This window comes from Leguminivora glycinivorella, chromosome 11 (genome assembly GCF_023078275.1).
Source record: "Leguminivora glycinivorella isolate SPB_JAAS2020 chromosome 11, LegGlyc_1.1, whole genome shotgun sequence".
Taxonomy (NCBI): domain Eukaryota; kingdom Metazoa; phylum Arthropoda; class Insecta; order Lepidoptera; family Tortricidae; genus Leguminivora; species Leguminivora glycinivorella.
The window spans coordinates 19420896-19650062 of NC_062981.1; the positions used below are offsets into that span (position 1 = coordinate 19420896).

At 37.5% G+C, this 229167-nt stretch overlaps 4 protein-coding genes and 1 non-coding gene across 6 annotated transcripts; 4 read left to right on the forward strand and 1 right to left on the reverse strand.

Moving 5' to 3' along the window:
- The first annotated feature begins 5030 nt into the window (after positions 1-5030).
- On the forward strand, positions 5031-124031 carry LOC125231064 (SH2 domain-containing protein 4B-like). Of its 2 annotated transcripts, XM_048136406.1 has the most exons (11): positions 5031-5217; positions 25839-25883; positions 92857-92971; positions 98466-98582; positions 117261-117434; positions 118243-118461; positions 118790-118964; positions 119659-119772; positions 120322-120429; positions 120698-120898; positions 121459-124031. In XM_048136406.1, the coding sequence occupies exons 3-11, from the start codon at positions 92867-92869 to the stop codon at positions 121566-121568; spliced, it is 1323 nt and encodes a 440-aa protein (XP_047992363.1). In that variant the 5' UTR covers positions 5031-5217; positions 25839-25883; positions 92857-92866; the 3' UTR covers positions 121569-124031. The 2 variants fall into 2 exon arrangements, with proteins under 2 accessions (XP_047992363.1, XP_047992364.1); XM_048136407.1 differs by lacking the exons at positions 5031-5217; positions 25839-25883 and adding an exon at positions 71493-71561.
- LOC125231066 lies at positions 104824-107475 on the forward strand. The gene is made up of 5 exons (XM_048136408.1): positions 104824-105354; positions 105595-105666; positions 105759-105863; positions 105972-106082; positions 106266-107475. Coding segments are annotated over exons 1-5 (675 nt in total). The 5' UTR covers positions 104824-105352; the 3' UTR covers positions 106651-107475.
- Positions 124032-124946: 915 nt separating the features above from the next.
- On the reverse strand, positions 124947-138344 carry LOC125231382 (cyclin-dependent kinase-like 1). Its single transcript, XM_048136827.1, has 15 exons — positions 138267-138344; positions 137078-137218; positions 135344-135538; positions 134901-135070; positions 134378-134499; positions 133129-133303; positions 132424-132496; positions 131907-131975; positions 130492-130558; positions 129425-129492; positions 128004-128093; positions 127309-127358; positions 127126-127232; positions 126129-126199; positions 124947-125623 (listed from the first exon to the last, which is right to left on the reverse strand). Exons 1-15 carry the CDS (start codon positions 138342-138344, stop codon positions 125567-125569), a joined length of 1533 nt encoding a protein of 510 aa, XP_047992784.1. The 3' UTR covers positions 124947-125566.
- A 41550-nt stretch (positions 138345-179894) lies between these two features.
- Positions 179895-179967, forward strand: Trnan-auu. The gene has a single exon. It is a non-coding gene; the product is annotated as a tRNA-Asn (tRNA).
- A 6375-nt stretch (positions 179968-186342) lies between these two features.
- LOC125231291 (zinc finger CCHC domain-containing protein 24-like) lies at positions 186343-205281 on the forward strand. The gene is made up of 4 exons (XM_048136730.1): positions 186343-186633; positions 196998-197189; positions 204068-204232; positions 205023-205281. Exons 1-4 carry the CDS (start codon positions 186514-186516, stop codon positions 205134-205136), a joined length of 591 nt encoding a protein of 196 aa, XP_047992687.1. The 5' UTR covers positions 186343-186513; the 3' UTR covers positions 205137-205281.
- Positions 205282-229167: the final 23886 nt, after the last annotated feature.

Here is a 229167-nt window from a genome sequence, read left to right on the forward strand (position 1 = left end):
CATACATACATACAATCACGCCTGTGTCCCATGAAGGGGTAGTCAGAGCACATGAAACTACTCAGGTTTCAGTGCCACTCTTGGCAAATAAGGGGTTGAATGAAAACGAAACTGTGACATTGCAGTGACAGGTTACCAGCCTCTCGCCTACGCCACAATTTAACCCATATCCCACAGCCGCCTTCTACGACACCCACGGGAAGAAAGAGGGTGGTGAAATTCTTAACCCGTCACCACACGGGCACAAAAAATTAAGTGTACTAAAAATTTGGCGCAAAACATGTCATCAAAAAGCAAAGAGTGATATGTGTCTATCGTCCACCGTGAAGTAGGTACGGTCAACCAAGAAAGTGGTTAGCACTTTTCGACTGTATTTTAAACACGTCGCAAAGTGGTAAACCATTTTTTTGGCGGACTGTACCTACACTATCTACTTCACTCTTTTTAGTTCACTTGTTCAGTTTAGTTCAGTAGCTAAACAGATACACCTGTATCATCAACGGTATTCGTTTCAGTTCTGTAATTTAATGATATATTAAATGAAATGAAAAATCTGACAAATAATCTAATTCAATATTATGAATGACTCAAATAACATTTGGACCCATGACGTCCTTGTCCCTCTCTGAGCGAAAGAGCAAATAAACGAATAGATCGTTTAACTGAACTGCTGAAGTAAAGAAATATTTTAAATCGTGTGCTTTTAATAGGTAACCAAAATTTCTTTTTTCACTGCTTCACAAGTGGGCGTTTTCCAAATTAAATCCCGAATATCGAATTTGACCAGATCTGGACGTGTCTGGGCTCATTCTTCTCAGAATCACGAGCGGATTCGATCCCGACGATAAAAAAATGTGTCCTAATTTTTTTTCTCCTTTTACGTCACGATTTTAGTATGAACTTACTACGAGCGTGACGTATTGGAAACTCGAATTATTATGTATGGAAAATTTGGGACACATTTTTTTATCGTCGGGATCGAATCAGCTCGTGATTCTGAGAAGAATGAGCCCAAACACGTCCAGATCTGGTGAAATTCGATATTCGGGATTTAATTTGGAAAACGCCCACTTAGTGACTTCACAAAAAAGTTACCGTTACTGTTGCTCTCTGTAACGTTATATAATATTTTGATTTATAATAGTATTATAATAATCTTATTACAGAAAGTTACCACGAACATTGCCCCTGCGCATCGATCATATGTTTCGAAATTAAAAAGTAATAAGTAACACAATTTTTAATTTTCAATTTGTGTTTTAAAACGTTTACTTTAAAGTTGAGTATAGAATGAGTTTGTCTATGGAAGTAGTACATTTTTGTGTTAGCTATGAGATGTATGTTATGGTTTGAGGCCACACCGTCAGCGTCATCCATCAGCGATAATGATAACCTATTAAATATGACGTGTGGCCTTAAATTCATCAAACTGTCATTTAATGAACTATGTTATTAAATTGAATGCAGTAGCATTGAGGTTAAACTTAGAAAATTAGATACGAAATTAATTTGTTTTAATGGCACTAGACTTTTATTTGAGTGTTGTGGCTTTAGTAATCAAAACACAATTAAATACATACATTACGTATACGTTTAGGTATTGGCGTAAAATAATTATTATGTTGATCTACTTACAATTATTGCATACAAGATTTATTTATTATTTATGTTTGCTTTCCTAAACCATGTCTTGTACCTATATTTATAGTTTTTAAGTATTTTATTTTTGTCTTCATTTTTATCTTTATATAAAGCCAGAAATATATGACTATTGTCTAGGGGCCGCTGTTTTACTGCTGTATGGGGCGACAGTTCAGTAAAGTATGAAAAAAATAGTTCTAATGCGCAACATGGCGCGTAGTCATACATAAGGGTCAGGCTATACATACTTACATAAACTTCACGCCTGTATTCTCAATAGGGGCAGACAGATGAAGATGACTCCCCACAAGTTTTAGCGCCACTCTTGGCAATGAAGGGGTTGGAAGAAAACGAAATCGCGATACTGCAGTGATAGATTGCCAGCCCATCGCCCACACCAATATTGAACCCATATCCTACAGTCGACTTCTACAACAACCATGGAAGTAAATTGGGTGGTAAAATTCTTAACCCGTCACCACACGGAAAAATATACGATTTAAAAAAAATTGGCACCTGGAAAAGGATGAACTGGCCATACGCTTATTTTATGGCCCGATGCTATAATACTATGAGTATTTTATAATATTAGTTTTTTAATTTATTTAAAAAAAAAACAACTTAAACTAATTTTGTACATTAAAAAAACTTGCCAAACTGTTACGTTTAATGGCAAGATGCGCTCATTTTTTAAACAATCTTAAATTGTATTTCATAACACAACTTAACAAGTACAGACCACGAACTATAGAGAAAGTGCATAGTTAACATAGTCGACATTGTGTGCTTATCTAATACCGTAGACTCGGTCATGTAGGGGTTACCTCGATTTAATAAGGTTAAGTGTGGTTAAGTTAATTTAATGGGTAAAAAGAGGGGAGACGGTAACATACTTATGTACGGAAGTTGTATAAGATCTTTTTTGAGAAATAAAGTTCTTAAACCTTAACCTTATGTAAATACCTTTATTAGATACCTTTGCTTAGCAGAGGAATGAAAAAAAATACACTTTCAGTCCTATACTTAAAATATTTATAAACATTAATAATTTATAAATAAGAATGCTGTAAATTCAACTTTAGATGTATTACCTACCGATTTTCTGTAACAGCATTTATTTCAAATTATTTACATATACAATACATATATATCTAATTACCCAAAAAAAATCTCTTCTTACTAAAATTTTGATAACTGCCGAGTTCTAATAACAAAAGTTACCTTACATGATAACTGTCATGTTTAAGATTAAGTAATACATAATTATACTCCTACAAGCCATTAAGTAATATGTACTTCGTGTAGAACAAAACCCTTGCCGATGTTTCCGGCTGCGCTTGCGCCTGCGCATGTCGTGATAAAGTTCGTGATAGGCCGCCGAGCGACATTTGATGGTGAATTCTGAAACTTATTGGATTTAAATAAACCCTACAATGCATGATTTTTGTTTTATGGAATTAAAATACATATGATAAACAGAGTTTTTAGTGTCGAAAAAAAAACATAGTTTCGGTGAAAAATTGATTATTTTTCGTGTTCCACAGGAACTCCATGCATTTAGATTTCATATTTTTTTTTTGTCATACTGTAAGCAGTTTTGGTATTCTTAAATGTAGTTATTGTTTTTATATTGTAGGTAAATGTTTTTTTTTTATTGAATATACTTTTTATCCAATGTGGTGGTTTAGAATTTAACCACCCCCTCCCGTAGGTGCCGAAGAAGTCTAGTAGGTATATATCTAATGATGAGGCAAACTCAAAGGTTATGACAGATGGCGCCGCCCTATTTGAGAAGACGATATGTTTTTTCTCTCTCTCACATATGAATGGCAGTGACATGCCTAGACACTTGCACAGGCGCCGCCTGGCGGGATGAAGATAAAATGTCACTGTGCCTCCTCATTATAATCCTATAATAGCTATCTTAAATATCCAGTAAAGAATATAACACTGATTGTCAAAAATCAGGGCAGGAATTAGTTTCCCTAGAATCCCTAATTAAAAATGCGTCAATTTACTAATCTTAGGTTAGATTTTGTACAATATGCCTAAATAACCTAACCTAGAATGCCGCCAGCAGCGAGGCAGAGCCCAAGAATGACTATTTCTTTATTGTTTAGGATATAATCTTTTTATTAAAGTGAAAATATTTATGTAGAAAACGAAACCTTTATTGGCTTTTAATTTCACAAGCAGGCATTTAAAATTCCTATGTTAATTTAATAATTGCTTTTGTTTTTATTTGAATTTCAGTGCGTCTGGCAGATTCATAAAATTTAAAGACATAATAAATTCTTATCTATCGAGATAACTCACATTCAGCGTGTTGTAAAATACTATTAATATGATGTAAAAACAACAATTAAATTCCTATACCTATACATCAAGAGAAATGTAAAGAAAGTAAAGTGGTTCAGTGGAAGAATGACACATAAGCATTATAAATAACATGAATAAATAAATGTGCCATTTGCAATGTTTTGTTTTATTTGTGCAATAAAGTTAAAATAAATAAATTTTATCGAGTGCTGACACCGCATGCCGCATGTAATATAACTCAAATATAAGTTTTGTAAATTCATATTCAGCGAGTATACAGGGTGTAAACCTAATACGGGCGAACCTCTTAACGGTGGTGAGTATAGGACATCAAAAATGGAATTAGATAATTTTTACTTAAAATTGAAATATTTTTTTTATCCATACAAATTAATTCGACCCGCAACGTAATGCAAACACACTCGCGTTAAACGCTCGTTGACAGTTGTCATTGATTGTCATCGCAACCACGTTTACAGTACATTGCTGCTGGGAAATTTTTCAAAAATTCATTATGAGGTGAAAATTAAGAGTAACTCAAAAACACCTCTTAATTAATGATAATAATATTGAATTATATGCTTGGTTTCATTTATCGCCCTTATTAGGTTTACGCGCTGTATAGTCAAAACATTAGGAAAATGACAACATCATTTTAAATATAAGTATTTAAAATAATAATAAATTTCATGGTGCAAGCAGCATAATCATACTCTTTATAAATTCTCATTTAATGTGTACCTAGTAAAAATATATTATGTCTATAATTAAAAGCATAATAAACTCCTACCTACCAACATAAAGTGTTTGTAGAATGGCTATTGGCTATCCGCGTAAGACCGAGAACATTTTTTCCGATTTTGAATTTGGAACTTTCATTTAGTTTCGAGTTCAAAACTCGAATTTAATTTGTACTTGTACAAGTACACCGTGACTACTAAAGTCACGTTCAGATTTTTACCACACTTCAAGGATTTTAAAATTAAAAACTATAATAAATTCCTATCCACCAAGAGAAAATGTAGTGCACCAAGTGCAGAATAACACTGGCAGCATTCCGTGTGTCACATTCTCTTGTTTCCGAACGACAGTCGGCCCAGAGCGCGCTTCGAACACGGACGCGCGCGCGTTCCGAATTCAAAAATTTAAAAAGTTCCGCTGTAAATTAAAAAGTTTGTTACTTTGAGTTTCTGTGGATTTTGTGTTGTGATTTTCGTGTTTGTGAAACTAAGGAGTTTTTTTTCTGTTTGGTTCTGTAAGTAATTGGATATAATAGCTGTTAATTAAGGAAATATGTAGAGCAAGTTGGGTTAGTTGTAGTTGTATACATTTTATAATTATAAATATAAAAATATGTAGCGTAAGCGTAACTGTTGTTGAGTAACGATTTTGATTTAACTAGGTTATTTGAGTTTTTTAAACAAATTGAGTTGTTGAATATTATAAATGTTCAATTTCAATACTTGTACCTACACATATATTTGTCACAGTGAAAATAAAACTATTAAAGGTTAACTGGAAGAGATCCCTTAAAGGGATAAGTTCGCCTTTGTACTAGTGATAAGCTCTTTTTCTTGTGTGTTGTATTATTTTCTGGTACAATAAAGTGTTTTACTACTACTACTACTAAATTCATTCTTTTTTTGTATCTTAGCAGTATACAGTTAATATTTTTTTTAAATGAATACACAGTAAATTATATTTTTTATACTTTTATTTAATCCAACATATAGTCATTTTTTTTAAATTATCTGTTCCTAAAATGTTAAGCGTTATCTAGTTTTCCATAATACCTACGTAATTCCCTAGTACTTAACTAATTACTACATTAACTTAGTTAACGAGTCGTTATCATGTTAAAGTTTAACTCACTCGTAATCGTGCAACTATTTACGCAAGTCAGCTATTTTAATCGTACATGTTATACAACCGTGGATTCTATATTAAATCACTTGAATATGTATTTCATAATATTTAATTAACCTATAATAACAATCTAATGTATACATAAGTAATTAAATCATGTTATTAACATCATAACAGGCAATAACAACGTTTTTAAAATGAAGAAATAAAAGATTATAAAGTAGGTAAATTAAACTAAAACTAAATAACCTAACAAACTGTGTTTACTGCAGTGAATGCTCTATTTTCTAATGGATTAAATGAACGGTTAAATCAAACTCTGGTGAATAAAATCCGTTGCAAAATTAATTTAACTGAGACAACTTAGTAGTAAAATTAATTGATATAAAAACGTGCTATAAACCTACAAAAACCTAATGTACTTTATATGGGACAATGGGTTGTATGACTAACTTGACAGTTTTGACGCTTGTATTTTATGACTGACGTCAATATTATTGGGACACCATATTTAATTAATTAGCTACATCATAGGAACATATATTTAAGGCTTAGTAAGTAGAAATTTCGTCTTTATTTTTCTGTTCGTACGAAAAGTATCACATTTCGACATACTGCGCTAAAAATTCGTGTGATCAGTGTTATTTCCACAAGTTGCTGAAAGTTCATGTGATCTGTCTTTTACTTTAAATTATTGTTGAAATGTAACATATTATTATTGAAAAGTCAAGCAATTGTGTAGTAAACATACATAACATAATACATTCAAACAAATTCAAAAACTATTTAAACGGAACTTCAAAAGACATTCATTCCACACAAGTAATAAGGAATTTGAAATGCCAAGTGCATTTCACATAGCATAAGTAAACTTGACACTTTCAATTTACTCAGCAAGATTGAAAACCTCTTTCGCACTTCCATTTAACGCCAACGACATGTTTGGAATGTAACTATTGGCTAAAGGCCTCTTTGTATTTGTACTTCTGACTCACAGACCAACCCCTATAGACATCCATTACAAGACGACTCGCGGTCGCCAGCCTTCCTAGTATTTGCACTGATATAAGCGCGGGCGCTCGCCGTGCCCGATCAGTATCGACCAAGTAACAGACCCGAAAGCAGCGCGTGTTTTTCGCACAAAAAAGTTGGAAAAGGGTATTTTGATGCCTTAAAGATGTCCACCTGTAGTGTGGAAAGGTAACAAGAAGCTCAAATTTAAAAACAGACGGCATTACATTCCACAAATAAGTCATATTTATAATTTATTCAGAGCCGGCATAGGTCAACTTACATTGGCCACTTACGCGTCAGTAGAGGGACAGTCATACTTCTGTCCCTTTTCATCTGGCGCGACTGCCCGCCGTCCTTGAAACGGCCAATCACAGCGCGCTTAACACATTCCCCGCCCGCTCCTCGTACCCCAAACACTGGTGACTCGTATCGCGAACAAAATATACAAGATTTCTACTCTATAGGAGGTTCTCTGTGTTCTGACTATAAATATCCCTTATTTGTTTGAAATAAGATATAGAATCGGTCAGTGAACTTATCGACAATACCTTTGCTTGTACAGTCAAGGTGGTAACTATAGAAACGGACAAAGTGCCAGAAATATGTACACACGTCTTTATTGCTTATGAGTTAAAATTGTGGATACATATATTTGACGCTTTTTTTTTTTTTTTTTTTTTTTATACCACGTCGGTGGCAAACAGGTATACGGCCCGCCTGATGGAAAGCGGTCACCGTAACCTATGGACGCCCGCAACTCAAGGGGTGTCTTTGTCCGCATATATGATTATATATTTCATACCTTGACGGTACTCCTTTTGTGATCATTCGTAACCATTGCGTCTTTAGGAATAGGGTTTAGAATCACTCAATTATTGAGAATGTGTTTGTTGATGAATGACTCATGGATAACGGAGTTTCAAGGTCCAGGGTAGGGCTTTAGGCAACAGAAGATCTTTGTGTTTTGTACGGTCAACCAATTTGAAATATAGAACCCTGTCTTATTGATATCGTGCCGTATTTCTCATAGAACTCACATTACTCACTTGTGACTCACTGTGAAATGGTTCTTCAATGGCTTAGGCAAATTGGTTGTCTGTACCAAAGAGAATCAAGTACTATAGAGAGTTACTGTCAAAGTAAAATGTGTAATCACAGTGCATAGACTGCCATCTCTCGACACAGGCTTAAAACTTTTGAATCTCAGTTTTGTCAATTTGACCCATATTAGCTTGATATGTGTTAAAATGTCAAATATTAATATTAGCGCCATCTAGCCGAGCGTCCCCCAAAGGTGTAACACCATCTAGGCCTCCGTACCTTTTCCTATATTGTCCGGAGGTACGTTTTTTTCTTAGACTGTAGCTGTCTATACGGAGTTACATATGTCTTTGCCTATACGGTCAACCAATCTGAATCCTAGGCCACTATAAAACCCTGTCGCATTGACACCGTGTTTTTTGTGCTATAGAAATCACATTGATGTTTATTGTGAAAAGGTTCTTCAGTGGCCTAGGCAAATTGGTTGTACCTCTGTGAGGAAGTATCGGAATGTGTGAATAGATGTTATTAGGTCACCTTGGTCGAATCAAGGTTGGTGTTTGTTTTGTTAATGATTATTAGTGTTGATCAAACAATGAAATGTTTAATCAAGCGTTTTTGCCAGGAATTAATAAGTACGTTGTTTATTTTTCAAGCAATATCATAATTCATAAGCTATGTTGGTAGTAATTTTAATAGCACAGACGGCGAAAGTGTTAAGATGTTATAATTTTACAAAAAAAATGGTTATTAAACTAACGCTTCCGCGATCTCCACTCAAAAGTTACTACCGACTAGTAAGGTCCGACCGAGAACGATATTTTTGTCTCGGCCGAGAACGAGACCGAGACCGAGATTCAATTTGATTCTCGGCCGAGACCGAGACCGAGACCGAGAATTTGTAAAACAGTAAAAAAATATGCCATTTTTACAAAAAAATGTTTTCATAATCGAAATTCACCTATTAATCAGGAAACCAATAGTATGTTGGGTCCTGCTTAGTGTTTGATTCCGTAACTACCCAAACCTACCCGCGCTCCTTACCTATCTACCGTAGCAAAATAGACTACGTCAGTGACAAAAACAACTATACAGCTCGCCCGGTGGTAAGCAGTCGTCATAGCCTATAGAGGCATGCAATTTCAGAGGTTTTACACGAGCGATTAATACCCTGATTTTTTGTGACTTTTTGCAAGAAATCATAAAACAGGTTGTCGAATCGTGTTTTCTACGGGTAATTTTCCAGATTTTCCTTGAAAGTCTTTACTAAGCTTTACTTTGATTTTGACGTATTTTTAGGCACATGATTCAAAGTTAAGGAACACGATTTTTTTTGATAGCGATTATTTCCAAAATTTTATGTATGTATATCAAAAACATGACTATGAAAAACCCATACTTACTAAACAAACTCAAAACTGCATCCACAAAGCTCAAAATTTCGTCCGATATTCCGTAATTCGCCATTTCTATCATGTAAGGCAGGTATTATTCTAACCTGCTGCTTTTATTTTTCGCGTCGTCGTTGTCGTTGTCGTAAATTTTACACTCTTTTATGAATTATACCTAGGTATTTGTTTGATTTTGGCTTAAAATATCGATAAAGACCCTACCAAAATCACTAAAATCGGGATACCAAACGGGCGATATAACAAACTGAAAGCTAAAAACCGGACGCGAGTGCGCAATAAATTCAAAATCGCAGTCTCGGTTTTGCCGAGAATCTCGGCCCATTTTGGCCGAGAACCGAGACCGAGATCTCGGCTCGATTTTCGGCCGAGAATGCCGAGACCGAGACCGAGACCGAGATCTCGGTCGGACCTTACCGACTAGTAACTCCGACTTAGCTTGGACCGGCTTTAGTATGTAGGTATGTATATTCAAAGATAATAATAGTAATGATTCTATCTTCATTTGAGTACGTTTTCGTGAATACGTTAAAAAAACTGTTTACTACTCCGCGGCAGCTGCGATATAAGTAATACAAAGAGGGAATGTACTTCTCCAGCTATATTTGCACATAAAATAAATGCTTTAAAGTATGCCATGGTCGTAAACACTTGGCTTAACCTCGTAAGACCCAGAAGAATATTTCAGATTTTGAATTTGGAACATTATTTTATTTCTACACCGTGTTTTTTTGTTTTCCGTTAGATTCGACTTCGACACGCAGTTAGGTTCATCACCAGGCCGGCAATTATGCTTGTGCGATAAATGGCAAAACATCTGGCGGTCTCTATCGCACTTACAAGTGCGATAGGGACGGCCTGATGTTTTATCATTTATCGCGCGACCATGCTTGCCTGCCAGGAACCATTACATCGCTTTTTATTAAATTCGAAAAAAAAATTTTTTTTTTCGTGTCCATTCCATTACAATGTAATGATTACATAATAAATGGATTAATTAGTGTGACAGGACCTTAATCATAACATTAAAGTCATTGTCAAGTGTTTGACGACACATGTCAAAACAAATAACATTAGGATGTGGTAAGGAATGCCACACACGTGTTCAGTATTTTTTTTTTTTTAATAATTCGATAACCGTAACAATTAAGAGGCTAGTTTATTAGAGAAATTTCGATAACCGTAAGAATGATTTCTTAGAGAACTTGATTATATTTGAACTAAAGAAAACGCCCTTCCCTTAAAGTTAACGGAATTCAATAAAAACAGGGTGTGTAAGAGTTCAGAACTCCAATATAATTGTGTACTTGTACAAGTACACTGGGACTAAAAAGGTTATATTATAAGACGTATAATTCCTTGATACGTTCATACGAAATTCGAGGAACAAACAAAGTCAGCAATGTCAGCATTTGATAAAGGTTAAGATAGGCTATCAGGGTAAACAGATGAGATAAGAGGGAAAGGAAGAGGTGTATGTGTTTAACATATAGATAGGTAGTAAGTAGGTATTTGTAAAAAAATAAAATTTTGAAAAAACCCCCGACCGCGACATAGTGGACAGATTTTCATGAAACATGGCTAAGAACACTCCCGACTAACTCAGCTTTCAAAAAAAATAACTAAATCTAAATCAGTTCATCCGTTCGGGAGCTACGATGCCACAGACAGACACTCACACACAGACAGACAGACAAACAGACAGACAGACACGTCAAACTTATAACACCCCGTCGTTTTTGCGTCGGGGGTTAAAAATACAAATATGCATTTATAGATAAACTTCTTATTATAATTCCAAGTTATGTCCAAGCTTTAGAATAACTACTCCAAATGGATTTAAAAAAATCGTTAGAAATAAATCGTTACGTAGATTAGGTCATTATAAATGTTACTACATTGAGTGGAGAATAAGTGCCTAACATACATACTTTATGTAAATGTCAAGGAATTTTACATACCTACATGTTTCTGTGATCGTCTGATCGTACCCTAATATTCATCATTTCAACTTACCTGACTTAGCACGCAATCTTTATAAAATTTTTGATATGAGGATGTAAAAATAAGCGATTGTAATTTATATAAAAAATGTTTTATAAATGTGATATTTTAAACGTTTTTACCTACTTAACCCTTAAATGCATGAATTTTTTCTTTTAACGAGATATTAATATATGTATGTATGTGTATGACAACGGTTTTCTGACTCTGGGAAAAAAAAAAATGAATACCGATTTTAATACTAAATCAGCGTTAGAAGTTACGAGTAAATAGGCCAAAACTTATTTACATAAATATTGGTAAGTTTTATTTGTAAAGTTTTACTACTATTAGAAAGGTACACTATTTGTGAAACCCCCATGATAAAATGTTTAAACATAAACTAATTACTAACTTCAAAAAAATCTGCCTAAATCACATACTAAAAATCGCCATCATCCTGTTTTTTCACTTTTCCGCCATTTCATCTTTATCCTTAAATAATAAGTAGTAAATCATTATATTATTTAATTTATTTAATTATATATTAAATAATAATAAATACGAGATAACCGCCATGTGGGATGTTGATTCAACGATCATTGTTCCGATAGTCGTTTCAGCGAACGGTCTCATAGCGAAGAGTCTCGACCAACATCTTAAGAGACTCTCGCTAGGTGGTTGGATCAAGGGCCAGATGCAGAAGGCGGTGATCTTGGACACGGCGCGGATAGTCCGACGGTTCCTCTCTCTGCAGCCCTAACCACCGGCAGCTTGGGCCCTGCCCCGCTGCTGGCGGCACCCTAGGTTAGGTTTTTTATAATGTGTTTATATGTTTTTTATATTGTTTTGTATGTGTTTTTGTATTTTACTTTTATATTCATATTATAAAAAGCTTAACCTAAGAAGCAAAATAAATAAAGGAAATACTGAATAACAATTAAGCTATAAATGTGATTTTGGATAGCTACATATTGAGCCACAGGCCATCAAATATATGATGCATATATACATTTAAGGGTTAAATACTATACAAATCAGAAAAAATACAATCAACTTCTCTCATTTGCATGTTTTAATCAGTTAAATCAATAAATACATCACCGTTCACCTGTACAAATAAAGATGGTGCAGTCATGTGTGTACTTATTATACTCGTAATTTATACATGAATATTTTTAACCTTAACCGGTTGAAATTCCAGCGTCCTATAAGTAGGACAAAATAAATGAAAGTGTTATAGGTAGTTATAGGTAGACGTTCTTTTATCGAGTTAACGAAGTCTCCAAGAACATCTTACGTACTTCCAATATTTGATAATGTTATATGATTGCATCTTTACCTATTAATAATAATAAGATATGTATATATTATAGTTAAAAACAAACTTAGGATAAAATTTAACATAAAACTAAAACAATTTATTTTATTGATTACCAATTAGGTACGATTGTGCAATCACAAACAATATACATATTACAATGAAATATATACTAATTACCTAAATATCAGTCAAATTTTTTACTTAGATTTAGTCCGTTTTCTCATTATCCGATCCGATATCGGATGCCGGAAGGATTTCAATGGAAAAAATCCAAGATGGCGTCTGTAATGTATGGGATATCGGTCCTACATCCGATATCGGATCGGATAATGTGAAAACGCACTTAGTCTTTGCTTAGTGTTGGGTCGAGAAACGTACGATATTATTATTAGTGTTGCGCGTTTGCGTCCGTGGCCCACAAATGGTGTCGCCGGAAGACCAGCGCTGACTGTATGGTTAGCATTATGCTGAGGCGGGACCATTTCGTGGTAAACGATAATTTTTATATTATGTTTTAATAATTAAATGTTTGTATTTTTAATACCTATTGTAATTTACCACGAATAAACGATTTCTATTCTATTCTATTCTATTCTATTCTATTCTATTCTATTCTATTCTATTCTATTCTATTCTATTCTATTCTATTCTATTCTATTCTATTCTATTCTATTCTATTCTATTCTATTCTATTCTATTCTATTCTATTCTATTCTATTCTATTCTATTCTATTCTATTCTATTCTATTCTATTCTATTTAGTGAAAACTCATAACTTTTACTAAATACGAGACATTTTTTGTGCGTGAACTACAGTAAATATTTACCAATTGCGAGAACGATAACAATATCGTTGTTTGAACAACGGCAGATATTTATTTACTTTCGTTTTCGTTATTTTCCACTGTTTTGGGTTCAAGGATAATTATACAGAGCTAACTAAGTTTAGGCTCTAATTAAATTTCAAAACAACAGTGATTCACGCCTTTGCAACATAAAACTAATTGTAAATGAGTTTTTAATTAATGAAAACTATAGCTTTGTATTTGTAAAGTGGTTATTGCGTTAGGTACCGCAAAAATATTACATGCCTACCTACTTGTTTTGCACACTTTTAATGAAACACGAGCAAAATGAACTGACCTACCTACTGCATTACACCTGCATTTTAATGTAGGTATGTACATGACTTTACAATGAATAAATGAAATGAAATGAAATGATGGCGCTTATTCCTTATTGAAACAAAAGCAACTTAAATAATAATAAAACATTTTGTTGCACTCGAATTTAGACATCTTCAACATTTTTATTGTCATAGAGTATTATCTTAGTTAGTCAAAGTATCATTATAATACTGAATTGACATCTAATATAATTAACCCCCGTTTTTAAGGCAATTTTAAATATTTAACTAACAAAATAATCACACTCACAATCACTATTAATAAAATACAAAAATAAAGAAATAATTTTTTTTAGGTTTTTATGAATATTACCAAATTTTTTTTTACCTTTTCTTCGTCAAGTAATACTCGTACCTACTGGCTAAAATAGCTAAACTATTATATGAGTATATTTGCATTCAGTTCTCTTGGCACAAGATACGTTAAATTCAAAATAGCGAATTGAAATTCCATTTATGTAACAAAGAACCAACGGTCTCTGGCTGGAATCGAACGCACCCTGAATTCTTTAGATGTTCTAGAATGTTACATGGATACAAGTTATATCACCATTTTGTACTTAAAACAACTGTATAAAGTACAAGCGGTTACACAATTTTAGAAAATGGTTGTCAGTCAACATTATTACACATTGTATTGTTTGATGAAAGATTATCGTAATAAAATATAGATACAGTGAATTAATCATTAATCTCTTGACACAATTTGATTAATTATAAATAGATATACATAATGGTATACATATAAATAATAACAAAAACAAGTCTTTGTTTACCAGACAGGTTACCTATTAACATCGTTTCATTTTAGGTTAAATAATCCATACTAAGTAATATTATAAATGCGAAACGGAGCGATGAATTGACGTGATTTTTTAAGTGAAGATAGTTGGTGGGATAATAGTGACATAGAGGGGGGCTTCCCTAAAATGGAGGGTAGAAGTTTTGTATGGAGCATTCCGTAATATTTGAATTTACGCGAGCGAAACCGAGGGCAAAAGCTAGTAAATAATAAATAATTATTACGTTGCATAAATTAACACAATTGTTATTGAATGTGTAGAATATTATTACCTACATATATTGATAGTTATATTAATTAAAGCATTGTACAATTCATTATTTGTGCCATTCTATATTTACTATAATTACATTTAATTCATATTTTAATTATTCTGCGTATATAATTTCTATAAGTTATAACTTAACAATAGCAATGAAAAGGTAGCCAAAATCACGATTCTTATTTTTTATCATTTCGCGCACATCACCAGGGTCAATATAGCTATCTTTTTTTTTTCAAAACAAGAAGACATTTTTCTATTTTTGCTATTTGCAGCTACATTAGAAAGTAATACGTATCTACAGAGTGGGGCCTGTAACAAAGGCGAAGAATTGAACTCTAGGCTATTCTCCTTATACTGATCAACATTTTTTCGGCGACTTTTAAAAATAACTTGTATTTTGATTTTTATCACTCTTGAAAGTTTTTTCTAAGAGGTAATGTATTGCGAATTCTGTTAAGTCTAAAGTGTGACAGACAACGTCAATGACAACAATAATGGCGTACATTGAAGCTAATATTTATTTTGTACGAAAAATTAAAAATTTTAAGACTTCATACTTAAGTCACTGAACAAATGTTGATCAGTATAAGGAGAATAGCCTACAGTTCAATTCTTCGCCTTTGTTACAGGCCCCACTCTGTATATCCACGCGATGTAAGTGTTTACCTAAACAATTGAAATCGATGTTTTATCAAGGGGCGCGATTTATTACGATAAAACATCTAACCAAATCGCGTATATAATGTGTAATAATATATTATAATGTGTTAAAATTTACATATTCAATAATTAACCTTCCTACTCTCTCATGGACCAGATACCGAGAGTCTCGCCAGTGTCATCATTATTGGCACGTATTTAACCGGGCGACTAAATAACCATAGAAATGGGTATCAAAAATAATAGTTTGGCGACTAAAATGTGGCCTCAAATTATTTAAATATGAGGTATCATTTTAATGTCATTACGGCTACGGTTTATTCAGACGCGAGTACCAACTATTTATTTGGCAACTGAATTGTTATATTGGAAACAATTTAAGAGATACAGTTTAATAGGAAAACGGCTCTCTATTAATATAAAATATACAGTTATTTTAAAATATTTATATAGCAAATTAACATAAAAAGTACATTTAAAATTTATACATCGGCACTCTTCACCTGAGCTTTCATTTTAATAAAAAAAAGGATTCTTATAAAATATAATGGTCGACAAAATATCATACTTATGGGTAAGAAATTAGGTGTTTGGGAGTGCTGGCAACTTCGTCTCTATACAATGAATTTAACTTTTCATTACGTTTACTCTATCGAATCTAAGGCCGGCCTTACGCAGTCTTAACATCACTCTGAAAGATTCATTTTTTTGGCAGGAAAACCTTCCTCAGAATATTGTAACTAAACCTCCGCTCACCATACTTATTTACTTACTTACTTGACTAACCAACAGTATAGTTAACCCCCCTTTAAATATACCCCATAAATTTGGCCTTGTGATCGTCTAGCGTGAATAAGTAGAACCCTTCGAAGTGAACCGCGATAACCTAGATCCTTTAATGAGTATCAGCTGTATTTTTGACTAATTTTTAAATTTTTATTTATTTATATTTTGAAGAAGAATAAAGATTATTGTAGCATAATAATATAGTGTTATAGAAGAGTATTTTATCAGATTTAGGCCTAGAAAGTTATGAGAGAGAAAATTAATGACGTGATGAAGGAATTTTAGAATAAAAGTTAGTGAGTGAAACATACATGAAATAAATATTAAAAAAATATTTTAGAAAACATCGGCTACGCTCTATTTTCGATTCCGGTTTGGGGTGAGAACTTGAGATACCGTCTGGAATCCTTAGGCCCAATCAAACCACATTATCGGGCATCCTAAGCAAGTAAGCCTGAAGGGCTATCTATCTACAAACTAACCCCTTTTTTATTTTGTTTCTTTTCACTAGCTAAACCCCCCTTTTCCCCAATACTGCTAATAGACCATAACTTCTCGATCCTTCTAATGTATCATCAAGGCTCCGAGTAGTTGCTACCACTGAGAACGAAGTAAGTAAGTCTAGTAACTCCTTGAAGCTTTTGACTTGTCATCAGTGGACGGCGCTCGCATGCCACTGGGCCCTATAACAAACCTATGCTTTTTATTCCAAAGTATAGTTTGTTTCCCTAACCAACTTGATAGAATTTACCTTGAAAAACTAGTTAGCAACACTCACTGGCTCGATGCTACACGAAGAATCAGAAATTGCTACCACAATTATTAATTTCACTCAAATAAATTAAGTAATAAGAGGTTTTATAAATTACCAGTTTTACCACATATATTAAGATAATAAACACCACATTTAAAGTCCATTTAAACCATATAAATAGTAGTAGTTAAATTATTTCTCCACAATACACGTTGACCAATTATATTCCAAGACCAATCATAAAAAAACTCTACTTTCATAGAAATAGTGTGTGACTTTACCCTATTCCTATCGTTTTCCCTACTCTAACATATCTGAAACACAGACCGTCACTTACCATAGATCTTGTGTTCAAAATATGCACAAGTGTATCCCTACCATAAGCTGTACAGTTCAGCCAGCGAAGTTGAGATAGGCAACCTGTAGGCTTGTGTTCTTATCCCCCCCTCTGCTCTTGCCCGCGGGCTAGGGTAGCAGAGAGTAGATCGCCCTATCCGTGTATATATCCAGTATTCTAGGACACACCAGTACCAGCCACATGAGAGACCCAGCTGCGATCAACTTTACTTAGATGTGGATCGATCACAACCGAAATCCCCAGCGACCAACGCCAGCATGGACTAGAGCACCGAGTAAATAAATATAAATATATATAGGACCCCAGCCTCAAATACTGCCGACTTCAGTGAGCAAGGATTACTCCTAATGTCTTTCGTCAATCGTGAAAGTCCTCACTTCCATCTAACAGTTGGACTCTTTGAGACCGGTGAGAAAATACGCTTTTGTAAGTATAAAAAAGCGTCCAAGCCCCCACTTGGAACAAAAAGACCCCTAAACGCCTCTTATTTGACACCGTAAGGGAAGAAGCGCCTAGCCGGACAACAGTCTGTCACAAACAATGATCTGGCTTATAACTTTCACAAAATAACCCCATAGAAAATTACTAAGTTCAATTTTACTGACCAACTAAACAAACGAATGAAGTTTCCTTTACGTGCTATAATCTAAGCTTAGTTTTGCAAGAATTACTCCCTACAAAACCAAACACAGACTTATCTCCAAGCACCAGCCATACATCGACCCAGTCTTTGTATTGCTTGACGGCACTCACGAAACAAAGCACAGAAAACTTCACTATACACATCAATTTAAATGTAACACTACACTATAAAATAGAACACTAAAATAACCCCACAACTGACGGTAAAGCAATTCCACCACAGGTCTAAGTCCAACTGTACGACGATATTGTCCCCGCACAATCAAACAAAGACACAATTTCAAAGTTTACAATCACTTAGAATAATTTCCAAGTAAAAACAAACAGAGAAATAATAGCAGAACAACTTCACTTAGCAGTATAATACACGAAAGCCAGAGACACTGTTAGTCTTGTAGATATTTTAAGAATGACCCGCGTCGGCTCGCTCCGACCCTTTTATAGCCTTTAATCCAGACATAATACGGACTGCAGACATTTTGCAGACAATCCGCAGACTGCAGACGTTTTGCAGACATAATGCAGACGTTTTACAGACATAGCGCGGACTGCAGACGTTTTGCAGACACAATACAGATGTTTTACAGACATAATGCGGACTGCAGACATTTTGCAGACACAATGCAGATGTTTTACAGACATAATGCGGACTGCAGACGTTTTGCAGACACAATGCAGATGTTTTACAGACATAATGCGGACTGCAGACGTACCGCAGACACAATATCGACAGAAAGCCATTAACTTGCGCACATAAGAAAAAGATCATAACTGGTTTGTTTACTAAGCCGTATGCCTTAGGCATTATTGTCCAAGACAGCTCAGCACGTACGTTTTTGCTTCTCAATAGTAACATCTGCATGACTGCACGTGTTCCAAAGTGATATAGGAATAATTTTATTGATACCTAGTTAAGCGACGAAGAGTTATGTATTGCGGTTAGTATAGGTATGCAGATATTTTTTTGTTAAAGGGTTTTAATTAGACTTGTAGATCAAATACGCAGTAAAATATCATTTTTGTTTCTAAATGCTACATTAAACACATCCAGAAAGTATACTACTAATCATTATGAACTTTTATGACCTGTGATTGAAATCAAGACATAATATCGGAACGTTACGCAGCTGAAAACTGTCAGTGTCAGTATTCCGTTCATGTGAACGTAGTTTGTTGATAAATATGTTTTTCCAACCTGTTTTGCATCGAATAACAGTGAATTTTATGAGTGAAGACGTGACTAAACATGTGATAAAGCTTCAAAGATATTATTTGTCAAAATATCCAATGAAATCCCAAAGGAAATATGTAGCAAAAAGTTGGTCAAGGAAAAATTGATTCGCCGTAAGTTTTATATGTAATAACGAGTCAATTTCCTCGTCATAGACGCTTGTTCTGTTACAATATGCTTTGGCATAAATCGTTCCGCAGATTTTAAAATATCGAATTTTATGCTGGCATGATGTTCATGAGCAAAATAATCTTCTAAATTAAGAGTACTTCCGTATATTTTTGTTTGCATAATATTTAGGCGGTAAAAAGTTGTCCATCTTTTTCCTATTTCTGTTTTGATAGCGAGTCATGTGTGTTGGGGATGCAAGATACCTAACACTCCTCCTCGCTTCGCTCGTCGTCGTACCTAACGGTGCCTCTGGGACTGTATTTCATTTCCTTTTTGCTATCGTTGTTTTGTTTATACAAAGTATCTAAGAATCATGCCATAGCAAAATTTGGTAGGACTTATATTCTACTAAAAAAATAACCTAACCTTAACCCACTTTTCTGCTAGCAGTAAATAATTCTGTTCTTGTAATATTCTATACGATTATCATGGTAATGTTTTTAAATACCAAACTGGCAAACAAGCATACGATCGGCCTGATGGAAAGTGGTCACCGTAATCTATGGACGCCTGCAATTCAAGGGGTATCATATGCGCGTTACCGACCCATTAGAAGCTTATACACTCCTTTTTGCTGTGTACTTATTATAAAATGATTTGGTACGCGTTCCCTTATAGAGATATTTAAATACTACTCGTGGTTTACGGGTCGCAAATACGATGTTTGAATAGAATAGAATAAACATTTTTCACGAATAAATACAGGCAAGACAAAATACACATAAATAACAACAAGACAGAAAGGAATGAAGTGCCACGAAATGGCCTCACCTCAGCGTGTTGCTGGTGACTTCCAGCGCTGATCTTCCGATGAGACGATCGGTACGTAGCTACCTTTCAATGCGTTTTCAGGAAAATCGTTTCTTTGATTTTATATGTGTTTTAAAAAACCTACTTCCCAATTAATTTTTTTAGTTGCCCCCGCAATTTAAATACTACTTTAAACGATGAGCTAAGTATAATTATTTAGGTGCTAACATCTATATGACTACAAATATTAAAAATCTTACGCTTTACAATACTAGGTGCCAATTATTATTTTAGTCGCCAAAGTATTTTTTAATGTTCCTCGGAAATATTTTTGTCGCTTGAAATTTGCTGCCGTTTTTTCATGCTTAATATTGAGGCTCATATATTTTTTTTGTCGCCACAATATTAAAACACAGCCAAATTATATTATTGTATGCCCGACTTAACTTCCCGTTTAATATTTTAGTTGCCCGGTTAATTATATGCCATCATTATTTAGCCCTATTTGTACGTGAACCTTGTCTGTAGATACAAAACCAAAAACACACGGCGATCTATTTTAGATACAAACTTCATTAGATGGCGTTGCCTTTTATTTCTGTCTGGGACCTAAATAACCTGCCTTTGAAAGATTAAGAAATTGACATTGTGTATTACAGGTGCAGTCCATCGTCTTTTCACGGAAACGCATGAACGTGTCATGCTATTTCAGCAGTCTCAGTACAATACCTCTGCCACACTATGCTCCTCGCGCCACCCCTCGCGCTGCCGCGATGTTGCCCTCTCCGGCCACACACTGCCCTGCTCGCGCGATAATCGCACTAGATTGTTGGCGGCCCTTTGCCTCGCGCCAAAAAACCGACAAAATAGGGAGCGGTGGGCATGACAGGTGGCATGAGGAGTAGCGCGGCCACACTACGCCTCTGCCTACTTCCCTCGCTACTTCCCACGCCGCTCGTCGAGTGTGTGGCAGAGGTATAAGAAGTACCGTCGTTGACTGAAGTAGCATGACAAATACGAACTTTTCCGGGAACACTATTTTGCACTATTGTATGTATATTACTTACTTGTTTCTTCTGTGGCAATAACATGGTTACTAAAACGAGTAACTACAACTAGTTACTGTCTCTGAGCGCAGGCAGTTATTTTAATGCCTGTTACCGTTGCTGAATAAACGTTAGTGGGTAAACGGGGATATTTTACCAATGAATGCGGTTTCTAGTTTAACTGCTGGTTCCTCTTAACCGGTACACGGTAGCGAAAATGCTAAAATGGAAAGGAGCCCCCCTTTCAACTTGGGAATTTTAGTTAAATATACAAGTGTTATTAACTAGATTTATCGAAAAAAAATTGTCTATTAAGAATCATCAAGGTTCCGCTCTCGACTCTTTCCTCCTTCAAAACTTAATCAATCGGAACGAAATTTGAGAATCTGAATAACAATGAAATAATCTATGTCGGACCGTTTAGCTTTTTTGGTTAATTGTTACCGATCTTGAGTATCACACCTTTTTTTGCGCCACAATGAAAAAGGCCGTTTTTGGAAATTTTTGATTGGCTCTAGAATCTTTAAAAAGCAGAATATCAGTAATATTTTAAAGTACCTCTATAGGTGAGTAATGAGTAATGCTTTTTAACTATTGACCTACGAACAACGCTTTTTAACTATTTTAATTGTTGTCTAGAAACATGAAGTAGTTAAATATGTAATAGCCACACTGCCAATCAAAAATAAGTAAGTCTTTAATCAACCTTAGCGATCAGATGTAATCGAATTGTACACAGATTTAGCTTTTAAAATCCTTTTTTAGAGTTTCGTACCAATAGTTATTTGTTATACAAGGGGGCAAAGTTGTATTTTAACGCCGAGTGTGGAATTGAAAAAGGAGCAAGTGAAAGGATTCTATAGTTGAACCACGAGCGAAGCGAGTGGTTCGAGAATAGAATCCTGAACTTGCGAGTTTTTTAACACACGAGAAGTAAAATACATTTGCACCCGAGTGTAACACAAAACTTTTCCCCTCACTACCTATAGCGAGGAAACTACAACGCAAAAAATGCGTTTATCACTGCTTCCAGTAATTCCACAGGTGGTAAATCATCTTTATTACTAGATTCACCCACTTTTATCAATTTTAAAGCAGTTAATTTGACTTTATTCAAGGTCAAATTACTTTACCCATTAGTGGATAAAACGCGTTTTTACCCGCTGGTATTAAAGGACAAAACACGTGTTTCCGAGCTAGTGAGGGGAAAAAGAACTTACTTCGAAAACGTTGTGTACGAAAATGAAAATGTGTTTTTATGTTGTATAGAATTTTGAACACGTTACGCCATCTCTTGCGCAACGGAGTTGTTAACATTCAGAACACCCGCACAAAACCATTGATGTGTACGCTATGAGGGTAATTTCTTATCTTGTCATGCTCCTTTATTATGTAACGCTGTATCCGCTTTTAGCGTATCAACTGTAGCAAAATGAGGGATATCTTTGAGGGGGTTACACTGCATAACGTCTTACTTGTAACTTGACTTACAATCCCATTTTGTTACAAATAAGAATGTGTCAGATATATTTTTGCGCCCTTTTTAGGGTTCCGTAGTCAACTAGGAACCCTTAAAGTTTCGCCATGTCTGTCCGTCCGGTAATAGGTGTTTACTTTTTGAAAAAAATAGTTATTTGTTATACAAGGGGGCAAAGTTGTATTTTAACGCCGAGTGTGGAATTGAAAAACGAGCAAGTGAAAGGATTCTATAGTTGAACCACGAGCGAAGCGAGTGGTTCGAGAATAGAATCCTGAACTGGCGAGTTTTTTAACACACGAGAAGTAAAATACATTTGCACCCGAGTGTAACACAAAACTTTTCCCCTCACTGTAGCGAGGAAACTACAACGCGAAAAATGCGTTTATCACTGCCTCCAACAGTTCCACAGGTGGTAAATCATCTTTATTACTAGATTCACCTACTTTTAGTAATTTTAAAGCAGTTAATTTGACTTTATTCAAGGTCAAATTACTTTACCCCCTAGTGGATAAAATGCGTTTTTACCCGCTGATATTGAAGGACAAAACACGTGTTTCCGAGCTAGTGAGGGGAAAAATATATTTTCGCTCAAATAATCGCTCCTGAAGTAAAAAAAAGTGTGTCCCTCCCCCTCTAACTTTTGAACCATATGTTTAAAAAATATGAAAAAAATCACAAAAGTAGAACTTCATAAAGACTTTCTAGGAAAATTATTTTGATCTTGATAGGTTGAACAGTTTTTGAAAAAAAAATACGGGAAACTACGTAACCCTACACTGAGCGTGGCCCGACACGCTCTTAGCCTTTTTTACGATGTTATTGCCGGTGACTGTACAATTTTGTGTTAGCTCTAGTGTTGCTGAAAGTGCTACAGAAAGTACAAATAAAGTTAGCCATTTACGCAACGACTGAGTTTTCTAAATAATGGGGTTGCCTAACGCACTAACGACTAATTAGTAACGGTTTTAATATATGCCCATTTGCAAAATCCTTTCATGTATTAGGCACAAGGAAAACGTTTTCACATTTTGCGTTTCGTAACTTTCAGTAACTGGAAGTAAACAATGCGGATTTACTGCGTGCTTACTATAAACTGATTATAAAAACTCTCTTTATTATGTTTGCTAATGTAACGGAAGATTAGAGAGATATGCGTTTATCTAGTATTTATCTACGCAGGTAATCGTACGTACGGTCACCCAGTTGGAATTCCACGTCCCGTAGCCGAATGACATTTCTACGACACGAAACGAAAACGAAATGCCGCGAAAGGTAGTCTGGCTCTGTCACGCCAATACGCAAGAGCGATAGAGATAGATACCTACGAGCGTTTTGTTTCGTGAGCGTTTATGCATTCGGCTACGCACGGTGGCCACTCTAGAACCCTGTCTCTGGGCTGTCTCATTGACACCGTCCTATTACTTATTTGCCATAGAAGTTCCTTTGACAATTATTGTGAAATGGTTTTAAACTGGCCTAGGATCCTAATTGGTTGACTGTACCCAGTCTTCATTTACCTGCAATTCATTGCATCAAATCGTTTGTAATTGTTAATTTCAATTACAGAGAGTCAGTACGAGTAGTAGTTTGCCAATTTTGATTGACGATTGATGCAAGATAACTATCTTCATAGCAAAGTGCACATAGCTATGAAAAATGAAAAATTGGGTGAAAAATGCTTATATGGGTTGGTAAGAAAGTAATGAGCGATCGATTGAATTCCACATAAAATTTTTGAGAGAGTTCTAGAATCTTCTATGGTCGAAAGTATATAAAGGGCGAGTCGCACAGTTTCTCGTCAGTCATTCACTAGCTGTCGCCGAGCTAATATAAGGAAGAAAATGGACGAATTAAAAGTGCATGTAAGGCATTGCTTACTATATGAATTTCAGTCTGGCCATTCAGCCGCCGAAGCAGTGCGTAATATATGTCAGCGTGTTGCTCCTGAAGTTGTGTCTGAGGCCACGGTGAAACGATGGTTCCAGCGGTTTCGTAGTGGCGACTTTTCATTATCAGATCAACCTAAGTCTGGTCGACCGGTGAATATTGATGTAGCCAAATTAAAAACCTTAATTGAAGGAGATCCGAGGCTAACGAGTCGTACTCTTGCTACCGAGTTAGGCTGCTCTCATGTCACCATAGAAACACATTTACACGAGTTGGGAAAAAACTACAAATACAGTGTTTGGATACCGCACGAACTTGATAGACATCAACTAAACCGCCGTGCCGATATCTGCATACAACTTCTGTCTTTTCGCCGCACATTCAACTGGTTGGACCATCTTATCACTGGAGATGAAAAATGGGTCTTATATACAAATCACACACGCAAACGTCAGTGGCTAGCTCCAAACGAAAAAGGAATAGAGGCACCAAAAACAGAGCCTCACCCGAAAAAAGTTATGCTGTCCGTTTGGTGGGATATTCATGGTATTATTCACTGGGAACTCCTACCAAGTGGAATGACTATTACCGCATCATTATACTGTAATCAGCTTGAAAATTTAAACCAAAAAATCTGTCAGAATCGTCCACAGCATGCTAAAGTTTTTTTCTTACACGACAATGCTCGCCCACACATTGCAAAAGTGACTCGGCTAAAGCTATTGGAGCTAGGTTGGAAAGTGATACCTCATCCACCGTACTCTCCAGACTTGGCACCTACGAATTACGCATTGTTCAGATCGCTAAGCAATGCCTTGAATGAAAAAAAGTTCGATGATCAAGCCCATCTACGACAGTACATAGCTGAGTTTTTTGAATCTAAACCTAAGAACTTCTTCGCCGATGCTATTCATTCTTTACCAGAACGATGGAGACAAGTAGTAGATAACGAAGACCGTTATATTTTTGATAAATGATTAAAATAATAAATTAAATAAAAATTACAATATTGGTTATGATTCGCTCATTACTTTCTTACCAACCAATAATATGTAGGTATTAATATTTGATGGTATCCTGTCCGTGTCCACTAATTTTTTTGGACGTTTAATAATTTTGTAGAGAAATGTGTACGAGTAGGACTTATACACTGTTGGTGTATATGTATTTATTATTTGTAGGTATTTATTATTTTTGAACTAATTAATCTTTATTGTTCCAGGTTTAATGACTTTCCACGTTCACTTATAGCCCGGTGACTGACAAAGGTAATAAGTTCTGTTTCATAATTAAGATTATACAAGTAAAGCGAAACTAATTTACGTATTATGCGACGTGCATCGTAACTTTGAATCGAAAATAGAGACAAATATTGTCGCACATAAAAAAAAAATTGTATTTGTATCCTAGTAAGTCCAAGCGTACTTGTACAAGTACAAAATAATATTCGAGATTTGAACTCTCATAGAAATCATAGAAATAAAAGAAAGTTCCAAATTCAAAATCGGAAAAATTGTCCCGAGCTTCAACCGTATTTTATCCGCTCTTTTTGTAGTAGCATAGATTAAATATAAGCAGATCATACCATCCCATACATTAAAATGCGACCGCCTGAGAACGCGCATACACTACACCACACATAGATGGCGCCACAAAAAAATGCCTAGATTGGCGTTACGTGTCACTTTCGAGCCATAAATCTATACCAAAAGTGACACTTAACGCTATCTACAAGTATAATCGAAAGCTACAAGCCATTTTTTTTGGCGCCATCTATGTGTGGTGTAGTGTATTCGCGTTCTTAGGCAGTCGCATTTTAATGTATGGGATGGTATCTTCTTATATTTAATTTATGGTAGTAGGTAATTTCACAATATTGGGAAATTCATGTTTCTTACATAATAGGAAAAACTGCTCCAATTGGCACAGTGTCATCATGTCCCAATGTCTCATACAATGACTTGACATCGCATTCATATTTCGCACAATAAAATAAGAAGCCTCAATTAATACTCCATGACCTGGTTGTGCATGTTTTAGTATAATAACGGCCATGTTTTAAGGTCATATTCGGATAGTGACCACAGAATATATAATAGTACAAGTAGTGACTGCAGCAGCGTTTGTTTAGGTACATACAGCGCATAGGTACAGCTGAAGCTATTTTTTAACCCCCGACGCAAAAACGACGGGGTGTTATAAGTTCGACGTGTCTGTCTGTGGCCTCGTAGCTCTCAAACGGATGAACCGATTTAGATTTCGTTTTTTTTTCTATTTGAAAGCTGAATTAGCCAGGAGTGTTTTTAGCCATGTTTTATGGAAATCGGTCCAAAATATCGAGGCTTTTTCAAAGTGGAAATTATGTATCGTGTTTATTATATTAACAGCCTTTTCAGTCCCAGATTTTTTCATTTATGACGTCAAAACCTATTATTTCTACTTTTTCAAAAATGAAAAGTCATAGTGGTATGTTGGGGGTTTTTTAATTTTTTTTTATTTTTTATTTTCATAGCATGATTCAGATAATTTTATATGTTCTTGTTGACGTTTGGATATTACATATTTCCTCCAGGCTCCCACTAACTTCCCCCCTCTCGATAGGGGAGGGGAAAGAAACGGCGAGTCCCACACATCGTGCGTAACAGCATTCCCACTCAATCAAAAAAAAAACCGGCCAAGAGCGTGTCGGGGCCACGCTCAGTGTAGGGTTCCGTAGTTTTTCGTATTTTTCTCAAAAACTGCTGAACCTATCAAGTTCAAAACAATTTTCCTAGAAAGTCTTTATAAAGTTCTACTTTTGTGATTTTTTTCATATTTTTTAAACATATGGTTCAAAAGTTAGAGGGGGGGACGCACTTTTTTTTCCTTTAGGAGCGATTATTTCCGAAAATATTAATATTATAAAAAAACGGTATTAGTAAACCCTTATTCATTTTTAAATACCTATCCAACAATATATCACACGTTGGGGTTGGAATGAAAAAAAATATCAGCCCCCACTTTACATGTAGGGGGGGGGGGGTACCGTAATAAAACATTTTTTTCCATTTTTTATTTTTGCACTTTGTTGGCGTGATTGATATACATATTGGTACCAAATTTCAGCTTTCTAGTGCTAACGGTTATTGAGATTATCCGCGGACGGACGGACGGACGGACGGACGGACGGACGGACGGACGGACGGACGGACGGACGGACGGACGGACGGACGGACGGACGGACGGACGGACGGACGGACGGACGGACGGACAGACAGACATGGCGAAACTATAAGGGTTCCTAGTTGACTACGGAACCCTAAAAAGGCCCCCACTAACGCTGTGCGCTTTTTGCAGTCGCTATCTGAACTTTACCTTTAGTAATATGGCGGATAACACTCGTAACGGGTGATAAGCCTTTGTGTGGGATAACTAGAGCAGAGGAAACGGCCCAGTGTCACATAGGAACGTCATGGTTTCAGCTTACAGTTATTTTCAGTTCTATTTTCATTATCAATCATTTTTAATCCCCGGCCCCGATGCAAAAACGTGTTTTGATGTGTCTGTCTGTCTTCTATGGCATCGTAGCTTTCGAACGGATGAACCGATTTAGATTTTGTTTGAAAGCTGAATTAGTCGGGAGGGTTCTTAGCCATGTTCGATGAAAATCGGTTCACAATATCGGGAATTTTTTTAACAGCCTTTGGCTTTTTTGGTTATTATATTAACAGCCTATCCAGTTCCAGATTTTTTCATTTATGACGTCAAAACCTATTATTTCTACTTTTTCTTCTTTTTTGTCCTAAAAGGATTACCTACGAGTGTTCGGGCGATACCTATTCTTATAAAGTCCTTATTAAAACCAATTTATCTTCTTAAGGAACAGAAGAAAAGTATTGATAATAAAAATTATATGTTATTTCAATACTCGTACTGATAATTATGATATGACAAAAGCATGCGAGACAAGAATAATAGTCTAATTTCCTCGAACAGACTTTTGTGACTATTATCAACTGGTAGACGCTTAACAATAAACATGACATAACATACAATCACGCCTGTATCCCATAAAGGGGTAGGCAGAGCACATGAACTACTCAAGTTTAAGTGCCACTCTTGGCAAAATGGGGTTGAAATAAAAAACGAAAATTGTGACATTGCAGTGACAGGTTGCCAGCCTCTCGCCTACGCCACAATTTAACCCGTATCCCACAGTCGACTTCTATGACAACACCCACGGGAAGAAAGGGGGTGGTGAAATTCTTAACCCGTCACCACACGGGCTTAATAATAACATGAATGGGAAATAACGATTTATTTAACTAGTAGCTCCATAAAATAAAGTCTAATATTCGGTTAACACGATTTTATTACACAATGCTGTTTTGAGTAATAGTTTTATAATATGCAAAAGAAGCCTTCTAAACCAGTTTCGGCTGACCTAGGTTACGCTTTGGGACCAGTAGTGTTCCTATTTGACTTTAAAAATAGCCGTCACCTAATGTTTAGCTCGGTTACATCTATAAGCTAGATGAGATTATAATGGAGTCCATAAATTACGAAAATTGCGGTGTTATACGGTAAGTTGGCGAAATATTTGGCGACCTAGGGGCCTATTTTTGAATCTCACGGCGTTCGAATTAAGAAAATTGTCACCAAAATTGCCTACTATTTTCAGTGACAATTTTCTGAATTCGAACGCCGTGAGATTCAAAAATCGGCCCCTTAGTAATGGTTTTGAATACTGAAGTTATCTTAAGACGATACGGTAGGGGTCAATTCTCCATACAAACGCTCTCGACTATTTCCTCCCTGGTTTTTGAAGATTGAGCAATTATTTTTTCAACAAAGATTGTTATTATTTTTATCTGTGTCGGACCGTTTTGATTTTTTTGATATTCTGCTTTTTAAAGACTCTAGAGCCAATCAAACATTTCCAAAAACGGCCTATTTCATTGTGGCGCAAAAAAAGGTGTGATACTCAATATTGGTAACAATTAACCAAAAAAGCTAAACGGTCCGACATAGATTATTTCATTGTTATTCAGATTCTCAAATTTCGTTCCGATTGATTAAGTTTTGAAGGAGGAAAGAGTCGAGAGCGGAACCTCGATTTTAAAGATTTGTTTGAAATATCTTTTGACTGAGTTGTTTTTAATGAACAATTTTTTTTCGATAAATCTAGTTAATACACTTGTATATTTAACTAAAATTATCAGGTTGAAAGGGGGGTTCCTTTCCATTTTACCATTTTCGCTACCGTATCCTCTTAAATGAGTTGATCAAACATAATATTTTTATTATTGATGAATATAGAGCAAGTTTTAATGTTAACTTGTTGTTGTATAACTTGTTTTTTGTCCTCCTTGATATATACATAGACTAGCAAAAATTATCGGGCAAAATAGTTCCATTACTATTTTGTTATGACTCCGCTAGCCACCTAGAAGCGCTGGCAGCCTAGCGGTAAGTACGTGCGACTTTCGTTCCGGAGGTCGCGGGTTCGAACCCCGGCTCGCACCAATGAGTTTTTCAGAATTGATGTGCGAAATGTCATTTGATATTTGCCAGTCGCTTTTCGGTGAAGGAAAACATCGTGAGGAAACCGGACTAATTCCAGTAAGGTCTAGTTTACCCTTCGGGTTGGAAGGTCAAATGGCAGTCGCTTTCGTAAAAACTAGTGCCTGCAAATCTTGGGATTGGTTGTCAAAGCGGACCCCAGGCTCCCGTGAGCCGTGGCAAATGCCGGGATAACGCAAGGAGGATGATAATGACCGCTAGCCACCGAAATCGTTAATGTGCCAGTACTTGAACTAATTTTATATTTCCTAGCCCGTAATTTTTTAATTTCTCTCAACTTTGTATTCTGTTGTTCACTTGACATACCAGAAGACACACGTCATAGTTACGAAGATCCATTACAGCATAAAAAAACAAAGAAATGTTGCAACACACGTGCGAGTGCAACAAAGCCTTCCAAGTGCACTAAGTAGATTATGCAGGCCCGTTGATATCTACATTATTGGATTTTACGTCAAGGGCTGCAGGGTTAGCACATGATTGCCGCGAGAGTATGTCGCCGCGAGATAGACTACCCGTCCTTATGTCATCAATACAGTTAGAAGAAGACGTGTGATCTATCTCGCGGCGACATACTCCCGCGGCAATCATGTGCTAGGCCTACTGGCGTTTAGAAGTATTATGATACTAGTGCACAAAAGGGGAAATTCGGAATGAGTGGCGATAAATTCAAACACGACCAAAGGGAGCCATAAATTTTCTCTTCGCACGTTTATCGTAGGACGTATTTCAGTAGGTACATATACCTAACCTAACCACAAAATTACAATTTTGAAAAAACCCCTGTCCGCGACATAGTGGACCGATGTTCACAAAACATGTCTAAGAACACCGGGAGTGTTCTAACTCAGCGTGTACTCAGGTTTCAAACAAAAAAAACTAAATCTAAATCGGTTCAGCCGTTCGGGAGCTACGATGCCACAGACAGACACACACACAGACAGATAGGCGATAGGCGTCGGGGGTTAAAAATATGGCCCTTTAAAGTTTCGACCTGACAAGAAATGCACTGTTGTGCGCACTAGTGCGGGAAAAAAGCATAATGTACTGAAAGAAATATTTCCGGTTAAGTATATTCAGCAATTCACATCTCTTTACTACATATATTTTGTCATTAATAAATATGTTAGCCTGTTAGGTCCTATGCGTCCAAATTGAGAGTAAGCCTGGAAGCTGAACTAGAACTAGTACCTAGACTAATAAGTAATTTCTTGATTTTAATTGTTTAGTTCTTAAACGTTTAAAACGACCACCGTTATGAGGATATGAATTTGATTTGATAAAGGGATTGAATTTGAAGGTAGTCAGAGATCGTCAAAGGTAGCATAGTCAAGTTTTTATCGCATGTATGTCATCATGCCTGTCACGTTATAACGAGTGTGTATAATCCTTACGCGCTGTCATAGTCTGATAAATTGTGACGCATGACGCGACGCGATAGGTGATAAAACGCGTGCTGCCGTTGCAGGTGAGGAACTAAACGGTGTGATGGTGATAAAATCATCATCCTCCTTGCGTTATCCCGACATTTGCCACGGCTCATGGGAGCCTGGGGTCCGCTCTGACAACTAATTCCAAGATTTGGCGTAGGCACTTTTTTTACGAAAGCGACTGCCACCCGAAGGGTAACTAGTCCTTATTGGAATTAGTCCGGTTTTCTCAGGATGTTTTCGTTCACCGAAAAGCGTTTGGCAAATATCAAATGACATTTTGCACATAAGTTCCGAAAAACTCATTGGTACGAGCCGGGGATCGAACTCGCGACCTCCGGATCGAAAGTCGCACGCTCTTACCGCTAGGCCACCAGCGTGGCGCTTGATGGTGATAAAATATTATATAGAAATAATAGAGACTCTGTAGTGTGTGTAGAACAGTCTCAAAGACAAAACTATATTTATTACTCGTGTGTTCGTAATGTTCATATCTATTTATTTTGTAAATTAGTCGGATAAGTAACTTAATGACATGCAACACCAACACGTTAATTTTGTAAGTAAACCTACTCATTAATCTAATTATTACAAGCACAATGATAATAGCGGCATTAAACCCAAGAAAGCATTAAAAGAATCCACCAAATTCACTAATTACCAATTTCGATGCAACATATTACATCACATTTTAATTAAAATTAATTTTAGGCTATAATTAATGTGCATTCTTAGCTGAACGTAAAAGGTATAATTTTTGTAATGAGCGAAAAACGAAAGTTTAGCTGTAATTAGTTATAAATCAGTTTATTTTTGTATTTATTACGTAAAACACGTAATTCTGGATCCAAACCAACATCTGAACACATTTTGCTTTGCAGCAGATGTACAAGGAGTTTGCTGCGTACTTGTTTAAGTAGAAATTGAAATGCAGTTCAATTTTATAGATATAGAAGAGGTACATTTATAATAAGCCTAATTAGTAAATATTAATTTTAAATACCTAGTATTAAGAATTGCCATAACCAACCAGTGTGCCATGTGATCCTATATACTTACTTATTTATATGCAAACAACTTTGTAACCATAGTTCGCAATAAACGATTATCTTATCTTATCTAATATAAAGTTCTAAATACTTAAGAAATTAGATGAAGAGAAACTCAGAATATTTACATGGATAACTATGTACAGGAACGGGATAGAGAAGGTGAATTCGTAGAAATACTCAGAGTCTATAGGTCTAAAGTATCGGAAGCTCGGTTGAGATTTGAGAGGCATAAAACGGCACTGTTTCTGCAGTTAATTCGCACCACATTGCTTTTAAAAACTTGTTAGTTTAAGTACGAATCAGGCATTTTAAATACGTGCACATTTAATTGAAATTGCTCTGGTTTATTCAGCTTTTACTTTAATTTGTACGCGTTTCACATCACTGTATATGGTGCGACGCGATCCCGTTTCAATGATCGTATCAAGTGAAATGCAACTGCATAGTGATATATTAAAGTGTGAGAGTAGGCAGTCTAAATAAGTGCTAAATAGATACTGAGGTAGCTTTCGTACTGGATTATGTTACTCTTTGCTAAGGTAAGGTAAGTTTTCTTGCGAGATAAGATAGAAAGGGAGGGCCTTCGGAACATATTCTCAAGAAAAACCCTTCCTTGTCTTCAAATTCCCAATCTTCTTCTACCTTACCTTATGTTACATTTTCTAGAAGATTTGATTTTTGCCGGCTTGTTTTGAGGTAAAAGAGAGAGTAAAACAACGGTTTTTCTACATTATGATGTACTTTATGGCAATGGTAAACTGTGAAAAATAATAATGTTATGTTCAATGGCTTTTCAAGGTTCAGCTACCTGATTGAATGCATAAATAATGATCTCATAGACCAGTATGTACCTACATATTTTACAGTAATCCCAGATTTAGTCGTGTATGTGAAGTTCGAGTGAGGTAAAGTTTAAACACAGTAGCCGTGTCGCTAATCACTATATGCGTCATGGTAGCGGTTAATGGTCAACACAGTCAACAATAATTGAATTCAAGTTCAATTCAAGTTCATATCAATCAGCATTCAAAACAAGCAGATCTGATCTAATATTTCAGCAATTCCCGAAAAGTTTGTACATTTGGATCACGTCTCTGATTTTGATAAAAATTGGTAGGATGATAGAGTCCATGATGCTGAACATGATTCACTAGGTTTCCCAAAATGTCCCAAGCAGTTTGTATGAAACTTTCCTTTTTTGTTACCGAAAATGTATAGAAATCTGGTAACAAAAAACCGGCCAAGAGCGTGTCGGGCCACGCTCAGTGTAGGGTTCCGTAGTTTTCCGTATTTTTCTCAAAAACTACTGAACCTATCAAGTTCAAAACAATTTTCCTAGAAAGTCTTTATAAAGTTCTACTTTTGTGATTTTTTTCATATTTTTTAAACATATGGTTCAAAAGTTAGAGGGGGGGGGACGCACTTTTTTTCCTTTAGGAGCGATTATTTCCGAAAATATTAACACTTTCGAAACCGGGCTCTACGCGGCGCTACGACATTTTCGCTACATACGGGGAAACCCATGTAATCGGCTACGCTTCTACGAGCGGTGTGCCCGACAGTCGGGTTCTTGGTAGCGAAAGTGTTAATATTATCAAAAAATGGTCTCAGCAAACCCATATTCATTTTTAAATACCTATCCAACAATATATCACACGTTGGGGTTGGAACGAAAAAAAAACATCAGCCCCCACTTTACAAGTAGGGGGGGTGCCCTAATGAAACATTTTTTTCCACTTTTTATTTTTGCACTTTGTTGGCGTAATTGATATACATATTGGTACCAAATTTCAGCTTTCTAGTGCTAACGGTTACTGAGATTATCCGCGGACGGACGGACGGACGGACGGACGGACGGACAGACAGACATGGCGAAACTATAGTTGACTACGGAACCCTAAAAAGGAAGGTTTCATACAAACTACCTGGGACATTTTGGGAAACCTAGTGGATCTTGCTCAGAATCATGGACTCTATCAGCATACCAATTTTTATCAAAATCGGAGACGTGATCCAAATGTACAAACTTTTCGGGAATTACTCACTTAATGGTTACTTACTTTCATTTAAAATGACATAAGCAATGTTTTTATTCTTATAAACGTCGTTTTTTGCGCCGAATGCAGAAAAAGACGCTTTCGGCGTGATCGAAAGGTTTGGTTGATTTTTGGCCGAAATCAAAGCACCGGCCGAAATATGATTTTGATACCTAAACTGTCGAATTAAATAATTTCGATAAAAAATACCGATGTTCTTATAAAAATACATCTTGCAGAAATTTTGCAAACTGTACCTATATCTTTAATAAAACAATTTAATGTTTCAACCTGTGGTTTCAACGTTGCAAACTGCAAAAAGTGCAAAGACTTAAAATGTGACTACATACTTCCAGAATCAAGTTAAAAATGAATATTAGGCAATTATTCATATTTTTAAATGAAAATGGGATTTAATAGCGTAAGACTTACTTTTATATTTGGCTCGACGCTTCGGACGTGACATTACGTCCGTGGTCACAGTCAAAACAAAACAACACAAGCATAAACGTATGTCTTACGCGATTAGGTCCCGTTTTCATACATACATACAATCACGCCTGTGTCCCATGAAGGGGTAGGCAGAGCACATGAAACTACTCAGGTTTCAGTGCCACTCTTGGCAAATAAGGGATTGAAAGAAAACGAAACTGTGACATTGCTGTGACAGGTTGCCAGCCTCTCGCCTACGCCACTATTTAACCCATATCCCACAGTCGCCTTCTACGACACCCACGGGAAGAATGGGGGTGGTGAAATTCTTAACCCGTCACCACACAGGCACGGGCACGGGTCCCGTTTTCATTTAAAAATATTAGTGAAAATCGTGCTTGTTTAAATCAATATATTAGGCAATTATTGTCAAAACAAACTACGACTCGTAAAATGTAAAGAGAAATGTTCCGTTTGCATATTACTTGACAAACAGTGACTATAAAGACTAGTAGCGCCGAAGCGAGAGTGATATGACTTGCAGAACAGCCAAGAAAGCTGTCAGCAACATCGTTAAGCAGACGTGACATTTACTGTTGACAGAACCATGACATTAGTGATAGTCTGTCAAAATTAGTGGAAATTAAAACTAATTAGTGACTGATAAGTGATGGACAATTTAATCATACTTGGCATTGATCAAGCTGTTTGTATATTAACATGCGTTCAAATTAAATTCTTTATAAATAGACATCGAGATTGTTTTCATATTAAACCACCAGCATATTTATTTATTTATCTATTTATTTAATCTTTATTGCACAAAGAATTATAACGTACAATAGGCGAACTTAATGTTATATTCTTCTCCGTTTCGTATAAAGGTTGACTGGTAGAAAATGTCATGTAGCGTTAAGTCCACCTTTTGTGACTGTATATATTTTTTCTGTGAAATAAAGTTTAGATACATACCTACTCGTGAATCACTTTTTGCATTTTATAGTATCTACCTATAATGCCTCAGTAGAAATAAGCTACCTAGTTACTAAATAGTATGCTGTCTGAGTTATGTGAATTAAATTATCACACGTCAATGTATACTGATTACTGACCCCCTTATCCATAAACGTACACTAAAGTTATCAAGCCGATAAAGTCCGTTTGTCCCTTTCTATCACACCAATACGTCGGAAAGGGACAAACGGCTTGATAACTTTAGTGAACGTTTATGAATAAGGGGGTTACTCTATATGTACAGCATTGATTAATGTGTTCGTGTTTTTATAAATATAATTTCACCAAATACAAAACTACAAATTTTACTACGAATACAAATACTTCATAGTTTCTTTTAAACTGCTGACCTAGTACACGTAGGGACCGAATCGAATTTAATACGGCTTAGCTGTCCTTTGCACAACACCTGTTTTTGCCATAATTTGAACCTTGTTTATTATTTTCTCCGGCACAGGTGCCAATTATTGCGAAATCTTGTTTGGGTTTTGTTACCAGTTTGACAGGAAGTTAGTAATTATCAAAGACATATATAACTCTGTATAGACAGATAAAGTCTAGGAAAAAGACGTACCTCAGTACCATACAGAAAAGATACGGTGGCCTAGATGATGACATTACACCTTTGGGGTACGCTCAGCTAGATGGCGCTAATAATTTGACATTTTAAAACATATCAAGCTAAGAATAAGGGCCAAATTGTCGGAACTGTGGTTCAAAAGTTTTAAGCCTCTGTCAAGAGATCGCAGTCTATGCACTGTGATTACACATTTTACTTCGACAGTAACTCTCTATAATACTCGATCCTCTTTGGTAATTACAAAAGGCGTAGTTGATAATGTAATTGATTGATTTATATCTAAACGACGAGCTTATGTCATGATAAATATTGGTAAAAACTTCGTTTAATTTCCTTTTGTAATAGCAACAACGTGGTATAGAGTTCCTAAAACAAGCTTCAGTAGAGGTATAGTCAACCAATTGGAACCCTAGGCACAGAATATACCTATATGTATAAGTACAAGTACCCTAGGCCACTGTAGAACTATGTCATAGTGACGTTATAAAACAGATTGTAAGAAATCTCTTACTGTTTGTCATTTTGACATGGTTGTAGAGTAGCCTAGGGTTCCAATTGGTTGACTGTACGTGTACAATACAATACATACATACACACATACATACAATCACGCCTGTATCCCATAAAGAGGTAGGCAGAGCACATGAAACTACTAAAGCTTCAGTGCCACTCTTGGCAAATAAGGGGTTGAAAGAAAACGAAACTGTGACATTGCAGTGACAGGTTGCCAGCCTCTCGCCTACGCCACAATTTAACCCATATCCCACAGGCGCCTTCTACGACACCCACGGGAAGAAAGGGGGTGGTGAAATTCTTAACCCGTCACCACACACACACACACGTCATACAATACAAAATAACTTTATTGCATAACCTCAGAAATGTTCATAGGAACACACTTCAATTTTGATTACAGAGGTAAACGACAGGCGGCCGTGTCGCTATCAAAGAGCGATCTCTGCCAGGCAACCTATTACCTACCGTGTACCGATTGTACCTAACCTACATACTCGTACAATATGCGTATTATTATAGGGTAAAATAACAAGTTAAAGCCATTGTTTTCCGGGATTTCGCATAATAATATGTGTCATGTGCATTGGCAGTATTATTTATTTATTTATTTTATTCTTTATTGCACATAAAAAAAAATAAGTACAAATGGTGGACATAATGCCTTAAGGCATTCTCTACCAGTTAACCACTGGGTTAAAAAGAAACATTAATAATATTAGTTAACATTAACATTAATATTAGTATTAATAGTTTTCCGGCTTCGTTTCCTATCGGAACTATTCGAACTTAACGTCAATCAGCTTTAAATACGATATGGATATTGTAAAAATGTCTCCAAATAAAAACGCCATCCCATCCATGTCGTATAAGAGACAATTTTGGATGTATCTAAAATGCGAATGGGGCTGTAGGTATATCACGAATTCGACCCGGCTCCGTTTTGGTTTCAGTTTCAGTGTCAATATCGGTATCTGGGTATCTAGCACGGAAACGCACACAATAGTGTTTGTTTAATTTTAGCTTCCGCAGTTTTGCTAAATTTAGAGAAAAAACGGCACGTTGTAATGTTTCTTTACTCTATTAACAATTAGTTTTGTCATTGTTCTGTTAATGGTGCAAAAGGTTTAACAATAGGAATACATGGAGAAATAGTACTAAGAGTTGATTTGATTAGATACAGAGACAATTAGGAACACCGTGACTACTTTCTCTCTCAGCCACAGAATATATAACAGTAGAAGTACAGAAGGCTCACTCCTTTGATGTTCACAAAATGCCGCCTGTCATTAAGCACGTATATATAGAAAGTCTAAGGGGCGGGGGGGGGGGTCCGGGTCATGAACTCAACCGGATAAAAAGAGGTCTCGAACATTTAATTAATAATGATGCAAAATAAAAGACACTATTTCGTTATAAAACTATATTTAATCGTTTTCTTCTTAAAATTAGTTGATTGACAATATCATTAGGGTCTATTATTACGGCAGCTATTTCCCTATGGATAGACATAAGGGCTAGCCCCGTGAGGCGCTCTTGTCCCGTCCTATTACGCAAAAATGTTTTTAACCTTTTTAAGGTTGAAAAACTTCTTTCAGCAGTTGCTGTTGATACTGGCAAAGTGGCCAGTATCAATAGCAACTTTCTGATCGAAGGAAAGAAATTTGGGTCACACTGGTCGATGGCCCCAATAGCAGGTCTAGGTTTTTTTTCAGGCTCCAGGGTTGACCAATGACTCGGATCTAACTCGGATATCAAATGTTCCAAGAAAGGATCGTATTATATACGTTTCGCCGGTAGTATATCTCCGCAGTTTCCCCTGGAACATTATTGCGATGGGTTTGGCGACCAGTTGTACGAGGTGCCACTAGTTCACCGCCAGGGCATAAATTTTCGGCGCCCTTGGGAAGAAGATTCACTACGCAGGAAAATAAATCGCGAGCGTAGCGAGCGCGAATTTTTTGTCATAGTAATGCCGTAATTTGAAGATTAACGCAATACAAAATTTATGGATTTCATCAGACAGAGTGCGAAAGGGACAAATGGTTGAACTTTCGTAGTCGCACCCTAGTATAGTTACGTGTGGCTGAACGTGAATATCATCTACATAAAATAACAAACATAATTTTTAAGAAAAAAAACCGTCGCCTTTCGGGTTCTGGTGAAAGCTGCTTGCGAATGTTGGATTATGTAGAAATGTGTAAGTATTTTTTAAAACTGCTTTTAATGCTTTAATTATTAGATGGCAACACAAATGAATATACGTATAACGTTAAGGTTTGAGGAGTTTCCTCAATTCCTCATGAATCCGATTATATTATAAGAAATCGAAGCTTGACAAACTTTGACTTGAAAACTCAATATGCTTAACAAACATAACTAAATAAATGTCACTGTTCTGAACTTAAATGCATGCTTTTCTTACAAAAATACCAAAGTCACTATAAGCGTGCCGTTCAGATTTGAGGAGTTCGGTTCTGACCATCATCAGCAATTCCACTGCACCAAATGTCACTGTTCTGGACGAAAGTGCATGCTGTTCTTATAAAAATACCAAAGTCACTATAAGCGTGCCGTTCAGATTTGAAGAGTTCCGTTCAGGCCCCGTAGCCGAATGGCATTTCTCCGACGCCAAACGAAAGCGATACGCCGCTGGCTCTGTCGCGCCAATACGCAAGCGCGATAGAGATAGATATCTACTAGCGCTTCGTTTCGTGAGCGTTTCGTGAGCGTTTGTGCCATTCGGCTAGCCACCCTGGCCATCATCAGCAGTTCCACTGCACCAAATGTCACTGTTCCGTACCTAAATGCATACTGTTCCTTTAAAAACACAAAAATCACCATATGTATGCCTTTCAGATTCGAGGAGTTCCCTCGATTTCTCCAGGATCCCATCATCAGAACTGGGTTCTGAGAAAAATCGGACCAATCTGTATGCATATACATTCAATCAAAAAAAAAAATTCAAAATCGGTCCAGTAACGACGGAGATATCGAGAAACAAACATTAAAAAAAAAAAATACAGACGACTTGATAACCGTCCTTCTTGAGAGATATGAGGCGACGGTTAAAAATGGGGCACTATAGTGGCCAAGTCAGGAAAGCAGATTCGGAATTTGTCCTAACTAAAAGAGCAGATAATTATAAATAGTAAGCGCGATTTTTTTTCCTATTGACTCGATTAATTAAGACAACCCGCCAGCGGCGAATCCGCGAACTTACAAGCTTTTATCGTCTGCATCTGCACTCTGCAGAGCTGCGGTCTTTGACATATTTTGGGGTATTTTGACTTCACAGGGCGCCTATGTTCCCGACTTTTAGGCCTTATATTTCGCCATCACTATTATTTTTATAATAATGCTTAAGAGTTAATTAAGAGATTAACTGCGGACTCGATCGTCACCGTCGGGACGCCCATTTCGGTATTTTGCCACTAAGTGATCTGAGTGCTTTGAAATTCGCTCACCATCTGCTGCGACTCACAAAATTACGCCTCCCTGAGACGTTTTGCATCTTTGGCTTTATGAGGAACTCCGCTTTGGACTATCGGGTAGACTCATACTTATTTTTGCATTTGGATAGCGACGTAACTTTGCCATTCGCCGCACAATGTGGTTCGTCAAGGACTAGAATCCTCCTTTTACGGCGCCCTAGCAACAGCGCCCTTATGAATGGCAATATGGTGCAACTTTCCACTTAATCTGAATTACAAATCTAGATTTTCAATAGGTGGATTAATTTCCGAATCCTCTCGCCATTTTGTGATATGTGCGCGCCCACGCAACGTATAATTATTTGTATGGATTTTTCCATATTCTCGATTTTGGCGCCCCCTTACCATGTGGCGCCTAGAGCGGCCGCTCCACTCGCTCTACCCTTAATCCGGTCCTGCCTAGGGGGGGGGGGGGTTGAACCCCCTGAACCCCCCCCTTATATACGTCCTTGCCTGTCATTCTTACCTACATTCAAACGGACCGCACGCGAGCAGCCGACATTGAATTTTATTGCGGCGAGCGAAGTACTTGTAGCGCGGCGTAAGCCGCCCGTCTCAGGGTACATAGGAAATCAGTGTCCGGGGTAGGGTTGCAAATAGGAAAAAAAAACTTTTTTTTTCAGAATTATTAAAAAAAGCATGAAAATAAACCGAGCACCATTGTTTTTTTTCTAAATATGGTTTTTTTTTCAGACGAACAAATAATATAATAACAACAATAATGTTTTTTCGTGATTTGTAACGTTTTAATAACAATAACGTACAGTTTTAATCGATAAACAACATTTATTGGGGAATCCCCGATGCGGCGTGGAGCGTGGAGAGGCGGTGGTGTTGCCAACAGTAAATAGCGATAACTACTACTAAGATTTCGTAAATGTTACTTTTATATTGGTTTTAGAAAACCAGAAATGAAAGTTATTAAATTAAATTCGTTTATTAGTTAACATAAAGTCCAAAAAATCTTATAAAAGTAACTGCGGACGGACGCGGACGGGTAGATAGACAAGGCGAAACTATAAGGGTTCCTAGTTGACTACGGAACCCTGAAAATTGTCATTGTGATGTAAATTTTAACAACTTGCGTTTGCGTCTCAAATCAAATAAGTTTAAGCTCGAACATAATATTGTGTATCGATACTAATATGTAACCCGTAATACATAACCCGTAAATAATTGTAACCCGTGTATGGGTTTTTTATATTGTGGCGTAAGCGAAAGGCTGGCAACCTGTCACTGCAATGTCACAGTTTAGTTTTCTTTCAACCCCTTATTTGCCAAGAGTGGCCCTGAAACTTGAGTAGTTTCATGTGCTCTGCCTACCCCTTCATGGGATACAGGCACAGAACTTAATTTAGATAGAAGAAACAAATTCATATATTTGTATAGGGGCCGAGCGTGTCAAATTTTGTACTGAAGTTGATTCTTGCCTGTAATTTTAAATATGTCTTAGGCTCTTGATTGTTCATAATTTTTGTGTTGTTGCAATTGAATATCACGTAACGAGGCATTTTTTATGTTATTTATGGTTGACTTCAACTTACAAAAATTGACGCCCGAAAGCTGCAAGCTGCGAGTAAAGACGGACAACTCAGTGGATTTCACTTGACACGCTAAGTAGATACGTTTGCTTGATCTATGGTATATATGACATCTGTGGATACAGGCGTGATTGTATGTATGTTGTATGTACTAATATGTATTCTGTGGTATCGATAGCTCAACATAACCAGTTAATGGTTGGCTTATCAAGCGATCGCGATTCGTTAAGGCTAAATACGTAGCTGGTGCATGGTTGGCTGTGTTGCGTAATGGTTGTGTGTGCTAGTATTTCGTCTAGTAAGCTAAATTCTAACAATTTAGGTATCAAAATGTATTTAGACCTGGGTACGTAGCCGAATGGCACAAACGCTCACGAAACGAAACGATCGTAGATATCTATCTCTATCGCTCTTGCGTATTGGCGCGACAGAGCCAGACTACCTTTCGCGTCGCAGAAATGCCATTCGGCTACGGCAACTGTACATAGACTGTACTGTGTGATGAGCACAGATATTTGTTCCTGAGTCATGGATGTTTTCTATGTATATAAGTATGTATTTATCTATTTATCCGGGTTCGAATCCCGGTAAGGGCATTTATTTGTGTGATGAGCACTGATGTCATGGAATCCCGAGTCATGGATGTTTTCTATGTATATAAGTATTTATATATTATATATATCGTTGCCTGAGTACCCACAACACAAGCCTTCTTGAGCTTACCGTGGGCCTCAGTCAATCTGTGTAAGAATGTCCTATAATATTTATTTATTTAAGTATGTATGTTTATCGCTTAGCACCCATAGTACAAGCTTTGCTTATTTTGGGGTTAAGTTGATCTGTGTAAGGTGTCCCCAATATTTATTTATTTATTTATAGACGTGAATGGAGCAGATCCAACCAAACGGACATGGCGGGATGATCTGTGAGCGTAGCCGAATGCACAAACGCTCAAGAAACGCTCACGATAATATCTCATTCGTAGCTATCTATCTCTATCGCTCTTGCGTATTGGCGCGACAGAGCCAGACTACATTTCTGCGGCGCTTCGCATCGCAGAAATGCCATTCGGCTACCCTGGTCGTAGCCGAATGGCTTATCTGCGACTTGCGACGCGAAACGAAAACGAAACGCCACGAAAGGTAGTCTGGCTCTGTCGCGCCAATAAGCAAGAGCGATAGAGATAGAGAGCTACGAAAGAGATATTATCGTGAGCGTTTCTTGAGCGTTTGTGCATTCGGCTATACACACTGGGTCGGTAGGCAAAAGTAGGTACAGTCAACAACACATCTGTGAATATAGACAAAGTGCCAAAATATGTATACACACCTTTATGTAGAAATTAAATATAAATAGTTTAAAATATTACCAATAATACATATACATACAATCATACATACAATCACGCCTGTGTCCCATGAAGGGGTAGGCAGAGCACATGAAACTACTCAGGTTTCAGTGCCACTCTTGGCAAATAAGGGGTTGAAAGAAAACGAAACTGTGACATTGCAGTGACAGGTTGCCAGCCTCTCGCCTACGCCACAATTTAACCCACCAATACTAATTGTAGATAAAAAAACAGTCGAATTGAGAACCTCCTCCTTTTTTGAAGTCGGTTAATAAATAATTATCGAATATAATACAATTATAAATGTACCAAAATTATATAAATCCAGCTCTTAGCCTTATCCTTTGAACATAAGTGGTAAAATGCGAATAATAACTGTAATTTATGAATATACCTGCACTTCCTAGTTGTAATTTAGTTTTAAGGAATACTTGCTGTGCCATAACAGGGTTCAAGTGCGAACCTACCTTATTATAACACCTGTTTTGTACCACATGATATGCATAAATTATGAATTATTACAGGCAATAAAGTTCTGTATACATATTTTTCGCACTTTTTATTCACAGCTGTGTTGTTAACTGTACTATCTCTCTCTCGATCACTCTTCCGTATTGGTGTGACAGAACCAGTTGCGTATCAATTCTAATTAACACAAGTTAAATTATAATCTATTGAAAATATTTCAACTTAGGCTACCATAAAGTAGTCACACCATTATTATAAATTAAAACCGAAATAAATTACACATATGAAAGAAAAAGTGACCAAGGCCTCTCGTGCCTGAGGCTGGAATCGAACCAGCGTACTCTGCATTCGCGGCAGATGCCTATTAATCCGCTCGGCCACCCAGGTCACTCACGAGAGGCCTTGGTCCCTTTCTTTTTCATATGTGTAATTAACCGACTTCAAAAAAGGAGGAGGTTCTCAATTCGACTGAATGTTTTTTTTTTTTTTTTTTTTGTATGTATGTTATTCGATATCTCCGAGAATCGTGGACCGATTTTCAAAATTTTTTTTTTGATCGAACCGGTATAACCCCGAGATGGTCCCATTGGCACCAAGTCAGGGTCTGATGATGGGATCCTGGAGAAATCGAGGGAACTCTTCAAATGTTATAGGCACATGTAATGTTTTTAGTCTATTTTTCAAAGGTACACCAGTATTTACGTCTGATGGTAATAATTTTATGTGGCTGAGCTGATGATGGAAGGTCAACTCCTCAATGGTTAGGAGTTTAAGGATAATTCTTTCACTACTGTACATGTATTCGGACTGATACATATAATATCACTAGGAACCACTAAAAATCAACAAATAAATAAACTTTTTAACAAAAAATAAAACCGCCTTCAAAAATAAGCGCGTTACACGGAGAAACTAAAAAGCCAAAAATAATAAACCTTTCAATTCAGATTTCTTATCGTATTGCAATAAGCTAAACATCCAAATTATAAACAAATCAATTATTTTTGGAGTCGGTACCAGCCTGTGTATGGTTGGGTGGGGCAAACAGGCAAGGCGACGAACAGGTCTGGTACCGACTACAAAAATAATTGATTTGTTTATAATTTGGATGTTTAGCTTATTGCAATACGATAAGAAATCTGAATTGAAAGGTTTATTATTTTTGGCTTTTTAGTTTCTCCGTGTTTTGTAACGCGCTTATTTTTGTTTATTTCGGTTTCAGTTGCGTATCGTTCGCTAGGCCTCTGAATATGTTCTTTAGTACAACTTGCCCTTAAAGATCCACCTACGTCGCTGAACCTCGTCATATAACGCTTCAATGCCACTGGAACAGCTAACAGTTAACAAGTTCCGACTTTGGCATTATGCCATACATACTAAAAAGTGCAAAAAATTAAAATATGAACTGTCTTCGTTAACTTCGTTTATGCATTATGTAACAATGATTAAATGTTAATAATAATTCAACTCTTTGAAGAATATTGTAGTATGTTTTCCGGCAGGTCATCAACGCTACCAACACGTAGTGTACACTGTACAATTATCGTACAAGTATAGCGGCCATTTTTTATCACCATCAAACAAAGGATCGAGTTACCGGTCTGACATATTCATATTGCTTCATGTAGGCACTATACTCATGGCATGTACAGCCTGGCAAAAAACAGTAGACATTTATAGGGGCCGTCTATAATATGTAAAACGCTTGGCACGTGTCAACCATTCAGTCACTTTTGTATGACAACATTCGGAACACTAGGTAAGTGTTGCTATCATCCTCCTTGAGTTATCCCGGCATTTGCCACGGTTCATGGAAGCCTGGGTCCGTTTTGACAACTAATCCCAAGATTTGGCGTCACTAGTTTTTACACTTTTTACGAAAGCGACTGCCATCGGAGCTTCCAATCTTCTTATATTTAATCTATGGTATGACCCTAGCTATGGGGGACCTCAGGTTTTCAGTGATTGTTGTAATACCCTGTACACACATGATATCTACTTTATGCCGTGTACTACTTATAGTACAGATTGTATCCTTAATATTCTCGACGCGTGAAGTCGCTGCTCGCTGCGAAAAACAAAACACGTGTGCTACATAAATATCACATGTCGGCCATTACTATCGCAATATCGTGTCTCACTTTAAAACGGAGTTACATAAACTACTTTAATTTGAGTAACATAAAGTTTAAGTTTGCTGTGATGTGAGTTTGTGATACTGTGATGTGAAGTTGATCGTGCGGTGCAGCTTAAGTCAATGAACTTTTGATGTACTTGTACAATTTTGATACTTGAATTTTAAAATCCAGATTATTTGGTAACTGATGCGGATAAACGCAATCCTACTGATATAACAATAACGGTTTTTTACTGAGCCGTTTTCATAAATTCAAAGTTTTTGTGAAACCAGTTCAGTAAAAAAACTGTTATTGTTCTTCCATCGCCGTTATTTATTGTTATTGATACACATTATTTGCGAATTTAAGTGTTAAATGTCAAAAACATTCTTATAAAAACTGTAGTACCGATACCTATCGCAGCTTATGGTACCTACTAACGATATCAAATATAAAAACAACAAATATAAATACAAATAAAAAAAAGGAGGAGGGGGGGTTTAATAGTTAATTTATTTGTAAATATTTATTTTAAGTTACCTTTTATTAAAATGTATTTTCTTGGAATAACCAATAAAGAGTATATTATAAATGGGAAAGTGTGTGTGTCTGTTTGTTTGTCCGTCTTTCACGGCAAAACGGAGCGATGAATTGACGTGATTTTTTTAAGTGGAGATAGTTGAAGGGATGGAGAGTGACATAGGCTACTTTTTGTCTCTTTCTAAACCCCACTTCCCTAAAATGGGGGGTGGAAGTTTGTATGGAGCATTCCGCAATTTTCGAATTTAACACGAGCGTAGCCGCGGGCAATAGCTAGTAACAAATATATAAGGCCAAGAACTATTCATCTCTCCTTTTGTTTCTTCTATTTGTATGTACGTCGTGCAATTACGTACAACTATGCTAGTTATTTTTACCTGTCCCTCCATAGTAATTTACCTATTTATTCTAATAATGTAATGACACCTAGTACGATATAATGACACGTCAACACACATAATTAAGGATGATGGTTATGCCCCCGCGAGGCGACACCGATCCACTTTTAAACTAGGCTTATTATAAATATAACTTATTTTGTTCTCAGTGTAGTACACAGGGATAACACGTCTTGAAGGTGAGTTATTATGCTGTTTTTTATTTGTGGCAATGTCAAGTTGGAAAAAAAGCTTTACATGATTGCGTAGGTACATGAAATGCCAACTCATACTTTACTCCACTATATGCAAACAAAAATATCTGAACAAACTTTTATAATCAAAATACCTATTCAATGTAAGTAATAGATGTTTTTTTTTCGTAAGTGTGTACATAGTACATACCTACTCATTGGTAACAAGATTCAAACATAGTTTTACAGTAATAAAAAAAATTCCAAGAAGCTGAAGACTTTTCTAGAAGAAGCAAAAAGGTTATAACCATCAATCCAATCTTTAGAACAAAATGTTTTCTCGGCCCCATGTACCTACCTAGTTTCTACAAGATATGAACAGATTTATTGTCATTGGCTATACCAGAAATGGCACCAGCATCTTACCGTCATTTTATACATGCTTTCAAGAAAAATCCCTGGAGATTCATGATCAAATTCTGCCATTTTCAACCATACATAGACTGTCGTCCTTAAAAGGTCGGATTCCCGCCGTGCCGCTATGAGAATCATTGGTTCCCACTGTTTCTGTAGGAAATTGCGGAGAAAAACAGCGGCTTTTATTTCCCATTTGGTCTTATGGACATATAAGTTAAACGTTGGCGTGTAGCTCAGGTCTCAAGGTGGGAACCTTGAGACCTGAGCTAAGAATTGGCATTTCTGAACACACGTTCGTCATTAATGTAATTTAAGTAAGCTCTTTAGATGTAGACAGTCTATAGATACTCTGGTCATCAGGCCATGTCTTACGTAAACCGGCAAGTTACATAGGGAACAAATGTCTTGCTATGCCACCTCCGCCTGGCCCCGGACGAAGGGGAGCACCCATGAAATGTTGGCTTGATATCCTTGCGGCTGATATGCGTGCTAATGGTCTCACAAAAAGGGATGCAGAAGACGCGAAGTGGACGAGAAAAAGCCGGAAAGCGGAGCCCGGGCTCCGAAGCGCTCGAGCTGAGGATGCAACCGGGAAATCGTTAAGATGATAGAGAGAGAGAGAGAGAGAGAGAGAGAGAGAGAGAGTCTATAGATAGTCAACCAAATCTTGGCAGTCAAAAAAGGTGGCAAATTTGAGAAATGTAGGGCTCAATGGCTAATCGTCTTCATAAAACGCGTGACTTCCTACTTAAACCTTGATGTTGGAGGAATCATGGACGAGCCATTCCATGCAAACGGCGTGATATGCAGTTAGGTGTGGACGCACCTTAAAGGCTGGCGTCCACTTACGCCGAATCGAGCCTTCCATACATTTATCTTAAATCTGCGGGGGCCCTTACGGATACACTCTTCGACCCATTGGGATCTTTTATGCAATTACCCCCTACGATCCTAAGATCCTTCAGCTATTCAGTACTTCTCGACCATCTCCACGTATCGGATGATGAGGCTCATGGGTAGCTCTCTGAAGTCCTTTGGCACCAGGTAATCTGCTCAAAAGTTCTTCATTCTTTGTCTGGCGAGGGCGTGACTCTTCCTCTTCACCACACATGCGACAATCAGTGTTGTCAGCGTGTCCCATCTTGGCCAAAATTCCTTTGACCCCGTAATGGCCTGTGAACACCCCATCCATACATTACTAATTTATACATTTACTAATGAACGGTGAATTCGATTCGACGCGTCGCGAATGGAGTTTCAAATAAATGCAGAAGGCGAATTATTGAGATTCGACTCGGTGAGCCAAGTCAGCCTAGTCACAGAATAATAGTTAGCCTAGTGGACGCCAGCCTTAATGCAAGACCATAGTATATAGGTAACCACACACTAAGAGGTTAAATTTCATCGCGTATAGGATTACTGTCTATTTATACAGTGCTTTTACGCTTCGTTTAACACACGTTTCATTCTGCCTACTTTGGTTTTACACACTATGGATTATTATGATTTTACTGTGAGTTATTTACCTTATTGGGTTAAACGTAAGTAAACGTAAGTTCCTTGTAGATAAATATAAAACTAGACCTTATTGGATTTAGTCAGGTTTCCTCACGATGTATTCCTTCACCGAAAAGTGACTCGCAAAAATCAAATGAAATTTCGCACATAAGTTCCGAAACACTTCTTGGTGCGAGCCGGGGTTCGAACCCGCGACCTCCAGAACGAAAGTCGCACGTACTATTAAAAGTAAAACGCACTGAGTCTTGAATTATTAATTTATTTCCACGTAAAATGTATGACAGCACTTAGACCGACGCTGCTACGATCCAGGGCGGTAGCCATCTTGACTTCTCGTCCACCCACTGCCGAGCTGTCAGCTCGGGGACGTTCCGAACTACGCTAACAGATCGGCCATTCGACCTTATCCTTTGCCCACAAAGGAAATCTCCCACGCGTGGGCCACTGAACTTCACCACCAGTCCACCACGCACTTCGCAGCTCAGCTCACCAGTGGCAGTTAGCCCACTAGTCCGCTAACTCTGCGAAACAACCAAATTCATGTGAATGCTTTGCCCGAATGCAAGCCATTGTTTCAAGAGGCTTTTCATCATCCTTCCAGAATACCAAACCCAGATCCGTTCAGGACACTAGTAAGTCTCTCACCAAATTATTGTTTTCGTGAGAATAGATACATTCTAGATTTCTATTCTATCAGTATAAGAAAATACACCCACAAGTCACTTCTACTGTTTCCATAGCTAAACGAGAAAACTTATAAGATATTTTCAATCAAGGCTCAACAGACCTTCAATTATCCAACGTCGAAAATTATATTTAAGAACTACTTGAAATTAATTCAATCATAAAAATTATGATGCATGACTTGCATGACCTTCAGACCAGAAAAGTTATAGGTGCATATGCACCACGCTGTTATAAAAAAAAACATGGAACGGGCTCACGTCTGACGTCAGTGATGTATTAGAAGATGCGTGCTTCACGCAGGGTCAGCACAAGACACTCGCTCGGCTCGGTGGGCCTCGGCTGTACACCAAGCGCCTAGCTCCACGTCTACGGCAGCCTCCAATCCAAAGATGCGTGCTCCACGCAGGGTCAGCACAAGACACTCGCTCGGCTCGGTGGGCCTCGGCTGTACACCAAGCGCCTAGCTCCACGTCTACGGCAGCCTCCAATCCAAAGATGCGTGCTCCACGCAGGGTCAGCACAAGACACTCGCTCGGCTCGGTGGGCCTCGGCTGTACACCAAGCGCCTAACTCCACGTCTACGGCCGCCTCCAATCCGAAGCATAGATATTAACCAGCCATTATAGTCTCTCCAATTCTGTAATTCATATTATTAATGTTACACGTGTTCCGTTTTATCACAACGAACAATATGATTTCAGAATAACCGTGCATTTCATAGTCCAACCTGAACTGTGAAACATTATTACAATTTACATCTTATCAACGGGCTACAGAACATTACACAAACAGATCATAGTAGTCTGTTGTCTTGTTTCAATACCAATTTTGTATTGACCAAAGTTAAAGTAGTCATTGACCCTCAAACATAACTAGGGTACATCTAAACTTTACTCGTAATTAATGTTGTGTTCTGCCTTACCAGCACCATACGTGTTACCGACTATCCTCAATGTTCATCTCAGGCCCATGCCGCAAACTCCATCGAGTTCACAGTCACCGCCACCGCGCAATAGCAGCCGTATCTTGCGACTTCGTCACGAGTGCAGAGACTGCAGAGAATGACGTTATCCACTTCTCTCAGTCTGGCATACACAGTAGGTACAGAACTTCTCCGCCCAAAGCATCATGGGAGGTAACGCCACACATGGCGTCCTGAAAATAGACGTCACCGCAAGAAGCGTCGTGACTACAGACAAGTCATGATTGACGACCCGAAGGCGTCTTGGAAACAAGCATCACCGCAAAAAGCGTAGTGACTACAGACAATACCGCACCAGGCGTTCATGAAACAGGCGTCACCGCGAGAAGCGTAGTGACTACAGGCAACACCGCACACAAGCGTTAATAGAACAGGCTTCACCGCGAAAAGCGTAGTGACTACAGACAACACCGCACACAGGCGTTAATGGAACAGGCGTCACCGCGAGAAGCGTAGTGACTACAGGCAACACCACACACAGGCGTTAATGGAACAGGCGTCACTGCGAGAAGCGTAGTGACTACAGGCAACACCACACACAGGCGTTAATGAAACAGGCGTCACCGCGAGAAGTCTAGTGACTACGGGCAACACCACACACAGGCGTTGATGAAACAGGCGTCACCGCGAGAAGCGTAGTGACTACAGGCAACACCGCACACAGGCGTTAATGGAACAGGCGTCACCGCGAGAAGCTTGGTGACTACAGGCAACACCACACACAGGCGTTAATGAAACAGGCGTCACCGCGAGAAGCGTAGTGACTACAGGCAACACCACACACAGGCGTTAATGAAACAGGCGTCACCGCGAGAAACCTAGTGACTACAGGCAACACCGCACACAGGCGTGTGAAAACACATATCACCGCTACAAGCGTCGTGACTACAGACATCACCGCACACAGGCGTGTGAAAACACATGTCACCGCTACAAGCGTCGTGACTACAGACAGACATCACCGCACACAGGCGTGTGAAAACACATGTCACCGCTACAAGCGTCGTGACTACAGACATCACCGCACACAGGCGTGTGAAAACACATGTCACCGCTACAAGCGTCGTGACTACAGACAGACATCACCGCACACAGGCGTGTGAAAACACATGTCACCGCTACAAGCGTCGTGACTACAGACATCACCGCCAGAGGCGTGTGAAAACACATGTCACCGCAACAAGCGTCGTGACTACAGACATCACCGCCAGAGGCGTGTGAAAACACATGTCACCGCAACAAGCGTCGTGACTACAGACATCACCGCCAGAGGCGTGTGAAAACACATGTCACCGCAACAAGCGTCGTGACTACAGACATCACCGCCAGAGGCGTGTGAAAACACATGTCACCGCAACAAGCGTCGTGACTACAGACATCACCGCCAGAGGCGTGTGAAAACACATGTCACCGCAACAAGCGTCGTGACTACAGACATCACCGCCAGAGGCGTGTGAAAACACATGTCACCGCAACAAGCATCGTGACTACAGACATCACCGCCAGAGGCGTGTGAAAACACATGTCACCGCAACAAGCGTCGTGACTACAGCAATCTCCGCCCAGAGGCGTGTGAAAACACATGTCACCGCAACAAGCGTTGTGACTACAGACATCACCGCCAGAGGCGTGTGAAAACACATGTCACCGCAACAAGCGTCGTGACTACAGGCATCACCGCCCAGAGGCGTGTGAAAACACATGTCACCGCAACAAGCGTCGTGACTACAGACATCACCGCCAGAGGCGTGTGAAAATACATGTCACCGCAACAAGCGTCGTGACTACAGGCATCACCGCCCAGAGGCGTGTGAAAACAACTTACTTCATCCTCTTGGGAGTCTCACGCTGACAGCTTACTGTTCAGTACTTCTCATTGGCAACCGCGACCATGCCTTGTCGCGCATCAGCCATGTCAGCATTTCTCACTAGCAGCAATGCCAGCAATACTCCAAACCGAACACATACTTGCATATGTTTCCTCTGAAACCATACTAAAAGCAGTAAATTGTTCCACACAATGTAGCACCATTGGCTTTATGTTGTTTCATATAATACTACCGTGTTCCATTACACTGATATTTTACTCAGCTTTGAAAAGATTCCAAAATCCAGAACCTCAGACTTCAAATTATCCATGTTTACTCAGTTTCAGTTGGACATTAATTCCTTTAGGTACTCATACCAGATGTTATTCATAAAATCAAGCCACCAACAGTGTTAGAGCACTTAACAATACATAACTTACTCCAACATTTAATTGGGAAATAGAAATTATACAGTACGGCCTACAGTGGCAAATTATTACTTGTGCAGTTTAGCAGCTTGTGCAGCATAATTAAATCAATCATATCATACCATTGGTCCAGTAAAGGACCCAACACTTAGTTAACCTTCTGTATAAAGATCACCATGATTAATAATTTTGTCAAAATCAGACTACTGCACACTCACTTGATTAAATTGCAATGGGCAACAACAACCTTAAGTATCCGTCTCACCATTATTTCCCACTTGAAATACGTTTACAGTCTTTCAACAAGCATATTTATTTTTATCTTGTATGAACTTTACACAACAGCCTCACCAGCTAACACCATGCTTGCTTTAGTTTATGTGCCAATTTTCCATCACAAATACTATCTGTGAACACAATGTAAGAACACACACAGAGACAAATAATACTTTGATAACAGTAATCACCATACCATACTCATTTTGCATGAATAAAACTCTTATACGTTTTTTTGTAAGTTGAACATGTGTTATAAACACTTGGCCATAATAATTATGATCAATTCATCCTCTGTTTCTATCTTGTGAAGCAAGCAGTAACTATTAGAGTCACATTTTGCATTGTTCAGGCCTTCATTCCACTTTCACAATGATCAAAGAACATAATGTAAACATACACTAATACAACAACTTTGATAACATTAAATCACCATACCATATCCATTGTGCATGAATAAACCCCTTTTGCTATTATTTTGTACTAGCCATTCATTGATCATGTGTTACAAACACTTGACCACAAGGTTATCAATGTAACCCTTAATCCATTCTTGTGAAACAAGCAGCAACAAGCAGTGACTAGTACTGTCACATTTCACATTGCGCAGACCAATATTCTATCACATTTACTATCTGTGAACATAATGTAAAAACACACACAGAAAGACAAGTAGTACTTTGATAACAGTAAATCAGTATACTGTATTAATTGTGCAGGGATACACCCTCATCACTATTATTTTCTGCTGGTAAAACTGTCCACATGTGTTGCAAACACTTGACTACAAAATGCTTAGTAAATCCACACTACTGCTCTTGTGAACCAAGCAGCAATTATTAGTATCACATTTTGCATTTTGCAGGCCAACATTCCACCACAATTGCTATCTGTGAACATTTAAACACAGACATGCTCACAACACAAAACAATACTTTGATAACAATAAATACCCATACTTTACATGTGTACTTTGTTGATATTCTGCATAAATACTTCTTATAGGCACACCTCATCATACCTTTTGCTTTAAGACTAATTTGAGATGTGTTCACATTCCCACAACTGTTCAACAGGTAGCGGTCAGTTTTCTCATGATTCCTCTTGCGGAATCCACAATTCCACAGCCATTGCTGAACTTATACTTGTATTTGTTAAACAGGTCAATATTACACCATAAGTAATATCTGTAAACATAATGTGAGCACACACACAGAGTACACAGACACACATCTCAAAACAATCAAACAGTAAGAAATAGTAACAATATTCAAAATCACACCAACAGACTTACTATACTTTCAGCAAAGTACAACATTTCCTTCATGCCAGTCAATAAATGACAATGTAATAATAAAATCACTCCTTTCACTAAGAGGAACTAAGCTGAATAATTAATCATCAATCAATTAAACTTAAATGGGATCATAATAAAATGACCATTGAATTTTTGTTGTAGTCTCGGGTAGTCACCAATACTGTTGTCATCGGCAACATTACTGTACCGCATTAGGTACTATCAAGTGCCAACCACTTTTATTTTTAACATCATACATTTTTTTTTTAATTGAAAGTATTTACTAAATGTAATTTTAAATGACTTAAATATCATGCTATAACTTCCTCCGCTGATAGGCGAGAAGCTAACTTGTCTAATATGGCTCCGGTAAACCTTCAGCAATATTACACTCACATTCGCATTACCTTACCTCAGTGGTTACTAAAACTTTACTGAACACATCATAATCATTATTCAATATTGAAATCAGTCTTCAATACACATCACAGTCATCAAGATAGTCTCATCTTCAAGATACCAATTTCATATATTGTACACTTACTAAGAATACTTATTCTTAGACTTGAAACCATAAACCCTTGCTCCTTGACTTGCAATAATTATTGTGTAACACAATTTTATTATGATCACTTGTATAATTTCCCAACAGCACAAACTAAACCATGTGCAACCCATCATTAATGAAATATCACACTTTGCGCATTTTAGGTGAATGTTCACCGAGTTTACTGTACACATTTTATATTTATTATTTCTAAACATGTATAAAACATAATATCTTAGAGTAGTACCTGCTTTGTTATCCATAAGCAGTTCACTTTGTTACCTTGTAAGCCAACATCAGGCTGGGACGGGATCTCAGTCATGTTGATTATTACATCCAGATATTTTGTTTCACATCATTTTGTCCCAAGGCATTCATATTTGTACCATCATCAAACACCGGTATGCCATGGAGTTGAAGTTATCATTTCTGTTCTGTAAATTAAGCTCAAAACCAGCACAGCCACTCTAAGACTAGAGTGGTATTATAATAAATACCAATGCATGTTGTGCATGCATTTATGTAATAATAATGTATAAGTTTCATACCAGAAACACACCAAATGATATACACCAACTTCAAAATATACATTCCTGTTAGTATTTATCTACTGGACTTCACACAATAAGGATCAAAGTCCATTATCATCTTACGCGTTAGGTTATTGGTGCGTAATTGTTTATTACAATTTCTTGACAGAAAACGTTCACGTATTTGAACAATTGAACATACCTGTATTCAGGGATGGTAATAGCCACATCCAACCAGTGTAACACATTCGTAATCGAGTGTTATTGCCTCGACTCATGCTCGTAACTTACCGCAGTCGCCAGGCGACAATTTTGTTGTACTTGCGTACTTTTTCGTTATGAAAATATCATACATTTATTGAATAACTTTTCAACAAACCATTTAAACACTTCGCGACTCAAAACTTAATGCATTTTACCATTATTTTACCAAAGTGCGTACGCGTCCATTTCGCGCGCAAATGACGCTTCTTCAAATAATTCGATTATTGACTAATTTGACCGAAATACTACGTAGGCATGAAATTCAGAGATCGCACTTCTGAATTATTAAAAGTAAAACGCACTGAGTCTTGAATTATTAATTTATTTCCACGTAAAATGTATGACAGCACTTAGACCGACGCTGCTACGATCCAGGGCGGTAGCCATCTTGACTTCTCGTCCACCCACTGCCGAGCTGTCAGCTCGGGGACGTTCCGAACTACGCTAACAGTACTTACCGCTAGGCTACCAGCGCTTAGAACTTAATAGCGTATGACTACATATTAAACTGACCTCCAACGTTTCAGGGACGGCGTTGTCCCTGTGTTATTTACGCTCAAGGAGGAATGGGGAGATCTAAATTGCAAACGAGAATAAGTTAAATCGCGACGGCTGTTTTTCATTACGCTATTAAAAATCAATAAAAAAAATTACTTATAATTAATTTGACTCTAGTAATGAGTGAAAGCAATTTAATTAATTATTTATGTATTTTATTGCCCTACAATCACTTCCCTTTTGTTTGTTAAAAGTTTCTCAACTTTTTCCTCACACGATTGTGAAAATCAAACAAAACAAAACGTTCAAGAATAAAGAGACTTTATAGTGGTTGGCATACAAATGTTTTGTATTAGGTTGCAGAAAAGTTCCATAAAATTAGGTATTGGAAAGTTATTGAAAATAAGATTACGCTTTCCTATTTCAAATAAAAAATGTTAATTAATAAAGTTATTAATTCAATTTTACTCATGTTTACAGATATGTTCTTGTGAAAATTGGAACGTTTCAGAAATACTACATACATACATACATACAATCACGCCTGTATCCCATGAAGGGGTAGGCAGAGCACATGAAACTACTAAAGCTTCAGTGCCACTCTTGGCAAATAAGGGGTTGAAAGAAAACGAAACTGTGACATTGCAGTGACAGGTTGCCAGCCTCTCGCCTACGCCACAATTTAACCCATATCCCACAGTCGCCTTCTACGACACCCACGGGAAGAAAGGGGATGGTGAAATTCTTTACCCGTCACCACACATGCACAGGCACACAGACACTCAGAAATACTAGAAAGTAGATAATATCAGACAATAGGTAGTTCCAAAAAATTTGGACTCTTGATCTAAAGGCTCAAAGTGCCTAACCTAAATTAGATCAACGACACAATCGTTCTTTAGTAACCGTGCTACCCTATTTTGTACCGAAAATAAATACATTTTTTTTTCTTTAAGGGACCGACCCCACTTAGGCGTCGCGTGTCTTGCGGCGCGTAACGGACGTCTCCGCCACGCCGCCTGAATGTAATTCAAAAAACGTCTCCTCAGTACATTTTGTATAGGAAGCACGTAAGACGCGCCCCACGCCGCCGCCACTGTACTGAGGAGACGTTTTTTGAATTACATTCAGGCGGCGTGGCGCGGACGTTCATTCCGCACCTCAGAACATGCGTCTCTTAAGTGTGGACGGTCCCTAAAGTTCCTTTTCTCAAGGGATTACCCGCATAGTTACGCCTTGTCTTGCGTCGCCGTCGCATCTCATACTTCCATATCGATAAGGTTTGATTTCGTATGCGTCGCATCGTCGTCGCGCGACCATCGCGCGACTGTCGCCCACGCAAGCCACGGCGATATTCAGTGTCGTATCGTACAACAACAGGTTTGCGTTCTATGGCTTAATAATGCTAGTTAAGTTTTCACATACGCGTAACCACGTTCGAGAAAAAAGGCGAAATCTATTAAGTATCGGTCAGTACTCAGTACAGCTTCCAAGTTTCTAGTGCCCTCTTTAGCTAGCTAGATTCTAGGTCTAGAACAGAGACCAGAATTATAAAGACTGCAAACGCGCACACTGCGATTTTTTCAGTAACGACGATAAATATTTACATAAAATAATACATTCTCCCTATTATTAAAAGCAAACTACCAGATTTGGTTCAAGAACTACCAAAAATACCATTTTTCCTGCAGCTCAATTCATTCCGTCATCTGTTTCCGGATTCTGTTCTTTTATTTAGACAGCAGCGTCATATATGACATTTTGGTAGAACTGAATCGAATACCAGCCAGTTTGTACGAAGTCGTTCAACCCTTGATTGCTGTATCAAATATAGCATGATAAAACCTGTTTTAGATCATATTTTGCTTACACGGTACCATAGCCAGTCTTTTCCATTTACATATCTCCAGTCTAGAATGTTGATGGGCCAATCTTGTGCCAATATGTGCCAATGCGGCCAATGTTGCGGCGAATGGCTATCATTAGAGAAAGCCGTAACTGTTCCTGGTACGCAGACGCAGTAAAAGTGGATTGTTTGCTCCATTATCAATAATAACGTATGGAATATGTAGGCAGTGTGTATTATGCATTTACTGTACAAGGGTGGCTAGCCGAATGGCACAATCGCTCACGAAACGCTCACGAAACGAAGCGCTAGTAGATATCTATCTCTATCGCGCTTGCGTATTGGCGCGACAGAGCCAGCGGCGTATCGCTTTCGTTTGGCGTCGGAGAAATGCCATTCGGCTACGGGGCCAGTACTCATAATATATTACGTGTACGCTGCGAAAATTCTTCTCCTTTGTTAATAATTTTAACACTTGATGACGTAACAAAAAAAATCTCCGTTTACTTAAACACATATTTGTATAGCATATTTTTCTTCTTTTGACCTCAAAAATGCGTGGTTAAAATGTTTCAGGTTATTCAAGTATCACCGTGTATACATAATCTATACTAATATTATAAATAAATAAATAAATAAATAAATAAATATTATAAGACATTCTTACACAGATTGACTGAGGCCCACGGTAAGCTCAAGAAGGCTTGTGTTGTGGGTACTCAGACAACGATATATATAATATATAAATACTTATATACATAGAAAACATCCATGACTCAGGAACAAATATCTGTGCTCATCACACTAATAAATGCCCTTACCGGGATTCGAACCCGGGACCGCGGCGTAGCAGGCAGGGTCACTACCGACTGCGCCAGACCGGTCGTCAAATAAATGGGAAAGTGTGTGTGTCTGTTTGTTTGTCCGTCTTCCAGGGCAAAACGGAGCGACGAATTGACGTGATTTTTTAGGTGGAGATAGTTGAAGGGATGGAGAGTGATATAGGCTACTTTTTGTCTCTTTCTAACGCGAGCGAAGCCGCGGGCAAAAGCTAGTATACAATGTATTCCATATTTTCCTGAGTCTTATTGAATCAAGACATACACGTTAGGCCATTAAAAGCGAACACTTCCTTCCGCATGCATAATGCCAAAGTCGGAACTTGTTAACTGTTAGCTGTTCCAGTGGCATTGAAGCGTTATATGACGAGGTTCAGCGACATAGGTGGATCTTTAAGGGCAAGTTGTACTAAAGAACATATTCAGAGGCCTAGCGAACGATACGCAACTGAAACCGAAATAAACAAAAATAAGCGCGTTACAAAACACGGAGAAACTAAAAAGCCAAAAATAATAAACCTTTCAATTCAGATTTCTTATCGTATTGCAATAAGCTAAACATCCAAATTATAAACAAATCAATTATTTTTGTAGTCGGTACCAGACCTGTTCGTCGCCTTGCCTGTTTGCCCCACCCAACCATACACAGGCTGGTACCGACTCCAAAAATAATTGATTTGTTTATAATTTGGATGTTTAGCTTATTGCAATACGATAAGAAATCTGAATTGAAAGGTTTATTATTTTTGGCTTTTTAGTTTCTCCGTGTTTTGTAACGCGCTTATTTTTGTTTATTTCGGTTTCAGTTGCGTATCGTTCGCTAGGCCTCTGAATATGTTCTTTAGTACAACTTGCCCTTAAAGATCCACCTATGTCGCTGAACCTCGTCATATAACGCTTCAATGCCACTGGAACAGCTAACAGTTAACAAGTTCCGACTTTGGCATTATGCATGCGGAAGGAAGTGTTCGCTTTTAATGGCCTAACGTGTATGTCTTGATTCAATAAGACTCAGGAAAATATGGAATACATTGTATACTAGCTTTTGCCCGCGGCTTCGCTCGCGTTAGAAAGAGACAAAAAGTAGCCTATATCACTCTCCATCCCTTCAACTATCTCCACCTAAAAAATCACGTCAATTCGTCGCTCCGTTTTGCCCTGGAAGACGGACAAACAAACAGACACACACACTTTCCCATTTATTTGACGACCGGTCTGGCGCAGTCGGTAGTGACCCTGCCTGCTACGCCGCGGTCCCGGGTTCGAATCCCGGTAAGGGCATTTATTAGTGTGATGAGCACAGATATTTGTTCCTGAGTCATGGATGTTTTCTATGTATATAAGTATTTATATATTATATATATCGTTGTCTGAGTACCCACAACACAAGCCTTCTTGAGCTTACCGTGGGCCTCAGTCAATCTGTGTAAGAATGTCTTATAATATTTATTTATTTATTTATTTATTTATTTATAATATTAGTATAGATTATGTATACACGGTGATACTTGAATAACCTGAAACATTTTAACCACGCATTTTTGAGGTCAAAAGAAGAAAAATATGCTATACAAATATGTGTTTAAGTAAACGGAGATTTTTTTTGTTACGTCATCAAGTGTTAAAATTATTAACAAAGGAGAAGAATTTTCGCAGCGTACACGTAATATATTATGAGTACTGGCCCCGTAGCCGAATGGCATTTCTCCGACGCCAAACGAAAGCGATACGCCGCTGGCTCTGTCGCGCCAATACGCAAGCGCGATAGAGATAGATATCTACTAGCGCTTCGTTTCGTGAGCGTTTCGTGAGCGATTGTGCCATTCGGCTAGCCACCCTTGTACAGTAAATGCATAATACACACTGCCTACATATTCCATACGTTATTATTGATAATGGAGCAAACAATCCACTTTTACTGCGTCTGCGTACCAGGAACAGTTACGGCTTTCTCTAATGATAGCCATTCGCCGCAACATTGGCCGCATTGGCACATATTGGCACAAGATTGGCCCATCAACATTCTAGACTGGAGATATGTAAATGGAAAAGACTGGCTATGGTACCGTGTAAGCAAAATATGATCTAAAACAGGTTTTATCATGCTATATTTGATACAGCAATCAAGGGTTGAACGACTTCGTACAAACTGGCTGGTATTCGATTCAGTTCTACCAAAATGTCATATATGACGCTGCTGTCTAAATAAAAGAACAGAATCCGGAAACAGATGACGGAATGAATTGAGCTGCAGGAAAAATGGTATTTTTGGTAGTTCTTGAACCAAATCTGGTAGTTTGCTTTTAATAATAGGGAGAATGTATTATTTTATGTAAATATTTATCGTCGTTACTGAAAAAATCGCAGTGTGCGCGTTTGCAGTCTTTATAATTCTGGTCTCTGTTCTAGACCTAGAATCTAGCTAGCTAAAGAGGGCACTAGAAACTTGGAAGCTGTACTGAGTACTGACCGATACTTAATAGATTTCGCCTTTTTTCTCGAACGTGGTTACGCGTATGTGAAAACTTAACTAGCATTATTAAGCCATAGAACGCAAACCTGTTGTTGTACGATACGACACTGAATATCGCCGTGGCTTGCGTGGGCGACAGTCGCGCGATGGTCGCGCGACGACGATGCGACGCATACGAATTCAAACCTTATCGATATGGAAGTATGAGATGCGACGGCGACGCAAGACAAGGCGTAACTATGCGGGTAATCCCTTGAGAAAAGGAACTTTAGGGACCGTCCACACTTAAGAGACGCATGTTCTGAGGTGCGGAATGAACGTCCGCGCCACGCCGCCTGAATGTAATTCAAAAACGTCTCCTCAGTACAGTGGCGGCGGCGTGGGGCGCGTCTTACGTGCTTCCTATACAAAATGTACTGAGGAGACGTTTTTTGAATTACATTCAGGCGGCGTGGCGGAGACGTCCGTTACGCGCCGCAAGACACGCGACGCCTAAGTGGGGTCGGTCCCTTAAAGAAAAAAAAATGTATTTATTTTCGGTACAAAATAGGGTAGCACGGTTACTAAAGAACGATTGTGTCGTTGATCTAATTTAGGTTAGGCACTTTGAGCCTTTAGATCAAGAGTCCAAATTTTTTGGAACTACCTATTGTCTGATATTATCTACTTTCTAGTATTTCTGAGTGTCTGTGTGCCTGTGCATGTGTGGTGACGGGTAAAGAATTTCACCATCCCCTTTCTTCCCGTGGGTGTCGTAGAAGGCGACTGTGGGATATGGGTTAAATTGTGGCGTAGGCGAGAGGCTGGCAACCTGTCACTGCAATGTCACAGTTTCGTTTTCTTTCAACCCCTTATTTGCCAAGAGTGGCACTGAAGCTTTAGTAGTTTCATGTGCTCTGCCTACCCCTTCATGGGATACAGGCGTGATTGTATGTATGTATGTATGTAGTATTTCTGAAACGTTCCAATTTTCACAAGAACATATCTGTAAACATGAGTAAAATTGAATTAATAACTTTATTAATTAACATTTTTTATTTGAAATAGGAAAGCGTAATCTTATTTTCAATAACTTTCCAATACCTAATTTTATGGAACTTTTCTGCAACCTAATACAAAACATTTGTATGCCAACCACTATAAAGTCTCTTTATTCTTGAACGTTTTGTTTTGTTTGATTTTCACAATCGTGTGAGGAAAAAGTTGAGAAACTTTTAACAAACAAAAGGGAAGTGATTGTAGGGCAATAAAATACATAAATAATTAATTAAATTGCTTTCACTCATTACTAGAGTCAAATTAATTATAAGTAATTTTTTTTATTGATTTTTAATAGCGTAATGAAAAACAGCCGTCGCGATTTAACTTATTCTCGTTTGCAATTTAGATCTCCCCATTCCTCCTTGAGCGTAAATAACACAGGGACAACGCCGTCCCTGAAACGTTGGAGGTCAGTTTAATATGTAGTCATACGCTATTAAGTTCTAAGCGCTGGTAGCCTAGCGGTAAGTACGTGCGACTTTCGTTCTGGAGGTCGCGGGTTCGAACCCCGGCTCGCACCAAGAAGTGTTTCGGAACTTATGTGCGAAATTTCATTTGATTTTTGCGAGTCACTTTTCGGTGAAGGAATACATCGTGAGGAAACCTGACTAAATCCAATAAGGTCTAGTTTTATATTTATCTACAAGGAACTTACGTTTACTTACGTTTAACCCAATAAGGTAAATAACTCACAGTAAAATCATAATAATCCATAGTGTGTAAAACCAAAGTAGGCAGAATGAAACGTGTGTTAAACGAAGCGTAAAAGCACTGTATAAATAGACAGTAATCCTATACGCGATGAAATTTAACCTCTTAGTGTGTGGTTACCTATATACTATGGTCTTGCATTAAGGCTGGCGTCCACTAGGCTAACTATTATTCTGTGACTAGGCTGACTTGGCTCACCGAGTCGAATCTCAATAATTCGCCTTCTGCATTTATTTGAAACTCCATTCGCGACGCGTCGAATCGAATTCACCGTTCATTAGTAAATGTATAAATTAGTAATGTATGGATGGGGTGTTCACAGGCCATTACGGGGTCAAAGGAATTTTGGCCAAGATGGGACACGCTGACAACACTGATTGTCGCATGTGTGGTGAAGAGGAAGAGTCACGCCCTCGCCAGACAAAGAATGAAGAACTTTTGAGCAGATTACCTGGTGCCAAAGGACTTCAGAGAGCTACCCATGAGCCTCATCATCCGATACGTGGAGATGGTCGAGAAGTACTGAATAGCTGAAGGATCTTAGGATCGTAGGGGGTAATTGCATAAAAGATCCCAATGGGTCGAAGAGTGTATCCGTAAGGGCCCCCGCAGATTTAAGATAAATGTATGGAAGGCTCGATTCGGCGTAAGTGGACGCCAGCCTTTAAGGTGCGTCCACACCTAACTGCATATCACGCCGTTTGCATGGAATGGCTCGTCCATGATTCCTCCAACATCAAGGTTTAAGTAGGAAGTCACGCGTTTTATGAAGACGATTAGCCATTGAGCCCTACATTTCTCAAATTTGCCACCTTTTTTGACTGCCAAGATTTGGTTGACTATCTATAGACTCTCTCTCTCTCTCTCTCTCTCTCTCTCTCTCTCTCTCTCTCTCTCTATCATCTTAACGATTTCCCGGTTGCATCCTCAGCTCGAGCGCTTCGGAGCCCGGGCTCCGCTTTCCGGCTTTTTCTCGTCCACTTCGCGTCTTCTGCATCCCTTTTTGTGAGACCATTAGCACGCATATCAGCCGCAAGGATATCAAGCCAACATTTCATGGGTGCTCCCCTTCGTCCGGGGCCAGGCGGAGGTGGCATAGCAAGACATTTGTTCCCTATGTAACTTGCCGGTTTACGTAAGACATGGCCTGATGACCAGAGTATCTATAGACTGTCTACATCTAAAGAGCTTACTTAAATTACATTAATGACGAACGTGTGTTCAGAAATGCCAATTCTTAGCTCAGGTCTCAAGGTTCCCACCTTGAGACCTGAGCTACACGCCAACGTTTAACTTATATGTCCATAAGACCAAATGGGAAATAAAAGCCGCTGTTTTTCTCCGCAATTTCCTACAGAAACAGTGGGAACCAATGATTCTCATAGCGGCACGGCGGGAATCCGACCTTTTAAGGACGACAGTCTATGTATGGTTGAAAATGGCAGAATTTGATCATGAATCTCCAGGGATTTTTCTTGAAAGCATGTATAAAATGACGGTAAGATGCTGGTGCCATTTCTGGTATAGCCAATGACAATAAATCTGTTCATATCTTGTAGAAACTAGGTAGGTACATGGGGCCGAGAAAACATTTTGTTCTAAAGATTGGATTGATGGTTATAACCTTTTTGCTTCTTCTAGAAAAGTCTTCAGCTTCTTGGAATTTTTTTTATTACTGTAAAACTATGTTTGAATCTTGTTACCAATGAGTAGGTATGTACTATGTACACACTTACGAAAAAAAAACATCTATTACTTACATTGAATAGGTATTTTGATTATAAAAGTTTGTTCAGATATTTTTGTTTGCATATAGTGGAGTAAAGTATGAGTTGGCATTTCATGTACCTACGCAATCATGTAAAGCTTTTTTTTCAACTTGACATTGCCACAAATAAAAAACAGCATAATAACTTACCTTCAAGACGTGTTATCCCTGTGTACTACACTGAGAACAAAATAAGTTATATTTACTAGTGGCTCTGGGAGCTGTAGACCTTCGCGAAATGCTTAGAGAACGCAAAACTGAAAGCTAATTAGTGATTATCGCAGTCAAGTCATGACCTCATGACAGCGACAGTTTCAAGCGACATATACTCGTACGCTATAGGCACTCAACTCAAGCCCTTAACGGCAATTTCTGCATTTAACATATAAAAACTGTGGGGCTTTCTGCATTTAACATATAAAAAATGCTTGCATTTTTATCACTTATCAATGTGGATAAGACATATGTCAATCTCACACTGACTAACTTGCCACAACGTGACGGATGCTTTATCCGCGTAGATAAGTGATAAAATGGCAAGCCCTTGGTTTTGTTACTTTTGTTATCAACTTTTGTTTTGTAATCGTGTCGACGCTAGCCCGCAAAGTGGGCTTTTCGCTTCTAAGCGTCACACGAAAATCCTAATCTAACTTAGTTTGGATATTTAATAGGTCTTTCTTTTTTCGGGGGTTGGGCCCCCCAAGCCCCCACCCCCCCCCCCCCACCCCTTATAATCACTCTTGTTCGTCGCAAGAAAACCTTAAACTAACTTATTTTCAATAGGTATTACGTTGGTATTTCGTGGGGGCTGCCCCCCCCCCCGAGCCCCGGGGTGGGTGTTTCGCCGCAAGAAAACCCTGACTTCTTTTCAATAAGTACAACGGTGGTATTTCTTTCTTCGCCCCTCGTCGGCCACGATTTGTAAGCGTGTCGACGCTAGCCCGCGAAGTGGGTTACTTATTTTCGCTTTTCAGGGTCACAAGAACACCTAACCTTACTTAGTTTGGATACTTAATTGGTGTTTCTATTTTGCGCGGGGCTGCGCCCCCGAGCCGCCCCTTATTTTCGATGTTAAACTTCGCAAGAAAACCCTAACCTAACTTATTTTCAATACGTACTACGTGGTATTTATTTTAAGCCCCCTTGTGGGGTGCTTCGCCCCTCGTCGTCCATTTTGGTTTTGTTATCAATATTCGATTTCTAAGGGTGTCGACGCTAGCCCGCGAAGTGGGCTGCCTATTTTCGCTTTTCAGGGTCACAAGAAAACCCTAACCTTACTTAGTTTGGATACTTAATCGGTATTTCTATTTTGCGGGGGCTGCGCCCCCCGAGCCCCCCTTATTTTCCCTCTTAAGGGTCGCAAGAAAACTTTAACCTTACTCATTTTGGATACTTAATTGATCTTTTTTTTTTATCTTCGCTCTTAAGCGTCGTAAAAAAGACCCTAACCTAACTTGTATTCAATACGTACTACGTTGGTATTTCTTTTTGGCGGGGGCTTCGCCCCCCGAGCCCCCCTTGTGGATGCTTCGCCCCTCGTGGTCCATTTTGTTTTTCTTATCAATTTTGGATTTGTAAGCGTGTCGACGCTAGCCCGCGAAGTGGGTTGCCTATTTCCGCTTTTCAGGGTCACAAGAAAACCCTAACCTTACTTAGTTTGGATACTTAATCGGTATTTCTATTTTGCGGGGCTGCGCCCCGGAGTCCCCTTGTTTTCCCTCTTAAGGGTCGCAAGAAAACTTTAACCTGACTTACTTTGGATACTTAATTGATTTTTCTTTTTTGCGGGGGGCTGCGCCCCCGAGCCCCCCTTTATCTTCGCTCTTAAGCGTCGTAAAAAAGACCCTAACCTAACTTATTTTCAATACGTACTACGTTGGTATTTCTTTTTGGCGGGGGGCTTCGCCCCCGAGCCCCCCTTGTGGATGCTTCGCCCCTCGTGGTCCATTTTGTTTTTCTTATCAATTTTGGATTTGTAAGCGTGTCGACGCTAGCCCGCGAAGTGGGTTGCCTATTTTCGCTTTTCAGGGTCACAAGATAACCCTAACCTTACTTAGTTTGGATACTTAATCGGTATTTCTATTTTGCGGGGGGCTGCGCCCCCCGAGCCCCCTTATTTTCCCTCTTAAGGGTCGCAAGAAAACTTTAACCTTACTTAGTTTGGGTACTTAGTTAATCTTTCTTTTTTGCGGGGGGCTGCGCCCCCCGAGCCCCCTCTTATCTTCGCTCTTAAGCGTCGTAAAAAAGACCCTTACCTAACTTATTTTCAATACGTACTACGTTGGTATTTCTTTTTGTCGGGGGCTTCGCCCCCCGAGCCCCCCTTGTGGATGCTTTACCCCTCGTGGTCCATTTTGTTTTTCTTATCAATTTTGGATTTGTAAGCGTGTCGACGCTAGCCCGCGAAGTGGGTTGCCTATTTTCGCTTTTCAGGGTCACAAGAAAACCCTAACCTTACTTAGTTTGGATACTTAATCGGTATTTCTATTTTGCGGGGGGATGCGCCCCCGAGCCCCCTTATTTTCCCTCTTAAGGGTCGCAAGAAAACTTTAACCTTACTTAGTTTGGATACTTAATTGATCTTTCTTTTTTGCGGGGGCTGCGCCCCCCGAGCCCCCCCTTATCTTCGCTCTTAAGCGTCGTAAAAAAGACCCTAACCTAACTTATTTTCAATACGTACTACGTTGGTATTTCTTTTTGGCGGGGGGCTTCGCCCCCGAGCCCCCCTGTGGATGCTTCGCCCCTCGTGGTTCATTTTGTTTTTCTTATCAATTTTGGATTTGTAAGCGTGTCGACGCTAGCTCGCGAAGTGGGTTGCCTATTTTCGCTTTTCAGGGTCACAAGATAACCCTAACCTTACTTAGTTTGGATACTTAATCGGTATTTCTATTTTGCGGGGGGCTGCGCCCCCCGAGCCCCCCTTATTTTCGCTTTTCAGGGTCACAAGAAAACCCTAACCTTACTTAGTTTGGATACTTAATCGGTATTTCTATTTTGCGGGGGGCTGCGCCCCCCGAGCCCCCCTTATTTTCGCTTTTCAGGGTCACAAGAAAACCCTAACCTTACTTATTTTGGATACTTAATCGGTATTTCTATTTTGCGGGGGGCTGCGCCCCCCGAGCCCCCCTTATTTTCCCTCTTAAGGGTTGCAAGAAAACTTTAACCTTACTTAGTTTGGATACTTAATTGATCTTTCTTTTGTGCGGGGGGCTGTGCCCCCCGAGCCCCCCCTTATCTTCGCTCTTAAGCGTCGTAAAAAAGACCCTAACCTAACTTATTTTCAATACGTACTACGGTATTTCTTTTTGGCGGGGGGCTTCGCCCCCGAGCCCCCTTGTGGATGCTTCGCCCCTCGTGGTTCATTTTGTTTTTCTTATCAATTTTGGATTTGTAAGCGTGTCGACGCTAGCCCGCGAAGTGGGTTGCCTATTTTCGCTTTTCAGGGTCACAAGAAAACCCTAACCTTACTTAGTTTGGATACTTAATCGGTATTTCTATTTTACGGGGGGCTGCGCCCCCCGAGCCCCCCCCTTGTTTTCGATCTGAAACTTCGCAAGAAAACCCTAACCTAACTTATTTTCAATACGTACTACGTGGTATTTATTTTTGGCGGGGGCTTCGCCCCCCGAGCCCCCCCTTATGGGTGCTACCCCTCGTCGTCCATTTTGGTTTTGTTATCAGTTTTTGTTTTGTAAACGTGTCGACGGTAGCCCGCGAAGTGGGTTTCCTATTTTCGCTTTTAAGGGTGACAAGAAAACCCTAACCCAACTATTTTAAATACTACGATGCATCGCCAACTCACTAATTCAATCTATTTGAAAGTGGCAGCACATAACACTTAAATTCGCACCGATTAGTACAAACCACGGTGGTGCAGTGTCATTCATGGTACATTTTTGCCCTCACGCTAGTCATATTTCTAGGTTCGATTCCCGGCAAATGCAAAACTTTTTGTATTTTTATTTTTATTATTTTTCTTCTTGTTGCCAACAGCTCTCCTCCAACTCCAACAGGACTCCACGCACAAATTTTTAATGTTTGCGTCCGTTTTCTTTAGTCAAACCAGAGAGTATATAGAGTCTTAGTCAGACGAAGTTATATAGGTCTTTGGTCAGACACAATTTTGTTGATTTTTCCGAGGTAAGTTTTTATCTTCTGTTTAACGCCATCTGTGAGAATATTGTGGCGTGACGTTGTAGGAGAGGCATCGTAATTATTTCAGCTCATCCTTTCTATATCAAATTGGTTAGTACTTATTTTTGCCATCTTCGGCACTACATTTATTTATAAATAATAAGTTTTTTTTGTACTTCAAAATTATTAAACACTGGATCATAAAAAATAAATATAAATAGTCTCGTTACATAATTAAATTTTACGAGAATCGGTTGAATAGAGGAAAATATACGGACATAAAAATGCAAATTTCGATCATCAAGCAAACAGCATTTTACTTTCTACTGAAAAAAATGATTATATGTATATAAAATGTATATATCGCTTAGTTGGTTAAATTATAATTATTATAATACAAAATTCAAATGCAAAAAAAATACAAAAATTATGGCACCTGGAGGATTCGAACGCAGAACTTGGTGATTAGAAATTTGAAAAAAAAAGCACGGTGACTTACCACTGAGCCACCCTAACACATACGTAGATTGGCGAAATTAAAATGCTTATTCTCATGCAAAATTACATATTTTTACATCTACCGTCTAAACCTGTGTTCTAAAACGTCTGATTTTTTGCCAAGCACTCTATATACATGCATCTAAAAAACAAGACTTTTAAGATATCGATACGGCTAAAAGTTAAGGCGTGAGGCCCCATGACTTTGTATTTTTTTACAATTTCCAAAATCTGAGACGACAAAAAAATTTTATTGAGTCATAGAATCTGGTCACAAAATTTCACGCGAATCGGTTGGGAAATGCGAGCTGTAGAGCGAGACATCCGGACATACAAAAGCAAACTTCTTGAGTTAAAACGTAGCCCTTGCTTCGCTGCGGTCAATAATAAGCCTAGTTTAAAAGTGGATCGGTGTCGCCTCGCGGGAGCATAACCATCATCCTTAATTATGTGTGTTGACGTGTCATTATATCGTACTAGGTGTAACTACATTATTAGAATAAATAGGTAAATTACTACGGAGGGACAGGTAAAAATAACTAGCATAGTTGTATGTAATTGCACGACGTACAAATAGAAGAAACAAAGGGAGAGATGATAGTTCTTGGCCTTATATTTTTGTTACTAGCTTTTGCCCGCGGCTTCGCTCGCGTTATATTCGAAAATTGCGGAATGCTCCATACAAACTTCCACACCCCATTTTAGGGAAGTGGGGGTTAGAAAGAGACAAAAAGTAGCCTATGTCACTCTCCATCCCTTCAACTATCTCCACTTAAAAAAATCACGTCAATTCATCGCTCCGTTTTGCCGTGAAAGACGGACAAACAAACAGACACACACACTTTCCCATTTATAATATTAGTATGGAAGTATGGATTAGCATGGATTTATCAGGATATAAATAGGTACCTAATTGGATCGATTATTATTTAGCCTTTTTTTATTTGTATTTTTTTATTATTTTTTTTTTAACTGTTCAAATACTCTTTATTGGTTATTCCAAGAAAATACAACATTTTAATAAAAGGTAACTTAAATTAAATATTTACAAATAAATTAACTATTAAACCCCCCTCCTCCTTTTTTTTATTTGTATTTATATTTGTTGTTTTTATATTTGATATCGTTAGTAGGTACCTTATGCTGCGATAGGTATCGGTACTACAGTTTTTATAAGAATGTTTTTGACATTTAACACTTAAATTCGCAAATAATGTGTATCAATAACAATAAATAACGGCGATGGAAGAACAATAACAGTTTTTTTTACTGAACAGGTTTCACAAAAACTTTGAATTTATGAAAACGGCTCAGTAAAAAACCGTTATTGTTATATCAGTAGGATTGTTTGTCCGCATCAGTTACCAAATAATCTGGATTTTAAAATTCAAGTATCAAAATTGTACAAGTACATCAAAAGTTCATTGACTTAAGCTGCACCGCACGATCAACTTCACATCACAGTATCACAAACTCACATCACAGCAAACTTAAACTTTATGTTACTCAAGTTAAAGTAGTTTATGTAACTCCGTTTTAAAGTGAGACACGATATTGCGATAGTAATGGCCGACATGTGATATTTATGTAGCACACGTGTTTTGTTTTTTTTTGCAGCGAACAGCGACTTCACGCGTCGAGAATATTAAGGATACAATCTGTACTATAAGTAGTACACGGCATAAAGTAGATATCATGTGTGTACAGGGTATTACAACAATCACTGAAAACCTGAGGTCCCCCATAGCTAGGGTCATACCATAGATTAAATATAAGAAGATTGGAAGCTCCGATGGCAGTCGCTTTCGTAAAAAGTGTAAAAACTAGTGACGCCAAATCTTGGGATTAGTTGTCAAAACGGACCCAGGCTTCCATGAGCCATGGCAAATGCCGGGATAACTCAAGGATGATGATATCAACACTTACCTAGTATTCTGAATGTTGTCATACAAAAGTGACTGAATGGTTGACACGTGCCAAGCGTTTTACATATTATAGACGGCCCCTATAAATGTCTACTGTTTTTTGCCAGGCTGTACATGCCATGAGTATAGTGCCTACATGAAGCAATATGAATATGTCAGACCGGTAACTCGATCCTTTGTTTGATGGTGATAAAAAATGGCCGCTATACTTGTACGATAATTGTACAGTGTACACTACGTGTTGGTAGCGTTGATGACCTGCCGGAAAACATACTACAATATTCTTCAAAGAGTTGAATGATTATTAACATTTAATCATTGTTACATAATGCATAAACGAAGTTAACGAAGACAGTTCATATTTTAATTTTTTTCACTTTTTAGTATGTATATTATATGTACAATACTCATGTCACAATAACAAAAAAATCAGGCCTTGTGTATGGAAATTTCCACACCAAGGTTTATATTGTTCTTAAGAGTGCAAAACTAGACCACATTTTAAGACCGGTAACTAGATATTACTCCTTTGTACGGTGCGGAAGATATATCCATTTATTTTTGATATCGACTTTACACAGTACAAATTACCATAACCAAACCGACTTGAGCACTTTCCCAAAAACTATATTTAGAAAAGAAACCGACACAAATTAAAAACGCAAGTGAATCCTCCGAAAGTAAAATTCGCAAAACAATAGAATATCGCGAACCTCGTAACATCTGTAACCTCTAATTTGTTTGTGTAACCCACTTTCGAACGTTTTGTTTCCCGCGTCAGCCATCTGACGTCTGTCATTGTGACATTTCTTTGTTTTTAAAATTGCGGGTTGGCGGGACAAAGGCGCGACCTTAAGTTTAAGAAGATGGTTGTCAGAACGATTTTATTGTTATGTGGACTTTTACTTTTATATATCATAGTTTGATAGGCATCATAAGCATTGTTATTTAAGATATATAACGTAATTTGGAGACATTACAGACCCACAATAATGTTAAAAGATACTTTGGCGAATTTAAAATGTTCTCAATAAGTAACACTTTATATATAATAATATATTTATTATTTTGAACGGTCGGTCGTATAATTTTTTTAAGCACATGGAAAAATTTACTGAAATATTTAAAGCAAACTGCCGACTTCCTGATTCTAATTTTAGTTATTTGATTTGTTTCCTATATAAAGTTTTGTTTTGCTTGAAGAATTATGACTTCGGAAACTGAAGTATATCAGTAATTATAATATCGAACACAGATCGAATAACTATTCTGCGTGCGAATCAGGCACTCTTTCGAACAGCACAAATAGAGAAGTTTAATGTTCAGAGAATAATCGCTCTTCTAAGTGTTGCCCAAGGGCATACAAGATAAATAATAACTGTGTTGAGCACATCACATCTTTGCATTCGCATAGCGCCTAATCGATATGCTGACATAGACCAGGAAAAATAGCTTGACCTGGACATAATTCGATAACCGTAATTTTCTTTTTCTGTCGTATAAAGTATCATTAGTGATAGTTAAAATACAAATTATTAATCAAATTAGGGTTCTGATTCAATTTAAAAAAAAATAAAAACGAACTTTGAATATTTTTTGATTTTATAACTAAAGTATTAAATGTAATCCGGAAAAAGTGCTTGTATTATGTTGTGACACCTGCATTTCATATAAAAACATCTAATTTTTATAAATAATTCATACAGAACTATCATTTATAAAGAAGGTTTAGTAAGTTACACATTTTCAGGCGTATTTCACTAGAAAATATTGTTAACCGTAATCCTGCAATTTATTATGAATATAATATTACGTGTGTTGATAAATTATTAAAACTTATACCAATACTTTTGGCGCTTGTTCAAAATCTTAAATATTGATAATTTTAGGAAAGGAAAAATACCTAACTAAATTGAAAGATGGTAAATTTTGCCGTTAATATATTCTTAGTACTATACGAAATCAATTAAACAACAAATATGTAAGATTCATTACTTAATTGATATTTTTCTTACTTGCGCTTTAATATGAACGTTATTACCTGCAGAATAAGGTCGTGCACAGAGTAGGTATAGCTAGTATAGTAGTAGCGGGAACGGGCGGCGAGTCGTCAACACGTGTTTCATATCAAGGGCGCCGCGTTTTCAAAACGCTTCGATAACAAATATTTCACCGTCCAGTATAAGAGAGCTCCCTTATTACAAGTGACAAAAGTCATACAAATCAATTAGTCCGATAGGTCACGTTAAACTGGTCAAGTCGTTAGCTCAATAATAGTACCTATCGAGCTTGACGAGATGCTTGGATCACAACAACGTAATATGTATGAAAGCTTGCGGCGCTTAAGACTGTATTCTTTCGAGTCGTGTGTAACGTATTTTGGCGAGGCAAATTTGAAGCACAGTGCGTGTCTGTCTCACTCACTCTTACGGTAAACCTAATGAACTGTTTCACTTTCAGAGGATTTTGAAGTAATTTGGGTAATATGACATTGTCGCGGTGAGGTCTTTCCGGTACAAATTTATCGGTGGATCTTTTCGGATTTGTGGATGATGAGCCGATGCGATGTCGCTTCATTTTGAAGTGTCGACTCTCGCGAGGGAGTTCTTAGAGGACCGCGAGGAGCGCGTGTGACTGTTGAGTTTTTGAATGATTTGAAGTTTGTGAATGATTTTATTTTGTGTGTATTTGTGTGGGCATGAGGTGTTTGTGTTGCGAGAGTCAAATCAATAATATGAGTGGTACAAATTTTATTAGGGGGCCTCATGTGTGAGAAACTCAACACTCGAATGCTGCGTAACAATGCGAGCCGAAATCGCCTAATCGGAAGTGTCCGACTTGGTATCGACTAATCTATACACGTTGTAACATGAGAAACCAGAAATCAAAACCTGGTTTCTGGTATCTAGTACCCGGTAACCGGTAACCGGTAACCGATAACCGGTAACCGGTATCCGGTATCCTGTATCCTGTATCCGGTATCCGGTAACCGGTATCCGGTAACCGGTATCCGGTATCCGGTAACCGGTATCCGGTAACCGGTAACCGGTATCCGGTAACCGGTATCCGGTATCCGGTAACCGGTACCCGGTAACCGGTATCCGGTAACCGGTATCCGGTAACCGGTATCCGGTAACCGGTATCCGGTAACCGGTATCCGGTAACCGGTAACCGGTGACGGGTCTCCGGTATTCGGTGACCGGTAACCGGTAACCAGTAACCAATGACCGTTAACCGGTATCCGGTAAACGGTGACCGGTAACCGGTAGACGGTAACCGGTATCCGGTAAACGGTAGACAGTAACCGGTAACCAGCATCCGATATACGGTATCCGATATCCGGTTTCCCGTGTTCGGTTTCCCGTTTCTGGTTTGGTTTTGGTTTTAGTTTTAGTTCTGTTAGTTTAAACAAAAACAAAACTGAAAACGAAAACGGAAACCGAAACGGGAATGGAAACGAAAACCGAAATCGAAACCGAAACCAAGACCAAAACCGAAACCGAAAAAAATATTTAAGTTCCTAGAAGTAAAGAGTGACAGAGATAGCACTATAATCATTTAAGTTCCTGGTAGTAAAGAGTGACAGAGATAGCACTCATGTTAGTCAAACTCGTGGTATGTGCACTTCCCGTACACAGTAAAGAGTGACAGAGATAGCACTATAATCATTTAAGTTCCTGGTAGTAAAGAGTGACAGAGATAGCACTGTAATAATAAAATTTATGTTCCTGGTAGTAAAGAGTGACAGAGATAGCACTATCATAATTAAAGTTCCTGGTAGTAAAGAGTGATAGAGATAGCACTCATGTTAGTCAAACTCGTGGTATGTGCACTTCCCGCACACAGTAAGGAGTGACAGAGATAGCACTATAATAATTTAAGGTCCTGGTAGTAAAGAGTGACAGAGATAGCACTATAACAATTTAAGTTCCTGATAGTAAAGAGTGACAGAGAATAGAGATAGCACTATAATAATTTAAGTTCCTGGTAGTAAAGAGTGACAGAGATAGCATTTTTGTTATTTAAATTTCTGTTAGTAAAGAGTGACAGAGATAGCACTATTGTTATTTAAATTTCTGTTAGTAAAGACGTAAAGAGTGACAGAGATATCACTCACGTTGGTCAAAGACGTGGTTTATGGACTACTATTTGGACCCCCCAATGTCACGCTTTTTAATCCTTTAACATGGATTGTCACATTTAGTATGACGTAATATATGAATGACGCCTAAAGATTGAGAGAGACAGCAATATTGTTCTTCAAATTCGTGGTAGTGAGAACAGGGTGCGTAGCCGAATGGCACAAACGCTCACGAAACGAAACGCTAGTAGATATCTATCTCTATCGCTCTTGCGTATTGGCGCGACAGAGCCAGACTGCGTTTCGTTTTCGTTTCGCGTCGGAGAAATGGCATTCGGCTACGGGGCCTGAACAGAGACAGCACTATGTATCGCGCGGCCGCCGACTACGCAAGTCGCCGCGTAATTATAATAACCGTTCGGCTCCTTTTTAGATCGTGTACAGTCAACAACACAGCTGGCAAGACAAAGTGCCAAAAATATGTATAGAGTATTTTATTTCCTGTACAAGTGTTGGTACTTGGTACATTAAGGTATGTGTATACATATATTTGGCACTTTATCTTTATTCACAGCTGAGTTGCTGACTGTACCAATAACGATCAACTATGAACTTTTGTGGTTTGTTTTAAATAGTTCTATGCAGATATAGATTAGAATACCTATTCTATCGGTACTTTTTGTATAGGTTATTATAATAACTGGACAAAATAATTATAATCAGTGCCGGCGCACTCCGCGATCACGATTCTTTCGCCGAGCTACAAGGCCTTGATATATAGGATGTATTATTTTATCAGCAACAAAAATATGTGATGATATTGAATTAAGGCAAAACAAGACATATAAACGCTCTCCATTATTTCCTCCCTGGTTTATGAAGCTAGAACAATGATTTTTAACACATACGAAATTCGTACACTGAAATAAAGTGATGATACTATAAATATACTCGACATTCAAAGTCGATAATCTAGTGACGTGAGAAGTTATTGATATAACAGAATTTTGCACAAAATTTTGCAGAATTTTGCCCTTTGATGTTGAAAATGCCGCCACTCTATAAAACAAACAGACCGCACACGAGCAGCCGACATTAAATTCTATTTCACGGCGCGAAGGTCGAAAGCCGCGCCCGCACCTGGGCGTAGGTAGCGAGATCGGGTGCACGTGCGCTTACCTTTGAAATCGCCGACACACAGGTGTCGCCGTTCGCCCTCTCTTTTCATTTATGTTTCTGTTTCAATCGGTTAGCCGTATGCCGGCCGGCAATAAAGGTTGTTTTTTTAACCGACTTCAAAAAAAGTAGGAGGTTCTCAATTCGACTGAATGTTTTTTAGGGTTCCGTAGTCAACTAGGAATCCTTATAGTTTCCCCCTGTCTGTCTGTCTGTCCGTCCGTCCGCGGATAATCTCAGTAACCGTAAGCACTAGAAAGCTGAAATTTGGTACCAATGTATCAATCACGCCAACAAAGTGCAAAAATAAAAAATGGAAAAAAATGTTTTATTAGGGTACCCCCCTACATGTAAAGTGGGGGCTGATTTTTTTTTTCATTCCAACCCCAACGTATGATATATTGTTGGATAGGTATTTAAAAATGAATAAGGGTTTACTAAGATCGTTTTTTGATAATATTAATATTTTCGGAAATAATCGCTCCTAAAGAAAAAAAAAGTGCGTCCCCCCCCCTCTAACTTTTGAACCATATGTTTAAAAAATATGAAAAAAATCACAAAAGTAGAACTTTATAAAGACTTTCTAGGAAAATTGTTTTGAACTTGATAGGTTCAGTAGTTTTTGAGAAAAATACTGAAAACTACGGAACCCTACACTGAGCGTGGCCCGACACGCTCTTGGCCGGTTTTTGATCATATTAATATTTTCGGAAATAATCGCTCCTAAAGGAAAAAAAGTGCGTCCCCCCCCTCTATATTTTGAACCTTATGTTTAAAAAAATATGAAAAAAGATCAAAAAAGTAGAACTTTATAAAGACTTTCTAGGAAAATTGTTTTGAGAAAAATACGATAAACTACGGAACCCTACACTGAGCGTGGACCGACACGCTCTTGGTCGGTTTTTTTGTTACTCGATATCTCCGAGAATCGTGGACCGATTTTCAAATTATTTTTTTAATCGAACGGGTATAACCCCGAGATGGTCCTATTGGCACCAAGTCCCAGGCGGCGCGGCGCGCGCACGCCGCCGCCACGCCGCCTGGGGCGCGTCTTACGTCCTTCCTATACAAAATGTACTGAGGAGACGATTTTTGAATTACACTCAGGTGGCGTGGCGCGGACGTCCGTCCGCGCCCCGAGACACGCGACGCTCTGGTGTGGCCGGTACCTTACGTCCCTAACCTATTAACCGATCCGCCGCGGTGACGCGGCCGGTGCGCGGCGCGCTCTCCCAGGCCCGCGCCCCGCGCGCTCCCCCGCCCCGCGACAGCCGCTCTACGACAACTTTGCACCCTTTTAAATTACTGACATTTACAGTTTCTTAAGCGCGACCTTCACAGTATTAATTTTGATAAAATCATGATTATAGTACACAAAAACCTGGTCTTAAGCAAAAAAATCTCAGTTACAATTTATACCTACTGAGAAATTCATGTTTATTTAAGCGTTAAAAATATATGTTTAAGATCGGTGTTAAATGTCTATATATACTTAATACAATGCAAATTGATATATATATCATGGTCACCATTTTTACCTACCTAGATATTCACATTAAATGAAAACGGTAAAAAAAGTACACAATCAGATTTATTTTCTGCGTAATATCGCTAATAACTGATCGCATCTGAGTGCACCACAAAGTTAATCTAACAAAGTTTTCGGTTAACTATTTTGCTGTTAGCGAAAAGTGGGATAATGTACTTTATCTCATGATTTTTATAAGATATGAATACGATCGTCTTTTTTTTTATCTATGTACATAATTACTATTTGATGCTTAATAATAATACCCAATAAAATATCAAAAAGGACGAGTTATTGAATTATGTCCAGGGTACCTTACTTTTACTCCACTAACATTTCAACATCCCGTCATAATCATCCAATTTAAAGCCATATGCGGCTAACTTTTGCGTCCGGTAAACCGGTCGGGACTGGCCAATGTATGCCAACCTTTAGGGCCGTGTGACCGACTGTTTCGCCGTAAAATTTAAAAGTAACATAAAAATGCATGACGGCGTTTTTAGCGCCTCTCAGCGATAATTGGCACACTTTTTAGTAGGTTGCTTTGGTTGCTTGACCTTTATGCCTATTTGTGTTGTACTTTAGATTAATCAAGAGCACCACACGGACATAAATATTTTTTTGAGAGACACGCGTATTTTTAGAGTTAATGTAAAAACTCTTCATGGCCGTTCGTGACTACAAATATCACTTATATCACCATATCTGATCGCATTGAATTAAGTACCATGTCGATGTAACTTAAGTGTGTTTCTTTTTAATAGCACAACGTTCTTTTAATGCGACAAGGTACTCAGTTTATCGTGAGTTATGCCTGTTTGAATATAAAGTGTATGTAAACGGAAACTCGATCTGATCGTGGTCTGCATAGTAAAGAGTTGTGAATTAAAATAAAATCGAGATTTCAGAGTAAGGATGTTATGGGACGTGTCTGGAGATACTAAGGACAATAGAAGAAGGGAGGAGAGGAACGCGAATTTGCATTGCTGCTCTTTGCGTAAGACCCCGTGTTGGATACGTACAAATTCGAATTAAATTCTCCGTGTAGGTAGGTACTCATAAAAGATAAGTACCTACTATATCAAGGTTTTGAAGTCTCTAATAAAAAATCACTGAAAATTCCCAGGGTATTGGTATTTTTTCTGTGAGTTTCATACGTAATAGTCCAAAGCCGTTAATTGCTCGTTGAAGATTTTTAATTATGTAATGTTCGTCACATTACCGTCTTGTACTGCCCTGTCCTCAATGAACCGTGGTTTAGTAAGGTTATGCTGAACAAGTACTACTTATATTTACGAAAGTAAAACTATTACATAGGTATTCACATAAAAAGCCCAGTTCGTTATCAAAAAACATAATAAGGTTTGCATTGTTGATAAAATAAACAGGCTTCATAATCATACTGCCATCTTCACGATATGCATCTTTTATTGTTAGCAAGAATTGGGGCTATGAACCAGTTATATTGTAATAAGCTGGTGACATATTGTTACGAAACACTTATGCGGGTTAGTCAAGTGTGTTTTGACAATGTGCCTTTGCACGTGACTAAGACTGAACTGAAATCTGAATGGTGAAAGCGTAGGTCTTTCAAATAAATGTGTGTGGATGCAAATTCTAGTTTACACTACATTTTCGCAAATAAATTTCTTTATCTTTATATAAGACAAAAAGTAGCCTATATCACTCTCCATCCCTTCAACTATCTGCACCTAAAAAATCACGTCGATTCGTCGCTCCGTTTTGCTGTGAAAGACGGATAAACAAACAGACACACACACTTTCCCATTTATAATATTAGTATGGATAGTATGGATTACCTAAGTCCTTATGAGTAATATCTCGATATTTACCACTGGTTCTGTAATATACAAAATCACCGTAAGATACATATGAAATGATCTCACTTATTTATAAGCATGGCGTGGCCTTAGTTTTTCTTTTGGAAATCTTGGAATGTAAGATTAGGTGGTTCTACTGCTCAGAAGTGAGCAGACGGTTCCTATCACAAAAGCATCATATTTATCCTCCGATTCACACAAAACTATGGCACCAAAAACTCTATATGTAGTATTTTAGGTATCAGTTATATGTATTTAAAAACCTCCATTTTTGAAAAAGCCCATTTAAGTTTTTTCACCACACCAACAGAACTGTTAAAGACTTACTTTGCTATTTTCATAGTGTTGGTGTGGTGAAAAACTTTGTGTTTCACTCGGTGGCAAAATTTGTTTAACCTACGTGCCTTGAAACCCTCGCAACGCTCAAGATTCCACATTCTGAAATTCAATATTCGAATCTTTCGCTTGCTCGGGTATCAATTTTGGCACGTGCGGTTAAACAACAACTTTGCCCCCTTGTAAAACAAATAACTATTGTTGCCACACCAAGTACAGGCCGCTTTTGAGTAGCTTCTCTCGAAATTTTAACAATCTTACTATAAATCTTCAATTAGTATCTACAATAGACTGTATTCCGTAACCTCGGCACCGGCGTTTGAGTTTGACAGTGAATGGCGAGTGCCCTTGACTGCGCCTGCGCGTCCGACGCTTTCTTTGCCGCGCTGCTATTCACAATGGACTACTCAAGCAAAACAATTAAGTATGGTCTCTGATGTAAAAGTATACCCCAAATGCTGCAACTTGATATGTTATATGGGTGTTTTGTTACTTCACGGCGTGGCAACGAATAGGTTAAGACACAGGGTGTTAAAGTCATAATCGGATGCCATCCAATTAGGAGATTTTATCTTCTTCCTGACATCTTCCCGTTGTTCTGCCTGGTCAGATAAAGTTAAGTGAAAGGCAGTTAACAATCTTTTCAGACGTATCCTTGATAGCATTTTTTGAGAGTTATTTATTTTAAGAACTCTATTCTTATTACTCTCTTATATTACTAATTAATTTAATTGAAATCTCAATCAATGCTGGCACAGCCTCCTAAGGACCAAGGTCCTACCTATAGTACTTATTCAGTTCGATGAAATTTAAATAATATTCAATTGGAACAGAGTCGCATTTGTTTTGTTTCGTTAAATTTTCAAACAAAACCAAAATCAATTCTATTCCCTGGACTAAAGGTTCATATTTCAGTGGCAAATTCTGGATTTTTCATTTGTATGGCTGGGCCTTAGGAGGATAGAAAAAAATGTCGTTTTACTGTGTTGTGTGGTTTCACTTCTGCTATCCGATTTGTGCTTCTGACAGTTCATAGACATCATCTAGTTTTGACGTTGAAGAGTTTCTGGTAATCTTGGTATCCCTAAACGTCCCAGCAATCAGAATAACGCTTCCTTGCACAATGCAATGCGCGGGAGTGGATGACGTCACGTCATGCATTTGTTTAATGATGTACGCGTCGTTTCGCAAAAGGTCGGCAGTCATTTGTTTAGGCGTGAGTTTGACAAATTATTCAGAGTTAGATAAATGGTGTAGGTCTTGAAATTTATAGAGAAGTTGAAGACATAATGGATGATCACTCATACAGAGGTAAATTACTGTGGAGTTGTGTTCATGGTGAGGTTATCGAAATAGTTGTTAACTTAGCTTGGTAACACACACTTGGTACACAACTCTACACTGAGAGAAATTTGCACTGTGAATTTAACAAGTTCGACTTGTTGCGGTTTATCCGTTTGAATCAGCCAAACGTATGTTTAAAACAATATGTGTCAGGTTGTTTTTATAAAATAGACTTGTTGATTCAAATATATTGCCGATTCAAATGACAAGTAGCTTGTGGTTTGAACCAAAGAGCACGTAGGCGCTATTTTAACCCTTAAATGCATATTGTTGCCATTTGGCTACAATGCATGTATTTTTTAATAAACTAGCCAAAATATAAGCTGGACTTTTTTATTTATTTTTCTTAGATCTGTAGGATCATCATCCAGTTTTTTCACACTTTTCCGCCATTTTTTCTTAAATGGTTGGAAATAATGTTTTTATTTAAGAAAAAATGGCGGAAAAGTGTAAAAAAACTGGATGATGGTGATTTTTAGTACATGATTCAGGCAGATTTTTTCAGAGTTAGTAACTATTTTATGTTTAATCATTTTATCATAGGGGTTTCTCAAATAGTGTACCTTTTTAATAGTAGTAAAAGTTTTCTTATAAATTTTACTAGTAATTATATATTTATATAAGTAATATTTAGCCTATTTTACTTCTAACACTGATTTAGTATTAAAATCGATGTTAAATATTTTTTTATTATTTTTCCTAGAGTCAGAAAACCATTGTCTATCACATTATTAATTTCTAGTTAAAAGAAAAAAATCATGCATTTAAGGGTTAACCAAAAAACTTGTTGAACGAACATGAAAACTGGTTGTATTTTCTCTCAGTGTAGGGAACTTGCCTGTACTTAAAAGAATTCAAGAAACAGATAATTATAAGAAATATATGGACAGTAGAAATCGTTTTGACAGTTCTTAAAAATAAGCTGATATTTTACTAGCAGGAATTCTACGGTGTCAGATATGAGATACTTTTGTTACGCACGCACGCACTTTTGAAGCTAAGTACTAATAGATACACCAACCATGATAATACAAGGCAATTGTTAGAAGTGAACACGCCTAGATCTCAGTCACGACATTTTAGTCACCTTCACTTTTAAACTATTGCCACCCATAATATCTAGCCAATTTTCAAAATGGCGTATGCGTCTTAAATGAAAGGAATTTACATACTTATATGTGTTTTTGGAAACGAGATAAATAGTGAAGCTTTTGTGCTGAGGTTCTTTTGAGAACATTTTTTTTGTAGTCTCATAAATACCAATGTGCTTGTAGTACTCATAAATCCCAATAGTACAAATTCAATGAGAGTGACCTGCGGACCGATTTTTGAGTCTCACGCGTTCGAATTCAGAAAATTGTCACTAAAAATAATAGGCAAGTCACCATTTTCAACCGGTATTTTAGTGACAGTGAGACTCAAAAATCGGCCCCCATCAGATTTAGAAATTAAAAAAATCCTTAGAAGATGCGAAGAAAATTGTCTACTTATAGATGATAAATTTCTGACAGATATGGAATCTTATGGAATGGATTAGTGTGTCGCCAATCTGTGATGAGCGTATTTTGTTAACAAATTAGAACCAGAATTTGTCATTCTGACATCTCACTAGGTACAGATGTGTGAAATGATTTTACTTCGTATCTTTACGGAAACGTACGAACGTGTCATGCTATTTCAGTCAGTCTCAGTACAAAGACTACTGACATTGACTGAACTAGCATGACAAATACGAACGTTTCCGTAAAAATACGAAGGACAATCATTTTGCGCTACATCTGTACATCTTATAGCACCACTTGACTATAAACTTGTACGATCAAAATACAATAAGGTTTGTGACTTGAGTACTCCAGGGCTGTACAGCTTGCACTGCGCCACAGAACTGGTTTGATTGTGTCGCAAGCGCAGTCACGACTCCTTTGTCAGTTCAGTACGAGCCTACTCGAGTCAGGACTGTTAAACTATGTTCTTGCCACTCTAGTACAGCCAAACACATACATAACTCCGTATAGACAGATAAAGTCTAAGAAAAAAACGTACCTCAGTACCATACAGAAAAAGGTACGGTGGCCTAGATGGCATTACACCTTTGGGGTACGCTCAGCTAGATGGCGCTAATATTAATATTTGACATTTTAAAACATATCAAGCTAAGAATATGGGTGAAATTGTCAAAACTGAGGTTCAAAAGTTTTAAGCCTGTGTCATCAAGAGATGGCAGTCTATGCTCTGTGATTACACTTTTTACTTCGACAGTAACTCTCTATAATAGGTACTCGATCCTCTTTGGTACAGCGAATGGAATAATGAACGAAGGAAAAATAAATCCCAAGAATGAAAATATTAGTAAATAGGTATATGTCCACTAAATTTTATTTGTTTTGCCACTAGTAACTACAACCTGCAGAAAATGTAGCAAACCAAGCCAGGGTGCCAACATGCTAATCGTCTTACGTTTAGTAGCGAACGAAATGCCAATGTCTCTGTTACACTCATACGGAAGAGTGACACAGAGAGATTGCTGCGCTTTAATCGATTGGTTTGTTATCTTTACAATGGTTTTATAGTTGAGCGCGTATGATGTCTGTTAGGTGGAAAGACGAAAATGTTGGTTTTATTTAAGAAATCTCTTATAAAATGAATCCATGTCAAATATTGGATAGTCTGTTCGGAAAAAGAAGTCATGAAATGTATGGGGTCCAATACATTCAACGACTCTTTGCTTTCCTTATTATCACAACCAATTCCAAACGTGGAACACATAGAACTAAATTGCTTTTACCTATGACTAAGTTAGCGTTATCCAGGAAAAACGTTTACTGTATGGCTATCAAATTATTCAATATCCTATCTGATGACATTAAAGAATTACACCCATTGGTTTTCAAAAAGACATTGTTTAATCATTTAATTGAAAATTGTTATTACTCTATTGATGAATATGTAATAAATTGTAAATTATAATCAATTATTTAATACTAATTATTTATTGTAAATTCAAATTAAATGTTTATATATAATTAATCTATTGTCACTGTTGCGAGCTATGCTGTTTTGGAATTTTTTATGTACAGAACTGCCTGAATAATTATAGTGTGTAAGACTAGTATACATCTTGTATATAGTTAGCAGTGGCGGGGCGTGAAAATTTTCGTTGGTAAAGCCGGAGGGGTTTTTGGCATCTGTTTTGTATGGACTTCTACAGATACTAGAGAATTTTAGGGAACCCGTTGGGAATCGAGTTGTATCGACGCTCCGCCACTGATAGTTAGTTAAGTTTTGTTAGTTCATAAGTAAACAACATTTGTACGCCTGTCGGGGCAAAACAAGAATCGTGCTGTGGATATTTTTTTTGAACACCTATGTATATACGCTTGTTTTATGCAAATAAAATAATCATTCATTCATTCATTCATTCATTCATTCATTCATTCCAAACAGACTACCTACCATGCATTGTCACTCGTCATGAATGAGTAGGTACATTAGGATACTCTTCTTCACCAACATGTGACATCACACAAAACTTGTGCAAATCTCTTACAATAGGACCGAGGACGTGCAATATCAGTCGAGCTTTTGCACCAAGCATAAACTTTGGCATTGCAGTTTGGAAAGCGATCTGTGGTCACATAATGGTGAAGGCACTGATATTACGTATGTACAGCTATAGTACATTGTGCAACAAGGGGAGGAAGTTGAATATTACTAACGAGAGTAAGTTAAATCGCGACGGCTTGCCATACTCCCCGAGTTATACACAATGTTTTTCATCACACTCGCAATGTAAAAAATATGCAAATAGATTTAAAAAGGTTAAGTACGGTACAATAAATTTAATTATTCCCTTGGGAGAACGACTTTTCTATAACTCACGCTCCGCCTGCGTGCAATAGCACATTTAAAGTGTGGGTGTGATGAAAAGATATCAAAGTACCTTCTTACTTACCTATACCAATATACATTTCTAAATAATCACATCTAATCTAAGTACAGTGTAAACTAAAACGTAAACCAATTTTATTTTTTAAGTAGGTATATAAATATAGGCATATTATGATATTACAATAAAAAAAATAGTATTTTATCCAACAGTCGCTTAAAGGAGGTCAAAAAACAACGAGTGGCGTGGGTAACAATTTGTAGTCGGCGGACGATGGCTTCGGGGAATAGACTGTTATGTAGGGTTTTAAAGATCTATGCACGACCCTGTAAATGACGAACAACAGTTCGGGACTAGAAAAAATATTATAGGACATTCTTACTCAGATTGATTGACAATGCACTCAAGAACGTCAAATAAAGCTATACAGGCCCTACCTACCACTACGCTCCTGAGAAGATTTAAGTCGCCCCATTACTTAAAGGAAAGGAGAAAACTTACAACACTATATGAGTTGTAGGGGAAAATACCTATTACATACATATAGATACCTATAGTAAAAATGTAAGAATAGAGTGGTGTGAAATTATATTGAAAACTGTAGCTGAATAAGTATTCTTTGTTTCGAATAGAGATGGGCCGATACGGACTTTGCCGAATACGAATATTCGGCCGAACATTCGGTTCAGCTGTTACCGAACCGAACATTCGGCCGAATATTCGGTTCCACTATATTTAATACCTGGCTTAGAGTTAAAAACTTATCAAGGGTAATGTTTACTAACTAAGGCTCTTAATGTTCCTAATATAATTTAGTGCATAAGAACATTTTGATTTTTGTTTCCTAAGTTACCTTTTTTTACTTTTTTACATAATTATTGTAGGGACTTATATTTAACGCATTTTCAACCCCCTTTGGTCCTTAGACTCCTGAAATAGGATGTTATTATCCCATGAATTACGAAACAGCTTGCGCTATTTATTTACTTTTCCCCTCACTAGCTTGGAAACACGTGTTTTGTCCTTTAATACCAGCGGGTAAAAACGCATTTTATCCACTAGTGGGTAAAGTAATTTGACCTTGAATAAAGTCAAATTAACTGCTTTAAAATTGATAAAAGTAGATGAATCTAGTAATTAATATGATTTACCACCTGTGGAACTACTGGAAGTAGTGATAAACGCATTTTTTTGCGTTGTAGATTCCTCGCTATAGTGAGGGGAAAAGTTTTGTGTTACACTCGGGTGCAAATGTATTTTACTTCTCGTGTGTTAAAAAACTCGCAAGTTCAGGATTCTATTCTCGAACCACTCGCGTCGCTCGTGGTTCAACTATAGAATCCTTTCACTTGCTCGTTTTTCAATTCCACACTCGGCGTTAAAATACAACTTTGCCCCCTTGTATAACAAATAACTATTGTTTATTCGGTAAATATTCGGCAATGTAACCGAACTATTCGGCCGAATACGAACATTGAAAAACTTGCCGAATATGCCGAATACCGAATATTCGGCCCATCTCTAGTTTCGAATGCAACTAAAATATGTCATACTTACTCTGCAAGTCTGCATAATTTAATGTAATGTTTATAAATATCATTCATAGCACCGAATGCACTTTAGTCACGACAAAAGAACAAACAGACACTGACAGAGTCTGTGTAGACTGATAACTAAAATAACAAAACCATTAGCAACAACCGATGTATGTAAATATCCTGTGAGGATGTTATATAGGGTGACTAAGGCAATAAACAAGAATCATTGGGATAGCTTTAAAAGCGGGGAAAATTTTAAAATCGTTATTATTGGCCGTGTGGTGACGGGTTAAGAATTTCACTACCCCCTTTCTTCCCGTGGGTGTCGTAGAAATCGACTGTGGGATATGGGTTAAATTGTGGCGTAGGCGAGAGGCTGGCAAAACCTGTCACTGCAATGTCACAATTTGGATTTCTTTCAACCCCTTTTTGCCAAGAGTGGCACTGAAACTTAGTAGTTCATGTGCTCTGCCTACCCCTTTATGGGATACAGGCGTGATTATATGTATGTATGTATGTATGTATGTTATTATTTCTGGATAAGATCTTTCAAAGGAATACATTTTTGTATGTTATTTTTTCTTATTGCTCTTAGCTACTACAAAGAGTTCACAGCTTCGATATTAAAGATAATACAAACTTTGGAGACATACCCCCTTATTCATAAACGTACTCTAAAGTTATCAAGCCGATAAAGTTCGTTTGTCCCTTTCCGACGTATTGGTGTGATAGAAAGGGACAAACGAACTTTATCGCCTTGATAACTTTAGTGAACGTTTATGAATAAGGAGGATAGTCTCTTGCTAATCTACTCTTAGAATGTTCTACTTTAGTCGACTTTTGCAATATTCAGAATTATTCGAAGTTATTTAATAATATGACCTTTATTGCACAGCATAAAGTAAAAATGACGGTCTTAATGCCTTAAGGCATTCTCTACCAGTTAACCATTCAGTTATCCCAATAATAAAAAAAAGTTATTACGTTCATATATAAATCGAATGGCATTTCTGCGATCCGAAACGGAAACGAAACGCCACAAAGGTTAGTCTGGCTCTGTCGCGCCAATTCGCACGAGCGATTTGTTTGAGGCATAAATATGACAGAAAAGCGAACAGCCTATCGTACACCGTGCCACGCATGATTTTTTTTATGTCTTTATCCGTTTTCAATTTGCTGAAGTGTTCTTATCATCCTGTATACAAGCGTGACTAACCGGCTGTGACAAGTGCATGACATATCGGCGCAAATGCAAATTAAATGCAAGCGTGGATCGGTGGTAGCGATGCACAATGTTGCACTTTTGCGCTAGCTATGTTTTATACAGAGTGGGGCCTGTAACAAAGGCGAAGAATTGAACTCTAGGCTATTCTCCTTATACTGATCAACATTTGTTCGGCGACTTTTAAAAATAACTTGTATTTTGATTTTTATTACCCTTGAAAGTTTTTTCTAAGAGGTAATGTATTGCGAATTCTGTTAAGTCTAAAGTGTGACAGACAACGTCAATGACAACAATAATGGCGTACATTGAAGCTAATATTTATTTTGTATGAAAAATAAAAAATTTAAAGACTTCATAATTTTTAAAAGTCACTGAACAAATGTTGATCAGTATAAGGAGAATAGCCTACAGTTCAATTCTTCGCCTTTGTTACAGGCCCCACTCTGTATAATCAGCCGGGTCCACACTGAGCGAGGCATGTCGCGAGGCAATGTTCACTGTAAGCGTGCCTCGGTCGAGGCACCTAGCCATTACATCGGGACTTGCCTCGCCCTGTGTGGACCCAGCTAATAATTTGGGCCATTTGTTTCAAAGTTGTTCACCCCACTTTTCTTATTTGGAATTTTTTATGTGATTTCCATTCAGAGTTGCCAGCTCTTTCAATCCTAATAGGAGAAACAAAGTGTCCCAAGGTCTGTCCGTCCGTCCGTCCGTCCGTCCGCGGATAATCTCAGTAACCGTTAGCACTAGAAAGCTGAAATTTGGTACCAATATGTATATCAGTCACGCCAACAAAGTGCAAAAATAAAAAATGGAAAAAATGTTTTATTAGGGTACCTCCCCTACATGTAAAGTGGGGCTGATATTTTTTTTCATTCCAACCCCAACGTAATATATATTGTTGGATAGGTATTAAAAATGAATAAGGGTTTACTAAGATCGTTTTTTGATACTATAAACATTTTCGGAAATAATCGCTCCTAAAGAAAAAAAAAATGTGTCCCCCCCCTCTAACCTTTGAACCATATGTTTAAAAAATATGAAAAAAATCGCTAAAGTAGAACTTTATAAAGACTTTCTAGGAAAATTATTTTGAACTTGATAGGTTCAGTGGTTTTTGAGAAAAATACGGAAAACTATACGGAACCCTACACTGAGCGAGGCCCGACACGCTCTTGGCCGGTTTTTCATTTTGTATGACGGTAACGGAATGGAAGGTTTGAAATATGTATGGAAATCTTGGGACATTTTTTTTTCTCCTATCAGGACCGAAAGACCTCGCGATTCTGAGCATGAATCGCATAAAAAAATCCCATGTTACAAAAAAAGTGGGGTGGACAACTTTGAAAGAAATGGCCCATTTCACTATCGAAGACGCGTGCTTTGGCGTTGTACTCGTATTGCCATGCAGTCAAAGGTTATATTTGACAAATATGAGCGTCATCGTGAACAGAGCCAGTCCACACAAACGAGGCAAACGTGCCATGTAGACGTGACCCGGCTATTACATATAGCGTGTTCGTATCGACAGTGAAATGTGCTGATCTAGAGTAAAAATTACGAAACTAGGATATTGAATAAGTAGGATTACAATCACAATTACGATTTCTACTGGAATTTCATAAGACAACATTAAGAATTAAAAGGCTTTAAACATGATAATTTATCAGTCAGTCAATATACAATCAGTTCTGCAAGATGCGGGAGGAACAAATACTCCTCCTCTTCCTCTTTAAATCGGCCCCTCATTGCCGAAAATCGTGGCCACTTCATTGCATTACTCCTGTTTTTTATCGGTCAAGATTCGAACCAAATTGGTGATGTAGATATACAGCTAGTTGGAACAGAGATTTAGGTATTATTCACAATAAAATATAAAAAATACATACATATACAATTCATCAATGTAAATACATAATATGTTGCACATGCAACGCTTCTTAATACAGAAATACACATACTACATATATTAAAGCATTAGTGCGTAACTGCACAATATATCAAATTATTTACTCTTTATGGCACTAGGAAAACGACTCGGTAATATTCCATTAAAAGCTACATTAATCAACTACTGTGTGTGTAGCCGAATGCACAAACGCTCACGAAACGCTAACGATAATATCTCTTTTGTAGCTATCTATCTCTATCGCTCTTGCGTATTGGCGCGACAGAGCCAGACTACATTTCTGCGGCGTTTGGCGTCGCAGAAATGCCATTCGGCTACGGGGCCTGGTCACAGATTAATAATAAGTTACTAACGTAACAGATACTTCACTTCCCCACAAACGACAAATACCTACGCTTTATTTACCTAAACTTTATAGCGGTCATGAAAAATTAACTTAACGGCTTTGACTCAACGGAGCGACGACTGCGGCCGGTGTGATAATACGTTAGGGTCGCCGCGCCGTCGGTCGGTCCAATGACATAAAATATTTTATGATTTGCTTTTATAAAATGGTCATTTACTTTTTTACCTTCCCTAAACTAGGTAGGTAGGTATACATCACCTATGCGCCATGGCAATGTAATGTGTACCTATTTTAAGTACAGTCACGTGCATAGGTAAATATGTATAAATAGAATCTCGTCGAATCATCTCAATTACTTACGCTTTGTAAGCGTATCATAGCTCTCTCTATCGCTCTTCCGTATTGGTGCGTATACTGCGTATCCTGCCAGCCTGGCCGAAGTGAGTGAGTGACTTCATTCGAAACCCCTGCTGGGGTGTGAGTGGCCCCTTCCGCGCTGGGCGCTGTGGGGGCTGTGTCCGGGCGCGCCTCATCCTTTTGGGGACGGCTGGGCGATCCCCTGGCCGAAGTGACCATCGTTGAGGCTATGTGGCGATCGAAAGCGATAGAGAGAGCTTTTTGGCGTTAAGCAGATGCCCTGCTGACATAGCTAAAATGAGCATTTCTTTTTTTTTGCCACTTTTATGAAGTGAGATATTTAAAAAAAAATTTGCTATTCCTACTCAGAATTACTAGCTTTTTCAATCTTAGTAGTTAAAAAAATTGTCCCATACAATTTTTTCTTATTTTGTTACCATTTTCCGTACATGTTGTATGGGGTAACAAAAGAGGAAAGTAACAAAAATGTATGGAAATTCTGGGACACTTTTTGTCTCCCAGTGAGGTTGAAAGTACTCGTGATTCTGAGTACAATTGACCTAAAATTCCCTAAAACAATCAAAAATTTTTTATTGGCAAAAAAAAAAGAAATGCTCAAATGACAATCGTTGACGCACCAATACGGAAGAGCGATGGAAATAGCTGGCTACGATAACGATATTATCGTAACCGTTACTGCATTTAGCTAGGTAACACTGATACGCAAAGGCCACAGACAAGGAAGCGCTATTTATAGATCATAGGTTATCCACGACCATCATTTGCTTTCACTATGCACTGGCTGTTTCCTGGAAATTCGTAATTATAACTGGAGTATTGCTTGATTCGTATGTACGTATTAGGTTAATGCGTGTGTACAGATATTTCCGTTTTGTTTTGTCGACGTAGCACATAAATATGTAGTGGTCAAAATCGTAACACTACTTTTGTGTTACCGTTGTCGAGTAAAAAAAGGATCTATGGAAAAATTGACTCCAGATACGATATGAATAGGATAAATCAGTGACATACTCGTAAATGCCGTTGATATAAATGCCGTACAAAAACTTTTTGATTGGAAAGACTCTCATAGCACCAGAACCTAGAACCTCAGACAGTTCAGACACATTAATGACTCACCAACAGTAATCTGAATATGCGTAACAAAAAAATATAAAGTAAGAAGCGAAAAAAAGTCGTATAAAAAACGTATTCATGAGAGATTAGAAGGGGTTCTAAACATTGACCTTAACCTTGAAATTTGACTTTATTTATTCAAGAGGAAATTGTACATAAAACTTGGAAATGATAGTAAAATACCCATTTTACTTTGAATCGAATTGATCAAACGATCACATTACTTCTCTTTTAACATTACGTGGCTTACCAAACATTTTTTTTTTCATTTTTGGATCAGGCTTCCTAGGCCAGATTCTAAACATGTTGCATCTTCTGACAGTCCCCTTAAAGTCTTCATCCCTTGTTGCAGGGCCGGCACCATGTTGCAGCAGATTCTGCGGGACATGTGGGTGGACCCTGAGATCCTGGCAGAGCTGGATGAGGCCCAGAAACAGACGCTCTTCTGCAAAATGCGGGAGGAACAGGTATGAACCTGGTGATGTATCATGTGGTCCTTCTTTGTCGGCCTCTCATTGCCGAGAATCGTGACCACTTGGTTTGTTGGTGATGTAGATAAGATATGTGGGTGGTAGGTCCACCCGGAAATCTTGGAACAGCTGGAGACTCAGCAGACACTGTTCTGCAAGATGCGAGAGGGACAGGTTTATATTAGTCACAATTTTTTGGGAACAACACTAGAAGAAGAAGTCGAAAGTTCGAAACTGCATTTCTTCTCAGAGATGCCACAGTTTATTAAAGAAAATATCAGTTTTTCACTTAAAGTATCAGCAAACCAATCCCACAAGAAAAAATATATTTGATAATTTGGCAAAAGAAAAACTCTAGTTTGACTTATTTACATAGTTCGACGTTAAGAGACAGGTACTTAATTAAGCTACGCACAAAAAATGAGTGTTTACAAAGTCAGAGATGACAAAATGCAAAAAGCCATTTGGAGGTAGAACTTGCTCAAGCCCCCATGGAAACATTACAAACCATAACCTTTTTTCTCCAGTCCATGCTTCTTCTAATTGCTACTCAGGTATTTAAACTACCAAGCACCTTGCAAAAGAGAGTAGGTAACCATTCGCAAGTCGGTTTAAAAACAAACAGTTGCGGCCTTCAAAACGTTTCAATTAACCAAGCCTGGAATTGAAAAAGTTAAGCGGATGTTGTGACAATTAGCGGACGGACAATCTATGGGTCAACCGAAATAGAATTCCTTACATAATTCGGTTCCGTTTTTTGTACGAAATTGTACTTTCGACATGGCAAGGTCAATCTAAGCTCGTAGACAAACGCTTAATCGCTAATGCTGGCGAACTAAGTATATTAATTCAGTGATCGGGGATTTGGATGCCACACTGCGGGATGTCAAGCAGAAACAGTGATATGGATACGCCGTCTAACCCGTTATAATTTTTTCATGTCATAGTAGACAAATAATCAGATGGATGATGCTAAGCAACCACTGTTGCTTGTGTAAACTGTGAATTAAACAGTACTAAAAACTGAAGTAGTTAGTGGAGTAGGTTTGTATTTGTATGTAATATGTTGCCTTTTAGTGTTTTTAGATGATAATAAAGTGATTTTTATATATTAAATCACATATTTTATTGTAAGTGAGGCCTATATTAAACTGCAGGAATAACATTGATGATTTGATGTCGTATTTAAAACATTGACCCGTGACAGCAATACATTGACAACAAATATATACTCTTAATATTATAAAAGGCAAATTATGATAAAAAAAACCGGCCAAGAGCGTGTCGGGCCACGCTCAGTGTAGGGTTCCGTAGTTTTTCATATTTTTCTCAAAAACTACTGAACCTATCAAGTTCAAAACAATTTTCCTAGAAAGTCTTTATAAAGTTCTACTTTTGTGATTTTTTTCATATTTTTTAAACATATGGTTCAAAAGTTAGAAGGGGGGGGACGCACTTTTTTTTCCTTTAGGAGCGATTATTTCCGAAAATATTAATATTATCAAAAAACGATCTTAGTAAACCCTAATTTATTTTTAAATACCTATCCAACAATATATCACACGTTGGGGTTGGAATGAAAAAAAATATCAGCCCCCACTTTACATGTAGGGGGGGTACCCTAATAAAACATTTTTTTTCCATTTTTTATTTTTGCACTTTGTTGGCGTGATTGTTATACATATTGGTACCAAATTTCAGCTTTCTAGTGCTAACGGTTACTGAGATTATCCGCGGACGGACGGACGGACGGACGGACGGACGGACGGACGGACGGACAGACAGACATGGCGAAACTATAAGGGTTCCTAGTTGACTACGGAACCCTAAAAAAACTGTCCTTTATCTAACCATATAAAGCCCAGAATCCCGCGGCATATCCATGCTAGCACAATGATTGAGGTCATTCACCCCGTGTGGCATCCAAATCCCCGATCACTGTATATTATATTTGAACTGTCTGTCTGTCTGTCGAAGTAAATCTTTGAAGCTCTCCGTAGCGTCTCATATATGGTTATCTGTCGGTATTAGTGCGACACAGACAGTTGCCAATCGTTTGTTACGAAGCGTCAACGATCGTACTCTTAGCTAGAGGGCCAGGGTAGGCATGCGCGGATCCAGGGGGGGTCATGGGGGTCATGACCCCCCCTCCTCCCTGGAGCCTAGGTTGGCCATGCAAATAGACCACGTGACCCCATCCTGGGGCCTGGGCATTTACCACGTGACCCCCCCCAACCCCCTGGGCACGAAGCTGAATCCGCGCTTGAGGGTAGGTAGGTATACGCTTCGTAAGTGTATCGTAGCTATAGCTATCCCTATCGCTCTTCTGTAATGGTAGCGGCGCGACAGAGCCAGACTACGTTTCGATCGTCATTTCGGCTAGACTGGGTGAACAGCGATAGAATAAGTTGCGAATCGACCGCCATTCAGCGAAAGCGATTGGCTACTTGCCTACGGGCTCAGTTGGTTCTGATTTGAAACAACTAATGACAGGTAATAGAATGGCAAGGACGATAAAATAGATCGCGCGATTCGATTCGTTCGTATTTGAAGCTTGTAAAATACGAAGGTCTACAATGCCTATAAAAAGATCTAAAGTGTACCTAAACTTTTGTGAGATTTTCCATTGTATACATTCTGTTAACTAGTTAAGTATCGGAAGATTAAACGATATCCATTTTAAATTAATTCTCAAAGCACTTTGCCTATTCATTATGATAGCTATTAAAGTAGTTTCTAAAGAATTCAATGCTTACATTCTTTGCTGTCCCGAATGATGTTAGAAGGTTAATGTTGAACACTGCATCTATTTGATGTTAGTTATCACAGATGTCATATATACCATAGATCAAGCAAACGTATCTACTTAGCGTGTCAAATGAACTCAGTGAAATCCACTGAGTTGTCCGTCTTTACTCGCAGCTTGCAGCTTTCGGGCGTCAATTTTTGTAAGTTGAAGTCAACCAAAACATAAAAAATGCCTCGTTACGTGATATTCAATTGCAACAACACAAAAATTATGAACATCAAGAGCCTGAGACATATTTAAAATTACAGGCAAGAATCAACTTCAGTACAAAATTTGACACGCTCGGCCCCCACACAAATATATGAATTTGTTTCTTCTATCTAAATTAAGTTCTGTGTTAGTTATATTCTAAGAGCAAATGGCACTCGATGAGGTCGTGAATGTCTTGATGAGGTTAAAAGTTTGCGGTCTCTTGATGCGGTTCGTATTTCACCACAACATTTCTTGAACGTTTTCTAAATATCTAGCAAATGTCATACGAGTTATCTTTATGTTGTGTTGGTACAGTTACAACGTTATGCAGGATAAAACTAGTCTGTGTTATTATCCCATGAATCTAATTTTTGGAAAACCGCCCTTTGTGGCGCAATTGTGAACAGTAAAAAAAACAGCTCGACAAAATTTCCTACAGTATTTTACGAGCATGCTTTACGCTCGGACAAAAATATAGTTATTTGTTATACAAGGGGGCAAAGTTGTATTTTAACGCCGAGTGTGGAATTGAAAAACGAGCATGTGAAAGGATTCTATAGTTGAACCACGAGCGAATAGAATCCTGAACTTGCGAGTTTTTTAACACACGAGAAGTAAAATACATTTGCACCCGAGTGTAACACAAAACTTTTCCCCTCACTATAGCGAGGAAACTACAACGCAAAAAATGCGTTTATCACTGCTTCCAGTAGTTCCACAGGTGGTAAATCATCTTTATCACTAGATTCACCTACTTTTATCAATTTTGAAGTAGTTAATTTGACTTTATTCAAGGTCAAATTACTTTACCCACTAGTGGATAAAATGCGTTTTTACCCGCTGGTATTAAAGGACAAAACACGTGTTTCCGAGCTAGTGAGGGGAAAAATCTGTTACTATTTTACATCCAGCTATCGTATTTTATTCAATTAAGACATAAGACGAGACGTTTGAGAAAACTTCAACAAAGTTTCATCTAAAAACATTAAATAAATGTCATATACAAAGAAAAAGTGACCAAGGCCTCCAAGTGTTCCGAGCTGGAAACGAACCAGCGTACTCCGTTAACCGGACGGATGCCTGTAAAACCACTCGGCCATCGGACCACGAAATCAAGGGTCGAAATTTCCAAGTATATGACACAATTACCGAAGGCTTATGGCGCCCCCCCGGCCATCTCTGAGGTAGAACCGAAACTAGTTCGACCTCCTAACTGAATCAACCCATGTGATTACGAGTTAGCGAAGAGAGATGGCGCTGCCGTACAAATCTTAGAACAAATTAAATTATTCTCATTTGAAAATATTTTAATTTGTATTTTTAAGTAGTAACACTACTATTATACTATAAACATTAAATAAATGTCATATACAAAGAAAAAGTGACCAAGGCCTCCAAGTGTTCCGAGCTGGAAAGTTTCATCTGTCCATCGATGGCAGCATTCATTATAAAAATTATTGTATTAATTATCAATCCATCGATAGATTGCTTTCAAATTCGACAGTCGTGATAAGTTTGACCTCGAGCTAATGGTACAAGATCTTACAATAGAGGATTGTTGTAACAGGTCGTCTGAAGTGAAGAGTAGGTTCAAATATCCATCCATCCATCCATCTATCCATCCATCCATAGTCCATAGTAGTATTATAAATGGGAAAGTGTGTGTGTCTGTTTGTTTGTCCGTCCTTCACGGCAAAACGGAGCGCCAAATTACCGTGATTTTTGTGGAGTTGAAGGGATGGAGAGTGACATAGGCTACTTTTTGTCTCTTTCTAACGCGAGCGAAGCCGCGCGAAAAAGCTAGTTACCTATATTTCTTTTATAGAAACGTCATCAGCATTCGCTTGCCCTTATCCCAATTACTTGGGGTCGGCGCAGCATGTATTTTTCTTCCATGCCTCCCTATCGGACGTCATCTCATCATCATCATCATCATCATTCACTTGCATTCGTTTCATATCATCTCTCACACAGTCCATTCTTTCCCTCGGCTTTCCTCTCCAGCTTCCTCCTTCTACATTCATCCGTAATACTTTTATAGAAACGTAAATGAATGATATCTTTTAAGCATTTAAAACGCTTTTCTTCCCTTGTGAAAATGGTGTAGAACCCCATAATGTTGACTAGAGGGAGAAATATACAATTTAACTCGTAGAATGAGTCCGCCATAACACTTTTAGTGCTCAAGTCGTCATTGTCGCACGTAGGTACCACTTTTGAGTTGAAAATATGAAATGTGTGTTAATTGCAGTGGCCTATGACTTCGAAGTAGACTGTTATAAAACAGCAATGTAGATTGCTGTAAAGTTCAGTCAGTAGGTACCTTTATTTGCTCTTGCACGACTGGTGCTGCCTTAATTTTGTGGGCTTTTCACGCCACGTACGTTGCTAATAGTCTTCGTCTTCAAAATGACTCGAACCAGATAGGATTTTAGTTCTACTATGAACACTGTTATTGCAGTATAATAAAGAGTTAAAACCAAATTTCAGGTGCGGCGGTGGCAGATCTGGGACCAAAAGCTCTGCAAAGAAGAAACACCAGACCGGCCAAAAAAGAATGGGAAGAAACAGGTCAAGTTCTTGCATGGAGAAGATGGAGAACCATGGGTAAGAGGCAAAAATTACCATTCATTTAACTAGAAAGATATGGATAGGGATCAGAATCTTAAAGAGGAAATGATAGACGTGTGTACTGAATTTCCTGCCAAAGGAATTGACTGCTTTGCCTTAAAATTGGGGGGTAAAATAATCAAATCAATAAATTTTCGGGATGCTGCAATCTCGATAAGTTCAGCAATGAATATAGCCGTAGTACCTACTATAATTTCTATGTATCATGCTGGTATTCTTGACAAGTAGACTCACCAGCTGACTGAGAGTCAAGCGTAAGCTATTCATTAATTCATTCTTAAAATACATTTTTTCTGCATTATAACGTTGTGAATATTTATGTCTTAAATACCATTCAACTCGGTAGTTGCGAAGAGTTGGGGAGTACTACTGTCAATATTTATTTGCAATTAGTGTCAGAATAATTTCACGTCAATGTAGTCATAATTTTCTCACTCTATCCATCGTAGTAAGTAGGTCGCTGTAGACCTCAGTTCACGACTCAGGTTCAAATTACTCTAAACGTTTTGTGGTTAAAAGTGGAGCATGTTCCTATTAGCTTTTAGAGTCAACGTTTGGACAAACTACTTTGATTCTGGCCTTCAAAACTAGTAAAACTACACCCGAATCAAGTCTCTTATATGTATGATTTTAGTTTTTAGTTTCTATTGTTCCGTTGTCTGTAATCAATCATGCAAGTTAAAGATCCATATCAAATGAAGCGTATAAATAATATTGCATAGATTAAACAAGTGAAATAACAGATAATACCTAATGGATATGACGAAAGTATATATTTTTTCGGAACGAGAAACAGTGGTCAAGGACTGCCTGATATCTCTTGTTCCATCACATAGGTATATTTCACTAACGGAACTTAAAATAGGGCATTGTGATCAATTGAATAGGTACTTTACAGTCTAAAACGGGGTAGGTACACTTACTAAGGGTATCCATGCATTAATTAGCGAGTTATCTAAAACGGAAAGCACAATACTTACCAATCCCCGAAAACTCAATGGTACTACAACAACTGGGTGGCTAGCCGAATGGCACAATCGCTCACGAAACGCTCACGAAACGAAGCGCTAGTAGATATCTATCTCTATCGCGCTTGCGTATTGGCGCGACAGAGCCAGCGGCGTATCGCTTTCGTTTGGCGTCGGAGAAATGCCATTCGGCTACGGGGCCTGAATTGAACCAATTGGTCTCGGATTGAATTCTGTGGGAAGCAGAGCTGAGTCTGACTACTGGAACTAATACAATACATAATAATATTTTTTTGACGCGTATCGGATATGATAAAGATTAAGGCATTAGGTAATTTAGGTATTCAAGACCATGCAAAACTGTACACAAAAGATCCGTAAAATTTCTTGATTAAAATAAGTTCTGGCTCAGCTGGGATAATTGCGCCTGGTAGAATAAATGCGCCTTTTGAAGATATCTCCCAAACGGGACAATGTATCTAGAACTCTTGAAATCTTCTGTGTTCGAAGTACCTATTGTAACCAATTAATACATACAGCTACATCGTTACTATATGTTCCGTTTAGAAGATATCTTCAAAAGACGCAATTAACGCGGTTGATCTTACCTGAATCTATCTGTAGTATAGATACCTACCTATACTAAGGTAAGTTAGGGCTCGCTTATAAAATGTTTATTTTACTAGTAGATAGTAGATCAAGAGCCCAGGCCCGCCAGACCTTCCTCAAATTCTCAAGGATGAAACTTTGGGACAATGTAGAGTTCACATCGGCGTTTAATGTGTGCATATTTTCTAGTTCGGCCCATCGGCCAATTTTTTGCTATCAAGTGATGAAGGTGAAAAACAAAAGTGCTTACTTTCCTTAAATTCTCAAGGCTGATTTTTATATATGTATTAGAGCACGTTGTTAGAAATTGGTTATCATCAATGCCAGACCGTTTCCGCCGGCCATAACTTTTACCAGACGCGACAAAGTTGGCAAAAAACGACTCTAACTTACCTCATTTTCTCAAGCCTGATTTTGATATATGATACGCAGGGACCTGTAACTAGACCGTTTGTAAGCAGCCAGACCAATCGGATGGACCCAACCATCCGCCAGACCGACTTAAAGTTTCGATATGAGCATTAGTAGAATTGAAATATTCCGGGTCTATAAAAGCTAAAAACTTGAATTTTCTACATTAAGCTACGTGTATATTGTATACTTGACGTAATAAGCGACTTTCAAAAATTTTACTTCTAAGGAAATAAAAAAATGAAAGTTTATATGTGGTGCAAGATTAATTTTAAGCTATGAATTTTATTTACACTGCGTAAGTACATGTGTATTTTATTATAAATATAACTTTTACCAGACGCGACAAAGTTGGCAAAAAACGACTCTAACTTACCTCATTTTCTCAAGCCTGATTTTGATATATGATACGCAGGGACCTGTAACTAGACCGTTTGTAAGCAGCCAGACCAATCGGATGGACCCAACCATCCGCCAGACCGACTTAAAGTTTCGGTATGAGCATTAGTAGAATTGAAATATTCCGGGTCTATAAAAGCTAAAAACATGAATTTTCTACATTAAGCTACGTGTATATTGTATACTTCACGTAATAAGCGACTTTAAAAAATTTTACTTCTAAGGAAATAAAAAAATGAAAGTTTATATGTGGTGCAAGATTAATTTTAAGCTATGAATTTTATTTACACTGCGTAAGTACATGTGTATTTTATTATAAATATAACTTTTACCAGACGCGACAAAGTTGGCAAAAAACGACTCTAACTTACCTCATTTTCTCAAGCCTGATTTTGATATATGATACGCACGGACCTGTAACTAGACCGTTTGTAAGCAGCCAGACCAATCGGATGGACCCAACCATCCGCCAGACCGACTTAAAGTTTCGATATGAGCATTAGTAGAATTGAAATATTCCGGGTCTATAAAAGCTAAAAACTTGAATTTTCTACATTAAGCTACGTGTATATTGTATACTTGACGTAATAAGCGACTTTCAAAAATTTTACTTCTAAGGAAATAAAAAAATGAAAGTTTATATGTGGTGCAAGATTAATTTTAAGCTATGAATTTTATTTACACTGCGTATCATATATCAAAATCAGGCTTGAGAAAATGAGGAAAGTTAGAGTCGTTTTTTGCCAACTTTGTCGCGTCTGGTAAAAGTTATATTTATAATAAAATACACATGTACTTACGCAGTGTAAATAAAATTCATAGCTTAAAATTAATCTTGCACCACATATAAACTTTCATTTTTTTATTTCCTTAGAAGTAAAATTTTTTAAAGTCGCTTATTACGTGAAGTATACAATATACACGTAGCTTAATGTAGAAAATTCATGTTTTTAGCTTTTATAGACCCGGAATATTTCAATTCTACTAATGCTCATACCGAAACTTTAACTCGGTCTGGCGGATGGTTGGGTCCATCCGATTGGTCTGGCTGCTTACAAACGGTCTAGTTACAGGTCCCTGCGTATCATATATCAAAATCAGGCTTGAGAAAATGAGGTAAGTTAGAGTCGTTTTTTGCCAACTTTGTCGCGTCTGGTAAAAGTTATATTTATAATAAAATACACATGTACTTACGCAGTGTAAATAAAATTCATAGCTTAAAATTAATCTTGCACCACATATAAACTTTCATTTTTTTATTTCCTTAGAAGTAAAATTTTTGAAAGTCGCTTATTACGTCAAGTATACAATATACACGTAGCTTAATGTAGAAAATCCAAGTTTTTAGCTTTTATAGACCCGGAATATTTCAATTCTACTAATGCTCATATCGAAACTGTAAGTCGGTCTGGCGGATGGTTGGGTCCATCCGATTGGTCTGGCTGCTTACAAACGGTCTAGTTACAGGTCCCTGCGTATCATATATCAAAATCAGGCTTGAGAAAATGAGGTAAGTTAGAGTCGTTTTTTGCCAACTTTGTCGCGTCTGGTAAAAGTTATGGCCGGCGGAAACGGTCTGGCATTGATGATAACCAATTTCTAACAACGTGCTCTAACACATATATAAAAATCAGCCTTGAGAATTTAAGGAAAGTAAGCACTTTTTTTTTTCACCTTCATCACTTGATAGCAAAAAATTGGCCGATGGGCCGAACTAGAAAATATGCACACATTAACCGCCGATATGAACTCTACATTGTCCCAAAGTTTCATCCTTGAGAATTTGAGGAAGGTCTGGCGGGCCTGGGCTCTGGGTCTATAGTACGTAGCATTTATATTATGCACTATTAGGTTTGAACAATGGAACAATGATATCTACTTATATCAGTTATATCATATGAAAGTAGGTGATTATTGGGAGTTTCAAATCAAAGATTTGAAAACTCCCAATATCACTTCATATTTAGGACTCGTACTCAGGTTTATTGGTGATTTAAAACTCTCAATAGGTTTTCAGATGATTTAAAACTCCTAATCGGCTTTCTCATGATTTGAAACTCTCAATAGGTTTTCTGATGATTTAAAACTCCTAATCGGCTTTCTCATGATTTGAAACTCTCAATAGGTTTTCAGATGATTTAAAACTCCTAATCGGCTTTCTCATGATTTGAAACTCTCAATAGGTTTTCTGATGGTTTAAAAAGCACACAAGGTTTACGATTGCATATTTAGAATTAGAACTTGTGAACTGTAAAAGCGCAATCAGATTTTTAACTTAACATTTCGGATTCGTTCATTTGATTGAAACAGATGAAGTATGGTGTTCGTTGTTAAATGGTCCATTTCGAAAATGTAAGCCGTAAAGTTAAGTTAGGTATGATATTAAATAGCAAAAGCTTAACGCAACACACTCTCCGAGGTGGCCAATCTCAGATGTGGTCTCTCTCAAGCGTTTGCTCGATTGACAGTGGCGTTTACACACAACGTGTCTGATCCGCTCGTCAGCGTCGCAGAACACGAATGGACCCCCAAAGTGTGAACTCTGGTGTAGTCGCGTTTTACATGCATCGATTGAGTTTGACCCCCTCCGGGTATGGGATTCCATATCTATCGACCGCGTAAATACAGAGATCCCCAAGTCTCGAATTCAACACTACATGCCTCGGTTGGCCAAGCCAAGGAATGGTTTACGTGTTGAGGTTGTCGGTCGTCACAACCCGACATACTACACATCACCATTTTTATTTATATGAAACATTGTAAAAACTTTATAAGTGTGATGTAGACCCAGTTATGCTATTGGCTGTTTCGGATTACGTACTCCCACGTCATATCTACTACGAATTTTGTAATATATGGTTTAAAATAACGTATATAAAATATGATCTTCTTTGACACCCATAACAAAGAGTTCAGTATAAATTAAAGGCTAGCGTATGTCATATACTGCACTTTGCAAAGCAGAACTTTTCATAAAGATATAAGGTTCAAATTTTGATTATATTAAAATCATGACATACATTGAACAGTATGCGAAATTGCAATCACTCATTTAGTTGTAATTTGAGTCAGTTTACCTGGTTGCTCACTCGCTATGTTTATCTTATAAAATGATCACGATTTACATGAATTATAAATGGTTTTGATATATAATAGATCTCAGTATACATATTTCAACTATATTGTGAGTGGTAAAACTCTAAAAATAATATCGTATTTATTCTCTATGTTTTAGTATGTTAAAAATAAAACAATTAATTTATCATGAAACCATTTTATTTAAGTAATGAGATATATTACAAGCACGACGACTAACTAAAAAGTAAAGTACATTTTATAACATAAAATTTTCTAATAATTACTCACTTCACTCAACTTTTTTACAATTTTTTCTACCAGACCTTCAGTTGCATTTAATAACTCATCATAGTCATCTTGAACAACATATTGTACTGTAACCCCATTAGATTCGATATTTGATTGCTCCAAATCGGATATACTGATTTTAATCAGACGCTTTCCTTTTGTAACCTTTCTGATAACATGGGAATTTAAACCCATTTCTTTTATTTTCCTCTTTCCTTTCTTAGCGATTTTCTTCTGACTTTTTGCTGGTGTACCTGATAATGGAATTTCTAAAGATGGATTCAGGAGCAAATCCTGGTATTTCAGGTACGCATCCATGTCTTGAGAATAATTGAGCGGATCATTCGGTTTTTCACAAACTTGCGAATAAAATGGTGTGGTTTCAGTCATTTCAGCAGCGTGGTTAATAGGTTGCGAGCCCTGTAAAAAAATATCAAGTTAAATATACTTCAACACCAAATAAAAGTACTCAAAGATACCAGAATATAATAAAAGTAAAATACATACCATTCTGATTTTGAAACTGATAATGCACCCGGCTTGAAATCTCGAACTGTTGTAATTTTAATTTGTTAAATGCTCTATTTATAACTTCGTAGTAACAAAATATAGTATAGCTATTAGCTATTATAGCTTGCACATTGAACGCGGTCTTAACGCGGCGACATTCGTTTGATTAGTGCCGGAACCTTTATGCGGATCTTGTTTCCGACAAAAGAAATATTACACTTTTGTTTTTCAATAATTAGCTGAGTTGAATATTATATTACAGTGATGATCAACCTTTGTATTATATTGGTTTCTTACTGTATTTTTGCAAATGTTGTAGTTTATGTTAGTTATAATTTGCTTTTAGGTTGTTAACTCATGACTTTACGTCAGTTTCGTTTTATTAATAAAACCCCTGGCTTATTCATTTCCTGTACTATTTTCTAACAAGTGCAAGTGTTACAGTGCGAGTTTTACGTACACGGAGAAATTCACCTTGAAACAATGTTCGTAAGTTTGTAATATTTTATTTAGCTATAAACTATTCTGAATATGGTGTTGAGTGATGTTTGTTCTCGATTAAATTTACCGATAAGTATCCTTCTAAGTAGCAGTTTTATGCGAGTTAAGTGCGTATTGGTATTAACTTTAACTTAAAATTTATAACCCTCGCTGGAGAGAGGTACAAGTACAACTGTGAAATCTCGTTCGACTGAACATAACAGAATCTTATTTTTTATTTTCAGGTCTGACTTTGAGTACCATGTAATCCAGTCTAAGAAAGACCTCGACTCTGAGGATGAATCTGGATCATTAAAGTATGTATTTTAATTAAATTTAAGATTTTATTGACTTATTATTAATTTTTGTTATTATTAATGATCTGATGGATAATCACTATGTATTGTAGGACTCAGAAGAAAACAACCAAAAGGAAAAACGCTTCTCAGATCCCGAAACGTGACGCGGGCTGGTCGCTGGACAGAAACGTCGTCGAAGAATGTGCTAGTAAAAGGTAATTAATTAAAACTGTGTTTGAAAACTTGTCTACAAATGCGAACTTTTTATTTATTTCTCTTTATTTATGAGAACTGGAAGTAATAGAAAGTTTTTAATATTACAGCAAGAAGATCAAACCAAAGAAAACTGTGAAAAAGCACGCATCGTCCGTGTTAACAACTGATACGTTGCAGGACAGTGACACTGACCTTGATGAAGAAGACAAAACTAAAAGGTAATTAATTCAATTCAGTTATTTTATATGTAATACATATATTTACTTAACTAATTGTAATTAGCCTTTGAATCTAAACATTTTAAACCATAGTATTTAAATTCTTAAATGTTAAGTACTTACCTAATTAACTAATTATATTTTGTTGTATTCGATAATATAAATAAGTTTTTAATATTCCAGTACGACAACCAAGTCGAAGAAAGAGACACCTGATTGTAAGCCAGGCTGGTTTTCAAACTGGGGTGACGAAGGACATGTTGAAGCCCAGCGTCGAGCATCCGCTGCCAACTCTCTGTCGTCCGTGCTGATACGTCGCGTCCCAGGCGGCTACGTGCGTCGCACAGCTTCGTTAACCGGTGATCTTTTTATTGATCTTAAACTGTATAACGTAGTAGATATTCAAAACGTTCCATCTGAAGCCCGTTGGGAGAAAGCGCTGGTTAATTTTAAATATCGTGTGGATTCCGTTTCGGATATAGTAGATGGAATAAATAAGATTCTAAAGCGTTGTAAGGACGACTTTACAGATGAAGGAACCTTTTTCCCAGATAAAAAAAGCCAATAATCTTTAATCTTTTTTACGTCTAATTTAGTCTATTCCTATGTCAATAGGCAAAATGCCTCATAATAGCTCCATATTTTGTTCAGTGTGTGACATAAGTATTCCAAGTAAAGCCTTTTCTGCTCACTTGCGCACTAACTTGCATAAAAATAATAACTCTGTTCAATTAACTCCTGATATTGAAAAAATAAGCAGCGCTTTCCGTAGTAGAATAGCATCATACAGAGTGCGTGGACCAGAGAGTAGCCTCCATGACTCACCGGTAAAGTTTCTGTGCGCTCTTCGTAGACATATTAAACATATTCTCGAAGCGAGAAGGCTTGCTTTTGGATCTATAAAGGTTAACTTTGAACTGTTTGCTGAATTTGGTTTGCCGAAAAATGAAGCATGTGAAATTAAATCATTCGCTACGCAAAATATCATTTTACATCAGAGTTACGAATTTAAAGAAATATTTTCAACCATTTTGAACACATTGAGCACGAAAATTGATGAATTTCAAGAACGGGACAGTGGCTGGAGCTTTCTACGAAACTTATATCTCGAGATAAACATAAACAAATATAATCCTCTTAGAGCGTCTAGATTTATAGAATTACCAAAGTTAATAAAACATCGAAGAGCTTGTGTAAATATTAAAAACAATGAAAGTAGCACTATCTTCGAATGATGATAAACGAGTAATATTAAAAGACAATATTCACACACTTGCGTGGGGACATGCTTCATTTTTCTAAATATAGTTATATAGTGATATTTTAAAGGAAACTTTGAACTAATTTGTAAACACCTACTTTACTTTTTAAGTTAGCTATGCCAGTATGTATATTATTATTTAATAAACTTAAAAAAAAAAAAATTGTTTTTCTTTTTTAAACCCACCATATTTATGTACAATGTTTAAATCAACTCAGGATACTTATGTTATGATCGTATACCTGTATCACGAGTACAATATCGTATCATGAGTTGATTTAAACATTGTTTTCAGGAGTATAATTTACAGGTTAATAAAATGCGTTTTATTTAGCACATTCATTTATTCAAAGAGGAACGTGATTTTCTAAATACCATTTTTTCATACATATTACATTTTTTAATGCACAAGTTTTTTTATGGTACACACAATTAAAAATACAATCATTAATACAATATTTTTTATACAGTTCTTGTAAATTCGGTGCACCCTTTTCACTTAAATCTATAACAGTACAGTTTGAATATAATTCTTTAATCCATTTAATTTTTTCCATACCTTTAACGAATATTATCTTATCTTTAATATGATTATAAATAAGTCTTCTAAATTCTCTATAATCAACATAACCTTCGTGCCACAAAATACCTAAATGTTTTTCAATCCATTTTGTCTGCCTCTCTTCACTTTCCGTCAATTTAGAAAATCGAAAAGGGGGTTTTATTAAGAAAACTTGAGTGTATTCTAGCGTGCTGTATGCAAATTCTTTGATAATAAATTCGTTTTCTTTTGTTTTAAACCCTTGAAGGTCTACAAATATATGCTGCATTACGATACTTTTTTCGTAATATTACTTAAAGGCTTATATTCAAATACACTATCATTTAAAATCAGACAGTAAGCTGCAGTGTTCTTTGGTATATCAGATTCACAATCCAATTCAACTCTCACATCTACTGAACCGGTTTTTAAGGTTTCGTTTTGACGAGAACAGTTGATAACAAATAAAGGAGCTTTATCTTTAAAATCTTTAGGGCTAAGCAACGGCGCTTGTAGACGATTATAATAAGACTGTTGAAATTTCGCATACTGTTCGTATAATATAGCAAACTTTTCACCCGAAAAACTAACATCAAAACTTTCGTACGGAAAGTAAACTGAATTCAAGAAAACTTTAACATCTCTCAAATTACAGTGATCAAAGTGTGATATGTCTTTATTAGCTTCATTTTTTCGTCCCGTTTTCAATCCAATTATAATATAACGCGGCTTTTCAATTTGCGATGAAGTTTTGATAGACCAAGAATGTTTTGACGTCTCAGGCAAGAGCGGATATTCATACAAATCCCAAGTCCTAAATGCTATCTGAACGGCACGATCTCTTTCTAAACATTTGAGTAAATTTAATCTTTCACGATCAGACACTTTAACATGAGGCATGCGCCATACTATTTTAGATATAGTAATATTGTCTATATATTCATTCGCATTTAATTTAACACTATTCAAATTAGTATTGGATCTTAAAAGAATAAGTTCATGCTTGCAATTAATTATGATTTTGCTGTAATCCTCAGCAAACCCGAGAATCTTGTTTAAAGGTACAGACACAGAAAATGTACCTTCCGTGTTTTTTATACCATTGACATCAAATCCCCATAACTTAGACATGGATGCTTCCAGTCCATTCATAGATACAAGAGATTTCATAGTTGTTGTAACTCCTGCGTTTTTAATTTTGTCAATTTCGATTCCATTTAATTCATATCGAATATCTTGAAATAGATGAAGTATGGGGTTGTTTGTAAGAAGAACACTTTTTACCTCGGCTTTTGTTTCTCTATTGAATGCGGTTATAGTACCTTCTATGTATAAAGAACTTGCTGATGGTAGTACGTAAAGATCTTGTTGGTTTATAGGTATACGTATTTCATCGTTGAAATTGAAACTTGTGACGTACGGTTTATATGAATGATATTCAAAGCTCTCGATAGAATTATCAAAGACAAAAGGTTCTGTTAAGTTTAATATACTCATTTTAATAGGCGTAAGCTTTGGAGGAATTGCTTATTTTGTTTTGTGAGTTTTACTTTAGGTCTTCTTTTCGTGATTGCAGGATGAGTACTGGTAATGTTTTTAAGAGAGACTGAAGTTTTATTGAAGTCTATCATTTTTTTCTTAAATGTAAATATAACTGAATTTCTTCACCCCGTAAATTAACTAGATTATTGTTAACGTCTAAAATTCTTATCGTTATTGTGTTTAAGCTATTTTGGGTTACAGGGAAATAAATAACGTTTTTTGGTGTTTCTATAATCCGATAACCAGGTGGCACGTTTGGTACAAACTCGTGAATTATATGACTAGGTTTTCCGTTAACGAATGAACCGCTCACTATGTCACATTCGATGCGGACTATGGTTGTTGAGAGAATGGAGACAGGATAAGGGGATTCAGTTAATATATTAGCTTGAATAGATTCTGAACCGAAGCCAAGTATATTACCGATGGAGCCTTCTTTGTCGAAATGAATATTTTCAGAGCATAAAATAGATGTTTTTAAGGTATTATTATTGCATGTTAGTGCAAAAGAGCATCCTTCAATATGTTCTTTAAGGTAATCGTCAATATCTTGAAGTTCATATGATCCTTCAGGAATTTTAATTACTTTGTTTTTACCATAATAGAATTTATTATTTCTGTCGTCTATGTTGGGTATAGAATTAAAAGTTGACATATACAATAGCCCACACTCATATTCACCATCCAGGTGAAAAGCTGGTGAATAGTTTGTTAACAGAGTGGAAGATGTTCCAGTTATAGACAAAGTGAAAGACATTGTGAGAATGATAAACTGATTATTGTGCGATGATATTTAAACGGTTATACCAATATTGTTTTAAATACTTTAGGCATAAGTGTCCACAATTGACAGTGTTAAACTTTTGATATGTGTCATAATTATAGTAAATATCATATTTTTTTAAATATCTCTTTAATTCTAGCGGAGGTGAAAGGTCACCATAACTATTAAAATATTCACAATAATTGTTATCTTTTACGTAGGCTACCCAGTGTGTACCATTGTTTTTAAAACTGTCTAAATTAACAATTCCACATTCTACTTTTTTAGGAGTCTTTGGTAAACTGTCTCTCATATAAACTCCTCGAAAATATGGAATATCAGATGAGTGTTTTAAAATGTCAATATTTGAAAGAGCGCGCCTGGGTAACCTCTCAGTTAGTTTTTTGAAAGTTTCAAACATAATCCTTTGCCATTTTTATATGGTTTAAGGTGTAAGCCTTTTCCTAATGCAATAGATTCCATCATCTTGTTATGTCGCTCCGATTCCGCTAAATTTTTTCTGGCGGCTTTGTAATCACCTACAGCTTTAGCAATTCCGGCAGCTCCTCCTGCTAATGACCCTAGCGCAGACAGACCAGCAAAAATAGGTATCAGCGGTAAGAAGCCTCCAGTTTTTGGAATTGGTATAAGACGAGGTACCCGTACCTTGGAATTGGTTTTAAAAATTTTCGTCGCAGCAATAAGTGCCCGCTCAATTATATTACTACCTTTTGTTTTTGGTTTCTTTTTTAATTCACTGCGTATCTTGGTCACAAAACGTTTAAATGGTTTTATACCCGCACCTGCCTTTATTTTAGATTTCATCACTTTGCTAACTAACCACGAAGCAATTTTTTCTCCTCTCCCTGCATCTTTCGATTTTCTTCTTTGTTTCGCCATTTCGTATAGTTCTAAATCAGCACGATGTCTATCAGCTAAATCCGAATAACTATCATATGCTATGTCGTGTTTCATACACGCATTATCTAGCGCATTAATTCCTTTATCGCCTCTCTGCAACCTTTTGCGCAATTTTGTTCCCGGACCACAATAGTTATAACCAGGTAAGTGTAATTCAAAGGGTAAATTATTAATAGCGCTGTTTAACAGTCCTTTCCCTTTCATATCTCGTGAGATAATAACACTATCATTAAAAGGAAATTATATAAATATCTTTAAACAACCGCACTTTTATCAATCCAACTGTTTTCGCTATTATTAAGGCCCAACCATTTAACATACAACTTTCTACCCTTTCTTTTAATAACCTTTTCTACAAGGTAAACGTTTGGATGGTTGGTTTTCAGAAGTTCTTCCTCGTAAAATGTACCGAGTATAGTGTTTTTATGCTGGTCTTGAATGTGATACGTAACAGGTTGAGTGCGATTCACGTGAGTAATAGTGAAAAGTTCTGTTGACCAATTAGGTGTGTAACCTTTGTGAAAGGCATTTTTATACTTGCTAATGCGAACACAATCTCCTATATTGAATTTGTTCGATTTATAAGACAAATTGGATAGTGATTTTTTAATATTTTTTAATACTTGCATTTCATTATCAAAATTTACATCAATAGGTTTTATTTTTGTTGTGCGATGCACAGTCTGATTATATGATTTTACTACATCGTCTAATGGCTTACCAACCCATTTATAGTTACCAACTAATGCAAAATGTTTGTAGAGCTTAGACTTAAGTGTCTTTATCAGCCTTTCAACAATAGATGCCTTCTTAATTGAATAAGTTGAGTAATGATTAACTTTTAATAATTTTAAGTAGAAATCGAATTCTTGATTGTAGAATTCTTTTCCTAGGTCAGTTTGTAAGTTTTTAGGTCTTCGTTTAGATGTTTTTATTATTAGTTCAAATGCATCTTTGACTTCTGTTTTAGTTTTAGACTTAATAGGTGTACACCATGCATACTTTGAAAATGTGTCAATAACGGTTAAAATATATTTATATCCTCTGTTAACAGTATGAAGCTTTTGTAAATCTATCAAATCGGCTTGCCATAAATCATCAATTCCTTGTAGTACAACCGATCGTCGCTTAAAATTTCTTCGCGCTGACCTGTGGATCTCGTTCACTATTTGTTGTTTTATCATTATTATATTTTTTAAAATATCGTCTATCTCCTTCTTCGTATAAAAGTTCAGTTTTAACTGAGTTACGAGTTGGTGAATTTGATTATTTATTGTGTTAAACAAAGAGTCTATATACTTCTTTTCGTACATGTTTTGAATGTGTTCATCAACGTACTGCTTGTTAACTGCATCATCGGAAGATAATGGTTTAACAACCCCTTTTAATCTTATAGTTTTTAGATCAAAATTTCCTGCTTCTGTTCGAAGCAAAGCCTTGTACTTGAGCTCAGAGATTTCATCAGTACGCAAACGTTTATGAACATGGTGACCGAATTTGTCTATATTCATTTTTTACTTGAAAGTCAAACTTCAACTGATGGGAAAGGTAAGAGTATATACATTTATATATTATTTATTAAGCCTGCTTCACGTAATTCTTCAATTATGGAAATTATCTCGTTATCTAACCCTGTATTTCCAGCGTCACGCGATGCTATAAGCAGTTTTAATCTGTCAACTAATTCGTTTGGATCATCCCAATATACATATGAAATATCTCTTTTTACTTTTTTCATTGATGGTAAACCTTTACCGGATATATATTCTTCACTTACTGTGCGCTGTTTGGATAATTTGAAAAGAGGTTTTATAAGGTTTAAATATTTCATACCCTTGTTGCTTTTTATGGGTTTCTTTGGATCAAAGTCGCGTCTATGTGCATTCGTTTTCATTAACAATGTTTTATATAATCGTTTATCATCTTCAGTTACTAGTTTTAAGTCAGGTACTTTCTTAAACAACAAATCATGTAAGCCTTGTGTTAAAAAATAACTTTCTCCACCTATCACGAGTTTATCATCATTAACAGAAATTGGGTAAGATCCAAGCATTAGCTTTCCACGCTCATTTCGTACACCAAATGGAATGTTCATGATAAAATATTGTTTCTGCCAAGCGGGATCATCGCGAGGAGAAGGAAACGAGTCTGACGTTCTAAATGAAATATTATTTGTTGTATCAGAATCACTTTGGTTCACACTTTCTTGAGATGAAGAATCACTATCATTTAATTCATTTTCACTATAATTTGGTTCAGATTCAAATGACTTTCTCAACAAAGTTTTATTATCCAAACTTTCTTTCATCCCATCTTCTGAAGGACTATATTTCAATGTTTTTACTGGCTTGTTCCATTTAAACCTATCGTTATCAAAATCTGAGTCACTAATGATTAGATTGTTATCATTACTACTATGTTTTTTTACCATTTCACCAAGTGGGTCTGTGATTGGTTTTAACATTGCTTCCAACATCATATTATCGTTTGATTTAACATCACGAATGCGTTTAACTTTTTTCTTACTGCTTCAGCAGATTTGAGTACTTTTTGTTTAAATAATTTTTCTTCATTAATTTTATGTTCCATGTCTGAACTAGATGGTTTCATTTTAAGCAATAAGTGTTTAATGTAATACTATGCTTTATATATCAAGTCAATCTAGAATTATAAATGTATCAAATCCTTTTCTATAACAGCCTGAATTTCTATTACAATCTTTATTTATGACTAAGTAATCAAACGGGATCTTCCATACTTGTGCACACATTTCACGAAATTGAGACCATGACATATCACTTCCTACATGTTCATCATAAACATGCTTTAAATTAATATCATCCTGTTTAAAAAGAATAATTAAGTTAGCATTATCTCTTATTAATTGTTTAGGTATTTTACTATACGTCTGATTTAGATAAAAGCTATCTATATTTTTATGCCTTCCCATTGCAAAGTAATCTCGTATATTATTTTGATTTTCACACGCAACATCATCAAATATTATAATGGAATTCATGTTTGCTGTATGAGGACTTAAGATTTCATCATTTGCGTTATATTTTTGAAATGATACTGAAGGAACTAGCTTTAAAACTTGCTCTAGAAATTGATACATTGGTTGAAATAAGGTTTTAGAATATACATAAACATTTTGAAAGCGTAGACCATGTTCATGTAGCAGCAAACCGACAATTAAATTTGTTTTTCCACAGTTCGATGGGCCACATATTATACAGCGAATGGTGTCGGGTAAAAGCGAGCCATGTCGAAAATAACGTTTATTGGACAAAGAACAAACAGCATCCAACTGCAATTTCTGAGACTGTTTTACGAACTTCATTTTGTCAATAGGCACGTGCAACTAACTTGAAAGGTGTTTTATCATTAACGGAGTTTTATAAACTTTTGTCTATATATTCGTCATGAGCGTTTTAAATCATCAGAAAACCTATTGAGAGTTTCAAATCATGAGAAAGCCGATTAGGAGTTTTAAATCATCTGAAAACCTATTGAGAGTTTTAAATCACCAATAAACCTGAGTACGAGTCCTAAATATGAAGTGATATTGGGAGTTTTCAAATCTTTGATTTGAAACTCCCAATAATCACCTACTTATGAAAGTTCCCACAGGGAAAGTGAACGTTATGAAAATACTATAATATCATAAAAGAAACTATCAACACGGTGAACTTAATGTTGAATAAAAACATTGATTTACATTACATCGAAGACTAACTATGCAATTTAATCAAGCCCTCTACACTTTAAATAAAGATAGTAAATAGGTTAATTTTAAAATACATAATACTCCTAAATATCAAGCGGCCCCAGTAGGCCTAAGAAGCGCTGGTTGGACGTCGTGAGAGCGGAGATGCAAGAGAACAATCTCACACTTCAGGATACCGAAGGCCGGGAGAAGTGGAGAAGACTGAGCAGGAAAGCGGACCCTGGGGCTAGGCCGGGAAAAAGCAAGCAAAGCATTTGCATCTCATTGAAACTTAACTAATAAGTACCTAAATACATACATGAGATTATAGAGGTAGTTAATGTTTGGTCGGTATGTTAAACGCGTAGAATTTACATTTGACCCAAATAACATAGCAAAATGGAATCCCAAACATCTCGTGCCTGGCATTGGTTATCCTCAAAACTAGGTACAGATAGTGATACTTATTCTGGCATTACTAAGGCCGTTTTTCTCGTAACATATTTATACATGTATGGCCTTTAATAACATCTGGTTCTTTTGTTAGTCCAATGTCGTGGAGGTTTACTCAATGCAATAACATTTATTTTGGTGGATAAGTTCCTATTGATTTGCAAGTGGGTAGACGGAACACTCTGCCTACACAGTGAGGAAGCGCTGACAGTTCATAGGAGTTGTTAATTTGTGTCTTCTTAAATACTTACCTTGACCTGATACTGATGATTCTACCTATATGTACTGTGTAGTGACCCTGCCTGCTGCGCCGCGGTCCCGGGTTCGAATCCCGGTAAGGGCATTTATTTGTGTGATGAGCACAGATATTTGTTCCTGAGTCATGGATGTTTTCTATGTATATAAGTATTTATATATTATATATATCGTTGTCTGAGTACCCACAACACAAGCCTTCTTGAGCTTACCGTGGGCCTCAGTCAATCTGTGTAAGAATGTCCTATAATATTTATTTATTTAATTAAAAAAAAGAGAGGTGGCGATTTTGTTGCGTTTGCTTCAACATTGTGGTATTCATTATGATGGAAATATGGTGTGATGATAGGTATAGGTAAGCTGCCAGTGACCAGCATATAATGTGGGAATAGAATATGGTGTGTGAACAGTTATTTAAAATTTATTGCAGAAAAGATTCAAAACTGAGATGAAATTGTTACCTAGTAAGAATATAGGGGATTTGCAAAAATAACTTAATAGCAATTAGAATACCGGTAAAATCGAAAAACTTTTTCCTGAGATGCGATACGGACGTCAGCGCCACGCCGCCCGAATGTAATTTAAAAAACGTCTCCTCAAGTCCTCAGTACATTTTGTATAGGAAGGACGTAAGACGCGCCCCCAGGCGACACGTCGCTTGGCGCCCGCCGCGTCGCCTGGGGCGCGCCAAGCGACGTTCCTTGCGCGTCCTTCCTATACAAAATGTACTGAGGAGTCGCTTTATAAATTACATTCGGGCGGCGTGGCGGTCCTTTCCGCGTCTCAGGACATGCGTCGCCTGTGTGTGGATAGTCCACAAGACAACCTTGGTCACTAAGGCTTGTCGTAAAATCGCTGTCAATAGAAATTGTCAACAATGTAAACAAACCATTATATAAAATATCAATATTTTAGCACAATTTTATTATTTTAAAGGTTGAGGATCATAATGTGATATGAATTGATTAAATAACACATGGATTTAGCCAGTATCTGATGAGTTAGAATGGAAATTAAAAACATTTTAACTACAAGGTTTGTTTACATTGTTCACAAGTTCTATTGACGGCAACTTTATATGTATAGGGCTTAGTCGTTGGCAATGATAAAACTAGGGAGACTAAAATAAAATAAAATAAAAATCATGCTCAAAACTGACTATTCAGTCGAAACTAACAACTCCCAAACATAGCAATGGCATCATCAAAAGAGACTGAAATGAACCAAATACTGGCCAATCATTTCAAATTACACTGCGCGGTGACTCGACTGTTGCGTATGCGCAACGGAAAAGCTGATTGTGCTATCCGGAGTTATCAATGGGCAATGGGTATTTTTAATGTTATTTGAATTAATGACGGGGAATAACATTTATGTTTACATTTTAACATAATGAAGATTGAAGGGGAATTTCATATTTCTAAATATCCTGACATGGTAAAATTGTGGGGAACCTACATCATTGCCATATTTCGAACCGAGATTCAAATTTGCAAGCTTTTGAACAGAACAAACATTTCTGGTTACTAATCAACTGCAAGTCACATTTTGAGAATGGCCCTAAGTATCAGCCCTATTCTATTTCTACCAACACAAAATTAAGTGTGTCTCAATCCCCTAGCGAATAGTTTTGCAGATTATCCAGACTATGAGACTATGAAATATTCGTCTAACTGCATTCCCCCTAAAAAAAACGTAAAGCATGTTCTAAAAGTGTCCCAATATTTCTTCAGGTGTGGGTGATGGGTGAGCACGCCAACGACAAATCCATAGAGAGTATCCTGGAGGAAGAGACGCGCGCACGCGCATTAGCGCAGGCGCGGCAGGAGGCTCACCAGCTACGCAAGTCCGTTGAGAAGGAGCTCACACAACTCATCGATTACCGGCCGCTGGATAGTCTCGAGCAGGTATAGCAATTAAAAGCAATAGTTGGTCCTTCAATGCTGAGGGTTAAGATAGAGTACTAGGAAGAAACTCGAGCTTGTACAGTCGAGCTTGTACACTCGAGCAGGCGTGGCAAGAAACACATCAGCTACAGAAGTTTGTTGAGAAGTAGCTCACACAACTCATCGATTATCGACCTTTGGATATATTCCTTTGGATTATCTTGAGCTTATTATTTTATTTTAGCTTGGTCTTGAGCAGGTAAAGTGGACTTAATTGCTATGGCTTATAGATGCCATAGGCGGGCTTGGTTTCCGTAACTCGGTGTCATAAAATTTGCGTCTATTTTGGGTGATTAGTTGCTGGTAAGTCTCTCTGCCATAATAATCACTATAACAATAGTAATTACTTTTACCTGCTCCAGCATCAACAGATTTGCGCAACTGATGTGTTTCCTGTCGCGTCTGTACTTACAAAATGATTTCTGTAAAAGGTCTGCTAGGCTTTCTGGTAGAGTTGAGTTGGCAAGAATAGATAAAATAAACTCAACTCTACCAGAAAGCCTAGCAGACCTTTTACAGAAATCATTTTGTAAGTACAGACGCGACAGGAAACACATCAGTTGCGCAAATCTGTTGATGCTGGAGCAGGTAAAAGTAATTACTATTGTTATAGTGATTATTATGGCAGAGAGACTTACCAGCTGCGGAAAATATCTGTTTCCCGACTACAAGAGACTTTTTATGTTGTATCGAGCCCTTACAATAAGCACTACGTCTTATAACAACGCCCAAATCACAATAAAGTAACCGTATTTCTTTCCGATTTTAGAAATTTGACCTATCCCCAAAAAACGTGGAGTCCATAGAAGACGCCCTAGAAATCTACTGCACAGTGGACGATTTGCGGCAGCGGATCGCAGCGCTGGAGCCAGAGGTGAAAGAGAAGTCCGGGGGGAAAGAGAAGGACTACAGCGACGACATGAAGCTGGACCTTAATAAGAATACGTTGCATTTTAACTTTATTGAGGGGAAGAGGGATGGGTTACAGGTAAGTAAATTTTATTTTTATCGTTTGAGCAAAAAGTGGGAAAAAAGGCATTATCGCGAAGATTCAAAAACTTTTTTTCTAAAATAGGTAAATGTTATGTTTTTCCTACTCAGAATCATGAGGCACTCGTGTCTTTAAAGTTGGCGAAATGTTTCATATAACTACTTACAAAAAACGAGCATGTATGATGACTGTTATGAAAGTCAGTGAAGTGAAAGTGGTTTAGGATCGTATTGTAAGCAAATTGAAATTCCTGCCCACCCTCTGGGAAAGGCTTGACTACATATATGTATGTAAAATGTATTTAAATGTTGCTTGCTGTTTTCAGGACCTGTCTCCAAACAGCGCCAATGATGGCGTCAGTTCACGGGTGCTCGCATGGGAGAAACGCGTGGCTGGTGCGAGAGCTGGTGAATTACTTCGTGGCATTAAGGCCAGGAGAGCGCGTTCTATGAGAGATGCTACGCTAAACGCGCAGGATGACGCAGCATGGCGGGAGCAAGGTATGATGTCTTTGGGGTCCTTTAGACATTTCCACTGACTGTGTGAAGTTAGTGAGTGCAAGTGTGGGAGAGACGCGTGGCTGGTGTGAGAGCTGGTGAATTACTACGTGGCATTAAGGCCAGGAGAGCACGCTCCATGAGAGACGCTACGCTAAACGCTTAGGATGAAGCAGCTTGGCGGGAGCAATGTATGACCTCTTCAGAATTTATATTTTGTCAGTGCCTTTAGCTAAGAAAGTGGCATAAGTACTACGGGAATGATTCTTGATGCAAGCGAGAGGGGTAAACTGTTGCGCTGGATTAAAATCAGGAGCTTATGCGCTTACGAGTCACTCGCACTGGTAGTTCTTGCGTGGAAAAGATGGGTTTCCACTTGATGGTGGCAGTGGCAGTAGAGTGGCATCAAAAACGATCCGTGCAATATTATTCCGGTATCTCTTCCATGCTTCTTTCACTCATAGAAGCGAAAATGAGCTACGAGCGGCTGGTTTGAGCTGGAACGAGGCCACGAGAGTTGAAGATAGGAAGGCGTGGTGTAAGATGGTGAAGGCCCTTTGCACCTCTGGGGTGCCTTAGGACTACAACAACATCTCTTGAAAGGAATTCTCCACTCCATCAAGCCACAACGTTGTGCGTTGCCAATTAAAACGCGTTTCCTTAAAACTCTCTTTGAACATCAAGTTTATTATTGCAGAGCGCAAAGCCAAGGAAGCGGAAGCCGCGATGCGGGAGATAGCGCGCGCGGCGCGGGCGGCGCACCGCCGCTCCGCCGAGCCCGCGCCCCCGCCGCCGCCCTGCCCCAGCCAAGGTACTGATACCTAAACTGGTCCGAGGTCGGCGGGGGTGAGCTACTTTCCTACTAATTTGACATAATTTAACATGTCTGACGTCATATTAGTGCTCGTATAGCTCACCCTCGCTGACCTCTGCTGATCATTCACGTCTCGTAGGAATAAGTGGTTATGCAGATATACAACAATAGTAGCCATACTCTTGTAGAAAGAAGGTTTATCTATTATTTGTGTGGACGAAGACCCACTCCAGTAATCCACTTTGTCCATCTCCATCTCGTAACATTTTATTTTAACTGATCTTCCATCATATCAGAAAATCCTATTAGATGCTTCTGAAATTAACATCCCAAGAATTATAGGACGACTTTTAAAACTTGAAATTGAAAGCTCATGGTCTCCACCACTAGCAGGTGCAGTCTGGAAACTCTCTTTTTAAAACTTATTGAATCGTCATCCCCCTTCCGTTATCCCGGCATTCGCCACAGTTCATGAGAGCTTGGGGGCCGCTTTGACAGATAAAAACTTGTTAAAATAAAACTGAAATACATGCTGTATGTTTTCAGCTGGTAAGCCGCCGAGCCGAGAGGCAGTGGTGGAGTGGTTCCGAAGCCAGGAGCTGCCTCGAGGCGTCGGGCTGGATGAAAACAACAAACCCATCAACTGGTTCCATGGTATGTAGTTTTTAAATCTTCTACTTTAAATTTCTTAGACATTTCTGTTAGTTGTTTACACTTGAGGGACCCCGTCGGGTCGGTCACGTAAGATTGAGCAAATTTATAATTTTCCAAAACGAAAGTAAAATAAGTATGCTCTTTCTGAACCTGCTCTCAAGGATCCGATTATTTAATTCGAAGAACAGCACATCATAAAGAAAATTAATGTCCCATCCTGATCAAAGATGTTCCCTTTATTGAACTTTTTGGTCGACGAACGTTCCAGGCCTCATCACCCGAACAGAAGCGGAACAGCTCCTCTCCCGCTGCCTGCCTGGTGCTTTCCTCGTCCGAGTGTCTGAGCGTGTGTGGGGCTACGCGCTCTCCTACCGCGCGCCGGCCGCGCGCTGCAAGCACTACCTGGTGGAGCGCCTGCCTACTGGCTACCGGCTGCTGGGGGACAGCCAGGCCACGCACAATACATTAGGTTTGTCTATATATTCCGGTCATAATTTTCTTTGGTATCTGGATCTTCCTCGTCTGAGTATCTGAGCGTGCCAAGCAGCCAAGAACTACCGTGTCTGACCAGCTGTCCACCAACTATCGGCTGTTAATTGGGAGATAGTCGCACAATATATTAGGAACAGCTCCTATCCCACTGCCTTCCTGGTATGTTGAGTTTCTGAGCTCGTGTAGGTTTTTACGCACCGCCCCTCGTAAGCTCTTTATTGTGCTATGTCTGGAATTTGTCGGGCATATGATGTGTTGCTGCCCTCCGCAGGTACGCAGGAAACAAGTTCTGTTTAGAAGTTACTCGCAGTGGTAGTTCTTGCGTGAAAAAGACTGGTGTTCACTTGATGGTGGCAGTAGGGTGGCATCAAAAACGATCCGTGCAATATTAATCCGATCTCTCTTCCATGGAATCCTCCACTTTCTGACTTCATCAGACAACAAAACAAGTTCTGTTAGAAAGTATTTTGACTTTGATGTAAATTCTTCTCGCTCGTAATTTTAGGTAATTTTTAAGACCGTTGCTTTCTGTTCCAGCTGATCTCATCGCGCACCACAAATCGGTGGCCATCACAGAGAACGGAGGGGAGCTGCTCACCACAGTCTGCCCGCACCAACAGCCGCCCGCCATCTTGGACACGCTTTAGCTACCTGTACCCTAATACAGGTTTCTGAGGATCATACTTCCGAATGACAAATTAGCTTCTGACCAACAATGCAATCGTAAATAACCTTAAATGAACTTAAAATACCTGAGTAACCTCTATTATAATGAAAAATATATCAAGATTACATTAACGTTTTGCGATAGGAGTATTTTATTACGCGATGTATACGATGAGCGTCTTTGTGACCATCTAAATTACTTTTTACATAATAGGTATATCTTTGGTCTGATGTTCTTTGTGGCTTGACTTTTGTTTAGCCCACTAAAGTTGGTTTTCTAGCTTTCTCAGAGTTATTAGAAAATGTGATCCATTCTTGACTTATTATAGATGTGACGCCAGTTTATATTAGACACATATTTATCACTGGTAGTCTACAGCCGTCTTCCCCCTTATTCTTAAATCTTAGCAAGCTTCAGATAAATGTTGTCCCTTCCTACCAAACAAAATTTTCAAAATGAAGGAAAGAGACAAACGTTTATCTTACACCGAAGTTTTCAAACGCTTGTACTTCGAGTTACTGTTCTATGTAATTAAGAAGTTAAGGAATACGATATTAAAGGTCATTCTAAAAAAATAAGTCTACGATCTGCCTTCTACGAGATATTTTCATGCAGAGAATGACCCAAAAAGACGTCTCAAATATTGAGCGTCATTTGCAAACCCAATAGGGACCATTTCTACGAGTCATGTATATTTAGAAGTAAGTTGTCTGTATTATTCTGAGATTTGACCGTAATATTCTAAGTATTCTTAAGGACGTGATACCTATAGGTAGTAAAGGGCTTTTCGTTCTAAAGTTGTATTCATTCATTTGCTAAAATTTTGATGAAAAACCTTTTTTTTAAATATATGTTTTTTTTTCAACTTCTGGTAACAAGTGTTAGAAGAAAGCCATAAAAAGTCCTAATAGTCTCGAATAATTATTGATTATACTCAGGTATCAACCTAGCATTTACTTGTATGAATTGTTTTATTATTTTACTTTATGTCAAATATTGAGAGGCCTATAATTGCAATATAAAATAGCGTACTGTTCGGTGCTAAATTATTGGATAAATAAACACTATTGTTCTACTTTTTAAATTAAAAATGTTTGGTTTTGACGTAGTCGCTGCACTGTCTTCCATAAACGACAGCATTTTGGTCTATTCCCATTTGTACCCACCCTACGTGACCGCTATACATGACGTGGGGACAGACAGGAATTATTCACAAAAATGAACCTATTCCCATCTGTGCCCGACGGGAATAAATGGGAACACACCATTTTAGATGTTGCCAGCACTTTTCCGCGTTGAACAAATATTAGATTTAATCGATTAGTTATTTATTGTGATAATTACCACAGCTGCTTCAGTATTATTTAAATTGCTTTCTCTAAGCGAAACCCGGATTCTAACAAGCCAAAGTGAAATTCAAATTAGATGCGGTGTTCTCAGCTTCTGACGGTCTGGCATAAGTTGCGTTCTCGGGCGAGTCTATAATAACAGATAAGAAATTTCTTGCAATACCAACGTTCGACAGCGGTTCAGAGATGAGAGATCTCTGAACTGCTGTCGTATTCCTTTCTAAGCCACTGGTCCCACCAAAAGAAAGTAAGCGGTGAGATATTGGCGACCGAAATGAACAAAAGATATAGTCACTCCCCTGTATATGAAAGAGACGCGATGATAGTGCGAGCGGGTTATAGATCGTCGTCGAGCTATATATGTATATATATATATATATATATATATATATATCACTCGCTCCCTCTCTTCTTTACATGAGAGCGACTATCTTTTGTTCGTTTCTATCGCCGATAGCTCATCGCTCCCAGGCCGGCCGCAGTAAGGAGAGCTTGCTGAAGTGGGGCGCCCTACACGGCTCAGATACCCAATGCTCATGTGGAACGGCTCCACAAACGATGGAGCACATGTTGTCCTATCCAGCGTGCCCGTACGCCTGCTCTCAACAGGACCTCCGTGATGCGACAGACAGGGCGATAAATGTCGCTACCTTTTGGGCCCGCACAGTCTGAGACCATCGACACGAGAAGAAGAAGCTCATCGCTTACTCGTTTCTTGTGGAAATAGTGCCTAATTCATGGCCCTATTTTTGATTATTTGAAGTTGTCAAAAATCAAACAATTATCTAAGGTTATGCACGCAAAAGAGCATTGTGCTAACACTTGTGTTAATACTTATATCTTGTTCGTAGCAATTCAGAACCGAATAGAGCAGAATTTGTCCGAAGAGAACAGATTTTCACCACTGTCCGAAGCCATTGCAAGGTATATGGAGTCGGGTCCGAGATCGCAACTCATGCTAGCAGGTCTAATACAAGTTAAGATCTATATAAATATTTTTAAACGATCTATATGCCATTGTCGTTTGTAGATAGACCATAGATCTACGATATTGTACTCTAAACTGCCAACTAGATTAAAAAATATGTCAATTACTCTGTTGTTTTATTAAAATAAAATACCTTTACTTGATAAGTGTTTATTAATTAAGCAAGTAATAAAATGTAACACTATACAATATTTACAAACACGCTTTTACGGATCATACTTTTTAATCTCTTTACAAGACATCAGATGACATGAAATACATAATTACCTTATTTAATTCACGTCAAATGTCAATACTCATCATTGGTTCATTTCACGGATTCTACAGCTGGTTATGTAATTTCTTTACAAAACTTTTCCAAATGTCAGATAAATTCGATTCTCTAACAACTTTTTGGCAGTAATTTCTATAAGATCTAAAGTTTCCACAGTTATTTTCATACAACAAATTAAGCATCTATATATCATATAAAAAATAAACAGATATTAACGTAACGCAATCAACGAAATACAAAACTAGTAAAACAGGTACAATACAAACTAGTGTAGATAACCGACAGCTGAGCTATTATTTCCACATTACACAGACAGAACATAGAAACTTTAAAATTAATACTTACTATCCCAAAAGTCTCAAAAAATCCTTAGATGGACATTAAGTCTCCAAAGATAGAATGCATAAATAAATACAATTTTTTTTTGCGTTCTATACTTAACTTCCTTTCATGTTATTTCAATATTTTATAAGGTACAAGTTTAATTTATATTTTTACCATTGTTTGCAAAAATACCAGATTATCATTGTATCTACAGAACAGCTATAGTGAAACCAGCAAACAACAGTAGCCTATTTCACAATAGTGACAAAAATTGTCGCTCAACAGTGACATTTCGCCGTTCATTGCCTGTTCCACAAGGAAATATTGACGCTGAGTAACAATGTTACTTATCAACCCTATAAACACAGAATTCGTCACTACTTTCGTAAATCTCGTATCTCACACTGCTCCTCAAAGTTAAAACGCAGTAAGTCTATATGCATTGCATACATACTTATTACATTTATCTTTTTATTGACAGAAGAAGATACAAGTTTATTTTCAAAGTAGTGACGAATTGTCATTATCAAGTGTCAATGTCACTGTGGTAAAATAGCCCACAGGGGGCAACTGTACCACCACATGTGTTGCTAACGAGATCGGATGAAATTCCGTGGCCGGACTTCGCTTGACATATTGAACGACCCGTTTTGGACGTGCATTCCTATCTGTTCCCCACGTCACAAACGTGTGGGAACAAATGGGAATCAATGCTTCCCATCTATCCACGGCGGGAACAAATAGGTAGCCTAGGTAGGAATAGTTTCATTCGCCTATCAAGTCGGGCGGGTCCAGGTGGGAACACACTACACTGGCGACGTACAGCGCAATGTTGCCAATCGAAGTCCGACTTCGCACCACTTCATCCGAAGTCGCTGGCAATACGTGCCGTGGAACGTTCGTCACCTATCTGTCTTTGTAACAAGCTAGAGTGGATTCATTTGTAATTTAGCAATAAATCTGGTATTTTGTAAATCTGGTAGAACAAGACTTTGTGATGTGGATCAGTAGAAGAGGGCCCGAAGTAACCCGTGCCCGTGTTGTCACATGTACGGCAGGTTAGTAGGCGTTCTCGCGCTGGATGCCAACTCCGCGTTCCGCTGCGATCAAAATCAATGGTCACATAGGCCGGTACAATTAGATAAATCAATTAAAGCATTCTTTAACAAACGAAGCGATGATGGCTTTCAACCCACCCTTTTCCGAAATCACAACCCACGGCCATCATTCGGGAAGGCTCGGCAGAATGCGATCTGAGCACGACACAATCGCGCGTGTGCGTCCCGAACTACTCAAAACCTTGAGAGGGTGCCGTTATACACCCTGAAAGACAAGCTGTGAGTATCACCCCAATTCCAACAAGTGGTAAGAGCATGCGACTTTCAATTCGGAGGTCCCGGCTTCAAATCTTTGTTCGTAAATAGTGTTTTTTCGAACTTATTTATGTACAAAATGTCATTTAACATTTGCTAGTCGCTTTCGTAGAAACTAGTGTTTTCGCCAATTCTCGGGATTCTTTACCAGGCTCATGAGTAGTGGCAATGTGGCCGGAATAAGGCAAGGAAGAAGAATAAGAGGCTGATTTAGTACACAAATGTCTCTTACCTCCCAATTGTCGCAGGATTTGTTGGAACCAACTGGTAGGTGTTTCCTTGTCTTCACTGGACTGTTGCTCGCTGAAAATGAGTTTACCTACTTAACTAAAGGCCAGAAGAAGGAATGACGAAGTTTCTGTGTGCCTATAAATGGGAACTTTTGTCTTGAAATTATCTTAACAGAGATAAAATTGATTCGCTGCATCAACATCCGTGACTTGGTCAGCTCTAGGGTTGCAAAAAAACGGTTTTTTTTCTGGCTTGAAAAAAAAAACATGAAAAAAAAAAACCGTGAAAAAAACAGTTTTTTTTTCTGGAGTATGTTTTTTTTTCTAAAGTACGAAATCTCAAAATTTGAAAGTAGTTAATAATTTTATACGGTTTTTTAGACTTAATGTTAACTATTAAACGAATTTAATCAAATAACTTTAATATCTGGTCTTATAAAAGTAACATTTACGAAATCTGTAGTTGGTAGTTATCACTTTTTACTGTTGGCAACACCACCGCCTCTCCACGCTACACGCAGCATCGGGAATATTAATTAAATTAAAATTTACGTTATTGTTATTGAAACACGTTACAATTCATGAAAAACCGTTATTGTATTATTTGTTCATCTGAAAAAAAACCATATTTAGAAAAAAAACCAAGGTGCTCGGTTTTTTTTCATGTTTTTTTTTTTCACAATTCTGAAAAAAAAAACATTTGTTTTTTTTCTATTTACAACCCTAGTCAGCTCCCTCAAAGATTTGATCAAATCTCTGTTTTGATCTGATCATCCAAACATACATATAATCCCACATCCCACAAATAAAAGGAGGTTAACACTCAGTATCGTTTTGTAGTTTTCTCTCTCTATCAGACTTCCGTATCAAAACAGAGATTTGACCAAATCTCTGAGGGATCTGACCAAGTCACGTAGGATGATTGCAGGTATGACTAGGGGGCCTTATGTGATTGTTTATCTACAAAATAAGGTTTTCAGTAAGTTTTTAAGCTATTACCTCCAGGAACGTAGGGCAGGGAAAAGTCTGGCTGGTTCTTAAAGGCTTTCTTAGCGGCAGCCCGTCCTCGCACCAGGTCTTCATCCATCACCAGCTTGTGGCTAACCCTGCACATTAACACCAACTTTACTGACCAATCCATCGACCTGTAAATGCTTTGATATTTGAATGACAGTGACTCACTTCTTGATATAAGGCGTTCTGGGGTAGGAATTTACCGGCACGTTGAAACTCTGAAAAGAAAATGGTACGTTTGAAATTGCATATCGCTTCCTGTGGTCTTAAAATTTACTTTCGTTTCCTCTTTATCCTGTGTCCGCAGTCTTATGAGCGAGTCTGCTGCGTTATGGAAAACTGTGTCGCTGCGTTACCTACTCACGTGATTTGGATCTTCATAAAGGGAGCTACAAGTTGCTTCGACATCAAATCAATCAAATATGTGAGTACTCCGCTAAGTAGCTACAACTACTGCAAGCAATTTAGAGATGTGCAAGTTCGTAGCTCTGGCTACTGGAAACATGTGAGCGGGAGCGTTGCCACAGTATAATAAAGAGTACTATTGTACAGTATGGCCACTCCCGCTCCCCGCTGAAAGTGCCGCCCACCCGCTCTCGGTTACCTCACAGTTACCGCCTGTCAAAAACGCGAACATATCTCACTCACACAAGTATGGTACGCGTTCACCTACACGAGCTTAGAACGTGTGCTAGGAACGCGTCTCTTTCATAATTATATTTGATCGCCAGTGTCCGAAATGTGGCGTTGCGTCGCGCAGCAAGAATATTTAGGCTAGACGCCGCCGTTTGAAATACGCTGTTGTGGGGAGCATTAATTAATCCTTATTTGAGCCAACTATCGTGATGACTCTGATGACTTACTTGGAAAGTTTCGTTAAGTGCAGGTGCGAGCGCGCGAGTCGGCGCACGCGTCGCCGTCGCATACGACTTTCGAGACGCTTGCGCTGCGTTCTGAGAACAATGTTCATTGTTATCATTGCTCACCAGTTGTAAATTTCATCAAGTACTTGATAACTAAACGGTAGTAAGGCCTATTTTCAAAGGACTGCCGGCTGCTTGTTATTAAATTTACACCTCATACCTATTTACTAAGATAGGCAATTCAGATATTATGAACTATGATTACTACGTACATAATCCATAATTATTGTGTTAAGTTGTTAACAGTAACCCCCTTGTTCATACACGTTTACTAAAGTTATCAAGCCGATAAAAATCATGATGGTCATTTTTTCTTTGTATATGACATTTATTTAATGTTTATAGTATTTATAATAGTAGTGAGACTACTTGAAATACAAATTAAAATATTTTCTATGAGAAAATACTTTAATTTGATCTAAGATTCCGATAGAAATCGTTTGTCCTTTTCCGACACATTGGTGTGATAGAAAGGGACGAACAATTTTTATCGACTTGTTAACTTTAGTACCTAAACGTTTATGAATAGGGGGATGTGTTTTGAAAAGCAAATGTATCGAATTATTACGTTAAAAAATATGTCAACAGAATAATTTCCAAAGTGCAAATGCTGTGTAATTTAGTTATCTCGCGAAGGTTACTTAAAAAAAATAGAATTGTACAAAAAATAAACAAAATAATACACTACGCGACATTCCGTCAAGGAACCAACGCCATTCCTCGAGCGCGAGGCACGACCCTTGAAAATAGGCCTAGCTATCGCCACTGAGGTGTTGCCGGTACTGGCCGCACTTCGCCTGGGGCGCGCTGGCGTCTTCTTAATCATTCTTAATTTTGCCTGCAAAATACAAGGCCATAAGGGGAACGAAATGTTTTTTACAAGCATTTATGCAACTTGCCTTATCAGATTGTTACTTTGGGTCGTAGAAGCTAACTTTGACCCACTTCCCGAATGTCGATTGAGCTGAAATTTTGAACACTACATATGACAATGCAATATTAAACGTCGTATCCCCATCTAGTAAGGGGTTTTTGCAAAAAAACTTATTTTTAAATTTTAGACCCTAGTCACACCTGGTGGAAAGTGAGGACAGGATCTAAGATGGAGCTCACCGATTCAGGAGTAGCCTATTCACTCTTGCTTTAAAGAGACCATCGTATACATCTGGCCTCTGAGAACTTTTTGTTGATAAGTTGGTTTGGATTAGGAAGAACTAAGATTACTGCCGCTTGTAACGGAACGCTTTCTGTCTCTCGTTAAAAATGACTCTTCTTTATTTTAATGTAATAGTGATACAGAGATAGATACTTCTGCAAACGATAGTCATCTTGATAAGATCCTAGGGAGTATAAATAATCACCTCAGCCACATGAGACGCTTCGGAGGGATGTGGTGGCTTTTTCTCCGGCACCGTTTCCATTTGAGCCTCTGAAACTGAAACAACAAGTTGAGGACATATTACCACCTTTTTAAAAGTCTGTTTTATATGATTAGGTACTGTGCAACCAACCGAAATAAAATATAACTATATTTTATTGTGACTTAAAAGCAAAAAATATTTTAAAGTATACCTCTAGTTTTACGTAATCAGGCGAAAACAACACAGTCATGTTAATCTAAAGATTATCTATGCATCAGGTCATTCTATTCGAAAACAACATTTTCTGACTTTTTAAATATGAAGGCATAAAGTTCAGTATGTGAGTGATTGTTTAATTGACATGCAGTAATGTTCGAATTCAATGACGTCACTACATCGCTGACAGCGTTTTCGGTGGCCAAAATAAATAAAAAATGACACACATTTTTAATCGAAAATACGTAGTCATCATACACTTTTAATACCCAAAATCTATAAATATTGTTTTTTTATGTCAAATACTACAGAAGACAATCATTTATTGTGCCAAATTCGATAAGCGTGTCGGGCCACGCTCAGTGTAGGGTTCCGTAGTTTCCCGTATTTTTTTCCAAAACTGTTCAACCTATCAAGTTCAAAATAATTTTCCTAGAAAGTCTTTATAAAGTTCTACTTTTGAAATTTTTTCATTTTTTTTAAAGTTATGGTTCAAAAGTTGGATGGGGGGGGGACACATTTTTTTACTTCTGAAGCGATTATTTCCGATAAATTATCATAAAATGACTAATGTAAACCCCTATTCATTTTTAAATACCTATCCAACAATATATCACACGCTATAGGGTTGAAATGAAAAAAAAAACCCTCCCCACTTTACTTGTAGGGGGGGTACCCTAATAAAAGATTTTTTCCCACTTTTTATTTTTGCACTTTGTCGGCGTCCTTGAATTACATATTGGTACCAAATTTCAGCTTTCTAGTGCTAACGGTCACTGAGATTATCCGCGGACGGACGGACGGCGGGTTCCTAGTTGACTACGAAACTCTAAAAAGTAAGCAAATTTCACCTGGAGTGTAATTGTAATCCAACAAAGATTCTCCGGCCGCACTCTCCGTACAAGACCTGCTATGGTCCTGAAATCGAAACAACAGTTTTTATTTATAATGCCTACTTACTCTATTCCTAACTATGAATGCATGGTGAATTAGGATTCGATGTCATTGTCAATGGCCTGAATTACTCGAATACTTTTAAAACTTATTGTCTTTCAATAGGCTAGTTTCCAACTCGTCAAATCAGCTTCTTTTTATGAACTGTCAAAACGATTTGCTAATATCAAAGACATTTATGTAACTCCGTATAGACAGATAAAGTCTAAGAAAAAAACGTACCTCAAAACCATACAGAAAAAGGTGCGGTGACCTAGATGCGTGCGCACCTAGGTGAAATGTTGGGTGCGGCGATATACCTTTGGGGGACGCTCGGCTAGATGGCGCTAATGTTAATATTTGACATTTTAACACATATCAAGCTATGAAATATGGACCAAATTGTCAAAACTGAGGTTCAAAAGTTTTAAGCCTGTGCCGAAAGATGGCAGTCATACACTGTGATTACACATTTTATTTTGTCAGTAACTCTCTGTAATACTCTATCCTCTATGCTAATATGGAATTACTATGAAATACTGAGGATTGGCGTCACGGTTAATTAATTTACTTTATATCTTTCTCTTTGACTTATTAAGTAGAAATTATGTTTAAAAATAGCTACTGTCCATATTTTTCTTCTAATTATGTGGTGCTTTATTTCGTGCACTGCATACAATAAGTATTTTATTTTAAGTATAGGAAACTAGCCAATAGAACCATTTGAACTAACGGTCATTAGAAAGTGAACTACGAGAGGCCGGATTGAGCTGGAGTAAGGCCAGGGGCCCGTTTCTCGAAAGGTACAAGCCTTGTATTACAAGTGTGTTTCCATGACAACCCATACGATTTGACAGTTCGCGCACTTGTAATACAAGGCCTGTACCTTTCGAGAAACGGGCCCCAGAAGAATCGCTGAAGATGGGAAGGCTTCACGCGAGTTCTTGAATCATTTTATTTACTAATTGGTAAACAACACGTTGACATTGAACACCCATTGCGTCTCTTGGGTGCCTCAGGATATCAACAACAAAACGGATGGTTGATAGCTCACCGCTGGGCGAGTAACTATCTAAACATCGCCGTCTCTCTTTTTTTTACGCGGGATTATCTTTTGTTCGTTTTTATAGCCGATAGCTCATAGTTTACTAGCTCGGGGTGGGACCAGTGCCCTCATCGGAAGATCAGCGCTGGAAGTCGCCAGCAATATGCTGATGAGGTTAAACTATTTCGTGGCACCTTCTCGCTTTATGTCTTGTAGGTTATATTTTTCTCTTTTGTGTGTGTTTACGAATAAATGAATTACATTTCTAATAGTTCAAATGTAACTTACCGGGATTATGTTCAGGGTCCATTGCTGGCGTGGCTTTCCAACGCGAGCAGTGCTTTGCTGAGGAGGATTCTGTGAACAACAAATTTAAGTGTTGGTAAGGAAGGCTACAATACAATTCAATGCTGCATCCATGTAAAATTTATGCCATACAATGAGCATCTCTGTTTTTTTCGCCACTTTTATGAAATGTGATATTTAAAAAAAATTATGCTGTTTCTGACTCAGAATCGCTAGCTTTTTCAATCCTAGTAGTGAAAAAAATTGTCCCATACGATTTTTTCTTATTTTGTTACCATTTTCCGTACATGTTGTGTGGGGTAACAAAAGAGGAAAGTAACAAAAATGTATGGAAATTCTGGGACGCTGAGATTGAAAGTCCTCGTGATTCTGAGTACATTCGACCTAAAATTCCCTAAAAAAAATTAAATAAAAAAAATGCCAAAAAAAAATAAATGCTCACCTACTGATGGGGCGCCTATTGTATGTACCTACAATCTATTTGTAAGAAATTAAATACCTGTAGTTCTTTTCCTAATTTTTTTCTTAGTTCTGCGTTGAACACATCCACAAAGCCATCATGAGTGAAGTATCTGAAAATGATAAATAATTTAAAAGATTATAAAGTAATATAAAGTTGGACAGACAACTAAGAGATCGAAGGCATGCGCCCTTCCCTGCTTAGGAAACTTGCTCCTTGAGTGATCTCACCAAAATTAAACAGTAGTTCAAGCTCACTTGGCTTACTAACATAATTGACTAAATACCTACCACAAACGCACTTCCTCAGCAGAAATCCTCGATCGTGGTTCCGGTACAAGAAGTTAATAGATCCTTACTACCCAGGTAGGTATACTGGGTAGCCCCGGGCTCCAGCCGTCAGAGTATCGCCCCTGTACAGACGGGCTACAACCTGCTGATGTGGTGCATGCGCAGGTTCCCCCTCTCCCCACTTGAACTTATGGATTGGCCATACAAATTGACCATGTGCCCCCTCCCCTGCCTTGAGTACGAAGCTGGATCCGCCCTTGATGGCGTGGCCTGGGTGCGTAGTCGAATGGCACAAACGCTCACGAAACGAAACGCTCGTAGATATCTATCTCTATCGCTCTTGCATATTGGCGCGACAGACCCAGACTACCTTTCGCGGCGTTTCGTTTTCGTTTCGCGTCGCAGAAATGCCATTCGGCTACAAGGCCTGAAAAATATTCTAGAAACTACTCACTTATGCCTCAATAGGGCGCCGGCAGAAGGCCTCGCTCGTGGTTCCGTCCTTAAACAAGCCGCTAGTAGATCCTTGGCGTGCCCTGTGCCAGGTAGAGAGCCTCGAGGGCCTGTCGCCAGCGCAGCGCCGCCTGACAGGCGGGCTACAACCTGCTGATGGCGTGGGGGTAACTTTCCTGAAAAGTTGCAAAAAATTGAAATTTTGGGACATTTATCTTCTATTTGAACCGAAGAAGCTTGATGTGATTTTGAGTAAAAATGAGTTAGTTAATAGGTATAAAATATAGAATATCAAATTATCACTAGCGTTGAAAAAACCGGAAAAAATCAAATGATTTTTCCCGAAGTTTATGAATTTTTCGTTTTTTTCAGGTTTTTTAAGAAAAAAACAAATACATTATTAAAATTAGTATTCTATTAATCACTCTCACTCTCATCATGTACTGACGGTCAACTGACCTTGGCAGTAAAAAAGGCGGTTAATTTGAAAAATATAGGACTCACTGGGGAATTGTCTTCATAAACCGCGTGCCTTCTTAAACCTTGAAGTTGGCGGAATCATCGACGACACTTAAAAAATTATTGAAAATGTAATTCCCATAGAAAATTAGAATTTCGCGTCATTTTTAGTGCCAAGATTTGGTTGACCGTCTGTATTTCAGTCATTTCTGCTTCCATGTCGTCGGTGTAGCCCGTTTGTAGGTGCAAATTCGCCCGAATAAAGATTAATTTATAAAATCGTTCGGGCAATAACCGATTTCTATATCTGGTATGTGTCCGTCCAAACAATAACAAATTTCTTTCATATTTCATGTTATTTTTTTTGAAAAATAAGAGCTGAAACATTCGCGGTTTTTTTCCATAAATTTCTGAAAAAAACCAAAGGAAATGGAAAAAAACGGGAATTTTCCGGCTTTTTTCATCGCTAATTATCACTAACATAGGTTAAGAATAGCAATAAGTTACTAATACAATATGGAAATTTATTTCTGAAATAAATGATTTAAATAGCTCAACTCAAGTGATCTAGCTGTATGTAGCTCCTTGGAACCTAACAAGTATGTTGTTGCTGGCTTAAGGCAACTCAGAGGTGTATTCACAAGCTCTCCTTCCTATCTTCAACAACCCTTCTGGCCTCGATCCAGTTCATTCCGACCGACTCGCATCTCACATTCGACGGACTATCACCAAGAGTAGGTACCTACGTAACCTGACCTATCAAAAAATGTGGTACGGATAAAAATACTCACCTACAGTCTTGATGATGAGTGCTAGTTGGTCGATGTCAGAATCACCGGGGAACAGCGGGTCTCCGGTCAGCATCTCAGCGAACAAACAGCCGATTGCCCAAATATCCACTTCAGGGCCGTACCTGATAAATTGAAAATATGGTAATAAAACTGAATAAGTATATTATTATCATAGTCTATATTCATCTCATGGACAAGAGAGGATGCGGCCCTTTGGTGAGGTGTGGTAGCCAATTGGACTTGAATTGTAAGACAAGATGCGTGGAGGAGTACGACTATACAGTCCATAGACCATCAGGGTATACACCTAAAATCAGGCTGGCAGTATATAATGAGGATTACCTCCACCTCGGAGAAAAAAAACACAATATTATAATACAGGTTATTATTCGGCAATGTGAGACATTAATTAATGCTAGCGGTAATCGTTGTTGGAACTAGTTTTTCTACATAGGTACCTACAATTTAGAGTATAAAAGCCGAAGGAATGAGGACATCACTGTGCGCGTAACGAATAACCTACCTGTGTTCTGCTACCAGTAACTCCGGTGCCCTATACCACCGCGTGGCCACGTACTCCGTGTAGGGCTCCCCTGGTGCCGCCAGAGCCCTGGCGAAGCCCAAATCGCAGAGCTTGACGATGCCAGTGTTGGACACTAGGACGTTTTCTGGCTTCACGTCACGGTGGATTATCTGTAAAAAGGATAAACTTCTTATTTTGACGACGGTCATTTCTTTTCAAGTCATAAATGGTGGCCCGTAATATAATATCTGCTACCAAAAAAGTCGATCTCCTTCAACAGCTGGTAAAGGTGCTTCTCAGCAGTGTCTTCTCCCAATCATCCAGGCGTGGCTTCCAGCTCATGGAAGTGTATGGTCCAGATATTTGACAAGTTACGTACATAATTCTGATGTTGTAAGCCAGTCCCTTCAGCAGTAGATAAAGAGTCTTCCCCAAGTACTCACAGAGTTCTGATGACAAAAGTCGATTCCCTTCGACAGCTGGTAAAGATGCTTCTTAGCGGTGTCTTCGCCCAATCCTCCAGGCGTTGCCTCCAGCTCATCCAGAAGTGTGTGGTCCAGGTATTCGAAAACGAGGTAAAACCGCCGCTTGCGACGGAACACCTCAATCATGTTCACCAGGTGCTCGTGGCGAAGTTTCTGTAAGAAATAAGTAGAATTGTGAAAACACTGCAGCACTGTACCTACTTGAATTAAACCTTATTTAAACCTACTTCATTTTTGAACGTTTACAATTTCTTCTCCAAAGTTAAAGAGTTTTGAAGCTCGTGGTACATGACCAAATATAATAACCGTACTCCTATCCCCTTGGGCATTGCGTTAGCTGGGTACTATTTACAGTATTTAGACGAAGTACAAAATATTTGATTGCTTGTTTTTCAGACTAGTAACATATTTGAACACATACGATGAGATCATTTAACTTCATAGGAAAACGGCCACTTCTTCATGATTATTACAAACACCTGTATTTTTACTTATCTGTACCTAAAGTATACTATAGAAACCACAAAAATATACAACAGAATAAAGCGACTTACAACGTATTGCTGAGTCACTGATATGGCTGTATTAATAGATTAGTATCGGGAAAACTCGACTCATTTCTAGAACCTAGAAACCTTGAACATTCTATTGTATTATATCAATGCCTTGCGACGAAATCGCATCGAAAATAACCGTAGGCTATACAACTTTCAGGAGTAATTCAGTATTTGTAGTTTGCTTATTTCCGTGGCCTAGAAAATATAAGTCTATGGTTGACGTAACCTAATGGGGGACTAATGCAATGACTCGTCGTTTTTCACTTTTCGGAGCAAATTGTTGTAGAAATTTAGCGGGGGTTTGTTTTTCTTTGGTGGCGTAGGAAAAACTTAGGGTAATTTTGAAATCTAGAATGTAAAAAAATGTTTTCTTATTTCTAATGTTGAAAGAATGTACATTTCAATATAAAATTAGAGCCCCCAGCCGCCAGAATTTCTTGATCTACTCAAGGACTATCCCATATACCGGGTGTTCCGTAAACCAACGCCAAAATTAAAAGGGCTGATAAGACATCTCATTAGCTATCATATTTATTATTTAAGCGAGTTTTTGGGATCTTCTTCTTCCTCGGTTCCTCATGGCTGAGGGTCGCGACCACATGTGGTCCTTATTTTTCGCACCAAAGCTCTCCATTCCGCTCGGTCTACTGTAGTCCTTAATAATAGGCGCCTGTGTTAATCCCTGGCAGGCCTTGTTAACGCTGATGTCCACCCAGTAGGTTGGTGGATGGCCACTCCCCCGTCCTCCATCCACCATGCCAACCATAATGCGTTTCTCGAGGTTTTCCGGCTCCCGTCTGGCCACGTGTCCAAAGTAGTAAAGGATAGTTGAGATATTGGCCGTTTAATTTTTATAACGTAAAAAAAAGTGAAAAAAGGTCTGTATTTAATCACTCCATATATTTAATCCTTGAGAAGCTTGAGAAAATAAAGAACGTTGTGGTCTAGCGACTCTGAGTTCTTAGTCCAATATAACATTAATAGAAGTAAAATATAAAGTTCGAACTTCTGTTTTTTTTTGACATTATGTACCGTGACAGTATGCGAGATACCGATTGTTCTAGGTTCTAAGTTGTACCCACACCATTGGTAGTGATATATGCGATGAGAGAGATTGCACATGGACGATATTTACCTTGAGCATCCGTATCTCTCGCAGCGCCATCTTGCGTACTGCGGCGTCGTCCTCCGTCTCCAGAAACTTCTTGATGGCCACGAGCTGGCCTGTGTCGCGGCGGCGGCATTTTAGAACCACGCCGTAAGAGCCTTCGCCGACCTGAACAAGTACAATAATCGAATCAGAATCTTAATCCTGAGGCCATAACATCACTCTCTTTGCATGTAACTTAGAACTGATAGATTTAAAATTTTACCTTTAGTATGTATTAGTAATAATTCTGAGCAACAGAGATACATGTGTTATACATTAGTGGAAACTGTGTGGCTTTTGTATGTGCATTGTGATTTGACTATATGTGTTGTATTTGCCTGTTTGTTTCCCAAAGGTTTAAATAAATAAATAAATAAATAAATAACTACAAGTATCAACCAAAGCATTTACTTTCCCACTTTTAAATTTATTCTAAGCCTCTTGGACTCGATCTACACGTTGTAGACGTTTCAAATAGGCTAGTTTCCTACTAGTCAAATCAGCTTCTTTTTAAGAACTGTCAAAACGATTTGCTAATATGGAATTACTATGAAATACTGAAGAGTGACGTCACGGTCAATTCATTTACTTTATAACTTTCTCTTTGACTTATTAAAAAAAATAATGTTTAAACATAACTACTGTCCATATTTTTCTTCTAATTATGTGGTGCTTTATTTTCACTGCATAAAATATCGTCACTACTTTGAAAAAATCTCGTATCTCACGCTGCTCCTCAAAGTTAAAACGCAGTAAGTCTATATGTATTCCATACATACTTACTACAATTTTCTTTTCATTGACAGACGAAGATACAAGTTTTTTTAAAAGTAGTGACTGGATGTATTTTATTTGTAACATAGGAAACTAGTCTATTGTCAAAAAGTTAAGAATCTTAAGTTATATTTTCCGTTTAAAATGTATTTATTTATTTACGCCTGCTACTACCTACTGCCTATTTTTATATTTTGTCCAAGGTCCGGCTGGTAATCAAAGTCATCACTACCAGAAGAACCAACGGCGCACCTTCTTTATGAGTTTTTTTACCCACGACAGCACGGAGAAGGTATATCCGTTTAGGGTGATGAGAGTTTGTTAGCTACTAATATCAGAAAACAGTAGTCGTCAGTGCGTGCTTGTGTGACCCCAAGTAAAATATTGTTGAAGTACTTACGACTGCTAACTGTTCATATTTGTCCATGGCCCGGCTGCTAGGGGTGGAGGGAGACAAGCGGCGCATCTTGCTTCTCATCGCGGGCCATTTTAGCTGCTACTTGATGAGTCTGAGGACAATAATTTTATCTGTCAAACGCATATTTTTATGACATTGAATTCATACTTTTTTTTCGACTTTTTAAATTATAGAACAAGTTTTCATTGTACCTAAGTTTAAGAAATACAAATACGAGTAAATTTAGTTTGTTAAATAATATTTAGTCCTGATTCGTCCACAAAATAAGTTAAATCTATAATTATTGATAATTTTATTTGTAAGATCCAACCGACCGCGCCAGTAAATTGTAATTTCACCATTTTATCTGTGGAGAAACATATTACGTTTAAAAACTGGACTCCTTATTGGAGAACTGGCCAGTTACAAACACAGCACTAGGGCTTAATGGAAAAGTTTGGACGAGGCCTTTGCCCAGCCGTGGGACATTATAGCACAGTATAATAAAGAGTACTATCGTACAGTATGGCCACTCCCGCTCCCCGCTGAAAGTGCCGCCCACCCCCTCTCGGTTACCTCACAGTTACCGCCTGTCAAAAACGCGAACAGTCGAGTCATATTTCACTCATACAAGCATTAGTACGCGTTCACCTACACGAGCTTAGAATGTGTGCTAGGAACGCGCCTCTTTCATATATTTGATCGCCAGTGTCCGAGGTATGATTATAGGCTCCAAATAAAAGTATTATACGGCCCACAACTTAACTCCATGGTCTACAAACCTTTATTATGAAAATAAATAGATTGAGTAAAAATACTACCCAAGTAACATTTTAGTGCTATAATTTTGGTTTTCGACGCCAAAAGGTACTATAGATGTCGTATAAAGGTTTTCGGCGTGACCGCCTGTCGTATAAAAGCCTCCAGTAACACCTTTTAGCTCTATAAGCTTATACCACTAAAAGGTGTTATTAGGAAGTGATGTAAACGTTTATATCACCATTTTATAGAGCCGCTATAGGCCTGGTCTATAACAGGATCAAATATGACTACTATAGATCTATATTATTGTATAATAGTGTTAGGAATCACTGCTATGCAATCAATTTGCGCTATTAAGGTTCCCGACAAGCCGCTATAGTTGTTGCGTTATACAGCTAAAAGGTGTTATTAGGAAGTGATGTAAACGTTTATATCACCATTTTATAGAGCCGCTATAGGCCTGGTCTATAACAGGATCAAATATGACTACTATAGAACAATATTATTATATAATGGTGTTAGAAATCACTGTTATGCAATCAATTTGCGCTATTAAGGTTCCCGACAAGCCGCTATAGTCGTTGCGTTATACAGCTAAAAGGTGTTATTAGGAAGTGATGTAAACATTTATATCACTATTTTATAGAGCCGCTATAGGCCTGATCTATAACAGGATCAAATATGACTACTATATAACAATATTATTATATAATGGTGTTAGAAATCACTGTTATGCAATCAATTTGCGCTATTAAGGTTCCCGACAAGCCGCTATAGTTGTTGCGTTATACAGCTAAAAGGTGTTATTAGGAAGTGATGTAAACGTTTATATCACCATTTTATAGAGCCGCTATAGGCCTGGTGTATAACAGGATCAAATATGACTACTATAGAACAGTATTATTATATAATGGTGTTAGAAATCACTGTTATGCAATCAATTTGCGCTATTAAGGTTCCCGACAAGCCGCTATAGTTGTTGTGTTATACAGCTAAAAGGTGTTATTAGGAAGTGATGTAAACGTTTATATCACCATTTTATAGAGCCGCTATAGGCCTGGTCTATAACAGGATCAAATAACCTACTAAAGAACAATATTATTGTATAATAGTGTTAGGAATCACTGTTATGCTATCAATTTGCGCTATTAAGGTTCCCAACAAGCCGCTTATAGTATTTTTAGTAGTCGTATTTTAACAGAAATTAAAACCTAACTATACCACTATTTTGGGATATAGTGGCTTTGGAAAACACTGCTACAGTATTTAACACTGTAGTAGTGATATGAATACCATTATAGAGCTATTTTGCTGTATAATGAAGTTTTCAGGATACGTTTATATAGCTTTGAAAAGCGTTAATAGTCGTTTTCTAATGCCTTTTATATATCATCGCCGTATACGTCACAATGACTCTTTTATATCACAGAACTGTGGAATAATGGTTTCGGTATCTCTTTTAAAACACAATAGCGTTATAGCTGAGTTTACTATATGTTTTATAATAAAAAAAAACTGTTTAGAAGATCTTTCTATAGTAAAACATTGAAAACAAGTATTGTTTTCTATATAAAGAACTTATAAGTTAAACTGGAACATAGTTAAAATATCATGCAACCCTAATTGAATCCACAATGGCGGGCTTATGGCAGTGAATGCGTATGATAAGTGACATAGTCGAACTATAAAAGCGTATGTTTTACTTCTTGGATCCATAGTAGAAACTATGGTGCCAATAATTTTATTGTATTAAATTATATTTATTTATTTTATTCAAAACAGGTATAAATCGAGGGCGCAGTTAAAATACTCCATTAAACTAATATTCTTTTAACGGTAAAATTTCCATCGCATACCTTTTTGCAGTAATGATGGAATTATACGAAATCCAAATTATTTTGATTGACACTAAACTTCACAAGTTCACACGCCACTTTTCATAAAGTTCCTCGTTTAGAACAGTTTTTGTTAAATATTACACACATTAAATTATTTTAGAAATTTCATTCATTCGCATTAAAAGGGACGGCAACTGCTATTACAGAACAAAAAACCTGTATAACGGAATCTCAAATGCTACTATAGCATAAATTGATACTATAATAGCGTTACTGTGTCCTCTATGTCAACAAATTAGCACAATAGTCATCATCACATCACCATTATAGACCTTAAACGTCACGGATGATACTGCTATAGCCCTATTATATCACTAAATGGCTGCATAATTGCGCCAAATCGGCTCTACAGTACCAATATAGACTATTTATAGGACCATTTAATGTGATTTAATTTGGTGCTCTCGACCACTATAGGACCAGAAATTGTTACTTGGGTAGCTGCTAAACAAAGAAGGACATAGGATACTAGGCCAAGGGACATACATATCTAGGTCAGACCCTCTAAACAAGACATTAAAAAGAAGGTGTTATTAAAAATGTGGACTTTCGTATTAATTTCGAGTCAACCTTGGGTCTTTTCCGTACTTCTTACTTGAAAGCTTTCAATGAAACCATTGTTTGTTGTTCAACATTGTCATTCAAGGACAGAAAATGGCAATTGATTTTGAAGGCTCTGCAAATAGCATTTGGTATTTCTGCATTGAGTAACTAGTCGTGCCTATTCATGTGCCTATTCATAAGGGTACTTGCACCACCGAAAATGGAGGGTGAACCCGAAGTTAACCCATCATTTTATTGTGGAATTTGACAGTCGACAGCTCACTAACCTTGAGTTAAGCGGTTGGTGCAAGTGGCCCTGCTTAATTAGTTTTAATGTTAATTTAATGAGATATGGTACTGACCAACCAGTCTCAAAAGTTGTAACAAATGTCTTCAATCAATAGAGCATTTTCAGAATTTGTAACGTCAAGGTATTTTTGATACCCGAGCAAGCGATAGATTCCAAAATTGAGCTAAAAGCGAAGTGAGGGATTCCAAAATAAAAACTTTAGCGTTGAGAGGGTTTTAAGGCAGGGGGTAAACGAAATTGTTTGTGTCTCAATGTCGTAGCACTCAACTTATTTAATCGTAGGGCTATAGCCTATAAACTGGTCGCTTACTAACAAAATATTATCAACTTAAGGACTACAATTTTATATCTAGCTTCTTCACCCAACGGGCTGCGTTCACATCAGGGCTGAGCAAGTCCAGGGAATGGCCTGTGTATTTCCTCTTTGGGCAGTCATGAATTATGTGTTGTATTGTCTGAACAGAGACTCCGCAGTCACATGCCGGAGAGTTTCACCAGCCAAATAAATAAAGCACTCAACAGTTTAACTCAGCTCATAGAATACAATAAGAACGGTACTCTAAGTCTACATTCGTCCCTTATGCCATTAGTTCGGTCATTTATCAATACCAGGGCGTCTGTCAAGTTTTAAGCCCAATGTTTAACTGTTCTTGACCATGATTTTCGACAGTTTCGGTATTTAATCTATTTCAGTGAGTTATTTATTGACTTTATCATCATAATTTAACGTATTAGTTATTAATATCTGGGCGAACGAGCTTCGCTCGGTTCTATTTTATTATATCACGTCTTTAGATAAAAAAACTCTATAAATACAAAAAAAACTTAAGTTTTGGGCGGGATTCGAAACCCTGACACCTGCGATCTGTCTGCGAACAACAACTTAATGTAAAAAAGGCGAACTTAATGCCATGAGGCATTCTCTACCAGTCAACCTTTGGGCAAAGCAGAGAAGATTGTAGGCGGTGCATTAAATAATTAAAATTAAGAATATTAGACCGACCTCTTACGACTGAGCTACGCGGAGCCGATGCGCGGTCGGCGAAATTAACGACCGTATTTAACGTTTACTAGCGCGAAAGAAAAAGGCTTGAAAATTCGAAAATTCGCGTTTTCCGGGTCTAAGGCTACGCTAGATCGATTTCACCCCCGAAAACCCCCACATAACAAACAGCGAAATCGTTAGACCGGTTTCCGAGATCGTCGCTATATATAAATAAATATACAAGAATTGCTCGTTTAAAGTTATAAGATAAAGGATAGGTTCAGACTACGTTATTTACTTGTATAGTATCGTACCTAACTGTTCCCTGATGTTTGTGCTGTCACTCGTTCTAGTTTTAGTTTAGTTCTTAGCTTAGTTTATTAAGTCAGGGTCCCACTGAAAATCAGCGCCTCGGCTTGCCGTGGCAACATGCTGAGTGGGATCCCATTTAGCATCTAATTTAAGTTGTATGTACCTCTACCTTGTATTTGTCCAATTTGATGTTAAATAAAGTATATTCTATTCTATTCTATTCTATTCTTATTTTTCTCCCTAAGTATACCGTATACGAGATTGTATTGTATAATACCGAAGTGGTAGGGAACTTTGTAAAACTTTCAAAATCGTTCACACGGCGTAAATATTGCAGAGAATATCTCGTATTGCGTGAGTACGATTTTAAAATTGCCATACAAAAGACACTTCGGTATATGTTAAAATCTCGTAAAACTCGACTCGTAATCTCGATTCGAAAGAGGTTGTAAAATCCTACTTGAATAAACGATATTTTATCTTATCTTATCTTATCGTATATAATACGAGTATTATGGCAATTATAGGTTACTAGCTTTTTCCCGCGGCTTCGCTCGCGTTAGAAAGAGACAAAAAGTAGGCTATGCCACTTTCCATCCCTTCAACTATCCACACTTAAAAAATCACGTCAATTCGTCGCTCCGTTTTGCCGTGAAATACGGACAAACAAACAGACACACACATTTTCCCATTTATAATATTAGTATGGATACTGAGCAACTTTTACTGTGGGACAGTCTGAAATTACGAAAAACTTAAGTATAGGGTGGTATAGGTTCCTAATAATTTGCTTAGAATGACCTATAGGTACAACCTGTAAACAGGGGCTACCATGAAGTGCTAAAACCGTTCAGTTTAGGTTGAGAGAGAGGGACGGAGCTATGGAACTGCTATAGCTTCGTCCCTTTCTCTTAACCTAAACTGAACGGCTTTAGCACTTCATGGTAACCCCCCAGGACATTTTAAAATAGGTACGTAACTCGATGGCTCGATGTATGAAGCTCGGCGTAGGTATTACCTAAACCTTCCCAAACATTTTTTTACTGGAATCAAAAATTACATTCATTTTCCGGTACATTGACATTGAGTGTATACCGTGGAAGAGCGGTGCTCTCTTAGCACAAGTGTTTCCTCACTTAAAAAGAGGCACCAGCGCAGATACTTTGTAAAACATTTGTTGATACAGAATAAAACATTTTTATTTTATTTATTTATTTATTATTTATTGACACTAATGGTTAACTTAGTCTAAAAAATCTAAAACAGGGATGACGACTACATAAAAAACCGGCCAAGAGCGTGTCGGGCCACGCTCAGTGTAGGGTTCCGTAGTTTTCCGTTTTTTTCTCAAAAAATACTGAACCTATCAAGTTCAAAACAATTTTCCTAGAAAGTCTTTATAAAGTTCTACTTTTGTGATTTTTTTCATATTTTTTAAACATATGGTTCAAAAGTTAGAGGGGGGGGGGACGCACTTTTTTTCCTTTAGGAGTGATTATTTCCAAAAATATTAATATTATATCAAAAAACGATCTTAGTAAACCCTTATTCATTTTTAAATACCTATCCAACAATATATCACACGTTGGGGTTGAAATGAAAAAAATATCAGCCCCCACTTTACATGTAGGGGGAGGTACCCTAATAAAACATTTTTTTCCATTTTTTATTTTTTAACTTTGTTGGCGTGATTGATATACATATTGGTACCAAATTTCAGCTTTCTAGTGCTAACGGTTACTGAGATTATCCGCGGACGGACGGACGGACGGCCAGACAGACATGGCGAAACTATAAGGGTTCCTAGTTGACTACGGAACCCTAAAAATGGCATTCTGTTTAGTCCCTCAGTTAGATCGTCCAAAAATACTAAACATATTTTTCGCTTTTTCTAATTAATGAAAAAATACAAAGATATAGAGCATCGAAGTTCCGGAGTAGGGCTTGTAACGTCACTTCTAAGTAAAAATTGTACCTAGGCGTGACGTCACGCGAAACTTCAACGCACTGTACCGTCGTCATTATTCGTTTACGAGAAAAAATAATAAATACTTATTGATAATCTAACTGACGGACTAATTAATTTTTTTTAGTCGTCTCGCCTATTCAGAAATTACAACTAAACGCTTAAGTATATACTTCGCTATCCACGGAACTTGTCCTGAGTTACATAGAATATTAATGTGGGACGAATGGTGGCGGACCCAGCTGCAGGGCGGGCCGGTACGTTGACAGTTTGACACAGGCCGAATGGAGCAGTAGAGTAAGGCTATGCTAAGGTTGCATTGATAAAAGATTTTTTTTTTATACTACGTCGGTGGCAAACAAGCATACGGCCCGCCTGATGTAAAGCGGTCACCGTAACTTATGAACGCCTGCAACTCAAACAATGTCACATGCGCGTTGCCACCCCATTAGAAAATTGTACATTCCCTTTTGCTGTGTTAAGTACACAGCAAAAAGGAGTGTACAAGTTCCAAGGAGGGTTAGGGTTGCCGACGACTCAAAGGACAATAGACGAAACAAGTCAGTTCCGTAAGTCCTCCCGTCATCAGCACACCGCACCCTCGTTGAGCTCTGGCAGCCTTACTCACCGGCAGGAACACAACACAAGATTGTAACAAAAATTTAATTATGAAAAAAACCCCGACGTAGTGGAGCGATGTCCAACAAAGATGGCTAAGGACATTCCCGACTATTTCAGCTTCCAAAAACTAAATCTAAATCGGTTCATCCGTTCGGGAGCTACGACACTACAAACAGACACACACACAGAAAGACAGACACGTCAAACTTATAACACCCCTTCGGTTTTGGGCCGGCAGTTCAACATGTTATCAGGTCATAGTTTGTACTACTTCTAAATTAGAAAGAATCGTCCCCATTTTTGGTATCCGCGAACGAACGGCGACCACACTGCGACTAGAATTGTGGATATATGGATGGGTTGTGAAATTGTCAACCCTAAGTGTGGTGACCACTCGGGAGAATGGAATGGCTAGGCTTTACTGTCTCCCTGCCCACTGTGACCCATCGATATAAATGTAATTACACATCTAGACTGCATATCGCTCCAACTTTTCAATTATTCAGCGGCAGAACTCTGTCATTTTGTGTAGCTTTATTTCTGGCATGCACAGACCAACCCCTATAGACATCCATTACAAGATAAAGATAAAGATAAAAATCATTTATTGTTTAAACCATTCTACATATGGCGCCTTAACCTACGTTACAAGAACAACTTACTCTCTAAAAATTTAAGGTACTAGATACTGATTACACCTAAAACCAGTTACACAAAGATAAACGCAAAAATAGATGGTGCATCAGTAGAACAAAAAAAATATAAACAGGGATTGTGGAAGAAACATTGGCGCCTGTGTAGTGGCAACAAAAGGACGCCACTCAGCATATGCTATGATATGAGTACCACAGCGCTGGTCTTCCGTAGCGCCCCGGGTTGAGGGGTAGCTTTAGAACTATTACCTAGGTAATGGCAAATCTATAATATTGCAGAGCACAAGAACACAGATATTGAGGGGAACAGTTGTAGTTGGAAATATGCATACACAAAGATACTAGTTATCGAAACAGTTAAGGGCAGGTTTATATAAATTTTGAGATACTGACGTGACGGTTAGGGTTTAACTTTTATTAAGTAAGTCTTAACAAAGTAAGTCTTAACAAGACGACTCGCGGTCGCCAGCCTTCCTAGTATTTGCACTGATATAAGCGCGGGCGCTCGCCGTGCCCGATCAGTAGCGACCAAGTAACAGACCCGAAAGCAGCGCGTGTTTTTCGCAGTAAAAAAATTGAAAAAGGGTATTTTGATGTCTTAAAGATGTCCACCTTTAGTGTGAAATGGTGTGCAAAGGTAACAAGAAGCTCAAATTTAAAAACAGACGTCATTACATTCCACATAAAAGTCATATTTATAATTTATTCAGACCCGGCATAGGTCAACTTACATTGGCCACTCACGCGTTAGTAGAGGGACAGTCCCTTTCATCTGGCGCGACTGCCCGCCGTCCTTGAAACGGCCAATTACAGCGCGCTTAACACATTCCCCGCCCGCTCCTCACACCCCTGGCACTGGTGACTCGTATCGCGAACAAAATATACAAGATTGCTACTCTATAGGAGGTTCTCTGTGCTGGCATGAAACGCTTTGTGATTTGAAGAGATGTAATTAAAGAAAATTGTTTTATGTTTAAATGAAAGGTATCGATTTTTTTAATAATAGGTGCATTAGTTTTTAGGGTTCCGTAGTCAACTAGGAACCCTTATAGTTTCACCATGTCTGTCTGTCCGTCCGTCCGTCCGTCCGCGGATAATCTCAGTAACCGTTAGCACTAGAAAGCTAAAATTTGGTACCAATATGTATATCAATCACGCCAACAAAGTGCAAATAAAAAACGGAAAAAAATGTTTTATTAGGGTACCCCCCTACATGTAAAGTGGGGGCTGATATTTTTTTTCATTCCAACCCCAACGTGTGATATATCGTTGGATAGGTATTTAAAAATGAATAAGAGTTTACTCAGATCGCTTTATGATAATATTTATATTTTCGGAAATACTCGCTCCTAAAGGAAAAAAAAGTGCGTCCCCCCCTCTAACTTTTAAACCATATGTTTAAAAAGGGTTCCCTTTATCTTGCAGAATATCGATTGTCCGAAATACATTTGGCATAGCAGCTTTCGCAGAAACATTAATACCCGAATGATACTGTTGCATAATTGTACAAATAGCATAACTGTCATATCGCATATCATTCATTTGGCAGAATTCTGGATAGCAGAATACTAATATTGTCGATTTTAATATAGCAGAATTGTATATAGTATACATTACATTTCACCGAATTCGTAATAGCATACAGTTGCTAATATCGTCGACTTTAATTTTGCAGCATTTTATGTCGCATAAATACTCATGTTTCTGTCTGTAATTTTGCACCGAATAGACGTTCCGCCGAATTTATTTTGTCATGTTGCCAGAAATGTACATTAGGTTAGAACCCCCATCTAGACAAAATACTCACACGACACGGAAATCTTATATGTCACAGAGTCGGTTTAGGTGCGACGACGAGCGAAGCGAGGAGTAGCGTGTTAGGTTGACAGTGAGTAAACCAGAAAACCCTTTTAAGTTTAAAAAATAAATAAAACATAAGTGACATTATTCTGCGCATCAACATTATGCCGATATATTATTCTGCCTAAGAGAATTGTGCGAAATGAGAGTATGCCAAGTCAATAAAATGCGACACAATTTTCGACAAAACAATTAATCGATTATACGACTATTATACAATTTACCATTATGCCATTGTGTTACTCTAAATTTATGCAAAAAGTCGTTCTCCGAAAAGAGGATTCTGCCAATCGTTGTTATGCGAAGGTAAAATATGACAAAAAAAATTATGCAAGATAATGGTAATCCACTTTGACACCTTTACGGCCTAGCCACGACAATGGTCTAAGGCGTCTTGCGGCAGCGGCAAGCGGTAAGTCACAAAAACAAAAACGCAGCGCGCGCGAGGCATGCCACGACCTTGCCGCTGTTCGAAATCGCGCGCGGGTTTTTACGGGCCTACCCGCGGGAGCGGCGCGCGGGGCGGCGCGCGACTCGAACAACTGTAGCGCGCCGCGCGGGCACCGCCACGACATTACAGCGGCGCGACCGGCCTAGGCGGCTAGATGGGGCTAGCGATTCCGCGCGAAACAAAACATTTTGTTTTTATTATGAGCGTCTTGAACCCGAAACCTTTATTTAATGAAAATTGAATTGTACTTTCGCGTATGTAGTATGTAATAATGTTTTCAAACATATTTTTGTATAGTATTTATTCATATTTACTCTTATTTTTTTTCTAAGTGTTTATTTATATTAAGTATCATTTAACTAGCCATAAAATAAATTCCATGTACTTAGTCATCACACATATTTTCTTGTACAAGACGTAATTGACTAATTAAATAAAGCATTCTATGCACTTAACGGCCTAGCCACGACAATGGTCTAACGGCCTAGCCACGACAATGGTCTAAGGCGTTTTGCGGCAGCGGCAAGCGGTAAGTCACAAAAACAAAAACGCAGCGCGCGCCAGGCATGCCACGACCTTGCCGCTGTTCGAAATCGCGCGCGGGTTTTTACGGGCCTACCCGCGGGAGCGGCGCGCGGGGCGGCGCGCGACTCAAACAACTGTAGCGCGCCGCGCCCGCACCGCCACGACATTACAGCGGCGCGACCGGCCTAGGCGGCTAGATGGGGCTAGCGATTCTGCGCGAAACAAAACATTTTGTTTTTATTATGAGCGTGTTGAACCTGAAACCTTTATTTAATGAAAATTGAATTGTACTTTCGCGTATGTAGTATGTAATAATGTTTTCAAACATATTTTTGTATAGTATTTATTCGTATTTACTCTTAATTTTTTTCTAAGTGTTTATTTATATTAAGTATCATTTAACTAGCCATAAAATAAATTCCATGTACTTAGTCATCACACATATTCTCTTGTACAAGACGTAATTGACTAATTAAAGCATTCTATGCACTTTAGAGTCATATTCGACAGTAAAAAACATGTTTTTAAATATGAAAACGTTCTGGCCGCTCCTAGGCCCTGCCGCCGCTTCTAAAAGTACGTGGCATGGCTAGCGCCCGCGCGCGTTTCCCGCGCAGCCCAGCCGCCCCGCTCGCCGCCTTAGACCATTGTCGACGGCCTAGCCACGACAATGGTCTAAGGCGTTTTGCGGCAGCGGCAAGCGGTAAGTCACAAAAACAAAAACGCAGCGCGCGCGAGGCATGCCACGACTCGCGCCGCTGTTCGAAATCGCGCGCGGGTTTCACGGGCCTACCCGCGGCAGCGGCGCGCGGGCCGGCGCGCGACTCGAACAACTGTAGCGCGCCGCGCCCGCACCGCCACGACATTGGAGCGGCACGGCCGGCCTAAGCGGCTAGGTGGGTCTAGCGATTCCACGCGAAACAAAAGATTTTGTTTTTATTATGAGCGTCTTGAACCCGAAACCATTATTTACTAAAAATTGAAATGTACTTTCGCGTGTGTAGTATGTAATAATGTTTTCAAACATATTTTTGTATTAGTATTTATTCGTATTTACTCTTAATTTTTTTCTGATTGGTTATTTATATTAAGTATCATTTAACTAGCCATAAAATAAATGTCCTGTATTTAGTTATCACACATATTTTCTTGTACAAGACGTAATTGACTAATTAAAGCATTCTATGCACTTTAGAGTCATATTAGACAGTAAATAACATGTTTTTAAATATGAAACCGTCCTCTGGCCGCTACTAGGCCCTGCCGCCGCGCCCGCGCGCGTTTCTAAAAGTACGTGGCATGGCTAGCGCCCGCGCGCATTTCCCGCGCAGCCCAGACTCCCTCGCTCGCCGCCTTAGACCATTGTCGTGGCTAGGCCGTAACCGGGTTCGAATCCCGGTAAGGGCATTTCTTTGTGTCATGAGCACAGATATTTGTTCCTGTTATAAGTTTGACGTGTCTGTCTGTCTGTCTATGTGTGTGTCTGTCTGTGGCATCGTAGCTCTCGAACGGATGAACCGATTTAGATTTACTTTTTTTTATTTGAAAACTGAGTTAGTCGGGAGTGTTCTTAGCCATGTTTATGAAAATTGGTCCACTAATATCTCGGGGGTTTTTTCAAAATTTTAATTTTGTGGTTAGGTTAAAAATAAATAAATAAATAAATATTGGGGACACCTTACACAGATCAACTTAGCCCCAAACTAAGCAAAGCTTGTACTATGGGTGCTAAGCGACGATATACATACTTAAATAGATAAATACATACTAATATACATAGAAAACATCCATGACTCTGGAACAAATATCTGTGCTCATCACACAAATAAATGCCCTTACCGGGATTCGAACCCAGGACCGCGGCTTAGCAGGCAGGGTCACTACCGACTGAGCCAGACCAGGCCCCGTAGCCGAATGGCATTTCTCCGACGCCAAACGAAAGCGATACGCCGCTGGCTCTGTCGCGCCAATACGCAAGCGCGATAGAGATAGATATCTACTAGCGCTTCGTTTCGTGAGCGTTTCGTGAGCGATTGTGCCATTCGGCTAGCCACCCAGTCGTCGTTATTAACGACTCATTCATATATATGAAAACTCACGCCTGTTGTTCCAAAAGGAGTAGCCAGATCACATGGAAGCGCCCAAGCTTCTGTGCCACTCTTCGCAATTAAGAAACCGAAATTGTGATTTTGCAGTGACAGGTTGCCAGCCCATCGAACACATTGCAAATGAACTCAAAAAGTCGTCTTCTACGACGCCCACGGGAGGAAACGAGTTGGTGTAATTATTAAAGGCAAAGCAAGCTCTCATTGTAATATTTTAGTGCTTCCAAAATAAGTCCAAAATAAGTTTTGACGACCGGTCTGGCTCAGTCTGTAGTGACCCTGCCTGCTGAGCCGCGGTCCTGGGTTCGAATCCCGGTAAGGGCATTTATTTGTCTGATGATCAAAGATATTTGTTCCTGAGTCATGGACGTTTTCTATGTATATAAGTATTTGTATATTATATATATCGTTGTCCGAGTACCCACAATACAAGCCTTCTTGAGCTTACCGTGGGGCTCAGTCAATCTGTGTAAGAATGTCCTATACTTAATATAAAAAACCCGGCCAAGAGTGTGTTGGGCCACGCTCAGTGTAGGGTTCCGTAGTTTTCCGTATTTTTCTCAAAAACTACTGAACCTATCAAGTTCAAAACAATTTTCCTAGAAAGTCCTTATAAAGTTCTACTTTTGTGATTTTTTCCATATTTTTTAAACATATGGTTCAAAAGTTAGAGGGGGGGGGGGGCGCGCACTTTTTTTCCTTTAGGAGTGACTATTTCCGAAAATATTAATATTATCAAAAAACGATCTTAGTAAACCCTTATTCATTTTTAAATACCTATCCAATAATATATCACACGTTGGGGTTGGAATGAAAAAAAATATCAGCCCCCACTTTACATGTAGGGGGGGTACCCTAATAAAACATTTTTTCCATTTTTTATTTTTTTACTTTGTTGGCGTGATTGATATACATATTGGTACCAAATTTCAGCTATCTAGTGCTAACGGTTACTGAGATTATCCGCGGACGGACGGACGGACGGACGGACGGAAGGACAGACAGACAGACATGGCGAAATTATAAGGGTTCCTAGTTGACTACGGAACCCTAAAAAAGTCCTAAACGTCAGCTCTTACATGAAACCCACTCAAAGTTGACAAACCAATCATATCGATCGAGCACAGCACGAGAAACCCGCTGTTTAATGTCTCCATACATAACAAATTGCCAAATCGGTCTGTCCTTCGATTATTTATGACATTGGAATCATTACACTAAAACTCAATTCAATGAAATAAAGCTCAAAATGGTAGTTTTTAGCTAGTGACAGCTTCAACCAATAATATCTACACTTTTTTAGATAAATTTCAATGAAACAAGGCTCAAAATGGTACAATTTTAAGCTGCCCACGCTTTTCGTGACGGTAATGGATGGTCAATGCCAAACGGACAAGTCGTATGTTATGTCATTGTTTATTGATACGGTCATTCGATGGTAAGCGGTTTATCATTATAGTAAGTTGTTTGAATTATTCAAGGTCATGTAACTTATTTTAGGTAACATTAATTAAATACCTATATTACTAGCCCGACCGACCTAGTACTGCCATCGACAAAAATTACAACGCAAAGAAGCTGAAGTAATCTGCAATCATTAAGGCCCGACTGGAATCTCGGTTTCGACCAACAATCAAGCCGAGATCTCAATCTCTGCATTCTCGGCTAATAGTAGAGTCGAGATTTCGGCTTCGGCCAAAATGGGAAGAAATCTCGGTCAGACCGAGAATGATTAAATATATCGCTAATGGGCGTCCGTTTTTAGCAACTACTACTAACTACTACTTAATAAAAAATATAAATGACATTTCCCTAATATAGTACATTACGATACAAGTGCGTAAAAAAGGAAGTTCGAAACGAGTGGCGATAAATTAAAACACGACCGAAGCGACGAATTTCCTTTTCGCACGTGTATCGTACGACGTTTTTCAGTACAGATGAGCCTCCGAAGTTTCGCCCTGGCATATAATAAACCACTTCTCGAACTAGTGCGTAAAAAAACGACCATCTGTACTGAAAATTACATTATGAATTTCATGACAGTGGAACAAAGATGTAATGACACAATGCGCCTGCCAAAATAATGATAGCAAAAGCACAGCAAAACGAACTTTCCGTTGCATTCGTAATTTATCGCAGGAGCGGAAACGAATATAAAAAATGGAAGAGTTATAACCGGTCCAATAATGCTTCGGTCGGTAGGAGACACGCATCACAAGCACGGTATTCCTAATTTGTGCATTATAGGGTTCCGCAATAATGTGATTTATAAAAAATAATGGTTAACGTTGATTATTGTCCCGGATTTGTAAGTTCACATTTGACACATTTGTTTTGAAGTATGTTGCGATGTGGCTAAGACGTGTCGTTTGCCAAATCTAACGATTAATTTTGAATTGGTTGAATCGATTAGGCCCTATGTACATGTACAAGAAGGCGATTAAACAATTATACGATTTCTATCAACTTACTGAAATGTCATTTGAATCGAAATGACAGACTGCCACAGCACTAGTTTAAAAATAAAAATGAATGATAAATTACATAATAAGTAAATCCTGCGCGATATAGTACATTACGATACAAGTGCGTAAAAAAGGAAGTTCGAAACGAGTGGCGATAAATTAAAACACGACCGAAGGGAGTGTTGTAAATCGACACGAGTTACGAATTTCCTTTTCGCACGTGTATCGTACGACGTTTTTCAGTACAGATGAGCTTCCGAAGTTTCGACCTGTTATATGTATAATGAACCACTTCTCGCACTAGCGCGTAAAAAAAACACCATCTGTACTGAAAAATTAATATCGTAAAATACTCACCAACGAAAATCCGCAAAAATGTAACATGTGCTAGATTATGTTTAAAGTAAGCGAAATATTGTTTTTAAGTACTTGATTTTTTTAAAGATTATTACAGGATTTTATTTAAAATTTCATTAGGTTGCGCGAGTTTACGGTATTGTGAGCGCTGTCATGTGTCAAAAAGAGGTTCTTACATGTCTGGGACAATAGATGACTTGTAATTTGACAAATCGAAATAGGTGACGCATATCAAAGAAAGAAGGAACAGCCAAGCATTCCAGCCCATGATGGCGAGATAAATTACTTGTCCTTATGTCATTAATACGATTAGGAGAAGACGTGTGATTTTTCTCACGGCGACATACTCTCTCGCCAATCATGTGCTAACACTGCTAACCCTGCTGTGGCTGTCAGTTAAAGGTTTATGGCATTAGCCGCGATAGCTAAAGTTGAAGCCTACACAAATGAAGGTATTCCGACATTCGAGCCATATCTTATCTAGATCTTACGTTTGACGTATAGGTACTAAAGCTCGATTCGGGCCATAGGTACTTCGAAGACACAAATCAAAATAATTAATTATTCTCTGTCATCCATGAGTAGCAGTTTATTGCTATATTTGTCTACAGAACTTTGACAGTAAAAACTGCGCGCACCTGGCCGTAATTTTTCTTCATTCCCTACTTCCAATAGTTTAATAAACATTCCCAGGAAAGCCGGAAGGTAATAAAGGATTAGCACGACATTCGGGTTCGGAAACAAATATAGGTTAATTGTATTCCAAATGCACTAGGAATCGAATTAGGCTGCTGGGATATAGCCACTGATACACGTAATACAATTTGCATTATGGAATATGTAATCGTGACTATTGCATCGTAGTTATTATTCTATATCCATACTAATGTTATAAATGGGAAAGTGTGTGTGTCAGCAACGAATTGACGAGATTTTTTAAGTGGAAATAGTTGAAGGGGTGGCGAGTGAATAAGGCTACTTTTTGTCTCTTTCTAACGCGAGCGAAGCCGCGGGCAAAAGCTAGTTGTCAATAAAAACACTTCAAGAGTCTTCTCCGAGAGTGTCCGAGACCTCGGGGACAACTCCGTCTACAGAACGTGACGCCGTCCCTGAAAAGCTGGAGGTCAGTTCAATATATAGTGACACGATAAGTCCCGATTTAAAAGTAATTATGTGTAACAATCGTGAAAGATTAAACCAGTGAAATACCCTTCAATATTCTCCCACCTTACTTTACCCAGGTATTCTATAAAATTAGAGGCATACACGTCTATTTCCGTGTAAGCCATAAAATAATAAAGCAAACTACCTACATAAGTTTCTTAAAACTCAATATTTGATAGCGTGCTAACATTAAGCATAAGGAGCTCTTAGAAGTATATAGTTTAGCTAATGGTGAAACACGTTTTTATAATCTTTTGGCACATGAGTTATAAAGGGCAAAGTAAACCTGCTGGTTAACCTTAGTCCGTTTTCACATTATCCGATCCGGATGTCGGAAGGATTTCAATGGAAAAAATCCAAGATGGCGTGTGTAATGTATGGGATATCGGTCCGACATCCGATATCGGATCGGATAACGTGAAAACGCACTTACTCGCACTTTTAATCTTTTGGCCAGTTCGATAGATAGTGAAGAATCAGGGGAATTTTGATTAAATTTACCTTATTAAGAATTTCGCGTTGTATCACTTTTATTTGAAATTGAACTCGCACTAAGGAAATTGTAACCAATCCCCAACCAGACCCTGACAATCCGTCATCCAAATCCAGAAATGACTCAAAGAACGAAACGTCAAAACTGATTCATTACGAAAAAATGTTGGAAGCGACCGCGTCCGCTATTGATTAGCGATCGTGAGTCGATGTCGCAAATCGGAGGCAGCACGCAATCTCGCTCGCTTTACTTCACGTGTGCTTTTTGAGGTTTGTGCCTTCAATTATAAATCATGTACCTACCCAAACGAGTTAGGCAGAGCAGATGAAACTGCTCGAGTGTCTGTGCTACTCTCGACAAATTACTAATAAAACATCGAACAAAATGACATAAACGAACTGATAAATATTATGATTTTGTGACAGTTAATGCACTAAACTTGACCGGCTGGCCTAGTGGGGTAGTGATTCTGCCTGTTAAGCTGATCCTGGGTTCGAATACCGGTAAGGGCATTTCTTTGTGTGATGAGTAGGAACAGATGTTTGTTCCTGAGTCATGGATGTGAAAGTGGGAAAGCCAAAATGATATTTCTTAATCAGAGCCAAGTGGAAGATTTTGTTTTAGTTTTCATGAATTGTCGTTTTTTGTGCCGAAGATAATTTGTCTAGAATAGAGTCCATAAGGTCGTCATCATCATCATCATCATCTTATCAGCCCTTTATCGCCCACTGCTGAGCATAGGCCTCTCTTCTAGTACGCCACTTGTCCCGGTCCTGAGCTAGTCTCATCCAGTTGTGACCCGCAATTTTCCGGATGTCGTCCACCCAACGAGCCAACGGATGCCAAGCGCTTCTTACATCTGTGAGCGGCCACCATTCTGTTAACATTTTAGTCCATCTGCCATCACTCTGCCTAGCAACATGTCCCGCCCAACTCCATTTTAGTTTGGTAATGACGAAACCCACGTCTAGCACCTTGGTGCGACGACGGATCTCGGCATTCCTCACCCGATCTTGAATCTTGATACCGAGCATGGCGCGCTCCATGGCTCTCTGTGCAACTCGGATCTTATGCACAGCCTTTTTAGTGAGCGTCCATGTTTCGGCACCGTAGGTCATGGTGGGCAGGACACATTGGTTAAAGAGGCGAGTCTTCAGGCATTGTGGAATGTTAACAGGTTTGAGGATGTCCGCCAACTTGTTGAATGCCGCCCAACCCAGCTGGGTTCTCCTCGAGATCTCCTGCTCCTGGTGTGTTTTGTCAAAAGATAGAATATGTCCAAGATACACGTAATGCTTGACAGACTCTAGCTCTACAGGCTCTATAAGGTCGTAATTTTGAGAAGCTTCCTTCTTGATAACCCTAAATGAAGTACAACATTGAAAACGAGGTTTGGTCATAACAAAATTTAAGCACAACAAAGTAGCCATAATGAATCATACTGCAGTTTAGCGATAAGAACGATGTCCTTGAACGTAAAGCAGTGTTTTACGACCCGTACAATGTGCAGAGGTCAGCTGCACTAATGAGGGGAAATAGCATTGTATTCAGGAGAATGTGAAGGTTGACGCGAAACGACTATCATATCATAAAATTCAATTTGAGTTAACTTTGTTGGTAAAATAGTCTGACCTCTTCGTTTTTTTTGAACCATTTTTAACCCCCGACGCAAACACGACGGTTTGTCTGTCTGTCTGTCTGTCTGTGGCATCGTAGCTCCCGAACGGATGAACCGATTTAGATTTAGTTTTTTTTTGTCTCAAAACTGAGTTAGTCGGGAGTGTTCTTAGCCATGTTTCATGAAAATCGGTCTACTATGTCGCGGTCTGGGGTTTCTTCAAAATTTTAATTTTGTTATTTGAACCATATTTACCCCCGATGCAAAAACGACGGGTTGTTAAAGTTTGACTATGTCTGTCTGTTTATGTGTGTTTCTGTCTGTGGCATCGTAGCTCCCGAACGGATGAACCGATTTAGATTCAGTTTTTTTGTTTAAAGCTGAATTACTAGGGAGTGTTCTTCAAAATTTTAATTTTGTGGTTAGGTTATTAATTCCAATTTTCCATAAGGCTTCTCTCTGAAATTTGAATTATCATCAATAGATGTCCAAAAATGGTACCTTTGAATAAAACATGGACGAGTGAACAAAACAAGGGAAATTGCCCAGCAGCGGGACACTAAGTTAGGCTAATAAAATGCAAAATACTACTCACCAAACAATGCTGAGGGTACCACACAAAAAGTAACAGTCACCATTTTAAATAAAGAAGTTCAACCAATCAAGCGTAAAGTTCCAAGCATGAAGCAGTCTTTCTTACACTTTGATTTTAATGTCACTTTTTACAACTGTTCTTTAACCGTTGAAACTTTTGTGGTTAAAAAATTTAAGTTCTAACCTCGTTTGTATTGAACCGCATACATAAAAGCTAAGTAAATACCAGGTATATACTAACTATTGGCAACAAATATCTTAGAAATATAATTAGTTCTAAAATTTAAAAGTGTAAGTTATAACTAATTTGTCGAATAAATTACCGTTTTCACAAAAAAAAAAGTTATGACTTATATTTCATACATCACAAATACCATACCAAAACATTTTTCATTCTTCTTTTTTACTATAGAATTACTTTTGAAGTTTATTCATTAAACTGTGATTATTTGTACGGGCATTTTCAGAAGTTGGGACTCAAAATTTGCGTAAGTCGTTAACAATAGTTAACTCGCTGTCAGTTTTGTGACAATAATTAAGCATGAAATTTCAATAAAAATCTTGTTTTTTTGTTAATTATATAAACTTTAAGCTGTAATCTTCAGGGCGTGAAAAAAGTTAATTTTTAGACAGATTTTATGCTGAATTTTCATCACAAAACGGACAGCGAGCTAATTTTTGTTAACAACTTACGCTAATTTTGGGTCCCAAATTCTGCAAATGCCCCTACGGTTAATGGCACCGTATATACAATAAAATTATATATAATATAAGAATAAATTTTTTTTTAATATTTTTTATGAACTAGTTATGAATATTTGTTCAGATTGAGAGTTAATGCTGGAGAATGTCGACTTTGATGAAGTTCGTTTTTGCTACAACTGTTTTTGATTGAATTACAGATGAGTGTGACCTTATTGAATTTTAGCATAAGCCCTCTTCTGTCATGGAAAATCAGCAATAATAATGAGCAGTTACTCAAAACCCTTAACCCATACAAAACATCCCCAAGCCCTCCAACGATCGGCTACGAATATCCTTCGAACGGGCTACGAATATCGCTACGCGCTACGGGGCTACGGGGCGGGCGGCTACGGTCGCGCGACAGCCTGCACTGACGAGTAGTGTGAATAATGTGTGCGTGGGCGTAGGGGGGCTCGGTTGTCAATGGACTGCATAAAAAAAGTGTATGGAAAATTTGAGATCCCTGAAAATATAGATGGACAATGGATGTCGGAGTTGAAATATTGTATATTATTTGTATGAAAAAGTGGACGAAAGGTGTAGTTTCACAACTACCTAATGTTAAAAAAAGTAAGGTCAACACGGATAAGTGTGTCATAAGGGAAATTGAGCCTGGCCTTCGCATTTGACGCTTTTACTTACTGGTCACAGGTATTTTTGCGAGTTCATAGAACAATTTTGCTATTTGCTACTCAAAATTAGTGGAAAACTGAACTTTCAACAAACACAGATCATTAGTTTAAACAGGCCAAATGTGTAGGTCAGACATACTTCCCCTTATGACACACTTATCTGTATTGGCCTTATTTAAAACAAAAGCGATTTGTTTCACTTCACTTCATCGCTCATATTCAGTTTATACTCTTTAAATTTTATCTTAATCTTGCAGTGAATAATGTTGCAACACTTGCAACTGTACGAGTTTTACCAAGAATCAAACTACGATATACGATAAGCATACGACATCTTTTTTTAGGGTTCCGTAGTCAACTAGGAACCCTTATAGTTTCGCCATGTCTGTCTGTCCGTCCGTCCGTCCGTCCGCGGATAATCTCAGTAACCGTTAGCATTAGAAAGCTGAAATTTGGTACCAATATGTATATCAATCACGCCGACAAAGTGCAAAAATAAAAAATGGAAAAAAATGTTTTATCAGGGTACCCCTCCTACATGTAAAGTGGGGGCTGATATTTTTTTTCATTCCAACCCCAACGTGTGATATATTGTTGGATAGGTATTTAAAAATGAATAAGGGTTTACTAAGATCGTTTTTTGATAATATTAATATTTTCGGAAATAATCGCTCCTAAAGGAAAAAAAAGTGCGTCCCCCTCTAACTTTTGAACCATTATGTTTAAAAAATATAAAAAAAATCACAGAAGTAGAACTTTATAAAGACTTTCTAGGAAAATTGTTTTGAACTTGATAGGTTCAGTAGTTTTTGAGAAAAATACGGAAAACTACGGAACCCTACACTTAGCGTGGCCCGACACGCTCTTGGCCGGTTTTTATTTATTTATTTAAGTAGGTAAATACAAACAAAAATCTCTAATTAATTTACACAGTAACGTTAAAGGTTTGTCTCGATACCTATTCCATTCATCTTAGTTCTAGAGTTCCATAATTTTCAAAGCATAACTTTGGTTCCTTCATTTGTCATATTATCCTAAAACCTGAAATCACAACAGCTCCTGCCAGTGTCACGCAACCGGTTTAGGGTTACAACGACATCGGAAGAAATAAGCGGCGACGTCGCGAATAAATCACCGCTCGCAAATGAAAACTGCAGCACGAAACACAAACAAACAAAAACAATGACGAAAAATACGTAGTTATTCTCTAAAGATTCTACTTTAAACAACTGTCATGTCATATATCAAGATTCTACGTTAAAATTTTGAAAAAACCCCCTACCGCGACATAGTGAACCGATTTTCACAAAACATGGCTAAGAACACTCCAGACTAACTCAGCTTTCAAACAAAAAAAACTAAACACATACACACACACACACACACACACACACACAGACAGACAGACAAACAGACAGACAGACAGACAGGCAGACACATGTCAAACTTATAACACGCCGTCGTTTTTGCGTCGGGGGTTAAAAATTACGAAACAATGACACACACACACACACACATACATCACAGTATAATAAAGAGTACTATCGTACAGTATGGCCACTCCCGCTCCCCGCTGAAAGAGGTGTGATTCTACTAGGCCATATTTGTAATGTATTTAATGAGTTTAATGTATTTAATGCATTTATTGTATTTAATGTATTTCTCCAGTTAAAAAATCACGACAAATCGTCGCTCCATTTTGCCGTAAAACACGGGCAAACAAACAGACACACACACACACTTTCCCATTTGTTTATGAACGGACAAGAGGGGGCAAAATAGAAATACAAAATCTGTCAAGGTGGTCAAAGACATGCACTAACCTTCTCTCCGGGAGTCAGGAACTGCAGGCAGGATTGGCTGGGGTCCACACTTCATCACGGAAGCACAACCGTTTTCGCACATGTCTTATAACAGTCTGTCAGGTGTCAACAACTAAATAATTAGAGGGCCGCGCGGGCGGGGCGAGGCACGGGGGGAGGGGAAACATATCTTTTAAATATACATGGTTAGGTAGGTAGAATTTTGAACACCATTTATAATATTAGTAAGGATAATTATGAACTTTTTCTGCTTTATGGTTGGTTATAGGTATATCAGATTGTTTATATAATCAACCTTAAAGCACAATGGATTTATCCAACTTTGAAGTTAAGCGACACATTTATACCTTTCCACTTTTTGTACCTTTTTCGTTTGAATTAATATTTTCCTGATCATGAACCTGATTTATTATCTACTGATTTCTGTCCATAATTTATAGACATGCAATCTGAGTTCTCCCTTTTTTTTTACCAATTAGCAACTATCGATACCTACATTACCTTAATTGCCTTCCATTTTAGGTTCCCCTAATCAAAATAAATAAAATAAATATTATAGGACATTCTTGACGGTATTCAGACAACGATATACATAATATACATAGAAAAAATCCATTGCTCAGGAACTCATCACACAAATAAATTTCCTTACAAGGATTCTAACTCAGGACCGCGCTTTGGCAGTCACCACTACGCGCTAGGTCAGCCCGGTCGTCATCCATCGCACATTAAAAATACGGTAGACAGTGACCATTCAAATGAAACGTTCCCATACAGTCGTTCTTAAATCACAAAATAACTACTTAAATATGAATTGTAATAGACGAACTTCATAAAACTCTGAATAAAATATTCATGATTCAGTTTATAAATGTCACAAGATTCATAAATGTCATGTCCGTAAGGCTATGTCAACGAAACCTGACTAAGGTTTACTAATCAAAAATGTTGTAAGGTTATATGAAATCCGATATCGATATGACGTTTTAAATTTGAACAAAAATACGCTTGCAGTTCGCTCCAGTTCGATTTTTCAATGAATCTTGTTTATTTATGTGTATGCAAAAGTTTGAATCCCTGCAACGTTAAAGTCTGTCAAACAAGTCTGTCAGTAAATAAGAACAAAGAAAACTATATGCATCATTTTCTTTAGGGTGCTAGAGAAAAGGATACCTATAGTTTTATATATTGATTTAAACTAACACGATCTTTACTCATATTATTAAATTAAAACGGGACTTAATCGCGTAAAACTTACGTTTTATATTTAACCCGACGTTTCGGACATGACATTACGTCCGTGGTCACGGGTAGACTGGCTGGGAGTTGTATCAACATCTTCTAGCTGTACCAGGGGCGGCTCACTCCACGATTCTATCGCCGCGCTACAAGTACATCCTGGCGGCCGCGAGTTCGCGGCCTACTCAGGGTTGGCGCGCGTTTTCACGGAATGCACGTTCGCACTTTCTATTGTTACTTTATCGCAAGGTTTTTTAAGCGATGTCCGCGTGTGGAATAGCTAATAATACTTAGTTAAATAGACATATTGAATAAAATAAATACCATAGGACATTCTTACACAGGTCTACTACTGATTAAGTCCCACAGAAAAGCTCAATAAGGCTTGTGATGTTGGAACTTGAACAAAAATATATAAATATAGTATATATACCTAGAAAGTAACCAAGACTTGAATATAATAGTATAACATTTTATGTGAGTATTAATTCGTTTTAATCCATTGGTAACCCTATCGCCGGGAACCGCGCACGTGCGGCTCGTTTCTTTGTAAGAATTTTGTAGGTATTTAAAAAGGCGGCATTTCGTGAACATCAAAGCAGTGGGCCTTCTGTACTTGTACTATTATATATTCTGTGGCTGTACGAGTTTTTCGAACTACCCGCACTTGATTGTCATCAGTCACTTTTACGCTAGGGTTGCCACTCTGCCTACTTACATACAACACTCACGACATCCGATGGTATGAGACGGAAAGTTTTCTCACGTTTACACTTGCTAATCACTGAAGGGCAAGGGATTTCATCTTCGTGGAATCCAGTGATTAGCAAGTGTAAACGTGAGAAAACTTCCCGTCTCATACCATCGGATGTCGTGAGTGTTGTATGTAGGCAGAGTGGCAACCCTAGCGTAAAAGTGACTGATGACAATCAAGTGCGGGTAGTTCGAAAAACTCGTACAGCTAGAAGATGTTGATACAACTCCCAGCCAGTCTACCCGTGACCACGGACGTAATGTCATGTCCGAAACGTCGGGTTAAATATAAAACGTAAGTTTTACGCGATTAAGTCCCGTTTTAATTTAATAATACCTATAGTTTTCTTTGTTCTTATTTACTGACAGACTTGTTTGACAGAGTATATATTATATCAGAGTTTGAATCGATACTGTCTGAAATTAGTTTTAGGGGATCAATAGACCTAGGTAAGGGCATTTATTTGTTTGATGACATATACATCGTGTTTTATTAAATTCCGTTAACTTCGGCATATAGTTAGGCCCATTACAGGAAACAGAGTGGCATAGTTAGTTTTCTTAAACTCGTATTTTTTTCTAGGAAACACCATACACTTGCGCTAGATGTTACTTTAATTACTGATTGAGAAACGAGCTTTACAATTAACTCACACTAAGTAAGTGTCCAAACTATGACATGTCCATCGCATATTGAACACACAAAGCCCGTTTCTTAACAGCAATTGATGTAACATCTATTGCAGGTGTATGGTGTTTTGGCCATCGTACCTTCTATATGGTTCTGAGGTACGTTGTTTTAGACCATAGCTGTCTATACGGAGTTACATATGTCTTTGGTAGCAACTGGTCTAAAACCCAAAATATCCACAACTTTCGTTTAAAATCTTAACTTTGATGTGATATCGACGGAGCCCCTCGTAAGCAGTGTGGCCTTCTCCATTTGAAGATACCTAACAAACCGAACCTACTTTGAAGACTCAATGAATATTTAGGTACATGAAGGAAAATTGAAAACCTCTTTTAAGATGAAGTTATGGGAAAAACAATTCAAAAGAGTCGCGGCCCTTTTTAATATCCATGTTTGACCTAATTATTTTAATTTTAACATTGTAACATTATGATATTAAATAAAGCCATTCTATGTCTATGTCTATGTCTATGTCTAAAACAAATTCAAACAACAACGAAACTGATATTACGCATTGACATGGCACAAGATCCCAGATTGCTTAGCAATGTATCCTAAAGTTCCTACTGTGTTACTGTTACCCCCTTAACCAAGACCATGACGGTCAACTCTGACCACCCCTGACCGCGACACGCGAGGGTTCAACGACCCCTGAAGTTCCCGGTTATGCTTCGTTATGCGTGTTATGCTTTATGCTTGGCTCCAGGGAATTTCCGGGAACTATAAAGTGGGTAGGTAAATAAGGTGACAAACGTAAGTGTGTTTTTTCTGTCAACAGTCAAATAAGTAGGTACAGTCAGCTGCAGAGAAAAGTAGACATAGACATAGAAAATCTTTATTCAACATCACATGCATTTGATTACACTGACTTCGGATTTTATTTCATTTGTAAATTTTATTGTGCTTTGTGTATTTCTCTTTGTTAATGACGATCCTTATTGGGAGAAATTATTCATTTTATTATTTTCTATTTATAATGTAACTAGCTTTTGCCCGCGGCTTCGCTCGCGTTAGAAAGAGACAAAAAGTAGCCTATGACACTCTCCATACCTTCAACTATCTCCATTTAAAAAATCATGTCAATTCGTCGCTCCGTTTTGCCGTGTAAGACGGACAAACAAACAGACACACACGCTTTCCCATTTATATTATTAGTATGGATTTTTGACGATCATGATGAGAAGATAAACATAACTTTAGCATGTAACAAATTTATAGTGTAATTTTTATCATGAATAAAGAAATCTAAATCTAAATCATGAAAATGTTACAAACAATGAAGAAGTGTTAACAAATTTGTATGCAGGGGGTCTACATTTCTCTGTAGCTGACTGTACCTTTTAAGGATAAAGTAACCTACTTATTACATATATCATATATGTATTACTATCTTTTAGTGAAAACCTGTTGCATATTTCACCACAGTGGACACTTGACACTGACAATTCTGTGCCTATTTCTGGGTTGATAAGTAACACTGCGTCAATATTTTCTTGTTGAACAAGCAACGAACGGCAAAGTGTCACTGTCCGGCGAAAATTGTCACTATGGTAAAGCAGGCCACCGCTGTGTATATTATTAGTCTGTGTAAAATACTGTGTTTAAAAAAAATCTAGTGTAAAGGTAGTAAATTAACATATAATTTATGCCTTTAAGCAATAAAATTTTAGTATTTTTTTCTTTCATGACAGTAGTTTTCACAAACAGAAAGAGAAACTGCGAGTCTTGCATCTTAAAATATAGCACTGAAACTGGGAAATAAGGAAGCTAGTTTCCTTCTGAAATACACAAATTTTGAAATAAATTACATATTTTTACACCCTAAAACATTACCAACTGTTGACTAAAGAAAGCAAGTAAAGCAAAAACCATGAAATATAAATGAAGGGAGGAACTAGGCCGAAACAACATGTGGCCAGAAAGCTGAATCTTTAATTTGCCTCATATCTTTAATAGGTCATCTTTAAAAATAGTATTAATTAACTGCTTATAGTTCTTGGGAGGTAGGCCACCTGCCGAGTGACTATAAATAGGTACATATATTTTTAATTTTAATATGTGACATAAGGTACAGCGGGGAAAATCCCGACTGAGGGGCAAATGTAACTGGTTCATTTTTTCCATGTTTTACAATATTTGCATTGTTAAATAGAGTGTCCACCGGCTATATATGGTAGGCGTGTTCAGTGGATGCATGCAGCACGGGAAGCATGGTCGCGCGATAGAAGATAAAATATCAGGCCGTCCCTATCGCACTTACTAATAGTGCGATAGGGACGGCCTGCCATTTTATCGTCTATCGCGCGACCACGCTTCCCGTGCAGAACTCAACATCATAGTGTAATAATGAAAAAAATGGATTCGTTACATTTGCCCCCCAGTCGAGATTTGCCCCGCTGTACCTTATGTAATTTAAGAAGTGTTCTGATTTTAGTGACTCAAAACACTATAAATAAAAATGTATACCTATGCATTGACCAATCTCTATTGCTAAGAACGCATTCCAAATTTTCTATGGGAATGAAACCCTTTGCCCCTAAGGGGCCCTAAGCCCCTACATTTTCAATCGATTTTTAAGTGTTATGGCTCGTCGATGATCTCGCTAACGTCAAGAATAGGTATTGTATTTGTCATAATTTGTATATTCAACCCTCGGTATTAAGCTCCGAATTTTGAGATAGGTTTCTATTTACCGATGGCAGAAAAACACTGTCGTTCATACCCTCGGTAATGAAAGCTCAATTCGCGTTAATAGAACCGTAGCTTGTTCATTACCACGGTAATAGAAAATTTAGGTATGTTGGCTTCAATAATTATTTTATGACATATAATAAACTAAAATGATCTAAACACTCTTCAAAACTTAGAGTTCAATAAATACTCTTCCAAAAACAAAATATTTATGAGCTTTGATACCCTTATTTTTTGAAATCTTTTGAAATCTTCTTTAAGTACCACATTAATAGGCGCCATTACATTAGGAAGGCACCTGTTTTATAAAGACAATTGGCCGCCTTTTTTTAGTGCCAACATTTGGCTGACCGTCTAAAGAAATAACAGAACGATGGTCTTTTTAGTTGATTTGGAAAAACCATCGCGTATTTCATATGAATAGTCTGAAGTGTGCATCGAGATGACTAATATACAAGATGCCAATCACAATAATCCCTTACACTCCGTAACGAAACGGCAATATTTCTTTTGCACTAATTTGAAAGAGTGAGAGAGAGGAGGGGATAGACTACCTTGTCGTTCGCTACGGAGCGAACGATTGGATTTTTGGCTAGGTACCCTGAATTACTTTGTAGCTCGCTGTAATCCTGTTACAAAATTAGCCAATTTCAGCTTCGTGACTAGACATCGCCGTTAATCATAAAGCTTACCGAGCTAACCGCTTCGCAAGACACTAAATACTCAAATTAATCTTTGATTATGACTACTTACTCGTATTCACCAATGAGTTCATGAATTCGTGAGTTGATTTTATAATTTTATACTTGGTAAATTTCCTGAAAGAGAGTAAGTACTTAATTGAAAAGTATATGAATGCGCTTACCAGTTCTGTTTGATAAAATGTGGAAAATCATGATAAAAAAACAGTTTATCCCTTAAATGCACGCATGGTGATGTATATATATATGCATCATATATTTGATGGCCCGTGGCTGGATATGTAGCTGTCCAAAATCACATTTATTGCTTAATTATTATTCACTATTCTCTTTATTCATTTTAACTCTTAGGCTAGGCTATTTTAGAGGTATAATATGATTATAAAAGTAAAATACAAAACCACTTACAAAACATATAAACATATTATAAAAAACCTAACCTAGGGTGCCGCCAGCAGCAGGGCAGGGCCCAAGCTGCCGGTGGTTAGGACTGCAGAGAGAGGAACCGTCGGACTATCCGCGCCGTGTCCAAGATCACCGCCTTCTGCATCTGGCCCTTGATCCAGCCACCTAGCGAGAGTCTTAAGATGTTGGTCGAGACTCTTCGCAATGAGACCGTTCGCTGAAACGACTATCGGAACAATGATCGTTGAATCACTATTTATTATTATTTAATAAACAATTAAATAAATTAAATATTATAATGATTTATTATTTAAGGATTAAGATGAAATGTCGGAAAAGTGTGAAAAACAGGATTATGTTTTTTTAGTAGGTGATTTAGGCTGATTTTTTCGGAGTTAGTAATTAGTTTATGTTTAAACATTTTATCATAGAGGTTTCACAAATAGTGTACCTTTTTATTAGTAGTATTTTTTTTAAAATAAAACTTACCAATTACGATATATTTATATAAATAAGATTTGGCCTATTTAACTTCTAACACTGATTTAGTATAAAAATCGATCTTAAATATCTTTTTTATTATTTTTCCCAGAGTCAGAAAACCATTATTAATATCTCGTTAAAAGAAAAATTCATGCATTTAAGGGTTAAAGTGTGATTTTAGGATGGAATCCATTTACTCTAAGACCAAATTAAATTATTTCATAGGAAATATTTTAATTTGTGTTTTTTTAGCAGACACACTACTAATATTTAACTATAAAGTGAAATAAATGTCATATACAAAGAAAAAATGACCAAGGCCTCCAAGTGTCCGATGCTGGATGAAAAACATACACCCGGCAGGACCGAACCTGCGACGTTTTGGACCAGTGTTCCAAAACCAAAACCGTTTTTTCTTGATAAGAAATAAACCAAAAATTGTAGAATCTATGTTTCAGCAGTTCAAAATAAAACTAGCTTCGCGAACTTGGCAGTTATTAGTCCGGCTAAGCCGTAGACTAAGTAGCAGTAGGGGTCGTTGCGCCGAGATCGGTATCAGCACTCCATCATACTACCCTCTGCGGTGTAACAGGGTCACTAACGTGCAAAATATTGCCATTACCCGACTGCCCTACCTGCCCTTACGTAGTGTGACGAACATACATCGGGGTTTTGGGAGCGGGAATGAATTCGTGTATTTGTAACTTTGTTTATAGTAATTTCAATTACTGAAATATGTATTTAACTATGTAACTGGCTCCAAATGTACCTAGAAATGTTAAAGTAATGTTTATCTTTTATCGTTTTCACCATTTTTGGGCTAGTGTAAATCATTCCCGCTCCCAAAACCCCGACATGGGGTCTCATCCGGAACATCGTATAATTAATGTCAAACCAAAATCATAGATGGCGCTACGTGCCACGATTAGCCATTATGACTTATTTATTCAATAAATTTAAAGGTCTCAAAGGTATTATTTTAGTCTCATGCATTAAGAATATCATTTATTTAATACACAAATCCACAAAAACACGAATTCAATGCGATATTTTTCAAAATTCGAATCTAAAATTTATTACACGACTGAATACAACATCAGCAAACTCGCATTGAACGTTATTGAGTCGTCTAAGTATTATTACCTCTCGTCACTAGATGGAGTGACTGTGCATAACCCCGATGTATGTGACGAGTAATAAAATTATTGTTTTGTATGAAAAATACATACATACAATCACGCCCGTATCCCATAAAGGGGTAGGCAGAGCTCATGAAACTACTAAAGCTTCAGTGCCACTGGCAAGTAAGGGGTTGAAAGAAAATGAAACTGTGACATTGCAGTGACAGGTTGCCAGCCTCTCGCCTAAGCCACAATTTAACCCATATCCCACAGTCGCCTTCGTGCAGTATGAAAAATGTATTGTATTTAGAAAGTTTTTAGTTACCTAGTACAGAAAAGAAACTGTACCGGTCTGTACCTGTACTGTACCTGATGTACTGTACTGGTATGTAGTAGCATTAGATATCCATAATCCATATCCGTACTATAATAATATCACAGATTATTAATATAACCTAACCACAAAATAAAAATTTTGAAAAAAACCCCGACCGCGACATAGTGGACCGATTTTTATAAAACATGGCTAAGAACACTCCTGACTAACTCAGCTTTCAAACAAAAAAACTAAATCAAAATCGGTTCATCCGTTCGAGAGCTACGATGCCACAGACAGTCACAAACAGACAGACAGACAGACATACAGACAGACGGACAGACACACACACAGACAGACACGTCAAACTTATTCCCGTCGTTTTTGCGTCGGGGGTTAAAAATAAGTTACTAACGAAACAAATTAATCCTTCACTTGCCGTCAAAACGACAAATACCTAACGCTTTATTTAACTAATACTAATAAGTTATCGATACTACACGTTAGGCACTCGAAAAACACTATAAAGGCTCGAAGGACCAAATTGATGTATGGGCTGCTAGTGCTCCGTACACCAGTTATATTCTGTTGGTTGCTTGATGTAATGATAACACTCACTATTGCCGAAACACTTTATTGTCACTAAAATACCCTAAGTATAAAAGCGCGAAATAATGAATGAAAATGCTAATGAGAACACGCGTGATGGGCGGTAATTATGCACGTGAACTAACTCGTATTCTAATGCTTTACGCAATTGTAAGTAATTTCGCTGAGATGGCAATGTGCGGTATGTGGACCGTACACTACTTAAAACACAGAAGAATAGTAGGTATGTGTCACGCCACGCGACTACCCAGGCGGGCGCGTGGCAGGGCTCGGATACCGGTTAAATTTCAAACCGTTATCATGTACTTGCGGACCACCCTTAAATTTCGCTTTCGCTCGAAAAACCGCTATTTTTAAACCGGTTTTTAGGAGAACTCTTTCATAAAGGTTTCGTTCGATTAACCGGTTTAGAACAAAATAAACCGGTTTATTCCGCAGCATGATAGGTATTAATAATACTGTTCTAACCAAACAAAAAACTCGCTGCGTGAACGTAGGTATTTAGGTGCGTCTCGCCGCTCGTCGAATAAACCGGTTTATTTCGGTTAAAATAAAGTTCTCATAACGTTCGAGTTCTATAAAAAGTTCGGAGTAAAATCGAAATAAACCGGTTTTAACCGGTAAAAAATAAACCGGTTCCGAGCTTTGACGCGTGGCGCCCCTCAGTCACTTGTTCATTCGAATGAACGGCTAACGTGTAGGTTAGGTACTTAACGCGCTACCGCGAGTGAGTGACGTAGGCCTGCTAATATTATAAATGGGAAAGTGTGTGTGTCTGTTTGTTTGTCCGTCTTTCACGGCAAAACGGAGCGACGAATTAACGTGATTTTTTAAGGGGATCTGGAGATAGTTAAATGTATGGAGAGTGACATAGGCCACTTATTGTCTATTACTAACCCCCCTCTCCCCTAAAATGGGAGGTGGAAGTTCGTATGGAGCATTCCGCAATTTTCGAATTTAACGCGAGCGAAGTCGCGGGAAAAAGCTAGTTCAAGATAAATTGAAGTGGAATTCACAACATTTTAAATTAGGTACTTACGTTATAATATATTTAAAATACTTTGTAGCTTATCAATTCCTGGTAGTCTCACAATGAGATGGAGTATTGCTGACCTTACATTCGGTGAACTGAATCTGATAAATATTGCTTAGGCGGCTTCATAGAAATATCGGAGGACATTATCATGTACCTATTATAGCGGTCGGGACTTACTAGGAGCCTCCTGGGAGAGTACTCTACCTACTCGTAAAGTCGCGCCAATACGCAAGAGAGAGTTAGACGCTACGAAAAGAGATATCGTGAGCGTTTACGCATTCGGCTACGCACACTGATTCAGATCTTTTCACGGCAGGTAGCCTAGCCAAAATGACAATCGTTGACGCTAGACGCCGATCGAAACGCAGTCTGGCTATAATGTCACTCCAATACGAAAGAGCGATAGCTGGCTATGATAACCATATTGTCGCAAGCGTTTGTGTATTTGGCTACGCAGGGTATACTGATACGAATAGAAAAAAAAATATGGTTATGAGTAGTGTACGGACATGTGGTGGCATTCTGGACAGAGCGGGCAATGGAGTCGTTATTACCTACTAACCGCACAGTATAATAAAGAGTACTATCGTACAGTATGGCCACTTCCGCTCCCCGCTGAAAGTTCCGCCCACCCGCTCTCGGTTACCTCACAGTTACCGCCTGTCAAAAACGCGACCAGTCGACCTATCATATCTCACTCATACAAGCATGGTACGCGTTCACCTACACGAGCTTAGAACGTGAACGCGATATGTGAGGTAGGTAACCGAGAGGGGGTGGGTGGCACTTTCAGCGGGGAGCGGAAGTGGCCATACTGTACGACAGTACTCTTTATTATACTGTGGCGGTATACAGTCGGTGTAAAATGTACGTTATTTTGTATTTTTTATTGTTGTGTGTTTGTTATCTGTCGTGGCATCGCCGAATGGGCCCTACGGAAGACCAGTGGCCCGTTTCTCGAAAGGCGCACACGTTTTACAAGTGCGCGAACTGTCAAATCGTATGGGTTGTCATGGAAACACACTTGTAATACAAGGCTTGTACCTTTCGAGAAACGGGCCCCAGCGCTGGCTTATGTTCTGTTCTCTGGTTTTTGTTCTATTCTTGTGTGTACATGTACGTACGTGTTTGTGAGCGTCATGAATAAATGTCTTTTATCTAAAAAGCTGCCATTACATTGGTTAATAAATCTATCACACGTGCATATTTTCATTCACTCATTTTTTGCATTCTTACCAGCTCTCGTGTACCTGCCGGCGTATCATGCTGCCAATTTTATCACTTATCCACGTGGATAAGACATCTGTCACTCTCACACTGACATACTTGCTAAAGCGTGACGGATGCCTTATCCACGTGGATAAGTGATAAAATTGGCAGCATGATACGCCAGCTGTACTTGGTTAGGAAGGCTTGTATGTAGAACGGATGAATATCCATGAGAATCCGGCACCGGGCGGTGACCCGGACGCGGGTGACACTTCCGGGCGTCGTCCGGTGTTCCATACGCGGAACTTGCGCTATTTACCCTACATTTCAGCTTTTCACCTTACTAAACGGGGAGGTTTTGTGGTCGTAATGTGACAAAACAAATACATGGTAAAACCATTGCTTGGTTAAATCGGCCAGCGACCACGATGTATAAGCTTACTATTAGGCCTTTCCAATTAAAACGTCTAGAGGTTACAGTGACCCGTTTGATTTGATTGTGCAAATGGGCATTTCGTGAGTGGATTGCCAAGTTAGGCACGACACAGACAGTCTGAAAAATACATTTTTTTTTAATTTTTTTTTATTATAAACTGGCCAGTGATTGACCGTCGCACCTGATGGAAAGTGACGACAAGGCCGAGGTTGTAGCTCACTGGTTCAGTAATAGCCTATTACTCTTAACTTGAATACACCCAGATTGTATTCGCCCGGGATAATAAAAACATAATCTTAAAAGAGATTTGTATGAAACCTGTAAGTTCTAACTGCGCAAGCAAATTTTTTATGATTACAAATTTTTCAGACTGTCTGTGGCGTGCCTTATACTTTGATACACACTATACTTAAAACAAAATAATTTTAGTCCAACAACTGTTTAGTTTTAATTATAAAACCCCCGTGAGACTCAGACATATTTAATAGTACATTACTACAGAGGCCGGGACAAAGGGGGTTGCCGGCCGAAGACATATAGACGGCCGAGCGAAGCGAGGCCGGATAGGTCTGAGGCGGGCAACCCCATTTCCCGCCGAGGTATGTATAGTGCTTTTCTCAAACATGGTATGAAATAAATAAAGTCTACTGAAAATAGTAACTTTGGATGGCTGTATCTCCTAAACGGTGCATCGAATTTTCGTTCCCCTTTGATAGCCCGTATACGCTTATAAAAAAACAAAAAGTTAAAAAAAAAATTCAAAAAAAAACGAAAAAAATTTTTTTGTATAAAAACGCACCCAAAATCAAATATTGTCTAGGGCCCGTACCAGTTGCAGTCGGCACGTCTATAAAGCCCCTTATAGTTTTTTTTTAATTGGCTAAATACCTGGATGTTATGTCACAATTATCTGTGTTTGGAAATTAAAAAAGAAGACTTTGCCGGCCTTGGCCTGCAAGGTTTGTATGAAATACCATTATCTATCAATCGTCCTAGCCGCACCTGCAACATCATACTTCGCTGCCAATTATAAGGCACATAACATCAATATTTCATACCATGTTTGAGAAAATTGTTATTTGTTATACAAGGGGGCAAAGTTGTATTTTAACGCCGAGTGTGGAATTGAAAAACGAGCAAGTGAAAGGATTCTATAGTTGAACCACGAGCAAAGCGAGTGGTTCGAGAATAGAATCCTGAACTTGCGAGTTTTTTAACACACGAGATGTAAAATACATTTGCACCCGAGTGTAACACAAAACTTTTCCCCTCACTATAGCGAGGAAACTACAACGCAAAAAATGCGTTTACCACTGCTTCCAGTAGTTCCACAGGTGGTAAATCATCTTTATTACTAGATTCACCTACTTTTATCAATTTTAAAACAGTTAATTTGACTTCATTCAAGGTCAAATTACTTTACCCACTAGTGGATAAAATGCGTTTTTACCCGCTGGTATTAAAGGACAAAACACGTGTTTCCGAGCTAGTGAAGGGAAAAATATTTTAAGCGAAACATGTCGAGCGTTATATCGACTTAATACGTGAGTAACCCGCTTACCGCTTACCCGTGTCGGAGGGTCATCTGTACTGAAAACCGTCGTACGATACACATGCGATGTACTAACCTCTTGCGTTCTCTGTCGCGACTTCAAGTATGGAGTCGCGATAGTCGCAATAGAACGCAAGTTATGCTGAACTGCAACTGGTTTAGCCAACGTCACAATAGAGCTATTGCTTCGACAACGAAACGCTTTGTGTCTCCATACCACTGTTCCGACGCTACACACACTAATTCACACACATTGACACAGGGCTATAATAATTTAAATACTTAATAAACACCCGGAAAAACTTATTGATGAAGAATTAAGTTCGGAGTTTTTTATGTAGTAGTGTTATAATGGGAATATAAAAATTACTCACCGAGTACCACAAAACAGGAAAATCAAAACAGGAACAGGAAAACTAAAACTCGATGCACAATTTCGATACAATCACGATTTCTTCCACGTTTCACACGCGAAAAGCTTTTGCAACTTATACAGGGACTCGTGACGACGGCAACTGTCAATTTTGAGAACGTTCGCTTTCAAATGACGTTTTTATTTATTATTTATTTTCTTAGAACAAAAAGGATTGATGGAAAAGTGTTTATATTTTTGCACCGTCATGCATAACAGATATAACAGCCAATGAGAACGAACTTGAATTTGGACTTTATTTAGAGGGGAATCGGTAAACATTTGACCGTATTTATTTTACTACTTTCGACTTGTATTGATCGGGATATAGACATTATAGACCAAAATCATCGGGGAATCAAAAAGGTATAATGAAATAAAATTGAAAACCCGAGGGTTAACCCACCATTTTATAGGTACTTATGGAATTACTAACCCTGAGTTAAGTGGTTGGTGCAAGTGGGCCCTGTTACCACTTTTGTTACTTTAACTTGAACCTTGCTTGAACTAAATTTGATCCCTAACAGGGTACGTAGCCGAATGTCACAAACGCTCACGAAACGAAACGCTCGCAGATATCTATCTCTATCGCTCTTGCGTATTGGCGCGACAGAGCTAGACTACCTTTCGCGGCGTTTCGTTTTCGTTTCGCGTCGGAGAAATGCCATTCGGCTACGGCACCAGGATTTTTAATGGGTTTGTATTGTACAAATAGCGCTATTGTAACTTGCCTCATCTCATGTTTTATTTTACAGAATTTGGCCTAGGTATAGGGACAAAAAATTCTAAATGAAAAGAATTTGGCGTTATTTTAGGGCAGGGCCAACTTTTATATACCGCCATCTGGAAAACATCTCAACTGACCAACTCCATTCTTAAAATTTATAAAAACAACCAAAATCATTTCTTAAATATTGTAAAAACAACTTTCTACTTAACCTTCAATAAATTACACTTTAAACCCATAAATTTATAACCATAACCAACCCAAGTCAGCAATAATAACAATAGCTTTCTTTTAGTACAACACGTGTTTGGGACGCACCAGTGAACGCAATGAACTATTGTTCAGTTATTATTTCTCATTCTCTATGATTTTTGCACAATTTTCAACTCTATTAGTACGAATCGATTTTTTGTTAGAAATTGCGTAAAAAAGGATGGTTACTTTATTAAACAAAAAGGTTAATTAGCCATTAATTTATTAAAGCTTAATTTAACACTCAAATACAGTAAGTGTTCCAACGCTATCTATACACAATTACACAAGTACCTAAGCCTAAGCCGTGCCGCCTAAGTATAAAGTACTCGTAATGATTAATGGTTTTAAATAAACTTAAACTAAGTATGCCACAAGGGATGCTAAAGACAAGGTAATACATTTTTTTTGTGCAAGAATGTTAGGTACATACCTAAAGCTAGTATTAAGTAATTGATTTTTGCACCTTAACGTAGGTACCTATACATTTACAGTGTTATTAATTTATTACTTAAGCACAGAAAATCACGTTACAAAAATTGATTGTGTAATTACAAATTTATACATATACATATTTTGTTCTTTGACCCAAAACAATTAAGTCCGCTATTAATGGAAATAATATTATGAAGAAAGCTAAGATGGATAGTTGTTCTGAATCGTTTCCTGTTTTTTCATTTTTCTAATGAAATGCATGGTCGATAGCGTTATCAGCGCTGAGAGACATTTATAATGCCGAGCGTTTAGCATTCATAATAATATGCTGTATTTATTCGTGTGTGCGAGTTTTTCAATGAATAGATTTGGTAACTTACCAAACGTAACTTATAAATTGAAATTAGGTTGTTTTTACTTATTTTAAAAGGTTATGAATTAATCATGCCAAATATTGTTGCTTTAAATCAATTGTCAACGTCGAATATGGTAGGTACGAAGTCATTGTAATTTTGACGGCTGGTCTGGCCTAGCGCATAGTGGCCCTGTCTGCTAAGCCGCGGTCCTGGGTTCTAACCCCGGTAAGGGCATTTATTTGTGTGATGAATACATATATTTTCTTCCTGGGTCATGGATATTTTCTGTATATATAACTATAATTATATCCTCTGAATACCCACAACACAATCCTTCTTGAGCTTAACGTGGAACTCGGTCAATCATCTGTGTAAGAATGTCATATAATAATAGTTAAGGTCAGGTGGGGTAAGGGGGACTATGGGGGAAGGGAAACACTGATTCATAACTCTGAATTCATAGACTATAGCTGGGTCATTTGTTGGTCGGTAATGTACCACCTAGGATTTAGTTACAAAACAAAAACAAAAATAGCGCTAGGTCTAAGGAGTGTGCGTCCTTGACAAAAACAAAAAAACAGTTGTCGTGCTACAAGACCACGAGTTGGACGAGTATTATTTATGTAGTGATTTATGTAGCAAAAAGTAATGTCCGAAGACTTTTGATATTTGTAAATAAATATTACTTTATATGTTGAATGTTCATGTTATGTATTTGAATTTGAGAAAACTATACTATAAATATGAAAATTCAACGTGATTAATAACACAACCTACAAATGACATACCGGGGTAACGGGAATTACCATAGCCGGGTTAAGTGGAACATATGTTTCCTTTTCCCGATTTCAGAGGTCATGAACATTTTCAGAGACACATATATTATATAAGAACAGAAATTTTGTATTGATCCAAGCTTCAGTATTTTAAATACGAATAATTAGGTACTAATAATTAAAAATTGTTTTGAAATTTGCAATTCTAAAATTCGAATTTTCGAACAAAACTTGTAAAAAAAATCGTTAAAAATAATTATATTTTTTAGTTAACAACCCCTGTCTCATGCCCATATGTTCCCCTTACCCCGAATTTCAATTTACGTAAATATTTTCTATTTTAAACTATATGTCAAAGAACCAAAGTCTCCATTTTATTGATGAAGTTTTTTTTAATTTACATTTCCGGTATAATCCGCACTAGCGCCAATACTTTAAGATTTTAGAGAAGTGTTTCCCTTACCCCAAAACTCGGGAAAGGGAAACGGCAGGACCAGCCTAAACATCAGCCTTATCAATTTTCAGCTACATGCAATAAAGCTAGTTTAAAAACTCATTTAACCCTAGAAAGCAGACTTAAAGAAGCATACTTTGTGTCGGTCAAGATGAATATACGACATTAGATAAAGTGATTAGAGCTTAATATAAAATATAAAAAACCGGTCAAGTGCGAGTCGGACTCGCCCACCGAGGGTTCCGTACAAACTTTCAAACTCCCCAGTTAAAATAATCTCATGTTTTCACATAACTCTAACGACTTGACTAGAAGACAAAAGTATAGGTACTAATGAGCATTATTGTGTATAGCGCCATCTCTCGGTGAATGCGCTAACTAATTTGCGCTATGTTGCGCTAATATGTTGGTTTTTCAGGGATTATTCTTTATAATGTTAACCGATTTAAACCATTTTTACTTTATTGGAAAGAAGATGATTTACGTAACATCTCGTATTAATTTGAAGTACTATATACATCCGCAAAGGTGGGTAAATTAAAAGTAAAAATCTGAAAAGTTTTTTGTAAATTAAAAAAAAAAGTTTTCAAGATACAAACACGATTATATTTTTCCTGTAATATTTAGCATAAAAACAATGTTTCCTAAAATTTTCATAATTGTTCGTTGGTAAACTTCGGAGATAAGGGGGGGGGAACGGTATTTTTTTTACATTTTCCTTCAAAATTCTTTTTTTTTTCCACAACAAAAAAATTATAAAAAATAGTTTATTTACGTTCAATTTGAGCTCTTTCTAACGATACCCCACTTAACCTAGTAACTTGAAATTTACAGTTTGCCCCCCTTTCATTTTGGCCATTTTCTACAATTAAAATTAATAAATTTAAAAAAATTATACCTTCTATTTGTAGAGGTTCACAATGTTCACAAGTATTCCAAATTTCAAGTTGATAGCATTAGTAGTTCTCGAGATATTTAGGAATGTGACAGACGGACAGACAGACGGACAGAGTCGCACCATAAGGGTTCCTGTTGTACCTTTTTGGTACGGAACCCTAAAAATGAAGTATGTTTCCCTTACCCCACCTGACCTTACTTGTCCCTTAGTTTACTTGATCATGCTCAATTTACAATAACTGGTTTAAGTATTCACACTTCAAAACAACTAGAAAGGGTCTAAAAGCCATATCAGAACCATTTCATCCTGTCATCGTTATAAATTGTGCTCGTAATAAACACAATTGGTTGGCTGATGCCATTTAATTGACTCAATGAGGCCCCACACTATTCTCCGGTATAATATGCGCTACGAAACTTATAACTGGGGACCGATTTTATAATTTCGTGTGACTCTTTTCAATGGTACCTATAGGCTACTTGCCTCCTAGTCAAATCAGCTTCTTTTTAAGAACTGACAAAACGAATTTGAACGACTTGCTAATATGGAATTTATATAAAATCGAATTGAGTGACGTCACGGTCAACTTGGTTACTTTATATATTTCTACCTGACTTATTAAATAGAAATTGGATTTAAAAATAACTTCTGTTCATGTTTTTCTTATAATTATGTGATGCTTGATTTCGTGCATGGTATAAAATACTTTATTTTAACTACAGTCAAGTTCCCTATTTCTACTGTGATTAGTACTGTGTCTTTTGCATTTTCAAAACAGATGTTTTCGAGTTTGTGTTTTGTTTAGTTTGTGCTAAATTAGATCGATGAGTGTGTGTGTGTAAATACTAAACTGTTGATTTTGTATTGATATGACTCTAGTCTTTCTACCTATTACTCGTATTATTTGGATTTTTTGGCCGGTTTATATTTTATATGATAATGTAGGTATGTTTTAACTTCTGATTAGCAGAAACGTCTGCAATCGATGCCACTAGGCTTAGAATAAATTTAAAAGTGGAAAATGTCTGCCTTGGGTGAGACTTGAACTCACGGCCTCTGGATCAATATTCCAGCGCAGCTTCCAGTTCCAGCTTGGAACTCCGGTTGCCGTTTAAGAAGTTTAACACTCTTACGGTAGATGTCGCTACGGGTCCCATTGACCTTAGTAGTGGAAAATTTCGCTGGCTTGGTTGAAGTCTTGGTGGCTCAGTTGGCAGAGCGCTGGAATATTGATCCAGAGGCCGTGAGTTCAAGTCTCACCCAAGGCAGACATTTTCCACTTTTAAATTTAATGTAGGTATGCTTTTAAAGTATACGTAGGCAAATAATTTACAAGTTTAAAATAATGGTAGTAAGGGCACCAACGAAAATGGAGGGTTAACCGACCATTTTAAATATGGAATTTGACAGATGACAGCCCACTAACCCTGAGTTAAGTGGTTGGTGTAAGTGGGCCTAAGTAGTTATGGACATGTAAAAGATATTTTTGTAAATTAATTGTTATTTACAAGACATTTGACATTTACAACTGAAATATACATAGGTTTTTGTAAAACATGGCAATCGACTTTTGTACAGTGCAAACATTGTACATTTACATACATACATACAATCACGCCTGTATCCCATAAAGGGGTAGGCAGAACACATGAAACTACTAAAGCTTCAGTGCCACTTTTGGCAAATAACCCAAGTAACATTTTAGTGCTATAATTTTGGTTTTCGACGCCAAAAGCTACTATAGATGTCGTATAAAGGTTTTCGGCGTGACCGCTTGTCGTATAAAAGCCTCCAGTAACACCTTTTAGCTCTATAAGCTTATACCGCTAAAAGGTGTTATTAGGAAGTGATGTAAACGTTTATATCACCATTTTATAGAGCCGCTATAGGCCTGGTCTATAACAGGATCAAATATGACTACTATAGATCTATATTATTGTATAATAGTGTTAGGAATCACTGCTATGCAATCAATTTGCGCTATTAAGGTTCCCGACAAGCCGCTATAGTTGTTGCGTTATACAGCTAAAAGGTGTTATTAGGAAGTGATGTAAACGTTTATATCACCATTTTATAGAGCCGCTATAGGCCTGGTCTATAACAGGATTAAATATGACTACTATAGAACAATATTATTATATAATGGTGTTAGAAATCACTGTTATGCAATCAATTTGCGCTATTAAGGTTCCCGACAAGCCGCTTTAGTTGTTGCGTTATACAGCTAAAAGGTGTTATTAGGAAGTGATGTAAACGTTTATATCACCATTTTATAGAGCCGCTATAGGCCTGGTCTATAACAGGATCAAGTATGACTACTATATAACAATATTATTATATAATGGTGTTAGAAATCACTGTTATGCAATCAATTTGCGCTATTAAGGTTCCCGACAAGCCGCTATAGTTGTTGCGTTATACAGCTAAAAGGTGTTATTAGGAAGTGATGTAAACGTTTATATCACCATTTTATACAGCCGCTATAGGCCTGGTCTATAACAGGATCAAATAACCTACTAAAGAACAATATTATTGTATAATAGTGTTAGGAATCACTGTTATGCTATCAATTTGCGCTATTAAGGTTCCCAACAAGCCGCTTATAGTATTTTTAGTAGTCGTATTTTAACAGAAATTAAAACCTAACTATACCACTATTTTGGGATATAGTGGCTTTGGAAAACACTGCTACAGTATTTAACACTGTAGTAGTGATATGAATACCATTATAGAGCTATTTTGCTGTATAATGAAGTTTTCAGGATACGTTTATATAGCTTTGAAAAGCGTTAATAGTCGTTTTCTAATGCCTTTTATATCTCATCGCCGTATACGTCACAATTGGGCCATTTTTTTCAAAGTTGTCCACCCCGTTTTTGGCTTGTCCCATACTTTTGATATAATATTTAGCGTATTTAAAGAGTCTAAACTAATGAAGACTATTTTTTATTCGAACCCAAATTTAGTTGACAGTAATTTACAATATTCATTTAAATTTTTATTATAATTATGTATTTGTTAAAAATTATAATGTGATAAAAAATGGGCAATTTTTTGCTGTCCCACGTCAAATATCGTTTTTGTTATGGATTTTATTCTATAACTAATTGTACTAAATATTGATGACGGCATAATTTGAAAAGATTGAGTTATACGCTATTATGTTATAAAATATTTCATGTTAATAAATAAACGTACTATTTAAAATTAAGTATAATTTGCCGAGACGGAATCTGGTAATTGTGGAATTTTCCATTCCGAAACCGCAGAATGACTGTTAAAATTAAAAGAAAGTTCCTAACATTTGGTAGCATTTTATTCAGCTTGGCAAAATTAATTTAAAACTACTCAATACCGTCATCTTGCATTTGCCAGTTGCCGCCAAACACGCATCAAAGTAGCTCGTACTCAGGGGTAACATTTTCTCATTCCACCTCCCGAAACCAAATTTGCGGGTAAATACGTAATATGCAACCTTTTAACATCGATTCCTAAAACAAAGTACTAATATTGAAACCAAATAAGCCAATGAAAAACAAGATTTGTGATTATTTAATAAATAATTAAGTAAAATATCGCCGGAGGTAGCGTTCCGTTACTTCCGATCCGATACTAGATCGTTGGTTTCGTATAGGCGGAAAGAAAAACGTATCGGAATGGAAGTATAAAGCGGTATTCACGTGGTTTTAATGTGATGTTTTAGTTTCATTTGATTGCGGGAAATAAAAGAAAAACGTATGGGATTAAAACTAACTCATCTAAAATATGGTAATCAATCACGGATTACACACTCCGGTTGTTTTAGTCATTACTCGCGATATGCTTTGGAGGTCTTAGGTACCCACGTTCAAGTGTAGACGAGACCTTATCTTTCATCCGTTACCCATACAGTCAGATCCGTTACTGTCCCATGTTTCAAATAGTTTTATTTGCAAAAATTAAATACAATTTGTTATTAAACTACGTTTCCGTTATTTTATATTGAAATAGTAACGTTTAAACTATTGATTACAAGTGATGGCAATAAATAAACTTGTGAAACAGTATAGTAATCTTAAAAATTCTCCTCTATTTTGTACTGAAAGTAACGGAACGGATATATATATGGGTTTTAAAAAATAGTAGTCCGCATTTATGTGAAAATGAAAGTGTAATTTCTTCATTTGTTATTTAAGAATGAATAATAAAAATATTGTAAAATTCCCAAACCTTTTATATTTACATTATCTGCGATTAAATTTGGTTGCGGAACGGAACACTCGCTTCCCCTCAACTCAACAAAAATTATTTTTTTCATTAATTACTTAAAAGTCAAGTGAACCTTCTATATTTTATATAAATTTATTTATTAAAGAATCTATAAAAATAGCTTTTAATAAATTTCTATCGGTTTCATTTTCATATCAACTTTTTTCGGGGTGGACAACTTTGAATAAAATGGCCCAATTACTCTTTTATATCACAGAACTGTGGAATAATGGTTTCGGTATCTCTTTTAAAACACAATAGCGTTATAGCTGAGTTTACTATATGTTTTATAAAAAAAAACTGTTTAGAAGATCTTTCTATAGTAAAACATTGAAAACAAGTATTGTTTTCTATATAAAGAACTTATAAGTTAAACTGGATCATAGTTAAAGTCTCATGCAACCCTAATTGAATCCACAATGGCGGGCTTATGGCAGTGAATGCGTATGATAAGTGACATAGTCGAACTATAAAAGCGTATGTTTTACTTCTTGGATTCATAGTAGAAACTATGGTGCCAATAATTTTATTGTATTAAATTATATTTATTTATTTTATTCAAAACAGGTATAAATCGAGGGCGCACTTAAAATACTCCATTAAACTAATATTCTTTTAACGGTAAAATTTCCATCGCATACCTTTTTGCAGTAATGATGGAATTATACGAAATCCAAATTATTTTGATTGACACTAAACTTCACAAGTTCACACGCCACTTTTCATAAAGTTCCTCGTTTAGAACAGTTTTTGTTAAATATTACACACATAAAATTTTAGAAATTTCATTCATTCGCATTAAAAGGGACGGCAACTGCTATTACAGGACAAAAAACCTGTATAACGGAATCTCAAATGCTACTATAGCATAAATTGATACTATAATAGCGTTACTGTGTCCTCTATGTCAACAAATTAGCACAATAGTCATCATCACATCACCATTATAGACCTTAAACGTCACGGATGATACTGCTATAGCCCTATTATATCACTAAATGGCTGCATAATTGCGCCAAATCGGCTCTACAGTACCAATATAGACTATTTATAGGACTATTTAATGTGATTTAATTTGGTGCTCTCGACCACTATAGGACCAGAAATTGTTACTTGGGAAGGGGTTGAAAGAAAACGAAACTGTGATTGTACTTACATTTATTTTTAATAATTTTAATTCTATAGATTTCCTAATAGTCCTAGTCATTGTATAAATGTTTATTGATCCTTTAATTTTCATTAAAGATTACAAAATATCAATGAATCCTTTGTTTCTGAGGATTTCAACACAACAATGAGTTTCTTTTACTGCAACATGTGTTTGGGACGTCAGTGCACGCAATGAACTATTGTTCTCAATAGTTTCTATTCCTATTACTCTTCGTCCCTTTACATTGATTTTTTAAATTTAATTACATAAGATTTTTAATACTTAACTTTAAAATAGAGTCTCAATTCCATACAGTTTATGATTATGTTATGATATCGGATGTCGGAAAGATTTCGGAAAAAATCTAAGATGGCGCGTGTAATGTATGGGATATCGGTCCGACATCAGATATCGGATTGGATAATGTGAAAACGCACTAACACGCATAATTTTCCAATATCGTATAGAGATGACACTGCATCCTGCGTAGCCAACGAGACTTTTGCGCTCCCTAGCAAACGAAATGAAACTGATTCTGTCACACTCCTCGCACTTAAACGCAAGTGTTAGAGGGAGATGACTATAGTACAGTAAGCTAGGTTGGCACTTTGGTTACGTGCCCTATTATAGTACCCAAGTTTACTGAAAAATACTGTACCTAATGTCACTTTAAACTCAGATGTCGATAAGCCACTCTTACCTTGGGTGCCATTCCACTTCAAAATCGATTATTTTCAAATTCACATTAAACTTTTAATTTATTGTTTCCACTTAAGAAGTTTTTACTTTGAAACATTGAATTCCACTTAACCATTTGTTGCTAGAAGTGCTAGAACAGTCCTTAAAATGATTGAGAGAATTTTAATTACAGAAACCCTTATTTATAAGTATACTAAATCCGTTTTAAAAGTAATAAAAGTAATAAATATCACAAGCCCGTGTGGTGACGGGTTAAGAATTTCACCACCCCCTTTCAGCCCGTGGGTGTCGTAGAAAGCGACTGTGGGATATGGGTTAAAGTGTGGCGTAGGCGAGAGGCTGGCAACCTGTCACTGCAATGTCACACTTTCGTTTTTTATCGACCCCTTATTTGCCAAGAGTGGCACTGAAACTTAAGTAGTTTCATATGCTCTGCCTACCCCTTCATGGGATACAGGCGTGATTGTATGTATGTATGTAAATATCACAAGGACGCTCTGACAGGTAATTCGTATAAAGATACGAGCACATCTCATCCTTATGATAAGCGACAATACCTACCTTTTGAAAACGTCAATTAAAATTAAATACATATGTAGATTCTTTAAAAACCTCGCACCACGACACTATTCTACGATAAATGAGCGATAGGTAAGCGACCGTATCGTGGTACGGTGGCTGAACAAAAATATTGCTCTGAGTCCCCGGCGGTCGGGAGCGCCCACATGTTCGCTATAGGGATGGGACACATGGGATAGCGGTCGATAAATATATCGATAGTTTGTAAGTTCTCAAGCTTTTAAAAAATATTAATAAAATGGGGTTATTTTTCTTCGGTCCTTGTTGGTTTCTTAAATTATTTGTACGGGTTTCATAAATATATTTCTACGTGGATGTTATGCAAGTTTACCCAAAACGTGTTTATTACTGAGTACCTTACTGACTATCTATTTGACTAAATGAACAAACAGTAAATTACATTCAAAGAAAATTATCAAAGGTAAGCTTCTGACTACTTATTATTAAACTACTGTTTATTATTAAAATGAAACCACTTCTTTTCGACTTTATTTAATTGAATTAAAAAATAATATAAAAAAGTTCATCAGTTCCTTTTTGTTGTTTTAAAGTATTTAGTGGCCAGCGTACAGATGTAGTGCGAAAAGATTTGCCTTCGTATTGTTACGGAAACGTACGAACGTGTTATGCTATTTTAGTCAGTGTCAGTACAAGATGTACTGACATTGACTGAACTAGCATGATAAATACGAACGTTTCTGAAGGAAACCCTTTTCGCACTACATCTGTACTTAATATGAAATTCAGATAGACAACTGTAGACCTAGGTACCGTAAATATCGAAATTTCGTTAATTTATGCTCGCTCGATTGAAAATCTAAGAATTATTTAGAACAAACTACGGTATACCTATCGACATACCTATTTTCCAATAAAAGCGCAGGAGCATAATTATCGACAAAATGTATCGATAATCCCAGCATCACACCGCGCCCCGTCTTAAGGAGCGTCCACAGTGTAGCCGAGGCCGGCGCCCGCGCACGATCCAAAAATACCCGGCCATCCCGACCCGCGGCGTGCCCTCAGCGCAACCGTTTTAAAAACAAAACAATTCCGACAACCAACTGTTTTTATTCCAAATTCGAACACGCTCTTTTGTTTTCTAGTTCTTTTTTCAAAGTGCTGTGCCAGTGGTCTGATGAGGGGCATGTCTCCCACTGCGCTGGGGGCCGATTTGCCCCAGTGGTGCGGCAAGGCTGAAACCTGCCCCCAAGCCCTGCTCGGATGGCTGTATTTGACACACGACCAGAATGATCAGGTAAGACGGATTTAGAACGTATTTAATGCCAGCGTCACTGTTCCATAAAGTATTTTGGTTCGGGAATTTCACGTTTATCGCTCGGGTGTAAATGGTGTCAGAAGAAATACGGATTAGTACAGATTCTTATTTAACAATAAGTCAGTGCAAACTCCCTTTGTATCAAAAATTTATAGTAAAAAATTGAGAATCTTAAAAAATATATTTTTTTTTATTTATGAAGACAGTTTGCTTCTACTGAAATATATTTTGAGCTTATTATGATAAACTGAAACATTTTATTTAAATCGTATAAATATTTGAAATCACCTGTTGGTATGTTAGTTTGCCAACGATTATTTCGTTGTATAGGTACACTACTGTGTGCAGTGTTTGTTACAAACATATTCAACACCATTAACTGAAACTTCCTGTTTCGTTATTGTGGATGTTTTTAGTTTTCTCTAAAGTTTGAAATGCAGACTATAGTTTGTGGATGTGTTGTTCACTATTTATATTTTCTATGAATCTCTGTATAAAAATAATAAAATAAATATTAGGGACACCTTACACAGACCAACTTAGCCCCAAACTAAGCAAAGCTTGTAATATGGATGCTAAGCGACGATATACATACTTAAATAGATAAATACATACTTATATACATAGGAAAACATCCATGACTCAGGAACAAATAAATGCCCTTACCGGGATTCGAACCCAGGACCGCGGCTTAGCAGGCAGGGTCACTACCGATTGAGCCAGACCGGTCGTCAAATATGTATGACTACTACTGGGACATTTTGGGAAACCTAGTGGATCTTGCTCAGCATCAATGGATTCTATCACCCTACGAATTTTTATCAAAATCGGAGACGTGATCCAAATGTGCAAATCTGCTGATCTAGTGTAAAGCTCTAACTTGTCCACCATTAACCCAAGAAAAAATGCGGAACGACTGTTGGTACCCACCCATTTATGCGATAGAAATTGGGCAGTATTAGTTATAATGGTAAATAAATACTGTAATGGAGGGTGACATAGGCTACTTTCTGTCCCTTTCTAACGCGAGCGAAACCGCGGGCAATAGCTAATACTCGCATAATTTTGAGAGTTGTGGACAAATAATCATATTTGGACAAATAGGTATTCAAATTTTTAACATTATTTTATCCGCTACTGTATCTACCTCTAGCATGTAAAAATACCTATCCCTTCGCCTCCAGCTGACGGTGTTTGTGTATCCACCACTGTTTATGCGCGCGCGCAACCGTGGTTCAGTAACCTCTGTTAAGCTGTTGGTCAAATATGGACGATCAGAAATTTAGGAATGAATGTTCCTCGACGCGGCGTTAAAGATAATAAAATAATTAAGGGAGCAAAATAAATAATAAAAATTGTAAAATTTCTATCAGAAAATGTTTATCCCATCCCATCAAACTCCGATTCGAACTTTATTATACGTCAAATATTAGATATGATTTATGGTTCGGATGCCGAATGTCAAAAATAGTTAAATTCAATTTTGTTTCAAAGCAGCAAAGTTGTTGCTTAACCGCAACTTTTATAGAAAATGCATAAACCGACGTGAAAATTATGAGTTTTGTTCAGTAATCACATTTAAAGTTTTTGGGGATATTTATTACGATAAATAACTGTACCTTATGAAGATTGTCCCTTTACCTCCCTGCCTTTACTTAGATTTTCATTAATTTCGTTTAAAAAAAACATGTAAAAAGTATACAAATCTAACTTGACTACTTCTCGTGGAGTGCTTCAAGGCTCTTTTCTGGGTCCTCTGTTTTTTATTACATTCTTGAACGATTTTCAGTTGATTTTATAAAAAAATCCTACATATAAAGCTAGTTGTCGATGCTACTAATCATGCGTAAGAGCCAGGTTCGTGGTAGCAACAACACTAACTTTACCACTCTCTCTCTTCTTCTAACTTAAGAGCTGTGCTCTTGTCGGTGGAGCAATCTCCAACTCTTCCGGTCTTCTGCCAACTCCTTCACCTTCTGGTACGACACGACCTGAACCTTTTCTTTAATTTGGGTGAACTAGTTTCTCCTAGGTCTTCCTCTTCCCCTCTTCCCTTCTACTTTTTCTTCTACGATGTTTTTGAGAAACAGGTCGTGACTTTACCACTATTCCATCTTAATTTCTTCACAAAAAGTTTCATTGTCAGTCAGCCACGCTGTTTCATCTCTTCTCACGGTTCATCGCCCCGTCAATTTAAAGCATTTCAAACCTTGGGTTTTAATAGATAAAGTATTTTAGGCTCAGTTTGACACGTGGGATGGTCACTGCCAAAATTTAGGAGATTCCGTGATATTCACAAATTAATTATGATAAATGATGGTATAGAACATTTTAAATTTATTAATGAATTCTATGAAAACATAGAAAAAATAACTCCTATTGACATAGAGAAAGACTTAAGCAAGAGACACTCCTTAAAGAGGTATAGTCTAATTGAAAGCATTACAAACCTTACCTTGGGTTTTTAGATAGATCTCCGATTTGGAGATTCCGTGATATCCACAAAATTCTTTGGATATTGCTTTTGATAAGTAAAGACCTTCCGAATTCCAAAATTTATTAGGTTCAAACAAGAATACATGTACAAAAATTACACTTCCAACCTTAAAATAAAACAGTACTTAACACTACTCCCATGCGAAAATTCATCCGCAACGCAGGCTTCGTCAGGTGGCCAGAAATCCAAATCAACAACATGCTTCGCCAAACAAACCAATGATGATATCCGCAACAGGCTTCGTCATATAATAAATAAAATAAATAATAAATAGCCTTTATTCCATAGCTTAAAAAACAAGAAAATAATTAAATCTAAAAAGAAAGGTATAAAAATAAGCCGTGGCCCCTTATTGGGTAAAGGCCTCCTCCAGCTTTCTCCAGTCTTCTCTATTTTGGGCCTTGTCTATCCAGTCTCTGCCTGCGGTTTTTTGGATCTCGTTTATCCATCGCTCTTTGGGTTCGCGCTTCGTCATATATAAAATAATAACTTTAAGCTAAATGAAACCGTCCCGAATCGTAACTAAAAATAGGATAGTTGATATACGTTATTATTATATAATAAAATGAATAGTGAAACTCATTTGTCTAGGACTAATTTTCCCAACCTCTTTTCTTATCCATACTAATATTATAAATGTGAAGGTGTGTGTGTCTGTTTGTTTGTTCGTCTTTCACAGCAAAACGGAGCGACGAATCGACGTGATTTTTTAAGTGGAGATAGTTGAAGGGATGGAGAGTGACATAGGTTACTTTTTGTCTCTTTCTAACGCGAGCGAAGCCGCGGGCAAAATCTAGTTTTTTTATAAAATAACATTTATCGAATCTATTCCTATTCTTCATTTGTCTTGAGCTCATATCAAACAGAGTCTCTGCCACATACCTATAATTCTACGAGTCTCTTTAACAAGCACAACGATCGTATGGGGGCGATAGCGTTTAGATTGTAGTTGTACTGTATCAATCAATTGATCGTCTTTTATTAAAAGGCACGCTCCATACAAATGCGGTGTTCATTTGAATGGGATCTAAAGTGGGATTGGGACGAATGATAGTTCTTGTTATAGTTTTGAAGAAGCTTTTGGTGGAACTTAATTTTAAAAGATAGATTGATTATCTTCTAAAGTAGCTAAAACTCTTTTTAACCCCGACGCAAAAACGAAGGGGTGTTATAAGTTTGACGTGTCTGTCTGTCTGTCTGTCTGTCTGTCTGTTTATCTGTCTGTCTGTGTGTGTGTCTGTCTGTGGCATCGTAGCTCCCAAACGGATGAACCGATTTAGATTTAGTTTTTTTTGTCTGAAAGCTGAGTTAGTCGGGAGTGTTCTTAGCCATGTTTCATGAAAATCGGTCCACTATGTCGCGGTCGGGGGTTTTTTCAAAATTTTAATTTTGTGATTAGGTTATAAAAGATAGATTGATTATCTTCTAAAGTAGCTAAAACTCTTTTGGCTAAAGAACACTAAAGAACTTGTCGAACCGTCAATTCATATAGGTCACGAACATAGAAGTAGGATGATAGGTAGGTAACTATCTTCACTTGAAAAATCACGTCAATTCGTCGCCCTGTTTCGCCATGACAGACGGACAAACAAACAGACACTTACTTTTCCATTTATAATATTCGTATGGATGGTCAAGAGGGCGCTGTTAATTCTGATGTATGCGGTGACAGTTCATTATAGTATGAAGAAATAGCAACCATAGCACAGTATAATAAAGAGTACTATCGTACAGTATGGCCACTCCCGCTCCCCGCTGAAAGTGCCGCCCACCCCCTCTCGGTTACCTCACAGTTACCGCCTGTCAAAAACGCGAACAGTCGACCTGTCATATTTCACTCATACAAGCATAGTACGCGTTCACCTACACGAGCTCAGAATGTGTGCTAGGAACGCACCTCTTTCATATATTTGATCGCCAGTGTCCGAGGTGTGGTCAAGCTAAACTTAGCTTGGGCCTATCGATATGTGTAAACTGTAAAGTGTCCAAAGCGCGGATCCAGGTTCGTGCCCAGGGGGGGGTCACGTGGTAAAGGTCCAGGCCTTAGGGGGGGATCACGTGGTCTATTTGTATGGCCAACCTAGGCTCCAGGGGGACCCCCCATGACCCCTCCCCCCCGTGGATCCGCGCATGTGTCCACTCATATTTATTTGTTTCATCCAGCTGGTACCTATACTATTTTTCCCAAATTCCTATAATAACAAAATTCAAGGCTGTAGAATTTAATATCAATTTGTACAATATGATATCATTGATATCAATCGTCAAAATGTTCCATTCCTTTGATGCTCATTTGTTTAACTGTACGCGCTCACCGCTGACCGCCGGATTGAAATAGCGGTCTAATATTAGGGTTTACCTGGCCACGTGTCTTTATACTCGTACGCTGCGTTTACTGACTTTCATCCATACTGTAGCCAGATTCTTCGTAAACATGTTGTTACGATTTTAATCTTATTTTCTATATGACCTTGAGGTGTTCACTGGTGCATGTGAATTAAAGGAAAAATCTTGAAACTAATGCTACTCAACTCACTGCGCTATTCACTATAAGGCGATCGATGGTCGAGTTTTGGAAGGAGGAATAGTTTTATGAGGTGTATCAAAATCATAAAATCATTAGAAATTGGTATTACATTATAATATGAAATTTATGCTCATGTTGCTGTGTTTGGCTTAAAGATTTTGTAACTAGGCCATAAAATCCTCAAAAATTGCGGTGAGTTTTGAATGATTCTCTGTTAGTTTCATATTAAAGTTATTGACCGGAATATAGACCGTAATATAAGATTGAAATAGCGATAAAATTGAATATTAGGGTTAACCGTTTGGAAATACTGTTCATTTTCTCCATACATTTTCCATGACATTGACATCGCTATCAAGTACTATCAGCTGCACTTATCAATGAATTCATTCATAATTTCACCATGCAATTTTTCAGCTAACTGTACCTTATGTATTCTGAACCATTATAGGTCCCTACAACCTGAATTGAATATTAGGGTAAACTCGACTCATTCGGTGACACGCCTAATTCGGTGAAACAACTAAAAATCGTCTTTCGCAACAGTGCTTCAAAGCTTGTTTCACCGAATTAGGCGTGTCACCGAATGAGGCGAGTTTACCCTAACAAGGTACCTATGAATATAGGAGAATTTCTTCTGTTTCTTCTTTAAAAAAATACAAAAACCAAAAAGTATATTATGCATAACTTGCATAAGTTCCACGACTCTTCTCCTCCTTCCGATCAGACTATATCAAAGATGTTCCATTATTGGTCACTAACGCCTCTATAGTTACCATCATCATCATCCTCCTTGCGTTATCCCGGCATTTTACCACGGCTCATGGGAGCCTGGGGTCCACTTTGACAACTAATCCCAAGATTTGGCGTAAGCACTAGTTTTTACGAAAGCGATGCCATTTGCCCTTCCAACCCGAAGGATAAACTAGACCTTATTGGAATTAGTCCGGTTCCCTCGCGATGTTTTCCTTCCGGAAAGCGACTGGCAAATATCAAATGACATTTCGCACATAAATTCCGAAAAACTCATTGGTGCGAACCGGGGTTCGAGCCCGCGACCTCCGGAACGAAAGTCGCACGTACTTACCGCTAGGCTACCAGCGCTTCTATAGTTACCACTTTCAATTTTAATTTCTATAATACAAACAATGCTGCCATCTATTGGATTAAGGCTGTCAACTACTCGGATGTTTACACGAATTCGTCACAAACAGTCGTATTATCATACGATTCGGCAGAGTCAGATGGAGCAAAGGTTCAGAACAACATCCCTAATGAGAAGGTGTCTCAGGTGTCAAAGGACCGGACGCGTTAATGGGTAACTTGCCACTCATGCGTGATGTAAACATGGTTGTCACAGAGCTGGGAGTCTAGCCAAGAGTACAATTGACTCTACGTAGCGAACTATAGACAAAATATTGGCTCTATCGCGCCAATATAGAAGAGCTATTTATAAAAGAGAAAAGTGTGATACACTATATAAACACACATTGGCTAGGGGGATGCTGGCTAGTCGGTCGGTCTAAAACAATTGTAAAACGAATCTCTGAATTTGTAAAAAGATAAATCAATAGATACAGTCATTAACATGTGCTCACTCAGTTCTCACAAACTACCAACGAAAACAGTGAATGTATTCATTTAACATATAATATTTATATACTAACATTTAGTAAAAAATATGCCAGCTTACCTCTATAAATTTTAGATCACCTAGTGACGTATTTAATTTTTTACAAATAGTTTCTTATGCTCACTCAATCCTCACACTTTTGAAAAGCCGAATTTTGATGAAAAACATAAATGAAATGAAATGAAATGAAATATTTATGAAATATTTATTTTTTCCAAGTAGGCATATTACAATGCGCTTATGAACGTCAAATAAAGCTACGCCGGCTCTAACCCTACGCCTCAGCCTCGAGAAGATTTCAGTCCCCCCTCAGTTGGAGGGGGGTATCCACTATGGGACCGGCAAGAAACTCGGCGGGCCACTTCTTTTCAAAACATTACATCTTATAATTAACATGCATTAAAAAACGAGATACAATTTAATCAGCAAAAGTATTCATCAAAAAAAAGAAATAAGATTTAGACCGCTATTATATGTGTATAGTTTAGTAAAAGTGAAATGGGAATTTGTAAAATACAAAACGAACCACTAAAGTGTCAGGTTTTTTTATAATAAATTTTTGTAAGTGCTCACTCAGTCCACACGTTTTGAGAAAGTTAAAAATGTAAATATCTAAAGATTTGTAGCACCACAGACACTCGAAAGTACTTCAACATTTAGTAAAATTTTTTACTAAATATCCACCATCTAATATTTTATATTCGTTGTCTGGTTTTAAAGATATTCAGACATAACTTTTCTCAAACAAATGTATCATGTAGGGTGATATTTTTACATATGTGTGTTTGCTCAAAATTCTATTACTACTAAGTCGCAGTCAATAGAATTTGTGAACAATGTAAACAAACTAACCTTTAAAATAATAAAATTGTGCTCAAATATTGATATTTTATATATAATGATTTGTTTACATTGTTGACAATTTATATTGACAGTGATTTTACGTGAAGTGATCCCAATCTTGACCCAATCTTGACATTACATATAAATAGCAAAAGCTTGGACAACGGAATAAATAGTTGATTTTTAGGGTTCCGTAGTCAACTAGGAACCCTTATAGTTTCGCCATGTCTGTCTGTCCGTCCGTCCGTCCGTCCGCGGATAATCTCAGTAACCGTAAGGACTAGAAAGCTGAAATTTGGTATCAATATGTATATCAATCACGCCAACAAAGTGCAAAAATAAAAAATGGAAAAAAATGTTTTATTTAGGGTACCCCCCCTACATGTAAAATGGGGGCTGATATTTTTTTTCATTCTAACCCCAACGTGTGATATATTGTTGGATAGGTATTTAAAAATGAATAAGGGTTTACTAAGATCGTTTTTTGATAACATTAATATTTTCGGAAATAATCGCTCCTAAAGGAAAAAAAAGTGCGTCCCCCCCCTTTAACTTTTGAACCATATGTTTAAAAAATTTGAAAAAAATCACAAAAGTAGAACTTTATAAATACTTTCTAGGAAAATTGTTTTGAACTTGATAGGTTCAGTAGTTTTTGAGAAAAATACGGAAAACTACGGAACCCTACACTGAGCGTGGCCCGACACGCTCTTGGCCGGTTTTCAGTACAGATGGTGCTTTCTGCCCGCACTAGTGCTCAAAATGATCTATTTCTTGTTAGGCCAAAAAGAAATGGATCACTTTGGTTCAAGTGTTGTTTTAATTGGATCAAAGGTTGTTTTAATTTATCGCCACTCGTTTCGAACTTTCTTCTTTTCCTCACTTGTATCGTAATGTGCTATTTTGTCACAGTGCACTATCCAAAAACTATGACGAATCATCACAGCACTCGACAGCTTCCGAAAGTCACTAACTAATCATTTAACTGACCATAATGTATACTGTAAGTCATTGTAATAAAGTCTTTAATCATATATTGTAAAACTCGATGAGTACTCTATTAATAACGGGACCACCACTCTAGGACGGTATTTATATACTCGCAACCCATAAACGATGATGATTGGTTAATCAAACTTTGATTTGAATTCCGTGCGTTGTTTTGCACGTATGTTTTAAATTGATTTATATCCAGTGGTTTACATATATTATAATACAATATAAGCAAAGACATATGTAACTCCGTATAGTATAAACGGATAAGGTCTAAGAAAAAAACGTACCTCAAAGCCATAGAGAAAAAGGTACGGTGGCCAAGATTTTTGGGAAACGCTCGGCCAGATGGCGCTAATATTAATATTTGACATTTTAACACATATCAAGCTAAGAATATGGGCCAAATTATCAAAACTGAGGTTCAAAACTTTTAAGCTTGTGTCGAGAGATGGCAGTCTATGCACTGTGATTACACATTTTACTTTGACTGTAACTCTCTATAATACTCGATCCTCTTTGATATAAGTAATGGAGGTTATGGAGGTATTGGCTGTGACAGACGGACAGACAGATGCTCGATTGATCCTATAAGGGTTCCGTTTTCCACTTTGAGGTACGGGACCCTAAGAAGGTGTAAACTGTAGGTAAACGAGTTACAGTTTTATGTACGAAGCCAGACTAGGTGGCTAGGGTCTGTACTCGCAAATCTGCTTCCACGTTCCACGAATTTTTCTTCCGAAAGCAGTCAAATAATCAAAACAGTGAATAGTATTATCAAAGAGGATCGAGTATTATAGAGAGTTACTGTCAAAGAAAAATGTGTAATCACAGTGCATAGACTGCCATCTCTCGACACAAGCTTAAAATCTTTGAATCTCAGTTTTGACAATTTGGCCCATATTCTTAGCGTGATATGTGTTAAAATGTCAAGTATTAATATTAGCGCTATCTAGCCGAGCGTTCCCAAAAGGTGTAACGCCATCTAGGCCACCGTACCTTATTCTCTATGGCTTTGAGGTACGTTTTTTTCTTAGACCTTATCCGTCTATACGGAGTTACTCTGGTATTATATTACAGTAATTGGTAACCTAAATCTATTTAAGAATGCATCCTTAATCTTAGTCATATTAATCAAAATGCTGATTCGTAATAGCCAGTAGCGCGTACCGCGCATGCGCCACAGATCTTAATGCGCGGACCAGATGCGAGCGCACGCCGCAATTCATTTGTTTGTCGATTTAATTTGAACTTCGAATACTGTGGGCCGATTTTTGAGTCTCACGCGTTCGAATTCAGAAAATTGTCACTGAAAATAATAAGCAAGTCACCGTTTTCAACCGGTATTTTAGTGACAAAATCCCGTATGCGAGATTCAAAAATCGCCCTCCTGATCTATCAAATGTTGATACGGTATGAAATATTGACGTTTCCTGAAACAAATCAATAGGATATATAGCAAGTTATATGTACGTAACTATGTTATGTTTTTGTAGGCTAATTGCAAAAAACTCAAGCTAGTTATATACATTACTGGGGCAGAAGCTTAGAAAACAACGGGGCTTGTTTTCAGTAGGTACATTACGTTACCAATAGTTGCCGTCTACATTTGCAGTAAAAATAAGGCCAGTTTAGACGATTATTTTGGCTCTGGACTAGAGAGAGAAAAATTAAATGTTCTATAAAATTTCCTATCTAGGTATACTCAAAATTCTTTATAAAGTATTTTATACTCAAAATTCACTTGTCAACATTGCAATGGTTGCTTCAACATTTGCTAATGCAATGGTTGCTTCAACATTTGCTAAAAATTCTGATCATTAGCTAACCCACCATTTTTCTCCTTCCAGTGGCTTCCTGGCTCAGTATGGGGCCCGTTACCCACCGCAGCGACATCCACCCAAGCACCTTCAGACGACACCAGTTCTTTGGCAGAGCAGTTGGCAGCACTGTCGCTGAGACGTCCGCCGCGGCCGCCCCCGCCGGCGTATATGTGTCACCTTTGCTTTAATAAGGGGCATTACATCGGAGACTGTCCTCAGGTAAGACCAACCCTTGTCTAATTTTCTTTTTTAAACGATTGACCAAAGTACCTTCAGACGACACCAGGGTGGCTAGCCGAATGGCACAATCGCTCACGAAACGCTCACGAAACGAAACGCTAGTAGATATCTATCTCTATCGCGCTTGCGTATTGGCGCGACAGAGCCAGCGGCGTATCGCTTTCGTTTGGCGTCGGAGAAATGCCATTCGGGCCTGGCCCCGTAGCCGAATGGCATTTCTCCGACGCCAAACGAAAGCGATACGCCGCTGGCTCTGTCGCGCCAATACGCAAGCGCGATAGAGATAGATATCTACTAGCGCTTCGTTTCGTGAGCGTTTCGTGAGCGATTGTGCCATTCGGCTAGCCACCCTGTTCTTTGGCATAGCGACTAGCAGCATTGTCGCTAAAACGCCCGCCGGCGTAGGTACGAGTATATGTGCCACCTTTGCTTGCTTGCAAGGGACGTTACATCGGGGACTGTCCTCAGGTAAGACCGACTATCTATCTGTCTATTTGTTTCTTTGTATAGCTCACAAGATATATAAGGTCTTTAGCAGAGCAGTTGGCAGCACCAGCAGTACCAGCACTGTCGCTGAGACGCCCTACCGCGCTCGCCCCCGCTGGCGTGTATTTTTTTTATGGGATTGGAGGCAAACGAACAGTCAGGTCGCTTGATGGTAAGCGATCACTGCCGCCCATGGACACCCGAAACACCAGAAATGTTGGAGGTGCGTTGCCGGCCTTTGAGATGGGTGTATATACGCTCTTTTCTTGAAGGTTTGAAGGTCGTATCGGTCCGGAAATACCGCTGGCGACAATTCATTCCACAGTTTAGCTGTGCGAGGCAGGAAGTTTCTGGAGAAACGCACAGTTGAGGACTGCCAGCCATCTAAATGATGGAGATGGAAATGTTGTCGCGTCCTTTGCTTTAACAAGGGACATTATCGGACATTAGGGACATCGGGGACTGTCCACAGGTAAAACTTGGGTAAAACTAACGTTTTAAACTACATTGTCTCTAACTGATTATCTACTTCTAGATCTTATGGTGTAAAACCATCTACAGATGTCCACTTCCTCGATTGAGTTAGGTACCTATATGGTTTTAATGTTTGTTTTCTGTTCGATAGTAAGTATAAAAGTGCCGAAAAACTATATAGTCACTGTAAAATCATTGAAAAGTCGACCAGTCATTCAAAATTTCTTTTAAAACCATGCCCAGTAGCAAAATGTACGATCTATTGTAAAACAAAACAGGTGAACGTAATACTACAGCGACCTCGATGTCAATTTAATGAAAATTTGTGATCCGTCAAAAACTGCTTCCTCGACCGGCGGGCGGGGTGCCAATTAGTGCGTTTTCACACTATCCGATCCGATATCGGATGTCGGACCGATATCCCATACATTACAGGCGCTATCTTGGATTTTTTCCACTGAAATCCTTCCGACATCCGACATCGGATCGGATAATGTGAAAACGGCCTTATTCGACATTAGCTGTAGAAGAATAAGGAATTCATACAATATAGCCAATATAGGTCCACGCCGATCAGTTTCTCATTCTTGTCGACCTATCACGTACGGGTTTCCTCAAACAATTTGATTTTCTTCTTCTTCAGTCGTTCCCTCAATGCCGAGGATCGTGACATCATGTAATTCTGTTGAAGACTACACTGAGAGAAATTTGCATTGTGAATTTAACAATTTCGACTTGTTGCGGGTTTATCCCTTTGAAACAAAAGTATTTTAGTAAACGGAATAAATCACAATATTGATGATAAAAGTCGAATTTGTTCGAACAACAGGGTCAAACTTGTTAAAAGATATTTGATTGAATCAGCCAAACATATGTTTAAAACAATATGTGTCATGCTGCTTTTAAAATCGACTTGTTGATTCAAATATATAGTTGATTCAAAGGACGAGTAACTTGTAGAATGTACTAGTTACACTTAACACAATCTAACTTGTTGTTTGAACCAAAGAGCACGTAGGCGCTATTTTAATCAAATAACTTGTTGAACAAACATGAAAACTGGTTGATTTTTCTCTCAGTGTAGATTTATATATTATAGTAGCTTTTTATACATTCAAAAATTACGGAATGCTCCATACAAACGTCCATCCCGATGTAATCATTCATCAACCAGTCACATAAATAACTAATTTATACACGGACTTACTACAATTTAATTACATGTAATTAACCATAGCATGTCATTCGCTAGTTTGCAGATGGTACAGCGACATCTAGCGAAAAATTTGGACATCAAAAAATTAATTATACATTTTACGACAACAAGTCATTGTAACCCAGTTTGCGGGGTAACAGTGACATCTAGCGAACAACTTGCACTACAGCATATAATTGTTTTTCACACCCTCTATCGTTGAGTTTCCTAAACATATCCTATCGGATTTACTATTTCTTTTGACTGAAAACACCGTGTGTGACATTTCCGATTTTTCAATTAAAAACTCCTTATCCGGTCCTTACTAATTGGGGAGGATTCGTGCCCGCTTATCAGTATCACAAATAACTAAAGTAAAGCTAAGTGGGTTCACAATTCACACACTTCGCCTTAAAGTGGCGTACTCCAGAAACAAAAGAACCTTTTAAACCGTAACTTTACAGCCCGAGTGAGCAAAAACTAAGACAAATAGCTATGAGGTCGTAAATTAAATGTATGGATGCAATAGGGCCGACACATGTGCGTTTTTGACCCCGGATGCTTTTGGAGATGAATTGTTTTAATAATTTATTGGAATGTTCGTTTGCTTTGTATTAGTGCTACCACATTGACCCTTTAATTGTGTTGTCCACGTCACATCATAACAACACAACACATGATACTTTACAAAAGCTGTGGTTGTGGAAGCACCGTTAGATTCAAGTTCTGTCGTGATGTTGTGAATTGTCAGAAAAGTTAAACAAAGGTATAGTTAGCCAATATGCCTGTTCTTCCAAGATTTTGTGATAATCACACAAAATTCCAAGGGTCTCCCCAAACCTATCGACGCAGAATCGCCTTTCGCCGTCCAAGAATTGCTCGTTAGGGCCACCCACATCTAGCGTCTCGCGAGCGTAGCGTCGGGCCAACTGTATGGCAGAGCCTGAAGCCACGTCGGCGCGGCGTTTTTTCCCATACAGTTGACCCGGCGCTACGCTCGCGAGACGCTAGATGTGTGTGTGGGGGGGGGAGGCTAAGCGTCTTCATACTAACGAGTGATTTTTGGTCAGCTAGAGCAGATTCCCCGTCGATAGGTTTGGAGAAACCCTAAGCCAATCGCCAATTTGAGCAATTCCCGTTAAGTTTGTACATTTGGATCACGTCTCCGATTTGTATAAAAATTGGTAGGCTGATAGAGTCCATAATGCTAAGCAAGATCTACTAGGTTTCCCAAAATGTCCTAGGTTGATTGTATGAAATTTTACTTTTTTGTTACTGCAAATGTATAGAAATCTAGTACTTAACAAAAAAGGAAGGTTTCATACTAACTACATAGGACATTTTGGGAAACCTAGTGGATCTTGCTCAGCATCATGGACTCTATCAGCCTACCAATTTTTATCAAAATCGGAGACGTGATCCAAATGTACAAACTTAACGGGAACTGCTCAGTTACGAACAAGGCCCAACTTGTAAAGAACATCACAAATCGGGGCAACCCTAGGTCATAGTTCAGGAACAAAGATTGTTTTTGTCCGTTGTGCCATATGAACTTAAACCGTGTTCATGAAGACGCTTGACTTTGTTCATATTGTCATACGCTTAAAGTCTACATTTGACAAAACTGCGCGTCTTCGAAAATTGAAACGATCTGTAGGTAGGGACAGAATGCCTGCTTTGTGTGCAGTAGCGGGTACGATTCCGGCCTTATAACTGATAAGTACAATTTGCGTGGTTGTTTTATATATTTCATAATTATTTTGGTAAATATTTATGATAAGCGGACAAAAAAACTTTTGTCAGAACTAATAGGGAACAATTTGATTTGTTTTTTTAAGACTACATATTTATAGTTACATAAAAACTATATAATTTCCCGGCTTCGCCAGTTTTACCACCAGTAGGCTTGATCGCTTTTTGTTTTTATTAAGTAATAAATAATTTCGCCAGAAATCCTTTTTTGATGACGAAATAAACGCGTAAATTGCCGACAAAAGAAATTGCCAATCCAAACTAATATTATAAATGGGAAAGTGTGTGTGTCTGTTTGTTTGTCTGTCTTTCACGGCAAAACGGAGCAACGAATTGGCGTAATTTTGTAAGTGGAGATTGTTGTAGGGATGGAGAGTGACATAGGCTACTTTTTGTCTCTTTCTAACGCGAGCGAAGCCGCGGGAAAAAGTTAGTGTCAAATAAATACTCGTACCTACATGATAATATTGCTAATTTGTTATACATAATCAGTAAATAAATAAATTTAAAGTAAAAACGTTTGCTGCGGCCAGCTCCAACAGCATCCTGATCATGATTGCGGACAGGGTTGATGGCCTATATCTGAATAATTGCTGCATGACCCATGTATGTAGGAATAAATAGATTTAAGTTAAATGTAAATAGAACAGTTACGTATACTAACACTAGTCTTAAGTTGTTACATATATTTATGTTACTAACAAAAATGATCCAAGTTGGTCCTCAATAAATGAATATTATTATTATAAAATAGGAAGCATATTGAAAATAATACTTTATTGCCATAAGGCCTGTAGGTAATACTTTGTAGCATATCACCATAGTCCCATTCGGTGTTTACATTTAAAACACCACTTGTTATTATTTAAGGCCCCTCTAAACCATAACATCCCATCTAGCCTTACCTTCTAGGAAAGTCAACGGGGCTACATTCAATTCTCAAGCATTTGCTGACCTGATGTAATTTGATCGGCCCACTCGAATAGGGCCGGGGGCCTATTCGACTCGAGATAGTCATAGCCAATGCGTCATGCTAAAACTATAGGACAAGTCACTATGTGACATGTGTATTGCGATGTGTGAAATAAGCCCCTTCCTTTTGTAGGTATTTGTATTGATGAAGCGCAAGCGAATGTTGTCTATGGAGCGGCATGTATCCTTCTGACTTGGTACACTGAGAGAAATTTTAATTGTGAATTTAACAAGTTTGACTTGTTGCGGTTTATCCGTTTGAATCAGCCAAACGTATGTTTAAAACAATATGTGTCAGGTTGTTTTTATAAAATCGACTTGTTGATTCAAATATATTGCCGATTCAAATGACAAGTAGCTTGTTGTTTGAACCAAAGAGCACGTAGGCGCTATTTTAACCAAAAAAACTTGTTGAACGAACATGAAAACTGGTTGTATTTTCTCTCAGTGTATACTCGTCACATGCAAGAATATAATAAACTCTGCAAAGGCCGCAATAATATCAGAGATAAATTTATTTCTAATAGATTCATAAGAACATCAGGTGCCGTAGCCGAATGGCATTTCTACGACGCGAAACGTAAACGAAACGCCGCGAAAGGTAGTCTGGCTCTGTCGAGCCAATACGCAAGAGCGATAGAGATAGATGTCTACGAGCGTTTCGTTTCGTGAGTGTTTCGTGAGCGTTTGTGCCATTCGGCTACGTACACTGATATATTCTGAACTATATTTTTTCGGTCTTCGAAGAGTATACTACGACCTACCTACTGTTGAATCTCTTGATGTATAAAAATCTAAAATAGGCCGTTTTACTTTAGGTCTTTTCAATTATAAAACCAACTTATCTGATCAACAAATAAGCAATAAGCAACTTAATATCAACAGCATAAGAACTCCACCGAATGACTAATATATTGACGAGTAGTTAAAAAAATTAAGCGAAGACACAGAGCCACAGATTGTAAAAAAAAACAAATACTTTAATATAGTGATAAATGCTGACGAATTGACCATAATATTTTGAACCTTATTTCTTATACATTAGGATTCAATTGAAGCACTGGATGTTAAGCATGTTGCTTCTCATGATGACTTGGGCATACGACGAAATAAGTGAATCAAGACTTACCGCGAAAGACTTACCTACTTAAAGTCTGCGTTTCCTAAAAACTATTTATTCGTTTGGTTTAAGAACTAAAACAAATAAGACGTCTAAAATGCCGATGGAAGGTAATAATAGTATTTTATGCTACCGGAGTTTAAAGGAGGTCAAAAAAGATGAGTGGCGTGGGTAACAATTTGAGGCGAAGCCGAAAATTGTTAATAAAGACGCCACGATTATTTTTGAATCAGTTAAAACCGTTGCATACAATACTTTTTCTACGACCATGCACTTAGTTTTTAATAGTTTTCTAGAATAACTTTCGTGAAATTCACACTGTTTCCTATATTGCCAGCGCTCTAGCCAGGTGCCCAAAGCCATCCCCCGCCGGCTTCCCGCGCACGCGCGCAGTAACGCCATAACAATGCGTTGCCATGGTTAGAAAGCCAAACAATGCGTTTTCAATTTTATCGTTACTGCGCGCATGCGCGGGAAGCCGACGGGGGCTGGCTTTGAGGAATAGACTTTTATGTACGGATTTAAAGATCTATACACGACCCTGTAAATGACGAATAACAGAGTAAGTAAAGAGTAACATATCGTACCATTTGGCATTGAAACTCTAGGTCCATAGGTTCCATATGGTTTTTTTTACAGAAATTGCGAAACTACTGGTTGATGTTAACTGGTGACCAAATTGCGGGCGACCGTAGCACAATGTGACTGGCGACTTCCTAGCATTGCGATGAAAGGTCGCCATCATCCTCAAAGGCCTATTTTATATAGATAGAAACTTGGATATTAAGTGTTATGCTTAGTCTTAGTTAGTCTTTGTAGGTAAGTACAAGAATTAATCTTATTCTTCTCTATTTCCAGGCGCGTCCCAAAGGCGAAGGTCTCACTCCATACCAGGGCAAGAAGCGTTGCTTCGGAGAGTACAAGTGCCCGAAGTGCAAGCGCAAATGGATGTCCGGCAACTCCTGGGCTAACAACGGGCAGGAATGCATCAAGTGCAGGATTAATGTCTTTCCACACAAGCAGGTAAGGTCAGAAAGATTTTGTTTAGCCCTGAGTCGTGCCTGAGTCAGGCCTGAGTCCGCGAAGGAGTGGAATGCCCTGCCTGAGTCTGTGTTTCCACATGAGTACAATCCAGGTCTCTTTAAAGCAAGAGTAAATAGGTATCTCATGGGTAAGCGTGCTCCACCGTAGACCGCATCATCACTTACCATCAGGTGTGATCCTGGTCAAACGTCTACCTATTCATAATATATAAAGCCATACCGTACCAGTGTAAGAAGAAAATTTTCAGATAATTTAAGTGCCGGAAGTGCAAGTGGCTGGTAACTTTTTGGCTAATAACAGACTGGAATACATCAAGTGCACGATTAATATCTTTCCTCACAAACAGGTAATATCTGACAAGATTCTATTTGACCCTGAGTATATCGGTAGAATCCGAAGCATACTTAAGGCCTCGGAATATTTGAAAAGCGAGAGGAAGATCTTTCATCATCATTTCAGCCGTAAATCGCCCACTGCTGAACATAGGCCTCCCTCTGTGTACGCCATTTATTACGGTCCAGGGCTAGTCTCATCCAGAGGCACCCCGCAGTTTTTCGAATCTCGTCCACCCAACGAGGTCTGTAGTTACCCAGAAGTATGATATGTACCTATTCAAAACACGAAGCAACATTAAGATTTGAAGAAGACTTCTTACGCCTCGAAAAATTAGATAACCTCACCTATCGAGCATTTTAGTACCTACTTCAGTTCTAACATGGAAAAATGTTGAGATGATAAAATTTCCTAAGAATATTTTTCTGAATTTCAGAGACCACTTGAGAAGCCAGACGGTCTGGACGTGAGTGACCAGTCCAAGATCCACCCACAGCATCTCTGCCAGAAATGCCGTTCGCTTGGATACTACTGCCGCCGCGAATACTAAGTAACTTGAGGATACACCATCCCTTGGAGTATACCAGCGGGCCTAGCATGCTAGTTTGATCTTATCACGTCTGTACATCCTTTTTGCACCATCTGTAAGTGGGAAAAGGACGCACCGATGACATAGCCTATGTACACTAGATGCTCCAGGAATTCCAGGATACATGAGGTATAGTGGAGTATTTGTTATTCTACTTCAGTCAAGAAAGTACCTACTTGTACTGAGACTGACTGAAATAGCATGACACGTCATTCATACGTTTCCGTGAAAATAAAATGAAAAATAGATTCTGTACCTATCATCATCATATCAGTCCTTCATCGCCCACTGCTGAGCATAGGCCTCTCTTCTAGTACGCCACTTCTCCCGGTCCTGGGCTAGTCTCATCCAGTTGGGGCCCGCAATTTTTCGGATATCGTCGACCTATTGATAGGTATGTATAGCAATGAAACAAGTGCGTACGACGGAAGCTCGTTTATTACTGGCGCGCAGGCCAGGATACAGCGGACGCGCGGACAGAGGCGCGGGGTGTCGCATGCATACATATCATCTCCTCCCGTTTTAATTAAGGGAACCTGAGATAAAGAAATAATCATTTTATAGTAACATATTTTAAACCTTATAATTAATTGCCTTAGATCTAGGTCGCAATTGATGACGACGTTGAGGATCGGGCGACAAGTTATCAGTCGTAGGGATAACCTGAACTTCGCTACTAGTCTCTGATGAATCCGTAGGTATTAACTGTCGCTCAGTCCCCATGTCCTCTTCCTCCGTTTCAGCATTCTCCCACCTCTCCTCATAGCCGGGTTCATTTACTAACTCTGTGTTAATAGTAGCCGGATTATTAACGGTCTGGTCTAGATTCGAAGAGTCTGAAGGCGAGGTGGGAGTGGACGCCGCGACACGAAGCCGCGTTCGAACGTATGAAGAGGGAACTGGCGTCCGACCGCATCCTGGCGCACTTTGACCCCCGCGCGCGACTGCTGCTGAGCGTGGACGCTGGCCCCGACTGGCTGGCTATACCTAGGTCTAAGTTGTCAAAACGGGCCCCAGGCTCCCATGAGACGTGGCGAATAACGCAAAGAGGGTAATGATGAAGTAGATTAGATAGGTTATAGAATTATTTTTCACAGGAAATTCATAAAATTTTGATATGAGAATTCGATGCTCTCTAATCATAAACCATAACCAATGACTGTGTTACTCCAAAGAATTACTTAAATGTTGATTTACACCAATGAGAATTTGTTTATTAACGAAACGATCGATCGTTATTACTATTAGATTTAAGAAGTATAAATATTTTAAAGGTTTTGAAATATTTAATTGTATATTTCGTATATGCTATTGTTATGGGTTTATGATTTTTAGCGTAAGGTTTAATTAGACTTAATTAAATTAAAGATTTATTATATGACTTTATAAAGATATTGATTTCGATTGTTTTGAGATACTTTATATCAGACATAGCTTAAAATTATGTTTCGTATCAAAGAATAACAAAAGTATTCTTGAAAAATTGTTAAAATCAGGAAGCATTTGAATTTTTAATGGATATGAGAGTATTATACCATTCATATTAATTGTATAGGGGCCGTCCATAAATTACGTCATTCTAAATTAGGGGGGGGTTTGGTCTGCGGATGACGGTAAATGATAGATGGGGGGGGGGGGTGTTTCGAAATTGACGTCATTCTTATTTATTTATTTATAGTTTATTTTTCACGTACAAAAAGATTATTTCTAAAAAGAAATTTCTTCCAGCACACCTAGTAAGTGAGACTGCAAATGTGAGAGGCGGCTAAGGCGCATACAATACTAAAATAACTCATAATAAACATACATAAGTGATGCAACATAGATGTACACAAATACAGTAATAACTACAGATAAAATACTCTAACAATAATATTACATATAATACTAGCTGCCCGCCCCGGCTTCGCCCGTGGTACTTAAATGTATTATACATATAAACCTTCTTTAAGAATCAGTCTATCTATTTAAAAAAACCGCATCAAAATCCGTTGCGTAGTTTTAAAGATCTAAGCATACATAGGGACAGACAGCGAAAGCGACTTTGTTTTATACTATGTATTTATATTATATTATAAGTAGTTATATTATATCAATGATTATTGCCAAAGTAAAAATAATAAAAGATGATTCTATAACCAAGTGTTTTAATCATATAATACCCTATTTTTCTCAAATCTGCAATGTTTTATTTTGTCAAACTGGTAATGACGTCAATTTTGGGAGAAGGGGGGGGGGGGGGTCATTAAGATATGACGATAGGATGATTATAGGGGGGGGTCTAAAATCTGAAAAAATCGATGACGTAATTTATGGACAGCCCCTGAGTGGATAAGAAAGTTTTTTTTAACCAAACTTTTACGTAATTATGTAATTAGTAAGATTGATAAGTATTTCTCCAAGTGGCATTACAGTTACTTATGGACTTATTTGTATATTTAGATGGTATAAAAATTGTTATTAAAAATGTAAAATGTATTGTTTCTTTTAACGTACAATCAGCTGCAAAAATACAGCACTGTCATTTCATCTGCAAACGTATTATGCTTCCAATTTTATAGCTTATCCAAGTGGATAAAGCATCCGTCACGTTCTGCACGGGTAGCATGGTCGCGCGATAGACGATAAAATATCAGGCCGTCCCTATCGCACTATTAGTAAGTGCGATAGGGACGGCCAGATGTTTTTATCATTTATCGCGCGACCATAATTGCCTGCCTGGCAAGTATATAATGTCAGTGTAAGAATGACAGGTGTATTTAAAAATATTTTAAGCGGGTTACTCACGTATTGTCGATACAACGCTCGACATGTTTCGCTCCATTTCCGAGGAGCTTTTTCAAGAGTAACGACCCCGCCTCTACACGTTGAGAGCAGTATGCGCCGCGCTCTAAATATTATTTATTTATTTAAACTTTATTGCACAGTAAAAATATACAGTTACAAAAGGCGGACTTAATGCTACATGGCATTCTCTACCAGTCAACCTGTAGGCCAAACAGAGAAGACCAAAAAAGGTGCGGGATATGTTAAGAACACTAAAGACTTGATTTAAAATATGATTTGAAATATGTCTCTTTTAAATATGTTTGAATCTTACGGGAGTTATAGTTAAAAATGACAGGTGTCTTATCTACGTTGAGAATTGATAAAATTGGAAGCATAACCCGGGGGATTGTAATATATTAACAGTTTTACTAATATCATTGATCTAAAGGCAGCTAGTATTATGTATATAGTGATATACTTAACATTTTATTCATTTATCATTGCTTTCATTTTGAGTATCATTTTGTATTTTGAACGATATAATCGAATATGTACTCACGTATATTATGTACTTATTCATTTCTTTATTTCTACCACTGAAGTTTCTAGCATTAAAAATAAGTACATTAAATATAGATAATTATTATATATTCCGATTACCAATGAAGAGAAACCAAGGGAAGAACTGACTAGGTCCATTATTTGTGAATAATATAACATCATTTATAATATTATTCGAATTTTAACTAATTATAGTCAAATCCAAAGAATCTGTGAATTCTACAATGTGCCAAAATTATTACAATTAAGATTTAATTAGGTTATTAGATTTATAACGTACCTAGCTAGAGGTACGAGTATGTTTAATGATCATTAAGCATGTTTTTTTTTATTATAAGTATATACTTGTTGTAAATGTGCCATTAAACACGTAGGTACAGTCAACAACACATCTGTGTATACAGACAAAGTGCCAAAAATATGTATTACCTGTACATAAAGGTGTGTATACATATTTTTGGCACTTTGTCTGTATACACAGATGTGTTGTTGACTGTACAGTCACGGACTTCAATAGGCTAGTTTCCTACACTTAAAATAAAATATTTTATGCAGTGCACGAAATAAATCACCGCATAATTAGAAGAAAAATATGGACAGTAGTTATGTTAAAGCAAAGCATAATTTCTATTTATTAAGTCAAAGAGAAAGCTATAAAGTAAATGAATTGACCGTGACGTCACTCCTCAGTATTTCATAATAATATCATATTAGCAAATCGTTTTGACAGTTCTTAAAAAGAAGCTGATTTGACTAGTAGGAAACTAGCCTACCACTTCTAGCTCACTTTATGCTGGACATACGTCCAGCATAAAGTGAGCTAGAAGTGGATCAACAATTAGTCCGTGACTGTACCTACTGTTTAACACTATCTACTATTATTTTAGTTATTTTGTGTATTTTTTTAAGTGCTGCATTGATTATTGCGTATTTACACGTTACCGAGTGTAAATATTTACAACAAAACATAAAAATAGGGTTTTCGAGAAATATATTTATGAGTAGTATAAACGTAACGTAACCTTCTGTTGAGGTGTATAGTTTTAATAAAAACTAATTAACTGAAAACACAAATCCGTTTCGTCAGGAGTAAAATTTTATTTTGAACCGTACTTTTGTTTTCATTCATTTGTCGCAAATATCAAAGATATTCACTATCGGATTAACTTTAAACAAATATAAAATTAGGTATAGAATAAGCTAGCATGTGCCATAGATAACAGATTTATCATATAACTATAAAATCCTGATTTGTTGTTTTTGAGATTTGCACCGTTTTTTTATTCACTTATTTTATATATTCTTAATTTTAAGTAATCGCTGAATCAACGGTGCTTGTTAACAAATAGAATAAGAATAAATATATTTTAGCCTTGCAGCTCGATACAATACTTAAGTAGTAACAATATGAAAAGTCTTTACCAAGTGTCTGGCATTTTCACGAGAACAATCACCAAAAATATTTTTTTCTAAGGCAGGTAAATTTTATGTTTTTCCTACTCTGAATCACAAAAAAACAAGATACAAAAAAATGGTCTCAAAATTTTCTATTATTTTGCAATTTGCATACATTCCACTTTGTAACCGCTGGACATAACTGTTTGAAAAATGGTAACTAAGTGGAAAAATTAAATTTGAGACGCTTTTTTCTGCCTAGTATCTAGGATCGAAAGGGCTCGTGATTCTGAGTAAGAAATACATTAAATTTACCTATTTTAGAAAAAAAAGTTTTTGTATCTTTTTTTGCGAAAATGCCCAGTCCTGTCTCAGTGTTTGGCTTATCTTATCATATCTTATTTTACATATTTTTAACATACAAGCAATAAAAAATGTGTATTGGCATTTAAATTTTATGGAAGTATTTTTAGAATAAAATGCAATGCTGTACTTATGTTTTTTTTTTCAAATTGAGTATTTTTAGACGTTATACTCATAATTTTGCTCGATATAAAAGTTATTATCGTTTTTGTGAAAATGTGACTACGAGGTCCTACACTTTTAGATAAGTACGATGATAAATATGGAGTATGTATAAAAAGTACCTAATATTAAGCTAACTATGTATGAACATTTATTATGTTTTTTCAGAAATAATATTGAATAAACTAGCGTTAAATAATATTGAATAAACTAACGTAAACTTTACAGTGTTAAGCTAATAAATTAGCGTGCAATTGTAAAGTTTACGATACGACTTGTCATTGGTGGCCTTAAGAGGCCTTAAGAGTAAGGAACATAAAAACAGTTCACTACTTAACACATGCATGACATTTTAACAAATTAAAGTAAGATCTATTAAGAATTAAGGCCGGTTGCATCAAACCGTCTGTCACCGTTAAAGCGTTCGTTAAATTTTATTGTATGGGAACTTCCATAGTCGTCTGCTGCGTGACGATGTGTCTGTCAAATATGGTTGATGCAACTGGCCCTTACTACAGTTGGCATAAAATAAATAGTGAAGGTCAGGAGGCATAAATATCGTCCACCAAAAAATAAAAGTACTAGATGAATCTCATTTGTTTTGTCTCAATTCACCCCAACCATTGACATTTTTTTCATTCCGGTTGATATTTATGGCATATAACCTAACAACTAAATTAAAATTTTGAAAAAACCCCTGACAGCGACATAGTGGACCGATTTTCATGAAGCATGGGCATGGCTAAGAACACTCCCTAATAATTACTCAGTTTTCAAACAAAAAAACTAGATCTAAATCGGTTCATCCGTTCGGGAGCTACAATGCCACAGACATGACAGTATGAGTATTACCCATATTGTATTTCTTATTATTGATGAACATATTATTGTAACTCGTTACTTAAGTAGTTGTAATTTTACGGTGATTTATAACTTTTTATTAAAATAAAAGAATAAAGTATATCGTTATTTCATTTTGAAGTATATCTTAGTTATAATTTAAAAATTAGATGCTTAGATACAACGCTGATAGATACAAAGGTAGGTGATACCATTTTACATTAAATACAGAGCGTAAACGTAATAAGGGCGATAAATGAAACCAGGCATATAATTCAATATTGTTATCATTAATTAAGAGGTGTTTTTGAGTTACTCTTAATTTTCAGCCCATAATTAATTTTTGAAAAATTTCCCAGCAGCAATTTACTGTAAACGTGGTTGCGATGACAATCAATGACAACTGTCAACGCGCGTTTAACGCGAGTGTGTTTGCATTACGTTGCAAGCCGAATTAATTTGTATGGATAAAAAAATATTTCAACTTTAAGTAAAAGTTATCTAATTCCATTTTTTATGTCCCATACTCACCACCCATATTCACACCCTGTATAAGTTCACTATGAAACGTCATTTTAACTCACTATAATTTTAATTTTCTTTGCTGTCAATTACAAAACAAAAGGTCAGCAATTCTCAAAAAGTTTGTACAAAAATTAAGGAGAGTTAAATTTGTTTTTTTTATTCCTATTTTGTTACCAAGATTTTATTGATGAATTGAGATTTTAGTAAGTTTTATTTCGTCATTATGGTTCTCTAGTATATTTTCTTAATTATAACAATTATCCTGTATATATCTTACGAAATTCGACTTATATTACTAAATGTTGGTAACAAAATAGGATCAATTAAAATTTGCTATGTACAAACTTTTTGAGAACGCTTGAGGGACAGCATTTTTAATTTGTTTTACATTGAAATTGGAGTTAAAAAAAACTTGCATTTCTCATTGGTAGATAAAACACCCTTTATTCATATATTTTAATTGTAAGCCATTAACAATAGACCAAATAATTCCAAGCCGATACGCACTCGTATAATTCACTGATGTAAAAATCCCGGCACTCTTATTCTGTGAGGCCCTGCGAAGGCGCTTTCATATGCAGGTTCGAAAAATGCATTTCCATCTCCGTCTTTATGTCCGATCGCACGCTTCACACGACCATGGTCTGTATGACCTTGGTCCTTAGGGTTTCCATTTAGAATTCCTTGGCCCTGAGAGTCTATATGTCCTTGAGAGCCTCCTTGAGGGACACCCTTAGGTCCCTGTGCTGCTGCCAAAGCAAACACAGACAACCCTACCAGCAAAATAACGGTCACTTTGCGAACGGCCATTTTGAAAAAGACAATTCGAAATTCAAATCAATTCTGACTTCAACTGTTTGGTGCAACGTATTTATAGGTGCTTTTGTTTTTGCTTTCAATTATTGTGCTGAGATTATCCACCGATTAGCACACAGATTAACACGATTTTTCCATTAGAAAAACAAACATGTTGTATAACGAGAAGTACTTACTGGAAAATAAGATTTAGAGGCGGACAAAATACAGTCAGCGGTAATATTTTAGTATTTTGCACAACAATATTAATAAAGAGAAGGTCAGAAGACTGGTTCACTATTCTTAGTCCTTAAAACAACTTATGTAGTCCTATAATAACTAGTCAAAGCTCACCCTTTGATTGCCCGAAGTCCGATCACAATACTCAAATTCACTAATCACAGAAACACTTATGCTTACTCAGTTTTTCGTCACTTTTTATTTGTATCCAGGAAGATGAGCTGGTAAAATACGAATTCTACCTGTTCTTCTATAAGAATTCTCGTGTGCCAAAAACCCATAACGTGGGTATCCTCGATTCCAGGGCCAGTACGGAGGAAAATATCCCTGAGCTGCACCAAAGTCCACCAGCACCAATAAGACTAGAAGGAAAACTGTCAGTTTTGGAGCGGCCATCTTTGATTTTTCTGTTGCTTCTTTATGAGACTGATCAAGGTGTCACAATTTACACTCCGTAGCGAACGAAATGCAGCTGTCGCTGTCACGCTGATATGAAAAAGTGACTGAGACACAAAATGATTGTCCTCTTGTCTAGGTTCTCAGTTGTATTGTAACTCGAAACCAGGGAGACCTTTTTCCAGCCGCAGGAAATCTTGACTCTTCTGAATCTAAATTGATTCTGTGTTCAATTGATTTCTCGTGATATTTATATAACGTCCTAATTTTTAATAATCATTGTGGGTAAATCATTTAACACTTGTTGGTCAACCGATGAATCATTTCAAATGACTTTTTGTTTTGTTCGTACTTTGTTCTAATTTAATTTATATGGATAAATGAGTAATTTTATGACTTTGTAGTTTTTTTTTACAATTAAGTAAATGAAAAATATTGACAATGTAATTAAATGAGAAAGATGCTTCAGAATTGACAAATTAGGAATTTCCCATAACTTTTATTTTCTGCTTATAAAATTTGTAGACCCATAGTTGATAGTTGTGAATGTTGTGATACATATACAGTAAGACTGGACTATAGATGGGACTAGTAATGTAGAAATTGCAGAACATTCCCAAAAAGCGGAAACATTATTGAGAATGTTCGCAGAACATTCCTGCAACATGAAATTTATTGTTAAAACGAGAGAATATATGTACTTGAAATAAAGTTTAAATGGGCATAATATAAAACTATATATTATGTTATTATACATATAATATTGTCTATTACAGTTATCTATTTTGTTGATAAGTGATAAGTTACCAATAAGTCGCTTAAATTCTCACTATACTTCAGGGAACATTTTGACTTTCAGACTTCACAGTTTTAGTCCTGACTTTTTTAAATTAGGTACTGAACGATTATTTCTTGATGCCTGTCTTTGGTCATGTCAAAATATAAAAAAAAGATCGCTGTCAGGATCGAACCTGAGAACATCGGCATACGAAGCCAGCGCACTACCACGGGACTACGTCTTGACTTGCTGAGTCCGACGAAATCATGGTATAAACTACGAACTAAGTATTCTGATAAATTCTCGTTCTCGAGAACATTCTCAGAAGTTACCGAAAATTCTCATGAAGAAAGTTCTGCAACTTTGGAAACTTCTCGTCCGTGCATTGCTAAATGGGACTCATATTTATTAAAAAGTATCGTTTTAAACGGCATTACTTTCTCAATTCTACATTTTTTTAAAGAAAATTGAACTTAAGAAATATTTTCCTTCATTTTATTAAGACTATTTAAGTTCAATGACTAATTTCGATTATTACCTTACTAAATTAATAATATTCACAAGTATAAATTGGTGATATAAAATTGCAAATTGTCAGGATCTTTGCTATGAAAAAAACTGTATAATATTGTGTCGAATTGTAAAATAAAATTACGGGAATGAAAATTTGTCAAAGAGTACTCTCACTCTTTAAGAAAAAAACTTATCAATAAGTACTTTAAATTCAATTTATTGGCATAAACTCCACATTACAATAAGGCAATAAGGCCTTAATATATTTTTCAGTACAGATGGTGTTTTTTTTTACGCACTAGTGCGAGAAGTGGTTCATTATATGCCAGGTCGAAACTTCGGAGGCTCATCTGTACTGACTTACCTAAGATTATTATATTAAATAACATATACAGTATATACTCTATACGCCTCTGCTAACAGCTGTGAGATGTGAAAATTTTTTGAAACTTTTCGCAACCGATGCACATGGGTAGTGGAGTAACTTAACCCCTTGGATGCCTTGTCCCATATCCGTCACAGACGATTTGGACTTTAATGAACAAATCAAAGGTTATTAGTAGCACAGTTATAACATCGACGTTCCAGGGGTTAAAATAGTAAGTATTTTTATTTAGCGCTTCCCGTGAATATATCCCGGTATAACACGAATCCGTCCCGTTATTAAAGAGTTTCCATTGCCCGGTTCTTTTTCATCATTATCACCATCTTCATGATCAACCGAACGCTTCACAAAACGAGGTACTACTTTTAATCCTTGGTTATTAGAATTTTCGGGGTTCTTATGATCCTGGTCGCCCGTATTTGGTTCTTGGACTGCACGGTGATCTGCCAGCACAACGGGGTTCTTAAAATCCTGGTTCTTCGGCGTATTTGGTTCTTGAACTACTTGAGATCCACTGAGTTCTGCCATCGCGACGAACATCACGACTTGAAGGAAAACTGTCATTTTTACAATAACGGTCATTTTTAAGTTTCTCTTGACGCTTCCAAATTTAAATCGTTATTCTCTTCGTTATTCGTGTTTTAATAGACAGGTTTTATACGGTCTTTTCAAGTTTCTCCTGATCTTGAGGCTTCTAATTTCAAATCGGTTATGTTTTCAGTGTTTTTCTTGGGCAGCTTTTATACCGTTTTTTGTTTATTTCAATGCCCCGCAGTTAGTCGGTACATAATGAGTAATGTATTGGCATTCTTTTGACCAAAACATTTTGGTTTGTATGATTAACATTGCTCTAATCGAATTTATAATATTGTGAAGGACTGCCTTGAGAATACTGCGCAAATGTGACCATAAACATATTTAAACAACAAAAATCACATGGCCGAATATTTTTCTTACTAAATCTAGAGAAAGAGATACTAATACTACACCTAAAATTATATTTCTAAAAGTATATATTACAGTAAGTAGAAATAATATAAATATGCCACTAATAAGTAGTATGTATAATTTAAAGCGTTGTTCTACTATGTATTAATGTATTTCACTGTACTTTATTAGCTTTATTTTATATTATACTATCTGCCTCTATTTAAGTCGTATGTCTATTAGGTAAGACTGTTAAGGTTTTTAGGGTTCCGTAGCCAAAAGGAAAATAGTTTCACCATGTCTGTCCGTCCGTCTGCGGATAATCTCAGTGACCGTTAGCACTAGAAAGCTGAAATTTGGTACCAATATGTATATCAATCACGCCGACAAAGTGGTAAAATAATAAGTAAAAAAAAATGTTAGGGTACCCCCCTACACGTACAGTGGGGACTGATTTTTTTTTCATTTCAACCCCAACGTGTGATATATTGTTAGATAGGTATTTAAAAATAAGTATGGGTTTTCTAACAGATTTTTGATAATGTTCATATTTTCGGAAATTCCCTCTAACTTTTGAACCATACGTATGAAAAATGTAAAAAAAAATCTTAAAAGTAGAACTTTATAAAGACTCTAGGAAAATTATTTTGAACTTGATAGGTTAAACAGTTTTTGAAAAGTTGTACTAAGTAATTTCGAAACTAAGTTTGTAATTTAACCGTATATACAAAACATTTTTTCCCTTAGTTTATATATTTTAGTAGGTATCTTAAACGTCCTTCCTTACAAATAAAAAAATTATTATTAAAATCGGTTCACGCAAAAATATCACCAAAAACCCAACATTCATAACCCATTTAGTTTGTATAAATTAGTAACCCAATTCACCGAGAGATGACGCTGTACTTTGGGCTACTTGGAGATAATGGGGGCGGGAGGGGTATGAGTTATTAAAATTATCTAATTGTTTTTTAACTCTTAAGTGGGGACACTTATTGTGACAGACGGGAAACTACGGAACCCTACACTGAGCGTGGCCCGACATGCTCTTGGCCGGTTTTTTATCATGTTTACATATTATATTTGACTTCACAGTCGAATTTATCCTTGTGAATCTCTCCTGCACCGACATTTATGGCTTGTTTTGGCGTAAGAGTAATTTGGAGAACGTATTACGCATTATTTTTGGCTTTTATATCAACATTTTTATATTGGTAAATAAAGATTTAATATAAAGATAGGTCGTTATACTGTCGGCTACACACTCGGGACAATGAGTGTGAAAGTGTATACACTGACGTGTGTATATATCCACATCTCGGTGTGTAGGTATATAAACCCTATAAACTCTTAATGTCGAATCAAGTATGGAACCCTAAAAAATAAATCTAATTAGGTACCTACAATCATAACTGCGGAACACTAAAAACGGTAGTACTTTCATGTTCCTAATCGTTCCTAATATTTCAAAGTTGTTGTTATGTATAAGGAAAAAGACTATTTGACCAATGCTTGTCAGCTTCTAACCTGTATTCCCAAAAAAGGTAGGCAAAGCACATACCATTTCTCAAGATTCCGTGCCCCTCTTAGCTATTAAGGCCACGAAAAATGTCGGAATTGTGATATTGTAGTGACAGGTTGCTAGCTCATCGCTAACACCACAAATGAACGCATATCCATTCTATGACACCCATGGCAGTAAAGGAGTGTTTCTTAAGGGCATTCCCTGCGCCAATGACCTTCGATTTGAATCAATCGATATTAGGATAGTTTCTAAAGCCTATCATATTAACAGCATCGTCTTTAAACAAAATAGTATCTCATAATTCCTTCACAGCTCATTGTTTTTGTGATATTTGGCATCAAAGTTGAACAATTTTAGGGTCAAAAGTGTTGTTTTGGTCACAACTTTTGTTTTAATTTACTTTAGAATAAAAATCTCTCTTGATTTTTTAGAAAGTCAAAAGTAAATCCAAACTTGCCGATTTCATTTCAACACCCTTCACTAAAACCAAATTTCGAAAAAAGTGTTTTTTTAGACCATGTTTAAAATATTCATAAAAAAATACGTTTTTTTTTCAAATATTGGTCTTACGAATAAAGATAAAAGATTGAAGAACCGATGGCCGTTGGTCTTATAATTTTATCTGTAGTGTAAATTTAGGAGTTTCAACTGAAACTTGTCAAAAATCGATGAAAACCGTGTGGAACCCCCTAACCCATCATCACATGGGGCCTCTACTATATTAGAGATTTAGGGTTAATATGTTCGTTTACTAATTTAACTGCATGGCATTCCGTGTTCTTTAGGCTTCGGCAAAAACAACTGTTCGTAATAACTCATAGCAATAAGTAGGACTTTAAAATTCAGTTTTTCTGTAAACCCTATCCATCTTATAAATCGTAATATATATTTTTTCAGTCAATATTTAAAGAATACAATTTCACACAGCCTGGAAAAAGGGTAGAAATTAGTAATTACTACCTAAAAAGTAACCACATCGAAGTGTGAATATTTGTCTTTTGAATAATAAAATCAGTATTAAGTAAAATAAATATATGGACTAAGAGTAGCAATGAAAAGAGCCGGAAAATTCCCGGGTTTGTAGAAATATGTGTAAAAAAACCGCGAAACTTTCTGCTCTTATTTTTCAAAAAAAATATGAAAGAAATTGGTCATTGTTTGGACGGACACATACCAGAGATAGAAATCGATTATTGCTAGAATTAATCTTTATTCGGGCGAATTTGCCTACAAACGGGCTACACCGACGACATGGAAGCAGAAATGACTGAGGTACACACGGTCAACCAAATCTTGGCACTAAAAATGCCGCGAAATGCGAAATTTTCTATGGGAATTAATCCTTCGCCCTTATATTTTCAATACATTTTTAAGTGTTATGGCTCGTCGCTCGTTGATGGTTCCGCCAACTTCAAGGTTTAAGAAGGCACGCGTTTTATGAAGACGATTCGCCAGTGAGCCCTATATATTTTTCTAATTTACCGCTTTTTTTACTGCCAAGGTCAGTTAACCGTCAGTATATGATGAGAGTGAGAGTGATTAAAATAATACTAATTTTAATAATGTATTTGTTTTTTTAAACAGAAAAAAAAGAAAAATTCATAAACTTCGGAAAAAAACATTTGATTTTTTCCGGTTTTTTCAACGCTAGCTAAGAGTACCAATGATGTTGTTGATGATGTTGTTGATTTTGCAGTAGGTACCTAGTAACTTACTCGGATTCTAAATTAAACATATTCTGATAATGGATAAAAAGTTTATTTTATTTATACATAGATAAATGACCTGTTTACAACTCAAATAACTATGATATAGGTAGGTAATATAAAAGTAAATCTATAATTAAACTTAAAAATCAAAATAAAAACATACTATGTATATAAGACAATATACAACATAATACCTACATAAACACATATATATATAACTATTTAAATGTTTGCTATTGCATACATTTTTATAATTAAACTTAAAATCATAATGATTACCAAAACATTATTTTTCACTAGTCTGATCACAAAAAAAAATATTAATTGACTAATTGACTTATTGTAGCTTTATTTGACGTTCATATGCGCATTGTAATATGCCTACCTACTTGAAAAATAAATATTTCATTTTCATTTTTTTTTTTTTCATATTTCCTTGCTCAAAGAAGATTTATTTATTTATTTGAGAAATATCGTTTATATTTCAGTATAATTAAATTGATTGGAAATCTTGTACATGATTTTGACTAAAAATCACATTAATTTATAACTAGGTTCACTTAAAGTTTATCACTATCCTTGAATATGTGCTGGCATGTGTCGAATCCTTCCAACCAAAGAGTTTTCATACGCCGGCTGTGAGTTCTCACTATTGTCGCCATGATTCTCTCCAAGATCATCAACCGAGCGTTTCACAATGTGTGGCACCTCTTTTAGTTCTTGGTTCTCATGATCCTGTAGCCCATTTACTATTGGGTTCTTTGGGTTCTCACGATCCTTTTGCTTATTTAGTTCTGTCGCTGCACCGAGACCCACCAGCGTGACGCCAACCAGAATTAAGACGGACAGTTTTCGAATAGCGGCCATTTTGGATTTTGACTTGAAGCTTCTAAATTCAAATAGATTATGTTTTCAGTTAAATGGTTGCCTAGTTACGTAGTTTTGTTTTCAATAACGTACTTCCTAGTCGCTGCATAAACATTTTGATTAACATTGCTCTAATTTAATTTATATGAAGGATGTCGCCTTAAATAGTTCTGAGCAAACACAATATAATGGCGTAATTTTCACATATACTTGAAATTTCGCATCAGACACACCCATCCACACCCATTTCGTTAATAGTTAAGTCATATTTTTCTATCGAATGTCAATTTTTCATATAACTTGAAGTAACAACCGTTGACAAAGACGCTACATGGCGATCGTAACGCCTTCTGGCTATGTCAGGGTTCCCAAACTATTTTCAAGCATGCGCCCCCTGTCGTCAAAAATGAAATGTCATCATTGTTGTAATAAGGAGGCACACTGACATTTTATCCCACCAGGCGGCGCCTGTGCAAGTGCCTATACATATAACTATCATTCGTCTGTGACAAAGAGAAAAAAATATCATCTGTCATAACCTTTCAGTGTGCCTCCTCATTGACAGTTTCAGAACAAGTTACAAAGTTTCAATACAGTTTATTAGTGTCTTTCAAAAAACAATCTTTAATAGTATTTTATACAATCGTGATACAATACAAAGCTTTTCAGTCGAGTACCATGTTTAGGCCACGAAGCTTGCTGAGTGTCCTAATACTATGGTACGAGAGTGAAAAGCTTAGTTATATCACTATTGTATACAATACTTTTTCTACGAGTCATCATCTTCATCATCAATGGACGGAAATATCATCATTCATGCAAGTTAAAATTAATGTTAATAGCGTCGTTCACCTTTGTATCAACATCTAATTACCTAGCAACCAATTGTTTGTAATAACCGTCTCTGATTGGCCGATAACGCGACAAATAAAAAAAAATGTATTTCAGATGCAGAAAATTTTGCCAGGTATCGCAAATTAGTATAGAAATTGTATGATGTTCTATTTTTGAAATTATTATATTACAGTTAACTTAAAGTCAACTATAATGAGATTACATATATTATTATAGTTGAGTCGGAACTGCCATAGAGTATCCAACACTGAAAAGTTAGCACTTATAGTTTAATCTGCGGTGTCCTAATTTACAGATTACAGTTGACGAGTAAAAAAAAGCCTTAATGAAAGTATTGCATACACAGATACACAGTACAGGGGTTCCGAAACCATTTTACCCCCCTCCAACCCTCCATTTAATTAGAGTATCGTATGGTATCGAACTATTACTTAGGTAATGGCTGTAATGAGTGATGTACTTTTTCTTTATACCACGTCGGTGGCAAACAGGTATACGGTCCGCCTGATGGAAAGCGGTCACCGTAACCTTTGGACGCCTGCAACTCAAGTACGCGACCATTTAGGTTGCAAGGTGTGTGGATAAGCGCCCTGTCGATGGCGAGCGGTGCGATAATGAAAAGTGGACGTTGGCATCATGTCAAACAGTTCCTCAGAACACAACCCATTGTACAGGCGATATAGAACACTCATAAGAAGGCGAAATTTCTCCTTAGACTTAAGGGTTCAATACCGGCTGTAAGTTTGGGATCGTCGACAATTCGCACAGCGCGTCTCTGGACCGAGTCAAAAGGTGCAAGCTGGTATCCAGGTGCTCCTTTTTTTTCACGTGGAGTAATGCATTTACGCATTCCGCCTAGCCGGGGAACTAGGACGGATATGTCGGGCTCGTGGCCAAGGGGCCAAATACCGACTAAACCCTCCACGGTATGCCCGTCTCGCAGCAATGGTGACGATGAACACGGGATTATCCAGGTGCTCCTGCCCAAAGGTGACAGCAATACTTCATGTGGGGTCTGACTTGCATAGGTAGCGCAATGTATTTAAGGCGAGATGATCCGTCAAACTAACCAATCCAGGGGGGTGAGGTGCGCGGCGTCCGGGCAGCCCCGCCCGCGCGGCTCTGTTCGCTTGTCGCACACGGGAAGTCAAATTCGCGCGGTAGCAAAGCACAAACGGGTCGCAGTATAATGATCGCCGTATTTTAACTGGACTTGTTCAGTATGAAATAGGAGGCAGATTAGATGATGGTAAGCGATCACCGCCTTTATTTTTTTATTTAATTTTCATCGTCCGTGTAAATACTAATATATATTATAGGTAGTTACAGTGTGTTTGGTCAGCGGTGTCGGAGCTTTTAAGGTTATAAACTACAATCAATACATTTTATAGATAAATTACCTTGCGATATTTGTTGTATATAAATTTACTCTTTTATTTTCGGAAAAAAAAAATTGAAGAAAGATGTAAAAAAACAGCGTTCCCTCCCTTTCAACATTTGATGGCGATGTATTAACTTGAACTGAGGATCATTTAGGTGGTATTTTAATGATCTTAAAATTAAATCTTCAAAGTTTACCAACGAAAAAGTATATCTTTATATTGGTATAAAACCTTATACCCTTTCCTATAAATAAAAGAATCTTGGAAACTTTTTTTTAATTGACAAAAAACCTTTTAGATTTTAATATCTAACTACCCTTGCGGATGTTTATCATATTTGAATGAAGATTTTACATAAAATAACTTCTTTCAAATAAAATACAAAACTGTGGGATTCGGTTAGTATTATAGATAAAATACCAACATATAATACAAGTCGCGCTAACTAGTTAGCGTATTAATCAAGAGATGGCTATACAAAACAATGCTCATTAGAGTACCTATACTTCTAACCAAGTAAAAACTGAAACAAATTACACATACGAAAGAAAAAATTACAAGCACATATAATAAGTTACAAAATAAAACAAACCAGTAGTACAGTCGCCATCGGATATATAAGAGCGCCCGAGGTACTCAAAAATATCTGAACACGCCTCTAACGCCTAGGCAATAGAGGCGTATTCAGATATTTTTGAGTACCTCAGGCGCTCTTATATATCTGATAGCGGCTGTAGCAGTACAAATAAATAAAACATCGAGCATACAGGAGGATGCACCCTGGTATACCTATGCTGTTTACCGGTGATGTTCTTGTTGGGGAAAATGCTCTTAAGGTTCAGAGCAGGCTTGGAAAATGGCAAGAGAATCTTCGCTAGCTTGTAATCACCTGAGTTGATTCAGCTAGGAGGTCGAACCATACTGTGCTACCTCAGGGATGGATGTCTATCTAGTTTTTCTCATGCCTAAATAATGCCTTAGATGGTGCAAACCTTCAAGTCTGCTCCGACTTCCGGTGCTTAGGTCATTAATACAAAATGAAAGAAAAAATGACTGTGACGTAAAAATAGGATAAATGTGGGCCGTGTGGTGACGAGTGAATAATTTCACTACCCCCTTTCTTCCCGTGGGCGCCGTAAAGTCGACTGTGGGATACGGGTTAAATTGTGGCGTAAGCGAGAGGCTGGCAAACTATCACTGCAATGTCACAATTTCGTTTTCTTTAACCCCTTACCTATTTGCCAAGAGTGACACTGAAACTTGAGTAGTTTCATGTGCTCTGCCTACCCCATTATGGGATGCAGGCATGATTGGTATGTATGTATGTGGGATGGATGAAATGGCGACAGGTCTCAGCGACAACATGCGAACGACGAATGCCTCTTAAAGTTAAGGGGAAAATATACAAGACGATCGTGAGATCTGTTGTGATTGTGATGATGTGTGGAGTGACCAGAATGGATCGGATTAGCAATGAGTATATTAGGAGAAGTTTGAAAGTAGCGCCTATGACGGAGAAAATGAGGAGTAGCAGGTTAGTGTGATACGGTCATGTAATGAAAAGGGATGGGATGAATCTCATATAGGCAAAATAATGGTGCGTGAGGGCTAAATCCAAACAACGTTGGATGGGTCGTGTGAAAGAGGACATGAGAAAGAAGGGAGTGAGTGCTGAGATGCGAAAGATGGAGAGGAATGGAAGAGGAAGACAAGGTGTACCGATCCCGAATAACGTAGTAAAGATAAGAGTAGAAAGAAGAAAATTGACTGATTGAAAAAAATAAAACGACAATTACAATTCATTAAAATCATAAATCCGCGATATTGACAATTTCAACTTCCTCTACTCTGTACTGGTTGATATCCACGGTTCCAGTAGGTACTATTGCCTCGTGTTCTACCGATTGTAGCAATACTTCGTTTTCAACTGATTGGTTGCTGGATTCGGTATTTGGAAACACGGCCTCCGGATTTTTTAGAATAACAGCATTCACGCCTTCCAAGTTTGTTTTTCTCAAATTTAGACCACGACTATATCGTGGATCGATAATTTCCGGCAAAAGGCAGTTCTTGTAGAAAAGCATAATCTTTGGGAGCATTTTGGTTTCCCAAAATAAATCGTCTTTGGTAATATGTTCAACATGCATGGGTTCATTTGGCCCTGCCCAAATGCCAAATAAGCAAAATCTGCGCTGGGTGACATGCAACTGCCCCTGTACTTGAAAGAACCAGTTGCTCGTCTTCTTTACTGTCGTTGTTTTTGTTTTTTTATTATAGTGCAGGATATTAATTTTATTGCCTTGAATAGCCGCCTTAAGCCCCAATTTATGTACAGATATCGGGCACTTTACTTCAACTAGACCATCATCTCCGATCAGTCCATCAGGTGTAGCTCCAATAAAAGCATGAGTTCGATCGACAAATAGCCCGCAGGGGTTAATTTTGATCGATTCTTGAGTTTCTAGCTTTTGCAATGCTTGACTCTCATTTTCAACGCCATGTGCCACAGCTGCTACATGAGCCAAATTTTTTTGATACAATATATTTTTGACTAGGGAAGAAGTGTCTTTTGCCGGCTGTCTTCTGCATATGGGACCAAAATTCGACGCAGTTATAATCTTTTTTCTTATGTCTAACCATTCGCTGGAATCCCTTTGTAAGAATAGAATAGAATAGAATTCATTTATTTAACGTCACAACATGGTACACACAAATACTCTAGCAGCTTAAATACTCTTAAGTATCAAAACTATGCAGTTGAAACTTTGTCTATTTAATAAGGTTGCCATTGATATCATATCCTGACAATTATATTTATCTGGTTCAAACCAGACCGACGAATGACAAAATGTTTCAAGAAAAGGTAGATAATAGTGATTTTCCCTTCGCTTGACTCGTGTTGGCCGGGGCACTACCGCCACTACCGTACCTCCAGATAAAATACAACCTAGCACAAGATAAAGTACTCTATGCATACCTTGATTTCTCAAGTATGTTCATATCAACTGTTGTCAAGGGAGTCAGACAGCTTGTTGAAGGATTCTCATGATCTTGCAAATTAGGCAAATATCTGTAAATATAAAGTACCGTAATCATATCGACCATTATTATAATGAGAAATAAAATTAAACGTCCAGCTTTATCAATGTACTATGATTATGAACTTTCATCGAAGTTTATTGAGAACTTAAAATACTGTAACGTTTTAACTATTGTGGACATAAATAGTGTCAGTTGTCAAATACAATTTCCGTCAGGCTGGCCATCATGTCTGACATAGATACAGAAAATATAGACGGAAGGTAGCATACTCTGATTAGAGCCTCAACAGAAATATATAACTATTGTCAAGGGGGCGCTGTTATTCTAATGTATGCAGTTGCAGTGACAAGTACAGTATGACAAAATAGTTCTAATGAAGTTCCACAACATGGCGCGTAGTCATTTATACTTCTATACCAATATGGCTTTAACCTTCTATACCAAAATATTGAAAGAGACAGAAATAGCTACTGTACTCGATCTTCAATCAGGACCGTCCCTACCACCGTTTCTTTCCAACAACTCAATAATTTTTATGAAAATTATACGTATAACACTACCGGACATCAGTTATAATATTTTACGTCACAGACGCGACATCTAAGGGTTTCTATATCTATGATGTGTACATACCGTAAATGTCATTTGATAACGTCATATGAAAATTAAATAATAATGAGTAATATAAATTAACATTTTCTTACCTTTTCACATGCCTTTGATTCGAATTTTCTTTATTTATTTTCTTCCTAAGACGCAATGATTTTTTCTTCCGCCTCAAAGCTCTATTTCCCATTGTTTTAAAGGAACGTAACCACGCGGAACAAACTGACACAGACCCGTCCTCTGAAAGCGCCACCGCGCGACTGAAGAGGCCATAAGTGCCATCGAAAATGTTTTGAGTTTCAAAAAAAATTCAAAAAATTTTTTTTTTTTGCAGAAACATGTTTAGTCACAGGTCTTAAAATTGGGTTCATAATTATTCCATCTTTCCTTTGCGGATTTGGTAGTATTTGGTAAATATTATATTATTTTGTTGACGCTACCAGCAGAAACTCATCAGATTCATCTAGATAATCTTATTACCTATATATTGAAGTAAAAAACAAGTCAAAAAAGTTTTTATCCTAGCTATGGGAACGATTTATTGTTAAAAGAAGAGGTAACTTTGGAGTCATTTTCTATCGAGCGAAGTTTTAATATTCATGTTGTTCAAATCCATAACATACTCACCAGATCCTGAAATTTAACATATATCGTTTTCAGATTTTTCCTTTGCGTTTTGCTATGTTTTTAACGGCTTCAAAAAACAAGTGCGCGCAGCGTCTACGGAAATATATCGCCAAATACAAAATGCAAATACTTTGGGTTTTTACCTATTTCAAATAAAAATATAAAATAGTTTTACAAAAAGGTATTTGAAATACAAAATGCAAAATAGGTATTTTCAAAAACCTTTATTCAAATAAAATACTTTTTTGACATAAGGTAAAACTTTTACTTTTATTTAAAGATGTGTTTAAAACACAGAATCACCAGAAAGTCCAGAAACCTGGCTTTATAAAATATAAATGGACTGTCTCCATGTTTTTTACATAATATTGTAAAAATCGAATGAAAGAGTTATATTGCAACATGTATGAAATATGACAAAAAAAGTAGGTAATATTAATTAAGCATAAGACATTACAGCTGTACTAAATACTTTTCCCCGATTTTTCGATGTTTACGTCAGGGTGCTTTGGGATTTTGCAACAAATCAGTTTGCAACAAAAAGTGACAAAAAGCATTTTGTATTTGGAAGTGGTAGAAAATGCAAAATACTTGTACTAAAAAGTATTTCAAATAAAATACAAAATAGTTTTCGATAAAAGTATTTAAAATACCAAATACAAAATAGGTATTTTGTATTTCTATTTGAAATGCTTTTATTTAAAATAGTTAACATCTCTGGACTTGTACACCGTACAAGAGCAGTATCTGCTCCAGTGTAGTGTGTGCTCTTGTGAAGTCTTGTCCCATACCCCCCCGCCCCTTATGATGTTGCTCCCCCCCCAGACCTGGGGCTTCCTTAATCTATCTTCTGTCTTTATTTCTTTCATCAATTTCATTTACTCGTACTTTTAGTAGGTACTTATTGTAAAAAAAATGAAAATGAAAACTAAATATATTCATGTGCGCTAACGCTTACATAAATATTTAGCAGCATGTATTTACACCTATTATTGATTTCAAACGCAATAAAAAGAATTTGTTCAAAGAATTATCATGGACGCAGCGAAGATTGTTCGATCACGAATTAAGGCCTTCATTCGGGGATTACTGATATAATACCGAAGTGTTATAATTATTCAATTCGATTTGAATTATATTTTTTTCTACTCGTCGACTTTAATCTGTTAATTAGGACACCACAGACTAAACTATACGTGCTGACTTTTCAGTGTTGGATAGTCTTTGACACTTAGTCAACTATAATATTTCATTACACTTCACTTTAGTTAACTGAAAAAAAAAATCAAAAATAGAACTTCATAAAATGTCTATACAAATTTGTGATACCTGGCAACTTTTTCTGCATCTGAAACACATTTTTTTTATTTATCGCGTTATTGACCAATCAGAGACGGTTATTACAAACAATTGGTTGCCAGGTAATTCGATGTTGATACAACGGTGAACGACGCTATTAAGTTAAAATAAAATTGAATGATGATGACTCATAGAAAAAGTATTGTATACAATAGTGATATAATTAAGCTTTTCACTCTCGTACCGTACTATTAGGCCACTCAGCAAGCTTCGTGGCCTAAACATGGTCCTCGACTGAAAAGCTTTGTATTATATCACGATTGTGTAAAATACTATTATGGCCGTGACACATATGGCCGAATGTCTCAGGCAATAGCGGCGAATGCAGAGGAACCTGGTTCGATTCTAGACTGGACACACACACTGGACACTTTGGGCGACTGGAGGCGGTTACTTTTATTACGTTTTATTGGTTTTTTTTTGCGACCAGTCTGGCTCGTTCGGTAGTGACGCTGCCTGCTAAGCCGCGGTCCTGGGTTCGAATCCCGGTAAGGACATTTATTTGTGTGACGAGCACAGATATATGTTCCTGAGTTATGGATGTTTTCTATGTACACCGGGTGCCCGGTAATTAATGGACAACCTTTTATGGTTCTGGTTGGTGTCTTGGTGGTCCAAGAGGGCACCTTATACTGCGTGCGTAGCCGAATGGCATTTCTCCGACGCCAAACGAAAACGAAACGCCACGCCAGTTAGTGTGGCTCTGTCGCGCCAATACGCACGAGCGATAGAGATAGATATCTACTAGCGTTTCGTTTCGTGAGCGTTTCGTGAGCGTTTGTGCCATTCGGCTACGCACCCTGGTCCAGAAAATCGACATTAACGGCCCAGCCACGACATTGGTCTAAGCGCGGCAGCGGTGAGCGGCGGCCATACATTGGAGCGAGACACAGCGATGGGACTTTTCATTCGCACGTATGGCTGCCGCTCACCGCTGTCGCGCTTAGACCAATGTCGTGGCTGGGCCGTAAGGTTTAAGGGTTAATACTACCTAAAATTTAAAAAAAGTGTGAAAATCTCGAAAACCAGGCGACTTTTACTAAACCTTAAAGTAGATTTTCTGGACCAGTATAAGGTGCCCTCTTGGTGGTTTTAAGGTTGTCCATTAATTACCGGGCACCCTGTATAAGTATGTATTTATTTATTTAAGTATGTATATCGTCGCTTAGCACCCATAGTACAAGCTTTGCTTAGTTTGGGGCTAAGTTGATCTGTGTAAGGTGTCCCCAATATTTATTTATTTTATTTATTAAGTAGGTATATGGATTTTAAGTTCTTCATCCCAATTAGGCTTAAATTAGCAAATAAGTAAGGTGTTATTAACACCTCTGGCCCCGTAGCCGAATGGCATTTCTCCGACGCCAAACGAAA

Coding starts and splice junctions, on each gene's coding strand:
- LOC125231066 (XM_048136408.1), top strand. Junction 105,864..105,971: donor GAAGAATGTGCTAGTAAAAG/GTAATTAATTAA, acceptor TTAATATTACAG/CAAGAAGATCAAACCAAAGA. Junction 106,083..106,265: donor GAAGAAGACAAAACTAAAAG/GTAATTAATTCA, acceptor TTAATATTCCAG/TACGACAACCAAGTCGAAGA.
- LOC125231382 (XM_048136827.1), bottom strand. CDS start 138,344: ATGAGAAGCAAGATGCGCCGCTTGTCTCCCTCCACCCCTAGCAGCCGG. Junction 127,359..128,003: donor CACTTAACGAAACTTTCCAA/GTAAGTCATCAG, acceptor TTTTCTTTTCAG/AGTTTCAACGTGCCGGTAAA. Junction 127,233..127,308: donor AGAACGCCTTATATCAAGAA/GTGAGTCACTGT, acceptor GTTAATGTGCAG/GGTTAGCCACAAGCTGGTGA.
- LOC125231064 (XM_048136406.1), top strand. CDS start 92,867: ATGTTGCAGCAGATTCTGCGGGACATGTGGGTGGACCCTGAGATCCTG. Junction 120,430..120,697: donor ACCCATCAACTGGTTCCATG/GTATGTAGTTTT, acceptor CGAACGTTCCAG/GCCTCATCACCCGAACAGAA. Junction 120,899..121,458: donor GGCCACGCACAATACATTAG/GTTTGTCTATAT, acceptor TTTCTGTTCCAG/CTGATCTCATCGCGCACCAC.
- LOC125231291 (XM_048136730.1), top strand. CDS start 186,514: ATGAGGGGCATGTCTCCCACTGCGCTGGGGGCCGATTTGCCCCAGTGG. Junction 186,634..196,997: donor CACACGACCAGAATGATCAG/GTAAGACGGATT, acceptor TTCTCCTTCCAG/TGGCTTCCTGGCTCAGTATG. Junction 204,233..205,022: donor ATGTCTTTCCACACAAGCAG/GTAAGGTCAGAA, acceptor TCTGAATTTCAG/AGACCACTTGAGAAGCCAGA.